Consider the following 227,032-nt stretch of genomic DNA (forward strand, 5'->3'; position numbering starts at 1 on the left):
AAGAAGGTGCAAATCATGCAAAGCCAAGCCGAAAAACTTCCATGGATGCGTCGGAATGCCGTTCTAGTTTATGTGACAATCTGGCACAAGGAATTGCTAACACCTTTTATATACTGTATTTCCCCCGTTTTTTAAATAATAATAAATAATGAGTATTATTATTTATAAATGTAAGTAAATAAATTAAATGAACAATATTGCTATAATAATATTATTATTTATAATAACAAATAAATATACAAATACCTTTTATATACTTATTTCCCCCGTTTTTTTAATAATAATAAATAATAATATTAGTATTATTATTTATAAATGTAAGTCAATAAATTTAATGAACAATATTGCTATAATAATATTATTATTTATTATTTATAATAATAAATAAATATACAAATACCTTTTATATACTGTATTTCCCCCATTTTTTAAATAATAATAAATAATATTGGTATTATTATTCATAAATAATTAAATAAATTTAGTGAACAATATTGCTATAATAATGTTATTATTATTTATTATTTATAATAATAAATAAATATATTTAAATAAATATATTTTTATTTTTAAAAGAGGTTAAATTTAAAGTGTTGTTTTTGTTGCTCTAATAGGTTTTTTATTTATAAATATAAGTAAATACATTAAATGATAATATTGCTATAATAATAATATTATTATTTATTATATATAATAATAAATAAATATACAAACATAACTTTGTTCTGTAAATGATTGTTGTAATTTTTTATTTTAATTCTTTATTCCCATAACATTTCAACTTTTCCCCCAACCTAATTTCCAAAAATTGACAGCTTTATTTTTTTTATTTTGTCCTAATATTTTGACTTTTAAAAAACAACATTTTAAACTTTATGACTTTATAAAATTGCATTTTTTTTCTTCAAAGGTGTTCCACAGGGCTTAATTCCCAGCCCACCTCAATTGTGTCATCAAATTAATAATATTTTGTCATTTACCGCCATAGCTAACCTAGCATGAAGTTGCTACTGTCACTGTTAGCACCGTAACTTTTAGAAATGCTAAACCTACCTATTGAAACCACAAGTGTACGCAGAACGTTTGATTGACAGTTCAAGCTTCTTGATGGCGGGTTACACCAAGTATCCACGCACCTTTTTGTATCTGTAAATAAAACAGGCTTCACTACACATCTTAAGCTAGCATGATGTTGCAGTGAAAGTATGTCTCTTGTGTTAATAACATCATAGATGGACTTTTTTTTTTTTTTAATTTTTGGGCGTAAACGTATTTCTGTCAGTGTCTTGTGTGCCCGAGTGCCACGTTTTGGCTGAAAAGCACGTGCAGGACAGTGGATAAGTGGTGTGAGCGGTATATTTAAGCATGCACAACGCGGTGACGTGCAGAGATGCATGCACGCTTGCATGTGCAGTGCGGAGGTCCCTCTGGCTCCCATGGTCCTCCCCTCTTCTTTCTCCTTCCTCTGCTGCAAGCGCCACCTCCCCTCCCTGGCTTGCAATAACACTTTTGTGGCTGTGAGGTGTCAGTTAACCCTTTGCACGCACCCTTTTTTTTTTCACGACTTATCACCCAGGTGCCAATTCCAGCTTTAAAAGGCCGGGATTCAGATCACTTTTTGCAGGTAGTCGACCCCCCAAGGCACCGATGGGGGCTTCTTTTGTTGTTGTTTTTATGTGGGTTAGACTTCCAGTAAGAACAACGTGATTGCGGTCAGCACCAAAGCAGCCAAATAAACAATAATGATGTAGAATACAGCAAGGGTTTTTTTTTTGTTGCAGATCCAGGTAACGTTGCGATTCAGGTCAGGGTCCTTCTGGACTGTAGGGAGGTGCTGGTGAGCTGCCTTGCCCAGCCAAAGCTCTTCCCTTCCCGGACGGCGAGCCAACAGTGCCTGGATCCTCCGTCCTTCCCTCCTTCCCTCCTTCCCTCCCCTCCTGCACCCGTTCTTCTTCTCTCCCCCTCCTCAGTGCGTTGCCACGTCGCTGAGAGAATTTTTATAATAAAGAGTATTCTCTCCGCTTGGAGGTCAAAGAGCATCTTCAGCTTTGCAGTGAATGCACGCCGTCTGCCTGGGGAGGGAGCCTTCAAATATATCATTTGAAGCCGCAAGATAAACGTCCTGATGCTCATGAGTCCAAAAGGTTGGGGGTTTTATGTTTGACTTGTGGAAATGAGCCAAGACAACTTTTTTTTTAGTTTAAATGCACAACTTTTTAGTGGCAAGTCAATAAGGCAGGCGTGTGGGTTTTTAACGTATGCTCTACTGCCCTCTGGTGGCCAATGTCTTTAACTACCCAAGTCCGTTTGCTGACAGAAATAAGTAATAAATATTAGTAATAAATGTAAATACATTCTTTAAAAAAAAATAATAGAAAATGATGTCTTAGTTCCACACACAACATATTCAATACACATTGTTGTTATGAATATGAATATATTCATAATACAATTTAAAAAGTGTTGCTTTTTTGTTGCTCCAATAATAGTTTCTTATTTTTAAAAACAGACATAAAAAAGACGCATACATCATAAAAACTATGTGCCTGTTTTGATTTAATAATTTTTTCTTATTTACAAAAATGTAAATTTTTAATAATGTAAATTACATTAAATGTTTTTTTTCTTATTTTAAAAAGAGGTTAAATTAAAAGTGTTATGTTTGTTGCTCTAGTAGGTTTCTTATTTATAAATATAAGCAAATAAATTGAATGAATAATATTGCTTCATTATGCCTTAATAATAAATATACATATTCCTAAAAATAATCACATTTTAAAAATTATGTTTTTTTTGTTGCATTAATAATCTATTTTTTGTAAAAGACAAATACAGCATAAAAATGCTGTTGCTATAATTTTATTTAATAAACAAATAAAATAATAATAATAATATAATAATAAATAATAATAAACAATAATGTTTGTTTTTCAACAATGTTGTTTTTTTGTTCTCTTAAGAAAGAAAATGTGTGATAAAAATAAATACAATTGAAAAACAAACATAAACATAAATACATGATATATAGTATTTATATACATACAAATGTAATAAATGTAATAAGCACAACTCTTATAAAACAAGACATTTTTATTGATTTTTAGTTTATGTCCCTACCATCCTCTCCAGAGCGATTCCAAGAAATCAAAATGGATAACTAGTGGTCTACCGGTGATCTATTGGTGTCAGAAAAGGATCAAAAGTGGATCCCGTTTCATCCACCAAAATACCGCAATAAATACAATCATTTGTACGTTTAAATGTCCTCTGGTTCAGTGAAAATGTACAACCTGGAAACCTCTCAAGCACCTGAAAGCCTTTGAATCCAGCTTTGCCATGTCAATCAAGTTGCTCTCCAGCTGGACTCGGACCAGCCCGCTGAGTCCAGAACCTTTCGGGCCCCAGCAGAAGGCGTCCCGTGGCACAGAGTGGATCTTATTATGAGTGAGCGCTACCGAGTGGAGACCCTGCGGTAGCTGCCGGGGTACGTAGTTCAAGGCGTTGTGGCTGAGGTCTAACTGGTGCAAGGCGGGTAAACTCCGGAAACTGCCTGGAACCACTTTGGAGATTTTGTTCCGAGCCAGGCCGAGGTGTTCCAGGTTTTTCAAGCCGCTGAATGCCTTTTGTCGAATCGAGGAGATGAGGTTGCGCTCAAGGTTTAAGGTCTTCAAGGATGAGGGAAGGTGCCGCGGTACTTGCTTGAGTCGGTTCCCTTCCAGGTTTAGACTCTCCAGGTTGGTCGCATTGAGGAGAGCGTCTTTGGGAAGACCCTTATTGCTCAGTCGGTTAGAACTCAGATCCAGGACCACCAGCTCGGATTTCCCGTCAAAGGCTCTCCCGCTGAAATACTCAATGAGGTTCCCCCTGAGGTACAACTCCTTGACGGACAGAGGCAACCCCACAGGAACCGAGGTTAACTGGTTGAGGTCCAGGTTCAGAGTTTTCAGGCGGTGCAGAGGCGAAAACACCGCATCCGGAATACATCCTGATCCGTGACCCAGAGTGTTGTTTCTCAGACTTAACACCAAGAGACCAGGACACTGAGCCCAGGCCACCTCTGACATCACGCTGAGACCATTATTGTCCAAGCGGAGCTCCTCAAGAGACCCCGGAAGATCTGTCGGCACACTTACCAAAAAGTTCCAATCCAGGTAGAGACGCTTCAAGGCCGGGATGCCCTCGAATGCACCTTCTATGGTGGCGTCTGTGAGTCGGTTGTTGCTAAGAACCAGGAACTCCATGGAGACGTAGTCCCTGAGTAGGTCCAGTTGGATGCTGTCAATGTGGTTGTTCATCAGGAGGACGTAGCGGACACTGTAGGGGATTCCGTACGGAATTTTGTCCACTGCTTTGTCGGAACACTGGACCACCCTGGAAAACAATGATTATTACTTTATTACATGTTGCCCCACCTGTTTGGTATGAATGTGAGTGTGAAGACCCAGGACACATTGGAGAGACTATGACTCTCATCTGTCCTGTCCTTCCGCCGGGAGGAGCTGCACGAAGTTTTGCCGGGGACAGGGAACTCTGGGATTCCTTGCTTAGGCTGGTGCCCCCACGACCCGACCTCGAAGAAGATGGAGAGATGGATGGATGGATGGACGGACAGATGGAGTGGGTGTATTGGATGGATGGATAGAGTGGGTGTATTGGATGGATGGATGGACAGATGGAGTGGGTGTATTGGATGGATGGAGTGGGTGTGATGGATGGATGGATGGACGGATGGAGTGGGTGTACTGGAGGAAGGATGGATGGGTGTATTGGATGGATGGATGGATGGATGGATGGAGTGGGTGTATTGGATGGATGGATGGAGTGGGTGTATTGGATGGATGGATGGATGGACGGATGGAGTGGGTGTATTGGATGGAGTGGGTGTATTGGATGGATGGATGGACGGATGGAGTGGGTGTACTGGATGGATGGAGTGGGTGTATTGGATGGATGGATGGATGGATGGATGGATAGAGTGGGTGTATTGGATGGATGGATGGATGGATGGATGGATGGAGTGGGTGTACTTGATGGATGGAGTGGGTGTATTGGATGGATGGACGGATGGAGTGGGTGTACTGGATGGATGGAGTGGGTGTATTGGATGGATGGATGGAGTGGGTGTGATGGATGGATGGATAGAGTGGGTGTATTGGATGGATGGACGGATGGAGTGGGTGTACTGGATGGATGGAGTGGGTGTATTGGATGGATGGATGGATGGAGTGGGTGTATTGGATGGATGGATGGAGTGGGTGTGATGGATGGATGGATAGATGGATGGAGTGGGTGTGATGGATGGAGCGGGTGTGATGGATGGATGGATGGATGGACGGATGGAGTGGGTGTACTGGATGGATGGAGTGGGTGTATTGGATGGATGGATGGAGTGGGTGTGATGGATGGAGCGGGTGTGATGGATGGATGGATGGACGGATGGAGTGGGTGTATTGGATGGATGATGGACGGATGGAGTGGGTGTACTGGACGGATGGAGTGGGTGTACTGGATGGATGGAGTGGGTGTATTGGATGGACGGACGGATGGACGGATGGATGGATGGTTGGATGGATGGATGGTAGTTCTGCCGAGTCCTACAAACTCTGCCTGGCAACATGCGATAGAAACAACCAAGAAAACTAGCTAGCTAGCTAAAATGTGTTGAATCCCTCATCAGTGTCTTACCCTCCATAGCAGGAACAATCTGGAGGACAGTAGTTGTCCAGGAAGTAAGGAAAATGTTGCTTTTTTGGAGTCTTCTTTGTTTTTTGGTGTTTTTTAATATTCTTTTTCTTCTCGTTTTTTTTAGTCTTGATCGACGGTATTTGGAAAGTCTTCAACTTTGTCAGTTGAGCTTCTTTGGGCTTTGCTGCTTCTTCTACTTTAACAGCTTTACTTTGTTCTGTCTCCACATGTTGGTGGTACTTCCTTCCTGGTGTCCTCAGTAGATTTTGCACCATTCCGTCTTCTTCTTCTTCTTCAGCAAGGGTGTGCTCGGAGTAATGTCCAGGACTTTGCAGGACCTCAGTGAGGACATCTTCTATCAGCGGAATTGACTTTTGATTGACGGGAAGAGGAGGGAGGGACAAGTCAAGAGTGGCTTTGGTATCAGTCGCTGGATTGCCAAGAGCTGCTTGAAGATGATCAGGAGAACCATGGCGGTGGATGTTGATCTCAGGTTCTTCACCCAGCTGAGCAGATAGTGTGTTCAGTGACGCTACGGGGTTGCTAAGCTCTTCCTTTTGTTGTTGTTGTTGTTGGAACGCATGTGAAATTGGAGGTTGGGTCTCAAGAGGAAGGATCCCTGCAACCAGCCTGCTCTCTCGTTCTTCCTTCATGAGGTCTTCTCTAAGGTTGGCATCAACTTCCTCCTCTGTGTTTACTGTCTTTGTTTCATCTGCCAATGCATCTTCACGCATGTCCATCTGGTCCATGTTGCCAACAACGGTGGCAGGGAGCTTCTCGGGTCCTAAAATATGAGAAAATATGGTCATATTTTGAGTGAAACCATTCCAAATTAGATCATTTCATAAACTTACTGGTTTGTAAGATGGAGGAACGCACAGGAAGTAGAATCATCATCATCATTAACATGACTTCCATTGCATCTGCTGGAAATGAAATGAAATAATTCTTAGTAGTGTCACTGTAATCAATGAAATTAATTAACATAATCCAGGGATGTTTTGTGGACTGTGGCTCGTTTTATTAAGTCTTTTTGCTAAATTAAAAAAATCTATATCACGGCCCATGGCATCGTTTGATATTTTCAGTATGCGGCCCTCAATGGAAAACATTTGTAAAAATGTATAAATATAATGGTAATGGTTTAATTTCATTTGAACATGCATCAGATTACAATTGAATGCATCCCATAATCAGTTCACAGTTCCACATGTCCAAAAGGAGTAGGAAGAAGCAAAGCTTATTAAATCCTACCCCTCCATCTGGTACTTTTACAATCAGTAACTGTTACATTTGTTCACTTCCTGCTTTCGTTATATAATTTAATTTTTTTTTAACTTTATTTTATTAATGTTGGTTTTTTAATTATTTTTTATTATTATTTTAGTATTTTTATTTTTTTTGTCACATACCAATAGTACAAGGTGATATTACCATCCAATGACATAATGGGTACCATAGTAACTGTCAATATAGTGATATATATATATATATATATAGCACATCATGACTGGTTCAAGACTCTTCATCCTATTTTATTATTATTAATATTATTATATATTATTTATTATTTTAAAGTATTTAGCAAACATGAAATGAAAACACATTTTCAATTGTGTCATATATATATAATATATGGTAAATTACATAAATGTAAATACCTTTGGATTTTTTTGTACCTCTTACAACCATTGTTAATTTATTAAATATTGAAATACTTTGTTTTGTTTACTTTTTTCATTGCTCTGTATCATTATAAAGAACTATATTTAGCTATATCTAGCGATTTTGAATGTTTATTTGCTGATTGACTGGGAGAAATCACATGATTGGAGCACCTCATACTGTAAGTTGATAGGACATCGAACCATAATGGACCCATAATGGAAGTTATCTGAGGCATACGCAGATAGATACAATATGTTTTACTTGAGTACAAACAGAAGTTCTTTTGGAGCAAGAACAAGTTAAAGGTAACACATACCTGATGTTTAACTCTTTCTGTGTAGAAGCGGAGCGGGTTATCATCCGTTTGACCCTAAAGCTGCGATCCAAAGAGGCCAAAAGCTGCCGTGCACCAAAATGGAGGCAACCTTTGAACTGCACACTGCACGAAATGATGCATTTTCAGCATTCAGGCCCCGAATGCTGACTTTTTCACTTTCAAAATGACTTTTTTTTGTGGAAGAGGATTGTCACACTTACCCTAAAGGTTGGGGGGGATTGTAAGGGATGAATGGTGGGAAAAGGGGGCACTCTTGGTCCGGGCAGTCAGAGGTGACAATTGGTTTTTTACAGTGGCAACTGTTTGCTGTGCTTTGAATGAGACATTAGCATCCTGGTGCTCATGTGGGCTTGACATGCTCATCTTGAAAGACGCATAACCTTTGACCTCTTCTTTACTTCAAGATGTCTGGACCAACACTAATTATATTTTACACTTTCTTATTGTGATAAAAATGAAGTCAATTAATAAGCACAACATTAAAAGTATTCCCCAAATCAGCCCTTCCTTTGTTGGTTCTTGTGTTGGTTACATTTTATTTAGTATTATTGAATGAATGAATGAATCAGAAACCACTCACTTACACGATCTTACTCAATACAGGCCTCTAGCGGCAAACAATGGAATTGAAAACAGAAAAAACCACCGAAGCCCAAGAAGTGCAGTTCTACTAATAGCCACTAGGGGCCAGCAGAAACCAGCAAATAAGAATCATTATATTGCATAACATCAACTGGCAAAACACCGTAGATGAAATAGTTTTAATGACATATGTAAATCGTTATCATCATGAGGGAGAGATTAAAAACAACACACCACGTGACTAGCTCTAGAGTCAGGAAACGGAGACTCGAGGAGGAAGTGGAGGAGGTTATTTACACATTGCATCTCATTTCCTGTTGGAGGTGATGTCATGTATAGGAGAAGTGTGAAGAGCTACAATGGAGGAATAGACACCAAGGATTTGGTGGTGGTGGGGGGGGGTCTTTTTAATGATTTGTAAATAAGCATTTTTTTTAAAATTGCATTTTAGTAATATAAGGCTTGATTTATTTTTCTTCTGGAGTTGACCTACAGCAATAGCATTTCCGTTGTGTATCAATAAAGTTTAAGTCTAAATTCTTAATTCACAGTAACACTTAGTATCAATATTGTGCTGCTCGGAGACATGAGAAAATGCAGTAAAATGCAGTAAAAGAAGATTACGGTCTTCTAATGAAGACATGTCCAGGGTGTCATGCACGTATCAAAGCAACAGAGGGCGCTGTAACGCTTAATCAGAAAGGCCCTCCAGCTTTTAAAGTATGCATAGAATCATCCATATGAAGTGGAGTTCCATCCTCAACATCACACTTGAATGTAGAGTTTAAGCTGTAAATAGAATGAAAACAAAAGTCCAAGCAAAAATAAAATAAAATAAATCACAAAAGGCAGGGAAGCAAGACAGAGCTTGACTGACAGCGAGGCTGCTCCTAAACACCCCCCCACCACTGACTGAACTAGCCCATCTGCTTGGAGCTTGTCTGCTGGCTGTAGCGTCAGCAGAGAGAGGAGGGGGGGTTAACAGGGGCAAAGGCCAAAGGTCACAGACTGCGATCAATTTGTCGGCTAAAAGCATATTAGGCTTGCACACAATGCGGGGCTTAGCTTTGTGTTATCCTGCTTCTTATATACACACTCTACATATATATATATATATATCATCAACATAAACAATTGGAGGATGCCCAGTGGGGCACCTTGTGGTTGTCTTTGATCTTGTTTTTGTCCGTCTCGCAGTGAAGATTGTGTTTTTGTCCAAGAATGAGCGATGCAGGCAGGAAAAGCCTCTTTACTGCGCTTTCAAATCCAAATATTATTCCTCACCTCGTCCTGCAAGGCTGCGAGCCGTCGTCATTAAGGCGCCCGTGTTGTTCTAACCCTGCCCAAAGGACCTTCAACAAATTCAACTGTGAGAAAAAGCAGGGAAGAGCGCTGGAAATGGGAGTTTTGAAGCAGGATTGGTTGTTTACACTCCTCCACGGCCATACAAATGTGTTTTTATGTGCATAAAGATTATCCAAACTGAGTTTTATTTGCTGTTAATGAAGCGAAACAAACCGGCGGGTCACGCTGCCCTGCAAACAGGTTGATCCAAACAAGGTCAGGCCACAGGAGAAAATTGACCACACAGTCACCATTTCCAGGAAACTGCTAGAATGGTAGGCTACAGGCCAGAATAATATGCATTTTTTTTTTTTTACGATCGATTCCTGCCAGTCTTTTCAAACTCAGGCTATCGTGGGAGCGCCATTGTTCCAAAAGAGTGACTCATGCTTGGAAATCTATTGAGAGCATAGCCGATCATTGATGCCATTAGCCATAAAAGAACACAAAGCTCGCTGAATGTCAATCAACAGACCCGACCCATTCACTTTGTATGCTTTTTTATGACATTTTAAGAGTCTGTATGCCTGCACGGCAACATTTAACGAGCTATTTGCCATCTAAAGGGGCAACAAGTGTGAAAGGCAGTGGAGAAATGTACAGGATGTACACGGGGCTTGTATTGTTGCTGCATCCACTCGGGAACAGATGGACAAACAATGCTCAGTCTGGTGATGTGGGTCACTTAATTATGCTATCAAAGCAGATCTGTGCCCCTAATCGCCAATATACCTTAATAAAAATCACATACTATTGTGGACTGTTAATAGGTGGTCATACAATACAGTTAATGTAGTGCTATGCTATATGTTTACATTCACATCTTGAAGTGATAATAAAATAACACTATAGAAAAACTAAATAAATGAGAAAAATATGTAATTTCAAGTTGAAAAAACAGTAGAACTGATGAACGAACACCGCTTTTAAAACCTTTTGAGACAAATATGAGTGTGCGGGACTTTGTTGTGACGTCCCGCTGCTTTTCAATGGAACAGCTGTGCGTGTGAGCCTTCCTTCCAAAGATGGCGCAGGCTGCCTGGCAACTGCGTTCCCATTGGCCAACATTCCACCCGCCTCCGACCAATGGCGTGCGAGCTGCGATGCGGAAGTCAATGGCAGGCAAAAACCATAACAAAGAGAAAGGCGGGGAGGAGAGGCGGCTCGTGTGGGAAAGTTTTGGACCGGGGGCGAGAAGACGACGTTTAAAGTGTGAAAATGGTGAGATTTAACAGTGAATAAGGATTTCTAACAGATTTCCTGTTATACAATTAAACGTCTTATGTCGCCCTTTTCAAACAAATGTCCAATTTTGAAAGAGAACTAACACACACGAAATTAACACTCACTTTTTTCCACATTTAGGTTCATTGTTTGTCAAATGAATCTGATATATAATACTGGTTTTATCCATAAATACTTAACTAATCGACAGCAACACACAGACAAACCATTTGTTCATTTTAAGGGAGGGGTGTCCAAAGTGCAGGGCAGAGGCCATTTTCAAACTGCAGCCATTTTACCTGTGGCCGTTGGTAAGCTGTAAAAATAAAATGTAGTGATTAGTAATGATGATGATAACACTAATTTCTTTGTGGATGTTTTGTCCAGATAGCTTAGCACATTGGTTTTGCCATATTTTGTGTAGTAAATGTTGCCCCCCACCGGCCCTTGCTAGAAAAAGTTTGGACAATCTTGTTTTGGGGTTTTTGCAGACAGGCCCCGTTCTAAGTTGACAACAAATAGGTGATGACTCTCTTTGTGTGTTTTTACAGCAGGCGGGCTGAGACGTGCCGCTGCAGACCAGCGTTGCCAGGGTTTTTTGAGTGGGCTTTTGTGGGATTTGAGTTTCATCTCCCGGGGGATAATAGAGGGTTTGTTGTTACTGCGGGCCGTGACGCACGTGCTCGCTTGCAGGTTGCGAGGCAGAAATACGGATCAAAAAGTTTGGTTAAGGAACAAGATGTGGCATGTTTGTTTACATTTCATCTCCTTTATGATCATGTTGATAATATTGGCTCGTATTTGTCCTGTTATCTCCCCACAGCATTCCTGGGAAGTGCAATTCCATGTTCTTTTGAAAACAAGATGACCGCAAAAGATGGCGGCCGGACCCTAAAGGTAAGGTTTTTTGCAACAATGTTTTTGACACATGCACAGAACTAATATATCAAGTATGAAATGTAATTCGACCAGAAACTGTATCAAACATATTAGCACAGTGTTGGACCATTCCTAGTATGTTTTACATTTTCCATAAGTTACAATGACCTGTCATTCATTAGTATTCCATTCGTACTGTATAAAGTAGCTCCCACGATGGTTCTGAAGGAGCTCGCTAACTAATGCGCTCCGAGCAGATGGTTCCGTGAGTGTTTGTGAGGCACCCCCAGCAGAACTCTCATTAGCCCCTTGATCCCACCACTAAAAAAGTGCTGAAATGCAAAATGTGCTCTCTTCCCACAGGCGTCCATGGTTTTTGCAACTCCTGGAAAGAAGCACAATAGCAGGTGACTGACTCAAGCACACGCTGACACCTAAAAGATAAGAAACGTTATTAGTATTATCTGTGTTGTGTGGTGCTACAGTCCCCCTTTGTTTATTGCAGTGAATTGGTTCTTATACACAAAGTAGCACTCTATTGATAAATGTCTGTAGTTAGAGCATAGAAAATTTGTTTATAATCTTCTGAATATAGGTTTTAACATGATTAGAGCCCTCAAGACACTAAATAACTAACACCCCTATAGTCACCTTTACTGTATTACCCAATATAGTACATATAATCAGACTACATATTAGACATAAGATACTCACACTTTCCTTTTTTTATTCTGGCCAGCGTACTTATATCATTACAATATATCAATGTATTGTAATGGCGGTTTGAAATAGCTTTAAACTCATATTACCCAATCAACCAAATAATAGTAAATAACAGTAAATAAGTCCTTTAAAACATGAATAAATCAGCTTGCTTGAGCAGTAAATGTGTTCCCTAGGGTATCTTAATGGCAAGGCCTGTCTCACCAGACAATTACTGGCACCTAGTGGTCAATGTAGATTACTACATTCACAATGAAGATGCTTCTTCTGCCTTGTATTTGTATTTTAGTTAATTTTGCCATTTTTATGCTTGGAAATGCTTACTTTAGGCCTCAAAAGAGTGAGGTAGTTTTTCAGCCGCAGTGTCTATTACATTTTCAATTATCAATGTTCATTGTTGATGTAGAAATGTCTTGGGAGTTGGACACATATTTTGGCAGGGTATTTTCTTCACATTTAACTTCCTGTAGCTGTTTTATTCTGATACTTTTGTACATAAATTGAACCTCTGATCAGCATTTTAGTCCGACATGAGGTGCAATTGCATAGCTGGATCACATTTGGGGAGTAAAATGTTTAATTTCACTGTGAAAGCGGACCATGAACACAGTAAGTAAAATGTTACAAATGTTTGTGAGTTTGGATGATGTTCAACACGGTAAGTGAAATGTTTTAAAACCTTATGAATGTGGATGATTTATACGATGGCATATTAGGGCCACATAAAAAAGAGAAATCTGAGACTTTAAGAATAAAGTTATGAATGTATGAGAATAATGTCATAAATTTATGTGTAAAATAAGTAATATTACAAGAATAAAGTTGTACATTTTCAGAGAATAAAGTGGCCATACATTTACAACTTTATTCGAACATTTATAATAGGCTTTGCCTGAGACAGCTGAGACCGTCGTAGCTTTAAATCACGGTAGGTAACCCTGACCTTTTGAAATTAAAGTGTATGATGTGTAACACGGTAGGTAAATGTATGAAATGCTTATGAATGTGTACGATGTGAAATCAGGTGAGTAAAATGTTTATGAAAGTGGATGATTTAAAACACAGGAAGTAAAATGTTCCAAATGCTTATGAAAGTGTACAATGGGTCCTGTTAAAAATGCTCTTGAAAGTGGATCACAGTCGTCGGCAATCTAACAGCGACATTTCAATGTTATCTGGCTGATCGCAGCTGATATCTGTGGTTGCTTAGTGACTCCTTCACTAAACTCCTGCAGGGAATATATTTGCATATGCAGAAAAAGAGCCAGAGGTCAATAAACAATCCACACAAAAAAAAAACTGTGCCTTGACTCATGCAACAATAGCCACAACATTAGGTACACCTGCACCTAAAAAATCTGCATCCCAAATTATGTGTTATTGTAAATCAAATCAAAAGCCGTTGCTAATATTTTGGTGAATTTCTGCAGAAAGTCAAAGAAAAAACCCAACATGTCTGTTCTGGTTGTGTTGTTCCACGCGCTTCATTATGATTTGGATGAAATGCGGGCTGAGACAGAACCGTCTCCTCCTCCTCGGTGGGCTGTAATTGCAGCACAAAACAAAAACAGCGGAATACATGCGTGTGCTTGTCGCATCACCTCAATCGGTCTCCCGTTAGCAAAGAGCTAAAACGATGCAGGCGAAAGTAGGAGCTCGGCTGTTAGCTCCCAGCAAATGTAACTGCACTCTAGACAACAGCAAGTATTGCAGCGCAAAGCCCCTCCATTATCAAACACGCTCTTTAATCACACAGTCGGGCCCCAGAAGAGATGTTATTTGCCTTTTGTGGCGAATAACAGAGCAAGTCAGAGAAGAATAACATGAACACACAGCAGCACCAAATGTATATCATTTGGGTGCAGATCTGCTTTGTAAATACAAGTAAAAGTACAAGTAAATATTGTCATTCATGTAAATAGCTTTAATAGTCAGGAACTTTCCTAGTTGGCATAGAAATGGCGATCTTCTAAATATGCACTATTTTTACTAATAATAGGCCCGTCAACACCGCCTTTCTTGGCTAGTTTATGTAAAAAATATTTTTTTTGTCCAATCAAGGTTAAGCTTTTCTGTGTTGCCATATCAATGTAATTTGCCCAGGGCCTTCAGAATCATGGGTACCGGTCCTTGTCACATATTAGCACTAATGCATATTAGCAATGGGGCTGTTAGCAGTTACATTAGTTAGTCTTGAACCAGTCATGATGTGCTATATATATATATCACTATATTGACAGTTACTATGGTACCCATTATGTCATTGTATGGTCATATCACCTCGTACTTTGGTACGAGGTACATTATTTAAAAAAAAAAAACCAAAAAACCCTTAAACTGTATTATGGAAAGCAGGAAGTGAACAAATGTAACAGTTACTGATTGTAAAAAGTACCAGATGGAGGGGTAGGATTTAATAAGCTTTGCTTCTTCCTACTCCTTTTTGGACATGTGGAACTGTGAACTGATTATGGGATGCATTCAATTGTAATCTGATGCATGTTCAAATGAAATGAAACCATTACCATAACAGGCCGGACTGCAAGATGATCTTTTGACAAACATGCCTCACTTGCAGGGCCTCAAAACACACTTTACTGTTTGTCTGCATGTGCTTGTGTGTTTGCATAACCCACAATTTCATAACCACATTTGTTTCCAACTTCCCACTCAACGGCTGGAGCTAAGTAACATACTGATTTTCTTGCACACACACACACACACACACACACTGTTAAACGTACATCATTTTATCCTCAGGCCTTGTGACCCTTAACCCGTTACTTAAAAAAAAAAAAAAAGAAAGAAAATGATGGATTAGAGTTTTTCAATGTCAAAAAGTAGGCCTAGTTCTTTAAAAGCATACGGAACACTAGTCAGGAGCTACTGTTCCTCGATATTGTAATATTTCCGTAATGACCGAATGTTAACTGGCCTGATGACCTTTTTAATACGTTCATTATGCGAATGCTCACACGCACAAACACGGCCACCGTCCTCGCTTGGAACATGGCCAGATTGTGATTACACAAGCAGCCCTGCTGTAGGGTTAGCATGTTCATCACCAGCTGTTTGACTGTGTGTGTTGTTTACATCCATGCAGAAAGTTTTTATTTGCTGACATTTGCTTTACAATGGTCCGACCTTTACAATCGAGGGTCCCCTAATGTGCAGACACAAATATGACTGTCTGCAGGGAGTCAGCATTAAAAAAAAAATTGTAAAAAAAAAAAAAATCAAATCATCCTGAGACATGGCCTCCGAGGCAGAGAGCTCCGCTTGAGCACACCTCGCGAATCTCACCAGCTGTCTCGTCTGATCTGTCAGCCGCCTGAGCCCAGGGCTTTGCTGCTTAATGTCAGCATTGTGATCTTGCAAGAATTAACTCGGGAATCGTACAAAGTTTTCCGCAAAATGAGTCACTATAAATGCAATATTCACATCATCCTTTCCAGTGTTCGAAACTTGTTCAAAAGCTTCTATTCCATACACTCCCGTGATGTGGTGCCACAAATGAGCGCTTTAATACTCAGAAGAAAATTGTAAGATTTATGCCTCCTCTCTCTCCGGGTGCCGCTCACTGCCACCAGAAAGAAAAAGAAAACACAGACATGAGGAAGCGGAGCAAAAGATTCGTCGTCAAGACAGGACGAAGTGATTACTGCTAGTCGGCGACGAGACGGCGTGATGCACGCTGACAACCTTCAGCGATGACTGAGTGGGCTTGCGGCTATTCTGTCGCACTGTTGCCATGACATCTGGAATTTGCTAGGAGTTCTTGTCTGCTTTTTGGTGCGAGATGCCGGTTGACAGCTTCTGCATTAAAGATGCAAAAGTACGTCATCAGAAGGCAACACAGATACATACTTTATTTGAGATTTCATGTCAACATACCGCGCATCCGCTGCTGCATGTCCTCTGGTGACTACATCTCCAGTCGGAATGATTTAGTATACTGTTGATCTTGAAGAACTGGAGGCATAATGGATTTTGTTTGAGGTTTGCCGCCTACACGGGCTGCTGGGAAAGTCGAAACCAAACGCAAACAGAAAGAAGGCAGATGCAGAATTTTTGTTTATCAAATGGAGTGATTATTAAATTAGTAACACTATTTGTCGGCATCATCGCAACGTACCAATTTTGTCAGATCATAGAATTTACTTTGACGGTCTAAGCTACATGACTTTACTTAATGTTGCACAAATTTAGCAAAGAGACCTCCATGTTCTTCCGTTTTCTCTTTGTCCGGCCACGCCAAACAAAACCTCCGGTGTTTATCATAATAAGCCTTTCTGTTGGTCCTCTGTTAACAATGAGTGTTTAGTTGTCAAGCTGCCCTTTAGTAAGTGCAGACTATCTGTAGAGCAGGCATTGTGTGTGCTGCCTTGAAGTTCCTAGTGGGAAGTAAATAGTTTGCCAGTATACTGCTGGTCCATTGTTTGCCTGCTGCCTCTGTAATCAGCTTCTGGGCTCCTCAAGACGCCCGGCGTTGCTTGATTGTGAATATTGACAGACATTTCTGAGCACTTGAAAATGTGCTAGCATGTGACGTTTGTGCCACAACAGTTAAAATGCTTCATGTCTTTACACTTTTTGGGCATTGGCGAAGCAAATATGATGGCACGAAAAAAAATATGAGACTCCATGTGTGATGAAAAATATCATAGGGCATTTTTAGTTGGTTTGTTTGTTGTGTCTACAGCTGAAACTTTGGACTTGTTTGCCCCACCAGAGGGTTTAATTTGAGGGATTAGCGTTGGAATGGTGCAAGCGCATAAAAAAAGCTAACTAGGCACCAACTCCAAAAAATTCATTATGTCAGGCATGAGACACTTTGGGAATTTTGACAAGAAATGCAGCACTTGGGGGGGCAGGTAATTTTATTCCAATTATCAAAACTTGTCTCATGCCTTCATTCCTTAGTTGCCCAACAGGATTAATAAATCACAGTTACTGCATGTACTGACCTACCTAGTATGTGTACTTCCCTTTTCATACAGCTATGTGATAGTACAGTACAGTAGCCAAACAATCCTCTTTAACCCAGATTCCATCCTGCCCCAGGTGCCGCCATGGGTGGCAACATTTTGTGGAACTAATCCTCATGTTTGATTACGCCGCCTCCTTCTCTCTGCTTCATCTCCATGCTTTGTCTGCGCATCATCTAGTTTGGATGTTTGCACGCAGCTATCTGACCTTTTCGGTAATCCGGTCATCGTCTCCCGTTCCCCATCTGCGTCCATTGCCAACTTACCAGCATCCTTCCTTCCTCTTGACTTTCCTCCCTTGTTCGACATTTATTATCGCCTTCCTCTATCCCCCGCTCGGTCTAAATCCCAGTTCCTGTTCTCTTCATTGTCACTCGCCTTTTTGTGTGCCTGATGTCATTGACAAACGCTGTCATGTCCCAAAAGTTCATTTGCACCTCCACAGCAGCCTCCACTGATTCTTTGGTAAGGTCACAGCTTTAACCTTGACTCAGGCAACATGGCCAAGATGGATAAATACTTGATATTTGAATTGGCCATGTCTGATTGCTATCTTCAAGGGGAGGACATGTTTGTAGGGCATAACGTGTTCGGTGATGGACGTCTGTATGAAATGTTGAGTGTTAATTCATCATAGCAACCAAGATTTTGGTGTTTGCTTGGAAACAAAAGGCTTCTATCTATGCCCAGTACATTAATCCTTTACAGTCCTTATTAGTTTGAGACAAGATGAGGGAGTTACAGGTCAAAATCTAGCCTTACCAAATCCAATAACATGTAGCTTGCTGACTAGTTGGCACATAACTTTATCCTTAGTATTTCTATACTTACCAATAAAACATACTAGCACAGTATGGATCCCGGTTTATACTAATTTTGCAGATGTCAGAGTATCAAATATATTAATTGACTAATGAACCTTAGTTGCTCACACGTCAAATTAATGTGGTCATGCGTGCAGCTGTAAAGTCCAAGAAAAGTCCAGCCTGTGCGGCAGTAAAAATGTTCCCTATGTCACCTCTTCCTGGAAAATCGCTGCGTAAATGCGACAATAATGGTGAGCTTGATCAACACAAGGTCACGTCACTGAACAATTGAAGCTGTGTTATATCACATTTGAGATTGGCGGAACATTGCCTCAAGGTGAGGGTCACCATAGAAACGCTTGGCTGGCCTTGATGCATCAGAGTCTGCCTTAGCTAAATCAGGATTTCCTGTTTGAACAGGAAAAAATCTGTTATTTAACCTTTTAGTATGTATATTTGATGCCTCATTTTGAACAAATCTACACGTCTCAGCTCTGCGGTTTTTAGAATCCCTTTATCCGATGTGATAATTAATTTTGCATTGTCCATCAGCATTCTGTGTTCAGCTCAGGGATGCTCGCTGCAAAAATGGGAGCGTCAATGAATAATTTACAACGGCAATCAAGGTGGATTTCAATCACTGGAAGGAGACCTTGACCTTGCTCGTGTGGGTGCTGTCGTAAAAATCCTGAAGCGGTTCCTGAGAAGAAAAGCAAATTATACGTTTATTTATGCGAATAGTTTTTCCCGTCTCGCAATCCTGATTGGTACTTGCATGCACTCTTGCCGTAATCATCTTGTAAACACAAAGTGACAAGCGCATCCTTTCCTTCGCGTAAACCATTACCATCACATACAGAAAATATCAAGCCGTCCTCACGTCGCATCCAGAAATATACTCATGCGTGATAATACAATTAGCGCAAACATGTGACTGTGTCTTATTCTTATTTGTATGCACAGATACAGACTTAGCCCCATTTTTCTGCATAATGATGCAGACTCCTTGAGTCCCTGAATATGATTCTTGCAGTCTTTCAATCATCTAGCACTCATGCACCAAATAATTGGCACTAAGTTATCAAAACATGTTTGTTCTGTGAATTATCACAGGTCACTGCTGATTGTGTTTGGGGGAAAAAAAAAGGAGAAATAGTGGTTTTGTTCAGCAGTCGCCCCGTAGTGCCCTACATCTGTCAACTTGTTAGGAGCGCCATAAGTGAGCTTGCCAAAGCGGGAGGCCAGGAGTGTGTCTGCATAGTAACAAAGCTGGCCAAGGCACGTCGGGCTGGGGAGTGGGGGGTGAAGCTCGAGGACTAATGGTGTGTGTATGTTTGTGCGACTGTCTGGTGCAGTAGCTACAGTCTGCAGGGGGTCTATTCCCCTTCGTCAACAACTCGCCTCACACAGCCAATCGAATAATGCGTAGAAATGACCACCCATGCCCTGACAGTAACCTCGACAAAACACACACACACAATGACCGACACCCACGCATATACACACTTCACTTAAGTGCCAGAGGACACGCAACAGAGACATTTATGACACTCTGACCTCGTTTCTGTGTGTTTGTGTGGCACGGAGGGGGAGGCTGAAGACAGACATGCATTAGTGGTAGAGCTGAGTCTGCGCTCCCCTATGGTCGAAAACACTTGTCGGGAAAATGTAGCGTGAAAAGTTTCACCCTGTTGCGGACATTCGCCCTCCTTTCGTCCTTATTTGGAAGGAAGCTGTAAAGAAATCCCTCCACGGAACGTCGGATCGTCACGATCCCATCACTTGCTCCATGTCCTTATCTATGGAAAAGCGTCATAAGGCCTCCCTGGAATGACATCTTAAATACTCATTAGCGAAGGTGAAGGTATCTGTGACATGCCGTCTTTGTCTCCGCATTTTTCCAGGTTTATTAGGATTCATTTAGTCACTGTTTCCGACCACAAACTCCGACTTCAGTCTCTACTATACCATCGTGGACACCGTTAACACCATTAGCATAGCACGTTTGTCTAGTGGGAGCGCATGAATCAGTGGTCTAGGGCCCGGTACAATTCCAAGCATGCACACGTGCAATGTAGTGCAGTCTACAAAATCACAGAAATTGCAGTAAAACTGCAGAATAGAGTTGATTGTATAAGCAAAAGGGCCGTGGCATGAATGCACAATGTCAGGGCCAAAAGAGGGACGGGGAATCACGTACCAGTGTCCTTGTGTGCATACGCCGTTCACAACAAAGAGGTGGAAGGATGGGATAGCTGAAGCTTTGGTCCATTTGTATGATCTATAGCCTTTCTTTACACTTTGTAGACCTCAGGGAAGACGGAACGGATGCTAGTAAAATACTGCATGCTCATGTATCGATTTTAAAAGGTTGTCTGTAATCTTGTAGGTTCTTATTCCAGCGTGGAAGTTCCTGTTTTATTGTTTGCTAGTCTGGAAATATGACACATTTAGACTTCATAACAGAACATTAGCTGCAGGGTTACAGTATGTAGGCCACACAGTCAGGAGATCGGGAAGACCTGGGTTCGATTCTCCACTCGGGCATCTGTGGGTTTTCTCTGGGTACTCCGGTTAGGTTAATTACCGACTCTAAATTGTCCATAGGTATGAATGTGGGATGATTGCCTGTCTATGTGCCCAGTGATTGGCTGGCAATCAGTCCAGGGTACATCTTGCCCAAAGACAGCCGGGATAGGCTCCAGCATATTGGCGACCCTAGTGCATAGAAAATGGATGGATGGATGGATAGCTTACAGGGTTTTCATACCAACTTATCCATCGCACACCTTCCTCAAATTTTGATTGAAATGTCAACCAAGGACTTTTTCGCCCTTTTTCAAATTGCTCTGTTCTGTCAAATTAATTTCCTCACCATTCTCGATTGGTCTGCTTCAACGATCCGCTTTTGCATTTTGTGATTTAGTGAACCACTTGGACTCAAGGACGCGTAAAAGCAGCGATGTTACAATAGACCTCAGGGTCAGAACCATTTTCATTTGACATCACATTTCATAGGCAATGCGGATAGATTGATTTGGCACTCTGATGCATATTACAGGAGGTGCAACACCTATAAGGCGCATGCACGGAGTCATACATCTTCATACAGAGCACATGCCAATGTAAATGTCTGCAGAGTGTCTCTCTGTTACTTTAATATTCATGGTCATCGCGACTGAAAGGGCTGTCATTTCTGCTGGTCTGTTTTCGCGCTGCAGGCACTGATCTGGCGGTTCTTTGCATATCGCATTGAGGGATTAGACAGAAAATCCCAGCGCGCCGAGTTGAGAAAATTCAGAAGAAGTCCAGACAGCGGCTGATGGGAGGTGTGGACGCAGTCAAGCTAAAGATGGGATTGTCTCTTAGTACACGCTCACTGAATCCAGGGAAACAGTCTAGTAGGCTTTGTGCCCCTTGGGACATTGTGCCAGTGAGCGTATTGCATCCATCTGCCTCATCAGCCCCCCCTCCCACCCACTACCAACCCACCCACCGCAGCCTCATCTCCTTCTCCTCCTCCTCTGCTTGCCTCATTTCATCTCCAGGTGGGCCTCCCCACAGCCTGCTGCATGCATGTATTAGTGCCTCCTTGAAGTGAGACAACCTTCATATGTCCTTTAGTTTCCATAGCAGCCAGTGGGACCATCGCATAGCATTTAGATTTGGCGAGCATTAGCGACGCGCGCCCCATCGAGGCGGCATGAACTCCATTTATTTGAAGCATTGGCCCTTCCAATTAGAGGCAAGATGACATGAAGTGAGAATTAGCAGTTGTATGAGAAGAAGAGCACTCAGAGAGCAAAGGTTTGGACATTTGTCCAGCATTTCTTCTTTGGAAGAGAGCAAAATCTCCTAAGATGCTACGTACTGCAAGCGCAACAAATTTACAAGATCATCTGATATGATTTTAATTCGAATTTTCAGTGTGGAATTGCTAATAACTGTGCAATCTGGATCCAGATGAGCCTTTCAGCTCTTACCAGAACATCCTAGGCCGGATTTTATAGAAAATGTCGCTTGCAAGGAAAATAATCAACTGAATGTTTTTCAGTGGCCACAGAACACTTTTCTAAAAAATGGACATATGGTGATGAAGAGGTGTCCTAATGGAAAAAGGTCTGCTGAACTCCGCCGGTGCATCGATTTGTCTCTGAAGGGATGGAGGTTTTAACCCCTCTAAGTGGGCTGCTGGGCCCGGGGGAAGTGGATTAAGGCGGGACACCCATTCATTTACTGTATGAAACTGATTGAAGCCAACAATGTTTAGAGCTATTAATCCCCAAAACACACGCGACGGCCGACAGACAGTGGCACAGTGTTTTGGTTGGACAGAAGGATGCTGGGATTAGATGTGTGGGGAGTCTGGGATCAGACAGACACATAAGTCGATACGGATACTGGATTAGCTAACGCGCAGATACACACATACATTTAAACTTAAGGCTTGTTGATCTGTAAAAACTAAGGTGGAAGCGCATCCTCGGAAGGATGACCCATTGGTGATTCATGTCATTTGTCTTTGTTTAGACATAATATTAAATATATTAACAATGCCACAGTACCGACACAGATGTCAGTCAGTCTAGCCATTGCTTAGCCGCTGTCTAGGCTCTCGTTTAGTTCTTGGTTTGGGGATTTGGCGTCACAATTACAAAACAAGCTGCAGCCGCTTTGTCCAAGTGGTCTGCCTCCACAATCCCTGCTTTCTAGTAACTGAATTATACTGATTTGTAGCATCCTGGTCTGGTCTTAGCTTGTACTTCCCAATCCTTCCATGCTTGAGCCCACAACACCCCAAAAGTCTGTTTCTCCTTTGGCACGATTGGAAGAAGTGGGTCTCCTGCATCAGTCAGTCAAGGCCAGGGCGGCTTACTCGCAGCTGTTAGCAGCCGGTGTACGTGGTTGTGGGGGGCTGGAGGTATATTTGCTCCCATGCCATGCATTCCTGCGCTATGGTACGTGTTCTCCGTTGGCCTACTTGTGTTGTGGGGGGGTGAAAATACACATGAAATTAATCGCCGTGGAGAGAAATGTTTTCTCTCCATGCTTGCTATCATGGACTGAACAGAACGGCGAGTAAACAGAAATTTCCCAGTGTGCTGTGAACATGATTAAGTACGTGGGTTGGCGGATTCAACTTCATAATAGCTTTCACAAGGGAAACATCTGCAGTTCTTCAATATATATATTTAAAATCTCCCACGCGGTCTACCTTTTCTCACACACCTTTGGCTTCCTAATGGCTCTCCGACACAGCTGGGAATGTTTTGGAACAAAAAAACAGAGTATTCCAATCCATGTGAAAAAGAACTGCTGACCTTTTTATAAGGTAGCTTCTGTCGCAGTGCTGTGACTTCTCTTCGCTCTTCTGTGAAATCTTGTGTGTCCATGCTGTTTACTCGTTCTGTCCTCTGTTGGCATATTTCTGGTTTTTGATCCATGGGTGTCGGTACTGACGCATCGAGATGTAAAATGCTGCGGGGCACCGCAGAGGATCATCTATAATCAACGTTGCCAAAATGACCCCGGAATGCACACGTTGGGTTTCATAGCTGGAAATGTCAAACACAAGACACTGACCTTCTGAGAGGGCATACCAAGGCGAAGGTTTACAGTGAGAAAATGTACCTACCGTATTTTCCGCACTATAAATCGCACTTTTTTCATAGGTTGACTGTTCCTGCGACTTGTACTCCAGAGCAATTTATATATGAAAAAACTGTTCATGTTACATAAACACTGGACACCTTTTCTGTTCATGTTTATGTTTCGTGTAGCTGAATAACCATTGTGTTAGCATATCTTACACCTATTCAATCTGTTCTCTATTCTTTCATTGTTAGAACTTGCCTTCCAAGAGGATGTAATGTCTGTTTTGGTCAAGTAGTTTGTAAAATGAATTAACCGCAAAAAATGAGACTTATACTCCAGTGCGACTTATGTATGTTTTTTTTTTTACCTAATTATGCATTTTTGGCATTGTGCGACTTATACTACTCCGGAGTGACTTATAGTCCAGAAAATACGGTACGGTACGGCGTTTTGCATAGTGGAACAATTAAACAAGATAAAAATATAGCATATACGCATTTGTCCTATATTAGAACCAGTTTTAGTTTCAGCTAAACAGGAATCTCCAATCTTTACTGCTTCTATTCCGCTTTCATGTAGAACGATGAAAATGTCAATATTTCACGGTATGGATGCACTATGCCCACTGAAGAAGCGCACTGGAACATGAAAGTCCTCTTTGAGGCTGCGTATGCATGGCCTACTTTGGAATACCATTAAATTATTAGCTGGGTGAGAGGACTTTATCAGGGGATAAAGGCTATGTTTTTTTCTCAACTAGATGGGTACATTAAAAGTGCCAAAATGGGGAGACTGCATTTCCTGTATGTCCTACTTTATTTGACAGTTTCCACTTGGCTAATACTGTATATAAGTTGATTCAAGTACCTGCTAACCCTGGTCTGATTCTGTTTTCGTTCTCTCGAATGCAGCACAACTAGAATGCATCATTCTCTATAAATGTATTCTACTCAGTTTTTGGGAAATTTTAATTGAACGTTTCAAATTTTACATCCCTTGTTTGCGGTCTTTGTCAGTACATGTTTGTGTGTAGATCAATGGAATAGCACAAAACCAGCTAAAATGCAGTTTTACTTTTTTAGCTGAACACAATGAATAATATGCTATGAGGACGTGAAAGCAGCAAACACAGCAAGCCGGCTTAGAACATGATTGCGTGCAAATATTGAATTGTTTGTTTTTCAGAGTATTATGTTTGATGTGTGCACGAAACCCGCTTAATTTCATTCAAGAGGGTGTTTATCAAGTTTCTCTCTCGGATGAAATGGGTGCCAAATCAAAAAAAAGGTCAACATGGTTTGTGCCAGCAACCAAACCTGTTCAAAGACAAGCAGTAGGGATCCTAACCAACGACATGTTTGTTGATGTGCAGTGTACTCGCAGCTTCAGTATCTCCACTTAATCTTTGGAACTCAACGGGACTGTGGACGGACCAGTTTAGAAAAACTGACGGAGCAATTGACCAATCATTTCCTGTGTCACATCGCTTATCCCAACAGGCGATTGACTGCTAAGTACAAATGAACCCTATGGGATACCATTTTGTGCTAGTGTTGTGTATCCAATGCTAGCAGATGCTGACATTCTGGACGTGTTTTGGCCTCGGAGCACATGTGTGTGTGGACAGATACACCAGTTGCTGTGGGTGGAATCTGCAATCTGCCTGGTCGTCTGCCAGCTTGCGGGGGGGAGTGGCCTACAATGGAGGGTGTGAGCTCACTGAGGGGGTCGGACCGAGGGTGGGGGTGGTAAGATGAGATAAAGCCAGACAGATGGAGCAGACAATGAGGTATAGCCACCCAACCTGCATGTCAACAACACTCAGCCCCTTTCAAACTTTCTCTAAATTCTCACTCCTGGGATGAAAAGTTTGGCAGAAGTCACATTTACTGCTCCTAAACAAGAACAATAAAAATGATTCTTTACTGTTTCTTCTCCATGGCCCGAGAAGACGTAAAAGGAGAGTGGAAATATATCCGTTCTGGCTGTGCTGAACTTTCTTCTTGTTTTGGGGAGGCTTATCCCATCTTGCCTATCTCAGATTCCGAGGCTCATCTTGAATTATGAGAAGTAGAAATACTTCTGCGAGTTATTATGGAGTATAACAACAAAATACCAGGAGAACGTTGGCTGGGTTGAGCCATGTCATTCCAAATAGTCAAATATTATGGTAATGGTAATGGTTTAATTTCATTTGAACATGCATCAGATTACAATTGAATGCATCCCATAATCAGTTCACAGTTCCACATGTCCAAAAGGAGTAGGAAGAAGCAAAGCTTATTAAATCCTACCCCTCCATCTGGTCCTTTTACAATCAGTAACTGTTACATTTGTTCACTTCCTGCTTTCCATAATACAGTTTAAGGTTTTTTTTTTGTTTTTTTTTTTTAAATAATGTACCTCGTACCGAAGTACGAGGTGATATGACCATCCAATGACATAATGGGTACCATAGTAAGTGTTAATATAGTGATATATATAGCACATCATGACTGGTTGAAGACTCTTCATCCTTGTATTTAGCAAACACTGCTTGTATTGTTTCTTGAATTGGCTCATCGTTGTGCATTGTTTGAGGTCCTTACTCAATCCATTCCATAGTTTGATTCCACATACTGAAATGCTATGGCTTTTTAACGTAGTCCTAGCATATGCATAAGTGTTTCAAATTTAGTTCTTCCCTGAGATCATATTTCTCCTCTCTTGTAGAGAAGTATTGGATTACATTTTTAGGTAATTGGTTATTTTTAGCCTTATGCATTATTTTAGCTGTTTGAAGATGAACTATATCAGCAAGTTGAAGTATTTGTGATTTTAGAAATAAGGAGTTAGTATGTTCTCTGTAGGCGGCATTATGAATTATCCTTATTACGTTGGCTTGTCATCGAAGCTCAAGTCTGGTCAAATTGACGTTTTCATATTTTTCCACTCTGAAAAATACAGTTTCTGGACACCCAGAACACAATTTCCTGAACGTTTCCGTGGGACTAGCCCCTAAAACGCCATGCACGTGTCAATGCAAAGGTGTCTGCTCTGCATTTGAGGAAATTGCCTCATCAAAAAAGCCAGCGAGGAGACAGGAAGCCTGCCAGGGGGGTGTTGTTGACACCACCTCCCTTCCACATGAATAGCTACAGTCCTGATGAGGCTTTTCCTCCATAAATGTGACCTCCTACATGCAAAAGGAGCGGAATTCTCGAACGAGAGACGGTTTCGAATATGTCGTGAGCTGATTTCACCTGCTTCAATGACTTGACTCACCTGTGACTACTGAGTCATGTACTACTGAAGCAGAGATGACCCGGCCGAGAATATTGCGAGGAACATCTTTTACATAGTGTAAGAGCTCTACTCCACTTCCCTGATGCTGGCCACATGTGAAGCTGAATGTTGTTCCTTTCCATATGTTATCTTGGAAAATGTGTAGCCTCAAGCCAAAAATAGCCTGACAAGCTCACTGACGACCGGAGTGTGTACACAGCGGCAGGGAGGCTGACAGGGAAAATGTGATGCAACATTTGTATCCCGTATCACCTTATGTAAGTTTATGCCCTCCCCCCCCCCCAAACCTCCAAAGTAACAGGTGTTGGTCTGCAATCATATCCTTGTGTGCTTGCTTTGGACTTCATGTCATTTTGTTCCATTATTGACACTGCGACACAAATAAACTCGCTGCGATTATTGAGTGACCTATTATGGCTTTACTGATCATTTCTTCAACGAAAAGTAAAGAGACACATTTTAATCAGTTACTTAATCAAGCACGTCCTTTATTCATTCATTCATTCATTTTCTACCACTTATCCTCACAAGGGTCACGGAATGCTGGAGCCTATCCCAGCTGCCTTCGGGCAAAAGGCGAAGTACACCCTGGACTGGTGGCCAGCCAATCACAGGGCACATATAGACAAACAACCATTCACACTCATATTCATACCTATGGACAATTTGGAGTCACCAATTACCCTAGCATGTTTTTGGAATGTGGGAGGAAACCGGAGTACCCGGAGAAAACCCACGCATGCACGGGGAGAACATGCAAACTCCACACAGAGATGGCCGAGGGTGGAATTGAACCCTGGGCACAAAACCTGTGAGGTCTTTAGTGCCAGCTAATTTTCATTTTACTGACAACTCATATTAAAATTTGTCTATAATGTTAGCTAGAAGCAGTAAGTAAAGATCATTTCTTTAATATTTAGAGAATCCTAAATTCTCTTTTTTCCTGTATTGATTTTTAAAAATTACATTTCTTTCTTTTTAATGTTTCAGTGGCATATTTAGTGTTTTACTTTAAGTGGTCATGACTTTAAAAGATGTGTGTAATATTCCTGTCATACAAATGGCCACAAGTATTATTTACAAATATAATGTAATGGGATTTATTTGATTATTTTCTCTATTTATCGTCCCCTATGAATATGGGCGATAGATGAGCTAGATTAGTACTGGGTTTGTTGTCTTTAGTATAGACCTGACCAAACCATGTCCAACTCTGTCCCTGTCTTGTCCCTTTAAATCAGGTTTGCAATTACAGCTGCACTACTGCTAGAATGTATGCTTTTGCTGCAAAGGACTTAAGGTCTGAAAAGAACAAAAACCTGAAAGGAACACCTGCCTCGCATTTTGCCCCTTAGGTGCCGCATGTTCACTTTCCCCAACCCCCCCTCCCACCGTGAAGAAATGTTGTTCATCACCATAGAGACCCACTAGAGGTTCTCCAAAGGGCGCCTCGCAGCCCATCAAGTAGCCAAAAATCCTTGTCCTTTTTGCGTAACCGCCGGCAACAACACACACACTAGTATTTTGGACTGCCCCCTTTGTGTATTTGGGGAGAAGAGGGTGGTGTTTTTTTGTGGGGAGCTTGGGAGTTGGGGGGGTGTGGGGGGGGCACATCTGATGCTCGGCCAGAAAGAAGCCCTAAAGCAACATGTGTGCCCAAAATAATCTCTCTGCTTACTCCTTCATTTTTTCTTTGTTCTACTAAACATCCAATCCTGTGTTTTTCCTCAGTTTGTCTTGACCTATAATATAATCCACACCCCCACCCTCCATCTTCCACAGACCCTCTGGCCCATTGTCCGAGATGCTAAATCACAGCCTCCATTGTGCTGCCACGACTGGCCTCATGCTGCACAGGATAGACAAGCACCCTGTCCATCTTTCTGCTTGGCATCTATTCACATCACTCCTTTCGCTCCATAATAGCCAAATCCGCTCTGTTGTGCTCCCTCAGCTGGCCGGAGCAATTAGTTAATGTACCCTGCACCCTGGGGTGATTCTGGCACTCAACTGTGTTTGTGTCGGTTGGTGATCTGGAGCGGTTTTGGCACCGCTTGTCTTTTGGACAGCTTTCACCTCTTCTTCCAAAAACATCAACGTACTGTACGGAACAGAAAAAACATTCACTTGATAGGACACAAATGTGAGTCTGATCGTCTCACAGAGTTCTGACTTCATGGTTGTTAGGTCAGTTTTCAGCTCCTTTTGTTAGCTAATTAACATATTTATTTTTCACCAACCTCAAGATTCATACTCGCAGTTATGAAAGTAGGAATATAATATTGCCTGCTGCTGTGTACACTGCATTGAATTCATCAATTTTGACCACGATGAAGGTTTTTTCATGTCGGTGAACTTTGTATGATGCCAGTGTTTTTGTTAATCCCAGCCAAAAAATGGCTGGGTACCGGACGGTACCGGACATATTTGACAGATTTTTCAAGACACACAGAATATTGTGTTCTTAGGCTGTACAGATACATGTATATACCTGTACATGGTATATACCAAAAAGAAAGATTAGACGCTCATCTTTCATCAGGAAAAAAAGTTTCTGCATTTAATGATCAGCACTAGAACACAGGTAAAATATTAGTTCTCAACAAAAAGAAGGGAGAAAAATGGCTTTTTCTGAAAAGATACTTTTCAAGCATAACTTTCACTCTGACACGAACGTAGCCAAAATGTCTAAGGATAATAATGCCACATAATAAACAACACAAAAAATGGTTGTTAACCATTTGTTTACAAATATAACACCATGAACTATTATAAGAGGGTGAGGAGCTCAGTCATCCGGGAGGGGCTCAGTGTAGAGCCGCTTCTCCTTCACATCGAGAGGAGTCAGTTGAGGTGGCTCGGGCATCTAGTCCGGATGCCTCCCGGACGCCTCCCTGGTGAGGTGTTCCGGGCATGCCCAGCCGGGAAAAGGCCCCGAGGACACGCTGGAGGGATTATGTCTCACAGCTGGCCTGGGAACGCCTTGGTGTCCTCCCGGTGGAGCTGGCCGGGAACCGGGAAGTCTGGGCTTCCCTACTAAGACTGCTACCCCCGCGACCCGGACCCGGATAAGCGGAGGAAAATGGATGGATGGATGGATGGAACTATTATAATTTTCACATTTACAACTGAAAAGTGTGGGTGCACGCACGTGTGAACATGTATTTCTATGGGAGGGATGCATGCCGAGCTCTTATAAAATGTCAACTTCTGCCACCTTGACATATTTGGTCCTAAATGCTGATACCTAAAAACCTAAGTCCGGATGTTGTCTGTATTCATTTAGTACTTTCATTATGATGTTGTTACTATATGTGCCCTGTGATTGGCTGGCGACCAGTCCAGGGTGTACCCCGCCTCTCGCCCGAATACAGCTGGGATAGGCTCCAGCACCCTCGTGAGGATAAGCGGTAGAAAACGAATGAATGAATTTTGATGTTGTTCCTGTTAAACCGGATACCTGGTCACATGGGTTTATCGTTCACCTCCCTACGTTCTTCTGGTTTTTGATTGGCTTCAAAAGAGTAGTGGTTATAGCTTGCAAATGGATGTAGTGTGGGATCCCTAGGAATGCGTAAAAGGTTGTTTTGTGTGCGGTACACTGAGTCCGCTGCTTAAGTTGTTTCCAAGTGTGCCGCATGCTTCCTGGGCTCTCTAAAAAGGAAACATAAATGTCCCAAAATCCCTGTCCATCAACTCAGCACGCCACGCAGTTTAATCCTGACTGCCGCCAGGGAGCCTTTCAAGCCATGTTTGGCCCTGTGAAGGTGTAAAAGGGTGGGCGGGCACCTAGCTGGACACCTCTGTAGTCCTTCTGAAGGCCTCGGAGGATGCCCAGCAGGCGTGTCTACTCAATAGAAAGAATAAAAAGGCGAGGCTGCGTCACAAAGGGACACCAGCGTGGACGGGACAGAGCACGCGGGGGGGCGAGTGGGAGTGACTGCAAGCTGGTTTCAAAGAACCAATGAAGAGAACGTTAGGAAGGCTTACTGTAGTTTGCATTTGAGGGCATAAGGCCACATGGACCATGCAAGTCAGTCATAGCCTCAAGGACGAGACGAGACAACAGCTTGAATTTTCATCCCAACCTCCCACCTCGGTAATAACGTTCGTAAGCCATTTCTCGCATAATCCCTCAATTTGATGGAAAAAAACAAACAACGTGATCAAAGGATGTTCATTTCCCCCCGCCAGGGAAAAAAGTGTAGCAACATCAGGCTGTGTAATTACATTTGTGCAGACACACAGTGGGACCATTGTGAGTTGTATTTATGTATTTTTTGTTATTGTGCTGCCCCCGTAGAGAGATGACCCACTTCCGAGGCTTTCTCAAAGCATGATGGTTTATGTTGTTTGCTGGCGAGGATGGCAAAGCTAAGGACGCAGACGCACCAATCCTTGTGACCTTTGTCTAAATTGTCTCCAAGTTTGGGTGGTGATTGGGACTATTGGCAATATTCAGGCTTTGTTAAGAAAACGGGAAAAAATCCAGACAGGAAGAGACTACTAAAACAAAAAGAGAGTGTTCACGTTATTATTTATTTACCATTTCTTCAAAAGTCGGCACTCTAAGAGCTCACATGCTCGCCCATTAACAAAAAGTACATTCATGAGGTCATCATGTGCCTGTTGTGTCTGTGCATCACCGAGCCGTGTCAACATCAATGAAACCCCTGCAGTGACAGAGAAATGGGCATCGAAACTCGAAATCAAAATAAAAACATTTGAACCATCCCGAGAGAACCGCAATGGTCCTGGTCCCCATCAATGCTAAATCCTAAAAATGTCATCCAATACTTGTCTACAAGAGAAGAGAAATATGATCTCAGGGAAGAAGTACATTTGAAACACTTCTATGCTAGGACTACGTTAAAAAGCCATAGCATTTCAGTATGTGGAATCAAACTATGGACTGGATTGAGTAAGGACCTCAAACAATGCACAACGATGAGCCAATTCAAGAAACAATACAAGCAGTTGATGTTTGCTAAATACAAGGATGAAGAGTCTTCAACCAGTCATGATGTACTATAAGATATATATCACTATATCGACACTTACTATGGTACCCATTATGTCATTGGATGGTAATATCACCTCGTACTTCGGAATGTGACAGAAAATTAAATTAAATTTAAACAATTATAATAAAAAACTTAAACTATATTAGGAAAGCAGGAAGTGAACAAATGTAACAGTTACTGATTGTAAAAGTACCAAATGGAGGTGTAGGACTTAATAAGCTTTGCTTCTTCTTCCGGCAAAATTATTCAGCAATTAATTATTTAATTTTTTAATGCTAGGTACGACCCCAGTAATAAAACATATATCAATAAATATACGAAATATATAATAATATATATGGTCACATCACCTCGTACTTCGGTACGTGACAAAAAATAAAAATATATTTAAAAAATAAAAATTAATACAATTAATAAAATAAAAAAAATACATTATATTAGGAAAGCAGGAAGTGAACAAATGTAACAGTTACTGATTGTAAAAATACCAGATGGAGGGGTAGGATAGAAGGTAGAAGATAGGGGTAGAAGCTTTGCTTCTTCCTACTCCTTTTGGACATATGGAACTGTGAACTGATTATGGGATGCATTCAATTGTAATCTGATGCATGTTCAAATGAAATTAAACCATTACCATTACCATTACCATGCTCAAGATGCTCGAGGCCCTGGTTGTTTATTATAAGAACTTGTGAGGAGCGATCACATTAATCATGCTGTGACACTGCTACGTTGCAGAAACGTGCATGTGAGTGTGCATGCAAGACACACAGAATTTAGGTGTGATGTGGGCTCAAGCACTGTACGATTGGCTGAGTGTCAGTACATGCTAAATCTTGGCCAAGCACCATTTGATCCTAATGACCTGCATGACGACGTGCGCCCTTTAATTACTCTCTTCCCCATTATATCTACTCTGCGAGGCTGCGGCGCTCTCGCTCATAAATTTTATGTGGCGAGAAGCAGACTAAACAGCGGGATTTCACGCATATACGAACTTATCGGACTGCGGAAGGAGGAGAATGCAAAAAAAGCCAGAAAGAGAATAGCCAAGAGGGTGGAAGCACAAAGGAATGATCTAATCCCCAGTGAGGAGTCACGTGGCTTTTAGCCTGTGAATAGATGTGGCACCTGAATCCTCTCCGGAGGCGTTCATGCTGACATTTTACACATGAAAAGATCAACTGCTCTTCTTTTTGTTTGGCTGGTAGCCCGAGGCTGTCATCTAGCTCTTGACGTAAGACCTCCATGACCTCCACCTTCTCCTCTCGTACGTTACAACATGGTCACCTCACCTGGAGGACTACGTATGTATGTCTTTGGTTCAAAGATGGATGCCCCTACCATTTCATTATTGACACAAAATAATATAGGAATGTCATAACTTGTATGTTTTATGAGTAGTTTTTACTGATCTACTAAATCAACCTTAAACGTTTATTCGGAATTTATATGCGTATTTATATTTTTGACCAAAAAATGTGCAAACCGGGGCAGACGCTAACCGAGGTTCCACTGTATTCGAATATTTCACCCCTGTCGACATTCACCTGATATTATGTAAGTAAGTAATTAAGTAATTACACTCTGTCGTAAGTCTAGACAAGCCGGACAAGCAGAAAATGACTGACTTTACATGTATGCGTTCTTTCTTCTTCTATAGGCAGGCACCGTATGTATTACAATGTTTTCACTTTGTACATTTTCGATGTTAGCCAAAAAAACACTAACCAGCGCGTGGATGCTAATCGAGGTTCCACTGTAAAATTCAATGTCAAAGGCCAAGAGTCTGTTCTAAATGTCATTTATTTATTGCATTGCTGTTTGGCGGCACTTTGTTGACGCTAGCCTCGTAAATCATCACAAGAGAAAGCACCGGAGAAGTGCAAACCGCCCACAAAGTGCTAGCAGGTTTGTGCAGTGATGAGTCACTCGAGCATCGTCAGGAGAGCAGTTTACGTAAGTCTATTCAGTGAACGCATCTGTCATGATGTAATTTCCCTCTGTAAACAAAAAAGCAGGCATGCAATAGCGTCGTTCAAGGCTGGAAGTTTTCGGATGATCGAAGGTCATTTTCAATTAAATTGCGCCTCCACGGTGTTGAGACGCAACCAACTTGTTGAGTTTTCTTGTTGTGCGCGCAGCCATTTTAGCTAAACACAACCCTCAGTTGTGTTAATTGCTTTCATTACTGTCGGCTGCACAAGTCCAAATCGGGACTAGAATAGCACCCACAACATATCAGTCCAAATCCCCCAAAATGTAATGGGCCATTTTTGCATTATCCTGCCAGCTATAATTCCAATAATATCTTTCTGGATGACATATTACATTGTCGTCACCTCGAGTGTGATTTCTGCACATTGCATCAGCGCACAGTTTATGGACTACGTGCTGAATCGTGCTCAGCGTCTAGCGGGACAAATTTTAAAAGGCTGTGTTCCCTTTGGGGATACGCATCACTCTATCAGGTTTGAGGAAAGAAGTGTCATATTATAAAAACAAGGAGTACTGAGTGCAATACACTGGACATTATGGAATAAAAATCCTTTCTTTCAGGCCTTGCTTTTGGCGAATAGGACAGACAGTTGGGGGCGGTAGAAGGGGTCGGCCGATGATTTCATTATTCATGCTCATTCAGTGGCCTCTGGCTTAGTCCGTATGGTAAAGCCTGGATCATTGTCATAGCTTGGTCGCTAAGGGCGTACTAACACAGGACTGTTCGTACCGTACTGGACTTGGGTGTTGTTTCCCACCCCTCTTTTTGGCCCTGTTCGCCCACGCTCATGCTTAGCTTTCATGCTTATGCACGCTTTCTTGTGCCATCACTTCCACACAGCCACACTGCTGCAAATTTTCTGACTTGGTGGAATATTTCCAGTCTTATTTTCAGTTCAGATTTTTTCCAAATGTTGGCAATTGTGGCTGAGGGGCAATTACCTATTTTGAATCTTTGTATTTCACTTCTCTTATGAAATTGACAACTTGCCAGATGTGATTGCATTACAGTCTCTCGCTACGTTTTGTGGTTGAATTTAGTCCATTATTATTAAATAAATATACATGTTTAAGCAAAATTTACATATGCATGGCCTGAATTTAAAGCATTTTCAAGCATAAAAATGACTAAGTTAGCGAGGGTTGACCGTATGTTGATGGTTGGCAGTGTAGAGAGTGGCCGACAGCAGCCCCTGTGTGACATGTGTTCTCTTCTTGTTAATAAAGCCACTGAAGTGCATTGTGAGCGTCTCCTTAACCACAAACAGCGGCAGTAGAGTAGTATTCTACACTGGTCTCCAGGTGTCAGTCATGTTAAATTGACGAGACAATAGCCACCAGGAAGTACGCAACATGTGAATCTGTCGTACTATATATTTGCTTTGGATGGCTAATTTCTGTTATGTGTACTAAAATGGGTAATACAAATTTGGTAAAAAGTGTATTTAGAACGTCATAAACAGTTTTTTTTATGCTATAATGACCCAAATCTTCCATTTATTAATATTATATTCTACTTTGCGGAAATTCACTTCAAACAGTTCACCGAGATAAACCGTGACTGTGCTGGCTATGTCACATGCGATCATGTTGTACCCTGGCCTACCTCTTCCAGTCCTGCCAAAGTAGGAAGTACTGAGTACAAAACTCGAGCACTCACACCAGTGGGTCCACATACTATGGTTGGACCCACTTTGCACAAAAACCAATCGATTAGTTTATGGTTTTAGGACAATTTTACCAGACTTGGACCCACGTCGCCCCTAACGTCTGGCAAACCGCATGCCAAACCACTTGGATATTTTTGCTGTTTCTGATTCAAAAACCAAATGTTATTTCCTGGTTTTGTTCCGAAACCAATTGCTTAGTTCCTGGTTTTGGTTCAGAAACATCAAAAATACCGAAGTGGTGTGGTGCTTTTCAGAGTGTCAGATGTTTATTACATCACAGAAGCGTATCACAACTGAAGATGGTGAGATACTCTTCAATTATTTTTGGCATCCTTCACAACTTTTGGCAAAGGAAACGTGAAAAATACCCAAAACATTGCTCTGTCCAAAGCACGCCTTGAATTATTTACTTGTTGTTTATTTTTCCCTGGGAAGCAGTTTGATGTGTAATGAGTAACATATTAGTGCCATAGGGAAATTAGTTTGCCATGGTTAGTCATTAAGCCGCCACTTGTATGTAGGTCACTGCATTTTTCTTCTCGCTCTGTGTTAAATGTTTGTTGTTATGTACGGTGGTATCTCACCGGGAATATCACCCTGCAGGGACAAAACAGGGATTCAAGGGGCCAGGAAAGTTGGGAATCAACAAATGACGGGATGTGGGATTAAAGTTTAGATTCAAACGTTGTTACTGCAGAGGAAAAGCTCATGAGTGTTGTGACTTTTGTTGAAGCTGCAAGGCCAAGTGTGTACGTGAGTGTTTGCATGCTTTAGTATTAACTGCAGCACAGTGCGTTCCCGTCCTCTTTACACCTATGTGTTGTCGCTAACGTGTATCTGCTGTACTCTGTTACGTCTCCACTGTGGGTGTTTTGATAGCGTTTGACTGTGTGTGTGTGTGTGTGTGTGTGTGTGTGTGTGTGTGTGTGTGTGTGTGTGTGTACTCATTGCGGGTAGGATGAGGCTTTGCTCTTCCTGACAGCTATATTCTTTATTTTCTTTAAACTTTCCTTTTTATCTGCTCACTAACTCCATCCCCCTAAACGCATCCTCCAAATCTCCCTATTGGCTCCCGTTGTGCCACTCTGTTTCTCGCCGCTGCAGCAGCCGCCGCCTCGCTTTTACGTCTTCACACGCGACACAAACAGGAAACAGCTGAGGTGCTGTGTTCTCTCGCTTTCTTCCTGTCTGAAAAAAAGAAAAGAAAAAAAAAAGCACAGCGAACAAAACCGCTTCGAAGCAAGTCGTGATCATCGCCTCGTTGTTGCGGGCTGTTTACAAGCAAAGGAGGGCTTTAAATGAACACGTGCACTCACGCAGAAGTGAAACTCACTGCTGTTGAAATGCTTTGTGTCACATTCCGGGACTTTCTGCAACAAAACAGAATTTAGAGGATATGAAATTCTTATGTTCCGCCCGCCCGCCCACTGGCTCATCAGCAGAAAGATGACGAAAAACAGGCCTTCCAACTGTGCATGTTACTGCTTTTGCTTCTAATGGTACATTAGAAGTGGCACATGCATGCATGCAACACAGCCTAGTCATACAATTATTAATGCCATCCTTGCAACTTCTTACTCATAACAGAAATAAATAGGAATGCTGTAAATTAGGAGTATAATTATCGAGCGGTTACGAGGGACGTCATACAGATAAATGACAACATTAAAAAATGACTCCAATTACTGATAACGTTTAGAAAACACCAATGAAGTGAGATTACCCGTGCCGTGCGGGTGAGAAGCACTTAAGCGTTAACGGTCTGTCGTGATTTCCCTTCAGCTCACTTGTATGTAAACACTTCAGTTTCCGAGGAAGCCATTTCGCATACTAGTCATAACTAGGAAAAAGCCCAAAGAAACAAACAGTTGTCCACCTTCTTAGCCTCCGGAAAAGTGCAAAAGGTTTACCAGAGGCTGCTCTGAGCATGTGACCGAATACAGTGCACCTTGGTGGGTCAAAATAGATGGCTCCGTCTGCTTGGTACTCTCCTATCTCCTGATAGTAGTGATGCTGTAGTAGTAATGTCATGATATCTGATTAGGACAACAGTTACAGTTGGTTAAACCCAAATTTGTTTGAGTCTTTCTTCCCTCCAGGTATGCACTAACTTAAAAAAAATATTTTCCATATCAGTTTAGCAAAGCACAAAGATCCGGACTTTATTCATTCAGTCATTCATTTTCTACCGCTTTTTCCTTACGAGGGTCGCGGGGGTGCTGGAGCCTATCCCAGCTGTCTTCGGGCGACAGGCGGGGTACACCCTGGACTGGTGGCCAGCCAATCACAGGGCACATATAGACAAACAACCATTCACACTCACATTCATACCTATGGACAATTTGGAGTCGCTAATTAACCTAGCATGTTTTTGGAATGTGGAAGGAAACCGGAGTACCCGGAGAAAACCCACGCATGCACGGGGAGAACATGCAAACTCCACACAGAGATGGCCGAGGGTGGAATCGAACCCTGGTCCTCCTAGCTGTGAGGTCTGCGCGCTAACCACTCGACCGCTGTGCCGCCCCCATCCGGACTTTAAATAATTCAAAAGTTAAAATGAAGATGGCATTTGTGTATGTGGTAGAGTTGTGTGATTTAATTAATGAGGTTAAACCTTTTGCAAGTAATCATGACAGCTGCCAATAACAATCACAATGGCTCAAAAGAGGACTGGAAATAATCCACAAAGTCAAGGAAATGGCAGTAACGGGCAGGGGAGAGAAGGGGGGATCATGCCCAAGTCTAGCACCGTACAAATGGCCTAGTGTGAGTAGGCCCTAAATACATCCGTGTGTGTGTGTGTGTGTGTGTGTGGCCCGGCAACATGCAATAGGCCTTCTCACTGAGCCCCAAGGCCAGGCTAAATTTAGGTGTCTGTCTTTTTCTCTCCCTTTCTTGCCCTCCGAGTGGTTACGAGCCTTCTGATTGGGAGAGGCTGCCCACAGGAATATGTTGCCGGCCTGTCTGACCGCCGACTTTCCAGATATCCATATGTGGGAGATCACATGAAGACGGTGGTGGAGGTTAAGCACGATGGCTTTTCATTACTTTTCATTGCTTTTTGGCATCTCAGAGTGAATGCGGCACAGACAAATTTGTGGGGTGAATTAAGTGGAGGTGTGGGAAACACTGTGGCTTGATCGTCATTTTTGCAGCGATGATTAGATCGGACCTGGAGCAGCCATGGTAAACAAACGTGTTGTAAATAAACAAGCCGTAATGTAAGTCTCAGTGAGGCTTTAATGGGAAACACATGCTTTTGCTCCAGCAGCAGTAAAACAATGGACTCTTGTAGAGCCATCTCTGAATGAGGAGGCAGACATGCTAGTAAGAGTTACGCTATTATGCTTCGGTTCATATAAACTCATTTTGACTATTTGCGTGGCAAATGGTGGAACCCGCTTGGCCATTCCTACCATTCCTACCTATAAAAACCCCTTCAGGTTCATTTAAGAAGCCGCTTTAAAGCAATGACCGAATGATAAACAACTCCACATTCATTTACACTTACCGTTATGCGTTTTGAAGATGACCAATCTTCATCTCCAGGTCTTAAGACCATGTTGTACAAGTTCCCCATTTCATCTCCAAATGTTTATCCCTCCTCAAACTGTTGAAACATCGTTCAAATCTTGGCTGTAATCATTATAAACATCCTCCGCCATGTTTGTTTACCTGAGCTACATTACCCCCAGTGTTGTGCAATTGTTGTGCAATCACACAGTATACGTAAATACCAATAGTTCATGTTCATAGTTCACCATTTCAATTTTGAACTAGTTCAAAGTTCAGCTCAATTCAGTTTTTTTTTTTTAGGTGAAAAGCGAGAATGAAAGACGGAGCTTGTTTTTAAAAGAAAAACTATGGCATCCATCACCACCTAAAACTGATCACTGTTTACAATTATGTCCTATTGTCTAGGGCAGGGGTCAGCAACCCACGGTTCCAGAGCCGCATGTAGCTCTTAAGCTTCTTTGTTGTGGCTCCCTTTGTAATGCTCAAGTATTTTTTAACAGCCTTTTTTGCAAAAAATCTGACTTTTTGTTGTCTTCATGTCTCACATAAGGATTGTGGATGATGGGCTAAATTCCCCCTCAAAATTGCACTTTTTTTTTTTAAGGTTTTTGTTTTTGCAAAACATTCACCCCACTTTATTTAGTTCATTGGGATTTTGTGTTTCCACATCCATAAACGCTCCCTGGAGGAGCTCCAACTGACCTAGTTTCTGTGCTGCCACAAGTTTTAAGACATATTGCGCAACCCCCCCCCCCCCCGCCCCCTCCTCTTTGTTATTATATTGTCTGAAGAGCTCTTTCCCAGTTGTTGTCGATGCAAGCAGTGTAGCTCGACATTAGCAAACTTATTGTACTCTTGATAGCTTCAAGCATGTTTGATAGGGCAAAGTCTACACCAACCGCAGGGGTAGAGGACGTGTTCACGGGCACGTGTTAAAGAACATACTGTATGTGCACACCTGCAGGATTGAATGAGGACAAAGTCTTCCCCTTTTTTAACTGTCACATCTCCACTGTCTCTTGCGACCGTTTTGGCATATCTTGGATTCAATCATGTGACTCCAGTGGGTGGAACCCAGTGTGCGATGATTCATTTGTTTACCTTCTTACCTGATCTTTCCACACTCATAACATAATCTGTGTATGAAAGTGAAGCAGTTTTCATAACAAAGAAAGCACAAGAGCGGGGCCGAGGTCATCTAACATGTTCTGACCGCTATCAAATATTTATATTAAGGAGATGAGTGAGTGTTAGAACGGGAGGGTTGCAAGATGTTCCTGTTAAAGCTGCCTCCTTTAGCTACGCACTTTATTTGATTGACTCTTATCAGCGGAAGATAAGGCCCAGTACAAAAGTAGCATGGCAACATTCATCTCGTGTTGTTAATAGAATTCATGCATTGTTATCATATAATGGAGTACACAGTTTTATGTGTATTATATTGACTCTCTTTCTCAGCAACCAATAAGCCACCAAATTTTGTTGTTTCTTTTTTCTCAAAATCAGCACATTCAACCGTCACTTTCGAAATTCCACAACTTGACTGAAGTGCTGGAAGAACACGTTGTTCCATCCCGGCGGAGGACGGGACACTGTTTATTTTCAAGAGAGAGGAGGAAATAGCTCATGAAATGTTCCAGAACTGCAGCCAAAACATTGTTTGTCCAATTAATGATCATTTGGACTGTGTTTTCCAATTGGAAAAGGTGTACAAGCGAGCATAAGGTGTAACTATTAGAGCACAAAGTCCAAAGAAAGGAAAATACATTAGAAGGAATGCTGATGGGAACTCCTTTCCGGTCCTTTTTGGCACAGACGGCTCAGTCGGTTATAAACACATAGAGGTCAAAGCGCAACCTGGACTGCAGTCTGCTTAACTTTTAACTTTGTGATCCCTCCAAAGAAAAAGGACGGTTAAAAAGATGTAAATCATACAGATAAATCAGATTTCTTACTGCATCTAAAAATGACAGCAAAAGGACGTAGAAGTTACAAATAAGTACGATAAAATGCATTGGAGTGCTGTCTCACTCAGTGTGTGTAACAATGGCACTCTTTAAAATGACATTGTATAATCTTTTTGTGAAATCTAGGCTGGTAAAAATAGCAGAATATAAAAATTCTTACATATTTAACCAACAATTTAAGTTACATTATGCGGGGGTATCCAAAATGGGCGGCCATTTGTGGCCCCAGCTTGTTTTCTATTGGTCCGTGGTGTGTAGGGATTAATAATAATAATACACTTTGTCACCTCAGCACAAACAGTCAAACAAACTCAAAATTTGTCTTTAAATACATATAAAACATATTTTTTTTACTTTCATTCATTCATTTTCTACCGCTAATCCTCACAAGGGTCGCGGGGGGTGCTGGAGCCTATCCTAGCTGTCTTCAGGCGAGAGGCGGGGTATACCCTGGACTGGTGGCGAGCCAGCCAATCACAGGGCACATATAGACAAACAACCATTCACACTCACATTCATACCTATGGACAATTTGGAGTCGCTAAATAACCTAGCATGTTTTTGGAATGTGGGAGGAAACCCATGCATGCATGGAATTGAACTCGGGTCTCCTAGCTGTGTGGCCTGTGCATTAACCACTAGATCGCCGTGCAGCCTGTCATCCATTACTTTTAAATTAAACTTTTAAATCAAAATGGAGAATCGTTAGGAAGTGGAATGAAAACGAGTAATCGGAAGCAGAATCCTGGTAATGGGTCACCAAAGCTGCTCTTCATTGTGGTTTAATGTGACATTTTATGCATTTACTTTTTGCCACTGGGATAGTGAAAAATGTGCATTTCAGTTTGGTTAACGAAAAGACGGTGAATTTAGTCTAAAAATCCGCCACACGAATGAAACCGCAAAGTAACACTCATATAATAAAGACAGCACACATGAGTTATGATGCCAAGATAGGAAATCTTTTATTACAGAGAAAAAAACCTTTTTCTTCCAAAATATAGAAATCTGTACAACTTCCGCACAATCAATTTACATGAACTGTACAAATTTACAGCAGTTCATCACAACATAGCCAAGGGGAGAAAAAAAAGGAACTCAACACGATAACATGAGATCACAAGCTTTTCTTCTTGGGTAAGCTCAGATTTTTTTGTCTATTTTCTGCTTTTGTAAGTAAATAGAAAAAAGGAGAAAAAAAGAAAAAAACAAATTAAAAAAAAAGGATACATCTATGATTACAGATCATGGAAGCTAATTTTTTGTAACCAAAACAACTTTGGTCCTTGCCAACACTCCCTTCAAAAAAATGGCTTCACTTACAAAAAAAGTGTTACCCATGTTAAAAGATGACGTACAAAAAAGGAAAAAACACCTCTAGGATAGCAATTATTGGCACTTCCCATGTGTACTGTTATGCACTCTACCATTGCTTGTACAGTTACAATACATTCTACAATATGTAAAACACCATCGTATGTGAAAGTGGCAATAATTCAACTAGTCGATGACAATATTGACGACAACAACAACAAAACCGCTGTTCCCTTCCTGTGTCACGTCTTAACACACTTAACAAGCTTTCAGTAAGTCTTTATTATTGAATGTCCCAGGCCTGAGTTTGGCAATACATTCCAGGAGAGACTCCTCGTGTCTCCAGAAGAAAAACTTGACATTTTAGTGCATTTTATGTGCTATTTTACCTCTGACTTTTTTTTTTTCAGACTCAAAGCACTCCTTTAGCTATGTGCGCACAAGCGTGAATGGATGCCATTTAAAACGTACTGAGGACGTAAGCCATTTTTTCAGTTGGTGATGGTATAGGCGTTGAGAAGGCGTCAAAGGGGATTTGGTGTTTTTTGTTTTTTTTTTTTTGTTGTCAATTCTGGGGTCTGTTTAAAGTCATAGAGTTGCAGATTACCAATTCGGAAGAGGAGAAGATGCGGCAGGGAGGGAAAAAAACTACCAGTGTGACCATAAAATACAACCGGACTGAGACGTCTCATAACGTTGTGGCAAAGTGGAAAGGCAATGTGATGGAAAAACAAGTGGACACTAAAACGCCCGTCCCAACCGCACTTAGAATCAGGGTGTATTTGCAGCTAGTGACGGGGGGGGTGCAGTGCGTCAAAGGCTATAGCTCCATTACCCATAGGAGAGCTTAGGAGAGCTTTCAACACCCGGACCAGCAACCGACAGACCTGGCTGGCAGCTACAGCCTGTAGCCGCCCACAGCATCTGCCCCCAGAGCCTGGCCCCGGGGTCGGGGTGGTCAGCCATCACATCCTTTCATAGGCATGTAAACAAAGATGCTACTCAGTAATTAAATGCAGCGCAATCCAGTGAGATGAAAACTAGACAACAGTATGGTACCCTCAATTATTCATCTTCCTTCCTTTTTTTGAGTTTCTAGAACACTCCCCCGGCCCCCGCCCCCTGCTCCCACTTTGAGTGCAGCGCGAGCTCCCCGTTTACGTGTGCGTGCGTGCTGGTTTATTTGTCCATCACCGCTGAGGGACGGCGGAAGGCTTCCTGTTCGGGATGCTGAATAAGTCTGGAGCGGGGAGGGCCGGAGGAATTTTAGCTGCCCTGGACAAGAGTCCGGCCCTGGCCCTGACCCCCCTCCTCTATCACAAAACAACACCCCACCATCCGGCCTCCCTTCCCCCACGGGTGATGGATGATGATATGTGTCACATTAAGTCTTCCTGCATCCATGAGAGGGTGGCAGGTCTGGCTAGCAGTGTGTGCTGGCTTTGAGGGTCTGAGCTGAGGGGGGTGATATGTGGCACTTGAGGCACTCCAAACTCGGACGAGGGCTTGGGCGAAGCTGCCAGGCTGGTCTGTGCGGGCAGTAGAGAGACCACCATGCGGTGCGGTGTCACTTTTGAAATCACAAATGGCTCATAATTCATGACGAGAGGTAAGGCATTGCACCTCCAAGGCTTGAAAAAGGAGTTTTCCTTTTAGAAGACCTTGGAGATGGACGTGACATAAAAGGCTGACGAGGCCCGGTGTGTTGCTTTACAAATTCAAGTTACATTGAATGTCGAAACAGTCAGTGCTCTGTGCCTCACACAGCCATTCACCTAGTCCAGACCCTTTGGGGGATAAACCTCTGTCAACTTCATGAGCAGTGACGGATGAATGTGACTACTTCTCGCATACCACCCAGCAAGCCGTCTGAGGGTGCGTTCACACTTTGGTTCGGTTAGAAACTAACTCTGGTGCCTTTGCTCTGCTAGTGCGGTTCGTCCAGTCAGATGTGAACACATCATTCAAAACCTTGGTGTACACTGAAGAGATGGTTCTTGGTCTGATTGCAAGTGTGGTTCGGTTCACTTGATCTGAACGTGACTCTGACGAGCCTAACACACGTAGAAATGACTAATTTGTAAGTGAAAATATGTCGGAAGTGCTCTATATCCATCCTAATGTGAAAATGTTGGTCTATTTTAGAAGCTTTTGGGGAAATCTAAATCAGTTGCTCAACATAAAGAACAACCTGTGTTGATTTGGTTTGGAATATTTGAGTTAAAGTCATGTAATATGTCACGAAGACTGCTCAATCAAGTTATTAACCGCACCTTTGGTCCCATGACAAAAATACCAGTGTGAACGCTAAGCTAATGTAACTACCCCAAAGTGTGCACCGATTATCCGGTCCGGACCAGAGTACTAAACCACAAGTGTGAACGTAGCCTCAAATCAAAAGCTCTGAAATGTTCACAAATACAGTGTTTTAAAAAAAAATGCTTGAATCCAGAGTCGCACGCTCCTGATTTGATAAACAGCCGTCTATCGCAACACGGGAGCTACAGTATGAACAAAAACAAATGAGGAGGGCAAAAATGATGAAAAAGATGACATTCGAATGGATGGAATGCAGGCAATTTGCTCCAAAATAAAAAGTACACATCCCACACAATCTAACGTCAAAGTGCATTCAATGTCAATTCTAACAAATTTGGATTGAATTGGCTCCTCCCTCTTTGCTACACTTTGAATATTGGCGAAAAACAGGAGATGGGTGGTGAAGGAAAAGGGGGGGCAACTTGATTGTGGATTTCAACAACATTCATTATATTGAGGGAAGGGGGTCTCTTACCCTCCCCCTGAAAGCTACATGGTCGATGTGGGGGGTACGGCAGACACGCTGGTATCCATAGGTAACAGGTGTCGCTAACGTTTGCACTAACAAACAGGCCTAGAGTTGAACTGACGGGGACATGGAGGGTGCTAGAACCAGTCTCTAAGTGGTAAAGATTTCATGTGGTCCAAAAGCAAATTTGACAAAAAAATAGACACCATCTTTACCACGACTGGCTAAACCCTCAACTTCCTCCTCAACTAAACATCCTCAAAACTTTGAATATCAAGGGGGGATTCCGTACATTTTGGCGTTTTTTTGTTGCTGTGGTGTATTTAGCATGTACCCATAGTAACCACAAGTTAAAAAAGTGCAAAGTCAATGCTGACAGCCCCTTCAGGGTTGAAGCTGATCATCACGTTTAAAGTCGAGGGGTTAGGGGGGGAAGTCCTGATCGGGTGGTGTAGCTGCCCCAACAGTTCCATCTCCACAAAGCTTCTCCTAAAAATGGAGTACCCAGCTGATCCAATGACATAACAAAATAGATGATAATGGGGGTGAGGGTGGGGGTTATCGATCCTACAAGGTTTCCATCACCTGGATGATAGGGATCCTCTGCTTTTTCTTTTGCTTTTTTTTCCTCTTTACTATTTCATTTCATATTCTTAGCTTTTAAAAAGGCTCGCCCTGATCCGGTCAAATTCATCCAACCGGCCAAGGTATGACCCTGAATGAGAAGTAGGCCCGGCCGACTGCACGCCCCCTTTAACTGGACACAGTCATCATGTTGTAGGCTTTGGAGGGACTGGTTCTGCCCAGCACCATCAGTTCCTCCTTGCAGCTGATGTGACTGTCCACCATATTGCTCACCGAATTGCCGCTTCCCGAGGGCGAGCTGGCCGCGACCGTTCCCGGCATGGCCGCCGGAATGGGCTGCGACTCGTACAGGACGCAGATGGATCCGTCCTCGCCGATGCGATAGGACACCTCGAAGGGGTCCACCCACAGTGTGAGCTCACTGGGCAGCAGAAGGTAGAGTTGCTGGATGGTCAGGCCGATGCGCTGGCCCGCCTGCCCCACCAACGGGTCCATCTTGTGGTTGATGCGGATGCAGCGGTAACCTGAGCCTTTGCAGGGACGGTCTGGGAACCAGTGGTGCTTGTATTGTTCTGTGAGGACAAAGAAGCGGGGAATGTGGACTGAGTTTTACTTGCAATTAGTTTTGGGTTATGTAGTGCTACTTTTTGAACAACTGACCAAACAACTGTCGTGAATTACTTGTGAGGGAAGCAATCGCATAAATTAAACGTATTTATTACGACTAGTCAGGGGTGAGCAAGCTTGGTTGAGAGTGATTCCAATTGTATCAAAGGAGGGGAAGTGTACGGAACAGACCGCTCAAAACCACACAAGCCAAACTTGCCAGACTTTAGGTGTGAAGCGGACCCAAGCCTGGTATAATAGGTCTAGTGTGTGTGTACACATTCCTGGTACTACATGACTTCTCAGGTAGTCCTTTGTTGTGGAAACCCAGTCGAGGGCTGGCTAAGTGCAGTTATTCTCGGGGTGCAGCAGTAAGAAAAACACCACCACCTGTTCTGGTCCTGATAAGCGGCCATAAACAGGCGGCCGGCGGCGCCCTGGGTGTACGTGACAAAAAAGAAGCCTATTGAATTCCCTCCCCCCCACATGACTGCCATCAGTGTCAAGGTCTCCCGTGACGGACTGAACAAAAACACCAAAAGTTGAAGTCTGAGCCAGCCATCTGGGATGCCTGGCCCCACCTCTTAAAGGGACGGGATCCTGTTTTTGTGGAAGTATTCCAAGCGGTTGTTAAATTCATACAAGGGAGTGACGTCACTTTAAGTTGCCTTCGGGGGTTTTCAGGGGAGATTACAATCACAAGGAAAGTGTGTTTGAAACAACATTCTACTCCTCATATACCAATGAACAAAGCAAAGGAATGGGCTCATTCATATTGAATTCCCATTGACGCCATTGTGGTGTAAGTGAAGTAGACCAGCATTTAGGTTGGGGGGCCTGCAGGCCACCTGCATTTAACCACGGGGACTCACGGATGAAAGAAAAAAGGGGGCTGTTTGGCAGATCATCTGGGCCGAGCCACAAAAGACAACCACCTACAAACAAACCCCCGGAGCAGATGGGATCAGGATCAGCTCCACCTATTCTTAAAAACCGGGACACGAGAAGGGGAGTGGGGTTGGTAAGCGGAAAGTGCACGCACTTAGCCCAAAGAGAGGGCTGTTTATTGACGTCAAGCCATACTTTAGGTGAGCTTGTTAGGACCCGTCTGGCGCGGTGACGGCTGATAAACAACAAAGCCCCCCCCCCTCCCGCCTTCACTCGACAACCAAAGGAAGAACTGAGAGCTTCAACATGTTGGATTCAACATGCAGAACCCCTCACACCCCCGGTTCTAACCCAACTACGCTGCGACCGCCCCCTCTTTAATGTCCTACTATAGGCCCAACCAAAACACCACCCCCCTCCCCATACACGTCTCACAGTAGGCGCCATTTTGCAGAAACTTTTGTCTGTTTACAAGCAACCCCCCAATGCTTTGCTTCGACGTTTTCCGTCAAACAAAGCTCACGAGCCGTTCATTGATCACCAATTCAACACGATCATGAAAAATACATTAGGCATGGAAAATGGCCGCATGAAGCACAACAAACAGTTGCTTTGACTTCAGGTCGGAAAGAGTTAACCCGTATCCCATCTCAAATTTACTGCTGGATAAGCAGGGCCCTTATGGTGGGAATGTAGGTCATCATCTGCTGTTCCATACATGGAACGAAGCAGATGTATGGAAGATTTAGCACCCACGCTGGAGCGTGTTTACCGCAAGCGAAAGAAAAAGAACCCACATCCCCTGAAGTGGTCTCAATTCTGTTTACTTGATGTCACAAAGTGTAAATAATTTCAGCTGTTTTTAGTTAAAAAAAGAAAACAACAAAAAGTATCAACATTTTTAATATCGGCTATGAATGTAATGCTTAAATACTGTTGAAACATGCAGAAAAAATGGTAATGTATGATTTTTAGTATCCAACACAATAAAACAATCCATGTAATTAATACGGATATTAGCATTGAATGTGGGCATGGGAAAAAAATGCCTAAAATGGGACATATAACTCTCATTTTTCATTTAAAAAGAAACATCTTTCATTTAAAGAAACATTAAAATGATAGGGTCAAAAAGTGTGAATTGCGTTTTTAGTTGCGGTAAACAATCAAATAACAAAAATTATCTACTTTAGTCACATTCAAGCCAACCGGATATTGATTTTATGTTTCATTTTGAAAGTTAAGTTCCAAACCAACACCTTTTGGGGAATCCGACACAATAAAAAAAAACACTCCTTGCAATTAAAATGTGTCTTAATTATTGAATTGTAAACGACTTGGCTGAGAGCATTACGTAATTGTGCAGCGTCTCGTCACTGTTGTTGTCGAGGCGCACTTCCTTGTTCCAGTCTTTCTGCCACCCCCCCTCCACTTCTTCACCAACAAAGTAGCTTCTCTAAAACCCCACAATTTTGGTCCCACTGGTCCAAATATGCTATTCCGTCGATTAAATCGTCGAATGGTTGCGTTTGAGAACCATTTATGGTCTATTTTGGTTGTTTTTGTGCGCAAAGCTGTGCGTTCTGGTGGCTCTGGTAAGTGAGACGCAGGGAGAACAAAGAACGCTTCTTTTGACCCCCTCCTCCCCCGGTCGGATTACAACCCGAATTTGGACCCAATTTTGCCGCCGAATTAAAACTAGAAACCAAGGGAAATTATGATTTAAGAAGTGCTAAATTATTTTTGTTGGAATAAAAACAACGAGAGGGTTTTCGCTCACCTGACAAAATGTCGTGGAGGCTCTGGCTGAACGTTTGGACCTGCCGATCGTTTACGTGTCCTTTTACCCGCAGAAATCTCGACAGAAATCCGACGGCGGCGTTGATCTCTGGTTTCATGGTTCCCCGGGCACAAAGGGTATGCATTGAGGAAGGCAACGGCCACAGCCTGTGCGCTTTTTTTTGGTCACTGCGCGTTCGTTATTGCCTTTTTTTCTCCACGTTCGATCCCAGGTCCAAGCTTGACGGCTCCTCTGCGCATTTAGTGCTCAATGTCAGGTGAGGTAGACGAGATCCGCTGAAAAAAAAAAACACTTGGCAGAAACAGAAACCTGGTTGTTGGTAAATACCACGCAGGGGGTTGGGTTTCAAGCAGGTGGTGGGGGGTCCTTCTGTGCGCTTTCCAGTCCTCCCTTCTCCACTGTCCTCCTCCAGAGTGAAACTCTTCGACTGGGGGAGAGAGCTTTTATACCGCCTCCCCCTTCTTCTCTCCCTCCTCCCTTCCCAAGGCGATGACACAAGCTGCTACAGCAACAACAGTTCACCAATGGCCGCCCCGGCCACCATCTGACGAGCCACATATAGGAGGAGTGCGGTGTGCACGTCACTGCTCTGGAAATAAACACCAGCAGCACAGCAGCGTGAAGCTGTGCTGCGTTCAAAGACTGTAGGAAGAGAAGGGGAAAAACAGAAGCAGGCTGCATTTGTTCAAATGGTGAACTCTAAGCTAAGCTCAATGTAGGTTTACTACCCACTTGGAAGAGGCGGTCCAGGGCACGGTGACTTAGTAATAGGTGACATATTTCATAATAGATATTAAATACAGTCATGTTTCGTAATCTCATGGTTTGGTTACTGCACCAGACAATCCATCCTTATTACATTACATTACATTACATTACATTACATTACATTATAAATTCCACGCTAAGTGGTTAGCCAGTTAGCTTGCTAGCTAGCTAGTGGCCGTCTAGGAATGGATTGAGTAAGACCCTCAAACAATGCACAACGATGAGCGAATTATGTTTGCTAAATACAAGGATGAAGAGTCTTGAACCAGTCATGATGTGCTATATATATATATATATATATATATATATATATATATATATATATATATATATATATATATATATATATATATATATATATATATATATATATATATATATCACTATATTGACACTTACTATGGTACCTATTATGTCCTTGTATGGTCATATCACCTCGTACTTCGGTATATGACAAAAATAAAAAAAACAAACAAAAAAAACTATACCAGGAAAGCAGGAAGTGAACAAATGTAACAGTTACTGATTGTAAAAGTACCAGATGGAGGGGTAGTATTTAATAAGCTCTGCTTCTTCCTACTCCTTTTGGACATGTGGAACTGTGAACTGATTATGGGATGCATTCAATTGTAATCTGATGCATGTTCAAATGAAATTCAACCATTACTATTACTTCGGTACCTGACAAAAAAATAAATACAAAAAAGTAATAAAATACATTAAAAAAATATTATGAAAGCAGGAAGTGAACAAATGTAACAGTTACTGATTGTAAAAGTACCAGATGGAGGGTTGGGATTTAATAAGCTTTGCTTCTTCCTACTCCTTTTGGACATGTGGAACTGTGAACTAATTATGTGATGCATTCAATTGTAATCGGATGCATGTTCAAATGAAATTAAACCATTACCATTACCATTACCGTCTAGAGTCCCAGTAGCATCATAGCTCTGCAATCCAGTATTAAAAAAAATGAAGAATAGTATTGTAATGGTGACTGTAGGGGTGTTATTTCATGTCTAGGGGGCTCTAATAATGTTAAAACCTGTATTTAGAAAGTCATAAACAAATTGTCTATGCTCCAAGTATGAAAATATTCCATTCATTAACATTGAATGTTATATGGTAGGAATTAATTTATTGCTAAATTAATTGTAAATTAATTAAATTAAATTTAAATTAATTTATTGCTATAACTATAAACGATGGCCGCACTAATTGCATATGCGTGTTGTCATCATGCAACATTTTTTAACTAACTGTATATTTTGTTTAGGGAACATTTGAGCATTTTGATGGACTGTGTAAAAATATTTCCTATCGCTTGCTTAATTCTATTTAATTACATACTGAAATTATGTCCCAGTTTAAGCGTCCTCTTTTAACCAAGCGGTGCAGTTTGGTTCCATTTTCTAAATGATTAAAGGCTACCAAAACACACACCAGGTTAGGGATGGTGATCGCGTCAGCAGCTACGTACGTAAATAGCCTGACATCATAGCACATAATATAACATTTGGAGTATAATTGCCTTGTAAATAATTTTTAAGGGACCTTCAGTGAGTTTGTGGACGTCTTTATCATTCAACTTTTCAACTTTATTACTATTTTTTGTCCTGTGTCAGGTCAACTGAGTGCATGCGAGACAAAAACAGGAAGCGAGAGTAACAGTATTTACCTTACTGAGTGACATCACTTTTCCTGTGTATGTGTTAGTGTTGAAACGTGGGCGTCTTTTCCGCACTTGAATGACAAGAGGTCATCTTTCGGGGGGGGTCAAAGGTGGCGTTGGCGGCGGGAGACTCTGAGAAAGCAACGTACTGGGTGAAATCAGTGGAAAAGTACAGGCAGGCAGAAGCTCCGCCTTGTTTGCTGTCAGTCACAGTCACGATGACCTCTCGGAGAGCTCTCTGCAATCATCGTGCAGTCAATTGAAGCACTAAGAGCCTCTCCTGCCCCCTTAAAAGTCAACAAAACACACATTGTTATCTGTTTCATTGTGTTTCATTTATACACCGTACTTTATACAGGTACTGATAAATACACCAAATAGCTAATTATTCTGACTTATACCTGGTGATGACACTCACGCCTCCATTCAAGTCCACACATGTGCACACTCCCACACTTGTACATGTCCACAGTCGCAGTTTCGCCCACATCACTTTTTATGGAACGCCGGCACACCTGGAAAACTATGTGAGGGTGTACTCACACCAGGCCATTTGTACACTGCTGGAATTGGGCAAGGTTGCCCGCTTTGCTAACTTGCCCTCTTGAGTGTTTGTGCTTTGGAATGTTTGTTTGTGCACTAGCATTTCTTTTAGTTTGTCTTATTTCAGGTCATGATTTTTTTTTATTGTGAATGGTAATGGTTGAATTTCATTTGAACATGCATCAGATTACAATTGAATGCATCCCATAATCAGTTCACAGTTCCACATGTCCAAAAGGAGTAGGAAGAAGCTAAGCTTATTAAATCCTACCCCTCCATCTGGTACTTTTTACAATCAGTAACTGTTACATTTGTTCACTTCCTGCTTTCCTAATATATATATATATATATATATATATATATATTTTTTTTTTAATGTATTTTATTACTTTTTATTTATTTTTTGTATTTATTTATTTATTTCTGTCACGTACCGAAGTAATAATAATGTTTTAATTTGAACATGCATCAGATTACAATTGAATGCATCACATAATCAGTTCACAGTTCCACATGTCCAAAAGGAGTAGGAAGAAGCAAAGCTTATTAAATCCTACCCCTCCATCTGGTACTTTTACAATCAGTAACTGTTACATTTGTTCACTTCCTGCTTTCCTAATATATATATATATATATATATTTTTTTTTTTAAATGTATTTTATTACTTTTTATTTATTTTTTGTATTTATTTATTTATTTCTGTCACGTACCGAAGTAATAATAATGTTTTAATTTGAACATGCATCAGATTACAATTGAATGCATCACATAATCAGTTCACAGTTCCACATGTCCAAAAGGAGTAGGAAGAAGCAAAGCTTATTAAATCCTACCCCTCCATCTGGTACTTTTACAATCAGTAACTGTTATATTTGTTCACTTCCTGCTTTCCTCATATAATTAAAATGTTATTTTTTTCATTGTATTTTATTATATAGTAATATTAATATTTAATAATATTATAATTATAATTAATTTTTATTTTATAAATTTTTATTTTTTTATGTTTTATTTAAAAAAAAAATTCTCACAAGGGTCGTGGGCATGCTGGAGTCTATCCCAGCTGCATCGGGCGAAAGGCGGGGGTACACCCCGGACAGGTCGCCAACCAATGGCAGGGCACATTCAGACAAACAATCATTCAGATTCACATTCATACCTATGGACAAAGTGGGAGGGAACCGGAGTACCCGGAGAAAACCCACATGTAAGCCCGTACGCCCGGCGGTGACCTCGGCTTTAGTGTGAGTACACCCACACTATGTGTGTGTTTCCACAGTCAAAATATCCACATGGTCCAACTTTTTGGCTTAGAGTCGAAGCACACCTGGAAAACTTTTTGTGAATACAAACATTAACTCACTGACTTCCAGATGACAATTTTTACATCTAGCTCATACATCATTTAATGTAGCTGTCACTTTTCACGCTAACTCTCCATCCCAACTGTAACATTCACATGGATTTGAACGTACCAGGGACACTGGAACTGGAAAGGATTGTGGTTGTGTTTTGGCGACTCCACAGGGAAGATAAGGTTGAGCGACGACCCTAACAACAGTGAGAGTAATTAAACCTGGAAAAACCCCCCAACCTTCATTTTGTTTTTGATCTGTGGGCGGTGGAGGGCTCCAATGAGAGGCGGGGAACCACACAAGGGTGGGGTATCCTGCCGTAGCTTAGCCGAACTAATGAATGAAGGCTTTTTAACTCCAAACCGCACGTGAACTGCAGAACAGATGGAAAGAATGTCGCCTGCTTAATGAAGGGAGGTGAGGTTTCGCTACCAGCTAGCGTGGGTGCAGTTTTCCCAAACATTGGGGGTGCAGATCTGCCAAGGTTTATGTTTGCAAGCTCGGGCATAGAACAACCACACAAAGACTAACCTGCAGATTGTAGACTAAACAAATCCCGGTCACATTTTAACATGATGCAAACCCCCCCTCCGTGGTTATCTTTTGGCATCTCTTTGAATGCTAACACAGCAGCCACTGCATCCATTATGGCCAAATTAAAGGACGGATTGGAAAAACATGCAGCTACTATTGTCTTTTATTTTTAGCAGTGCACTAGGGAGGCCCCACCACATGTCGTTAACCAGCCGCACAAACGTTCAGGAAAGTACCGCCTCAAAACACGACTAACTTCGAGAAGCGGTCCGGTCAACCGATAGCGTGGAACTGTATGGATGTGTTTTTACTCTTTATAACCAGGTCACAGTTTGTTAAGATCACCAAAAACTGGTTGACGTTTGTTCCTCAGGGATTCACTTCTTTCATCTGAGCTTATAGATAATAGATATTTATAATAATTGAATAACAGGATATAATATTTGAATAACAGGACACTATTCTTGCCTTTTACTGCCAAGCCAGCATAGAGGAGGCGTCACAACATGTTGTTAAACACCCGCACAATTTGAGGAAAGCAGCTAAGAACATTGTCCAGCCTCACAACACGAGTGACCTCACCGCGCCGGGCCAGTTCACGGGCGGGACTCAAACAGGAAAATAACTTCCATGCCGTCACGCCCCTTTTCTTTCCCTTCTTTTTTACCTTAAGCCTGAGCTCAAAAGTACAGTCTCTGCGTACGCAAACCCTGTGCTGTCTGTCGGAGTATTTATAGCGGCGACATTGGAGATGGTAAGAAGCCACGACAAGACTTGTCATGTCCACTTTTTGGACTGCCGACCTCAAAACGTTCCCAACAGCAAAGACTTAATTAGAGTCTAAAGAGTCCAACCACTAATGATGCATAGACTCTTGAGCTGGGAAACAAGGGTGTCCGGTTTCCATGCTAGCACTATGCTAACACGGACCTTTTGTGCTAAAAATACATTCATTCATTTTCTACCGCTTCTCCTCACGAGGGTTGCAGGGGTGCTGGAGCCTATCCCAGCACCCCTGTCGTATCCCAGTCTTCGGGCGAGAGGCGGGGTACACCCCTGGACTGGTGGCCAGCCAATCACAGGGCACATATAGACAAACAACCATTCACACTCACATTCATACCTATGGACAATTTGGAGTCGCCAATTAACCTAGCATGTTTTTGGAATGGGGAGGAAGTTGGCCGAGGGTGGGATTGATCTCGGGTCTCCAAGCTGTGAGGCCCGCGCGCTAACCACTCAACCACCGTGCAGCCCGTTGTCATGTTGTTTTCACCTCTAAATGCAGCAGGCAAAACCTATCCGACACAATCTGAACCGACTTCCCTGCTATTTCATTAATTTATTAATTTTCTACCGCTTATCCTCACGAGGGTCGCGGGGGTGCTGGAGCCTATCCCAACCGTCTTCGGGCGAGAGGCGGGGTACACCCTGGACTGGTGGCCAGCCAATCACAGGGCACATATAGACAAACAACCATTCACACTCACATTCATTCCTATGGACAATTTGGAGTCGCCAATTAACCTAGCATGTTTTTGGAATGTGGGAGGAAACCGGAGTACCCGGAGAAAAAACCCACGCATGCACAGAGAGAACATTCAAACTCCACACAGAGATGGCCGAGGGTGGAATTGAACTGTGAGGTCTGCGCGATAACCACTCGACCGCCGTGCCGCCCCTAAAAATACATTAAGAATACAATTTGACTCAGCCATTGTATAAATAACAATAATAATAATAATAATGACTAATGCGACATGGTGTTCTAGAAACCTACATGGGTAGACTCAAAGGTACTTAAATTTGTGAAGCATAGCGTCCTGCTTTGCCCTCTTGATGAAAACAAATAATACAAAATATATAAAAATATACAAAAATGAAATGTAAAAAAATATATCGGTCGAGCGATACTATTATTATTCTGTTTGTTTGGATTTTGTTTTGAAGAATTGCTGATGCTACTTCTCCAGCATGTCTTATCAAGCCCGTCTTGGTTTTATTCATACTGTATAAAGTTTTTCATGTGCCGCAAAGCAACGCTTTCGCTTCCCCTCCGTGACTCCAATCCTCCCCAAATTCCTCCGAACCGCATTTTAACGATTTTGTAACAACTGTACATTTGTCATGCGTGTGTGTGTGTGCATCAACACATTGTACATTCACACGCATGCACGGACTTTCCCCCAGTGGAAAGGCAAAGTTGCGCTGCCCTGCGGCTGAGTCATTAGTCACACACTCACACACATTGCGCAGCGTTTGCAGCACGCTGCTGCATATAAATATGTAAGATTGGATGAATATTACATTACATCGCCGCCTCACACACACACTTTTATCTGGGACAGCAGCTTGCCACATGACACCAGAAAGTGGACTGTTGCGTCCTAAAGCCTGGGCTCGAGATTAAGGCGACATGATACGCCGCCTTGAGTGAATGTTTAACGCAACGTGGCTGAGGGGTTATTTTTAGTCCAGCTGAAATGGACACGCCGGAGTGCGACCAGGGAAAGTCTTGAGTGTCCGGAATCCAATTAATCAAGTCGACTTTCACCTTTTGTTGTCTTGATAAATGTCTTCTTTCATATTTAAAACAAAGTTGAAGGAGATTTGTGAAAAAGTAATACATCTATATCAGAAGGTCCTACTACATAAACACTAGTCAAAGATCCTCTATTGCACATGTAATGTAATGTAATTGTAATGGTTTAATTTCATTTGAACATGCGTCAGATTACAATTGAATGCATCACATAATCAGTTCACAGTTCCACATGTCCAAAAGGAGTAGGAAGAAGCAAAGCTTATTAAATCCTACCCCTCCATCTGGTACTTTTACAATCAGTAACTGTTACATTTGTTCACTTCCTGCTTTCCTAATATAGTTTAATTTTTGTTTTTACTTAAATTTTTTTTTGTTCACTTCCTAATATAGTTTAATTTATCTTTATTTTTAACTTAAATTGTTTTTGTTCACTTCCTGCTTTCCTAATATAGTTTAATTTTTTATTACTTAAAAAAATTTTGTTCACTTCCTGCTTTCCTAATATAGTTTAATTTTTTATTACTTAAAAAATATTTTTTGTTCACTTCCTGCTTTCCTAATATAGTTTAATTTTTTTGGGTCACATACCGAAGTACAAGGTGATATGACCATCCAATGACATAATGGGTACCATAGTAAGTGTCAATATAGTGAGATATATATATATATATATATATATATATATATATATATATATATATATATATATATATATATATATAGCACCTTATGACTGGTTGAAGACTCTTCATCCTTGTATTTAGCAAACATCAACTGCTTGTATTGTTTCTTGAATTGGCTCATCGTCTTGCATTGTTTGAGGTCCTTACTCAATCCATTCCATAGTTTGATTCCACATACTGAAATGCTACGGCTTTTTAACGTAGCCCTAGCATAGAAGTGTTTCAAATGTACTTCTTCCCTGAGATCATATTTCTCCTCTCTTGTAGAGAAGTATTGGATGACATTTTTAGCTAATTGCTTATTTTTAGCCTTATGCATTATTTTAGCTGTTTGAAGATGAACTATATCAGCAAGTTGAAGTATTTGTGATTTTAGAAATAAGGAGTTAGTATGTTCTCTGTAGGCGGCATTATGAATTATCCTTACTGACCTTTTTTGCAGTACATTTAGTGAGTAAAGATTGCTCATATATATAACATATGTCATAATAGATTGTCATATATATAATCTCATTTAACATTTCAATTCATATAAGATCAGGTCATTTGTTTGTAGGATCTTACTACACTATGTTCTCTGATAGGCTTTTGATTGTCTTGTGTTCTCTGGAATCTCGTCTGGCTGCCATAAAAGACCATATAAGAATAAAAAGTCTACGCCGATCTTACCCTTCTATGCAGATAAGACATCGGCTTTATTGAACTCTTTGAAATATAGCCACACTCGGTCTTTTAGCCTCTAGGAGAGAACGATCTAGAGAGTTCTGGAATGTGTGTGTGTGTGTCATAATGTGTGTGTGTCATTGATGGCGCTACCTCCAGTATGTGACTCATGCTCCAAGCAGCCCTCAAAACAGCTGGGGGATCAAATCCAGCAGTCCTCACCCACGCCCGATGCCATTCAGGCATAGGATAGGATGGCAGTGTTTGAATGGAATATATGAAACAGGAAAAAAAAGGCAGAAAAGGAGATACGGAATGATGCATAGCAAGATAATGACGAGAGACATCATGTCGGCGTGAGCTCTGTCAGGTTAGATTTGCTTCTGTCCAAACAACACACCCAAAAAAAAACACAGCATAGAACCTGAAACCAGGGTTCAATTCCACCCTCGGCCATCTCTGTGTGGAGTTTGCATGTTCTCCCCGTGCATGCGTGGGTTTTCTCCGGGTACTCCGGTTTCCTCCCACATTCCAAAAACATGCTAGGTTAATTGGCGACTCCAAATTGTCCATAGGTATGAATGTGAGTGTGAGTGTTTGTCTATATGTGCCCTGTGATTGGCTGGCCACCAGTCCAGGGTGTACCCCGCCTCTCAGCCGAAGACAGCTGGGATAGGCTCCAGCACCCCCGCGACCCTCGTGAGGAAAAGCGTTAGAAAATGAATGAATGAATTAATGAACGTAATACATGATTGGACAATTTTGCCCAGTGCAGTCATCCCTTGTTTATCACTGTTAATTGGTCGCAATCCTGTAGAGTTCAATATTAAAAATATTTTTGAAAACCTCTTTATGACTTTTTTAAACATGGGTTTTTACAACTTTAGAGCCCCGTATGAACCCTGACGTGAACTAACACCCTTCTTCTCTACCGGATCACCCACTGTAGGGACAGACAGGATAGATGCTAGCCGCTAGCATAGCAAGATATGGTAATGGTAATGGTAATTGAATGCACCACATAAACAGTTCACAGTTCCACATGTCCAAAAGGAGTAGGAAGAAGCAAAGCTTATTAAACCCTACCCCTCCATCTGGTACTTTTACAATCAGTAACTGTTACATTTGTTCACTTCCTGCCTTCCTAATATAGTTTAATTTATCTTTATTTTTTACTTAATTTTTTTTGTTCACTTCCTGCTTTCCTAATATAGTTTAATTTTTTATTATTTAAAAAATATTTTTCGTTCACTTCCTGCTTTCCTAATATAGTTTAATTTTTTTTGTCACATACCAAAGTACAAGGTGATATGAGCATCCAATGACATAATGGGTACCATAGTAAGTGTCAATATAGTGACATATATATATAGCACATCATGACTGGTTGAAGACTCTTCATCCTTGTATTTAGCAAACATCAACTGCTTGTATTGTTTCTTGAATTGGCTCATTGTTGTGCATTGTTTGAGGTCCTTACTCAATCCAAGATAGCTAGTTAGCCTTTGCAATTTGCCAGATACCCCAGATATGTACGTCCTCCATGACTGTTGACATTTTACTCCTTCACGGTTACCGCAAATATTTTCTCCGCAAAAAAAGAAGCAGCGATTTGGGGTACTCCAAAAATTGCACAGCCGTAAAAGTCCTACGTCTGATTTATAAGGATGGAACTGTTATTAAAACACCTTGTGAGCTTGTCCTTAGTTAGTTTCCTGAACTGCTTCATTTATACCCGTGCACACATGCATAACTCACAGTTGCGGCAAAAGCCTTTAAAAGCACCTGTCAGAGCAGCCGGGCGCACACTTAAGACTCGACTAATCTGTCATCACCGCACAAGAACAGAGCTCCATGTTCAGCCCCCCCCCCCCCCCCCCCCTTGCGTATTTATGAGGGTCTTTTCTGCCGTGTGGGGTATTTATAAGTCACGACAGGGACAGGATAGTAAAATGTAAAACAACGTCCCCTTTCCTCGGTGTGCTTTGAAGATTCGATTTCGCTACCTTGACTTGTTCTTTCTCAGACAAGTTTCAGCCTTAACGTTAATAATAAGTCGAAATACTTCACGTTGATGAAAGTAAGTCAATGCGTGATCAAAGAAGCTCAAGGGGGAGGCAGCCGACTGTAATTGGTCGAGGCATTCAAGGCATCCAAGCGCATCCACATCAGAACATCTTTGAAGGTGAGAAATGAAGTGTAAGGGCGCACTCGCACTCGGGTATTAGTATCATGCTGGACTTGGGCACGATTCCCCCCTACTCCTCCTGGACCCCCGCTGGCCTGGCATGTTTACTTTTCCTGATTTTGTAGATTATTTATTGTTATTTGTTGCTCAGAGTATTTAAAAATGAGGAATTGAAAGATTGGCTGGTGACCAGTCCAGGGTGTGTTGCCCGAAAAGACAGCTGGGATAGGCTCCAGCAGACCTGCCACCCTAGTGAGGACAATTTGCATGGATTGAATGTGAGGAATTTTTGCCATGTTATGAACATGCTATCTGCAGAACCGGTAAAGAAGCTAATCAGGCTATTTCCATGGCAACAATCCACCTTGAAGGACGTCCCCGCATCACCGCCTTTTAAACGATTTGCTTCTGTTATTGCTATTAATTTGCATAATCATTGTCCCGATGACACATCTAGGCATTTTTCCCATGAAGGGTTGATAGAGGCCTTTGACTGCAGCAATAAAAATAATTTAATGCTGAGATGCAAACACCGGCTCTGAGGTTGTTACAATACGTCCGACAGAAATACACTTGATAACATCCCACCACTGCCTGATCGCACTCGTAAGCCATCCGTCTTGTCAAAAGTCTCCTTCGGAATTACAGCGAACCCCATTAAGAGGAGCATTAGCCAAACTGCATGATCCGCAGACTCCATCAGAAAGACGTATGGACTGGGGTCAAATTCAATGGGTAATTTTTGGATGGCTACGCGAAGCAGAGCAGTGACATTGTTGATGAATATCCGAAGGAAGACGGAGAGGGGGGAAGGGGGGAAGGAAGCCACAAAGGGAGCGAGGAAATTACAGTAGCTTGAAGTGGAGTCAAAGCATCTGAGGCTCATTTAAATAGCGGGGACGCTTGTGGAGACGGATTATACAGCAAAGGGAGCACTGCCAGGAAACGACGAAAGAGCGAGAAGGGGGATGACCTACTTCGAACAGGAATCAAAGATGGGAAATTGAAAACAATAAGCCATTGTGGTAAGGCAGATACTGATGCCACACAACTGGAAGCTGATAAGATCCACCCTCTGATTCTTCCAGGCAGGCAGAGCCTAAACCAAAACAATGATAAACGCGATGGTGTGTTTGTGTGAAGGACACATACGGCCTATGAAAATTATTTTTCCCCGTTTTAATCTTTTGCAATTCCAAATTTTGCATTTATTTTACCAGCATAGAATGTGTACTTTTTTTGAGCATAAATAAAATGTTTGTTCATTAAATGCAAAAGTCCTTACATATATTAATGCAATACAGCATTTTGCCGAGTCCCTCAAATACTACTTATATGTAGTATTTTGAGACACAAATCTTTGAGACCTTACCTTACATGACATTACCTTAACACTGCATATTTCAGCCATGGCATGTCCACATGATGGAGTGATCTCCTCCCATGCTGTGTGGAAGTGGCACGTTTTTAACTTTAGAAGAAGGCGGCACGGCGGTCTAGTGGTTAGCACGCAGACCTCACAGCTAGGAGACCAGGGTTCAATTCCACCCTCGGCCATCTCTGTGTGGAGTTTGCATGTTCTCCCCGTGCATGCGTGGGTTTTCTCCGGGTACTCCGGTTTCCTCCCACATTCCAAAAACATACTAGGTTAATTGGCGACTCCAAATTGTCCATAGGTATGAATGTGAGTGTGAATGGTTGTTTGTCTATGTGTGCCCTGTGATTGGCTGGCGACCAGTCCAGGGTGTACCCCGCCTCTCGCCCGAAGACAGCTGGGATAGGCTCCAGCACCCCCGCGACCCTCGTGAGGAAAAAGACTGACCTTTAGAAGAAATGAACTGGAGGCTAACTGGTTTGCTTGTCCTTTGTTTGTTGTTTCTATTCCCTGCAGTATAAGAGTTGCGGTATGTTTTACTGTTAATAATGGTAATGGTAATGGTTTAATTTCATTTGAACATGCATCAGATTACAATTGAATGCATCCCATAATCAGTTCACAGTTCCACATGTCCAAAAGGAGTAGGAAGAAGCAAAGCTTATTAAATCCTACCCCTCCATCTGGTACTTTTACAATCAGTAACTGTTACATTTGTTCACTTCCTGCTTTCCATAATACAGTTTAAGGTTTTTTTTTTGTTTTTTTTTTAAATAATGCACCTCAGACCGAAGTAATAGGAGAGTTAAGGTGACTATAGGGGTGTTATATCATGCTATATCTCTCAACTCCAAAAATATTACATTTATTAGTGTCAAGTTTCATTTAAAAACTGTTAATTTTGTGTTCAGTTGTGTTGTCATTGACTCATATTTAAAGTTGTTTGGTGATCTGAAACGGTAAATTCTGACATGCAAAACAAAACATAACTCGGGAAGGGGGCAAACACTTCTTCACACCAAAGTAATCATCTGACTGGATGGGAGGTATTCAAACCGCCGTCAATCCATCTTTCTTGCTCACCTGTTAAGCCAGGGGTCTCAAACACGCGGCCCGCGAGCCAAATGTGGCCCGCAGGACACTAGTTTGAGGCCCCCGCCTTGATATGAAAGTTTAATGTTAGTGCGGCCCGCGCAAGTTTGATATGGATGCTGTATGGTATCATGTACCCAGATGTGTACCCAAAAAAAATAACTTAATAGTTATCCTCCCTATCCGTGTGGAAGTGGTAAGTTTTTGGCTATTTAAGTTTAAAGGAAATAACTTGAAGGCTACTGTTTAGGTCGCTAGCCTTTTTTTAATTTGCTGTTTTAGTATTATTATTATATAATTTTTATTATTATTATATTTATTTATTTATTACTGATTGATTGATTTTCTTTATTCTTGATTTGTTTATTTATTTTTCATCTTATTTTTTGTAGAAAAATAAAAAGTAAGATATTTGAGAACAGTGGAATGTTTTATCAGAGCTTTTCTTGTAGAAAATCGAAACCAAAGTAAAGTTTATTCATTTTTCTGTTTTTAATAAATGCGTTTTTTTTTTTTTTTTTTTTTTTGGGAAAACCTGATGCGGCCCAGCCTCGCCCAGACCCTAGCTCCAGTGTAAATTGAGTTTGAGACCCCTGCATTCATTAATTCATTCAAGCCACCACTGCTTAGTCCTTTGGTCTTGTTTACATGCTTCCCCCCCCCCGCAAGCCATCACGACAACCTGAATACTTCAATCCATATGTAATTAAATGTCACATATTTTATAGGACGGGGAGATTAATAGCGGAGAAAAAGGAACAAATATTGACCGGGCGAATGTGTATGGAGAGAAGCCAGAAGGATCTTTGTTCTGTTTGATGAATCTGACAAAGAGATGGGAGCACTAGAATGGGTTATTAATCTCGGGGAGTCCAGAGGGTGAAACAAATATGTATGCACGTCAGACATACTACTACTCTCCCATGTACAGAAATACGCACATTTAGTACATCAATAGACGTGTTGTCTTGAGTGGAGCAGCAGCAGCAGTGCTGATGCTAGAATAGATGTTACATACAACGTGGAGATCATTAGCTTAGCATCGCACCGCCACTCCTCTCCCAAAACAAGGATTGTTTGGGCTGTCTCGTATTTCTCAGATACAAAAAAACGACTCTGGGATTTACGGGAATAGAACAGCAGGGGGAGGGGGAGTGCTCGCCCTTGCAGGATCGTAAACACAAAGTATAGCGAGAGAACAGATGCAGTCAACTGATGATAACTCCTCATATGTAAACAACTAGAATCCAATAAAAAAAACAGTAGAACTTGACCTTCCTCAAGGACAAATCCTTGTGTTCATAGATAAACAATAAAGAGTCGTGATTTTTCATCTCGGCTACATTCATGAAAATGTACAGCATTTTTTGTATAGTATTGTTATTACAGTAAACCTCGGATATATCGGATTCAATTGTTCCCACTGGTTTTGTCCGATATAAGCGAAATCCGTTATATGCGTATACCGGAAAATGTCAGTTTTACGCATATATTGGATTTATATCCGGTATATGCGTAAATCGGATTTTATCCGTTCTAAAAAGGCACTTCCTTGACTATGTTTCCAATGTACCTGGACGCGCAGGCAACGCTGCAAACGCTGCAAATGACGTTGTATAGCGGCCTGTCACGATTCGGCGAATCGGAGCGCCACGATGCGGCCATCCGATATATGCGAGGGAAATTTAATGGAAATGCATTGGAACGGGACTGGAGATTTTGTCCGAAATAGGCGAAATCCGTTATAAAAAATCCGGTATATGCAATGAATTTTTATTGGAAATGCATTACAGAAAAATTGCTTCTTTTTTATCTGTCCGTTGTGAGCGAATTTCCGATATATCCGAGTCCGATATATCCGAGGTTTACTGTATTATTGTTATTAGCATCGCTACGATCATCCATAGCACACCCGCTAGCTACAAACCGACTAGAGACTAGCTTAACCACACACTTGTGCTACCAAACTACTACAAAAAACATAACGCTACATATTAGCGCTGCCGCCGCTGCTGCTGTGTTTATATTTTCGAGTTTTGAAAAGTTAACGCGAGGTGTAGCGTCGCTTTCTATGTTGCTATGTGAAATAAATACAGAGGACGGAAGTTCCGCTAATGCTTAAAACGACCAAAGTATGGCAAAATACTGTAAGTATCAGATGTTATCAGGAATGTATATTGCTATTGCTATTGCTATTACTATTACTACATGCTCACAGCGTAGACATAAAACCATTAAACCTTGTTGGTGTTTTAATAGCGTTTTTTGTTGGCGTCCCATTCCATGCTGTTCTCTTTTTATCTGTTTTTATATCTTTAGAACACACAGAAACGAGAAAGACGTGTGTTCATGTCTCACTTAAAGATTGTGGACGCGATGGGCTGCATTCCAAAAAAAAAAAGTTCAGTTTTCTTTGAAGCAGCTCTGCATAATTGGCTCATGTGTGAGACACATGCATTTCTCATGCCGTTGTCTCATGCAAGGCCCCTCATCGCAGATAAGGATCCTGAAAGAGGATCCTTGTGCCCCCTCCCTCACTTTGCTTTCATCTGGGAAATAGCCAGTATGATGATGTCACCCCAGCGATCGATGGCGCCACGGGCCGACTTGATATGCTTTCTGCTAAATTTATTAGTGTCATACTCCACGGGAGCCTCTCGGGTGAAAGCGAGTGCCCGCTTAGGAGCTGGTGGTGGTTGAGCAGGGGGGTGAACACACACACACACACACATATGTATGCTCTAATAGAAGACACCAAGCTCGAGCTCCGTGTCAATATAGCGATCCCAGGCTCCTGGCTTTAGATAAATGGACACAGGCCCCCGTCAGTTATTGCAGAAGCTCCCTGAAGAACACGATTGCAAGCATACAAAATAGTAAAGAGCATTTATTCTTTCTACATTATATCTACAGGAAGTGTAGATGTTATCGTTTTTGGAAAATTAGGTTGGGGATAATTTTTTGTATGTAGTTATTTATTTATTTTTTTGATAATTGGGGATAATTAAAGGTTGGTGATAGTTAATAAATATAATTATATAATATAATTATAAAATAATAATTATATAAATTATATTATTATATATTATATAATATTATTATTATAATATATAAGAATATTATATATATAATAATATTATTATATAATAATATTATAAAAATTATATTTTTATAATATAATTATAAAAATAAAATTTCCGAAGATTATTTAAAAAGGTGGAGCTGCACGGCGGTCGAGTGGTTAGCATGCAGACCTCACAGCTAGGACACCAAGGTTCAATTCCTCCCTCGGCCATCTCTGTGTGGAGTTTGCATGTTCTCCCCGTGCATGCGTGGGTTTTCTCCGGGTACTCCGGTTTCCTCCCACATTCCAAAAACATGCTAGGCTAATTAGCGACTCCAAATTGTCCATAGGTATGAATGTGAGTGTGAATGGTTGTTTGTCTATATGTGCCCTGTGATTGGCTGGCTGGCCACCAGTCCAGGGTGTACCCTGCCTCTTGCCCGAAGACAGCTGGGATAGGCTCCAGCACCCCCCATGACCCTCGTGAGGAAAAGCGGTAAAAAACGAATGAATTAATGAAAGTCGGGAGGGCATTTGTGCGCTATCACGCTATATATATATATGTCTCCTATATAAGAAAGATGGCCTCCATCATGTCTTGGTGGAGGTAAACAAATCCAGAGTGTGTTTTGCATCAAAGCCTGGCTGCATGCTTCATGCTGGGGTTCTCACGATGTTAAAAAGATGAGTCTCAAAGATCTACTGCAGAAAATGCATTTAGAAATATATAAATGTGTAATATCAACTTTGCCGCGGGGGGGGAGGGGGCAACAGCAAATCAGGAGGGGAGCTTCATGTCATATGACGTCGACAAAGTGACGATGGACCCACACTAACTTTGCGATCAACCGGTAGCTCGCCATCCACGCATTGGGCACCCCTGCTTTATGCTGTGGAACGTACATAATGTGTTCCTCGGCATGAAGGTCACCTTGAAACTGCAAGCTGAAATGTAAATAATAAGTGTGACACGCTCTGCATTATAGCGCATAAAGGTCATCTGTGCAGCAAATGTGATGACCTCGGAGGAGCAACACACACACACACACATAGTGTGGACAGGTCATGGCTGTTCCCTCTCCCTATTAGTGTAAATCCACATTCCCTGAATCAGACCCCCCGTACGGTGATCCCTTTAGCCATGACACTCTGGGTGACTTTAGGATGCGGATAGATCCTGGATTCCGCTAATCTCTACGGGGCTCTCTCTCACTTTTCACCAGCCGTAGTTTCATCATCCTAAAGCCCACACCACGTTACATAAAGTAAGTGTGCGGTATGCACCCACGCATGAGTTCACATGCACGCAAAATCCTGATAAGACGCTGAAGCTGGCGTGTTTTTGGAGCAATGTGAGCGCACCTGGATTGAATCCGCCCACTCGTCCCTAGTGGGCTGCAGCCGGCGCACCCCTGATGGCTTTATTACTTATTTAGAAGACTTTTGAGGTCAGTGTGATGCAGACGCTTAGAGGCGTACTGCACTTTTTGGGGAATTTTGGAACATCATCGCAATCCTTATCTGAAACACAAACATTTATTTCTTTTTTCTGCGCATTCTTGAGCAAGAAAATGAGTTTATATGAGCTTGCTAGTAACGGGCGTCATGGGAAATACCTATTTTGACGCTAAAACCCTCACAAAAAAAACGTCAACAGTGTTCCATTTACATACCTGATGTATATTAACCAAGCTACACCAGCTAACATGAAAAAGTATTTTTATCTCGCGGACTGTCGCGAATCGCTAGTCTCAGCGTCATTCACAGACAGAAGAGTGGATACCTAGCTCTCAATTTTTATCCAAAGACTCAACAAGATGCTGGTTTGCCGTCAGCCTCTTTTACTCGACAACTGGAGCACACAGCCATCCCAATGAGAGCGGACATCGTAAGTGCTGTAGATAGTGTTTTAAATCATCAAAATAAGGCAAGATACTGCAATTATTACATGTTATCATCAGGATATCAAACCATGCAACTTTGGTAGAGGTTGGTACTTTGGTAGTCGATGCAACTTTGCCACTCTGAGATTTTTGTAAACCAATGTAGATATGCTAAGAAGTTACATTAGATGTAAAGTACCTCAAGAAAAAAATATATTTTGTATTTTTTTTTTATATTTAAACCTTATAAAATTAATTAAATAATTCATTTTTTACCGCTTATCCTCATGAGTTTCGCGGGGGTGCTGGAGCCTATCCCAGCTGTCTTCAGGCGAGAGGCAGGGGTACACCCTGGACTGATGACCAGCCAATCACAGGGCACATATAGACAAACAACCATTCACACTCACATTCATACCTATGGACAATTTGGAGTCACCAATTAACCTGGCATGTTACCAGGAGTACCTGGAGAAAATCTACGCATGTCCGAGGGTGGAATTGAACCCTAGTCTCCTAGCTGTGAGGTCTGCACGCTAACTACTCAACCGCCGTGCCGCCTCCCTCCGGACTTTTCTCCCTCTTTTGCAAGGCGCAGGGTCAAAAGGTCTGGCAGGCGTGGGCCCGGCGTTGAACTCCATTGACCTACATTGTAGACATCATCCACAATGGCCATTTGATGAGCGTCCACACACACACAAGGCCTCTGTCACTGTCCAGCAACACGCATCTGTCTCGCCATCATAATAGCCAGCCTGTTATTAGTCGGCTACCCCGCGAAGCCGCCTCAAAGGGCCCCTTTTATACACACGCATAGAAGACTCAGTGCCAAACAAGGCTGGCACAGAGAGGGAACGGCGTGGGCGCGTGGGAAAAGCGTGGCTCATCTCGTGATTTGACACAACGCGCTTTTAAAAAACAAAAACAAAACAAGGCAGTAGAAGCAAAATAACAAAGAGTGGAAAGTCGCTGCTGTTGTTGGTGATCGGATGACCGTATTGCTGTACTGGACCATTGTGGTGAAGAAGAAGGCTGGAAGGCAAAGCTCTCAATTTACCACACGACTTGACTCGGACACCCAATCTGGGTGCCTCCCTGATGAGGTGTTTTGGGCAGCTGGAAGGAGGCCCTGGGGCAGATCTAGAACAGCCCTTTGAGTACCTTTTGGGATTAAGGGCTATATAAATAAACTTGAATTGACTTGACTTGGGATGGCGGTCGAGTGGTTAGCGCGCAGACCTCACAGCTAGGAGACCAGGGTTCAATTCCACCCTCGGCCATCTCTGTGTGGAGTTCTCCCCGTGCATGCGTGGGTTTTCTCCGGGTACTCCGGTTTCCTCCCACATTCCAAAAACATGCTAGGTTAATTAGCGACTCCAAATTGTCCATAGGTATGAATGTGAGTGTGAATGGTTGTTTGTCTATATGTGACCTGTGATTAGCTGGCGACCAGTTCAGGGTGTACCCCGCCTCTCGCCCGGAAACAGCTGGGATAGGCTCCAACACCCACCGCTACCCTCGTGAGGATAAGCGATACAAAATTAATGAATGAATGAATGACTTGAATTGGGCTGCACGGTGATCGAGTGGTTAGCGCACAGACCTCACAGCTAGGAGACCAGAGTTCAATTCCACCCTCGGCCATCTCTGTGTGGAGTTTGCATGTTCTCCCCGTGCATGCGTGGGTTTTCTCCGGGTACTCCGGTTTCCTCCCACATTCCAAAAACATGCTAGGCTAATTAGCGACTCCAAATTGTCCATAGGTATGAATATGAGTGTGAATGGTTGTTTGTCTATATGTGCCCTGTGATTGGCTGGCGACCAGTCCAGGGTCTGGACCCCGCCTCTCGCCTGAAGACAGCTGGGATAGGCTCCAGCACCCCCCCCCCCCACGACCCTTGTGAGGATAAGCGGTAGAAAATGAATGAATGACTTGACTTGGGCTGCACGGCGTTCGAGTGGTTAGCGTGCAGACCTCAAAGCTAGGAGACCAGGGTTCAATTCCACCCTCGGCCATCTCTGTGTGGAGTTTGCATGTGTGGGTTTTCTCCGGGTACTCCGGTTTCCTCCCACATTCCAAAAACATGCTAGGTTAATTGTTGAGTGTGAATGGTTGTTTATCTATATGTGCCCTGTGATTAGCTGGCGACCAGTTCAGGGTCTGGACCCCGCCTCTCGCCCGAAGACAGCTGGGATAGGCTCCAGCACCCCCTGCGACCCTTGTGAGGGTAAGCGGTAGAAAATGAATGAATGACTTGACTTGCTGGAAGGACGAGGAACACAGAGCCCATTCACCACCGGACCCTTGCATGGTCTCGTGATTTGACCTTTTCAACATCTCTTGCTCACCCGCTGACCTTTGGACGGCACGGAAACATATGCACAAACCCGAGTTAACATTTTTTTATGCTTCTTTAAGCTTGTGTGAAACTGCACACCACAAATGGTAGCTGAGGAAAAACAACACTTGATTGAAAGGGGAAGTTACTAGCGCTTCCTCAAATGTCACCAGACACCAGCATGTAAACAACTGATTTTGATGCTTTCCCTAGTACTTCACTACTTTGGGAGAAATATGAGTGAAGCGCTCCTCTTCTGCTGCACAATAACAACCTGATTTTTAGACGCGACACAACGCAATTTACACCTCACCCCAAAGGACGCCCCTGAGGTTTTACATACATTACGAGTACAAAGAGGCGCCTCATCGCTCAATGCGCCCTCGCTGATGAATGCAGCGAAAGCATCATCCTTGGGGGGAACGGCTGTGTCGGGAAAGTGTATTGTCTGAGGCTTGATGTGTTTTTTTGGATTAGGGCTTTTTAGTATGCATGCATGCAAATGATTTTCAATATACAGTGGATCCATGCATATTTGCCATTCAGCGGTCACAATACTGCAAATATTATATTACCCATAATTAGGACATTTGTTGCCACCTTATTTTCCCCAGTCTGGTAAACCTTGAGCTGAACAGAAAGTAGTCAGAGGCGAATTTCAAATGGCTCGAGCAGGCGTTCTTAGTTCTTACGATGCTGTGAATCAGCTTGATTTTTAATCTAACTTTTAATCTTATCCACTGAAATACCTACCTCACTCACGTGGATCACATAGTTCACATACAAATGCAAAGCAATGCTATTTTAAACTTATTTTTTTAACCCGCAAGGCATGCTGGGAGGGCTGGAAATTACCCAGTTTTACCAAGAGTCATGCCATTGGATGATGACATGAAATAACACTCCAATAGTCACTTTTACACTCCTATTGTTCTTTATTTACATCACCGGATGCGACTATTTCCCAGTCAAAAATAATAATAATAATAATAATAATAATAATATCCAGTGTGGACACAGCTTTATTTCCAAAAGCCGCTTCTATTCCCAGGCATAAAGAGAGAGGACATGGCTACTGGATTCGCAGAAGGAGGCGTCGTAAACTCGCTCAGACACTTATCACAAATTTGACGTGTCAGTGACGGACAGAGTGACTGGAGATAACGCTAGGCTAGCTCAAAATAGAAGGCAGCAGGAAGAGCTGATAAACCAGGGGTCTCAAACTCGAGGCCCCCACCTTGATACCAAAATTGAATGTTGAACTGACAGCTTAAAAAGCTGTGTGCACACCGGACACAATTAACATGATTTTGCCCCGCCCATACTGTTACCCTACCCCTGTTACCCCGTCCTGTTTTGCTTTGGATTAGCAATGAAGCTAAAGGCTTATGACGCTGGGTTACAAATAAATGCAGGAAATGATTTGGAATAAAACGGAAAAATACACGTCAAGATAAAGCATCTCATCAAACATGTTGTTAAAGTTAAACGACGCTGCTCCCACATGGAACTGAGTACGATGCTAACTTGCTAATTGGGTCAAATTATTAAGTTTCATTAATGTTCATGTTAAAGGTTATTATTATTATTATTATTTTACTTATTTATTACTGATTGATTGATTTATTGTCTTTATTCTTAATTAGTTTATTTTTTTTATTTATTTATTTTATTTTTATTTATTTACTTATTTTGTGTCTAGAAAAATAAAAATTAAGATATTTGAGAACAGTGGAATGTTTTATCAGATATTTTGGTGTGGAAAACCAGAACCAAAGTACTGAAAGATTGATTGATTTATTGTCTTTATTCTTAATTTGTTTTATTTATTTATTTATTTATTTTATTTTTATTTATTTACTTATTTTGTGTCTCGTAAAATAAAAATTAAGATATTTGAGAACAGTGGAATGTTTTATCATATATTTTTGGTGTGGAAAACCGGAACCAAAGTACTGAAAGATTGATTGATTTATTGTCTTTATTCTTAATTAGTTTTTTGTTTTTATTTAATTTAATTTTTATTTATTTATTTACTTATTTTGTGTCTAGAAAAATAAAAAATTAAGATATTTGAGAACAGTGGAATGTTTTATCAGATATTTTGGTGTGGAAAACCGGAACCAAAGTACTGAAAAAGTGTAGGGTATAGCAGAAGCAAAAGCATCGAAGGTAGTTTTTTTTATTGATTTTTTTTCCCCAGTTTTTAATTAATGCGTTTAAATGCGGCCCGGCTTCACCCAGAACCTAGCTCCGGTGGCCCCCAGGTAAATTGAGTTTAAGACCCCTGTGATAAACACTCAAACGGAATGGGGACCCAGTAGAACCCATATTCTGAATTCACCCTTTTACACGACTTCTTCCAGCTCCGACACCTTATGAACTCTCCATGCCTGAGGGGAAGCAAGCCTGGACGTGATGGTGCGTCCGGACGCTCCCCATGGGCATGCTTTGTTTACACTTCTGCGCTGCTAATCACGTGTTCTTACACTGAAAAATGCGGAGAAACTCGCATTCCTGTTCGTGGATCCCCTGATTGATGAATTGAGGTCCGTCTTTTGGTGTTTCTACTCAAGGAGACAAATGGAAGTGACAAAAGAGGAGACGTTGAAGGGTTTTATGGTAGCTTTAAAGTGCCCGTTCTTTTTAGATGAAAGTCCTTGTGATTAAATGACCCTCAAAGTAAGCGGCCTGGGATCTGTAATGGAGATTCATTCCCTTGTTGCTCCGTACCGTTCCTGTGCGTAAACATCTAAATCACGTGCGTGTCATCCATCCGCCTCTGGTGCATTAGCGGCAGCAGCCATTAGTGTAACTGGATCAGAGATAGACAACACATTAACATACTGTATGTGCAAAATACATACAAACACGGTCCTGCGTTGCTATATTGCAGCGTCTCAGTAATTAATTCATAAATGATCCCCGTTTTTGTGCTGGACTATGCTTTATTATTAGTCAAAACATATTGAAATACAAGTGATATGTCGTGTTCTGGTCACTTAAATAATAATAAATTGATGAGACATTAGCTTACGTGACATTGCCTTAACTCTGCTTTAATTCAGTTGTATTATTAGTCAAAACATATTGAAATACAAGTGATATGTCGTATTCTGGTCACTTAAATAACAATAAATTGATGAGACATTAGCTTACGTGACATTGCCTTAACTCTGCTTTAATTCAGTTATATTATTATTCATTCATTTTCTACCGCTTTTCCTCACGAGGGTCGCGGGGGGTGCTGGAGCCTATCCCAGCTGTCTTCGGGCGTGAGGCGGGGTACACCCTGGACTGGTCGCCAGCCAACCACAGGGCACATATAGACAAACAACCATTCACACTCACATTCATACCTATGGACAATTTGGAGTCGCCAATTAACCTAGCATGTTTTTGGAATGTGGGAGGAAACCGGAGTACCCGGAGAAAACCCACGCATGCACGGGGAGAACATGCAAACTCCACACAGAGATGCCCGAGGGTGGAATTGAACCCTGGTCTCCTAGCTGTGAGGTCTGCGTGCTAACCACTATTCCGCCGTGCCGCCCAGTTGTATTATTAGTCAAAACATATTGAAATACAAGTGATATGTCGTATTCTGATCACTTAAATAACAATAAATTGATGAGACATTAGCTTACGTGACATTACCTTAACTCTGCTTTAATTCAGTTGTGGCATTTCTCCCATTCAGGGTGGAAGCGGTTAGTTTTTGGCTTCTTACGTTTAAAATAAATAAAATTGAGGCTAACTGGTTTGCTATAAATATTCAATTTATATTGAATATTGAATCTTACTTCATGGAAATGTACCTGTATTTATCGCGGTTGGGTCTGGAACCAGTTACCCAGCAATAAGGAGGGACGACGGTCTAGTGATCAGCCCCCTGATTCACAGAACAGATAACTGAGGAACTGACAACCTTGAATATGAGGTGGAATATTAAAGTCAAACACATCGTGCCTAGACGGGCTGCGTGTGGGCGCATCGTCCTTGCGCCGGCCCCTGAAAAACACCCACTAGCGGTTTATGTTTGCTGCGGGAATTAGATTTCCTCTTGATTTAATTTATTTGGGAAATTATGGAAGGATTTGTCCTGCCGAATGGGAAGGAAGGGCCGCGTAGTGTCGGGTTTCGGCTTAGCTCACGTAACGGCGGGGACCATTTGTTGTGTGTTTTGGACGGGGGCGGGGGGACGGGTGGCAGAGAGAGAGAGCAGGGGTGTTTCTTGCTCTCAATCCACGCACACAAAGGAGCACAAACAAACAAAGGTGTGTGCAACAAGAATCCAAAACACACAAAAGTGCAGTTCAGGCATACAGGAACAGGTTTCACGCCTTCCCCTCCCCCCGCCCCCCGCCCCCTGCCTCACCAAAACATCAACCCGATCGCACCGCCGCACCCATTGACACACATTTTGTCACACACTTGAGATGTTGTTTTGCTACAGCGCGAGCAAGCCCCGCCCTCTGTCGGCTCACCTGGTGCTGCCGCGTTCTCATTGGTCAGATGGCCAGAAGGGACGGCGACGCCCTCCCAGAGTTCACTGACCTCAGGTCACGTATACACCACACAGGAGGAAGAAACATTTTCCTTGTCACTTTATTGCCTGCATCAATATCAGACGATTCTCCCTCAAGCTCATGTCAGGTCATCTGATCTTCTGCAGGGAAATTCAGATGGATACGCTTCATCACTTCTAGAAAGAATGCCATATTTATTTCAAACCAGGATTCTCCCATAATACATGAGTGACAGCCAATACTGATATTGATACATCATATGGATTAGCTTAGATTTTCCATTGATTTATGACGATTGCTCACATTTCTATGTGTCACAACATCCAAATGTCCACAACATCCAACACCCCCCACCAGTATAACCACTGATATCGGTAAAAAAAAAAACAATACTGATATGAACCGCCGTCTCATTTTTCTGCCAATCAACCATCTCTAAGTCTCTTTTTTTGGTGGCCCTGCACACCTTCGGCCTTTCATGGAAGCAAAAACAAGCTCACGTTTGTACAGCGGAATGGTTGTGCACATATGTGTGTGTGTGTGTGTGTGTGTGTGTGTGTGAGACATACCATCACCTGAAATGTATACAGCACAAATGGTAAAATAACACCAACGCTGTTCCAGGGCTTCCATGTGGACCATTTCGTCTGTTAGCATCTTTGATTTATGAACGCTCACGCTACTATGAGATCCTTGTGTAGCGTCTTGCTACACAATGGAAGTTGTTCATCTCCGAATGTTTAAATCCATATTATTATTACTATTATTGTTATAATTAGGGGTGCTCCCATCATTGGAATTGGATGATTTTTGTAAAAAAAAAAGCACGCTATCGGCATATGCCGGTACTTGCCGATCACACGGCGACGTATTCATACACCTTTTACCTTTTTTGCATAAGAGGCAAAAAGAGGTGCTGATGTAACTGCACAATAGCAGAGATCAGAGCGGTTTGGAGCTGTTAAAAACAACCACAAGGTGGCGGAAGTGCGTTCGTTCCTATGTAATAAAGCACTCCACAGCTAGCATGGAGCCGTGTAGCATGCACAAGGTTACACAGTTCCAGTTGATGGTGTTATATTTGGTAATATATTATTTTCATGTAAAACCACCATTTTTTTTTTGTTTATGTTGTGGCGTCGTATTTTGTCTAAATATTTATGGCTAAATTTGTGTCAAAGTGAAAGTTATGTTGCAATGTATCGAAATGTATCTTTTCAGAAAAGCCTTTTTTCTCCCATTTTTTTTTGTTGAGAAGTGATATTTTGCTAAAATAAGCGGTAGAAAATGAATGAATGAATTTGCCTATGTTTTACTGCTGATTACTAAAAAAAACGAAAAAAGGTAGAAAAAAATATTTTAAAATATTTAAAAAAATATTTACAGATATTTTTTCCTGGGTGGGGCTCGATAAAAATATTAACAAATATTTTTTCTGAAAAAAATATTTAAAAAAATATTTTTATTAAAGAATATTCTTTTATTTAAAAAATAATTCATTATTTTTTTCCATCTATCCATTTTCCTCCGCTTATCCGGGTCCGTGTCACGGGGGCAGCGGTCTCAGGCGGGAAGCCCAGACTTCCCAGTCCCCTCCCAGACTTCGTATTATTTTTTTTTTCTTAAAAATTTTTTTTCTGATGAAAGATTATAGTCTAATCCTTCTTTTGGTATATACTGTGTCTATATAGCCCAAGAACACAATATTCTGTGTGCCTTGAACAATCAGTCAAAATCATAAAAAATGGTCGATACCGGGAGGAGACGGCTTTGGCTGGGATCAAATTGGTTAATAAATGGACTATTTTTCTAGTTTGTAGCATCAAAAATCAGTTCATAACTTTCAAAATATGTTTTAAAATATTAATAGAGCCCTGTAGACATAAAACAACACGCCTATAGTCACCTTCACACTCCTATTATCCATGCTGTGTGATGCTTGACTGCAAAATAAAGGAATTTATCCATGCCAGCATGTGAACATTCTCCTCCTAGACGCTGAAGGAGGGAAGAGGGGGGGGGGGGCACGTGACACGTACAGTACGCTGCCGTGCTGCCAGTCTAGACTGCAGCCAGTCTTGCAGAATGAATGGAGACCACCTTGGTGGTCCGGCCACGTGCTTCGTAAAGTCCAAAATGACACCTTCACAGCAGCGTGATTGGGAAGCAAATATGTGGCTGCCCTGCACTCAGCACTGACTGTTGTCATGAACTTTTCTTCCATTTTCTCTTCCTGTATGTGTCCAGTTAGTTGTGTTCTGCATGTCGCATTGTGTCTCGGCTGTGTGTGTGTGCACACATTTATGAATGCATGCATGCATATGAAACCATGATGAGATATTGATGGGACGTAGTATGTCTGGCTGTGCTGAGGTCAGCAGACACGTCCAACAGATCCTACTCTGTGTAAACACAGCTGTCTGTGTGTGTGTGTGTGTGTGTGTGTGTTGGGGGGAGGCGGTTATAGGAATGGAGGTTGGTGTGGAAGCCAAGGGCAGTGAGGTCACAAAGTAGTAAAAGAACCCCCCAAAAAAAAAAAAATTCTAGAAGCTTATTTTTACAAAAAGCGGCATGTTAACACCAGGGTGGGGTTCCATTTTTGGGGGTATGGTATCAGGTGAGAGACCAGAGTAGGAGGGGGGGGGGGGGGCGCCTACACAGACGTGGGTGTAGAAACCCGCAGATTGTTTATCTTAAGAAAAGCAAAGCAAAGGGAATAAAATGGATGTCAGGTGTGGAACGGGAACCAGACAAAAATCCACAGCTAGTGTGTATTTTTCTGCGTGTTTTAAGAACTTGGTGTACCTGTTTTGGGAACTTTGTGTTATAAACGTGGCCTCCCCATGCCTAATCACTGATGAGATCATTGGCAAAGATACTTCAGGGACACGAGGGACAATAGTCTATTCGCACGTAGCTCAGCGAGAGCATGAAGCAGCTCAGTAGTGACACCGCTGGCCAGAAAGTGTACTGCAACAATAATAACACGAGCTCAGTCTATTGACACGCCTCTATTGTGAGTTTTTCAAATTAGAATAGACCGACATTAATATTAGTTTTATTATACCACAGAGAAATGGTAATGGTGTAAAATGAATATTTAATAAAAAGATAAAATACAAGTAATATTATGTAGAGTAGCCCATGAAGGACATCATGAGGCTTTTGTAGCAGATTCCACTTGTCATGTAGAGGACTTTTGGAGCAGGTCCTTAACAAAAGTAGAATGCTTGTATATGCCAGCAGAATGAATATTTATAAGCTTCCTGGTTTAAAACTTTATATGATTATATCAGGGAAAAAAGGGGGCTGCACGGTGGAAAAGTGTTTAGCGCGCAGACCTCACAGCTAGGAGACCAGAGTTCAACTCCACCCACAGCCATCTCTGTGTGGAGTTTGCATGTTCTCCCTCCCACATTCCACAAACATGCTAGCTTAATTAGCGACTCCAAATTGTCCATAGGTATGAATGTGAGTGTGAATGGTTGTTTGTCTATATGTGCCCTGTGATTGGCTGCATGGCCACCAGTCCAGGGTGTACCCCTGCCTCTCGCCTGAAGACAGCTGGGATAGGCTCCAGCACCCCCCGCGACCCTTGTGAGGAAAAGTGGTAGAAAATGAATGAATACTTTGCAGCACGGTGGTCTAGTGGTTAGCAAGAAGACCCCACAGCTTGGAGACCTGAGTTCAATCCATCTGTGTGTGGAGTTTGCATGTTCTCCCCCATGCATGTGTGGGTTTTCTCCGGGTACTCCGGTTTCCTCCCACATTCCAAAAACATGCTAGGTTAATTAGCGACTCCAAACTGTCCATAGGTATGAATGTGAGTGTGAATGGTTGTTTGTCTATATGTACCCTGTGATTGGCTGGCCACCAGTCCAGGGTGTACCCCTGCCTCTCACCCGAAGACAGCTGGGATAGACTCCAGCACCCCCTGCGACCCTGGTGAGGATAAGCGACAGAAAATGAATGAATTAAATAATAAATTAGAGCCCTCAAGACATGAAGTAACACCCCTATAGTCACCTTTACATTTGTATTACCCAATATAGTAGATATCATCAGAGAAAATAAGATAACAGAAGTGGTAGTCAACTTCCACAAGAACCCCACCTTCGTTCCCACTTTGTTCCCACACAACAACCAGCTGTTAGAAAGGGTTGAGTCGTATAGATCGCTTAGTATAATAATTGATCACAGGCCCACCTTTCAATCAAATAGTGAATTTCATATTCTCTGTTAGCAGTTCTGTTAGCAGTCCTGGATGGTGTACTTCCTTGCTGCTTGAAGTGTCTTTACACTGGAATTACCCCAAAATAGTAAACAGAATAAGGGTAACCAAGCCATTTAAGATGTAAATAAAACTACTGTTGGAGTAGTGTTCCCTGGGGGAACCTTAGTGACGAGTCTAGTACCCGTCTCACTGTAGAATACAGTACTGGATTCATGTATTAGTATATTTACTTTGTCCATTCGGCCATGTTTATGCTTGTAAACGCTTGATGTCGGCCAAGAATAAGTAGTTTTTACTCATAAAAATAACAGTATTATGAGTGTGAGTGTGATGTGGCGGGCTGGTGGCAGGTGTGGAGGTTGTTTTGGTCGAGCTGCAGGATTAAGGTTGGCCCAACAGTCAGGGTTCAGGGTTCAGAGGTCGGCTTCAGCCAAAAGGGGAAGAGACGGCTGAAGTCTTCTGTGAGAGCCACTTTTGTTTCGAGGGCGGGGGGGAGAAGTACAAAAAAAAAAAACTTTGTCGTGGAACATTCTCTGTCTTAAATCTTTGTAAGCTAGCTTCGCCCTCTCTGCTCCCACCACATGGCTCATCATTAGAGGTTTACGCAACCGGAGATGTTCATACATAATGCATCTCCTTGCGTGTCTTATATAATTCCTCTTCCCACATGTCTTAGTGTGCACATACATGCCGTCTTGCTCAAAAGCTGCCCTAAAGATGCCCACACTGACTTATTGATATGCGGAGATAGCACAGCAAGGCACACGCCTGGATGATGTTGATGCGTGCAAACCCAAGTTGGATGATAGTGATGTTGCTTTTTCATTTAGCGGGAATATTGTATGAGCGCGCCGCAGTACAGTGGGGGGGTCCCCTGCACACACATGCATTATGCAAACAAGGCTAGATTAAATAAATTAGCTAGAAAATAGGTCATGCTGTGCATAATTCCAATTTATATTGACGTGGAATTTGCACTAACACAGCTCCTGATTCCTGGTGTGAGCTTCAGTGTGTAATGTAGATTAAATTAGATTAAATAGTGCAGATCGTCAATGCATCCACGTGTCAAGCTTTCATTTCATCTTTATATATGCTAAATGTATTGATTTTTGTGTCATTTGCGTTTAGTTCAGTGATTGTAAGGTCAATTATAAATAAGAATTTGTCGCCCTCTGGTGGTCAAACGTATATAGAGGATCTGTTGTGTGGCGCTTTAACTATTAATCGTTGCTGCCATCCAGCGGCGTCACTGTAGTATTACATTTAATTTTCGTGTGATTTCTATACTAGATCTTTATTTACACAAGTATATACTTATATGGGTATTCAATTGTGTGTTAAACTGTAAAAGAACATAAAATGTAAGTACCGGGATTAGTGTGTTAATCATTGACTTCATTTGTATTGTGTGTACAAAGAAGCCATTCATGTAGTTTTATATGAAGTACCCACGCCATCCTACTGGCTATTGTTTATTTAAAAAAAATTATTATTTTGTACATTGTTCATTAAACCCCCCCCCCCTTCCCTCCTTCAGCAAATATACGTACAAAGTTCACAGTCAGGAAAAAGGAGAGTAATTGACACCAAGATGGAAGGCAGATTGGCAGGCAGTCAACAACAGTGCAATAATACTACAGCTGGACTTTTTTTTTTTTTGTATTCCAGCAGACAAAAGATCAAGTCCCTTCTTTCATCAGTGTGCGCTACCTGCAGCCATTCGGAAGATTGTCAGTGTAAAAGAGGCTCACTGCACTGAGGATGGCGGATTAAGGGATAAAAAGGCGGACGGACGCCATCGGATGAGGAATGGGAGGGTTACAGGTCAGTCTTGCCTCTGAGGGACGCAGCCTTCCATCTCCAGGACCTCGGGCCATCCCTCAAACTTGTTTGTGTCAGCGCTGTTCTTGATGTGCTGGAAAAGAACTTTCTCTTAGCTTCTGATTGGTCTTGGTCATAGTTTCTAACAAATATTTACCATTTATCACCATTAACTTGAATTTGCTGCGTTTAGGTGCTTATTGTTGTGGTGCCTTTTCCAGAAACAACTTTCTTCTGACTTCTGATTGGCTAAAAGGGCCCTAAAGCTAGGAGTTTGTGCTACACGTCACTAATAGGACTGTCCTGAACAGTCAGGATGGATTCAATGGCCTGAGAATACAATGACCTTGATGAAGGACAACAATCACAGGCATGCACTTACATCATTTTTGTCGTCAACTACTACTACTAATAATATTCTTAGCCTCTGTGAAGCGTGTCTTCCCAGTGAATTCCTAAAAACCAAACATGGCGTCACATTACCTGCTCAAACGGGCTCTTGGTCTTGATTCCTTTCCCGCCGACAAAGATCCAGTTATCCCGGAAGCCCAAGTTAGTGATGGCTGTGCTTCCCAGATCGGCAATCAGTTTCCGGGCTTCTTCGTTGAGCCTGCAAACCAAGAATACAAACATTTTTGTATAGATGATATCTGATATCTTCTCTTTTTACCAAAAAAAAAAACCATACCCATAACTTTTTATAACCGATATCTGATCTTTTAAAATAAAAAAATACACATTTCGAGGTAAGAAGGACTTGAACAAATGTGTATCTGACCAAGTGTACCTGTTGATTTGTCCTATTCTTGACATTACAACTACTGTCAGGAGAACCAGAATACAGATGGGGAGGAGCCACCTGGTGTGGCCCAGCAAGGTGCACCGTATTCGGGCACACACTCAGAGCAGCTGGTGTGGCGCCATGGAGGTCCCTGGCGTTATCGTGCACCCTTTTCTAGTGCCCAGGCCTGGACCTATGGGACCCGGCCAGGCAACATAGGTGTCCCCAACCCCCCACGTTGGTGAGGGGTGGCAGACAAAAGCAGGGACCTTGGCGGTCCGATCTTGGAATGAATAAGCTGGCTCTTCCGGCTGGTAGAAGGCCTCGGGGAAGACCCAGAGACTGGAGAGACTCTCCACTGGCCTGGGAACGGTGCGGGATCTGCCGGGGCAGCGACTTAGACTACCTCCCCCTGGTACCCGACCACTGATATGCGGTACAATATGGATGGATGATGACAGGAAACGGCATTTCTTACTTGGTGGAGGGATCATCGAAGGATGCCATCATGACGACCGTTCCATCCTGGATTCCCTTCAGGAACTGAATGAGGGGGGCCACATCTAGGGAAGGGAACACGCAGTGAAACGCTACATGCCGCTTCTTAATGGCGCCATAAGAACCCATGAAACTTCTTACTTCCCGCCCACATGTCGAAGTACTCAGTCTTGTTCAGCTCCCCTGTTCGTCCTGTGGGAGACATTTTTGTTGTGTATAAACAACACAAGACTCTTCAAATGTGACTTTTGATACCATTGACGAGGGCGATGTTGATTCCTCGTCCGACGTTATTCTTCAGGCCGCTCATCAGCCTGAAAAGGAACAACATGACAGGCGGCTGAGACATGTGACTTGACACTTCCAACACCTTCATCAAACACGGCGATGATGATGATTGTTCCATTTACGACCATCGCTTACAGTTTGTCCTCCAGGCACATTTTAGGCCCCACCACGCTGGCAGCGCCGCTCGCCATCTTGAACGCAAAGTGTCCCATGGGACACGCCTTAGAAAGCCCACATTTGTACCGGACTGGTTTGACAACTGCGGGGGGGACAGATTTCCATTACAGTAATCAAATGAGAGGAATTCTATGAAGCAACAAAGTAAGACATACTTACAGCCTTCCTTCTCGGGTACGGATTTAACTAGAGGACAAGACAAGAAGACACATTTAAAGGAAAAGTGCACTTTTTTTAAATAATTTTGCCCATAATTCAAAATCCTTAAGAGACATAAACACACGTCTGTCATTTTGCTGTGTCTTATGGTGTGGAAAGGGGTAACTACACCCTGGAATTTCTCATTGTCAGCACTAATACAAGCATATCTTATCAGTAACATAGTTCTTGGGTGTAACAATGTTAATAATAATAGTAATGATAATGGTTTAATTTCATTTGAACATGCATCAGATTACAATTGAGTGCATCCCATAATCAGTTCACAGTTCCACATGTCCAAAAGGAATAGGAAGAAGCAAAGCTTATTAAATCCTACCCCTCCATCTGGTACTTTTACAATCAGTAACTGTTACATTTGTTCACTTCCTGCTTTCCTAATATAGTTTAAGTTTTTTTTTCTTACTTAAATTTTTTTTGTTCACTTCCTAATATAGTTTAATTTATCTTTATTTTTTACTTAAATTTTTTTGTTCACTTCCTGCTTTCCTAATATACTTACATTTTTTATTACTTAAAAAAATATGACCATACAATGACATAATGGGTGTTTCAAATGTAGTTCTTCCCTGAGATCATATTTCTCCTACTCTTGTAGAGAAGTATTGGATGACATTTTTAGCTAATTGCTTATTTTTAGCCTTATGCATTATTTTAGCTGTTTGAAGATGAACTATATCAGCAAGTTTGTGATTTTAGAAATAAGGAGTTAGTATGTTCTTTGTAGGCGGCATTATGAATTATCCTTACTGGCCTTTTTTGCAGTACATTTAGCCAGTGAAGATTGCTTTTATAGTTATTAGCCCATATTTCCACACAATACGTAAGATATGGTAGAACCAGAGAACAATAAAGAATGTGGAGTGAAATTTTGCTTTGTTCAATACTGAAATATTTCTGGCTACCTTATGTTGTATATTTGTAATATTATAGGTTTCCAGCTCATATTTTCATCTATTGTGATCCCCAATAATAATAATAATAATGTCACTGTAGCTTTGTTAATATGTAGATCACATTATGTAAATTGAGCAGTGTTTTTTTTTCATAGGTGGAATAGGTGCGTCCCATTATATGCATTTTAACTGCTTCTTTTCTTTACCATGCACTCAAGGAGATTTCAAGATCCAGACTTCCTCTTCCCCGTCACTCACCCATCCCGCTGCCCAGTCTGAAATCCATCTTGACCTCCAGCAGCTGGAAAGCCAAATAGATGGCGAGGAGGAACGCAAAGACGACTGCTGCTAGTTTCAGAATACCTTGCAGAGGGAACCAAACACACACTCGTCATGCATTTAAAGGTTCATAAAATTGATGCAATTCGTGCGTTTACCTCCAGTCCGTAACATTGTAGTCGCCTCCAGCCACTTCTGACCACCTTAAAGAGGAACCCAAACACACTAAAGATGATTTCTTCCGCCTGTAAACAAGACGGAGGTAGCCGCTATTGGCCGTTTGGCTAGCTGCCACACAAAGTTAAGCATCCTTTTGGGTGTCACTTGAAAGTCACTAAACACACTTAAACAGTCGTACCATTACAAACTTTAAAACAAAGACGTCGATATTGATATAATTATCATGATTTGACATCAAAAACTCATTTATTTGAAGTCACAACTGACGTTACGGTTATGTGTGTGTGTAACCGAGTTTCTCAACCGGCGTTTACAAACCCACGACCGACGAGCTCCATTTAAAGTAATAAAATATTTGCGGTTTAGTGAAGAAAAACATAAAAACAAAAAAGTATTTTATTTACTTACAAGTTGAAGAGCAGCAACAGCCAGCTGTTCCGCGGTGGACTCCTGAAATGACAACTGAGCTGGTTTACTCCAACAAGAGCGTCCACTCTCGTCATTGAAGGAAGGCGGAAGAGAATATCACAGGCAGTGGTTTTGTGTCGTTTCAACACAAACTCGAAACAACTCTAAAATAAAGATACAGAATGAGGTGCAATCGGCGTGTATAGGTTTGACTAATTAAAAAAAATACAAATAAAAACATTTGTTTGTCAGTGAGACGTCTGTTCCAAACAGGATCTTTCATACTTCCGCAAAATCTCTTCTTCGCTTATTTTTTAAAGGTGAAAAGACGTTTCAGCGCCCTCTGTGTTCTCGGAGGACCGCTAACTGATTTGATTACCAGCTGTTTTCACGCTTACTGGTTTTATTTTTATTATTTTATAAGTGCACACTTTAGCGTTTCTTTTACTCCACACTAAATTTCATCATTTATAAGTAATTAATATATAAAAAATCAATATAAAACGAGATAAATATCAATTATTTTCAATATTAAAATACAAAGACTCTTTTTAAAAAGACAATAAAGCGATAAACTGCATGAATGTCAATAAATAAATATATTTAATTCTTCTGTGGTTGTCCTGTAGAGCCAAAGAACCCTCCTGGAGTCTTATGGTCCGACGGGTGAACTTCACTGCAGAAGATTTAGCTGAAAAAAGACAGCATGCAGCAATCAGTTCTTTTCATATAAATCAATGTAAAGGATGCCAGTCGTATCTACATTATCCGAGTCCTGTGGACTGCTTGTTCCGTTGCTGCTGGTGGCGCTTTCAAGGTCCCCTGCGACGCCGCTGCGGTCATCTTGACTCTGGAGATTGGAGAAGCGATAGTCGGGTGCCCTGCAAGTTCAAACTCTGAGCTGAAAGTGGTCCGGTTCCTAAAACCCCGTCAGGTGTGTTCTAGAAGTGGCTCACCTGTTGCGGTAAACGCCTCTTTTGATGGCTATGAAGGCGGAGACGACCGCTGCCACCACGATGACGCCTGCTCCGACGCACACCAGCATCAGCACCATCCTCTCCCGCTGGGAACATTTAAACGGGACACATCTGCTAGAGCCTTTAAATCAGTTCCTGAAGAACCGATATCCGACGTACCGGTGTGTCAAAATGGCTAACTGGCAACTCGGAGCGTGTGGGCGGTGAATTGGAGGTGGGCTTGACACCGCAGGGTCTTATGATGGTCTGCACCGCCAGTTGAGGAGAAAATCCCCCTTCACATCTGTCGCTTGGGACTTTCCGATACCTGGCAACAAGAGAAGCTTCCAAGATGTCGGAGCTTGCTGGGATTTTCATGAGGAGCATCCGTTACCCCGCCGTGAAGAGCTCATCCTCTTGTCCGTTGAGACACGTCTCCAAAGTTTTGTTGTGGACATCGGGCTGTGGCACACACTTGGACGTGTTAACATGGCGGTAGTAGCCGTAGTCGCTGTGAAGAAGAAAGTTCAAAATGGACGCTCATGATGACATCACAATGCTGCCGTTCTCACCACAAGTAGTCCTCTCTGGTGCACAAGCATGGAATTTCCTTCTTCCTCGGGATGAAACCGCGACCGTTCCTGCACACGGATTCTTTCCTCCGCCTCCTGTACGTCTCCTTGATGCCTAAGACGCAGCCGTCCATCTCTGAAGCTCCTCCCTGCGGCGAATGAGCCAACCACTCTTCATAATCCTGCTCATCACCTGAAGGAACATCACATTGTAGGCTCTGGAGGTTCTTTCCGGAGGGTTTTCCCGGCATTTCCGAAACTCACATTCTCTAGTGACGAGGCTCTGGAAGTCGATGGTGACGGCAACCCACATGGGCTGGCCGTCGTCTTCGGGACGAAAGCCCCAAACGCTGACGCTCAGGGCCTTGGTGCCCGGCTCGGAAGACAAGCCGGCGAAGAAGAAGGGCTGCTCTGTGAAATTGTACGACTTCCAGCACCGCCCCTCGTCTGTGGAGAACCTGAGGACGGGGGGGAGTGTTAAGGTATTGTCCGAATATAAGACGACCCCCCCGAAGTCTGGTTTGCATGTGTACGTTTTGTCCGAGGTTCAAATCACCTTCCTATATTCTCTGTGTGGACGTTGCATGTTTGGCTAACGGGAGACTGTAAGTCAGGGGTGTCCTAACTTTTTCCAGCATGGGCCACATTGTTTTATCAATTTTAGCACTTTTTCCCCTCAACCTAATTTTCCAAAAATTGCTACTAAAATTACATTATTTTTAATAATTTTAAAATTCATTTTTATTATTATTTTTATTAATTATTAATATTCCAAGTTTATTATTGCGAGAATATATAATTTTTTTTGTAATAGTTAATTGTAAAAGTATATTATTATTATAATTACTGTTTTATTTAGCTTCCAACAATATTCATTCAGGGTACACCCTGGATTGGTCGCCAGCCAATCACAGGGCACATATAGACAAACAACCATTCACACTCACATTCATACCTATGGACAATTTGGAGTCGCTAATTAACCTAGCATGTTTTTGGAATGTGGGAGGAAACCGGAGTACCCGGAGAAAACCCACACATGCACGGGGAGAACATGCAAACTCCACACAGAGATGGCCGAGGGTGGAATTGAACTCGGGTCTTCTAGCTGTGAGGTCTGAGCGCTAACCACTCGAGCGCCGTGCAACAAGGAACAATCTTATGTTATTTATTCATTCATTCATTTTCTACCGCTTTTCCTCACGAGGGTCGTGGGGGGTGCTGGAGCCTATCCCAGCTGTCTTCGGGCGAAAGAGGCAGGGTCCACCCTGGACTGATGGCCAGCCAATCACAGGCCACATATAGACAAACAACCATTCACACTCACATTCATACCTATGGACAATTTGGAGTCGCTAATTAACCTAGCATGTTTTGGTCTTAACACAAAAGTGCGTATTAGTACTTGATGGTCTTGACTTGTCCTTCTCGCTGAGCCTCCACAGCCACCACAAGACCGCCAGAGTCCAGTATGCTGTAGTGATGGGGACCCCTTAAAGTCCCTCTCCAGTTGTAGCCCCCGTCTGATGACACAAAGACATCCGGGTGCTGCGAGGACGACAGGCAATCCCCCACGGTGCCTAATGAAGACGTGAGAGTCAAAATACTAAAACACTGATCCAGGACGGAGTCGAAGTAGTGGCTACCGTGGGCGATGACGAGACCGACGGCGGTGGGTTCGGACATGAGGAGCATGGGCACGATGCGATTGATGCGACTGTGTTCTCCGTGAATGTGAAGCTTGCACTAGTCAAAAGAGCGTCATTAGCGTCAAAATACATATCTGCTATGTCCGAAGCACACGGGACACACATTCTTTACTTCCTGTCCACATTCTACGTTCCCGGGTTTGGAAAGCTGCTGCCAACTTCCTCCGCGATTGAAGGAAATGACCGATCGTATTCGTCCATCTGAAAAAAAAACGAGAAAACAGTACAGTCCTTATATTTCAAAGTCAGAAAAGTACCACTTCCACACGGAATGGGAGGAGAACTTATTTTCACTCGATCGTGTGAGACTTGATGCAGCGTTAAGGTAATGTCATGGAAAAATGGGTTTTGAACGTTAGGGTTGGAATTATGACAAAAACAAACACTCTGCTGTACACTGACTACTCTAACTTATTTTCATTTCTATATGATATGAAATATGATGGCTGTCCTCCCTCGTGTCAGCTCCTTTACCTTGGTCCAGTTTATTGGTGAGGTAAACACCTCGCAGCGACGTCACGTTCCGGAAGTCGCTCTTCCTCTGCCCGTCAAAAAGGTGGCGCTCCAGGGATTTGGAGAAAAGGATGCCGCGGTCGTCCGACGTGTACATGGTTCCGAAGTAGGTGTCTGACGTTTGGTAAAATATCACATCGCATCACATGACCTTCTGTAAATGATACTCAGAAATGTGTCAAGGTCAAATGGGAGTGTGTGTATGATCTCCAGATACATTTGTCAGCCCGTTTACATTGTAAATAAATCCTACTCGCTATCTCTCCCATTCATCTCAACTCCGAAGGCGAATGGGAGAAGTTGGAAGTGAGTTTTTCCTTGCCGGGATCAGATGTCAGATGTCAGATTGTTGCCGGCTATTTACCAGCCCTTGGAGGCTCTTTTGTGATGAAGGGCATTGTATATACATAAATAAACATGACTTTTGATCTCATAATTTTTACTTTTTATGTCGTAATATTCTGATCTCATAACTGACTTCTCATAATTTTGACTTTTTATCGCAAAAGTTCGACATTTCATGTCATAACTTTGACTTTTTCTCTCGTAATATTACTTTCTTATCTCATAATTGAATTTTTATGTCATAATTTAGATTTTTTTATCTCATAATTTTGACATTTTATGTCATTATTTGTCATTTTTATCTCATAATTGTGACATTTTAAGTCGTTATTTGTACTTTTTACCTCGTAATTTAGACTTTTTATCTGATATTATTTTCATATCTCAATTGACTTTTTATCTCATAATTGAGATTTTTTTATCTCATAATTTTGACATTTTATGTACTTATTTGTCCTTTTTACCTCATAATTTTGACTTTTTATTTAATATTATTTTGTATCTCATAATTGACTTTTTATCTCATAATTTAGACTTTTTATTTAATATTATTTTTGTATCTTATAATTGACTTTTTATCTCATAATTTAGACTTTTTATTTAATATTATTTTCGTATCTCATAATTGACTTTTTATCTCATAATTCAGTTTTTTATCTAATAATTTTGAAATTTAATGTCATTATTTGTCCTTTTTATCTCATATTTGTAACATTTTGTCATTATTTGTACTTTTTACCTCATAATTTTGACTTTTTATCTCATATTATTTTCGTATCTCATAATTGACTTTTTATCTCATAATTTAGATTTTTTTTATCTCATAATATTGACATTTTATGTCATTATTTGTACTTTTATCTCGTAATTTTGACATTTTATGTAATTATTCGTACTTTTTACCTCATAATTTTGACTTTTTATCTCATATTATTTTCGTATCTCATAATTGACTTTTTATCTCATAATTTAGATTTTTTATCTCATAATTTTGACATTTTATCTCATAATTTTGACTTTGTATCTCATAATTTTGACATTTTATGTCATTATTTGTCCTTTTTATCTCACAATTTTGACATTTTATCTCATATTATTTTCGTATTTCATAATTGACTGTTTATCTCATCAATCTGACAATTATGACTTTTAATCTCTTTTTTTCTTCCCTACTTTGATGCCAGAGAGGCTGCCAGCAGGACGGCCTGAGAAAGCAAACACCGTCCAGCTGTGCCGTGGACGAAAGGAATGATGTGTCAGCGGCAGCCACAACCGGTGAAACCGGTTCACGCTTTTGCCGTTGAGCTTTTCCATTACAACAACAGAAAAAAAGGTGAGCTGAGAGTCCATATGATGTATTTGTTTGTTTTTACCTCCAGGATTGTCCACATGCATGAACAGCATGTCCTCATCGCCGTCCAAGATGGAGTAAAACTGGAAGCAAACATGAGCAGGAGAGAACGTGATGACTTGCTTAAACGTGCTTCCAACCACATCACACATGCTAACTCCATGTAGGAATTGTACTAGCAGTTGCTCATCATTCATTTCTTTGGAACCCCCCCACCCACCCGCCATTTTTTTCTTCTTCATGCTTCAAATTTAAAAACGCTCACCTGCTCAGTGGAAGCAGAAGGAAGTAGCGCCCGACTGAAAGTGTCTCCTTGGTCGGAGGAAAAATACATGACCCTGGGGGACCGCTGGCAGGGAGATAACATACGTTGTGTAAATGCTAACTTTTTTTGTTGATGTGTGAAAAATAAGATGCGGTACCGTGTCTTCCATGACCGAGAAGAACAGAAAGGCTCCGATGTACCCGAAGCTGAAGACGTCCTCGTGGATGATGGTGAAGGTCTTCCCGAGGTCCTTTGTCCTCTTCAGCTGTAAATCTCCTCGCTCTTCTGCATCCACTAAAAACACAAGTACAAAATCCACTTTAGGTGCCTATATTGACAAATATTCAATGCTACTACAACTACTACACAATGTACTATAAATACTTAATACAGTGCAGCATATTTTTGGAATGTGATCTTTCAGATCTCTTGACTGTGCGACCACCATGCTAACTACTAGGCTACTATTATTGTTTTTATTCATGACCATATTCATTCATTCATTTTCTACCGCTAGGCTAATTAGCCTAGCATGTTTTTGGAATGTGGGAGGAAACCGGAGTACCCGGAGAAAAACCCACGCATGCACGGGGAGAACATGCAAACTCCACACAGAGGTGTCCGAGGGTGGGGAAAGACAAAATAAGAAGCCAAAAAGTTACCACTTCCACACAAAATAGGAGGAGAACACATTCATGCATTCATTTTTCTATCGCTTTTCCTCACGAGGGTTGTGGGGGGTGCTGGAGCCTATCCCAGCTGTCTTCAGGCTGAGAGGCGGGGTACACCCTGGACTGGTCGCCAGCCAATCACAGGGCACATATAGACAAACAACCATTCACACTCACATTCATACCTATGGACAATTTGGAGTGGCTAATTAGCCTAGCATGTTTTTGGAATGTGAGAGGAAACCGGATTACCCGGAGAAAACCCACGCATGCACGGGGAGAACATGCAAACTCCACACAGAGATGTCCGAGGGTGGGGAAAGACAAAATAAGAAGCCAAAAAGTTACCACTTCCACACAAAATAGGAGGAGAACTCATTCATTCATTCATTTTTCTACCGCTTTTCCTCACGAGGGTTGTGGGGGTGCTGGAGCCTATCCTAGCTGTCTTCATGCTGAGAGGTGGGGTACACCCTGGACTGGTGGCCAGCCAGCCAATCACAAGGCACATATAGACAAACAACCATTCACACTCACATTCATACCTATGGACAATTTGGAGTCAACAATTAACCTAGCATGTTTTTGGAATGTGGGAGGAAACCGGAGTACCCGGAGAAAACCCACGCATGCACGGGGAGAACATGCAAACTCCACACAGAGATGGCTGAGGGTGGAATTGAACCCTAGCTGTGAGGTCTGCACGCTAACCACTCGACCGCCGTGCCGCCCAAAAATTGTGATACTGGAACTTTTTGACTTACTTGTGTCAGTTTTGCTGCAGCTGAAGAACAAGTTGATACCGGCGCCCCTAAAGGAAAGACGGCCATTGATCACAGAAAGCAACAAAAAAAAGGGGGAGTGGTCTGTGTTGTGATTGACTTCCTGTTTATTCCCACCATGAGAAGGAATGCACTCCATCATGAACTTTTGTCCACTTGGCACCAAAGTCCGGAGACAGCCACAGACCGCCCTGCAAGTCAGGAACAGCAACACGGTATGTTTAGCTTCTTCTCCGAGGCCTTCACACACACACACACAAACACACACACACACAAACACACACACACACACTCACGTCGATGCTGAGCGCTACGAGGTAGTCTGGGTTGAGGAAGTGGTAAGTGATGGGTTGTGCCAAGTGGAAGGGGAGCTGAATGACGCGGAAGGTGGCGCCGGCGTCAGTGGAGGTGAAGATGATGCCTCCTGGATGGTCCACCACCGGGGTGTCTGCTGCCAGTATCACCTGTCAGTCAAACATAGCATCGGGATTGTCACTTCCTGTTTTAGTGTCGCCACCAGACGCAGCGGCGATTCCGATCGGAGCTGCAACGGAGCCGCGCCGGATTCAGTGTGAGCCTCAGGTTGGAGATTAAATAGATTGGCTCTTGCACCGAGCTTTCAGTCTCGAGCTGCCCAATCTTGTCTGGAGCTGTCCAAGACTGGTGTGTGTCCCACCTAGCCTTTGAGGGTCATCTCGTCTAGGGTTGTCCTATCTAGTATCTGGTCTGACTGGTGTGTGTCCCACCTAGCCTTTGAGGATCACCTTGTCTAGGGCTGTTCTATCTGGTCTGACTGGTGTGTCCCACCTAGCCTTTGAGGGTCACCTTGTCTAGGACTGTCCTGTCTAGTGTGACGTGTGTGTCCCACCTAACCTTTGAGGGTCACCTCATCTAGGGTTGTCCTATCTAGTCTAACTGGTGTGTCCCACCTAGCCTTTGAGGATCACCTAATCTAGGGCTGTCCTATCTAGTATCTGGTCTGACTGGTGTGTGTCCCACCTAGCCTTTGAGGGTCACCTTGTCTAGGGCTGTCCTATCTAGTCTGACTGGTGTGTGTCCCACCTAGCCTTTGAGGGTCACCTCGTCTAGGGTTGTCCTATTTCGCCTGACGGGTGTGCGTGTCACCTAGCCTTTGAGGAGCACCTCGTCTCGGGCTGTCCTATCTAGTCTGATTGATGTGTGTCCCACCTAGGCTTTGAGGATCACCCTGTCTAGGGTTGTCCTATCCAGTCTGACTGGTGTGTGTCCTACCTAGTCTTTGAGGATCACCTAGTCTAGGGCTGTCCTATCTAGTCTGACTGGTGTATATCACCTAGCCTTTGAAAATCACCTCCTCTAGGGCTGTCCTATCTAGTCTGACTGGTGTGTCCCACCTAACCTTTGAGGATCACCTCGTCTAGGGTTGTCCTATCTAGTCTGACTAGTATGTGTCCCACCTAGCCTTTGAGAATCACCTTGTCTAGGGCTGTCCTATCAAGTCTGACTGGTGTGTCTCCCACCTAGCCTTTGAAAATCACCTAGTCTAGGGCTGTTCTATCTAGTCTGACTGAGCCCCCCCCCCCCCCGTTCAATGCCCCTAGAAGCCACAAGTAATAACTCACAGAACTTCCTGGTCCCACGCTGACGCCAAACTCCTCTTTGATGAAGGTGTGGTTGATGCTGTGAGAGATGTCGTGGAAGGACTTGCCGTAATCCGTACTGATGAGAAAGGGGCGGTCACGTGATGACTGTCGTATGTCATATGTGTCATGCTTAACTTCTTTATGTACCATCCACCCACCTTCTGTACAGTCGAGAGGAACCGCCTTCCAGGAAGGTGTCTATGGGGGCGCTGATGGTGGACAAGACCAGGATGACCTACATGTGAGAAAGATCAAGCTAACATGGACTTCGGTTGGTCCTACTCCAGACTATGCTAATTGGGAAGCATTATCTTTTTACACGAATTCTTCTGCTGGACGTGAACTTAACATGCTAACTTTTATTCAAGCTCATTATTTTTGACCTGTTACCTTTTTAGCATCAAAAGCTAAACAGGCTAGCATGGATTTGTGGATGCCCCAAATAGTTTTATTACCATTTCTGATTAAAGAAAAATTTGGGAGATACATGCTTTGCAGCACGGTGGTCTAGTGGTTAGCGGGCAGACCTCACAGCTAGGAGACCTGAGTTCAATCCATCTCTGTGTGGAGTTTGCATGTTCTCCCCGTGCATGCGTGGGTTTTCTCCGGGTACTCCGGTTTCCTCCCACATTCCAAAAACATGCTAGGTTAATTAGCCACTCCAAATTGTCCATAGGTATGAATGTGAGTGTGAATGGTTGTTTGTCTATATGTGCCCTGTGATTGGCTGGCTGGCAACCAGTCCAGGGTGTACCCCGCCTCGCCTTGGCTGTCTTGGAACTGACTTTGTAGCTGGGAGACACTGGTTCTGTCTCCTATGCTATAGGAGGATTCACTCACTTGCTTGGACTTCTTGTCCTGTTTGGACCTTCAATAGTTCTAGTAGTATAAGCCCAGTTGTGCCTGGCATGGTGCCCATCGCTCCCTCCTTTGTTGGCTTTGTGTGACTCATTAGCCACGTTTACATGAGGTGTTTTTCTCTTTCCGAATGGAATCTTTCCGAATGACCTTTCCGAAAGCAATGGTATACATGGAAAGGAATATTCCAATCTCTTGTCTACATGCGTCGCTATAATCAACCAGAATAGTCAATGGGGCATTCGCAGTAAAACGTAAACATCAACATCACGTGATACCGACTTCCTCAAGTTTTTCTTCCACTTGTTGGAATAATTCCGTATTCCCAGTTTTTCCTTCGTCCAGTCTTGAAATTTAATTTGAATCAAAAACAAACTTTCCTTAGCAGTCCAGTGCCGATTGCTCGCCTCCAACGTCTGGAGCTGCGTGTTACGTCATATCTCAGCATTCGCTGAAAGAACGCACCCGGGAACAGGAAAAGATAAAGTTCAATCTTGATAATATTTTATAATTAAACTCGGGACATGTTTTATATAGATATGTATTTTATTTTTTAATAAAAGTGGACTTGTGAATGGCGTATAGAAGGGTTTAGATTCTGTTCCACAGATGGCGCTAATGCACACGAAAGCTGCTTGCCAACCGCCAATAAACAACAGAAGAAGAAAAACACCACGAAGAAGAACGCAGTCTGACAATTTTTACGTTTTTGTGCGGGTACAAGATACCTCAATCGGATTGGGGAAAGGAATATTCCATCCCGGTGAATCCGATTATATATTCATTCGGATTGGCACTTTTCTTTTTCGGAGTGAGGTGTATACAAAGGTTGCATTCTTTCCGTTTGAGCAAATAAGCCGAATTCAATTGGAATATTTGGGTCCATGTATACGTGGCTAATGAAGAGACTATGACTGTTTTTGGGCCTCACGGAACACATACTAGCATAAAATGATGGCTATATTCATTCATTCATTTTCTACCGCTTTTTCCTCACGAGGGTCGCTGGAGAGAGCGGGGTACACCCTGGACTGGTTGCCAGCCAATCACAGGGCACATATAGACAAACAACCATTCACACTCACATTCATACCTATGGACAATTTGGAGTCGCTAATTAGCCTAGCATGTTTTTGGAATGTGGGAGGAAACCGGAATACCCAGAGAAAACCCACGCATGCACGGGGAGAACATGCAAACTCCACACAGAGATGGCCGAGGGTGGAATTGAACCCTGGTCTCCTAGCTGTGAGGTCTGCGCACTAACCACTAGACCGCCGTGCCGCCTTGATGGCTATATATATATAATATAATTTTTTTTTTTAGATTAAAATGTGATTTTCTTTTGCATCTGGTTGCGATACTCACCCCTGTGCCATCACCCACCCACGTGAGGATCACATAAGAGCCATCATCACCGTTAAAACCTGTCTAAGAGCAAAAAGACACCACATTATACTGAATCAAGGACATGGACTTTGCCCCCCTTTCCCATTCACCAAAGTGGACATTCCACGCAATTCAAACACACCCTCACCTCATGAGTGTTGTCATCCAGAACTTCGTGCTCTTCGGGTGTTAGGCTGACCCGGCAAGACTCAAAGGAAGCCCCGCTGGAAGCCCTGGAAGTCCCAGCGTCTCTCCTGACTTGACTCCGCGCTGCATCCAACCCAGTTCGGCCAAAACTCGGCCTCATGACGCGCCCCTCCCCGCAATGAATCAACAGCAGGCCGCCGAGCACCACCACCACCACCACCACCCTCCAGACCATGACCGGTGCCAGTTCCACTCAGGAGCCCCACTGGAGGTGTCCGTGGGCAGCAACGAGTCCCACAAGTAAGTAAGTGCAGTGAGCGTTGCCGGCAGGCGTGGGAGTGGGGAGGGAAGAGCTGGGAGGACGGGTCATTAACATGGAAAGTGCTGCGTGGAGGCTTGGGTGCTCTCCAGCAGGTGCTTAAACCCGCATCCCCCTCACCTGCTGGAGAGTGTCCCCGTGTGACCTACCTGGACGACATGTGGGCTCCACTTGAACCGTTGCAGACTTTTAAAAGACAATAAATCATCACGAACGGGACCCCGATTTCCAATTCCCCCAATTATAGTGTAATAGAAACTCTTGTCCATAGAGGGCGCCATTGAGTAACGCTAAATAAGTAAATCCAAAGGCGAAAATTACAACAGGTCTACTAAAATACTCTACTCGAGTAAAATACAGTTACTTGATTACAATTTTACTACACAAAAAATAGTTTAGTACATTTAGTACAAAAAAATATCATCAAATACAAATTTAGTTTACAGTTTTAGACCACTTTCCTTTTGTTAGCTTGTAGTAGGCATCAATGTCCACAGGAGGGCGCCCTTTAGTAATCATAATCAGAATCGCCTTTATTGTCATTGTATTGCATACAACGACATTTGAGTGCAACTCCACGGTGCTTTTTGTAGATAGTAAAAATAATAATAAGGAAAAGGATAAAAATAAAACAAGGAATAAGAATACAAACATAAAAGGACACTTTTATATTTAGGTGCAGCGCAAAATAAGTGTAAATATATGTACATCAAAAACAATAGCCTATACAGTAACAAAATGTAGAATTGCAGTAACCAAATGTGGAATTTCAGTACACAAACACATGTTTTAGTAGTACAAAAATAAGTATGTTTTATTTATGATTGTTCATTGCAGTGATATCACTGTTACTAGTACTTCTAAAAGACTCAATAAACAACTACTATAGTTTTTGCTGCTGAGTAAATCCCACTTTATGAAGGGCGTGTCACACTTTTCTGAATTGAATGTACCTTTGGAGTGACGTATCCTGCAGTACACAAAGTTCCTCAACTATATCAATGTACATTTTCAAAACATCTATCATTCCAGCTGGGAATGAGCTGGGAATTGCGCTTTCTTTTGTGTCATGATAACACAACATTGTGTCAAAGTTTGCCATGTTTATTTTCCCCCGCAGAAAAAAAAAGGTGATCTAATGAAAGTAAACACTACCTGGAACAAGAAGTCAAACAACAAAGCAGGCGGACCACTCTTAATGTTTTTCTTTGGTACTTTGGCTCAGCCGCAGTATTTCTTACGCAATGTCAAATATGTCTCTTTTCAGTACTGCAGTTCTGTCACATTTAAAAGCTGCCACACATTTCAAAGTGTTTTACTAGGTGAAAGATGTCCCTCCATCATCATGTCTTTCCGCCTTTGTCTGCAGAAGAAGATCCTCCCCGGTGATAAGACGAAAGCTGCCTTTGTGCAAGGGGACCCCTTTCCATGTCCCGGATCCAGCGATGGTCCTGCACGTACATCAGGCCGCCAACGGAGTCGGTCAGTCCGAAAATGAAGGTGAAGATGGCCACGGCGGTGCCGAAGAAATACAGCCTGAGGATGGCCGACACCACCATGGCAACAGATGGGCACCGACCAATCTCTGGTGAAAAATGTCCAGTAAGTCACTTTTCATGGTATTTACCTGTTTTGGATTATTGCATGTTATTTTTATTATATAGTTATTTCATTCTTTTATAGAAATAATTATCTTGTGTGTATTTAAAACTGTTATTTTACATATATTTTTGCAATAATTATTTTTATTGCATTTTAAAATTTGTATTATTCATAACACAATTGTTTTACATGTTTTAGAATAATATAATTGCATAATATATATATATTAATTATTTTTTCTAATTTTAAAATACATTATTTTGCATACATTTAAAACATATATATTATATATTATTATTGCATATTTTAAAAATTTATTTAGACCATTTAAATCAAATCATGTATTTTTCATTACATATATTTTAAAGTATCCTTTGAAATATGTCTTTACAATAATATGTGCCTTTTAAAATTATTTTACTATATATGTATATTTTTACAATATTATTGCATACACACATATATATTTTAAATGCATAATTGTTTAAATACATCATTATTTTACTTATTAATAGTAGCAGTATTATTATAATACGATCGTCTACTCATTGTTGATGTCACATGATCCGGAAGCAGCGTATTAATGATGCATTTAGGATTCCAGTAAATGACGTTACTAAGCGTAAATCTTACATTACGAGTGGGAAATCCCACACGGATTTGACTACGTGTATTGATTTGAGTCATAAAAGTCAACCGTCTAATGCTGTTTTACTCCATCAACGGTACAGTGTCTCAATTATCACCTTCTAGTCAAATATACTACTAGTAACGACGATCTGCTACTAATGTGATGCTATTTTATATCACGAATCAATGAAAATGAGTTAAATCCATGAGTTCATTCGCTATTTAACCAGCGACCTTAAACGCATCAGTGAGACATCTCCCAAAGAACTAAAGAGGTGACGACAACGAAGTGAACGTCACAAATTAAACACCGCTTTGTTCTTTCCACATTGAAACAAATAGTTGAATAAAACAAAAGCTGGACTCACTGTTTCTTTAAGAATGCAACGCACAGGTTTCCAACAAGACGAGACGCGTTTGTGTGCTACTGTTCCAGGTTAATAAATGAAAGCGATTCCTGTGGTCCTCATTTGTAGCATGATGATCCGGTTTCAATGGAGTGGGCGTGTCCATGCAAATATTGATCGTATCGATACCAAATACGGCGGTTCCTTTATATTCTGTATACTTTCAAAAATATGTGCTGTCTTGTTTAGTAGTTTTTGCATTTGTATTTGTGTGTTGATAAATACTTATATATATAATATAATGCAGGTGCCCACTTACATAGCTGTACACCTGCCTTGGCACTTTCTGTACTTATGGCTACCTTGCAAGGTGCTAGCATGCTAACTGTTAGCATGTTAGCTATTTTACTCCTGTCCAAATGTAAATATATATATATCTCATGATATAGGGACATTGTCAAACTGCCCTATCACTTTTACTACTTAGCGTGGTAACTGTTAGCATGGTGTCATGTGCGCTATTTTACTCATGTCCAAATGTAAATACATACATCTCATGCCGCCCTATCACTTTCACTACTTAGCATGCTAACTGTTAGCATGGTGTCGTGTGCGCTATTTTACTCATGCCCAAATGTAAATATATACATCTCATGCCGCCCTATCACTTTCACTACTTAGCATGCTAACTGTTAGCATGGTGTCGTGTGCGCTATTTTACTCATGCCCAAATGTAAATATATACATCTCATGCCGCCCTATCACTTTCACTACTTAGCATGCTAACTGTTAGCATGGTGTCATGTGCGCTATTTTACTCATGTCCAAATGTAAATACATACATCTCATGCCGCCCTATCACTTTCACTACTGAGCATGCTAACTGTTAGCATGGTGTCATGTGCGCTATTTTACTCATGTCCAAATGTAAATATATACATCTCATGCCGCCCTATCACTTTCATTACTTAGCATGCTAACTGTTAGCATGATGTCATGTGTGCTATTTTATTCATGTCCAAATGTAAATATATACATCTCATGCCACCCTATCACTTTCATTACTTTGCATGCTAACTGTTAGCATGGAGTCGTGTGCGCTATTTTACTCATGTCCAAATGGAAATATATACATCTCATGATATAGGGACGTTGTCACTTTCACTACTTAGCATGCTAACTGTTAGCATGGTGTCGTGTGCGTTATTTTACTCATGTCAAAATTCTCATTCATACACGCCACGATGTAGCTACACTATAAAAATGCTAATAGCATGCTAGCAAACAAGGTTTACAATAGGTGGCATGCTGTTCAAAAATGTCCGCTGGTAAATGGTATCAATATTTTTTTTGTATCAGATTGAACCCTGCAGAGTGCCACATAGAGGATCTTTGACTGATCCATTTTTGGAAATCCCTGGAAAATTCCCAGAGTGGGCAGTAACGTGATGTCACATCCCCCGTGAGGATGGTCACACTGGATCATTCTGAGTACTTTCACAAGTACATTTATTGAAATGTTACAGTAAACCCGGACTACTGTACTCACATGCAGCATATTTCATCTTACTTAAAAGTGGGCTTTAGTTAGAAGAAGAGTTGAAAATATGTACTTACGAGTCCACAAGCGGCAGGATGATCATTCATTTGCAGGATGGAAGTGCAAACGAGTTGGGAATACTTCTCCTCTCTGTGTGCATTTCCTGCCTTTCTCAATCAAGTAGAGAGAAAAGAGAAGTTGCGCAAGAAGCTTTTGTGAACTTTTTTTTTTCATAAAGCACCAAAGGTTTACGTATGTATTGCATGCAGCTGCCGCTAGGACTGCCAATCTCACTTTGATGCATTCTATTTCTGATAAACTGCACTAGAAAAACAAAACAATATGAAGTGAATTGGATTAATAGGCTTTTTCACCTATTTGACAAAGCTGAGGTGCAGTGCAGCAAGGTCCGAGGGGAGGGACACACGATGCCTGGGACTAACTAGTAAAATAACTTAATTACTAATAATTTATTATATTTATTTTTTATTTTTAAACAATATAATACTGGTAAGATTAATTTAAAAAATTATCATTATTATGCCATGTTTGGCGCAATGATGCATGCTCAACGCCAAAGGGCAGTGCAGCAAGGTCCGAGGGGAGGGACACACGATGCCTGAGACTAACTACTAGTAAAATAACTTAACTACTAATAATTTATTATATTTGTTTTTTATTTTTAAACAATATAATATTGGTAAGATTAATTTAAAAAATGATAATCATTATGCTATGTTTGGCGCAATGACGCATGCTCGCCGCTAGAGAACAGTGCAGCAAGGTCCGAGGGGAGGGACACACGATGCCTGGGACTAACTAGTAAAATAACTTAATTACTCAATATTTATTATATCTATTTTTTATTTTTAAACAATATAATACTGGTAAGATTAATTTTAAAAAATGATCATCATTATGCCATGTTTGGTGCAATGACGTGTGCTCACCGCTACAGGGCAGTGCAGAAAGGTCCGAGGGGAGGGACAGACGATGCCTGGGTCTAACTTCTAGTAAAATAACTTAATTATTAAAAAAATATTATATTAATATTTATTTTTAAACAATATAATATTGGTAAGGTTAATTAAAAAAATGATCATCATTATGCCATATTTGGTGCAATGACACATGCTCGCCGCTACAGGGCAGTGCAGCAAGGTCCAAGGGGAGGGGCAAACGATGCCTGGGAATAACTACTAGTAAAATAACTTAATTACTATTAATTTATTATATTTATTTTTAATTTTTAAACAATATAATACTGGTAAGATTAATTTAAAAAATGATCATTTTAAAAATGATCATCATTATGCCATATTTGGCGCAATGACGCGTGCTCGCCACTACAGGGCAGTGCAGCAAGGTCCAAGGGGAGGGGCAAACGATGCCTGGGACTAACTACTAGTAAAATAACTTAATTACTAATAATTTATTATATTTATTTTTAATTTTTAAACAATATAATACTGGTAAGATTAATTAAAAAAATTATCATCATTATGCCATGTTTGGCGCAATGCTCGCCGCTAGAGAACAGTGCAGCAAGGTCTGAGGGGAGTGACACACGATGCCTGGGACTAACTAGTAAAATAACTTAATTACTAATAATTTATTATATTTATTTTTATTTTTAAACAATATAATACTGGTAAGATTAATTTTAAAAAATGATCATCATTATTCCATATTTGGGGCAATGACGTGTGCTCGCCGCTGAAGGGCAGTGCAGCAAGGTCCAAGGGGAGGGGCAAACGATGCCTGGGACTAACGCGTAAAATAACTTAATTACTATTAATTTATTATATTTATTTTTAATTTTTAAACAATATAATACTGGTAAGATTAATTTAAAAAATGATCATTTTAAAAATGATCATCATTATGCCATATTTGGCGCAATGACACGTGCTCACCACTACAGGGCAGTGCAGCAAGGTCCGAGGGGAGGGGCAAACGATACCTGGGACTAACTATAGTAAAATAACTTAATTACTAATGATTTATTATATTTATTTTTAATTTTTAAACAATATAATACTGGTAATATTAATTTAAAAAATGCATTTGCCTTTTAAAGGCTGCATGTGCTCATAAACAGCACAGTTCAATACATTGCTTCCTCAAAAACATTTTTTGTCCCACTCGCATTTCTACTTTTTTACATTTTAAAGCTCTTAAAATCTTAAAATCCAACATTGCAAAATGTACATTCTTGACATTTTTCAACAGGTCTTAACACTTTTTGTGCTGCTGCGGTTTGCCCTTTTAATTCATGCTGGTGTTTGCGGCCTCGTGACTTTTGCGTCTACACTCGCACATGACGGCCATTATGGGCTGATCAGGGAGAGCCGTGTGCTGCTTATCATCGAAGCCCACTCGTCCCTTATTCACCCTGCATGTGACACCCACAGTGGGGGGTCAGGGGGGGGTGGGTCCGTTGGCATGTGTTGGAAGTTGTCAGTGGGAACGCCGGGGCGGGAGCGTTTAAGAGGATTTTCCATCTTAACTGTCACAAACAGTCAAGTCACCTGGAGTTGATCTTTTGCGAGGGGCGTCGTTGTGCGTTGTTTGTTTCGTTGCCAGATGCCTCACAAAGTTACGTTCAAGCACTTTTGCTCATCTTATTCCATTTGAGTGAGAACGCTAAAGTGGGTTCACCGTGGGGTCAATAGAGTCACGGTCCCTGTGATAAAAACATAATAATATGATATGTCCGCGTTGCTCATCTTCACTCTGAAATCCTCTTTAGCGGGATTAGCGAGACTTCGTCCATTGAAACCCCCCCCACAGGCCACTTTGTCCCACTTTTCCACGGAGCAACGCTCCTTTCTACCGAGCATAGACTACAAACGGCGGTGACGCTCATTTCCACGGTGACACCCTCTCAGCGGTAGGATCTCCTTGGCGACGCCCTGCGTTGACACGCCTGGGGGTGGCCGTTGTTTTTTTGAAGGCAGGTGCATCCTGTTGACACGGGGTGGCCTGCTCCGTCTCTGCATGGGAACATCTTACGCCGACCGATAAGGACATCTGAGATAGCTTCTGTTTGTGAAATTCAAGGTTGTTGCACAAGGAGGACCCTGAATGCAGCTTTCAGTTTCACCTGAGGAAGTCGAGTACAGCAGACCTTGAACCGACCATGGAGCACTTTGGAGCTGAAACGATGGAGAACCTAGAAGTGGACTACAGGAGGATCGTCGGGTACACACAGCCGCTGCGGAGCGTATCACCCAGGGAGGGCGAACACTTGGTGTGGCAGATCCAGCACGGGCACGAAACGGCGGCACAGCGGTACAGCGCCACTCGCATCCAGGCTGGTCTGAGCCCCGAGAGGTGAGTCCCAACGCTGGAGATGTCAAACGAAAAGGAAATATTCCATTTATAAACAATACATCCAACAAAGTCAGCTAGCCAGATGCTTTTCTGCATCACAGTAAGAGCTGTTTTGGGTTCTATGGTTATCATCACATTTATTTTTATCTAGCAAATTTAGTAAAATATTTTTTTTTTAATTTAAAAAAATTAAATTAAATTAAAAAAAAATATTACAAAAAGAAAAATTAGCAAAAGAATTACCAATTTGAATTAAATTGCATTTAAAATCTAAATGAAGAAAACATGAATGGAGCCTCAGTGGGATGACATGGCATCACAGAAAGAGCTGTTTCGGGTTCTATGGTTATCATCACATTTATTTTTAACTAGCAAATTTAGCAAAATTAAAAAAAAATAATTAAAAAAATAAAAAAATAAAAAAAATCTTAAAGAAAAATTAGCAAAAGAATTAGCAAATTTGAATTAAATTGCATTTAAAATCTAAATGAAGAAAACATGAATAGAGCCTCAGTGGGATGACATGGCAAGAGCTGTTTCGGGTTCTATGGTTATCATCACATTTATTTTTATCTAGCAAATTTAGCAAAATAAAAAATAAAAAAAATGTTTTTAAATTTAAAAAAATTAAGAAAATTTCACAAAAAATCTTCAAAAAAAGAAAAATTAGCAAAAGAATTAGCAAATTTGAATTAAATTGCATTTAAAATCTAAATGAAGAAAACATGAATGGAGCCTCAGTGCAATGACATCCGTACCATATTGATACTGTGCACAATAAAACTAAAATAAAACATTTAAAGATGCCTGCTAGACACATAATGGAGAGCAATGCTGTCCCCTAGTGGTGTTTTATGGGTACTGGTAGAATCAATAAGTGAATAACGCGTTTAGTTTATTGCCTTGCAGTAAGCTCAATTTCTAAGTTCAATGGTTATCGTCACACTTTTCCTTAGCTTGTATCTTCTGAGCTAAAAATAGGCCTCTACTGGTCACCATCCCCATGAGGCTATCCCGAGCAGCTGGGAGCACGGACACAGCTCGGAATAGCGTTGGCACAAAAGGGAATCACCGACCCGTATGACCAGTGACCCATATTTTTTGAGTGCCACCATTTTATAAGATTACAAGGCAAGATGTTGTGGAAATTATTCATGCTACATTTAAGATGCACTTTCCAAGGATGAGCTTCCTGCTTCCATTGCTTTGGGATGTGTGACATCCACGGTGCGGTCACCACCACGTGGGGGCAAAGAATTTGAACTTTTTTTTTCCGCGGAATCCAAGTGGAAATGTCATCATATTAAATGTGGTTTTGTCGTGGGGCTTCGTCATGTGACCACAAATCACCGTGACAAAGTCGGCTGCTTAGTTTGTTGGCCGTGTAGAAGTCTATGGTTATCGTTACACTTTTTACTCCGAGCCAAAATCTACCTTTCTGTAATGGCGTCGCACAAAAACAAACGTCATCTCAATCCAATGAGATGCTCAATAAATCATTTTTATCAAGTCACATGACCAACCAGTCTATCCACATAGCAACAGCTTAAAAACGCCAAATCCCGTCTGCGCATGCGTGTGCTTGTGACGTCACGGCGGTGGCAGCAACACACAACGCTAGCTAGCTTGACGCGGGGAATTGAACACGCCTCCCCAGCGGTAAGGGGATGTGACGCCGCGGCCGTGGTACATAACACCAACACGCACCGTGGCAGAGACACTGCACTCCACGATTACCTTCTTTTTTTTTTAGTCACTTTGGGAGCCATTGGCGACTTGTCGGGTCTTGTTTCCAGGTAAATACAACTCTTGCCGACATTAGCTTTAGCGTCCTCGCTACACCTCAACATCACCGCTTTTCCTCCCCTGATGGCAGCCGGGTGCTTGCTCTGCCTCCTGGGTCCACCCTGGAGCTTGTTGTGGAGATAATTATTTTTTCTTTACATATGGAAGAAACACAAAAACGCTAAAAAATAAAAATAAAAAATACAACACGCCTTAGCATGTCATTGTGGTATGATGCTAATGCTAATGCTAGCCGAGGCTCCACATGCTTAGTGCACGAGCCAGAAGTTGCCCTGCTGTGTGTGCACTTTGGTCGCCAGCAGCCGATTAATATTGTTATGCATAATGTCGAATATGAGTCAGTGCATGTCTAATATAATTAAATGGAGTATTAATCTGTGATTTCAGTGTTGTTATGGCTACTTAATACAGCTATTTAGGCTAAACGCTGTAAATTATTAGCCTGAAGTTTGTTGACTTTCTTACTGAGTTGCGTCGCTTTTACAATCCGGCCAGGTGTTTTTTTTTAAATAATGACATTTATGCCAGTAGAATTCCTAAATAACAATACAAAACTGTGCGTATTGTGCTTGAAAAGCATTACCAAAAATATGACATCGTCACCTCTTTTCCTCCTCACGTTGCAGCGTTATAAGTACAGAACCCGAACTCCATTGGGAAATGTGCCAAAATAGCGTTTCCTCCTCCTAAGTTAAGCCATTTAACAACAACTACGCATAAAAGCTGTTGTATTCACTTAAAAACAACCTCACTTGTCAATCGGCGTGGAAATGTCAGCGATGTTTAAAGTGTGTCATAAATAAGGCTGTAAAAAGGATGTGGTTAGTTTAGCTGATGTAGGTCACCAGCACAGTAAAACACAAGCGTTGCAATTAATGGCCGTCGCGCTATTTAATACGTCTGATTTTTTTCCTGCAAATACACGGCGAGCCCAGATATGTCGTGTTGGCAGTGATGTTTTGCTCACTCCCATCTTGATTGGTTGCTGTTTTTTTTCTCTCTCTCTCTCTCTTTGAGCCTCTGAAAAACGTCTGCGTCTTTAAATGCAATGACGTATCGTGGAGGCTTCATTCCCACGCTGTGTTTTTGTTGTTAGTGAGATGTTTCTACGGCTGCCTGTAAAAGTCTCAAAGGGGAACAGCGGTGTTGGCTATAATTTGGATATTTGAGTGAGAAGCGCAGCATCCTGACACCTGATTGGCCGGCTAACGTTGCTACGGCGACCGTCCTCTGAGAACATGGCTAAACATCATCTTTCACATATGATGGGCGAAGGGCAAAGGTATTTAAAATGTCGTCAGAAGGCAGGTATTCAGGCACTTTTAAAAGTCATTTTAAGAGCACTTAGGAGCTGTGTTTGTCTTGGGTTTTAACATTATTAGAGCCCTCTAGACATGAAACAACACCCCTATAGTCATGTTTACATTCGTATTGAACCCGTATAAGCCATTTAAGGTCAATAAAACTTGCGCTTGTGTGTCACAATAAATGTGTTCCCCAGGGCAGCTGAGTACCGGGCAGACAGGAAGTGACATCGCGGGTTCAGAGTTGAGTTTCACCTTTTGTGTGGGTATCGGTTGCTGCAGTAGCCCGTGTTGTTATGATTATTTTATTTACATACTTAAAACTGGGCTGAACTCCACAGCTGAAACAGTTCATCTGTGATTAATCAGTTATCGCATTAATCGACAATTATCTTGGTATGCGATTAATCTGTTTTTTTTTTATTAAAAAATGTAAATGTCCTCTGATTTCAGCCTCTCAAATGTGAGTATCCCGAGTCATCCATGAAAGGAAGGTCATTATCTTTTGTGTTTTATGCAAAATAAGATATTGCATAGACGTATTAGATATGATTGACATTTCTGCCTCTTCTTTTGGTATGTTCTTTGGTATATTGCGGACAAAACCACAAACTCTGAGGTGTTCAAACTTTTTCCACATCATGAAAAATGAAAACATGCAACTTTTTCACTGTGATATTTTTTTGGTATATATTTAGAGAAAAATCTCCAGTCTTTGCTCCTTTTTCTTCAGTTTTTGCATTTTTTTTATTTTCCAAATATTTCAACTTCCTTGTTATCTTTATGCATTTTCTTTTCCTAATATTATTACGTTATTGCCGTAGCATTTTATAAGTGACAGCTTTAATATTCAGTTTTTTTCAATATTTCAACTCTATGCTACTAAAATGATTTATTATTTTATTACTTAATATTTTGTCTTTTTGTAATGATGACTTTATTCCCATAATATTTAGACTTTATTCTTGTATCATCATTAATTTTTCACAACCTTATTTTCCCAAAATTCTAACTTTACTCATTGTTTTGTTTGCTACTCGTATTGCAACCTTTATAAAAACAAACAAACAAAATATTTAATATATTAATACTTTGTGCAACTAAAATTGTTAAATTGTTTTTCCTCAATAAATTTTAACTTTTTGTTATTTTCCTTTCTTCTGTCTGTTGCTAAATGTTGTAAAATTACATTTTTTTTTAATTTTCCCAATACTTCAGCTTTCTTGAAGAATCTTTATACATTTATATGTATTCTCATAGAATTACCATTTTTAATTCTCTCAATATTTTGGCTTTATTAAATATTTTAAAATGGTAAAATCACTGCTGTTTGTTTCTGCTGTTATAAGTTATTTTTTTAATAATATTTTGTTTTCCAATATTTAAAAATCATTATTTATTCATTTATTATAATTTTTTTTAGAATGTGCCATGGACCAGTAAAACAAAACCAGATGTCCCACTAACTGTTTGGTTGCTTCCGATTCCCGACCGATTCTTGGATGAATCCCAACACCAATCTTCAGATGAGTCCACTGTCGGTTTCAGCCCTACGACATCTCTCTCCTTGTGTTTTTTTGTCCCAGCATGGCAGATTACCTAATCAGCGGCGGCACAGGATACGTCCCCGAGGACGGCCTCTCGGCCCAGCAGCTCTTCTCCATCGGCGACGGCCTGACATACAAGTAAGACGTCCTCCCCGCACGCTTTGTTGGAGCCACGGAGCGCCTCGGAAGGTGGTTTCCTCCTGAGGTGGCATTAGGTGTAAAGTAGTGCTTTGTAACGGCCAACACGTTCTGAACCAGCAGATGTGACCAACAAGCGTGCGTTGTCTCCGACGGTCAAACGGCTGAAGAGCTTTGCTCTAAAGGAGATGGGTTGACGTACAAGTGAGTAGAACAAGTCATCTTTGAGATAACTGTGATGATTGTCCTCGCCAACGTTACCTGTGGTCCATCAAAGCCCACCGAAAGCGGCCCCCCACGTCACGAGATAGGACACGAGTGCTTGATTAACTTTGACTAATCGTCAGCGTGCATGTGCATGACCTGTCGACGTCCTGATCCTACCACGGTTAGCGTCCTGGTGTCCCAATGAGGAATGCATGACTAATTGATCGTTAAACTCTGCAGTCTTGTAGACACGACACATTTCTACTTTTCTAATTAGTGCTTAATGACAGCCATCACGCTTTCGTTAGAGGTCCCTCACATGACCGCTCCAATGGACGTCATGTGAAGAGCAGGAGGTGGAAGGAACGCCAAAAAGCACGTAGCGACCGGGTGTCACATTCTCCACGTTTCAGTCCACACTTAAGCGGCAAGAAATAACAAAGTAGCTGGTGTGATGTTTGTCCTAAAGTGCCCTCAAAGTGAATGCATACGCACCCCCCCCCCCCCCCCCCAACCCCCGGGTCATAATAAAACTCAAAACATGTGACCTAGTATGAGTAAATGCAGGGTTACCTCATCTTCTGCTTCTTGTGTGCTGGGGAAAGATAGACTCATCACTTTGGGACCTGAATTCCTCAGCCATAAAGGGGGGGGGGCACTCATTCTGCAAAAGTAAACATGCATGAGCCCACAATACAGAGCCGCTAGTCACCGATTTGAAATAAGTGGCTTGTTTGTGCTTGTGTAGCTTTTATGCCATACCTGTCACACCTGATAGTGTGCGTCTCCGAGACGCACTGTTTTGTACTTTATCCATGTACTTTATCCTTGTACTTTGGTACGTGACAAAATAAAAAATAAATAAATAAAACATAAAAAAATGAAAATTAATAAAAGGAAAAAAACCGAAAATTTTAATTATATGAGGAAAGCAGGAAGTGAACAAATGTAACAGTTACTGATTGTAAAAAATTGTGAAAGTAAAAAATAAAAAATAAAAAAAAACAAAATAAATTAATAATAAAATATCATAAATTAATAATTAAATATAAATTAATAATTTAATTGATATTCATTTTTATTTTATAATATAATAATATACAATATTAATCATTAATATTTAAGTTAAAATACATAAAAAAACTTACATTATATTAGGAAAGCAGGAAGTGAACAAATGTAACAGTTACTGATTGTAAAAGTACCAGATGGAGGGGTAGGATTTAATAAGCTTTGCTTCTTCCTACTCCTTTTGGACATGTGGAACTGTGAACTGATTATGGGATGCATTCAATTGTAATCTGATGCATGTTCAAATGAAATTAAACCATTACCATATTTAACATATTTTCCGCTTACAAATGGCTAAATGCAGTAAGACACAAATGTAAGAAATTCTGGGGATACGTTGAAAAACATGGTATGCAGTATTCTACACGGGTCACTGCAAGCTTTGAACCATCAACAAGCACAATAATCCCTAGCATGGGCTGCTGTTGCCAAGCTAAAACTCAACTCTGAGCCCTTGACGTCAGCTCCCTTAGTACTGAATCACAAACACAAGTCTTATCCATCCATTTTTTTGGGGGAATGCTGGAGCCTATCCCAACTGACTTTGGGCGAAAGGCAGAGTACACCCTGGACTGGTCACGAGTCTTACTTTCTTTGATTCTGTCTACTATATCGGGGAATAGAAGTGTAAGGGTGGATGTGGGGGTGCTATTTCATGTCTAGAGGGCTCTAACACATTTGGAAGGTCAAACAGGTTTGAAGAGTGAATTGTGATACATGTTTGAAATAAACAAAAAACTGTTTAGTGATTGAATATGTCCTCTTGGTAAAACATACTTATTTTTTGCCTAGATTGAGCATTTTCAAAGATGACTAAATGAATTATTTTTTTTTTAATATTCTACACTGGCCACTAGGTGTCAATGTTACTGTACTGTTGGGTAAGACACACAAGCACCTTATTTATGTCTGCTATATTGGTTAATGGAGTGTAAAGACGACTATAGGGGTGTTATTTCATGTCTGGAGGGCTCCAATAATAATAAAAAATATTTATAAGGTCATAAGGAGGTGTTCTTTTCTCATACTATGACGATATTTGATTCATAAATAAGGTATCCTGCTTCCACGGAAATTAATTGATCACCGTCGTGTTTGGAACCAATTAATCGCCACAAAGGAGTGATTACTGTGCGCTGAAACGCATGCCAGCATCATGCTAGGTCAGCTTATTTGTGAAGAACAAATGATCAAACTTGCAGCTACTTTTGGGGGTGCTCCCTCCTGCTACGTCGTCTTCTTCTCTCTCTCTCTTGTCTTTTATTGTGGTGGCAGTTTCTTCTCAACCGCCAATGATCAGATGTTCGCCATCTTTTTCCCCGACGACTCATCTTCCACGCCAACTTCGGGTGGCTCTCGCGGCCGCGCGGCGCAGCCGGAGGGCGAATTCCTTGCCCTGGTTGTCAGGCGTCAGGGCACCTCGTTCACAAACGCTGCTCTTGTTTTTGCTGCGGCGGTGGCTAAACACTAGCAGATGTTTTGCCGGAATTGACGCTCATCCCCACGCGGATGCTTGTGGGTGTTTGGAGGAAAACAAAACTCCACCCGTGGCGCACGCCGTCCAGTTCGGGCTAGACGGTCTGCGCCACAAAATAAATAGTCATAGTAAAATAAATAGAATCTTGTTGAGTTTACGTTTTGTTTTTAATCAAAAGGAACGGGTCGCTAGGTGTTGTTCTTCAAACGTCTGATGTTTTATCCCTCTTGTGTCTTTCAGTGACTTCCTGATTTTACCCGGCTTCATTGACTTCACCTCCGACGAAGTGGTGAGTCTTCCGTATGCCTCTGAGAGCGTGTGTTTGTTTTTTTTTCCTCCCCCTGCAACCATGACCGCACACCAGAAATAGTCTGAGCTGCTGCTCCCTCACGCTGATAATCCCATGGAGCAAATCCCTCTTCTTCTACTTTATTCATCGACTTAATTGACGTCCGGAAGCTTGTTCTCTTACCCTGTCACAGTTCAAATAGTTTCCGTTGTTATAATTCAAAAAGGGCACCACTACACCCGCCACTGGGGGGGCGGAGCTAGACGCAGTCTGAGTCTGACCGCATAGTGCCGCCATTCAAGCATTGGGAATAAAAACAATTCCACATTTGGCTTTCAATGGTCGAATTCATGGTCTGGGCCTGCTGTGCACGTGGTTAGGTGTCACAGAGTCCGTAATGTGTGCGTGGGGTTCGCACATTCCTCTCTTCTAGTTGGCATCTCGCAGTTCCATGCCGTCTCACAGGACTCTGAGGTGCTGTCAGGTGATTTATCTCACTCACCCCACCCCCACACACCCAGCGGTGGACCTGTGTGAGAAAACCAGCAAGTTACGTCTGTTCCTGATGATAAGAAATCAAAAGCAAAGAATTCCACTTTTATCACATGCCGGGAATGTTATTTTCACACGGGCCCCGTCACTCTTGGGAAACTCATCATGTATGTAGTGCATGGTAACTTTTAAAACTTTACATTTAAGTGTAGTTTGTACACACCTGGAGGTAAGAAGAACCAACTCTACCTGTTTGTGTCTTAACTACCACATCACTATAATCAGGGCAACCAGTATAGAGCAGTAGGAGCCCCGTGCTGTGGCCCAGCAAGGTGCACTGTATTCGGGCACATCCTCCGAGCAGCTGGAGTGATGCCATGGAGGTCTCTGGGACCAGATTACAAGGCACATTGTCGATTTTTGAGAAAACGAAAGGCTTTAAAATGTTCCTTATCGTGCGGGAATAAGGTAAATTATCTCTTTTAATGTGGGGAAAAAAAATTTAAGTAGTTAACATAAGTAGATAAATTTAGTAAATTTATTATAATAAATAATACATTTAGTAATGTTTCCTTAAATAGGCCATATTCACCAAGAAACAGCATGATTTCGGAATATATCAGAAAAAGATGGTTTGATGATAATACATCCTTAAATAAAACTAAAATCATGCTGTTTGCTAACAGCAGAAAGGACACGCACCAGCAAATACATATAGACGATGTAGCCATTGAAAGGGTGAAGGAAAATACATTTCTGGGGATCACAATAGATGAAAATATGAGCTGGAAACCTCATATTACAAATATACAACATAAGGTGGTCAGAAATATTTCAATATTCAACAAAGCAAAATTTGTTCTCACAATCAGAAATCACTCAAATCTCTTTATTGCTCTCTGGTTCTACCATATCTTACTTATTGTGTGGAAATATGGGCTAATAACTATAAAAGCAATCTTCACTGGCTTAATGTACTGCAAAAAAGGCCAGTAAGGATAATTCATAATGCCGCCTACAGAGAACATACTAACAAACATTTACCAACACAGGTAATCTGTTGTTTTTACCTGTCAGGACCTAACGTCAGCACTGACCAGGAAGATCACGTTAAAGACCCCCCTCATCTCCTCGCCAATGGACACGGTCACGGAGTCGGCCATGGCCATCGCAATGGCGGTAAGGCGCTAATTAGTCAAGGTGATGATTCCTATTTTTACTGCATCCTTCTGAGGAACCGTCGTCATGTTATAGCTCATGGGCGGCATCGGCTTCATCCACCACAACTGCACGCCTGAATTCCAAGCCAATGAGGTCCGCAAGGTCAAGGTAAGCCACGCCCACCCTCTGCTTTATATTTATTTTATATTAAGCGTGTCAATGTTTTCGTTTTTTTGTCCCATCTTTCAGAGGTTCGAGCAAGGTTTCATCACAGACCCGGTAGTGATGAGTCCACGCCAAACGGTCGGCGATGTACTGGCGGCCAAAGTGCGACACGGCTTCTCGGGCATCCCGGTCACCGAGACGGGCAAGATGGGCGGCAAGCTGGTGGGCATCGTCACTTCTCGAGACATCGACTTCCTGTCTGAGAAGGACAACAACAAACCTTTGGCGGAGGTGTGTGCGCCAAACTCGTCGTGTGTTTCAGCAGAGGGTGTCCAAAATGTGGCTTAGGGGCCATTTTAACCAGAAGCTAGAATTAGAAAGACTTAATTGTTAATGAGATGTATGATTAGACATTAAGGCTTTATTCCAACCTTTGAGGAAGTGGTATTGTGACGCTGACATTGTGAGCTTTCAGGCAATGACGAAGAGGGAAGAGCTGGTTGTCGCTCCAGCTGGGGTCACCTTGAAAGAAGCTAATGACATTCTACAGCGCAGCAAAAAAGGTAAATATTTGTTTGAGTTCCACGACCTGAAGCAAGTTGAAATGATCCAGGTTCTTTTTGTTTTTTACGGCTTAACCGTAAGCGGTACCACCAAGCGGGATAACAACGTGATTGGTTGAGGCAGTCTCTTACAAATACACCCAGTCGTACTCTGTTTCATTCGTTCTTGGTAGTACGGTCTCAGATGTTCCCCCTCAATTCAGGCAAGCTTCCCATCGTCAACGACGACGACGAGCTGGTAGCCATCATCGCCAGGACCGACCTGAAGAAGAACAGGGACTACCCGCTGGCCTCCAAAGACTCCCGCAAACAGCTGCTGTGCGGCGCCGCCATCGGCACCCGGGACGACGACAAATTCAGGCTGGACCTCCTGGTGCAGGCCGGCGTGGACGTGGTGGTGCTGGTGCGTGCCCACGACACACATTAATTCATTCATTTTCTACCGCTTTTCCTCACGAGGGTCGCAGGGGTGCTGGAGCCTATCCCAGCTGTCTTCGGGCGAGAGTTGGGGTACACCCTGGACTGGTGGCCAGCCAATCAGAGGGCACATATAGACAAACAACCATTCACACTCACATTCATACCTATGGACAATTTGGAGTCGCTAATTAATTAACCTAGCATGTTTTTGGAATGTGGGAGGAAACCGGAGTACCCGGAGAAAACCCACGCATGCACATGGAGAACATGCAAACTCCACACAGAGATGGCCGAGAGTGGAATTGAACCCTGGTCTCCGACACTCGAGTCGGGGATTTTCAACTTTGTTGCAGTCGGGCTCGAACAACAAATTGTGGAATTTAAAGGGATGGTGTCAACTTTTGAAGGTGTTGCAAGTATTATATCCCGCTCTCTTCCTGTTTCGGGCACCCGGGATGATGCACACACATACATTCGCTTTTATTTCAATTGTGAATTAATTTAACTTGTTAGTTTATTTCAATTAATCATGAATTAAATTACAAGAATTGGCTTGAAACTCCGGTTTCCTCCCACATTCCAAAAACATGCTAGGTTAATTGGCGACTCCAAATTGTCCATAGGTATGAATGTGAGTGTGAATGGTTGTTTGTCTATATGTGCCCTGTGATTGGCTGGCTGTTCCTTTCATTCGGAATATCCAAATAGGAATAATAATATACCTGACCCGATATTCGGGTAAGAGTAGGAGTAACACCCCCCCCCCCCCCCAGATCATACATATTTGGCTTTTTAAGAAAGTGTCATTGACGTTTACATGGCTGTGCTGCTAATATTCGACTCCATATAAATGTACTGGTTCATGCTAATCGCATGCATGGGATTTTTAAACACGGTTGGTTTCAAATACAGCGTGTTGTCGCCACCTATAGGAATATTAATAGATGACACCTTTTTTTTCCACCAGTAGCGAGGATATCGACTTAATTCATGAATATATTAGCTTGTTGAGGCAAATCATTGTATTGATATTAATATACAAAATCAAAGCAATTGAGTTGAGTGTCAAAATCTGCCGTAAATCATAAATCAAGTGTCCCACTCTGTTGTTCCCCCACCCAGGACTCGTCACAAGGCAACTCTGTGTTCCAAATCAACATGATCAACTACATCAAGCAGAAATATCCTGAATTGCAAGTGGTGGGAGGAAACGGTGAGCGAGAAGTTCACGACGGATGAAATCCCGAATCGACAAGCTTCTCATTGCGCCTCTTTTTTTGCAGTGGTGACGGCGGCTCAAGCGAAGAATCTAATTGACGCCGGCGTGGATGCGCTGCGGGTCGGCATGGGCTGTGGCTCCATCTGCATCACACAGGAAGGTACTCGGCACCTTCCATTGAGCTCACGTTACCATGGCAACACAAGGAAAGGAATAGAAAGCTGACAAACATTAAAAAAAGTGACCCGTACTTTATTACACTGATGGTTGCCGTTGGTGACTGAAACCTCTCCTGGTTGCCATGGTGATACTCTATGTTCTGGGTCGCTATGGAGACTCGACGAGAATCGACCGAGATGAATCCACAGATGATCTGTGTGAGCGTCTGCCCTTCTGGATGTTTTGCAGTCATGGCGTGCGGGCGGCCCCAGGGGACGTCCGTGTACAAGGTGGCCGAGTACGCCCGGCGCTTCGGCGTGCCCGTCATCGCCGACGGCGGCATTCAAACGGTGGGCCACGTGGTGAAGGCACTGTCGCTGGGCGCGTCCACCGGTAAGGTTATCCAGTAGTGTGGGGGTGGCGTGTTCCTCCTTGAAGAGGGCACGTGCGTATTTGCCCTCGTATGCTAAGAAGTTTCAAAATAAAATTATTTCAAAATAAAACTACATTTCATACTATCAACTTTTCTTAAATTTCTTATTCTGATTTCCTCATCTGATGTAGTGATGATGGGCTCTTTGCTGGCGGCGACCACCGAGGCTCCCGGCGAGTACTTCTTCTCTGACGGCGTGCGGCTGAAAAAGTACCGCGGCATGGGATCGCTGGACGCCATGGAGAAGAGCACCAGCAGCCAGAAACGCTACTTCAGGTACGCACTCTTAGCTTTGAACTCGTAGTAGTCGTGACCGGTGTGTTTCCTCACCAGCGAGGGCGACAAGGTGAAAGTGGCTCAGGGCGTGTCGGGCTCCGTGCAGGACAAGGGCTCCATCCACAAGTTTGTACCGTACCTCATAGCCGGCATTCAGCACGGCTGCCAGGACATCGGAGCCAAGAGTCTCTCCGTGCTCCGGTAAGGAGAACGCACGTTTTTACTCGATGCCATAAAACATAGCACAGCTTCCAAAGAAACTATTTGTTGGCAGGTCCATGATGTACTCTGGAGAGCTCAAGTTCGAGAAGCGAACCATGTCTGCACAAGTGGAGGGAGGCGTTCACGGGCTCCACTCGTAAGTTCACATTTTATGTCGACTATTCATCATCACTAGAGGTACTAAATATCGTAATAACAAGTCATAAATAGATACGGTATGGAAATATGTCCTCTAAAAGTGGGGGCATGTGAAGGAAGATAGTGGGGAAAATAAGTTTTAAAATGTGTAAATGAATACATGCATAAACCAGGGGTGTCCCGGGGCCCGCTGCTGTTTTTTTATTGGCTGGCAGCACATTCTAAAAATATAATTTTTTTTAATAATTCAATTTATATAAAATAAATAAACAAATTTATTAAAAAAAAGTCAAATTAAGTCAAAATATGAAGCGAGAAAAGTTGTAAATATTATGAAGAAATATATTGTCATTTCAGGAGCATAAAGTTGAAATATAAAAAAATAATAATACATTTTATAAATATGTGAAACAAAACAATTAGTACATTTGCGATTTTTGGAAAATTAGGGTGCCGGAAAATGTTACTAGAATGAAATCAAAATATTCTGGGAATAACTTTAATAATTATGAAAACAAAATATACTTTTTTTCTACTTTTTATACAAAAACAAATTAAAAAAAACTTGAAAAAAGACAAAAACTGAAAATATTAAGAAGAAAGTTTTATTCAAACAAGGAAAAAAGTCAAAGTAAAATAATCTTGTAATATTATCAGGAAAAAATAATGTTGAAATATTAAAAAAGTCCAAATATTTTCCATAAATTTGTCATATTATAATAAACAAAATATAGTTTCAACTCGTGGAAAGGTGAAAATATGGGAACATTGTGGTAAATGTAGTAGGAAAAAAAAAGTAGCAATTTTCCGAGCATGAGGTCATAATATGAGGTGAAATAATGACATGAAAGAAGCATAGAGTGAAATATGAACTATATAAAGTTATAGATATCCAATATTTTTACCCAGGTAGTGTTGATGGTATCCCTGAGGAAAGTTCCTGCATGTCCTCGCTAACCTTGAAAGGAAGCGACCATAACCTAATTTATCTTCCCTTGGATCTCACCTCGACAGCTACGAGAAGCGTCTTTACTGAGGACCAGCGCTCCACGTGACCTTATTTAAGAGACCAAACGTTTAACCGCCACATCTGCGACCACCACGTCCAAACGGACGCTCCCTCCCGGGCCTCAGACCGCACCCGACGTTGGGGTGCTTTGCACTCACCAAGCGGCGCATCAGGGTTTTTCCCCAAACATACACACACAAGCGCACATTATTACAGTGTCATATTGTACGACATCTTGTTTACGTTGGACCCACATCCCAACCCTCGGCGCCGCCTACAATCAGCAGAACCACCTCCAGCGTCCCATCTCACTTTAAACGCAACGGGACCAAAAAGTGAAAATCAGGTATGTTTCCAGCAGTCATGACTAGTTTCTATAAAAAAAAAAAACTCCAAGAAAAGTGTACAGTCTCAAGCAAGGGGATGCTTTGCGGAGATCTTGAAGGGTTTTGATATGCACGTTTTCTTCCCCCCCCCCCCCACGGGTCCAAACGCGGCTGGATTTTTATTGCGCTTTGTTGTACCTGCATATACTGCCAAGTGTATTTATACGTCGTCTTTTTGTAACCTCCAAACCAAATTTAGCGCCTGTTACCTACCGCCTGTTTCTTTTTAAATGTTAGTTTTACCTGACAAATGCCTTGAATTTTTTTTTTTTTTTTTTTTTTGCACAAGATGCTTTTTGTCTGGGTTACAAAAAACGGCGAGCCGCTGTTGTAATGTTTAGCGTTTGGGATTTTGTACTTGATGAGGCCTTTTTGTAAGGCGGACTTCTCTACCAAACGTAGTACTTTTCTCTCTGTGATGGTTCTGCTCGGCTAACACGGAGGAACCCGTATATCACATGGGAAACGCTCTCCCACTTCCACAGACCTTTTTAAGCTTTATGTGTTGAGTCGTGGATTGAGACTCTTTACGATTCAGTATTTTTATTTTTATTTTTTGTGGGGGAGGGAGTGGATATACCTTGACAAAACATGTTTACTCTGCAGAGACAGTTTTTTTTTCCTGTTTAGTTTGGTGAAACAAATAAAGAACTTAAAAGTGTCCACTTTGCTGCTGTCCTATTATTCAGCAAAGTAGTGTAAATAATTTAAGAATAATAGTCACTTATTATCAAATAGCCTTTATTAATAAACGGCTCGTGTAAAGCAAAAGTATTGTATCAGCGTGTATTGATAGTAAGCAGCAGTCCATAGTCATTTCACACTTGCGGGATGTGGACAGCAGAGGGCGCTGGTGCACAAGTCTTCAATCCAGAAGTACTGCTATGAAAAGGAGCTTCAGAGTACTGTATAAATGCTGAATACAGTCGTCCCTCGTTAATAGCGCTTAATTGGATATATCCAACATCAATAAATGGAATATTTTCATATTTAGACAGTAGAAAACCTGTTTGACTCACTATGTATGATTTTTTTTAAACATAATTAGAGCCCTGTAGACTGGAAATAACACCCCTATAGTCATCTTTACACCCATGTTCATTGTTTATAATATTGTGCGGCCACTCAAGATGGCCGCTAGTGAGCAAGCTTAACAGTTGAGGCTCAAAATTATTTTTCTTCAATTTTCCAAATATCTCATATCAACCATGCCATGTTAGGAGAAGGTAACACAAGGTTCTGTTTCAATGTTTTGTGACAATACTGCCACCTAGTGAGCACTAATGTATTTTAATATGTGTTGACTCCTTGTAGACTATAGTCTCCCACAAGGTAGCCATTTTTATGAAGAACCGTGATATTGCGAAGGACGACTGTATATCTGAAGTGTTTAAATGCAAATCAAATATTGAAGAAATTCGATATCCACGGGGTAAATTTCTTGGCACTTAAACACACAAGACATGCGCTTAAGACTAAAAAGCTAGCAAACATTTTATTGGGCAGCTTTAGCCACTAGGCACCTTTTTTTTTTAAAGCCGTCATGGTGTCTCGCTCTGTTCAAGTCTCTCTCACAAATCGATGGTCTCGCTGCAAACACTCAGCGCGTCGATCTGTCTGCAGACGCTGATGAACTCCTCCTGCACCGATCGGTCCGCTTCGGATGACATGTCGAGGTCCAGGCTCTCCTGTGAGGCGGCACCCAACGTTTGGTAGTTCCTCAGTGGGTCCCCCTGCTGGAGGAGCTGCCGGGCGTGTGTCTCCGGGCTCGGGCAGAGCACGAGCGATGAGTCCCCAATGGATGCTCGGTACGGGGAGCTGGAGGAAGAGCTGCCCCTCCAGCGCTCCGGAGATGAGCAGCTGGAAGATGACAGGGACGGAGATGGTGGAGCGCCGGATTTAGTGTGCACTTTGGAGGTTATGTCCGCACAGGAGGAAGTCCGATAAAGACCAGGATCACAGAGGCTGGTAGGGGCACGGAGATTCTGTATGGAGACGTCGCTGCCCTGATTGGGCCTGGCAGTGCTGAAGAGGCTCATGGGAAAAAGAGCCTCCCCAAAAAGGGCTTCGTCGATGCTGCGACGGAGATTGATGGGCGACGGTGGCCTCAGGTCTGTAGTGGAGTCGCTTGTGAAGGACGATGCACGTGAAGGTTCCTCGCCTCCTCGGTTTGCAAGTTTCTGTGAGCCTTTCAAGTCCAGATCTACATCGAGATCTCTGTAGGCCAACGCCCGGTTGCTGTGGTACAGGAAGTCCAACCCGTTCAAACTGCTGCTGAGCCTCTCATCCATGAGCGTGTACAGAGGAAGATTCTCCGTCTCTCCGAGTCCGACGCTGTCAACAATTGCGAGCTTCTCCTGCTGGTTCAAGCTCCACTGGTAGCTTCCGGGCAAGACGGGAGCTTTAGATGCCAGAAGTTCTGTCCAACAGCTTCCAGGAGACGGGAGCTGGTCAGAGCAGTAGACTGGTTGTGCCACCACCAACGCCAAGGTGAGGCAAACTCCCAGTTCACAGAGCCTGCAGCTGAACTGGAAAGCCCACCAGCACCATGGGTGGAAGACCTCCTCACCGCCGGTGACACCTACGGCGTTGAGCACTGCGTACAGCTGCAAGCCTGCGCAGGCTAAACAAAACAGTGCTGAAAGACAAACCGTTACGGCTGCACGGTCCCAGTCTCTGCTCTCCGCGAAGGGACAACGGTTGTATCGCTCGGCCGGAGTCGGAGATGTGTTGTTGAGGTGGTAGATGTGCTTGGAGTCTGCACGCACGTAGACGTAGAACACGAAATAAGCAGCAGATAGGAATGTGGCGAGCGCAACAAAGGCTCCGCGGGAGATGAGTGAAAGGAAGAGGCCAAGTACGGGTTTCTGCTGGTAGAACTTGAGTAAAGTCACTGGACCGAACGCGGCGGCGAAGTGCAGGGCGACCAAGCAGGCGAGGAAACATGGTCTCTGGAACGCCGAGTAGGAGAGCTGCATTCTGGAGCGCATGGAGAGCAGAAGGAAAACCAAGCCGAAAGCTGCCGTGAGGCAGGGAAAAGGCGCCTCGTAGAGCATCAGCGAGGCCTCGCCGGAAGGCAAGCGGTCCTGGTGTCCGTAGGCGTCGTACAGGAGCGTGAAAGATCTCGTACAACCGGCGGCGAGTAGAAACAGGCTGACCAGAGCAAAGTAGCCGCAACCGGACGGACAGCGTAAAGGCAAGCAGAGCAGGTTTAGCGCCGACGCCAGCGTCAGCATAGCGAAGACGCAGCCGGCGCCGTAAACATGCGCCTCCCAGGCTAGGCCCCAGGCGGCCATGGCGCTGTTCCAGTCCGTGTACAGCGGAACCAACATGAGAGGAGGCGGGAACATTGCGGGACTCTCGGACTGGTTTGTGACTGTGCCGTTGTCTCCGGGCTTCATGTCCGATGATGATGATGTCATAGATGCTAAGTCGTCGGAGACGTTGCACATCATCGTCTTTTCTTTGTTGGAGTCTGGAAGTAATCTGACTGAGGTGCCCTGCAGGGTTGGCATCCAGGTTGCTTCGGTTTGAAGATTTTGCGGACTTCCTGTTGTAGTTCCTGAAAAACAGAAAGCACAATTCCCGTCATTTATGGACTGTACATGAATAACCCGCACTGGTCTACAAGTTGCATGTTTCCATCCATCCGCTTATCCGGGTCCGGGTCGTGGGGGCAGCAGTCTCAGTCGGGAAACCCAGACTTCCCGATCCCCGGCCACCTCTTCCAGCTCCATCGGGAGGACACCAAAGCGTTCCCATAATCCCTCCAGCGTGTCTTAAATCTTCCCCGGTCTGCCTTTTCCCGGCTGGGCATGCCCAGAACACCTCACCCGGGGGGGGGGCATCCGGACTTGATGCCACCTCAACTGACTGGAATATTTTTTTAAACAAACGACGTTGCCGTCTTGATCCTTCTCTCAAAGGCCGAGAGACGTCTTGTTGAATGATCTTGTAACGGAAGTAATAAGGTGAACTGTGGTCGGACGCACTCTTCGAACAGGAAGTGTCTCGTTTTCAGACATTTTCGCAAGATTCCCGAGGATATAATTACATCTACTGGCCATGTTTGCTGATGTTTGAAATCCCATTAAATGCTGGTTTGGTTTTTGCCTTCTGGTTTACGATTCCCTGGATAATATGAAATAGTTGGCAGTATTCCTGTGATCTTGCCTTCCCAAGCAAATACACCGATACCTGCTAGTCTGGAAACGATGGTATCAAGGGATGCCCGGTCTAATTGCGTCGCTCACGTGCAAGCTCATCAGTCATTCTGCTGGCTTATCACAGACTGCGTTAAAACGCAGACTCTGTAATGAGTCCCACAAGAGCGGAGTAATAACCCTCTCAGTGAGCTGCTTTCGTGTTTTCTGTGTAAAATGCTTCTAAAAAAAAAAAAGTGTCAGGAAGCCATGAAACATGGAGAATAGATTACAACGCCCCAGACTGACCAGAAAATTGATTGGTTCGAGTTGTCCCATGTGGTTTCACACCTTTTTAGGGCTTGTATTAGATTGTTTTTCCCATCATGTCCCGGTCCCTGAGTCCCTTTTTAGGTTCTTAAGTACCCTACCCGGCGTGTTCAGCCCCAGGCAAGAAAAGCTCCGCGTTTGCTGACTGTTACAAGTAGTTAGCTTGTAGCATTTTTTTTTTTTTTTCCCTCTCCACCTTTTAAGCCGCCGGATTATTGCCGCTGGTTGCAATGAAAATGTCAAACTGGAGGAAATACGACGTCGTAAGCCGGGAGCATCTCCGTGGTTTTAATGAGGTTGTTGTTGCGGCTTGGGATAAAAAAAAAACATCATGATGATGTCATCCTGCCAAAGAAGACGCACTAACAGCACGGGAAGTGCGGCGCCCGGGTGTAAAAGCAAAACAGAGGAAACAGATGCCACTCTGGGAGGGTAAGGATGGAAAAAACCTGCCTCGCCCCAGCACAGCAGCCATTCTGGACCGGGTTTTGGGGGCGGACCACAACGCCATCTGGGAATGAAGGTCCCATTCCATCCTAAAGGACACATTCCTGTGGGATCAGCTCCCTCGCTTCATCGCATCTGTTGTGCTCGGACTTAAAAAAAAAAAAACAAAAGTTCTTATTTGACTTATTTTATGTTTAGGCTCCGTGTGCCAAAACACCTGCCCGAGGTCCCTTAAAGCAATGAGGTCATCCATAGTCTTTATGAGGACACCTTCACACTCTGGACTTTAGTTCCACTCCGGGCAAGTGACACATTTAACAAGTCTATTTTGGAGAAATCACTTTATTCTATTCCGGGGCGAGGAGATGTGGGTTACAGCTGCTCCTGTGAACTGGGACACATATTTCACCAGCCATCCACCGCTACTTGCTGGAGCTGTCAAAGATCCTTTATAGGACACAGTCACACCTAGCTCCGCCTCGGGAACTACAAGCAGTGTAGTCAAAGATCCTTTATAGGACACAGTCACACGTACCTCAACCTCGGGAACTACAAGCAGTGTAGTCAAAGATCCTTTCCGTGACAAAATCATCTCTTGGTTTTAAGGGACTAATGCAAAAATATTATCCTGTTAAAGTAGAGGATCTTTGACCCATCCCATAGAAAATGGGATTCTTTTGTCATATAAAGGATCTTTTATTGGTGATTTTACAATCTTAATCTGTAATCTGTAATTTTAGATATGGTAATGGTTTAATTTCATTTGAACATGCATCAGATTACAATTGAATGCATCCCATAATCAGTTCACAGTTCCACATGTCCAAAAGGAGTAGGAAGAAGCAAAGCTTATTAAATCCTACCCCTCCATCTGGTACTTTTACAATCAGTAACTGTTACATTTGTTCACTTCCTGCTTTCCTAATATAGTTTAAGTTTTTTTATTTATTTTAATTTAAATTTCAATTGAATATCAATATTAATATATATTACGATTACTATATATAGTATATTAATATTAATAAAATTATTGATTTAATTTATAATTATTAAATAATTATTTGAATTAGTAATTTTTTATTACATACCAAAGTACAAGGTGATATGACCATCCAATGACATAATGTGTACCATAGTAAGTGTCAATATCGTGATAGCACATATAGCATATAGCACATATAGACAAACAACCATTCACACTCACATTCATACCTATGGACTATTTTGAGTCGCTAATTAACCTAGCATGTTTTTGGAATGTGGGAGGAAACCGGAGTAAAACCCACGCATGCACGGGGAGAACATGCAAACTCCACACAGAGATGGCCGAGGGTGGGATTGAACCTGGGTCTCCTAGCTGTGTGCTAACCACTCGACCGCCGTGCAGCTGCTCTAGCGTTTATATATGGCAAAATCATCCTCTGTTTTTAGGGATCTTCTGCAAAAAGGCTTGTCAAAGATCATTTTTTTTGGCTAAAGCATCGTCTGTTTTAATGCCCTTGAGCAAAAACACGAAGGCACGCCTGTCATAAGAGGACCTTTGATTGGCATTTTTGCAGTAGGCTCTTAAATGCAATGACTTTGTTCTAGAGTTGTCGATGGATTTGACGTCCCTTTGGAAGCAGTTCGATACGCTAGTAAGCTATCCTTAGACAAGAACCAGACTTTGAAGAAACTCAGCTCACCTGATTTCTCCGACAAAGACGTCGTCGTTAGCATCTCCGGCGCGGAATCATGAGTCGTACGGCCGTCATGCTTTGCAGCGCCTTCCTCGTCCGCCTTAGCTGTGAACAGAGAAGAGCTTTAAGAGACCGCTTTATCCGACGTAACCCACTTCTGTCAAATGGGCCGGCCTCGGTTTTCTCTTAGCTGAAGCCAGTCATCCATGGCGCTGTCGTCTGAGTCTGTGTCGTCTATTCGCATTGACACGGACTGTAGACTCATGTAGCCCACTTTACAGGACTTACATCTCCTAGACCCAGAAGCAAAACCACACTGGACCGCTTGGGAATGATGACTGGATTCAGGTCATTCATTCATTCATTTTCTACCGCTTTTTCCTCACTAAGGGTCGCGGGGGGTGCTGGAGCCTATCCCAGCTGTCTTCGGGCGAGAGGCAGGGTACACCCTGGACTGGTGGCCAGCCAGCCAATCACAGGGCACATATAGACAAACAACCATTCACACTCACATTCATACCTATGGACAATTTGGAGTCGCCAATTAACCTAGCATGTTTTTGGAATGTGGGAGGAAACCGGAGTACCCGGAGAAAACCCACGCATGCACGGGGAGAACATGCAAACTCCACACAGAGATGGCCGAGGGTGGAATTGAACCCTGGTCTCCTAGCTGTGAGGTCTGCGCGCTAACCACTAGACAGCCGTGCCGCCTAAATTTCTAATTAAGAAAAGGAAATTTACAAGGTTAGCATACAAAATATCAAAGTGGAATTTTTCACTATGTGACCCACGTTGGAAAATGTTTGGACATCCTGGTTCTCTAGTACTTCTATATAAAGAAACATCATTGAGGGAGGCTGATGCTAACCCCCCCCCCCCCAATGATGTTGTCAGTATCCCTCACTCAGCCTTCAAGGACAAGGTCATGCACATCGATAAAAGACCGCCAATGTTGAAGCAACGTGTGTCATTCTAAAATGACCTTTTCCCTGCCAAGAGCTTCCTCGGAAAAAAACTCCTCCTTGTCAAAACACTTCAGCTTCCAAAGCCGAGCGTCGGTCGGGATTTGTGTTTTGCACAACGCTGACAAAAAGGCGAAGAGTAAGCGATGGGAAGGAATGGAACATGTTCAGCATCCGTGAACAGCGGCTGGCTAGCGTACGGTCCCACCGGAGTAGCGGCTGGTTTTGCTGAGTGTGCGCTCGGAATACTGATCCACCGTGCCCTCCCCCACCCAACTGGAACGCGAGCAGAAAACATGCCGGGACAGTCCAGACGAAACATGGCAGGTTGTACCGCCAGCAAATGCTTCTATCAGATGGTTAGTAACACCCTCCATCTTGGGGAACGACCTCTGACCCAACATGATGGATGTGTCTGTACCTGGGGGGGGGTGGGTCCTCTGTGGGGGGCTTATCATGCATGCATACACAGTAGTGGGGGATGGTACCACGCAAGGAGAGGATGTTCCCTTCAATGTCACCGTCTCACCAGGCAACAAAACCATGTAGAACGGTTCTATTATCCAATTTCTTCCACTTTTCCATAAGTCAGTAGGCAAGCCCCTTCCAGTTTCATTATATATTTACTATTTTTTATAAATTTATAAATTTATTGATATATGAAAAAAATATATTTTATTACTGGGGGGTACTTAGCATTAAAAAATTAATTTATTAATTACTGAATAATTTTAGCGGAAGAAGAAGCAAAGCTTATTAAATCCTACCCCTCCATCTGGTACTTTTACAATCAGTAACTGTTACATTTGTTCACTTCCTGCTTTCCTAACAGTTTTTTTTTATTCATTTCAATTTAAATTTCAATTAATATCAATATTAATATATATTATTAATTATTAATATTAATATATTATTAATATATATAATATATTAATATTAATAAATTTATTGATTTAATTTTGAATTTATAATTATATTTTTTTGTTTTTTTTTCATTTTATTTTATTTTTGTCACGTACCGAAGTACAAGGTGATATGACCATACAGTAATGACTCGCGGTACATTCTAAAAAATACAATTAAACAAGAAAAGTATAAAATTAGTACACTGAAGTCATCATATAAGAAAAGTTGCCAAGAAAAAAAGCTTAAAATTTTATGAATTTCTAAATAAAATAGTAGCAATGTCATGATATTTAATTAGGACAAATCAACACGTACACTTCCTCAAATCCTAATTAGTTCCAGTTCTTCAGTAAGGATAAACTACACTTCCTGTAAATCTAAATTTGTTTTCGGTATCACCAGGAGATGCCGAGAGGTTCCCAGGCCATCTGTTCCCAAGGCCTACTCCTGGCTGGGAAAACTTGGAATACCTCAACCGGGAGGCATCCGGATGAGATACCCATGCCACCTCAACTGGTTCCCTTTCAATGTGAAGTAGCAACGGCTCTACTCTGAGCTCCTCCCACTAAATGATGGAGGTGCCGAGTCTCCTCCCGGAAGCTTCACACCGCCTCGGTAAAGGCTTAAGGTGGCTAAAACTTCCTTCATAGAACTTGATCTAATCAGTCATTATCTCCAATTAGCTCTAATCAGTCGTTATTGATTGCTTTGACTTTTGCTCACCTGTTGTTGTTTGGGTGTTGACCTTTCCATGTTCCACTTGGGACCCTGTAGTGGTTGCGGGATCGGCGGTGGTGATCCACACTGGTGTGGCACCCATCACGCTCGGTATGGGGTGAGGTGTTGTCTCGGGTCCTAAAGGTTGAGTGCTTCCTGGGTCTGGGTTTATTGTTGTGGTTTGGACGACTACGGATGGACCGACTGTAGGAATTCTGGTTCGTGGTGTTAATGTCGGAAAGGTCTTTTGGATGAATTCCGTTGCTTGTGTCCCATTTTGTGTGCTGGCGAAGGTAGCATTCCTGATGTCTTTGGGAGAATCGGAATCTACAACCAAAGTGTTATTGTTTGGAAAATGTGATGTTCTTGTCGGAAGCGTTTCAGTTCTTATCTTTGTGGTCAGGAACCTTTGAGTGGAAGTACTGGGAGACTCAGGCCCATCTCCCGATCCCGATTCTTCGATTGATTCCAACAGACCTTTAGCACTTGAGGTCAACTCCGAGGTCTGGGTTTTACCCTCCGAGGGGTAAAAAGGTAGACTGAACGGTAGCGAAGGAAGTGACGGTAACTTAGGCAACGTCGGGGTCCACCAGTAAGATTTCTTCTGTGGTTGCTTCTGTCTCGTCGAGGGTGTCGATCCCGCAGGGGCCTCCTCGTCCGCTAAGGCCTGCTGGTGCACCAGGAGACACCAACACCAGAAGCTCAGAGCCAAGGTCCGGCGGAGGCGAGGCATGCTGTCGTCGGTTTTTGCCGAATCGGTCACATGATGACTGAAACACAAACGGGACACCCTCAGTTAGTGGTTTCCTTTTTCTGGTCACTATTTACGTTTCAGACTTGACCAATTAGAGACGGCTTCCCTCTCTCCGTGCCAGGAGCGGTCAGGAAATAAATATAGTGGGGGCGGGACCTCGTTTTTTTTTCCCCCTTTTCTGTGCTTCAAAGTCACTAGACTGTTGCCTCAGTGAAAAGACGAGGGGACCAAAGGAATTTCCCCCTGGGAGAACAACAACCTGTACCCCCCGCCCCCCTAACAAACCCCCGTCCACCCTTTCCCTGCTTCTTCTCGGTCTCCAAAGTGTGGGAGGCATCTATTCAGAGACGACCTCCGACATTTACTCCCCGTTACTTCATCTCCGAGTCTGTGAGGCAAGCCCACGCCATTTGCCGATTTCAACTTTCATGCGTGCCGCAGGAAAGCCGGCAGGGTCGGGAATGTTTTTAGTTCCAGCTAGCAAGCGGCCCACCTACACGCTGTGTGTAAAGATCGTACAGATGAGCGTCAGGGACCAACTTGCACTCCCACACGTTCCCATTAACACCTTTTCTCGGATCCTAGGAATTAAGGAGATGTTTTTAATTATCTTCTCTCATTTCCAATCAATTATTTAGTCGCTTTAAGGCTAATCTATTATTCATTTTCATCACCTTTCATGCGTCAGGATCACTTTCGTTTTGTATCGGCTTGCATTATTAGTACGGGAATATTTAGCTGGGTTTGTTTTACTTTGTAAACGCACGGGTGTCCAAAGTGCGGCCCGAAGCTCTGTTTTAATGGTAATGGTTTAATTTCATTTGAACATGCATCAGATTACAATTGAATGCATCCCATAATCAGTTCACAGTTCCACATGTCCAAAAGGAGTAGGAAGAAGCAAAGCTTATTAAATCCTACCCCTCCATCTGGTACTTTTACAATCAGTAACTGTTACATTTGTTCACTTCCTGCTTTCCTAATATTATTTATTTATTTTTTTAAAATTATTTGTCACATACCCAAGTACGAGGTGATATAACCATATATATTGTATATTTATTCTATTTTTATTTATTATTATAAATTAATCAATTTATTGATATATGAAAAAAAAATTATTACTAGTGTACCTAGCATTAAAAAATTAATTTATTAATTACTGAATAATTTTGCCGGAGGAAGAAGCAAAGCTTATTAAATCCTACCCCTCCATCTGGTACTTTTACAATCAGTAACTGTTACATTTGTTCACTTCCTGCTTTCCTCATATAATTTAATATATATATTATATTTAATATACATATATATATATATATTAATGAATTCTATTAATTTATAATATAATTTTTTCTGCTGTTTTACCATTCCAACAAAACCTCTCACTTGGCTAAATGGTTGCCCCCCCCCCCCCCCCCCCCCCCAAAAAAAAAAAACCCACCCCAAACAACACCACCCTACACCATTACTGGGGCTTTTTAGACTTTCCACATCATCAAGTACCAGCCTATAAGTACCTCTCCAAGAATCTCCAATTCCCCCCCCCCCCCCCCCCCCCGGCCGTTACTTTGCAGGCCAACCAAGCGGAGGTAAAAAAACAAAGAAAAAGCAAAGCCAGAAACACCACATTAACATGCAGCCGTCGCATTCTGTACTCCAGGAGAAGAGTCAACAGTGCAGCAGTCAGAGGGCTTTGTTGTAGTTTACAGTTTGCTGCCAGACTGACCCCCAATCAGCTTCTTAGCATCCATCCATGTCCATGCTAATAATAATAATAACAACAATAATAATAATAATAAATATCCTGGGATGGATGGAGTAGATCCTCAAAAACGTCCCAATGCTCCTGTCCATATAAAGGGGTTGGCTCTTTGATTTAGCATTTTTGCAGTAGCTTCTTAAAAACAGCCGAATGTGCCTGTCACATACAGGATCTTTGACTGGTATTTTTAGAGTCAATTCTAAACGGTCCTTTCATTTAAGGATCTTTGATTAGCATTTTGATTAGCATAGATTTTTTTGCAGTAGATCTTCACAAACGCTAAGACACTCCTGTCATTTAGAGGATCTTTGATTCGTCTTTTTTCACTATACCCCCTCAAAAACAGCTGAGAACTCCTGTCTTATACAGGATCTTTGACTAGCTTTTTTGTAGTAAATCCTTCGAGATCCAACAAGATTTGTTGATGGCGTTTTTTTGCAGTAGATCCTCAAAAACAGCAGAATTCTCCTATCGTATACGTGGTCTTTTGCACACCTGTCATTTAGAGGATCTTTGACTGTTCTTTTTTCACTATACCCCCTCAAAAACAGATGAGAACTCCTGTCTTATACAGGATCTTTGACTAGCTTTTTTTGTAGTAAATCCTTAAAAACTGCAGGATGTTTCTTTGATATACAGGATCTAGTGGTTTGTTGTTGTTGTTGTTGTTGTAGTAGTGGGTCATCAAAAACAGCAGATGCTCATGTCATATACAGGATCTTTGACTTGTATTTTTAGAGTCAATTCTAAACGGTCCTTTCATATAAGGATCTTTGATTAGCATTTTTGCAGGTCCATAAAAACTGCCGACATATTGAGATTTTTTGTGCAGTAGATCCTCAAAAACAGCAGATGTTCATATCGTATACGGGGTCTTTTGCAGTAGGTCTTTACAAACATTAAGACACTCCTGTCATTTAGAGGATCTTTGACTAGCTTTTTTGTAGTAAATCCTTAGAGATCCATAGAGATTTGTTGATAGCCTTTTTTTGCAGTAGATCCTCAAAAACAGCAAAATGCTCCTATCGTATACGGGGTCTTTTGCAGTAGGTCTTCACAAACATTAAGACACTCCTGTCATTTAGAGGATCTTTGACTAGTCGTTTTTCACTATACCTTCTCAAAAACAGCTGATAACTCCTGTCTTATACAGGATCTTTGACTAGCTTTTTTTGTAGTAAATCCTTAAAAACTGCAGGATGTTTCTCTGATATACAGGCGCTAGTGTTTTTGTTGTTGTTGTAGTTGTAGTGGATCATCAAAAACAGCAGATGCTCATGTCATATAGAGGATCTTTGACTGTTGTTTTTGGTAGTAGGTCCTTTCAAAAACAGCGTAATGCTAGACTATGATTGTGTCCATGCAGTGTACAGTAGTATGGTTATGTTATGGTGCTAGCTTGTAGTTATGGTTTTGTTATGGTGCTAGCTAGTAGTTATGGTTACGTTATGCTATCAGCTAGCCGTGTCCACAAGCAGCCAATCCTATGTCGCCTTGTCATTCAGAGGATTTAAACCAGATTAATTCCTTAAGTGTTCTAATCTGTGCTGGTTCCTCTGCACCTCCACTCGTTTTCATCCATTACCCCCCCCCCCCCCCCCCCCCAAAAAAAAATACCACACGTGCACGCAGACCTGTTGATGCCCCCCCCACCCCCAAACATGAGGCCTATCCATCACTCCCGAGCTCCCGAATGCGGTGAAGACACTCCACTCGCACGCCTTCCGCTTTGGTGACAGCTGGAGGGGCGACGCTAATCCCGGGATTAGAGCACCTTGCCGGCGGCGTTTTCCTCCTGTCATGTCTGGCACACGGCAACACGCAGCAACCTTCATCCTCCTATTTGCTTCCTCTTTAAAAACGTCTTAGCATGAGGGGGGTGTCAGGCTTACCTGTGCAGATGGCGGCCAATGCAGAATCCCAGCAGACACCTAGACGTGTGTGTGTGTGTGTGTGTGTGTGTCCGTGAATGTGTGTGTGTGTGCTCTGCAGAGAGACTTGGGTTGTGTGTCAGCGTGAATCCACTGCATGGACTTGTAGCCTACCTCCCTCCCCTCTTATTCTCTCCCTCTCTCTCTCCCCTCTCGCTCTTCTCTCGCTCTCTCTCCTCTCTCTCTTCCTCCTCCACGCCCACCTCCACCATCAGGCATTATTGTCAGTAAAATATGTAAAAACAAAATCCATTCATTTACTCTACCGCTTATCCTCACTAGGGTGGCGGGCATGCTGGAGCCTATCCCAGCTGACTTCAGTTGAGAGGCGGAGTACACCCTGTGAAATTATTCATTCATTGATTCATTTTCTATCGCTTACCTCACAAGGGTTGCGGGGATGCTGGAGCCTATCCCAGCTGACATTGGGTGAGAGGCGGGGTACACCTTGTGAAATTAGTTAATATTTAAAGAAACATCTGTCTTTGCGTTTCGAATATTGACTAATGCATCAATTTTCTACCTGCTTATCCTCACAAGTGTCATGGGGGTGCTGGAGCCTATCCCAGCTGTCTTCGGGCGAGAGGCGGGGTACACCCTGTGAAATTATTCATTTATTCATTCATTAATTTTCTACCGCTTACCTCACAAAAGTTGCGGGGGGTGCTGGAGCCTATCCCAGTTGACGTCAGGTGAGAGGCGGGGTACACCCTGTGAAACTAGTTAATTTTTAAAGAAACATCTTTGCGTTTCGAATATTGACTAATGCATCAATTTTCTACCCGCTTATTCTCATGAGGGTCATGGGGTGCTGGAGCCTATCCCAGCTGACTTTGGGTGAGAGGCGGGGTACACCCTGTGAAATTTGTTAATATTTAGAGAAACATCTGTCTTTGCGTTTCGAATATTGACTAATACATCAATTTTCTACCTGCTTATCCTCACAAGGGTCATGGGGGTGCTGGAGCCTATCCCAGCTGACTTTGGGTGAGAGGCGGGGTACACACTGTGAAATTATTCATTCATTCATTCATTCATTTTCTACCGCTTACCTCACGAGGGTTGCGGGGGTGCTGGAGCCTATCCCAGCTGACTTCGGATGAGAGGCGGGGTACACCCTGTGAAATTAGTTTTTTTTTTTAAAAGAAACATCTACCTTTGCGTTTCGAATATTGGATAATCCATCCATCCATTTTTTATACCGCTTATCCTCATGAGGGTCATGGGGGTGCTGGAGCCTATCCCAGCTGACTTTGGGCGAGAGGCGGGGTACACCCTGTGAAATGATTCATTCATTTTCTACCGCTTATCCTCATGAGGGTTGCGGGGGTGCTGGAGCCTATCCCAGCCGACTTTGGGTGAGAGGCGGGGTACACCCTGTGAAATTTGTTAATTTTTAAAGAAACATCTGTCTTTGCGTTTCAAATATTGAATAATCCATCCATCCATTTTTTTATACCGCTTATCCTCACGAGGGTCTCAAGGGTGGTAGAGCCTATCCCAGCTGACTTCGGGCGAGAGGCGGGGTACACCATGTGAAATGAGTTAATTTTTAAAGAAACATCTGTCTTTGCGTTTGGAATATTGGACGCTTACACTTGACTCTTTAGTCCATTAATGACCTATTTAGTTATTTTATTTCTGTTGCTTCAAAGAAACGTCCTGTGTTGTCTCCTTCTAAACGACGTGAACTGAAGTAACCTCGCCCAATCGTCTGGACGGGAGCGGGGGTCACGCTCGCGCCTCCTCCACTTAGGAATGTCCCAAAAATAGGAACAATCGCAGACCTTGGAAGTATCATTTCCTGAGATGGTAACCCCCCCCCCCTACCCCCCCCCCCCCCATCAGCTCAAGACAGACGCTATTGTCTTAATAACATCTTTGACCTTGACTCTCCTTGCTATTCCAGCCACTCTGTGCTTTTAGCCTGGATAGAGACATCCCCGGTTGCCATGGTGATTCTTCTTGGCGGTAACGTTCCATGTCTTCCTTTCATTAGCAACATTTCAATAACAGACTTGATTATTTTAAATATGTTGTTCAATTAAATCATATCTTTAATTATATTACATAAAAATCAATACAAATTGCTTTTGCTTTTGCTTTTGGTGCAAATCCAGATAAAAGTCTGGCTATAGGAATTTTTCCTCTTTTTTTTTTTACCTCTTTTTTTTTAGCCCAGTTAAGGATTTTTGATATTTTTTTTTATTTTTAATTAAATAAATTGAGATGAAATGCATATGTAATAAATATAATAAATGTAGCAAATCAAAATGTATATGAAATAAATACTATAACTTGTTTCAAATGTACATTTAATACATCTAAATTACATTATTAAATAAATATATATGTAATACTATACAAAATTTACTAATTAATTTACAGTAAATAATAAAATAATACATCATGAAATAAAATGTATATGTAATAATATATGATATTATGAAATAAAATTTGGACTTAATAAATCTAAAATGATTCAATTTATATTAAATATAAGTATTTAAAAAATGTGTATGTAATAAATATAAATTATTAAATAAATTCATATGTAATAAATCATATAACCATATCCTACAAAAATGCAAATGTAGAGTAATATGTTTTGTCGTTATTTGTGACATTTTACATGAATTTTTTTCGCAAAATCCAGACATGATGTCATGTATTCTTGAATCGAGGGTGTACTTAGCACACTTAACACACTTAGTAAGCACACTTAGCACACTTTAGTACCTCATTACAGGTGACCTAACTCACTGTTGCCTCTAGAGGAGTAAAGTGTCATTACAGGCTTTGCTAGGTTTACTTGCAACAAAATGTCCCAATTATTGAAGTATATAAATGTATAAGTATTATTTACTTTTGATATCTGCAGTCAACTGTCATGAACTTTAGCGTGACTAAAAGCAGGCGGACGTCCATTCCGTGTGCACCTTCACACATATTCCTGTCTTATCACTGTTTTGGGGACTTAGTGTCCTCTCCCAAGCCCGCCTGGCGTCCTTAAGACACGGCAAAGCGGGTCAGGGTCCCTGGAGGATGCACAGACTGTGTGTGTGTGTGTGTGTGTGGGGTGGGGCGGGGGGGGGGGGGGGGGGGGGGCAATAGCAGATTGGGAAAAGCTTTCAACAATAGTTTTTGTTAGTCGCCATAGAAAGTGAAGTCTTTTTATAGAACACATTGTTGTCTCCTTCCAGTCGCTTTCACAACAGGTTGATTCATTTGGTTTTTGCACTGCAACCTTATGGGAGATGTTTCCACTCATTTGGTGCAGTTCTTTATTGCCCCCCACCCCCAAATCTTACCGATAACTCTTTCCCCTCTTTACTGGGACAGTTAGGCCTGGGGACAAACAATAGCCCAAGGAAAGGGCGGAGTTAGAATGGGGGTCATAGTGGGGGAGGGTCCAAAACCAGTAATGGATGGGGGCCTTTTTGTGTTTTATGCAGTTTTTAGAGTCAGCTTTTTTGACATAAAAAAGTCTAAACTACATTTAATTATTTTTTTAATTGCTGATGTCTAATATGAATCGATAATGGTGCCTCATAGTTGTCATATTTCCATAAAAAACAATACAAATGGGAAATATTAAAGGTAGTATTTGGCAGCAAGTATTCTGCTGTATGACCAGTATGTATGTAGAGCACCATTGCTCTCTGGCGACATCATGTGGCCATGTGATGTAGTGCAGTTATTGGACGCCGTTGCAGTTCCAGACCATTTTTCAACCTTTAACATAAAAAATCACATATGATATAATATATAGAAATAATATAATACATCAACAATCAGCTTTACATTAAATACAGTTAGTAGTTTATTATTTTTTAAGATTACTGCAAAAAATGTTTTCAAAGTACTTTAAAATACATTTGTTTATATTACAATTATAGTTACAATTGTTAACAGTTCGACCTGCAGGTAGACGTTTCTGGAAGGCATTGAATCTGATATATTTTATTTTTTTAAATATATTGTGGTGTATAGTAGCCTTAACAGTTTCAATTTATAATTATTTTTTCACATTTTCATGTTTTTACGTCTTTTTGTTATGTATTTTGATTTTCCTTATGTTGCTTTGCAGCTACGGTGTTACTACATAAGAAGAGCTTTTTGGCTCCACCTTGTGGCCATTGTATGTAGTGCAGTCGGACGCCGTTGCACTCGCAGCAAGTTTAAACCTGTCTGACCTTTAAATGTTTCCATATTTAAACCAAGTGTAAAGTCTTTCTAGGTTCCAAGTAGTTCCATTGCCTTCATGGAGATATAAATACGCAAATATACCCCAGAACTTTTACAAAAAAAAGAGTGGTTCGAGTCCTAAAATAGCGCCGTTTTTCAATGACTGTGCGTCATTGTCGTCATTGTTATGCGCCTTTGTGGTGCCTTTGTACGACTTGGACTAGAGCGCGCGTTGCAATGCGGAAGCGGGGAGCCGGGAGGAGGGTGTCACACGGGATGCTGACGTGGGTGAGCCGGTAAAAATTTCCATCGTCGGTAGCGCAGCGTGTGACCGGCTCCACTGCACCATCCACCGGGCAGCACACGACGCCGGCAAGCCGGGTTGTATGCGCCTCTGAGCGGCGAAGATGGGCAACAAGCTGCCGTCCACCAGGTACAAGAACATTGTTGTTTGTTTTTTATTTTTTTGGGGGGGGGTAGCATATATGGGGGCTATGTTGATGCTAAATAATGCTACATTGTTTGGTTTGAATCCCAGCTTCTTCAAAGCCGACACCCCCCAAACAGACCCCATGTTCAAAACCAGGACCATCAGCAAAGGGATCACCTACTACCAAGGACCACAAGCACCCCCTTCATCTCAGACCCCTGACCTACTTCACCCATCCACCCCGAGCCTCGACCAATCACAGGCCTCCCCCCGCCCTCTCCTCCTCTTCCTGTCATGGCTGGGCGCCCACCAGGCGGCGGCGTCCAAATACTTCCACACATACGTGGAGCGTGACATGGACGTGCTCCTGGTTCAGAGCAGCGTCCTCCACTTCCTGTGGCCCAACTGGGGCCTGGAGTACAGCCGGGAGGTTCTACGGGTGCTGGAGAGCCCCGAGTTCAGCGGGCGGCCCGTGGTGGTCTACGCGTCCTCCATCGGGGGCTACACTTTCACACAGGTGCTCGCTCATGTGGCCCACGGGCGGGGCGAGCACGATGCGTTGGCTCACAGGGTCGTAGGTCACATCTACGACAGCCTGGTGGCGGGCAGCCTGGAGCACATGGCCACAGGTGAGCGAGGGCCCCCGCCGGTACTCGGGTTACTTTGAATTATTCGCCATCTTGGTTTCGAGTTCCCACTTTGGGGGCGGCTTCTTTGATGATGCAATAAAGCGTTCTGTGTTTTCCCAGGCCTCGGTAAGACGTTGGCGCCGCGTCTGGAGGGCTTGGTGAAAATCGCCGCCATGTTCTACTTTTGGCTCTTCAAAGGCAGCACGGCGGACGTGTACCGGCGCGCCATCCAGGTGTTTGAGAGCAGCCCCGTCACGGCGCCCGCTCTCTTCTTTTTCAGCGAGAACGACGCCCTGTGCGACACGGCCGTGCTGGAGAAGACCATGGAGAAGTGGCGGCGCAGGGGCGTGGTCGTGCAGAGCAGGAAGTGGAAGAAATCCACGCACGCCGCGCACATGCGGTGCCACCCTGAGGAGTACCGCGCCACGCTGGACCGCTTCCTGAACTCGCTGCCTTTGATGCCCGTCCACGCGCACATGGAAGACTCCAAATGTTAACCGCGGTCACATCATTAACCTTCAAAGCAAAAGTCTAACTGCTTGTCATCGTCATGGCCACAACATTAGGTACACCCATAACCCCGCCCCCAACCCCAACCATATCCACACCTGTCAACATGTCACTTTTTTTTAATATCTTTGAATCCCTCCCCTCATCCCTCACCGTCTCCTGGGCAACACATCCCGGAACCAGTAAAGTCAGACCTTCAAAATAAAAGATTACTAGTAAATTAACCCTGGTAGCACAAAACCAGCATTTCACACTGTACCTAATAAAGTGGCCAGTTATTTATTTTACAGAAACGTTCAATTAAATCCAAAATTGGCATTAAAATTCTTTATTTTCATTCATTTTTAAGTGTGCTCCCATGTAATCGTAGCTGCAGTCCTCAAAGTGTCCACAAGAGGGCAGTGCTGCCCCACATATGTTTTAAACATGAATTTCACTGCAAAGGATGAATTATTTGGTATATTTATTGAGTTGTGGTATGGATACTCACACAGTGTTATGATTTTTAATATGATTTCATCTTCACAAGTGTGGACAGAACATGACGATGCTGTCTCATTAAAGGTGTGTCCACAGATGCCAGCGTCCAACGCAGATACTTTTTGGGGTAAGGGCTTCCTGGCTACTGTCTGAGGAACAGCAAGCCCAGACCGCAAAAAGACCCACGGAGGACAAATTCGGCAGATGTCCGTCATCTTCTTTACCAAGACCTGCGGTGTTAAAAAGAAAGCAAATATCAGGTGTGTAAAAGCGTACAGTCAGTGAATACACCATGCATGTTAGCATCTATTGACCTTTCGTCACATCCATTCATTTCTACCGCTTATCCTCACGAGGGTTGCAGGGGTGCTGGAGCCTATCCCAGCTGTCTTCAGGATACGAGAGGCGGGGTACACCCTGGACTGGTGGCCAGCCAGCCAATCACAGGGCACATATAGACAAACAACCATTCACACCCACATTCATACCTATGGACAATTTGGAGTCACTAATTAACCTAGCATGTTTTTGGAATGTGGGAGGAAACCGGAGTACCCGGAGAAAACCCACGCATGCACGGGGAGAACATGCAAACTCCACACAGAGATGGCCGAGGGTGGAATTGAACCCTGGTCTCCTCGCTGTGAGGTCTGCGCGCTAACCACTCAACCCTGTCACATCCAAATTTGGTAAACATTTTTTATATTTACAGTATTTGGGGGAGTAACCACCTGTGAATTTGTCGAAAGTCGAGAAAATTCCGGTCTGCCGAAAAGTTAAAATCCGGGAAAGGAAAGCAAATTATGGTAGAATCCCGGTGAAAACGGGTTTGACGGTATGACCATTTTTAGTAAACCCTGTAATTTGGACAGAGGAACCAAACAAAGGCTGCACGGTGGTTGAGTGGTTAGTGCACAGACCTCACAGCTCGGAGACCAGGGTTCAATTCCACCGTCGGCCATCTCTGTGTGGAGTTTGCATGTTCTCCCCGTGCATGCGTGGGTTTTCTCCGGGTACTCCGGTTTTCCTCCCACATTCCAAAAACATGCTAGGTTAATTAGCGACTCCAAATTGTCCATAGGTATGAATGTGAGTGTGAATGGTTGTTTGTCTATATGTGCCCTGTGATTGGCTGGCTGGCCACACGGCATTTTAATGAAAGAGGAAAATATTTGGTGAAAAAATAATCTGGACAAAAAAAAATCACATCTGCCAGACGTTCCCAATGTCACAAGAGGGGGGTTGCCAGATGTTCATACACCACTATGTGGTGCAGGCCAAACTCCAGACCCAGCTGAGCCATGTGAGTCACAGCCGAGATGGCAAGTCATGACCCCATCTGGGGGGGCAGCCAGGATGGCGAGGCCAGCGAAACCAACAAGAGAACCCGTCTGGTTGCTTGGCTGATGTCGGGTTGGAGTTGGGCAGCGACAGGTCGTGTGTCACCGCTGCAGGAGATCACTTTGGGCTGTGGAGCCAGGACCGGAGCTGGCATGGAGCAGGAGGCAACTCGAGTGAGCTTTGCGTCCTTGTCTCTTTTGACAATAGACTCAGACAGGAAGTTCTGATGTGGACCAGGATTACCCATGTGGAGCAGATCCAGGTAAGGCCCTCCTGGCCAGAAATAGCAACAATTGTGTGCTGTGGAGAGGGGCTGGGGGTGTAAGAACTGGAACTGTCTTGAGTCTTGAGCCTTAAGAAGGCATGGTGCCAAGGTAAGAGGAAGCTTGACCTCGGACTGGTTAGGAGCAGGGATCGTAGCCGTCTGAATCCGATGTGGGGAGGGGAGTGGCAGGAAGAGGAGGGTGACTTCTGACCTGACATGGAACTCGAGCTGGCGGAGAGTTGTCCCCAGCACGGGCGGTGGTACTGGGGAACACCATGTCAGGGCCCACCATCAACATGTCCAATTCTTTTTGTGTGAGACCCACACATGGCATCTAGTGCGGTGGGGTCACCGCGTTTTGACTGACGATGGTGCGGGGTCGTGAGTCCAGGATGCGGAGCCAGAGACCCAAGTTCAGGTGAAAGTCTTTCATTAGCTACACAATTTACCAAAAAGGGACACAAGAAATAGAAGAAGGACCTCGGACAGAGGCGCTACGTGATGCGCTATACGTGAGGCTAGCGTAAGGCGATCCACCTCCAAATCGAGGTGAGAGACCATCTCGCACAGGAAACACATCAAAGTCCCAAACAATGAACCGGCATAAAACCCGAGTCCACATACTCGCCGTTATTGGTCCACGTTACTAATGAGGACCAGCTGACCGGCAACTTCCTCAAAAAGGGACTAAAGACAACACAAGCACTAGACAGGAAACAGATGTACAAAATAAGAGCACGAAACAGGAAATAAAAGTGGAAAGAAGTGTGACAACTATATTGCGTTAGCATCATTTCAATGTATTTTGTTGTATTATTGAATTATATAATAATAATAAAATAAATATAAATAATACAAAAAATAATAAAAATAATAAAAATAATAAAAATAATAAAAATAATAAAAATAATAAAAATAATAAAAATAATAAAAATAATAAAATATTCCTCTATTGCCACCGAAACAGTTGTATTATTGAATTATATAATAATAATAAAATAAATATAAATAATAAATAAATAAATAAATAAAAAATAATAAAATATTCCTCTATTGCCACCAGAAACAGATGTACAAAATAAGAGCACAAAACAGGAATTAAAAGTGGAAAGAAGTGTGACAACTATATTGCGTTAGCATCATTTCAATGTATTTTGTTGTATTATTGAATTATATAATAATAATAAAATAAATATAAATAATAAATAAAAAAATAATAAAAATAATAAAATATTCCTCTATTGCCACCAGAAACAGATGTACAAAATAAGAGCACGAAACAGGAAATAAAAGTGGAAAGAAGTGTGACAACTATATTGTGTTAGCATCATTTCAATGTATTTTGTTGTATTATTGAATTATATAATAATAATAAAATAAATATAAATAATAAATAAAAATAAAAATAAAAAATAATAAAATATTCCTCTATTGCCACCGAAACAGATGTACAAAATAAGAGCACAAAACAGGAAATAAAGTGAAAAGAAGTGTGACAACTATATTGTGTTAGCATCATTTCAATGTATTTTGTTGTATTATTGAATTATAGAATAACAATAAAATAAATATAAATAATAAATAAAAAATTAAAAAAATAAAAGAAATTAAATAAAAAAATTAAAAAAAATAAAATAAAAATAATAAAAATAATAAAAACAATAAAATATTCCTCTATTGCCACCACATATTAAAAACCCAACTAATACCCATTTGACGTCATATAATAAGACTATTCAAAATATTCCATATTTTATTTTACAGATTGCACATTAAAAATGTTTCTAAATTGATGCGACATGTGCGTGAATCATATATATTTCCTTAGTTACCAAAACATAAATTTATTATCTTGTTGCTATACACTTCATGGTCAAAATATTAGGAACAGCTTTGAGCGTATATAAACGAGGGTGGTGGGGGGCTGTGACGTCACACAGAGGCAGCGGAGTGGACCATCTGTCCACGCCACACTTACCTCACCACCTGCGTCATATCATACACGGGAGGGGGGGGAGAATAAGGGGGGGGGCACATTCTATTTTGTTTCTTAATAATATTAAGTATAATAAGTGTTAATAAAAATGAATGGTATTCTTCCTCTAGGCATAAACTTGAGCTGTCCAAGGTGCTGAACGCCACAGCCAGCCATCCATCCAGCCATCCAGCTCCGTACACGGTGAACGCCCCGCCACGCCACATGAATCGGCACTTGTTGCCTTTATGCACGCCCCTGCTCTTCGAATGTTTGCGCTGAAACATTCGCCCGCATCCACCCGCAAACTTCTTTTCCCCTTTCCACGATGCTCAAACACACACATCTTCAACGCATGCCGACGCCATGTATAGAAATTAGGAATTAAAAAAAAACATGCTCACCTTGCAGCCAGCCAGCTTGCATGCAGCGATGCGGCGTCATTTGTCTTTCCTCACCCCCCCCCCCCCCCCCCCAAAAAAAAGCAACATTTGAGCGTTGACATGCAGCGAGGTGGGGTGGTGGTGGTGGTGGGGGGTTGCATCCATCCTTCCATCCAACCATCCATCCCTAAACACTTCCCTCCTCCCAAACACGTCAGCCCGCTTGACGCCATAACCATCTCCAACCTTAATCCTCCTCCTCCTCCACTATCATCATCATCACCATCATCATCATCATCGGTGAAATACACCAAAATCAAATGCAAGAAAGCTCCCGATTGGAAAAAGCCACTCAATTCCTCCAGTCTGCTTCTTCTTCTTCTTCTTCTTCTTCTTCTTGCTGGTGACCTGCATTGACGTCATTGCGTCATTAGGTTTCCCCTGGAAACACGGGAGGGCTAAAAATAGCAACACATTAATTCAAACCCCGGGCTGAGGGGGAGAGTTAAGGGAGGGAGGGCTCTTTTTAAAGGCTATTTATTATTATTATTATTAATATTATTATTATTGCTACGACTGTATGTTTTTTTTTTATTATGAAACCCACCCTTTTCTGATTGATAAATACGTAAAATGTCGGTATAGCGGTATAGAAAAAGGATACTGCTTTTATCAAACGAAAATTAACGTTTTTTAACGATTACACGCAACATAGCGACTGCTAAAACTGCTAGCTTTATGCGCTTAGTTGGCGAAATGTTCTTCATTCTTCAAACGTTAGTAGAATATCCCCCCCAAAAACTCGTGTGTCGTCAAAGTAGCCACTTTCAAACGACACCTCAGTTAAGTTGCCGCTGATTGGTTGCAGTTTCAGCCACGCCCACGTTTTCCCGGAAATGGAGTTTGACATAAAACGTTCCTAATGGACCCAAATGTTCATCCGGACGTGAATTACAAACGTTTGTGGATATTTTTAGTTGGTTTAGCGAGTAACTAAACATACTTAGGACTTGGCATATAAATTTAATTGTCCTTATTGTCATATTATATCATAATATTTAAACAGGTACTTGATTCGTGCCAAAATGAATTACCATAACAAAGATATGCTTGTATAGTGGGGGATATTTACTTGTTTTTCTGTTTAGTTTAGTGAATTATAATTATTATTATTTATAGAAATGTCCTTATCAAATGTTAGTTGAACAATATTACAATAATAATAAAGCTCTCGTGTGGTACAAAAGTGTACTGCCAATTTCAAATCTCGTTTTGTTATCTTGTCGCGGATTTGTCGCCGCAAATTTACGTCATCAATTTTCCCGGAAAAGGGCGTGTCATTTACCATGCCACATGTATTCCTAATTAATAGTGACCCGGATGTTCCACGGTGAGTGATGCGCAAACATTTCCGAACGTTTACGGCCTTTTAAAAGTGTTTTCTAGCCAATGAATATGTGTGAAACATCGCAGACTAATATAGTTATTACTTGTTGACATATTTTAACTGGCACTTCCAACTCTTCCTGCCATTATTGAAGGTAAGGGTGCCAAAATGCATTAAGCATAATGATTGAATCCCATTCATGGTAGTAGAGCATAATGATGCATTTTACCTGTTTAATTAATGAGATTGTTAAAATATATATACTATGACGTGTCTCATCAAGGTAGTATGGTTCAGTGCATTATAGTGGCTGTTTTATTTAATGAGTGACAAAAATATTTTCCTACAAGATATAGGTGTCAAAGGTTAAAAGATACGGCAGGAAGGTAATATAGTATTATTCATGATTCAGTATTGGCAGGATTTTGATAATTTTTTATTTATTTATGGGACATTTTGTGCTATAATCTCCATAATTACGCCATGTATTACTCTGCATTGGTAAAGGTTAAGTTATACAGAAAGTAGTCATTGGCTTACACTCTGTTTTGTGGGAGTTTTATTATTGGTCAAATACATTTTGATATGCAAGTGTTATGTAGCATTCCGGCCACTAGGCAGCAGTAATGTTACATCCTGATTACATTACCCTACCTTGCAATCCATGTAGCCAGTGAAAAGAAATGTTCTCCTCCCATTCTGTGTGGAAGTGGTTAGTTTGACTTCTTGCTTTGTCCTTCTTCGGGACTCCATTTTAAAGCCTTTAAGTTTGAGGCTATCTGGTTAGTTTGTGCAATCATGTGTGATTAAAAAATAAAATAATAGGAGCGTAAACGTGACTATAGGGGTGTTATTTAATATCTTCAGGCTCTCTGAATGGTAATAACTGTATTTAAAATGTTCTAAATGCTCTAACAATGAATCCTAAATTAATTTATGGCAGTCGGGTCTGGAACCAATTAAGCACTCTAACGAGGGTTGACACTATGCAAAATAATACAATTTATAGCAATTTTATAGTTATAAATTGATATAAAATTGTATCATTTAAGCATGTGTAATTGTCAACTTTGATACCATCATAGTTTGTACGAGTTTGTTACATTATTTTTGTACGTTATTTTTGTTGCACCGTGAGTGAGTGAGTGAGTGAGGGGTTCAGGTTGATGACCTCCTCTTGGTTGTGTTAGCGTCAAAGTAGACGTGTTCATCTGTATTTTCTCACCATTGTGTAGCTTTTCTTTTACATGTTTAATTCTGTACGAATACAGAATTGTCTTATATTTGTCTTATATTTACATACAGCCGTCATGGGTGTTTACATTTGTCTGTAAATCTTGTGAACTACAAACTTTCAGGGGACCAAAGCACCAGTTAGCAAAATGCTATCTTAGTCCATTACCTCCGTCGATACCTTATCTGCTCCTTGGTTCTCCTGATGTTGCCATCGATCCCCCGACCAAGAAGTTCTGCACGCTCATTAGTTTCTTTATTAATGAGGCAGATCTTGACTAAATGTGCAACTTTATTTGCCTTTTCAAAACTATTCTTTTTAACGGTGGATGAGTGGTTGGCCGCCATGCAGTTCGAATCCCCATTTTATGTTATTTTATGTTATTTTATTTTTCCACATGTCCAAAAGGAGTAGGAAGAAGCAAAGCTTATTAAATCCTACCCCTGCATCTGGTACTTTTACAATTAGTAACTGTTACATTTGTTCACTTCCTGCTTTCCATAATACAGTTTAAGGTTTTTTTGTGTTTTTTATGACCATATAATGATATTATGTGTACCATAGTAACTGTCAATATAGTGATATATTAAGCACGGTTAATTGGAGACTAAATTGGTGTAAATGTGGGTTTGAATGGTTTATTATGGTTCATACGTGCCTTGTGATTGGCTGGTGACCAAATCCGGAGTCCTCTACCTGGGATAGGCTCTAGTAATAACCTGTGACCCTAGTGATAAATAAGCCGCATATAGCTCCAATGCACTAACTACTCACCCCATCTGCTGGCCGAGGCGGAGATGTACACGTTTGCCTTTGCAAGAAAACCAAAGAAAATAAGAAGCTCAGTAAAGTAAAGAGTCTAGTCCACGCTTTGAACATTTGACTAAATCCTCGCCGCTATAATTCCGCCTCTCAGTCTGTTATTCCAGATCTAAATGCGGTGTGTGCGCATTTATGAATAAACAACCCCCACTTTTCCCCTCCTCTTCTTTGCTTGCTCTCCTTTGGAATTGAAATGAGGGCAAAGATCTGAGAAGGCAAAGGTGGTGCAATAAGCAGAAAGACCCCCCCCCCCCCCCCCCCACCCTCTTCCTTCTCCGCCTGACTATTCATACTGCAGCTTGCCCTAGTGCTGCACGGCGTGGCCACCAGGGGGCAGGAGTGCTCAGGAGTGCTCCCCCCTGTCCATGGCAGCACATGTGAAAGATGATTTCCTTCTACGTTACATCACTGTTTCTTCTTGACGGCCACTTCCTGTTTAACTATTTAATGGCTTTTTATTGATGATGTATGCATAAACAAGCCGTCGTCCAACCCGTACTCGTACTCCAAGATCAGCGCAACGGACCTTGAGGACCTTGAGGACCTTGAGGACCTTGAGCTGATGAATGGAATGCTTACGGTGCACGACTTTATCTTCAAGGCTTCAACTTTTCCAATTTTTTTTTCCAAATTGGTAATTATTTCCGACTAATTGACTGGATTAGGAAAAAAAGGACGTGGTGATGCGTGGTGGTCTCCGGGGACTCGAACCGATGAGTGTGTGTTTTACCTGCGTGTATATTAGCGGAAGCACAAATGGAGCGCTTTCGCTCTGCAAGGCTGTCGTCGCTTGATTGTGCTCGTTGGACCGTACCACTATTTCCATTATATTTTGAAGGGAGAAAAAAAAAAAAGCAGTCATAGCCGAGTGATGCCCTTGTGCAATACTTAGCGCTAAAGGTGATTGGGTTGTACGACTAAACTGGTGTCCACTTTTGCTTTTTGAAGTGCATGATTCCTGTCAGGTAGGGGGTCTCGGACAATTTACCGCGTCGCTATCAGGAGAGTCTTCCAAATTAAAAACATGTCAAGACACGAACATAGCATGTAGCATTTAGCATCTGCAGGGTCGATGAAGTCGACACTTTATCCTGCTTAGTTTCATAGTCCGGATGCTTCTTGTTGTGGTTTCAGGTCCAATGCCGTCTATGAAAGTCAATCCAAAAAGGAGCCGTTCAAAGCAAAAAAGAACGCTCTGGGTAAATTCATTCATTCATTTTCTACCGCTTTTTCCTCACGAGGGTCATGGGGGTGCTGGAGCCTATCCCAGCTGTCTTCGGGCGAGAGACGGGGTACACCCTGGACTGGTGGCCAGCCAATCACAGGGCACATATAGACAAACAACCATTCACACTCACATTCATACCTATGGACAATTTGGAGTCGCTAATTAACCTAGCATGTTTTTGGAATGTGGGAGGAAACCGGAGTACCCGGAGAAAACCCACGCATGCACGGGGAGAACATGCAAACTCCATACAGAGATGGCCGAGGGTGGAATTGAACCCTGGTCTTCTAGCTGTGAGGTCTGCGTGCTAACCACACGACCACCGTGCCGCCACTCTGGGTAAATTCTCGTTTGAAAAATGTTTTTTAGGTCAAGACGTGAGCGTGTGTTTTGTTTTACGAGGACTGGTTTCAGGGCGCCGAAGCACGGATGCTAATAAATAAAAGCCTTGTTGCGTTGTTTCATTTGAGCGTGGCTTGTGAATCACGGCCTTGTGGCCTATTAGTCTCAGGGCGGTAGGTCAAAGTTCACAGCAATGTTCTCATTTAGTCCCTCCGGAAAGTACTTAGTCCACTTCAATCATATCACTTTTTTGATCCGTTTCTACTGCTACTAAGTCTCGAGACATAGTTGGTGTGGCGTTCCGGTTAAGAACATATAGACCACATATATTACGTCGCTAAAGAAGCTAGGAGCTAAGAATTCCATGAAATTAAATTCCCATTTAGTCCCTCCAGAAAGTACTTAGTCCACTTCAATCATATCACTTTTTTGATCCGTTCGACTGCTACTAAGTCTCGAGACATAGTTGGCGTGGCGTTCAGGTTAAGAACATATAGACCACATATGTTACGTCGCTAAAGAAGCTAGGAGCTAAGAATTCCATTAAATTAAATTCCCTTAAATTCCCATTTAGTCCCTCCAGAAAGTACTTAGTCCACTTCAATCATATCACTTTTTTGATCCGTTTCTACTGCTACTAAGTCTCGAGACATAGTTGGCGTGGCGTTCAGGTTAAGAACATATAGACCACATATATTACGTGGCTAAAGAAGCTAGGACAGGGGTGGGCAAACAATAATTATTATATTATTATTATGTAAAATATGCAAATATAACAATAATATTATATATAATTAATATAATAATTAGCAATAATATAATAATTATAATAATCTAATAATAATAATAATTATAATAATAATAATAATAATTATTATTATTATTATTATGTGCTTGTGTCCCTTTTTTCGGGAGCACTTTCTAAACAACAGACCATGTCAAAAAACGAAATTGATAAAACCAATGAAATGAAATACTTTGGAAAGATTGGGCGGGCCGTATTCAAACACTTGGCGGGCCGGATGTGGCCCCCGGGCCGTAGTTTGCCCACCCCTGAGCGAGGAGCTAAGAATTCCATTAAATTAAATTCCGAAACGGAAAAGGAGTGCATTTCGGAATCTTACACAAAGCAGCAGACGGTCTTTATCTCATCACCGAGTTGATGAAAGAAGTCAAACTGATCCTCATCTCAAATGAATCTTTAGCTACCGATATCTGGGATTCCTCGTCTTTTTGATTTCCTCTGGCTCAATGCGTTATCTCCGACATTATATTCATGAAATTATCATAATAGGGCATTGTGCGCGCCGGGAAGCCAAACGGAAGGGAAAAGTTACTCAGGTTCTAAAAATGGAATAACGTGCAGTTATTACAGGCTCATTGCGGCGGCTGACATCTTTCTGTCCGCCCGTGACAGCACGTCTCTCTCGGCTCTGCTGTAATAGCTTTCTTTGCTTGCCGCATCACGGCTGCTGGGAATAAATTAGAGACGATTCCTAGAACCTCTGTTTTTTACCCCCCCCCCACCGACCCCTTTTTAAAAAGAGGAACGTGTAATCTCTCAAGCTTGAGAAAATGAGTGGATTCCGCAACCTTTAGTACTTGACTCCCCAGCAAGGCTGTGTCATTGCCGTATTCGTCTGTGGCGTGCCAACTCTTGTGTCGTGTCTTCCTGTCCTGATAAAACATGCATTGGTCTGTGGCGTCCCAATTCCATTACAAAATGGCGGGGGATGTTCCCGATGCTCCTGATTCCTGTCATTCCCGCTTGCAGCCTGATGGCATGGATATATTTGTCTTGGCGCCATGGCAACCTCCGACATCTGTTGGTTCTTGGGAATGTCTGATACTGCCCCCCCCCCCCCCCCCCCCACACACACACACAGAATCTACACCAAACAGGGAGGGGGGGTCACGTTTTCTTCATGTTATTTTGTAGCTAATCAGTCAACCACCAAGAGCAACTAACCGATGGACTCTCACATTAGCTGTGGCTGTAGGCAACCACCTGATGACTTTATTAACGCCACAGTTTGGAGTACAATACTACTACTACTACTACTACTACTACTAATAATAATAACAATGGATGAGATTTATGCAGCACCTTTTTAGGGCACCCAAAGCGCTTCCCAGGGAACCCATTCATCATTCACTCCGCACTCGCACACGACGGTGGCGATTCAAACGCTTGGTGGACCCCATGTGGCCCCCGGGCCATAGTTTGCCCACCCCTTCCCCTAAATGAAGAAAAATATCAGGCATTCAGAAGACACATTCAAAGACATTGTGATTATATACATAGTGTAGTATCCTACACTGACCATTAGGTGTCAGTAATGCACCAGACCTGATCACCAGAACAACAGGCTTTTATTGCAGGTTTGAATGACGGCCGTCACCTATATCACACTAAAACTTGATTCTGACGCCCTGAGATATAAATGTCTTATTTATATCTTATTGTCTTATTTATGCTGAGTATGTTGCTATACTGTATATACTGTATATATGTATACTATTGGGTAGTAGTACTACTAGGAGTGTAAAGGTGGCTATGGGGGTGTTATTTTAATGTCTAAAGGGCTTTAATAATGTTAAAATGTATTTAGAAGATTGTAAACAGACTAACGTTTTGCAAATTCACTTACCGCTGTCATGAAAGATGAACATCCGGCAACTTTGTCCACCTCTGTATGCGCTTTAAAATGTTGCTATTGTTTGAAAGTCACTCGTGTTACATTTACGGTTGTTTCCAATGAACTTGTAACAAAGCAATGCTTTGCTACATCGGTTAGCATCGGTCCTTTTTGTGCGCCATGCTAGTAATAAATCACAGCGCTTCAAAACACAGGCCAGCAGATGATCATCTTAATCAAATACCTCCACGCTCGTCCAAGTTGGCGTCCGGCGTGCTTCCGTCAATAGCAGTCAGCGGGATAATGGGGAGGATGATGCATCCCCCTCGGTGTACATCTCTTTCCGCGCAGCAGCGTTTAATGAGGTTGCCATTTATGATCGCACCGCACGCTAAAGTGATGGCGAAACATTGTCATCAATGCAGTCGTCCTTGGAGGAGGTCCAGAGGATCGCATTGATCCTTTCCGTGGGATGCAAGCTTGTCACAAGGCGTGTAATGGATTGTTCATCTTAGTAATGATGTCAAATATCCACATGTGTGGAATGGGTGGATAGCTTATAGTCGCTGTCGTATGCAAAAAGCAGCAGTAATGTTACATCCTTGTTACATTACCCTACCTTGCAATCCATGTAGCCAGTGAAAAGAAATGTTCTCCTCCCATTTTGTGTGGAAGTGGTTAGTTTGATTTCTTGTTTTGTCCTTCTTCGGGACTCCATTTTAAACCCTTTAAGTTTGAGTCTATTTGGTTAGTTAGTGCAATCCAGTGTGATTAAAAAATAAAATAATAGGAGCGTAAAGGTGACTATAGGGGTGTTATTTAATGTCTTCCGGGCTCTCTGAATGGTAAGAACTGTATTTAAAATGTTCTAAATGCTCTAACTAACATTGAATCCTAAATTAATTTATGGTAGTCGGGTCTGGAACCAATTAAGCACTCTAACGAGGGTTGACACTATGCAAAATAATACAATTTATAGCAATTTTATAGTTATAAATTGATATAAAATTGTATCATTTAGCATGTGTAATTGTCAACTTTGATACCATCATAGTTTGTACGAGTTTGTTACATTATTTTTGTACGTTATTTTTGTTGCACCGTGAGTGAGTGAGTGAGTGAGTGAGTGAGTGAGTGAGGGGTTCAGGTTGATGACCTCCTCTTGGTTGTGTTGGCGTCAAAGTAGACGTGTTCATCTGTATTTTCTCACCAATGTGTAGCTTTTCTTTTACATGTTTAATTCTGTACGAATACAGAATTGTCTTATATTTGTCTTATATTTACATACAGCCGTCATGGGTGTTTACATTTGTCTGTAAATCTTGTGAACTACAAACTTTCAGGGGACCAAAGCACCAGTTAGCAAAATGCTATCTTAGTCCATTATCGCATTGATCCTTTCCGTGGGATGCAAGCTTGTCACAAGGCGTGTAATGGATTGTTCATTTTAGTAATGATGTCAAATATCCACATGTGTGGAATGGGTGGATAGCTTATAGTCGCTGTCATATGCAAAAAAAAAAAAAAAAAAGGCAGGCATCTTAATGGACACCAATAGCTTTGTTGTGTTTTATTTCAAACATACTTTTGTATTATTTTCTGTACTCACTCTAACCCCCCCACCCTCACAGTCTTTGACTTGTGTAAAGGCAAACATTTTGGATGCACGCTGTCGGAGATACCGTCACAGGAATCATTTCCATGCTAATTTTGCCCCGATAAATAAATTCACTCTGACAGACGCGCACCCGTCATCTTCACAGGGTTGGAGATGTTTGTTTTCATCCCTCTTGCACTCACTCGCCGCTCGGATCTTAATCCAACACACACACACACACACACATATATATTTACAAGGGCAAATATTGAATGCATGCATTGCACACGGTGTGCCCACAGCAGGAGTTGGAATCAAACACAACACAATACAAAAGGTGTGACCTTGCCGCATGTGTACATACATAAGTCGCTACAAGTTGTGGTCAAAGCTTTAGCTGTCATTGTTGCTTTGCACAGGTCACACGAGTGGAGGTGGGTCTGCTACATCAACACGTCCATCTTTAATGCCTGCCTTCCTGCAGGGAGGAAGAAGAGGAAGAGGAGGAGGAGGAGGACGGGGGGGGGGGGGGATCGTCTGCATTGCAGCATCTTAGCGGGTAAGCAACCTCGTATAGATGGTGTGCATTGCCAGTGACGATGCAGTGCATGTTCAGCAACAACGCACATCCACTAAAGGAATACTACATATTCTTCTTTTTGTAGAAAAGAGTACTACATCTTCTTCTTCTTTTGGTAGAATCACATATGTCATATACAATACTGTATAATATGTGTAGGATGATGAAAGTTGTTTAGTGGACATTCTGTTGCAGACACAATAGGAATTGAATTGAAGTTAGCATAAAATCTGATTTGTGCTAAACTGACAAACTATTTAAATGACTTTTGGGAATCACGGAATTGGCCAAAAAAACTGAATTTACTGTTTTATCACGGAATCTAGCGGAAATTGACATTTGAATGAATGTTATTGTTCATGTGGGGGAGTACTTACTCCTACTACTACTGTATGATGGCTCAATCGTGGTGTAGTATACAAATGCTAAAGTAGTAGCGGTAAGGAGCAACACACGCATGAGGTTGCCTCCAGCCACAGCCAATGTTTTTCGAGCCAGTTTTAATGGCGGACCGTGATGTTTTTTTTGCTTCGCGAGACCACTTCCCCACCAATGATCGCCTCATATTCATTTGAGGAGTTTTTTTTTCTACCGCTTTTCCTCAAGAGGGTCGCGGGGGGTGCTGGAGCCTATCCCAGCTGTCTTTGTGCGAGAGGCGGGGTCCAGCCAGCCAGCCAATCACAGGGCACATATAGACAAACAACCATTCACACTCACATTCATACATATGGACAATTTGGAGTCGCCAATTAACCTAGAGAACATGCAAACTCCACACAGAGATGGCTGAGGGTGGGGAAAGACAAAATAAGAAGCCAAAAAGTTACCACTTCCACACAAAATAGGAGGAGAACTCATTCATTCATTCATTTTCTACCACTTTTCCCCTCACGAGGGTCGTGGGGGGTGCTGGAGCCTATCCCAGCTGTCTTCAGGCTGAGAGGCGGGGTACACTCTGGACTGGTGGCCAGCCAATCACAGGGCACATATAGACAAACAACCATTCACACTCACATTCATACCTATGGACAATTTGGAGTCGCCAATTAATTAACCTAGCATGTTTTTGGAATGTGGGAGGAAACCGGAATACCCGGAGAAAAACCCACGCATGCACGGGGAGAACATGCAAACTCCACACAGAGATGGCCGAGGGTGGAATTGAACCCATTTGAGGAGTTAGTTTTTAAAAAAAAATTTAGTATGATTTGGTTAAGAAGATATTTTTATGGTCGGGAATGCCGCATTTTCCTGCAGCTAGATTGGACGAGTGGGAGTAACACACACACACACACACACACACACACACAAACAGAACGCTGCTCCCTCTTCCGCCGCCAACACTTTCGCCTCCGAGACCTTTTTCCCTCCCCTGTCTCCTCCTTTTCCCATCACGGCTCTCCTTCCTGATACCTTTTGCCAGGCCGGAGCTCTCCTAGCATCCCGCCTCGTCTCTCCCTTTTTCCTCCCTCATCGGAGGCCGCTGGCACTCGATATCTCCCACCTTGTCAGAGCCCGGAATCGATCCCGTTCGTTTGTGTGCGCACGTTACGTGTCTGACACAAATCAATGATGTGTGATCATCGTTTGGCGTGTGCGGCTTCAGGTGCTTGAATTTGTAAGCGGAGTCGTCGGCGTGGCATCGCAATTTTTTTTTCTTTTGTTTACTTTAAAGTCCGTCTCAAGGTTGTTTGCTTTGTTTACCATTAGCTCTCCTAGTTTGGTTCTTTCCTGACGTCCCCTTGCTCATCTCTGGTCTGCCCTTAAAGCTCTCAAGGCCGCTGAGTCGGCATGTGTCCACTGCACTTTTAAGCACAACTTCCTGTGACAGCGTTTGTACTGTGTGTGTGTGTGTGTGTGCGCTCTGAGCGATCTGTCTACGGTAGGAAACAGTGAGTGTACGCGGGACGCGGGCCATTTGGCTGCAGGCTTGTGCTGATGTACGTTGTCATTGTCAAGAGTGACACAAAAGTGTACACACAAGTGTATGCGCCGAGCGTTACTCCAAGGACCGTACCAGCATGCGTTCAGTGTGCAAAGGGAAAAAAGCAAACACATTTGCAGGAAGACTCCAGAGCCTCCTTGAAGAACTTTCTTGTCATCTTTGTGCATCCGTCAAAGTATTGCTGACCCAAAATTGAGCTGCTGCGCTCCCTCATAGATGCTACGTTTGTTTCCGAAACAATACCTAAGATCTCGACACCAAAAGTAGTGCAGTAGTACCTCAGTTTTTGCTATTAATTCCTTCCAAAAGGTCAGTTGAAAAACAAAACATAGAAAAACGGAAGCAAGTTGTCTCAGGGAAATAAGGAAATCCAATTAATCTGTTCCAGACACACAAAAATAATCGTAAAGAGAGAAGTTATATTTTTGGCACTCAGAAAACAATGATAAATAACTATAAAGAAAGGATGACACATAACATAACAACAACAACCTAATTTTTTTGTTAGCCTACATCTAAAATCTATGTTATTGGCACTCATCCCTAGTATTGTGTCAGTGGTACCTCGGTTAATGTCCGCCTTGCTTAACAAGTTTTTTGGTTAACATCAAAAATCTTGGCTAAAATTTAGCGTTTGCTAGCTTGGTTAGCGTGCAATACGGTTTGTTTACACTGCCCTCATGTATTCCATGTATTCTCCATTTCACATTACAAAATTTAACGTACCGCTGAGTGTTATGCGTAGTATTGTATGATAACTGAGACAGTGTACAATAACTGAGGCAAAATGTTGTCAAACATTTGAGGCTATTTGTGGCACGATTGCAGAAACGCCTAATCTCCTGTTTTGTGTTAAAATTGTGTCTGGAACAAATTAATTGGATTTACATGATTTTCAATGGGAAAACTTGCCTTGGTTAAAGTCCATTTTGGCTCAGGTTTGACCTTCTGGAACAGATTGATGCTAACCAAGGCAGAGGTCTATTGTGACATTTGGGGATTAGTGTGTGATCCAAGATGTCTGAATAAACAAGTAATGCTGTATCATCCAAATCTTTATTAGTACTACAAAATGTAACGTACCGTAGAGTGTTATGCGTAGTATTGTACGATAACAGAGACAGTGTACAATAACCGAGGCAAAGTGTTGAAAAAAAAAAAAAAAATTAATTGGATATACATGATTTTCTATTGAAAAACTTGCCTTGGTTAGAGTCCATTTTGGCTCGAGTTTGACCTTCTGGAACAGATTGATGCTAACCAAGGCAGAGCTGTATTGTGACATTTGGTGATTAGTGTGTATTTAAACGTACCGCAGAGTGTTATGCGTAGTATTGTACGATAACTGAGACAGTGTACAATAACCGAGGCAAAATGTTGTCAAACATACGAAAACTGGGGCATTTGAGGTTATTTGTTATTGGATTTTCATGATTTTCTATGGGAGAACTTGCCTTGGTTAGAGTCCATTTTGGCTCGAGTTTGACCTTCTGGAACAGATTGACGCTAACCAAGGCAGAGCTGTATTGTGACATTTGGTGATTAGTGTGTGATCCAAGATGGCTGAATAAACAAATGTTTATTAGTATTACAAAATTTAACGTACCGCTAAGTGTTATTGTGTTATTGTATTGTATGATAACTGAGACAGTGTACAATAACCGAGGCAAACTGTTGTCAAACGTACGAAAACCGGGGCATTTGAAACCGGAGGTTTGACTGTCCAGTCCAAACACCTCTGTCAGTGAAGTGATCATCATTTTTATTTCCACGTGTGAACACATGCGGAATGGAATCAGTTTCTCCATCATTGACTCCTTTGTGTCGACCGCTGTCCTTTGTCTTCAGCACTTGGTTTTAATGGAGTTGACACAATGGCGTTGTCAGCCTCAATCCCTCCCGACCTTGACCGTGTTGTCTTCCCTCAGCCTCGCCTCTTTTCTGCTCCTGCGTTGTCTGCAATGTCTTCTGTCCACGCCAGCCGTGCACCCGGTCACGGAGCTCATCCGGGGCTACAGAAGACTCGTTTATTCCACCATATTTGCCGACTTTAACCTTGACCCTGACGTTTTAATCACGACTGATTTGTCATGATCATCCAAAACCAATTTTTTGTCACTAAAACAAACTCACTTAAGGATATTTTTCCTGTTGTGCCAAATGTAGATGGTCCGGGCACGGACATCTGTGGTACGCCGCCGATATTTCACGATACGGTATCAATGCTATTGCTGTCTAACTTGCCTTTTCATTGTTATGGATCAGAAGAGCAGCCCCATTCTAGCTTCATGTCTGATTACCAAACGAAGATCCACTTCAAAATTGTGACGACTGTCCCCATTGTTTGTGTAGTACTGCGAAGTGTTAAGTTGAGAAGCTTTCATCCAGCCAAGAGATGATCTTAAGCCTCATCAGACACTGATCTTACACCACCTGCTTGCTGTTGTCAGCATTTTTTTCTTTGCCCTCCCAAAACAATTAAATTGCGAGCGCCATTCTGTCTCGGTATGCTAAATTTATGTTTTAACAGACTTGCTTTTATCCAAAGTGATTTAGAAAAGTGTGCGCTCAAGAGTGACAGGGTAAAAAGTGTGGCTTGGCAATGAACAAACGTACAAACAAGCACTTAAAGCATCCTCCTTAATCGGTCCGGCCTTCCTGTCTCGGTGCGTTTGCAGCCTGTGGCGTTACAACATGGTGCAATTACATCGTACAATTTGCCGTTTCACAGGAAGTGATCTGGTTTTGTAACAGTATGAAAAGTTGAATGTAGTAATATATATTTGTCAATGTTTTCCCGTAATGGTTTAATTTCATTTGAACATGCATTAGATTACAATTGAATGCATCCCATAATCAGTTCACAGTTCCACATGTCCAAAAGGAGTAGGAAGAAGCAAAGCTTATTAAATCCTACCCCTCCATCTGGTACTTTTACAATCAGTAACTGTTACATTTGTTCACTTCCTGCTTTCCTAATATAATTTAATTAAAAAAAAATATATTACATATATTATATTTAATATGTATATTAATAAATTCTATTAATTTATAATATAATTTTTGTTTAAATTTTTAAAATAATTTTTATTGAATTTTTTCAAAAAAAATAATAAATAAATAGGAAAAATGTCATAAAAATTTTTTTTCATTTTTTTTGGAAAAAATTGAAAAAATTCTATTAATTTTTTTTTGTCAAGTACCAAAGTATGAGGTGATATGACCATCCAATAACATATTGGGTACCATAGTAACTGTCAATATAGTGATATATATATATATATATATATATATATATATATATATATATATATATAGTATACTATATATAGCACATCATGACTGATGCAATAATAGTCAGGATAATAACATGATAAGTAGAAGTCGACATAAGACGAAGCTGCCTCCACCTTGCCTGCCCGAGGAGGAGCACTCATTGTCGGACACACTTGGCGTTGGCGCCGTGGAGCAGCGGGGAATCGGGATGCGAAAAAAGTGTAAAAAGCACAATAGGTCACCTTCAAAATTTGGGGCTTATGACTTAACTAAAACTCAACTGACTTCAGAGTCGTAGGAATGGAAAATGTTCCCAACTTGAGGACCACATGCAAGATCTGGGGAAATAGTATTATGGGAATTCTTTCATAACTTCTTATTTTTAATGAGCCGTTTGATGACAGCCATTTAAATAGCACACAAGTTGGAAGAATGGTGCACAATAAAAGGATTGTGTATTGTTGCCTGGTGGTGCTACAGCATTTTAAGCACACCACTCAGCCAACCAGCCAACCAGCCAGCCAGCCACTTCTCTCTGCCACCTTGAAGCTCCTGCTCTCCTTTTCAAAGAATTTAGTGCACATGGCGTCACTGTCAATCCTCCATCATCCTTTCCACGCCGTCTGCGATGTTCTTTGGGCGGGCAGAAGCACAGCGAGTTCCGGGCGCGTCCGAGGAGGCGCTGCCAAGTTGGCCGTCTCGTCATCCCGCCGTGCCTCGCTCCATTGTCCTCTCGTCAACTGACTTTGAGAGCGCCACTTGAAATCATGCCCCTCTGTGTTGATGATTAGGAAGATTGGCTGTGACCCTTGTTGCCACGGCAACTTCAGCAAACATGTATAGGAGATCACATGGAACAGAAGCCTCTATCCATTCATTCGTTTGCTCTCTTTTGGTGACATTTTTTCATTGGACCGACTACAGCTGCCAGAAATGGGCGGGGCTTATCAAAGTTAATAGGTTACATAACCACAAGTCATCAATGACAACGCCCCCTCTGGAGAGAGACGGAAGGAAAATGGAATATGAGAAGGAATTGTGACTTTCCACAGCAAGTCCTCGTGAAAGGAAGTTCTAAAGAAGCTGCAGATGAACCCCACGAGCCTCCGTTTGCCTTCATCACCTCTCCGTGTACGGCTGCCACTTTCTTTAGCACCGATGTTTGAAGTAAAAGGGGATTGTGTGCATCCTCTGCCTCCAGGTTTTTGCCTGGCGGATGTTTACCTGGAGCTTGGAGTGCTCGGTCGACCGAGCACTTCCACCACAGGAATTGTAGCAAGCAAACATGCAGACGCTGCCAAGCTGCTTGTGCTAAACCACAAGCAGGGGAAGGACACAGACCGGCACCGAGTCATGGGAAATTATCGGGACCCCCCCGCCCCCCCCCCCATGGGGGAAATCTTCTCCTGAAGTGCTGCACACGAAAGACTGATAACTTGAATGTGAAAACGTTAGTCCAGTCCAACATGGTGGACACGTCCGTGGGGGGTAAAAACACTAGCCAAGTTTTTCTCTTTCCGAAAACAATGGTATACATCAGGGGTCTCAAACATGTGGCCCGCGGGCCAAACGTGGCCCGCAGGACACTAGTTTGAGGCCCCCGCCTTGATATGAAAGTTTAATGTTAGTTTGATACGGATGCTGTATGGTATCATGTACCCAGAAAAAAATTATTACGTTTGATTAATGTTCACGTTAAAGGTTAAATAACTGTTAATAGTTATCCTCCCTATTCGTGTGGAAGTGGTAAGTTTTTGGCTATTTAAGTTTTAAAGGAAATAACTTGAAGGCTACAGTTTAGGTCGCTAGCTGTCTAGTTTGCGAGTTAGCATGTGTCTCAAGACCCTGCAGTTGCGCAATATGTTGTAAATAAAAAAAAAATTATAAATGTGACTATAGTCGTGTTTTGTCATGTCTACAGGGCTCTAATAATGCTTTGTTCATTTTAATGTGAAAAAAATAATTTGTCTACCCACCAACTATATGTGGTTTCTTAAGTTTTTATTATTATTATTATATTTATTTATTACTGATTTTCTTTATTCTTGATTTGTTTATTTTTTTTTCATTTTATTTTGTGCAGAAAAATAAAAATTAAGATATTTGAGAACAGTGGAATGTTTTATCAGAGCTTTTATTGCAGAAAATCGGAATCGGATACCTCAATCGGATTGGGGAAAGGAATATTCCACCCCCGGGAATCCGATTATATATTCATTCGAATTGGCACTTTTCTTTTTCGGAAGGTTACATTTTTTCCCGTTAAATAAATATACAAATAAATAAACCGAAACCGCAAATAAACCGAATTCAATTGGAATATTTGGGTCCATGTATACGTGGCTATTGATAAAAATACCATTTGGACAGGCGCAATGTATGCAATGTATGCTAACCAAAAAAAGCAAAATCGTGGTGTAAATTTGGAAAATGTTAAGCGAAAAACACGCTAACCGAGGTTCCACCGTACTTGAACATCTCTTGTTGTGCAATCCTTGATTGACAGCCTTACCCAGACTCTATCTCCAGTGGTTCCCAAGTATGTTGAGTTTGAGACCCCTTGCTGTACACGGTCAAGAAGCGCCCGGATCTTGATTAACTCATCCCGAAACTTTAGTTCCCTAATTCAATATTTAAAGCTGCGGTTTCCTCTGATGCGGCGTCTCATTTGTGCGGCGTTACATCTTTGTCAGGCATGTCTTCCCGACTTTGGTTTGGGCTCCCTGATGCAAGGTTGCTGCTTTTCTAATCTGTGCTCAGTCAGTAAACAGGGAGATTGCTATTTGCATGTCAATTGAGGTTTTTTTTTTTTTTTTTTTGTGCCGCCTCTGATGTAGGAGTAGGAGAAAGCAATTGCTGCGTTCTTTTTTTTTTTTTTTTTGTCCTTTGAGGCCGGGAACTGCGGTCGGATCAGACGCCCGTGCGGTTTGCGGCTGAAAGCGAGCGAGTTGAATTGAGTGGAAGTCATGTGGGGAAAGTTGAGATCCGTCTGGTCTCTCCGCCCCGCTTTACCCCTCCCTCGGTTTTTTTTGGGGGTGGCCAGCTGTGATGCTGCGCTAATGACGGCGAGGAAGCATGCTGTCAGCACATCCTCTGAGCCCGCCGGGGGCACGCTTACATAAGCCCGTTAACAGAGCAGACCCTGCCGCCTTGTCAGCCCCTCATCATTATTAGAGGACGGGATGAGGAGGGGTTCTGGAATCAAGTCAGCATATGTTCACCCTTAGGACTTCCTCTTGCACACGGCGCTGGTTGTCCTGCCTTGTATTAACGTTGTTTCTATTCATGCTTGCTTCATTCTGTGCTTTTATTATTATTTATTGAAGAGCATCGATACGGTTTCTCTTGGATCCTTCATTCACTTTGGACATGTCCATTGCAACGGAATGCTTTTTTTTTTTTTTTTTTTTTTTTGAGCCTGGTTTGGCTCCGCCCACGGCCATCGACAGGCGAATTGGTGCGGCGTCTGCAGTGATGCGGACTCTGCATCGGTCTTTTGTGGTGAAAAGGGAGCTAGCTCTCAATTTACCGGTTGATCGACGTTCCTACCCTTAATCGTGGTCATGAGCTTTGGGTGGTCGGGGGCTGCGGGGGCAGGATGCTTCGGCCCTGTCGACTGTTGGGGTCCTGAAGTATATCAAATATTCGCCCCTCGCTCCTGAATCATTTCACGTTCTTGATGACCCTCATCTTCATAAGAATATTTTGCTTACTAAGAGAGTCGACCAGGGCTGTTTTCATGACTTAGCGCTACCAGGTGGGCTGGCCCTCACACTCTCGAGGACCCCTAATGAGCCGTCAGCTAATGAAGCCCAATTAGCGGATTAATGAACATGTTGGTGGAGTGAGGAAAGACCTCCCCCTTCTCCCGTTTCTACCCACAGGCGCTCCATCCCGGCTCTTTAAATACTTGTCTAAAACTAGATTTTTTTTTCTAAACCAATCTAAATCCTCACCCCCCACCCCCACCCTCACCCTCATCTAATTCTCTTCCTCAGCTGCGCGAGGGAAGGTCACATGGGACACCATGAGGAGAGACCGTAGCTGCACGGGAAATAATACGAGCATATGAGCTCTCCCGAACAGCTCGCTGGCCTTGTAAAACAAAGTTGTCCGACTTAAAACGTTATTAGTGCTGCACATCGGAACCGGACGATTACCACGGAGACGCTTTTATAACGCAAACGTGCCCGGTCGGGCAATGGCTATATGCGGCTATCGAGGATTTTTGCACTAGCTTATGTTGCCCTGCATGTAAAAACATCAGGTTCAACCCTATAAAGTAGGGTGACACTATAGGAACAGAATATGCATACTATTTATTCATTCATTCATTTTCTACTGCTTATCCTCACAAGGGTCGTGGGGGGGGCGGAGCTGGAGAAAACCCACGCATGCACGGGGAGAACATGCACACTCCACACAGAGATGGCCGAGGGTGGGGAAAGACAAAATAAGAAGCCAAAAAGTTACCACTTCCACACAAAATAGGAGGAGAACTCATTCATTCATTCAATTTCGTCGTGCTCGTGAGGGGCGCTAGAGCCTATCCCAGGTGTCTCCAGGCTGAGAGGCAGGGATACACCCTGGACTGGTTGCCAGCCAATCACAGGGCACATATAGACAAACAACCATTCACACTCACATTCATACCTATGGACAATTTGGAGTCGCTAATTAACCTAGCATGTTTTTGGAATGTGGGAGGAAACCGGAGTACCCGTAGAAAACCCACGCATGCACGGGGAGAACATGCAAACTCCACACAGAGATGACCAAGGGTGGAATTGAACCCTGGTCTCCTAGCTGTGAGGTCTGAGCGCTAACCACTCGACCACCGTGCAACAAGGAACATTCATTCATTCATTTTCTACCGCTTTTTCCTCACGAGGGTTGCGGGGGGTGCTGGAGCCTATCCCAGCTGTCTTCGGGCAAGAGGGCGGGGTACACGCTGGACTGATTGCCAGCCAATCACAGGGCACATATAGACAAACAACCATTCACACTCACATTCATACCTATGGACAATTTGGAGTCGCTAATTAACCTAGCATGTTTTTGGAATGTGGGAGGAAACCGGAGTACCCGGAGAAAACCCACGCATGCACGGGGAGAACATGCAAACTCAATGGAATTGAACCCTGGTCTCCTAGCTGTGAGTTCTGCGCGCTAACCACTCGACCGCCGTGCAGCCCGCATACTATTTATGTATTGTACTTATGTACTGTACTCTGACAGGACCGTCCAACCGCTTTTAAGAAAACCACACAAATTAGCCGGCACAGATTGGGCCCGTGGGCCGCCAGTTGACAAACCCTGATGTCAGAAATGGCTATACTACAGTAGTGTGATTATTATGAACAGTAAATAGTCACAAGAGTGTGTAGCGCCCAGGCTAAAATGAATTCTTCATAATGTTCCCTCTGCTTTGTCATCCCAAACCCGCCCCCCCCACACCCCCACCCCCCAACCTCCTCCCTTGGTCTTGCTCTGCTGTCATGTCTCCCACCGGCACCCCCGTGGTGCTCGCTGCACCGCAGTCAGCTTACTTTGCTGTCTCGTATATATACGCCTCTCAAGTACGTCTTTGTCAGACGCGGCGGCTGTCACCTCAGAGCTCAAAGACTCCCGCCCCGCCCCGCTCACCCCAGCAGAGAGAGAAAGCAGGGAGAATTTAATTGCACATGCACTTTGACCTCTTGTGCTTATTGGAGGCTTTGCAGCCCGTTGAGGCGTGTGCCAAAGTGTGCTTATTTGGTTTTTGCAGAGACAGAGAGAGAGAGAGTCTCATTTAGGTTGCCCACTTGTGTATCTCTGACAGCTTATGAGCTTCACTGCATGCTGCATCATAACACGGCACCCATGGGCGAGCGTACTGCAGCAGCATGAGGGGGGGAGGGGGGGAGGAGACTAAGCTGCGGCTGTGAGGGGGAGACGACATGGAAATAGTGCAGGAAGGAAGTCATAATCACAACACTGTGGGGCTAAGAATTAATGGGGGGATGTGCGTGCGGTAGTAGTGTAGTTCCCACTCACCGCCTGAGAGGGGCAGCAGAGATGCAGATGTTTGCACACACTCTTACCTGAAAATTTGCCAACAAGGCTGTGGCGCTGTCGGGGGCGCACCCCACCCCCACCCCTTGTGAAACTGGCGGCGACGAGCCCGAGTGCCCCGTGTCCTTGCACACAGTGCTTAATCGGCGGCGTTGAGGGATCCGGGTGATGTGCACCGACAAGCCCAGCTTGTACCCGGGGCTAATTGGCGTGGGGTGCCTGTTAGAGCGAAGCTGTCTGGTTCTGGCAGAACTTTGTTGATGTCCCTCATAAATACTTGATCGATAGTTAGCCGCCGCATTATGCAAGCATGCTAATGTGCTGTGAGCGTGGAGATGCTTCAGCGCTTGACATTTGGCTGAAACGTCTCTCATGCTGACACAGCCGGAGAGGCTCGTCACCAATCCCTGCCCGGAGGCCACGGTCGGTCTGACGCATCGCCGCGTGCGTGACCGTAGACACCACAGCGGGGGGGTCTTACCCCTTATTGAATCCCCCGTGGCGCTAAAGTACAGCTCATTCAGGTGTGTCCTTTGCTGCGGGGAGCGGCTCATATGAGTCATCAGCTGCAGGGGGTGGGGGGTATGGGGGGGTCGAACTTGCAAAGTATATTTATGTTAAGTCTGCACTGACAAAGCAACGTCCTTATAACTTCTGGTAATGGTAATGGTTTAATTTCATTTGAACATACATCAGATTACAATTGAATGCATCACATAATCAGTTCACAGTTCCACATGTCCAAAAGGAGTAGGAAGAAGCAAAGCTTATTAAATCCTACCCCTCCATCTGGTACTTTTACAATCAGTAACTGTTACATTTGTTCACTTCCTGCTTTCCTAATATAATTTTTTTAAAAAATGTATTTATTTATTTATTTATGTCACATGCCGAGGTAATGGCTTAATTTCATTTGAACATGCATCAGATTACAATTGAATGCATCACATAATCAGTTCACAGTTCCACATGTCCAAAAGGAGTAGGAAGAAGCAAAGCTTATTAAATCCTACCCCTCCATCTGGTACTTTTACAATCAGTAACTGTTACATTTGTTCACTTCCTGCTTTCCATAATTTAATTTTATTTCTTTTTAAAATTTTTTAATGTATTTTATTAATATTTATGTATTTATTTATTTATATTTGTCAGGTGTCAAAGTAATGGTAATGGTTTAATTTCATTTGAACATGCATCAGATTACAATTGAATGCATCACATAATCAGTTCACAGTTCCACATGTCCAAAAGGAGTAGGAAGAAGCAAAGCTTATTAAATCCTACCCCTCCATCTGGTACTTTTACAATCAGTAACTGTTACATTTGTTCACTTCCTGCTTTCCATTCTGGGATACGTTGTCGTCACATGGTCATTGTTATTTTTGTGGTTTGCAGTGGCTAATGGCGCTAAAAAAACATCATTACCTCAAATAAAAAAAGAAATGGCTGTTAAAAATATTAAAATATTATAATATTAAAATATTAAAAATATTTAAATATATGTTATATGTAGTATTGTGGGCATCAGTAATGGGACGTCAGATGACATTACCACTCACACTGCATGGAGCCAAGCCGTGGCTGAGACTGAATGGGGGAAAAAAAAGCTTCTCCTCTCATTATGTGTGGAAGTGGTATTTTTTTTTAAATTCTTTCCCACTCTGCTTGAAACACAATCTAAAAAAAGGAAACTGGAGAGGCTAACTGGCCATCTGTTATGTAGGAGATCCTTTTAGCCTGTGTAATGAGATGTAAACAAAGAATAATAGAAGTGTAAAAGCGACTACATTGGTGTTCTTGCATGTCTACAGGGTTCTAATAATGTTTAAAATAATGTTATTATGTTTATTGTTGAATCCTACTTTATGGAAATTCAATCATCCCGGTCGAGTCCGTAACCAATTAACTATGATAAACGAGGGCCGACTCTGTAGCTGTTGGCACAGTGAACAGTGCACCAGAACAGACCCCCCCCCCCTTTAAATTGTATTTCTACTTGATATTTACTCTCTGCTCAATTCCACCCACAATAATGTCCAAGTTTGGCCAAAGTATCTGCCCTTAATCCATTCAGGAGTTCAACCTTCCTCCGGGTCTCCATTTCCCTGAGCTTAAGGATAATTAATGTAGCCCGTAGCAAGCTTCCCGCCAAGCAATTAGCAAATAATGAACATCTCGCTTTCTTTCCTACTTAATTAAGCTTTTTTTCTGACACGCAGCCTCCGCAAGGCTCTTGATCAAATCCTTCGCCACGGCCACACAGGCTTTTGAGACCAGGCGGTCTCTGCGGAACGCCCCCACTCCCCTTCGCTTGCCAGATTGTTGGATGTTTAAAACGCAGACCTGACCATCCACTGCCAAGCTCGTCATTACAATTGCCCTAAAAGTGTGCACTGTGCCCTTTATGGTTAGCATCAGGCTAATGCGGACGGGGTAGTCGATAAGCGGCCGGGCTGCGGTCAGGCGAAAGAACCATTAAGAGTGTATATGGATTTATTTGTGTGTCAACAAATACGAGACGTTCTCGGCGCCTGAATGGTATTGAAGTGGGGAAGAAAAGCATGTCAATAAAATATACAATATAATATTTTTACGATGATGCAACCAGTCAACTTCAGGATGCTATTCTATTCCCCAAGAGCGGGGCAGATTTTGGTGCCAGGAGCATTAAGAAAGGAAAAGGGTTATTAACTTACGTTATCTATCGTGCTGTAATGTCTTTACCTTCAACCCATGCTGGCATAAAGTCAATGGAGTGAGGTTCCCCCAGGCTGCAAAACTAGCATGGTTAGCATGTGTGTATCCTGTCAACTTGGAGATTTTTGCCTTCTTCTTTTCAATTGCTGGATAACACTTGTACAGTAATTTATGTCTTTTTAATAAAGAATTCGTAATCCCTCATTTATTGCGGTTAATTAGTTGCAGACCTGACTGTGATAAGTTAATTTTGTTGTTGGGAATAGGATACAATATTAATAGATTGCCATATTTTCTGGACTATTAGTCGCACAAGGCCAAAAATGCATAATTATGTAGAAAAAAACATACATAAGTCGCACTGGAGTATAAGTCACACAAGGCCAAAAATGCATAATTATGTAGAAAAAAACATACGTAAGTCACACTGGAATATAAGTCGCACAGGCCAAAAATGCATAATTAGGTAGAAAAAAACATACGTAAGTCGCACTGGAGTATAAGTCGCACAAGGCCAAAAATGCATAATTATGTAGAAAAAAACATACATAAGTCGCACTGGAGTATAAGTCGCACAAGGCCAAAAATGCATAATTAGGTAGAAAAAAACATACATAAGTCACACTGGAGTATAAGTTGCACAAGGCCAAAAATGCATAATTATGTAGAAAAAAACATACATAAGTCGCACTGGAGTATAAGTCGCACAAGGCCAAAAATGCATAATTAGGTTGAAAAAAACATATCTAAGTAGCACTGGAGTATAAGTTGCACAAGGCCAAAAATGCATAATTAGGTAGAAAAAAACATACGTAAGTCGCACTGGAGTATAAGTTGTACAAAGCCAAAAATGCATAATTTGGTACAAAAAAAACATACGTAAGTAGCACTGGAGTATACGTAAGTCGCACAAGGCCAAAAATGCATAATTAAACAGTTTTTTCATTTATAAGTCGCTCTGGAGTATAAGTCGCAGGAACAGCCAACCTATGAAAAATAAATGTGACTTATAGTTTGGAAAATACGGTAAATAATTTTATAGTTATGGCATAAAAAACATGATTCTAATTGTCTTTAACATTAGAGCCCACTAGACATGGAATAACACCCCTATAGTCAACCTTATATTTGTATTTCCCAATATAGTAGATATAATCAGAGAAAATGGGACATGCTAGCCATAAATAAGATAACAAACAAACGGTAGCACTTGTTGTCTTGCAGTGGCTGTTGTCTGTTATTGCTCTAGTACCATAAAGGATGAATTAGAATCATACTAAAACCTTAATACCAGCACTATTATGCGCTATATACGTATATTACGTATATAATAACATACGTTATTCCTCCATTCCCGCCATTGTAGTGCATTCTTCCGTCCTTGGGACACCCTACCTGCCCTTCTGGACGATGGAGGAGTTCTCTCCCAGCTGCGGTGCTAATTGCGGCTCAGAGACTAGCCCGGGCCAGATGGAAGGGAAGAGAGCGCAAATTGATTCCCCGCATTCGTCTTCATTAAGCTCCGTGCTCCGGGGCCTAAGGTAAGAATGTTCTAGAACTCTTGCGGGAATGCGTGTCAAAACGTCAAAGGGCCACTCCACCCTGCCCTCTTGTTTCTCACCTCCTCCAAGTCATCATTGAACCCTCCTACTGCGGCACCACCGTCGGTGCGCAGTGCCACTTTTAATTACAAGGTTTCTAGGCTTCCGCTAACGAGGGCCCGGGAGGAGCTTTACGCCATCGCTTTCTTTTAGTAGGAAAAAGTTTCAATACAGGATGTACTTTGTTTGTTGTGCTCGCACATATAGTGTACGCACCTCATAGTAAGTCACCGCTGCTTTGTTTGCAAGATAGAAGCTAAGCTAAGCTAACTACCGTGGCTTTTTTGCATCTGTAAGATGAACCGCTCCACACAAAAAGGTAAACGTTTGCCAAAAATTGCACCCCTGCTGTTTTGTCTGTGCACTTGGCGCACATCATTTCATGCCCAAAGGTCAGGATGCTAACGCAGTCAAATTTTCCCATCATAAATCATGTAAATCCAGTTAATATCTTACACAAAACAAAAAATTATCATTTTCTGATTAAAGTATAGAATAGTCCTTTATTGTTATTGTAACAAGTACAGTCAAATTGAAAAAGCCCAACAGTCTGTGCATCATTCATATATCAACTACATTAAGAATAAATAAATACAAATAAAAATAAAAAATAAAAGAAAAAAGTTTTAGTTTTAGTTTAATTAAATTGTTTTCTTTTTTTATTTTTTATTTGTATTTATTTATTCTTAATGTAGTTGGTTTAAATTAAATCAATTACATTTTAAGTTTTAGTTTTAGTTTTAATTTTAGTTTAAGTTTAATTAATTTTTTTTCTTTTATTTTTTATTTGTATTTATTTATTCTTAATGTAGTTGGTTTAAATTAAATCAATTACATTTTAATTTTAATTTTAATTTTAATTTTAATTTTAATTTTAATTTTAATTTTAATTTTAATTTTAATTTTAATTTTAATTTTAATTTTAATTTTAATTTTAATTTTAATTTTAATTTTAATTTTAATTTTAATTTTAATTTTAATTTTAATTTTAAATTAAAAAAAAATAATTTGAATCTCCATGCTATTAAATTTTAATTAAATTTTAATTTACAATTAAAAAAATAATTTTAATCTCCATGCTATTAAATTTAATTTTAATTTCAGTAAATAGCTCCACACTATTAAATTAAAATTTTAATTAAAATTAAAATGTAATTTTTTGTCTTTAAACAAATAAACAAACAAATAATAAATAAATAAATAAATAAATAAATAAATAAATAAATAAATAAATAAATAAATAAATAAATAAATAAATAAATAAATAAAACACTCCGTCAAGCATAAAATTCAATTAAAATGCTATTGCACGATGTTAAGGATTATTCCCTGCGGTCGGGTAAAAACGTTTTTTAAGTCCGTTTGTTCTTGATTTCATTAACCTGTAACGTCTACCTGACGGCAAAGGTTCAAATATGGAGTAACCAGGATGGGAAGAGTCTTTAAGAATGCTCAGAGCTTTTTTTTAGCACAGTGGGGGTCATAGGTCGTCATAGTATATTACAATTACATCTGCACTCAGGCAGTGTATAAATAACATAATATGACGCTCGCCATATTGTATGCTAACCAGAAAATGCACATAAACTGTAAAACTAAAGCTTAGCGTGCGGACGCCAACTGAGGAGAATGACAAGCACTTGTTCAAGTTTTGAGGCGGATTGGTTGGAAAACATCAAGCAGATCAATTCCGATAATTACCCACTGTCCACTTGTCTAATGATTCGACTCTCTTTACGTTCTGGCACTTTGTAAGCAGTCCCTTAGTCTCTTAGTACTCCATGCTATCTTGGCTAGGATGCAGCATGTTGTTATGTAATCTATATTTTTGTACCGGGATTAAGCGGCAGTGGATTTAAGAAAGGCGGGAAGGTGACTTTAGCCTTTCCACCAAGCCCCGTCCATCCTTCTCTTGTCTAATTTCCCTCCATGCATCCATCCATCCATCCATGCATGCATACATCCGTCCGTCCGCCCGCTTTCTTATCAAGCTCTCGCTCTGTTCTCTTCTGTTGTGCGCTGACATTAAGCGGCTTAGCGCTCGTCTCGCGGTGGGCTTACAGTGCGCCGGATGCCGAGTTTTACTGTCATTCCTTATAAACAGGTACTTTGTGAGTAGCAGCCCGGGCGACTGCCTTCCGCTGTGTGTGTGTGTGTGTGTGCCGCTGTGATTTATGTGTCCCCCGGCCTGCTAACATAATGCAGACAGCATCGCCGGCGCTTTTCCAAGCCTACAATCCGAGCCGATGAATTATTCCCACCTTGTCGCCTATCTATATTTTGTGTCTTTTTGCCGTTTGGCTGAAAGTCTGTGCTTGTTTTTCCCCTTTCTCTACAGCCTGGCTTATGTTTCCAACCAGGGGACTTGAACTTGAAAATCAAGTTCAATACCAGGTTCGGGCTTGCTTGTGCTAGTCGCCATCAACAGTCATAAAGAGCCGCGACTATAACGCTATAAATATTCTACAATGTCAGAGGGGATGTCTGCCTAATTAGTGGAACAGCATCCCCTGATGGAGCGTTTGCGTTCTGATTTAATTGACGTCCACTCGATGTGTAATATTATTATGTATACGCCATCTGTTTTTGTTGTCCTGTTCTATCATAAAAAACATCACTCGGTTCACTTTCTATGGCACAGGTGTCCAACTCAAGGCCCCTGGGGCCAGATGTGGTCCGCCACATCATTTTATATTTCAATATATGTCAATCATGATGCACTTTTTCCAAATATCTTTCCTTTTATTTTGGTGAATTGGTTCCACACCCGGTCATAGTATTAGTAGTAGTAGTAGTAGCCAATATTAATAAATGGAATATTTACATAGTTATATCCTGCTTATGGCCTCCTTAAAAACGGTACATAAATATACAGACATGAATAACATAAGACTGTTCCTTGTTGCATGGTGTTGAAGTGGTTAGCGCTCAGACCTCACAGCTAGAAGACCAGGGTTCAACTCCACCCAACTCCAAAAACATGCTAGGTTAATTGGCGACTCCAAATTGTCCATAGGTATGAATGTGAGTGTGAATGGTTGTTTGTCTATATGTGCCCTGTGATTGGCTGGTGACCAGTCCAGGGTGTACCCCGCCTCTCGCCTGAAGACGGCTGGGATAGGCTCCAGCACCCCCCCCCGCGACCCTCGTGAGAAAAAGCGGTAGAAAATGAATGAATGAATGAATAAATAATATAAGACTGTTCCTTGTTGCACGGCGGTCGAGTGGTTAGCGCTCAGACCTTACAGCTAGGAGACCAGGGTTCAATCCCACCTTCGGCCATCTCTGTGTGTAGTTTGCATGTTCACCCCGTGCATGCGTGGGTTTTCTCCGGGTACTCCGGTTTCCTCCCACATTCCAAAAACATGCTAGGTTAATTAGCGACTCCAAATTGTCCATAGGTATGAATGTGAGTGTGAATGGTTGTTTGTCTATATGTGCCCTGTGATTGGCTGGCCACCAGTCCAGGGTGTACCCCGCCTCTCGCCTGAAGACGGCTGGGATAGGATCTATCTCTGTGTGGAGTTTGCATGTTCTCCTTGTACATGCATGGGTTTTCTCCGGGTACTCCAGTTTCCTCCCACATTCCAAAAACATTCCAGACTCCAAATTGTCCATAGGTATGAATGCGAGTGTGAATGGTTGTTTGTTTATATGTGCCCTGTGATTGGCTGGCAACCAGTCCAGGGTGTACCGTAGACAGCTGGGATAGGCTCCAGCGTCCCCTCGACCCTTGTGAGGATAAGCGGTAGAAAATGAATGAATTAATATTCCTTGTTGTTTTTTTTCTCTGACTAGCATACCGATAATTATCTGGCCAATATGAGGGAATTATGGCATCATACTGCCAAATCCTGACTCCGTTGCTTTTATCTCCAATTAGAAGTTATCAGAACAATCCTATCAAATCTGAATAAACTGATCAATGTATTATGCGCATCCCGGATGAAGACCAGCATAAGACACTAAAGACGGCATATACGGTGTGTGTATGTGGAACGCCAATGTCAGTGTTTTCCTACTTTGCATGAAAGGCGATTAGGATGTGACTCCAAATTAGCAATTCCCTTTGCTATCTTCTCTTTGTCGCTTTGCCTCAATCGCGCCTCAAGCTGTGAGAGCATATATGCTAAAGCTAAGCCTTGGGCATGGACGTATAGCTCCTGCTTGTGCATTTTTAATTCCATCTGATGTGGCACTGCAGGGATTTGGCCGGCATCCTCTGTGCCTTTGGAGTTGACCTTAGAACAGCCTCCGCCGAGCACCTCCTGGCGAAGCATATATAACGTACGGCGCCATCGCCATCGCCAGCCCCCGTGAACATGCCGTAATGTCACATTTGGCATTTGCTCTAACTCCCCACTGCTTCCCTCGCTTGTTTTGATTTCCTCCATCCATCCATCCATCCATCCATCCGTACCTCGCTGGAGTGCATTTCACTGTTATTGTGACCACCAGCACTCAGAGTGCTGTTTGACGTGGATATTAGATCTGTCAATCACGCCGTTCCAAGCAACGCCGCTCATCAAGACGCTTTTTCTTTTGCTTTATTTTCCTTGAACGCCATTCAAAGAGGAGCCAAGAGGTCTTAATTCATCTCTGTACGTTTTTCACAAGTGGTGCAAAGTGGCCTCCTTTGACCTTCGGGGCCGTGTGAGGGGGGGGGATCGTGAGAGGCATGAAACACTTGATGACACTCGGAGTCAAGCGGCTGACAGGTAGAAACAACACAGTGAGACTGTGATTTATTTATTTATACAGGAAGACGCCCACGCTAGACGCACCAACAGGCTAATCTATTAGCTGTTAGCAGCTGTCACAGCTACGAGACCAGGGTTCAATTCCACCCTCGGCCATCTCTGTGTGGAGTTTGCATGTTCTCCCCGTGCATGCGTGGGTTTTCTCCGGGTACTCCGGTTTCCTCCCACATTCCAAAAACATGCTAGGTTAATTAGCCACTCCAAATTGTCCATAGGTATGAATGTGAGTGTGAATGGTTGTTTGTCTATATGTGCCCTGTGATTGGCTGGCTGGCCACCAGTCCAGGGTGTACCCCGCCTCTCATCCTGAAGACAACTGGGATAGGCTCCAGCACCCCCCCACAACCCTCGTGAGGGAAAAAGTGGTAGAAAATGAATGAATGAATGAGTTCTCCTCCTATTTTGTGTGGAAGTGGTAACTTTTTGGCTTCTTATTTTGTCTTTCCCCACCCTCGGCCATCTCTGTGTGGAGTTTGCATGTTCTCTAGGTTAATTGGCGACTCCAAATTGTCCATAGGTATGAATGTGAGTGTGAATGGTTGTTTGTCTAATCACTCACAGTCCTAAAACCGCTCTTTGTGTCCAATAACATTTGAGACCATGAAGCTAGAAAATGAGTGCGCTCAAACATCACACCCACAAAGGCTCCTTAACTCGCCGTATCTCTGCGTCGTTGTTGCCATTTTTTTATCCCCGTCGCTTGTCAGCCATGTTGCCGTCTGTAAAATACACTCCACAATGGAAGGGTGACTTAAAAAGAACGTGGAGACTAGATTAGCGGCTATATTTATCAACAGTGGATGGATGGGGGATTAAAAATGACAATGCACTTCATAAAATCTGATTTATTCATCCAGGTGACGACTTGAATGTGTTTCTTTATCCTTCTAATCCCATTTAATTTACAGGGGAGTGAGTTAGGATCCCCCCCCCCCCCCCCCCAGCCCCCCAGCCCAGTTTGCGTTAACATATGCGGGAACCACGCCCGGCCGAGCATATCATCTGACCAGCCCCGGCGCCAGCATCCCAGAGGATCTCCTGCTTGTTAGCCTTGCTAGCCAGGCCAGGCCCGACCGCCACGGTCCTCGTCCATGAACTCCCGTTGAACTTTGTTTCCGCTTGGGGGAAGGGGGGGGGGGGCACCCTCCCCCGTTGCCGCTTTTCCATATTCCTCTGAGAGAATTTCTGTCATGCCACCCACCCCGTTAAAAAAAAAAAAAAAAACTTCCAATGCTTTTCATCAGGCGTGTTTGTCACGCTCAGGTGAACATCCACAGGTGGGAAATTAGCGATACGCCGTCTCCGGCAGACGGGAAGCTATTATTCTCACATTGCTAAAAACAGATGGCATGTGAACAGTCACAAGGTGACGGGTGAAGTTCTATCGTAGCTTCTGTCTGCGGCGCAGATAAAACTTGCTATCAAGTTTTTACTACAAAGGGAGCGGAATGAACGCGCTGTCATCCTCGTGGCTAAGTGGTGCGTTCCCGTCTCGGGGCACTGAATCGATTTGAAATTGGACTGTTTGAGTTGACTTAGAAGACGTTTCTTCTTTCATCCGAGTTCATGCTCAGAGACGAGATAGGACAGTCCTAGTTTGAGGGGATGGCATCGGACCCGAGTGTTTATTCTCTAAGACACTGATTCCTGGTACTGCAGATGGACCATTGCAAATATTATTTTAAAAATTATTTTTATTGTAAAATATTTATTGCACAATTAAAAAAAATATTTATAGGTTTTAAGTTCCACTGTTTTGTATTTAAATTATTAATAGTTATAGAGATTATACCAACATGTTGTGTTGCTGCTGGATGTTCACAATATCCCAGTGGCACAAGTTTATTCTCTAAGACACTGATTCCTGGTACTGCAGGTGGACCATAAGAGGTCATTAAAAATCTGATTAATTTTTGCAAATATTAGTTTTTAAATTATTTTTATTGAAAATATTTATTGCACAATTACAAAAAAAATATTTATAGGTTTTAAGTTCCACTGTTTTGTATTTATTTTAAATTATTAATAGTTATAGAGATTATACCAACATGTTGTGTTGCTGCTGGATGTTCACAATATCCCAGTGACACAGGTTTATTCTCTAAGACACTGATTCTTGGTACTGCAGGTGGACCATAAGAGGTCATTAAAAATATGATTAATTTTTGCAAATATTATTTTTAAAATAATTTTTATTGTAAAATATTTATTGCACAATTAAAAAAATATTTATAGGTTTTAAGTTCCACTGTTTTGTATTTATTTTAAATTATTAATAGTTATAGAGATTATACCAACATGTTGTGTTGCTGCTGGATGTTCACAATATCCCAGTGACACAAAAAAAAATCACAAATACTTAAACTTGCTGATATAGTTATAATCTTTTCATGTCTTTTCATAATCTTTTCAACAGAGTTTAATATGACAACATGGGGTCATTTTATGACAATAACATAATGAGGAAAAAATAATGTCCTTTTAGATTCAAAGTTGCAATTTTTGGAAAATTTGGTTGCAGAAAAAGTTAGAATGTTACAAAAATCAAGTCAAAATATTCTAGGAGTAAAGTCATAAATTACACGAAGGAGTTCAAGCAATTAGTGAATTCAAACAATTACAGAAAAAAACTGCAAAAAAAAGGAAAAAATGGCTGTAATTTTATAAGAATAAAGTCAAAATATTAACAGAAAAAAAGTCCTATTCTAACTAGAAAAAAGTAGACAAAAATCAAGTCAAAATATTCTAGGAGTAAAGTCATAAATTACAAGGAGTTCAAGCAATTAGTGAATTCAAACAATTACAAAAAAAACTGCGAAAATAAGGGAAAAATGGCTGTAATTTTACAAGAATAAAGTCAAAATATTAACAGAAAAAAGTCCTATTCTAACTAGAAAAAAGTAGACAAAAATCAAGTCAAAATATTCTAGGAGTAAAGTCATAAATTACAAGAAGGAGTTCAAGCAATTAGTGAATTCAAACAATTACAAAAAAAACTGCAAAAATACGGAAAAAAATGGCTGTAATTTTACAAGAATAAAGTCAAAATATTAACAGAAAAAAGTCCTATTCTAACTAGAAAAAAGTAGACAAAAATCAAGTCAAAATATTCTAGGAGTAAAGTCATAAATTACAAGAAGGAGTTCAAGTAATTAGTGAATTCAAACAATTACAAAAAAACTGCGAAAATAAGGAAATAAATGGCTGTAATTTTACAAGAATAAAGTCAAAATATTAACAGAAAAAAAGTCCTATTGTAACTAGAAAAAAGTAGACAAAAATCAAGTCAAAATATTCTAGGAGTAAAGTCATAAATTACAAGAAGGAGTTCAAGCAATTAGTGAATTCAAACAATTACAAAATAAAACTGCAAAAAAAGGAAAAAATGGCTGTAATTTTACAAGAATAAAGTCAAAATATTAAGAGAAAAAAAGTCCTATTCTAACTAGAAAAAAGTAGACAAAAATCTAGTCAAAATATTATAGGAGTAAAGTCATAAATTACACGAAGGAGTTCAATCAATTAGTGAATTCAAACAATTACAAAAAAATTGCGAAAATAAGGAAAAAATGGCTGTAATTTTACAAGAATAAAGTCAAAATATTAACAGAAACAAGTCCTATTCTAACTAGAAAAAAGTAGCAATTTTGGGAGAATAAACTTGTAATATTTGAAAGAGAAGCAGTCATTTTTACTGTCCTGTGGCGTTCAGGTGTTGAGACAAATATATTTATCATGCGGTCAATTGATTTATTGATTATTGTGGCAGGCCGAAGTTCAAGCGGTTGCTCGGTTTCCCACAGTGTTTAAATCAGTGCATTACTCACAGTACTCGATACCAGATTGGTTTTGTGGGTTTTGGGTATCTGGTCTTTGGGGTGTCCCAGCCTGTGTCTCAGTTTGTTACCAGGTTTGAATGTTATTGTGTTTAATCGTAGTTCTGCGTTTCTCCAATGGACCAGGATCCATTCTCTAAGCAACCCAAACAATCCACTTGCGATCAATTCACCGACCTGGATGAATAAGAATATTCAAAGGCCATATTGATTCCGGAAAATAAATTAAATATCCAGATAGGCAATTAAATGTAAAACTGGGAGACTTTTCTTGGATTGGACGTTAAAAGCAATGGAGTCTGGTGTCGCGTAAGGTCACTGTGTTCCATTTTGCATACTCGTATATTTCCGCATCCTTTGCTTTTGCAATTTCTCCCCAATCTTTTTTAACTTTCAAGCTCACCATCCAATTTCCTCGTCTGAGTACTTTCCTTTTGATGCCTCGCCGAGGTATCCGAGGCCCTTTTGCTCCTTCAGACTTGAAAGATGCTGACATTTTGGTAATATACCACAGTTATTGATCTGTTTCTGCACTTTGACCTTGTTGTATCTGGAAGGGACGGTTCTCTCTTCACATTTTTTGGTGTCTATGTGTTGAATTGGAAAACCGGAACACGGGTCGGTAGCTGGTTGCTTTAATCGGAACCTGTGATTTCTTTTTGTGTGCAGCTTTATAATGATCAGGGCCAACTTGATGGGTCTCATCTTCAATTCCGATGAAGGCCAAAAGGGCAAAGATGTTGGCTGTGGGGTTTGAATCACTTAGAAAAGGATTTCACTTGCGTTACAGATGTTGTCGGCCTCTCTCGAAATAGTCAACACAAAACTTCAATATGATGCAAAGGAGGTTTGGGCTTCTTTCGCCAGTTGATGCCTGAAAAAAGTGCTTCTTTCTGTTTGAGAGACTTTATCTTGTTTTGTCTGTTACTCATAACATTACAATGTTCAAAAATATATTTTTTTAATAAAATGACTGCTTCTCTTTCAAATATTACAAGTTTATTCTCCCAAAATTGCTACTTTTTTCTCGTTAGAATAGGACTTTTTTCTGTTAATATTTTGACTTTATTCTTGTAAAATTAGAGCCATTTTTCCCTTATTTTCACAGTTTTTTAAGCCATTATTTGGTTTTATTAGGTTTTTTTTTAACTTTCTTTTTAAATAATGTTGGTCAAATCTATTTGAGTGACATATTGACTTTGTCATGTAACTTTTTGCCCAACCTAATAAAAAAAATGACAACTTTATCTTGTCTGTTACTCATAATGTTACAATGTTCAAAAATATTTTTAAAAATAAAATGACTGCTTCTCTTTCAAATATTACAAGTTTATTCTCCCAAAATTGCTACTTTTTTCTCTTTAGAATCTGTTAATATCTGAATCTGTTAATATTTTTATTCTTGTAAAATTACAGCCATTTTCCCCTTATTTTCGCTTTTTTTTTCATTAGAATAGGACTTTTTTCTGTTAATATTTTGACTTTATTCTTGTAAAATTACAGCCATTTTTTCCTTATTTTTGCAGTTTTTTTTTCCAATTGTTTGAACTCACTAATTCCTTGAACTCCTTCTTGTAATTTATGACTTTACTCCTAGAATATTTTGACTTGATTTTTGTAACATTCAAACTTTTTCCGCAACCAAATTTTCCAAAAATTGCAACTTTGAAACTAAAAGGACATTATTTTGACATATTACTGCAGATTTTTCAATTTTTGCCATTGCAGGGGTCCAACAAAAAAACAGAAGCAGGTACAAATGGCCCCCGGGCTGCACTTTGGAGACCTCTGGTTTAGAAAAATGGATTGCTACTTTTTTCTCGTTAGAATAGGACTTTTTTCTGTTAATATTTTGACTTTATTCTTGTAAAATTACAGCCATTTTTCCCTTATTTTCACAGTTTTTTATTTATTTATTTACACACCTTATCTTCTCTTGCATATCCATCACACACAAACACAAACCACATCAACACTTGCGTGGTTTTAAACATGGACGTTTTGCACGCCAGAAGTTTTCCAAACACATTATAACTATGTTAATAATAATAATAACAATGTGGCGATAGCTTGGTTAATATTTAGGTGATATTATATGTAAGTATGTTTATAGCTGTTTTTACTTATATGAAAATATGTCATATAAGGATTGTGGATGATGGGCAACATCGGGGAAAAAAAACGTGCACTTTTCCTTGAACGCATCGACCAGCTCCAGCTGCAACGACACCCCTGCTCACCCGTGACGGGAAGCCATCAAGCCAAATAGAGTTGTGGTTTCCTCACAGAGCTGACGCCACATGTCGACCCCCCCGACAAAGAGCCTTTGGCCCATTTCGTCCGTCCTCACTTGGGCAGGAGAGAAAGGCTTTAAACTTCCATCATGTTTCTTTTGTGGAATATTTCCTTGTGGCTGATCTTAAGCATCATGTGGTCATTGCTATTATATGCGACACTTTTTTTTTTTCCAGCGTGTAAGGTCACAGTTGGACCCACGCGGAGTAATGTCACCCCATCCGATCAATTTCCTTTGTGATAAGCATCTGCTGTAAAGCCCGCTGATCAATATTTACCGGCAGTTTCTGTGGTATCACAGTCAGCAGACCGACTCCCCAACCCCCCCAAACCCCCCCTGTAGATGCTTGACCTTCACCAAATGGGACCCCCCCCCCCCCCCCCCCCCCCCCCCCCCAACTGCTGATACATGAACACGCATCCAGAGCCAATCCTTCAGGGAGTCGTGAATTTGTTCCTTCAGTCGGCAGCACTAACGGACGCCACGATGACCAGTTAGCCTCGTTACGGGTGTGTGGCGAGCAATCCCAGGGTCCATTTTTCTAAAGCAGTGGTCTCCAAAGTGCAGCCCGGGGGCCATTTGTACCTGCTTCTGTTTTTTTGTTGGCCCCCTGCAACGGCAAAAATGGAAAAATCTGCAGTAATATGTCATTTTATGACAATAACATAATATGAGGGAAAATAATGTCCTTTTAGATTAAAAAATTTGGTTGAGGAGACAGTTTGAATGTTACAAAAATCAAGTCAAAATATTCTAAGAGTAAAGTCATAAATTACAAGAAGGAGCTCAAGCAATTAGTGAGTTCAAACAATTAAAAAAAAACTGCAAAAATAAGGAAAAAATGGCTGTAATTTTACAAGAATAAAGTCAAAATATTAACAGAAAAAAGTCCTATTCTAATTAGAAAAAAGTACACAAAAATCAAGTCAAAATATTCTAGGAGGTAAGTCATAAATTACAAGAAGGAGTTCAAGCAATTAGTGAGTTCAAACAATTAGAAAAAAACTGCAAAAATAAGGAAAAAATGGCTGTAATTTTACAAGAATAAAGTCAAAATATTAACAGAAAACAAGTCCTATTCTAACGAGAAAAAAGTAGCAATTTTGGGAAAATAAACTTGTAATATTTGAAAGAAAAGCAGTCATTTTATTTCAAAAAATATTTTTGAACATTTTTGAACGTTATGAGAAACAGCCAAAACAAGATAAAGTTGTCTTTTTTTAATTAGGTTGGGCAAAAAGTTACATGATAAAGTCAATAGATTTGACAAAGATTATTTAAAAAGAAAGTTAAACAAAATAATTAAAAACAAAAAATGGCTTATTCCATCACAAAGCTGAATTTGTCACATTTTCTTATTCCGCTGCTGCTGAGATTAGGGAGATGGAATAAATCCAAAAGAAGAAGACATGACGATATCATCATGAGCCTCCAAAAAAATGATTTAATTGTGATCCGAACGAGCTACTTCCCATTTGGCTTCGAGTTTTCTACAAGTACAACTGATTTTTCCGACAACAACGGCGCTTAATTCTCACTTTTCGTTTGTATTTTTGAGTGACTACGCACCCAATGTACGCTTTCTGACTTATCCTGCAACCATCATCCTTTTCAATCCATTTCCAATCACTTAAAGAGGGAGGGGGGGGGGAGTATTTATTGATTAAAAACACAAAAATCAATAGCCATGAGGGGGATAGTGCTCCGACGCCGCCTTGTACTTACAGCAATCCCGCCATGCGAGGGAATAACTCACTTTAACGGGCGGCACGGAAGAGTTTTTAGCCATTCAGCCCAACAGCTGCAATGATTCCGCAGGTAAATGCTGTGTTTTAGGACCTATTCCATCCAATAAGCAGTTATCTTTAAAAAAAAAAAAGAAAAGCCAGCAAAGGCCTTTAATGCCAGGAGCACGGCCCCCTCGAGGGGAGCCCATGGAAGAAGACATCAATAGCCAGGAGGACCCAAATTCATCTCCAATGCTGTCTAATAAAAGTATCTGTAATTATGGCTGTAAGTGCTATTGTTATATACCGTATTCTCTGTCGCACTGGAGTATAAGTTACACAAGGCCAAAAATGCATAATGAGGTACAAAAAAACATACGTAAGTCGCACAAGGCCAAAAATGCATAATTAGGTAGAAAAAAGCATACGTAAGTAGCACTGGAGTATAAGTCGCACAAGGCCAAAAATGCATAATTAGGTAGAAGAAAATATACGTAAGTAGCACTGGAGTATAAGTCACACAAGGCCAAAAATGCATAATTAGGTAGAAAAAAAACATACATAAGTCGCACTGGAGTATAAGTCGCACAAGACCAAAAATGCATAATTAAGTAGAAAAAAAACATACATAAGTAGCACTGGAGTATAAGTCGCACAACACCAAAAATGCATAATTAAGTAGAAAAAAAACATACATAAGTCGCACTGGAGTATAAGTCGCACAAGGCCAAAAATGCATAATTAGGTAGAAAAAAACATACATAAGTAGCACTGGAGTATAAGTCCCACAAGGCCAAAAATGCATAATTAGGTAGAAAAAAACATACATAAGTCGCACTGGAGTACAAGTCGCACAAGGCCAAAAAATGCATAATTAGGTAGAAAAAAACATACATAAGTAGCACTGGAGTATAAGTTGCACAAGACCAAAAATGCATAATTAGGTACAAAAAAAACATATGTAAGTAGCACTGGAGTATAAGTCGCATAAGGTCAAAAATGCATAATTAAGTAGAAAAAAACATACATAAGTCGCACTGGAGTGTAAGTCACAGGAACAGCCAACCTATGAAAAGAAAGTGTGACTTATAGTCCGGAAATTACGTTAAATTGCTCCATTTAAATTGCTTCGGTGCTATCCTTGAATATTTCCATCCATCCTTTTTCTATGCCGCTTATCCTTGCTAGGGTCGCAGGGGAAGTTAGTATGTTCTCTGTAGGCGGCATTATGAATTATCCTTACTGACCTTTTTTTTTTGCAGTACATTTAGCCAGTGAAGATTGCTTTTTCTAGTTGTTAAAAATGTTTTTTTGGCGGTACCGCGTACGCATGATGTTTTTTGCGTGTACCGTTCCCAGGTGAGAGGAATTAGCCGCTTTGCTGCGCCGCGCATCCTTGTCCGACAACTTTTGAAACAAAAGCTAATTCAATAAGGCAGGTAGGATTTGCAAAGCTTTACCCAGAGAAGTGCAGCTCCACACCACCGTAATCCAATTGCATCACTTTATGTAAGTGCACACACACACATAAACACACATAAACACACACACACATAAACATCTGCATACACACACACACTCCTTTTGTGCAAATGATAAAAGACTTTTGTGAAATCTGCTGGACCCAAAATGCCTGCTTTGCGGCCAAAACCTCCCTGAATTAGCCAGAATGGGAACGAGACGGGGGTGGCAGCAGGTGGCGGGAACAAAGTTCTTTTGGTTCTGAAGTTGTTGTGCGAGCGTACGACTACGTATAAGGCAGATTATTTTAATAGCTGTGATTCTTATGTGCTTTTTCATCCATCTGTGCTCTTTGCAGCCTGAACTTTTTTAGTGTTGATTTTCCAGGCTTTGGTCACCGTACACCGAGTGGCGAGCGAGCGGCCTTTTCAAGGTTCTCTTCCGCTGATTCAGCTTTTTTTTTTATCATCTTTTTATCATCTTCAACATCCGCATTCGGGGGTGATGAATACAACTTTTAAGGAAGGTTCATAAAAAAACTTTTTTTTCTGCCACTTTCCTTGTATTTGGTTAAAGCGTTGGTTCGTACTTCTTTTCCTTTTCATTACACTCATCACTGCTGCTGGAGCCGAGTACCTTTTTTTTTTTTTTTTTTTTAAAGAATTAAAGAGTGGAGATATATAAAAATGAAGCACTAAAATGGTATTCATCTTTGGTGGTTTTCTACTAGCAATGTTTGGGTCTGATCTGTGTTTTAGTAACATTGAAGACTTTTGGTAGAGGCTTGGCGGCATTGAACGTGCGGCGTGTGAATAAAAAGCTTATTTGCACGCAGCAATCCCCCCCCCCACATTTCCCCCTACTATGTATGTATATACAGTATATGTATATACTGTATGTATATTATGTATGCATGGTACTGGCACTTATTACTAGTACTACTAGTAGGCTAGTATTAGCCTGCTTATTGGCTTGCTTATTAGCCTGCTTTTTGCCCTATTATATGAATTTTGTCAGATTTTTTTTGGTAAAAAATAAATAAAAAAATAAAAACAAACAAATAAATAAAAAATAAATAGATAAATAAATAGATAAATAAATAAATAAATAAATACATACATAAATAAATAAATATCAAATTACTTAGGGGGGCTGATTTATTCTTCTTCTGATTATTACTACTACTAGTAGTAGTAGTGGTAGTAGTAGTAGGCGAGTATTGGCCTGCTTATTGGCTTGCTTATTAGCCTGCTTTTATTATATGAAATTTGTCAGATTTTTTTTGGTAAAAAAAAAACAAAAAAAAAACGAAATAAATAAAAAATACCAAATTACTTAGGGGGCTCAATTCTTTTTCTGATTACCACTACTACTACTACTACTACTATTAGTAGTGGTAGTAGTCGGCTAGTATTAGCTTGCTTATTGGCTTGCTTATTAGCCTGCTTTTGCCCTATTATATGAATTTTGTCAGATTTTTTTTTGCAAAAAAAACAAAACAAAAAACAATAAAAAAATATCAAATTACTTAGGGGGGGCTGAATTCTTCTTCTGATTACTACTACTAATAGTAGTAGTAGTAGTAGTAGTGGTAGTAGTAGTAGTAGGCGAGTATTGGCCTGCTTATTGGCTTGCTTATTAGCCTGCTTTTATTATATGAAATTTGTCAGATTTTCTTTTGGTAAAAAAATTAAAAAATAAATAAATAAAAAATATCAAATTACTTAGGAGGCTGAATTCTTCTTCTTCTGATTATTACTACTAGTATTGGCCTGCTTATTGGCTTGCTTATTAGCCTGCTTTTGCCCTATTATATGAATTTTGTCAGATTTTTTTTTGTAAAAAAAAAAAAAAATCAATAAAAAATATGACATTTTTTAGTGGGGCTGAATTCTTCTTCTGATTATTACTGATTATTACTAATTATTAGTAGGCTAGTATTGACCTGCTTATCGGCTTGCTTATTAGCCAGCTTTTGCCCTATTATATGAAATTTGTCAGAATTGTTTTGTAAAAAAAAAAAACAATAAAAAATATTTAAAAAATCTATAAAAAATCTAAAATTATTTAGGGGGACTTAAGAAAATTTTAGGTGGGCTGAAGCCCCTAATGACGCCACTGTAGAGTATATATATACATATATGCTGTATGTATGCATGTATATTTGTGTATGTATACTATATATGTACAATATATGATGTATATGTCATTTTCATTATTATTTTTGATCAGAATTCCAGTCCTGTATGAATGAAAAGTGGCAGTTAATTACTAATTCCGGTACATTTTGTGCAAAATCCTACAAAATGAGGCTAGGCTGGGAAATGCTCATCCGTGGTATTCCTGCTCCAGCAGGGATGCAGAGAGCAAGGATGGAGGTTGTAATTACACCACTGACTGGCTACTCCCTAAACCAGAGAATACTATTGCTCCGGAGGACACTACTGTGTATACAAACGTGTGTGTGTGTGTGTGTGTGTGTGTGTGTGTGTGTAGGCTTGAGATAAAGCAAAGTGACATGTGTGCAGAGGCACTGAAGGATAGACCGTCTCCCCATTTTTCCCAAAAAAAGAATTGCACAAGTCATTTCAGTATTCCTGGCTCGTGGACCCGAAACAATGTCTCACATTTTTCTGCAAACAGATCTTATTTCTCCGTCTGAGTTGTTTGCCGAAGCCAAAGCCAGCTTAGAATCTCCCCCCCCCCCCTCCATGTATATAGAGTGAATGAGCCTGCTGTTATGAACACGAGCACACAGGTTTAGTCATCAGGCTAGCAACTAATAACCTTGCAGTGAAATGAGGTGGATGAAGTGTAGATGACACTAGGAGGTTCCACAGCCAAACATTTGATGCGGAAAGAAGGAAAGAAGCGAATAACGTCCGGGCCATCATGAGTCACTGTTTGCTGGCAGCTCGCTAGTGGAGCTCCGGCTTCCATCTTTGCAGTCTTAGGCTACGGTCACGGCGTGAATCCACTCGTTTATGTGGCTGTTCGCATTACGCAAAAAAAATCTGAGAACGACATCACACTCATTGACACTCGTGTGTTTACCGACGTAACGCATAATACCACTGATTTCACTTCCGGTCTCCGCTTTCTTGCTGATACCGATCTGATACTTTGTGCAAATACCCCTAAAACTGTAAAAGGTAGTGTACAGTATGTGAAATCATAGCTGATTTATATAAAAATTCATATGTATATATTGAGGTCTCAGTATAGGGGTGGGCAAACTTTTTGACTCGCGGGCCGCATTGATATAACAAAATTTCCGGGGGGGGGGTAGACTATATATTTTACACGTAACAGTCCACCTGGTATTATTGTATCTGTAAAATTGTCATGCAATCTGCTATTATTATTTATTATTTTATATTTATATTTAAATATTTTAAAAATAATAAAATATTATAATAATTAAAATAAAATTAAAATAATAATTATTATATTATTATGTAAAATATGCAAATATAACAATATTATTATATATAATTAATATAATAATTAGCATTAATATAATAAATATAATAATCATAATAGTTAGTACTTCGGTACGAGGTACATTATTTAAAAACAAAAAAAAAACAAAAAAAAAACCTAAACTATATTATGGAAAGCAGGAAGTGAACAAATATCGTATATACGCCCCCCCCACCCCCTGTTCTAACTGCAGTAGCCATAGCCAAGTCAGATCAAACCAAGTTTAATTATTTAGCCCTTAATCACATTAAGTCTCGAAGGGCTTTACAAGCTGGCAACAATGGACGACATCCCCTAATCTGGTCCCCCAATAACATAGTCCAGGTCTTCGGATGATTGTGAGTCAAAGCGGGCAGCACCTCCAAAAGGTGGACCGTCTCAGATCTTGTCCCAGTCTCTACTTCGGTCATCATTAGCTCCCCCCAAAGTCTTCAGTCTGGACATTTCTACTGAGGCAGCAGCTCTAATATCAACAGAAAGGGAGTTCCACAGGGTTTGAGCTCGAAGAAAAAAAGCCTGTATACTTCTGGCCGGTGTCGTATTTGAAAACACCGGAATCGTACCGTTCACACCGGCATCAAAACACACCAACAAAGAAAGGGAATTGACCTGAAGTTGACAACCACGTCGTCTGAAAAAGTTGTGGTTTCGAACAACCAGGAGTTTTTTTTTTTTTTTTCTTGGATTGTGATTTGTCTACCGCGTGGCATTTGTTTCTTTTATCGATTCACTGCAGGCTCCTCATCCGTCCGCTGGAGATTGATGCTTTCATATGCGGCGGCCATATTGCATTTATGACATTTAAATCACATCATCAATTATTCACTGCGACCTGTGTCCTTTGCGTTTGTTACACCGCATTCTCTTCTGCCTCCCTTAAAGGGGGGCTGCATGCCCCCTCCGATCAACCCCCCCCCCCCCAAAATACAACCCCACCAACACCGGTTAGCATACGCTGAGACGTTAGCTAAACGTTAGCTGACAACAAACGAGGTAAATGTTGGCGCCCTTAAGGCTCCAATTCTATTCTAATTTTACGGAAAAGCAGTTGTGAGATTATTGCACCAGGTACTCCAAAATACCGTATGTACTACTTGGGAATACCAATATACGGACATACGGAATACGGACATGCCAAACGTAAACAATCAGGTCTGCCAGGTGGGACTTCCTTGTTGTTTGTGGGAGTGATTTCAATGTTTTCAGTAGGGCTGGGTTAAATGATTATTTCTGTCATCGATTAATCTAGAAAATAGTTTTTCGATTAATCTCTTAATTGTTTGGATAAATGACGGGATTAATCATTGCAAACAAGGAAATAAAAAAAGTAGAAAACTTACGGCGTAAGTCTTCTCATCACAAGCAGCTCCCTGGTGCTGATGCGTCGCCGTGGTGCATTTGTGATATGCCATGTCAATTTTGCATAGGTCACAAACCACCGCATCATTACCTTTTGCCGTGAAGTATTCCCATACTTTGGATACTCTGTTGTGCGATCATGTGGTGTTTGTGAACGAACGGGTCAAAAGAACTAGTTCTTTTTTTGCGAATGAATAACGAACCGCTCATAAAATACCTGTTCAGTCCGCCGCACATTTTGTTCATGACTGACTCAGCACTAATTGGTGAGCTGTTGAGTCGGAACGAACTTGAACATGAGTGAACGAACTGACTCGACACGACTGAACGACTCTATGCACGGGGGGGAGATCACACGCTAACGACCAATTAACCGAATTGAACGGCTATTTTTATTATTGAATAAATCGTTTTTTGCCCACCGCTAATTCTGAGTGCGTGCAGTTCTTTTGTACCGTCCACATGCTAACAGCTATGACGATGTCATAAAAGCTGAAAGTCCCGGTTGAAGGGCGGCCATCCTAACTCTTAACAGCTCCGGATATTTGTCCCAACAAACGGGAAGGGAACAAGCTCTCATAGTATATCTGGAGGAGGGCCTGCCCCGTGGCGAGATAATCTTCGAGATGCCCGACCATAAATCAGGCCCCGGCCGCGTCATACAGTCGAAATGATTGAGGTTTCACTCGCCCGACTGTAACACTAGAGGCGATTGTGATGTGCATTATGGCGCCCAGGTTTAATGGAATGAAGGACGGGGGGGTGCGGCAATCGCAATCATATGCTTACTAGCTATAATCCACCCCCCCCTCCTCCGCCGCCGCCCGAGGTGTATGGACGGTATTCACACTGATGGAAGCGTTTCTTTATGCTCTCCTAAGTCATTTTATTCTTTTTTTGTATTTTTCATAATGATCATCGTAGCCTTTGGAGGTACCGTATGTACCACGTATGTACCACGTATGTACCACATATGCAGGACCGTCTGTTAATATTCATTCTGTACGAATGAACTCACAGGAAATAAAAAAAAAGGGGGAGATGCGGAGGAGAAATAACGTTTCCATCAGCAGGACGTCTCATAAATATTGTAATTGTGCGCTTATAGAAAAAGGGCGTCTGTGGGGCTGGCAAGGTGATTGACTTTGAGGGAACGCCGTCTCACCTTTTCCAATGAAGCGAACGCCGCTGACAAAAAGTAATAACACCATTTGTGAGTTCAACATAGAAATGCATCTGATCCCCCCCCTGTCCCCGTCCCCCCGTCCCCGAGCTACACAAAAGACACAAATATCTGCAGGGAAGGGAAGCCTGAGAAGTCCACTCGCTCGTCCTTCGCTCCCTTAATGTGGCTTTAATTTGCACCAAGAGCCCCTCCGGTGTCAGGGATCCTCCACCATAAGTGATTCTTTAAATGAAGCACCAATCACCTAATAGCCTCTCCTTGGGGCTTCTACCGCTGTACGCGTTATTGGCCCAATCAGGACCCTGCTGCGATTTCGACACTCGACTGTGCGGGGCGGAACGTTGGGGTCGAGTAGTTTAGCACACGGCTTTTCAAATTGTTGTTCTTGAGCTCAGAATCAACTGCGCCGTGGTACCTTGTGGAAAAACCTCACTCCCCGATGCCTCAAGATGCCTTGGCTCATTAATAGGTGCAGATTCTGGAAGATCTAGAAAGCTGCTAGAAACAGTTATTGTGTGTAGCTGCTCTACATGAGTCCACAACTTGATACAAAGGGCCGAAAATTAGCATAACGGGTCCCCTTTAAGTCTGTGGTCCCATTTCTGAGCCTTAGCGTGTGGGGGTCTTGCCCCTTTTACCAGGGCGGAAGCCACCCGGGTTCTTTCATTTGCTCATTAATAGGTGCAGATTCTGGAAGATCTAGAAAGCTTTCTGTGACAGTTATTGTGTGTAGCTGCTCTACATGAGTCCACAACTTGATACAAAGGGCCGAAAATGCGCATAACGGGTCCCCTTTAAGTCTGTGGTCCCATTTCTGAGCCCTGGCATGTGGGGGTCTTGCCCTTTCACCAGGGCCGGAGCCACCCGGGTTCTTTCATTTGATCAACTATTTTGAGCCAAAAATGAGTTGCTGCACAGCCCGGGTCTTTTGGCTCATTAATAGGTGCAGATTCTGGAAGATCTAGAAAGCTTTCTGTGCCAGTTATTGTGTGTAGCTGCTCTACATGAGTCCACAACTTGATACAAAGGGCCGAAAATGCCCCTTTAAGTCTGTGGTCCCATTTCTGAGCCCTGGCATGTGGGGGTCTTGCCCTTTTACCAGGGCGGGAGCCACCCGGGTTCTTTCATTTGCTCATTAATTGGCTCATTAATAGGTGCAGATTCTGGAAGATCTAGAAAGCTTTCTGTGCCGGTTATTGTGTGTAGCTGCTCTACATGAGTCCACAACTCGATACAAAGGGCCGAAAATGAACATAAGAGATCTGTAGTCCCATTTCTGAGCCTTGGCGTGTGGGGGTCTTGCCCTTTCACCAGGGCGGGAACCACCCGGGTTCTTTAATTTGATCAAATCTTGAGCCAAAAGCTAAGTTTAACGATTGATTGTATTTGGAATTAGTACAAACAACTGCAATGCCAGCACTGGAGTGAGCGGTCAGCCACCCCGGCCAAAGTCCAGCAGAGTCTGAGCAGACCTTGTCTTCGGTTGACGAGAGGACGTTGCTTTGGGCTTTGAGACACACATTTGTCATCTTTTTTTTTTCTTTATTTTTCTTCAACTGCTGTGTAAGTGAAGCCATTAAAAAGCTTTCCAGACGGTTGACAGCTTTTTCGGTTTGCAATAGCGGGTCCATTCGGTCAACCTGGAAGTCTTTGCAACTAATGGAATGAGATTAGCGCAAGGCAGGCGGAATGTGAGCAGATTTCACAAACGGAGAAGTAAAACTCACCTTGCACATGATCATCTTTCAACTCTGTCATCTTTGAGGAAGATGTAAGGGAGGGGCGGGGGGGGGGGGCAGACGTTTCTTTCTGACTGCTTCATGTGATTCTTTATGCTCTTTCATATTTGCCATACATATTTAAATCCGCCCCCGTTCTAAAGGGTTCATAATCTTTAGATTTCTGGTGATTGATTGTCATTGAATGAAATGACCTTTTGTTTTGACTCCAGTAGGGGCAAAAACGGACATATTTTAGCATCACGTGAATGAGATTTGGAGTCTTTTTACGAGATCGTCCTTCATATTTTCACATCTGGATGCATGATGATATAAATCCACAGCGCCCGCCGTCAAGTGGATGCATTTAATGTACTGTAAAAGTACTTCAGTATCAAATTTTGTCTGTACTATGGAATACAGATTGATGTAGCTAAACGCATCCCTGTGAAGATGCAATTAAAGATACAGACGCTGAAATACACTCATCCAAATTTAAAGACCAGTTGAAAAACTGCAAGAATTTACATTTCACAGTAGCGGATCTTCAGGAAGTTCTTAGAGGAGCTTCAAAATGCAAAACATTTAATTGCAGCTCAACGTTTTTAGCCTTGTTTTTTAGCTCGGAATGTCTATATGTGCCCTGTGATTGGCTGGCCACCAGTCCAGGGTGTACCCCGCCTCTCGCCCGAAGACGGCTGGGATAGGCTCCAGCACCCCCGCGACAATTGTGAGGAAAAGCGGTAGAAAATGAATGAATGAGTTCTCCTCCTATTTTGTGTGGAAGTGGTAACTTTTTGGCTTCTTATTTTGTCTTTCCCCACCCTCGGCCATCTTTGTGAATTAATGAATGAATGTATGGATGTTGTTTTTTAATGCATCTTTTACTGTAAAGTGTCTGAGTATTTTAAAAAGTGCTATACAAATAAAATTTATTATTTATTATTTATTATTTATTATTTATTATTTATTATTTATTATTTATTATTTATTATTTATTATTTATTATTTATTATTTATATAGTAATAAATAATAATAATAATGATAATAATAAAAATAATAAATTATCAATTTAAATTAATTTAAAAATATCATTAAATAATTAATATTATTATTAATAATATTATTAATAATAAAATAATTTATTATTATTATTATTAAACAACCCCACCGTGTTCAAAGAGAGAAAGCTTTTCGGCCTTTGCCATCAAGAGACGATAACGGTGTGAATACCTGACACCAAATCCCATTCAGTCCGCATTTTCATCAGCTGACGAGCAGCCTGTTTCTCATTGGTTGTCGCTGTGTTTTTATTTGGACACGACTGGATTGCATCATCAACCAGCATTATTGCGACAGAATGTAAATGTCTAACCATCGGCCAAATATCCTTTATATCACATATTGTTTATATCGTGTTTATATTCCTATGCACCATGGGTCAACGGGTTTGCACTTTACAAGCTCCGGAAACGACCGACGGATTAATCAGCAGCGACGCTTCAATCAAAGCGCCATCATCATCATCATCATCATCATCGTCACCGAGAGGGGATATATTGCAGAGCAGTTGTAATATATTACACCATTTATAGCAGTGCCCAGTAGGTTGGCACCTTCCAAACCCTCAAAAACTGGCACCCACGAGCTGATCAAAACATCCAGCGGCGCAGGGAGGGGGGGGGGCTTTTCAGGGACACATCGGTTAAAATCCCTAACAGACCCCCGCACCTTGAAAGTATGGGTTGCATTGCTTTTTTTTATCGCGTCTGACATAAAAATATACTGTATGTGTTATATGGCAGCGGCCAGTGACTCGACATTCCTCTTGTATATTTATGACTTCATCCTTCATTTAAACATCCAGATTTGTCTGCCTGTTCTTACTGTAATAAGTTATCGTGATAAGTGATAAGACGGGGGGGGGGGGCAATAAAAGGTGAGGGTGGTACTGTAATGCAGCATCACCCACAGATCCTTAAAAAAGAAAAGGACTCTTAATAGCAACATTTGCAGGGATGTGTTTTCTGACGTCTTCAGTTATCACATCCTGTCCCTCATTTATCAACTTTCATTAGTTCCAGACCCGATTCCTTATTTCGGAATGGAATATTTTTATAGTTTCACCATAGGAAAGCTGTTTATGATCTCCTACGGACGGTTTTTAATATTGTCAGAGCCCTCAGACATAGAATAACACCCCTATAGTCACCTTTACACGTATATTACCCAATATTGTAGAAATAATCTGAGAAAATATGCGATCTCCTACGAACGGTTTTTAATATTGTTAGAGCCCTCAGACATAGAATAACACCCCTATAGTCACCTTTACACTCATATTACCCAATATAGTAGAAATAATCCGACAAAATATGCAATTAAAAATAAGATGTATGCTTGTGTGTATTTAAAAAAAAAACCACGACATGACTACTACCGGGAATACCATGACATGACGACTACTACCGGGAATACCATGACATGACTACTGCTAGGAGAATACCATGACATGACTACTACTAGGAGAATACCATGACATGACTACTACCGGGAATACCATGACATGACTACTACCAGGAATACCACGGCATGACTACTAGTACATGACTACTACCAGGAATACCATGACATGACTACTACCAGGAATACCATGACATGACTACTAGTACATGACTACTACCAGGAATACCACGACATGACTACTAGTGCATGACTACTACCACCAATACCATGACATGACTACTAGTACATGACTACTACCAGGAATACCACGACATGACTACTAGTACATGACTACTCGGCAATAAAAGGTGAGGGTGGTACTGTAATGCAGCACCATTAATATTGTCAGAGCCCTCAGACATAGAATAACACCCCTATAGTCACCTTTACACTCATATTACCCAATATAGTAGAAATAATCCGTGAAAATATGCGATAAAAATAAGACGTATGCTTGTGTGTATTTTAAAAAATGTCATTTGTACGTGTAAACAGGAAGTGATGTCTGGGAATCAGACTTGAGTTATACCTGGAGCACGGTCACAACAGTCACTGGATTTGTATTATATTTAGTAGTAGTAGTACATGACTACTACTTAGCCATTTTTATGATTGAAAATGCTTAATTTAGGCTGTGAATATGTAAGATTAGCTTAATATACATACATTTTGTAATAATAAAAATAATAGGCTATAGGTGTATATAATAGGTGTAGTCCCGTCACGTGATTGGCTGGAAAAAAAACAACCTTGTAGTCCTTAGACTCCTCATATGTTAGCATATACATGCTAACTTTGCCTTCCTGAGAACTCATAAAAATATAATCATCGTCAGTGCTGCAGAAATCATTATCCTATGCCTTCTGTGTTTTTTTTAATATTTTTATTACAGGCAAAGAAACATTTTGAAAACCGTAATCAATATTTGAAATGAAGCAGGTCCCCTTATATTTAGCGCTGACATTATCTAATCGCCACTTGATTTGTGTGAGCATATCTAAGTGAAATCAAATAATCTTTCCAGTCTCCCGCAATACCTCAAACCGGGATTGCAAATCATTGGATGGGAGGGGAGGGGGGGAGGGGTCGGCTGAGTGGACTGCTAATGTGGCGGCAATTTAGATCTTAAGTGTCCTTTCACACTCTAATCAAATTGATAAGACGGTCTGACTGCAAGGGCAATCTGGCCGTCTGAATTTTCTTCTCCTGGTCTCTGTCGGTATTTCTCTGTCACTTCCATTCTGCCGCAGTAAATCAATTAGGTCTTAATTGGGTGGATGGATGGCAGCCTTTTGGCGCCGAGGCAACCGGACGATGAACCCTTAATAACGTCAAAGTGTTGCAGCAGCATGGCTGCCGTACGCGCGCGTGCAATGTGCTGTTCATATTCAGGGTGATGTTGCGTCATTATGGGCAGCACTTGGACGGGATAATTGGGGTTGGCGTTTAGCGTTTATAGTGTTTGTACAACACGGGTGTCCAATGACTTAACGCATAATAATAAACGCAATGCATTTTTATTGTTATATCACTAAATGGAGTCGTCAGTCATTATTTTGCGGATTGAATATCGCTCCCTCGCTGTAACGCAATTTCCTATGATTGGTCCTAAAAATTGAAAGACAGGTCATATGAAGTATTGTGGTCACTCTGCACCAGTAATACTATGAGACATGACTACCTTACAATGACTACTACCAGGAATACCATGACATGACTACTACCAGGAATACCATTACATGACTACTACCAGGAATACCATTACGTGACTACTACCAGGAATACCATGACATGACTACTACCAGGAATACCATTACATGACTACTACCAGGAATACCATTACATGACTACTACCAGGAATACCATTACGTGACTACTACCAGGAATACCATGACATGACTACTAGTACATGACTACTAGTACATGACTACTAGTACATGACTACTAGTACATGACTACTACCAGGAATACCATGACATGACTACTAGTACATGACTACTACCAGAATACCATGACATGACTACTAGTACATGACTACTACCAGGAATACCATGACATGACTACTAGTACATGACTACTACCAGGAATACCATGACATGACTACTAGTACATGACTACTACCAGGAATACCACGACATGACTACTAGTGCATGACTACTACCACCAATACCATGACATGACTACTAGTACATGACTACTACAAGAATACCATTACATGACTACTACCAGGAATACCATTACATGAAGTATATGACAACTACCAGGAATACCATGACATGACTACTAGTATATGACTACTACCAGGAATACCATGACATGACTACTACCAGGAATACCATGACATGACTACTAGTACATGACTACTACCAGGAATACCATTACATGACTACCACCAGGAATACCATGACATGACTACTAATACATGACTACTACCAGGAATACCATCATGTGACAACTACCAGGAATACCATGACATGACTACTAGTATATGACTACTACCAGGAATACCATGACATGACTACTACCAGGAATACCATGACATGACTACTAGTACATGACTACTACCAGGAATACCATTACATGACTACCACCAGGAATACCATGACATGACTACTAATACATGACTACTACCAGGAATACCATCATGTGACGACTACCAGGAATACCATGACATGACTACTAGTACATGACTACTACCAGGAATACCATTATGTGACTACTACCAGGAATACCATGACATGACTACTACCAGGAATACCATGACATGACTACTACCAGGAATACCATGACATGACTACTAGTACATGACTACTACCAGGAATACCACGGCATGACTACTACTAGGAATACCACAACATGACTACTAGTACATGACTACTACCAGGAATACCATGACATGACTACTAGTACATGGCTACTACCAGGAATACCATGACATGACTACTAGTACATGACTACTAGTACATGACTGCTACCAGGAATACCACAACATGACTACTAGTACATGACTACTACCAGGAATACCATGACATGACTACTACCAGGAATACCACGACATGACTACTAGTACATGACTACTACCAGGAATACCACGGCATGACTACTAGTACATGACTACTACTAGGAATACCACAACATGACTACTAGTACATGACTGCTACCAGGAATACCATGACATGACTACTAGTACATGGCTACTACCAGGAATACCATGACATGACTACTAGTACATGACTACTAGTACATGACTGCTACCAGGAATACCACAACATGACTACTAGTACATGACTACTACCAGGAATACCATGACGTGACTACTACCAGGAATACCACGACATGACTACTAGTACATGACTACTACCAGGAATACCATGACATGACTACTACCAGGAATACCACGACATGACTACTAGTACATGACTACTACCAGGGCACCCCTAACTGTACATGGTCTTACCGTGTACTATGGTATGCCAATTACTTCCAAGACGTTACGTATACAACATCACCTTCAAGCACTTGTTGGCCGCCAAAATCAGGCATCCATCATAAGTCAGTGCCATAACGATTATTGAACGTTTTGGTCGGCGTCCTGAGGGATAATACATCCTGGTCGTGCCTCTTCCTTGGCCCCTCCCTGGTGAAGACCCATTTCTCCTAAACGCACGACTCCCAGCCATATCTTTCCTTCCATCCTCGTCTGGGGTGCTGAAAGCCTGTGATCATGTGTCTCTGGCTGCTGCGATAAAGCTGCTGGAGATCAAAGTCTGAGTTTACATAACGACGAGGCCAAGAAGAAAGGCGCAGTGGATTTGGTTAAATGGAATGTTGACACTTCGCCTCAATCCACTTTCCCTTTTGAGACTCTTGACCAAATAAGCTCAGGCAGGTGCTCGGCAGTGCGGAGGACGGACGTGCTCCTTCATCTTACTTTTTAAAATAAGTTATCCTCATAAGTGATAAGACGGGGGACGGGTCTTAGGGCGGCAATAAAAGGTGAGGGTGGTACTGTAATGCAGCATCACCCACAGATCCTTAAAAAAGAAAAGGACTCTTAATAGCAACATTTGCAGGGATGTGTTTTCTGACGTCTTCAGTTATCACATCCTGTCCCTCATTTATCAAGGTTCATTAGTTCCAGACCCGATTCCTTATTTCGGAATGGAATATTTTTATAGTTTCACCATAGGAAAGCTGTTTATGATCTCCTACAAACGGTTTTTAATATTGTCAGAGCCCTCAGACATAGAATAACACCCCTATAGTCACCTTTACACTCATATTACACAATATAATAGAAATAATCAGAGAAAATATGCGATAAAAATAAGACGTATGATTGTGTGTATTTTAAAAAATGTCATTTGTACGTGTAAACAGGAAGTGATGTCTGGGATTCAGATTTGAGGTCTACCTGGAGGACAGTAACTGGATTTGTATTACACTTAGTAGTAGTACTACATGACTACTACAGGAATACGATGACATGACTACTACTGGGAGAATACCATGACATGACTACTACCAGGAATACCATAACATGACTACTACCAGGAATACCATGACATGACTACCAGTACATTACTACTACCAGGAATACCATTATGTGACTAGTACCAGGAATACCACGACATGACTACTAGTATATGACTATACTACCAGGAATACCATGACATGACTACTCGTACATGACTACTACCAGGAATACCATGACATGACTACTACTAGGAATACCATGACATGACTACTACTAGGAATACCATGACATGACTACTACCAGGAATACCATGACATGACTACTACTAGGAATACCATGATATGACGACTAGTACATGACTACTACCAGGAATACCATGACATGACTACTAGTACATAACTACTACCAGTAATACCATGACATGACTACTACTAGGGATACCATGACATGACGACTAGTACATGACTACTACCAGGAATACCATGACATGACTACTACTAGGGATACCATGACATGACGACTAGTACATGACTACTACCAGGAATACCATGACATGACTACTAGTACATAACTACTACCAGTAATACCATGACATGACTACTACTAGGGATACCATGACATGACGACTAGTACATGACTACTACCAGGAATACCATGACATGACTACTACCAGGAATACCATGACATGACTACTACTAGGAGAATACCACGACATGACTACTACCAGGAATACCATGACATGACTACTAGTACATGACTACTACAGGAATACCACGACATGACTACTACCAGGAATACCATGACATGACTACTAACAGGAATACCACGACATGACGACTAGTACATGACTACTACCAGCAATACCATGACATGACTACTACCAGGAATACCAGGACATGACACTTTTACTGCAGTCCAGTCCTAAAACTCTCCAGGTGGATGTCGGATGTCGGATGTCGGATGTCAGCCGCCCTGTTGTGTTTCATGGAAGCCATCAGCGGGTGAAAAGAAGTGGAAGAGAAACGACTCCATCTTGAAACGGAGAATGGAGTTTGACAGAATAAAAAGAAGCGACCTCCGGATGCCTCATCTGAATGAGTGCGGAGGAATCGAAATTTTTCACTGATTGTATTCCGCCGTTAGAGACAGTTTTATGTGAAAGGGACGGATTGCAAAGGCCGTACTGTAACTCTTGCTGCACACATTTCAAAACACCCCCCCCCGCCCCCCCAACATGTCCCTCCCTCCCCATCGCTTATCAGCTTTTCTCCTCCAGTCTCGGCTCTCATCTATTTTTCCCTTCCTTTCACGGTGTCTGGTGTTCATTCTTATGCTCTTTTTTTTATTGTTCATTTGCTCAATGACAGTCGTTTTAATGAGCTTTTTCCTACTCAACCGCCCCCTCCTTATTCCTCCAACCGCCATCTCTACGGGCTTAATAACCGCCGTCGCTACATCGCATCGGGGGCCCCCGTGGAAGTCATCCCTTTACATGTGTGGCTGTTGGGCAACAATACAGGCCGGCATCGGGATGCTTCCCATCTCGTGGGGGGCTGCACGTTTCTGCGGCAGGTTTCTACGGACGTCGTAATCCTCTGCAGTGGGCCGCTTTCTGACGATGCATGCCGCATTAATAGGGAGAGTTTCAATGAAGACTCCGGGGTGCAAACACAAAGCCTGCGAGCCTTAATGTCATCCATGAAAGTGTTGTCCCTCCAGTGTAAACGACGATTCCCACAGCATGAATGTTTTTGTTAAATCCTGACATCCACAGCACGCACATGCACGTGGTCCTTGGCTCATGGAAGAATTAAACCAAACTGTAATACTAGTCATAAATCAAGTAATAAAATATTATTTTAAAAACGATATATTCTATTATATATTAATTATAATAATAATATATTATTTTTTATATATTTAAAAAAACTAAAATGGAATAAAACTAAACTAAAAGGAATCATAAGTTAACTTACACTGTTATTTTCAATTTGGCTCATGTAAGAATTAAACCAAACAGTAATACTAGTAATAAATAAAGTAATAAAATATTATTTAAAAAAACGATATATTATATTATATATTAATTATATATTATAATAATATATTAAATTATTATTATATATTTTAAAAAAAACTAAAATGGAATAAAACTAAACTAAAAAGAATAATGAGTTAACTCACACTGTTATTTTCAATTAGGCTCATGTAAGAATTAAACCAAACAGTAATACTAGTAATAAATAAAGTAATAAAATATTATTTAAAAAAACTATATATTATATTATATATTAATTATATATTATAATAATATATTAAATTATTATTATATATTAAAAAAAACTAAAAAGGATAATAAGTTAACTTACACTGTTATTTTCAATTTGGCTCATGTAAGAATTAAACCAAACAATACTAGTAATATATAAAGAAATAAAATATTAAAAAAATGATTATATATTAATTATATGTTACAATAATATATTATTATATATAAAAAATTATATTTGGAAAAAACTAAAGGAATAAAACTAAACAAAAAAGAAATAAAACTAAACTATGTTGCATCTTTTAATGAAATTAATTAATAATCTGACTTAGGTCTCTCAGTAGTCAAAGCATATTGAAATACAAGTGATGTGTAGTATTTTGGTCACTAGGTGGCAGTAATGATACAAAACATTGAGACATTACCTTACATTACATTACATTACATTAACACTGCATGATGCCATGAATGAATGAGTGAAAACAAGTCCTCCTCCCAGCCCGTGTGGAAGTGGTACATTATTGAGAAATACTTTTGAGGCGAAATGGCTAGCTCACTAGCTTGTTTGGTGGAAAATGGTTTGGACTGGACCGGAATGTTGACTTTGATGTTGATTTTTGCGGCTCCTGTTTTTATTGGACGTTGGACGGCCTCCTTTCGCCACAGGTAGACATTACGATACGATCTCCATCCCCAAAGGTGCTTGCAGTGTGCGGTGTGGATGTTCTCGCCCGTGTCGCAACAGGCGGGCCCCCGTAGTCGAAGCCAGTGACTGATTAGCATGTTCACCTTTTTAGATTTGACAAGCTCGCTCTTGTTTATCCTCAAAGTCGGTACAGATAAGAGAATCTGTTACTGACAAGATGTCAGTTTGAACACGCCGACCCATTTGGCTTTAACAGGCTCTTACAGGAGATCAGATTGATGGGGTGGGGGTGTCGTTGATGCTAATCAGCATTGTAGCTGCTGCTTCCTGTGGCTGCAAAAGGACGCGTCGGATTGGATGACTGGGTTTATCAACCTATGTTGATAAGCAACAGTCTATGGGGCTTGCATTACTGAGCAAGCCCATATTGTTATTATGAGCTTGCCCCATAGACAGCAGCTGTCTATGGGCTTGCATTATTGAGCAAGCCCATATTGTTATTCCTTGTGATGTTTAGCTATTATTATATCTTAATCTTTCCATTTTTGAGCGCGTAATGCGGCCAAAACGTGATTAATGGCTCATTTTTGAGATAAACTTCTCAACTCTCCCTGTGGCTAAATGCTAATTGCTAGCATGTTAGCATTTAAGCTAATGTACTCATGTCTAAAGGCAAATACACACATGGCATGATGTAGGAAGGTTATAGGACAACCGTGGCACTTTCTAAACTTGAGGCCCTCTTGCTAGGTGCTAGCATGATGACTGTTAGCATGTTAGCATGTTAGCTAATTTACTCATTTCTGAAGGCAAATACACACATGGTATGATGTAGGAAGGTTATAGGACAACCATGGCACTTTCTAAACTTGAGGCCCTCTTGCTAGGTGCTAGCATGATGACTGTTAGCATGTTAGCATTTTAGCTAATTTACTCATTTCTAAAGGCAAATACACACATGGCATGATGTAGGAAGGTTATAGGACAACCGTGGCACTTTCTAAACTTGAGGCCCTCTTGCTAGGTGCTAGCATGATGACTGTTAGCATTTTAGCTAATTTACTCATTTCTAAAGGCAAATAGACACATGGCATGATGTAGGAAGGTTATAGGACAACCGTGGCACTTTCTAAACTTGAGGCCCTCTTGCTAGGTGCTAGCATGATGACTGTTAGCATGTTAGCATTTTAGCTAATTTACTCATTTCTAAAGGCAAATACACACATGGCATGATGTAGGAAGGTTATAGGACAACCGTGGCACTTTCTAAACTTGAGGCCCTCTTGCTAGGTGCTAGCATGATGACTGTTAGCATGTTAGCATTTTAGCTAATTTTTCTCATTTCTAAAGGCAAATACACACATGGCATGATGTAGGAAGGTTATAGGACAACCGTGGCACTTTCTAAACTTGAGGCCCTCTTGCTAGGTGCTAGCATGATGACTGTTAGCATGTTAGCATTTTAGCAAATTTACTAATTTGTAAAGGCAAATACACACATGGCATGATGTGGGGACTGCATCAACCTTTTCGGTACTTGAGGCTGCCTTGCTAGGTGCTAGCACAGTAGCCGTTGGCGCACCGGGCCCGAGGTTCACAGCACAGGTGGCAAGCCCATCAAAATTTCTGCGGGAATTTTCTACTTGTATCCTGTAGTTACATGATCTGAAATGTTTCCTCCGGCCGTCATTTTTTGTAGTTCATAAGGTTCGTGGTGCTTGTCTCTTGTCTCTTGCTGCCAATCAACAAGAGGGGGCGGCGAGTACAAGCGCATGTGCTTGTATGTGTCATACGGCGTGCGACTTCTGCATCCACGCCACGGTGTGAAGTTTGACAGTAACAATGTCGCTTTCTCGCAGAACTACCAGACAGCAAACGAGAGAGCACCAGAAGCCTCTTCTCCTTGTCAGTCTTTTTTTTTTTTTTTTTTCTCCGTCCGTTGCAACAATCTTGACAACACAGCAGCTCAGCTCTGTTCGCTGTCGGCCAGGAAATAAGGTTAGCCGCCTTTTAACCTGCACCTGCAGACAACCAAACAGAAGCCATTCATGGAAGCGTCTGTGGAAAAACAAGCGTTAATGCGTGTAACACGTTAGGAAAACATTTCATTCCCTGTAGAATAAGAAAGGTGCCGCCCTGACATTTTCATTGTTGTCATGGCGCTACGGTTCTTAATTGGAATGATTTTTTTTTTTTTTTTACACAATGACTGAGATTAATAAACTATGGAGTAGTCATTGGAGTGACTTTACCATAACAATGGCTTGCTATCCATCAGCAATGTAGCCCCAATGCATGTAACGATGAAATAATCCATTACGGTAACAAAGGGATAGCGGAAGTGCGGCTCTCATCCCGATGTGCACCCCCCCCCCCCCCCCTTCACTCCCACCCTCTAACAAAGACACAGACAAAGATAGTGGCGTACCTCAGAATTGCTTGTCACACGCCAGCAGATTGCAATGACGTGGCGTCTACGTGTAAAGGGTTAGCTTGTTCATGCGCATTATCAGGCCGACGCACGTTCTCGGAGTCGAACCTTTTTAGGTTAATCTTCCTCTTGTGTTAGCTTTCTGGTATCAATACTTATGTTAACGGTTTTGACCCGTGTATTAAATCAGCTATAACATACATACTGCGTTCATTCATTCATCATTTTCTACCGCTTTTTCCTCATGAGGGTCACGGGTGGTGCTGGAGCCTATCCCAGCTGTCTTTGGGGATTCGTCGTCGTTTCCCTCTGTCAACATATTATATACGTTTTCTTCATATTTAAGTATTGTAGAGGAAAATGGAACTGTTGGGACTGCTGGGATCGAAATACATTGACTAGAAGTCTGAAATTAACACACAAGTTCTGGATCTTCAATGGACCCCATTTGAGGAACCGACCGACTGTCTCCTAATATCTCCATTTTCTTCTCTAAACAGCTTATATCGACACCGACATTTTTTTTTTTTTAGTCAGGGTCCCACCCACTTCTTGTTTTTTTTCATTTCACAAGCAATTTTTCCAAAGAAAAAAAAAATCACTCGCAAAAGCAACTGAATCTCCAGGGATCGTTTGCCGAGTCCTTGAACCTACGCCTCTCTCCATCTTTCCCTCTCCCCGTTGCCATGGCGCCCCAGGCAACCAGTACGACCACCACCACGCTCCATTACAGCCTCTGAGAGCTACCGCTTCTGCACCCTGTTCCTCGTTGCGGTGCTCTTGAAGGAAGTGTCGTGATTTTCCTCTCCTTGACATCAATACTCCGCTGTGGATCTTGTGTAGCGGTACGGGGGTAGAGGGTCACTTGGTTTTTTTTTGGCAGGCGGCCATGTTGGTATTTGCTGGATTCATTTAATTGTTTTAATGAGAAACATGAAATACATCTCATTGGCTTTGAAAGGAAAACCAGCTTTTGGATCGGGATCTGATCTGTGGCGCTGTACTACGTCTAGCATCTCTGAACATCTTAACGATCCGTCAGCATGTAAGCTACACAGGCTAGTGGTCACCAGCCCTTTTTTAGCCCACCAACCACCTTATTTCTGGTAAACCGACCATGGACCAGTGGGAAAACTAACGTTCCAGTGCTGATAGTGGTACACACGTTGCAATGGTTTGGCCCTGAGGTGATGTCAGAAATATCAATTCATTGAATTTGTACAAGGTTGCACTGTGATCGAGTGGTTAGCGCACAGACCTCACAGCGAGGGAAACCAGGGTTCAATTCCACCCTCGGAGTTTGCATGTTCTCTTTGTGCATGCGTGGGTTTTCTCTGTGTACTCCGGTTTCCTCCCACATTCCAAAAACATGCTAGGTTAATTGGCGACTTAGAAAACACGATGAGAAACGTCCGTCCATCCATCCAAACGTCCATCCATCCAAACGTCCATCCATCCAACTGTCCATCCATTCATCCATCCAAACGTCCATCTATCCAACCGTCCATCCAACCGTCCATCCATTCATCCATCCAACCGTCCATTCAACCGTCCAACCGTCCGTCCATCCAACCGTCCATCCATCCAATTGTCCATCCATTCATCCATCCAACCGTCCATCCATCCAATTGTCCATCCATTCATCCATCCAACCATTCATCCAACCGTCCATCCATTCATCCATCCAACCATTCATCCAACCGTCCATCCATCCGTCCAACCGTCCATCCATTCATCCAACCGTCCATCCATCCAAACGTTCATCCATCCAAATGTCCATCCAACCATCCATCCGACCGTCCATCCATTCGTCCAACCGTCCATCCATTCGTCCAACCGTCCATCCATTCATCCATCCAACCGTCCATCCAACCGTCCATTCAACCGTCCAACCGTCCGTCCATCCAACCGTCCATCCATCCAATTGTCCATCCATTCATCCATCCAACCGTCCATCCATCCAATTGTCCATCCATTCATCCATCCAACCATTCATCCAACTGTCCATCCATTCATCCATCCAACCATTCATCCAACCGTCCATCCATTCATCCAACCGTCCATCCATCCGTCCAACCGTCCATCTATTCATCCAACCGTCCATCCATCCAAACGTTCATCCATCCAAATGTCCATCCAACCATCCATCCGACCGTCCATCCATTCGTCCAACCGTCTATCCATTCGTCCAACCGTCCATCCATTCATCCATCCAACCGTCCATCCAACCGTCCATCCATTCATCCAACCGTCCATCCATTCATCCAACCGTCCATCCATTCATGCATCCAACCGTCCATCCAACCATCCATCCAACCGTCCATCCAACCGTCCATCCATCCATCCGACCGTCCATCCATTCGTCCAACCGTCCATCCATCTATCCATCCATCCAACCGTCCATCCATTCATCCATCCAACCATCCATTCATCCATCCAACCGTCCATCCATCCAACCATCCATCCACCCATCCATCCATCCACGTTTTTAACATATTAGACAGCGCGCAGACCTCACAGTTAAGAGACCCAAGTTCAATTCCACCCTCGGCCATCTCTGTGTGGAGTTTGCATGTTCTCCCCGTGCATGCGTGGGTTTTCTCCGGGTACTCCGGTTTCCTCCCACATTCCAAAAACATGCTAGGTTAATTAGCGACTCCAAATTGTCCATAGGTATGAATGTGAGTGTGAATGGTTGTTTGTCTATATGTGCCCTGTGATTGGCTGGCTGGCCACCAGTCCAGGGTGTACCCCGCCTCTCACCCGAAGACAGCTGGCTCCAGCATCTTCTCATTTGCATCATCACACCAACCACTCATTAGCACGTTAAACGTGACAAATGTTTATATTTACTGACAACAGATGCAAAAATGGCTGCCGCCCTGCACTTCACTGCCATGCTGCAGTCGGGTGCGGGTCAAAGGTGGACGGCGTACCACCGCATCTCAATATTCATACTCATGTTTTATTCACTGATGCCGTCCTCCTCTGCCGCGGCGCTGCTCTATTCAGATGGCAATCAATATCGCCGGAATGTCTGCGGCCGCTGAAACAGTCATTGTTACGGGACAGATCATTTTAAAATTGACATGGATCCTTTCTGCCGGGCCCCACTCCCCGGGGGCGGGTAAACTGTAAAAGACGGGGCCAAATTCAATTCCGATAATCAAATCTGTGCGGCGCCTGTAATTTTTATTCATTGGAACAGCATGATAATTCTTTTTATTTTTTATTTTTTTTTTAGTCCCACAGACAGAAAGACTCATTTCTCCACACAAAAAAAGACTTTATAGCAACGCTACAGTTCTCTCTCTCTCCCGATGCACCATGGTCATAAACCTCTCTCTCCCAATTTACTTTCCCTTTATGAGCCATTACCGTGTCACGTTGGCTTAGAGGGGAAAAAGGAAGGTTTTTTGCTGCTTTGCTTATTTCGCTTGCCGGTGTGCTCCTCCACTATCTTGACATAAATCAAATATCTGACTTGCCCAGCCTCCCTTATCTTCTCGTTGGACCCCGTGTAGGGAAAGTAAAGATGCCTCGCTTTGTATTGCGGTAGTGCCTGCTTCAGACACACAAAGTAACATACCAAGCAGCCATTTTTTGACTTTTGACCTCCTTTTCTTTGGTAATGGTAATGGTTTAATTTCATTTGAACATGCATCAGATTACAATTGAATGCATCACATAATCAGTTCACTGTTCCACATGTCCAAAAGGAGTAGGAAGAAGCAAAGCTTATTAAATCCTACCCCTCCATCTGGTACTTTTACAATCAGTAACTGTTACATTTGTTCACTTCCTGCTTTCCTAATATATTTTTTTTATTTTTGTAATGTATTTTATTAATTTTTATTTATTTATTTATTTTTTTGTCACATGCCGAAGTAATGGTAATGGTTTTAAAAGTTCAAAAGTTCATTTTCTCGTCAGAAAATAATGGTAATGGTTTAATTACATTTTAACATGCATCAGATTACAATTTTGTGCATCCCATAATCAGTTCACAGTTCCACATGTCCAAAAGGAGTAGGAAGAAGCAAAGCTTATTAAATCCTACCCCTCCATCTGGTACTTTGACAATCAGTAACTGTTACATTTGTTCACTTCCTGCTTTCCTAATATAATTTTTTCATTTTTTAATATATTTTATTAATTTTATTAATTAATTTATTTATTTTTCACGTGCCGAAGGTACTTTTACAATCAGTAACTGTTACATTTGTTCACTTCCTGCTTTCATCATAATTCTAAATTTTTATTTTATTTTATTTTATTTTATTTTATTTTATTTTATTTTATTTTATTTTATTTTATTTTATTTTATTTTATTTTATTTTATTTTATTTTATTTATTTATTTATTTATTTATTTTTTTATGTAGTCCTAGCATAGAAGTGTTTCAAATGTACTTCTTCCCTGAGATCATATTTCTCCTCTCTTGTAGAGAAGTATTGGATGACATTTTTAGCTAATTGCTTATTTTTTAGCCTTATGCATTATTTTAGCTGTTTGAAGATGAACTATATCAGCAAGTTGAAGTAGTTGTCATTTTAGAAATAAGGAGTTAGTATGTTCTCTGTAGGCGGCATTATGAATTATCCTTACTGCCCTTTTTTTGCAGTTTCTTTTCCATGTGGTTTTTATTTTCCTTATTTTCATCATCTTTTTTTTAACACTCTTCCGTGCTTCTCTGGCATTCATGTGACGGCTCCAACATTGATTTAATTATAATAAACAGGTAGGGGAGCTTGCTAGTGACTAATCTCAGTCAGCTTGATTAATGTTGTTTGTGTAGCTGCCGGACTGAAATTAGCCAGAGAATTACAAGTGCTGTTGGTGCGTGTGCGTGCGGAGTTGACTTCAGGCGTATGAGAACTGGGTGCCCTCCAGTCGGGTGCCCAGGGACGAGCGTACCCGCCCCAATCGCGGCACAATCTGTTTGCATCGCTGATCTCTGGAAAAACAGGCCATGAATCATCATTAGTTATGATAATGATTCATATTGCACATTGTAGCGCTCCCGCAGCTGCACACGCCAATCTTGCTGGAGGTGTCAGAAGTGTTACGGATTCCGTTTGCCGTCATGCCAAAGGTTCGCCCATTGAGCTAGCGTAAGTGGGTGCTACATTATTAAACAACTCCAGTCTGCTCGACTAATTGCATCATCGTTTGCCTTCAATTTGTCTTAAAACAAAGTCGTTGACATGAGTGTCAGCTGTGTCAGTTAAACAGAAATGTGTCCAGTGTTTATGTAAGAAACAGTTTTTTCATTTATGTATAGTAAGTCGCACTTTTTTCATAGGTTGGCTGTTCCTGCGACTTATACTCCAGAGCAACTTATAAATGAAAAAACTGTTTCTTACATAAACACTGGACACCTTTTCTGTTTTGTGTTTTTGTGTGTAGATGAATAATACATAATACGTAATGTCCGTTTTGATCATAAATAAATTACACGCAAAAAATGCAACTTATACTCCAGTGCGACTTATGTATGTTTTTTTTTTTTACCTAATTACGCATTTCTGGCCTTGAGCGACTTATACTCCAGTGTGACTTATGTATGTTTTTTTCGACCTAATTATGCATTTTTGGCCTTGTGCGAGTTATACTTCAGTGCTACTTACATATGTTTTTTTTCTACCTAATTATGCATTTTTGGCCTTGTGCGACTTATACTCCAGTGTGACTTATGTATGTTTTTTTCTACCTAATTATACATTTTTGGCCTTGTGCGACTTATACTCCAGTGCAACTTATGTATGTTTTTTTCCACCTAATTATGCATTTTTGGCCTTGTGCGACTTATACTCCAGTGCAACTTATGTATGTTTTTTCTATCTAATTATGCATTTTTGGCCTTGTGCGACTTATACTCCAGTGCAACTTATGTATGTTTTTTCTATCTAATTATGCATTTTTAGGCTTGTGCGACTTATACTCCAGTGCGACTTATGTATGTTTTTTTCTACCTAATTATGAATTTTTAGCCTTGTGCAACTTATACTCCAGTGCGACTTATGTATGTTTTTTTTTTTTTTACCTAATTATGCATTTCTGGCCTTGAGCGACTTATACTCCAGTGTGACTTATGTATGTTTTTTTCGACCTAATTATGCATTTTTGGACTTGTGCGAGTTATACTCCAGTGCTACTTACATATGTTTTTTCTACCTAATTATGCATTTTTGGCCTTGTGCGACTTATACTCCAGTGCGACTTATGTATGTTTTTTTTTTCTACCTAATTATGCATTTTTGGCCTTGTGCGACTTATACTCCAGTGCGACTTATGTATGTTTTTTCTATCTAATTATGCATTTTTAGCCTTGTGCGACTTATACTCCAGTGCGACTTATGTATGTTTTTTTTTTTTTACCTAATTATGCATTTCTGGCCTTGAGCGACTTATACTCCAGTGTGACTTATGTATGTTTTTCCGACCTAATTATGCATTTTTGGCCTTGTGCGACTTATACTCCAGTGCAACTTATGTATGTTTTTTTTCGACCTAATTATGCATTTTTGGCCTTGTGCGACTTATACTCCAGTGCGACTTATGTATGTTTTTTTCTACCGAATTATGAATTTTTAGCCTTGTGCAACTTATACTCCAGTGCGACTTATGTATGTTTTTTTCCACCTAATTATACATTTTTGGCCTTGTGCGACTTATACTCTGGAGCGACTTATAGTCCAGAAAATACGGTATATATTTTTAGTTTTGCGATGCAATTGTATTACTCTTTGAAACAAGTATTCTTAGGAGACGCTAAACACCCGTGAGAGACCCCACCAACTAGCTGGAACTGCTTTACTCAACACAGAAAACCGACCCGAACTCGGCTCACGGGACAAAGTGTAGTAAAGTCCCCGCTGATGGGAATGTCATACAGCTTCATGTCAAAAAAATCCCGAATTTCCTCTTTAAAATTAGTCCGAAGGGAGACTGTTACAGTAAAATTGTCTGGATCAGACCATAATGACAAAAACATGTATCATCCAGAAAAGACATTTAGTTAGAATCTTCAGTGGAAATGAGGCTAATGCAATTCACGACATGGATTACGAGCGGTAAGATAACTTGCATGTACGCCGGGGCTCCGACACAATGCACAAAAGACTGAAATCGCAAACAAGGCACTAAATATAGCAGAATGGAGTCACAATAGGCGAGGAAAGCTTCTTACTAGTTGGCGTGCATGAAGATAGGCCTCGGCATTACTGCACGCGAAGAGGATTCATTATTCACGTGTTTGTCTTAACATGTATCCACTTATACATGGTCTTACATATGTTGTTGGAAAACATAAGCAGGCCCTGATGCCATCCCATTGTAAACACTCATTGCTGCGGCATGTGTGCATATGTCCCGCAAGCTGCAAACGGCGATGCCAGCACACGCGTGATCCTCCCAAAGCAACGCTAATGGAATGGAGTCACAGAAAGGACAACACATGCCATCTCTTGTCCTACACTCAGATAAGCGGATAACTCGGGAATGACCTGGAAGACGTTGGCACTGTTTCCCAACCTTAACGTCCCATCTATGGGTTCTTAACGCAGGCCTGATGCATGGGGAAAGGGAGCTGGAGATTCCAGGGACCGAAAGCGGGATAATGGTAGATGGATGTATGGATGGTAGATGGATGTGTGGATGGTAGATGGATGTGTGGATGGGAGATGTATGTATGTGTGGATGGGAGATGGATGTATGGATGGGAGATGGATGTATGTATGGATGGTAGATGTATGTATGGATGGTAGATGGATGTGTGGATGGATGGATGTATGTATGGATGGTAGATGGATGTATGGATGGTAGATGGATGTGTGGATGGTAGATGGATGTGTGGATGGGAGATGGATGTATGGTAGATGGATGTATGGATGGGAGATGGATGTGTGTATGGATGGTAGATGGATGTGTGGATGGGAGACGGATGTATGGTAGATGGATGTATGGATGGGAGATGTATGTATGTATGTATGTATGGATGGTAGATGGTTGTATGGATGGGAGATGGATGTACGGATGGTAGATGGATGTGTGGATGGATGGTAGATGGATGTATGGTAGATGGATGTATGGATGGGAGATGGATGTATGTATGGTTGGTAGATGGATGTATGGATGGGCGATGGATGTGTGGGGGGAGATGGATGTACGGATGGTAGATGGATGGGAGATGGATGTATCGTAGATGGATGTATGGTAGATGGATGTATGGATGGTAGATATATGTATGTAAGGTAGATTTATGTTTGTATGAATGGGTAGTAGATGGATGCATGTATGGTAGATGTATGTAAGGATGGTAGATGTATGGTAGATAGATGTATGGATGGTAGATGGATGCATGTATGGTAGATGGATGCATGTATGGTAGATGTATGTAAGGATGGTAGATGTATGGTAGATAGATGTATGGATGGTAGATGGATGCATGTATGGTAGATGGATGCATGTATGGTAGATGTATGTAAGGATGGTAGATGTATGGTAGCTGTATGAATGGATGGTAGATGTATGCATGTAAGGTAGATGTAAGGATGGTAGATGTATGGTAGATGGATGTATGAACGGTAGATTGATGTATGCATGGGGGATGTACGAATGGATGGTAGATGTATGCATGCATGGCAGATGTATGTAAGTATGGTAGATGTATGCGTGTATGGTAGATGTATGTAAGTATGGTAGATGCACAGTAGATGGATGCATGTATGGTATATGTATGTAAGGATGGTAGATGTATGGTAGATGTATGTAAGGATGATAGATGTGCAGTAGATGTATGCATGTATGGTAGATGGATGTATGGATGGTAGATGGTTGTATGTACGTATGAATGGATGCGTTGTGGCCTTTGATGCAAATCAGCCATGTAAATTTCAGTCCTGTGGTTGAGGTGGTAGATGTTCCAAAGCAGCATGAGGGGTCTTCCATATGCCAACCAACGTAAGTCCTTTCTGTAAGAACACATCCACCTTCCTCTCACTCCGTATGACGGGGGTTGACCATGCAGAGCAGCCATTTTTGTTTCCTCCTCCCAAGAGCACTCCATCCATGAACAATATTAGCGTCCAAGGTCGCTCTTGGACCTCCGTATCTCTGCACCCCCCACCTCTCCCTTTCTGCCCTCGCCTCATCTGCTCGCTCTCGTTCTCTTATCGGCAGCTCTCACACTTACGGTGGTCTGCCTGCGCTGGCCAAAGGGCCCCAGACGGACAGGATGGATGGAGATAACCTTTAAATCAGAGGAGAAAAAAATGCTGATTGGGGGGGGGGGGGCATTTGGCAGGACGGAGTTTGTTCTATGAGGTGCAGTAGCACCATAAAAGGGATGTAGACATCTGGCTTTTTTTAAGTCTAGGTTTGGGGGGGTCATCAAGTGGAGGTCATTGGTCCAAATATCTGACATGTGGTTGTATAGCGATGGTTTCTGTTTGCATCGCTACGTAAATACAAAGTCTGAGTCAGCACAAAGAGGAAAAGGAAGTAGCGTTTAAAAATGCAACGGCCATTCTCTGTGTGCCCCTTTTGGCCTCTGCAGAACTCAGATGCACACACCATGATGTATTCTCTTCCAGGAAGGACGCTGGGCTGACAGCCCCGGGGGGGGGGGCAAAATGTCCAATTGAAACAACAGCCCAGCGTGTTGCTTCCTTTTTGGCTTCTCCAATTTGCCGTCATTACTCATCCGTCTCTCAGCACGCCTGCAAAACTGTCTCGCACAACACATGCAGATGCCCGTTATTTATCAGGCTCCCGGGTTCACAGAAGAAAAACCACATCGCTGCTCTTGTTTAACTGTAATGAGACAAATAGATTAGGAAGTGTCAATGACATAATCATACGTTGCTGCGCCAGATGTAAACAACACCGGAGTCGCTCCTCACACAGCGCTACCTTGTCATGAGTTATGACCGTGCTTGGAACGCCAGGATGCAGCCTCCGTGTGCACATGGGAGGCGTGTCCTACAGGATTCTTCCGTGAAGCTGATGAGGTCCACGCAATGGACATTGTCGCAAAGTTGCAATGTGGGTGCTGGGATCCCAAGCAGAGAGGGGGAAGGTGTTCAGCAGTTGATGAGTGATGAGGGTCTGAATATCTGTCCGTCCATCCATTCATCCTCTCATCCATCCATCCATCTCGGCACCCATCTGTCCATCCACCCGTCCATCCATCCCTCCATCCATCTAGCACGCATCCACCCACCCACCCATCTGTCCATCCGTTCATCCATCCATCCCTCCATCCATCTAGCCGTCCATCCATCCATCCATCTAGCCGTCCATCCATCCATCCATCATCCATCCATCCAGCACCCATCCACCCATCCATCCATCCATCCATCCATCTAGGCACCCATCCACCCACCCCCACCCATCTATCCACCCGTCTGTCCATCCACCCGTCCATCCATCTAGCCAGCCACCCACCCACCCATCCACCCATCCATCTAGCACACATCCACCCACCCATCTGTCCATCCGTCCGTCCATCCATCCCTCCATCCATCTAGTCGTCCATCCATCCATCCATCCATCCATCTAGCACACATCCACCCACCCATCCATCCACCCATGCGTCCATCCATCCATCTAGCCAACCATCCACCCATCCATCCATCCATCCATCCATCCATCCACCCATCCATCCACCCACCCGTTCGTCCATCCACCCAACCAACCATCCACCCATCCACCCGTCCGTCCACCCACCCATCCATCCATCCATCCATCCATCTAGCCACCCATAAACCCACCCACCCATCCATCCATCCATCCACCCATCTGTCCGTCCAATCCATCCATCCATCCATCCATCCACCCGTCCACCCATCCATCCTTCCGTCCATCCACCCACCCACCCACCCATCTATCCATCCATCCATCCATCCATCCATCCATCTATCCATCCATCCCAATTCCAACCCATTTTCTTCCCAATCCATTTTCTTCCGCTTATCTGGGTTGAGGTCGCGGGGGCAGCAGATTTCCCAGTCTCCGTCCAACTCTTCCACTTCCATTGTCTGGACACTAAGACATTCCCAGGCCTTAAGGAGTAAGTAGAGAAAATGAAATAAAAATAGAGTTGAATAAAAGATGCATTAAAATATAATATCCAAACATTCATTCAGAGCTAAAACCAGGCAAAAAGCGGATGGGCAAAGTTCCAAAACAGTCGACTTTCCTATTAAGCCACCGCTGCATGTATGACTTAGATTTCATTCTTCATAAACCGAAGAAACCAAAATGTTTGTTTACCACCATTAGCTTAATGAACTGACCAAGACGAAGGATTATAACGACTGACCACAGGCTAATTTCAACGCTCCTATCTGAGAACAAGCCTCAATAGAAGCACTCATGCGCGGCACCAAAGTCAACAATGCTATCTTCCGCTAGCAGATTAAGGCCAAGTCACTGACGGCTCCAACATGCAATATGTGGATTTGTTATTATAACACAAGAAAGACGCGGCTTCTGCCCAATTGATTTACTTGACAATAGCAGATGCCAGGAAAAAAAAAAGCTAATTTGCAGATAGCTACCTGGCGGCTTGACAAACCATTTAGTCGATTCCCAGCCTTGTTTTTGCCTCAAAGACTCTTGTTTTCTGCACCGCCACTTCATTTCCTGGCATTGGACTGGGATTTTTTTTTTTTTTTTTTTTAAATGTGCGCGCCAATATATTATATCATCCCTCGCAGGATTACATTCCAACTGATCATGTCTAAGTTGGCAAGGGTCAGCCAATTTTCCAAGTTCCAAACCGACAACAAACATTAATTGACTTTGCCGACTTGGCAGCAGGCAAACAAGTTGGATCGTTTAGAAGACGGCGCGGATCGTAGTAAAACAGTCGACATTAACCAGGAATAAAATTACAAACAGATGGCGACTGTCAGCCCGTAGTGACCGCCATTAAGAGACGCCGTCGTGCGCGAGCGAAAAATGCACGAAAGGCCGTATTCATTCTCATATTTGCTCAATGAACCAGTAGACTGCAGAAGCGCCTCCATCAATATCACTTTTACCCGCCCTCGGGAAGGGGGTTGAGGGGGGCGGCGCTCTCTTCGCATTGGACCTTAACGATGCCTCCACCTGTGCGCCTGTGTGGGTGGCAGACTCCCGTTCTGGAACGGCGCCATCGCTGATCATGGTGCTGGCACGCAAACTGGCAGGCACCATCAGCCGGCATCTGTTTGGGGTCGGGTTGGGCCGCGACTCCGAGGGGGCCCGGCTGCCTGCGGCAATTTATTGCCGTCCATCCACCCATCCATCCATCCATCCATCCATCCATCCGTCCACCCATCCATCCATTTAGCACACATCCACCCATGCGTCCATCCATCCATCTAGCCAACCATCCACCCATCCATCCATCCGCTCATCCACCCACCCGTTCGTCCATCCACCCAACCAACCATCCACCCGTCCGTCCATCCACCCACCCATCCATCCATCCGTCCATCCATCCACCCATCCACCCACCTGTCCGTCCAATCCATCCATCCACCCGTCCGTCCACCCGTCCGTCCACCCGTCCGTCCACCTGTCCACCTGTCCGCCCACCCATCCATCCACCAATCCATATATCCATCTATCTAGCCACCCATCCATCCACCCACCCGTCCGTCCATCCACCCACCCACCCGTCCGTCCACCCACCCACCCATCCATCCATCCATCCATCCATCCATCCATCCAAAGGCCGTATTCATTCTCATATTTGCTCAATGAACCAGTAGACTGCAGAAGCGCCTCCATCAATATCACTTTTACCCGCCCTCGGGGTGGGGGCGGGGAGGGTTGAGGGGGGCGGCGCTCTCTTCGCATTGGACCTTAACGATGCCTCCACCTGTGCGCCTGTGTGGGTGGCAGACTCCCGTTCTGGAACGGCGCCATCACTGATCATGGTGCTGGCACGCAAACTGGCAGGCACCACCAGCCGGCATCTGTTTGGGGTCGGGTTGGGCCGCGACTCCGAGGGGGCCCGGCTGCCTGCGGCAATTTATTGCCGGACGGGAGTCGTTTCTTTTCCCGCCACACCTCTTACCCCCCCCCCATCTCCACCGCCCCAAGTGGAAGACGTCTACTGTGCAAGCGGAGTGCAGGCTTAATCAGAGCTGACACACTGGGGTGCCCTTGGGGGGGGTGTCGTCCCTGCAGGTTGTCTGAATCAGAGTGAAAGCTTGCACACAGAGGACTGGGGACGCTCGGGAAATGACGGAGTCTCGATGCAAATGATGAATTTGAGTATTCCCTACGTTTTAGCTGCTAGTGCCGTCTTTTAGTGAATACTTGTGGGATGTCTTCCAACATCTGGTTGCATTTTCTTTGACCTTCCCCTTAGCGCTCTTTTGTCCTCGTCTTCTCGGCCTGCTTGCTGCTCTCTTTGCCACAGTAAAAGATCATAACTTCTCCGGACGACCATCTGTTATTCTTTAAAGCCACAATGACAATGAATCAAGCCATTAATTCATCGTAAAGTATCCGCACTGGGTCGTCAGCCCCTGGGCCACCTCCCTAGTTCGACACCTTTCAGCTTTAAGGACTGGGAGTTGAGTGCCATTTACAACGTGAGCATAGAATTTGATGGCGTTTTATTCATTCATTCATTTTCTACCGCTTATCCTCACGAGGGTGCTGGAGCCTATCCCAGCTGTCTTCGGGTGAGAGGTGGGTCACATACTATATAATCACAGGGCACATATAGACAAACAACCATTCACACTCACATTCATTTGGAGTCGCTAATTAACCTAGCATGTTTTTGGAATGTGGGAGGAAACCGGAGTACCCGGAGAAAACCCACGCATGCACGGGGAGAACATGCAAACTCCATACAGAGATGGCCGAGGGTGGAATTGAACTCGGGTCTCATAACTGTAAGGTCTGCGCGTTGCCTAATAATGTTAAAAAACATGGGTGGACGGACGGACGGACGGATGGGTGATTAGATGGATGGGTGAGTGGATGGATGGATGGACGGGTGGATGGATGGATGGACGGATGGATGGACGGATGGGTGGATGGATGATGGATGCATGCATGGATGGATGGTCGGATGGGTGGACGGATGGGTGGACGGACAGATGGATGGACGGGTGGGTGGATGGATGGATGGATGGACGGTTGGATGGATGGATGGATGGATGGATGGATGGATGGATGGACGGACGGATGGGTGGATGGATGGGTGCATGCATGGATGGACGGTTAGATGTATGTACGGATGGGTGGACGGACGGATGGATGGATGGGTGGACGGATGGGTGGACAGATGGATGGATGGATGGATGGACAGGTGGGTGGATGGATGGACGGTTGGATGGATGGATGGGTGGGTGGATGGAAGGATGGATGGACGGACAGATGGGTGGATGGATGGGTGCTTGCATGGATGGACGGTTGGATGGATGTACGGATGGATGTGCGGATGGATGTACGGATGGGTGGACGGATGGACAGACGGATGGACGGGTGGATGGATGGATGGATAGATGGATAGATGGATGGGTGGATGGATGGATGGATGGATGGATGGATGGATAGATGGATGGGTGGATGGGTGGATGGATGGATGGATGTTCCCCATCGTCTCTCCATGTTTGGGAGTTACAATGCAGTGGACCTCTGGTACCAATTCTGTTATGATTCTCTGATTTTGGATCAACATTTCCAATAAAAGTGACTGGAGAATCCCCTGTGTGCTGGAACTCGGGTCTCTTAGCTGTGAGGTCTGTGCACTAACCACTCGACCGCCGTGCAGCCCAAAGTTCGTTTTGTTCTGCACAATTTGTTTGTGATTATCGGAATTACAGCAGTAGATTTGCTGCAAAAGAACGGGATGTCACCTCAAAATTGGAACGCCGTTCCTTTTTCTTTGTCGCCAACTTCCCCAGAGTTTCAATCTCTTGTCTCCCGACTTGTTCCCTACTTTCATTTCCTAATGCCCGTTATTGCTGCTTCCCAATAAGATTCTCGCTGGTTCCCACTTCCCCTTCAGCGAGACTTAACGCCGCGTTGTGCTGATGCTGCATGCGGCGAGTCCTGCCAAGACTGTAGGGCATCACTCTCCGCACAGCTTGATCACGCTCATCCCACCGTTTTCCCTGCCAAGACGGGACAAACTTTAACTCGGAGCTCGGAGGAATTTAATAAACCACTTTGAATGGTCCAGATACTCCTGCGGTTATCTCCACCTGCCTGGAACGCGCAGTTTTAGGATAAAAGATGGCCTGTTCTCTTCCCTCATTAAGATGGATCAGCTCTCACTGGAAGGTCATTCCGGTGGGGCTCGGCTCTCTAACTCTGAGAGGGGGAGAAGGAAGACAGGAAAGACCATACCCGCATCAAAAATGTTCTGGCCTTTCGTCCACCTGAAAACCACCCATTTGCTTTTCCCACTACATACCCTACTACTCCAAAGTTTGGGATCGCTTGGGAATGTTTTTGGCCAGTCTGAGAGACTGCTTTTTCTTGGCAATCCTGCCATGAAGTCCAGCATCCTTGATACTGACACTGGTGTTTGACGGGTACTATTTAGTGCAGGTCTTCAACTACACACTCTCAGATATTTATCTTCTTGCACAGTTGTGCATCGTTTTTATGTCCTTGTTAGACCCAGTTTGTGCTGCTCTCTGAAGGGAGTAGTTAACATGTTAGCATGGTAAGGGATTTTTTAGATGGGTTTTCTACTAATCTATTAGCCTTATGAAATGATGAACTTGGACTAGCAAACATACCAGGAGATCGATGCCGAGGACTGACAGTTGTTGATAGTAGGCCTCTATGCAAAAATGTACATCCTTCTTTGAAAATCATCTCATTCATTTTCATGGAAATGGATGAAAATGTTTGTGAAATGGAAAAAAAAATTGTGAAATCCATGAAAATTAGTTTTTCTTTGGAAATCAAAGACATTTGAAAGTGATCACAATTTTTTGAGCGGTAGTGTAGCCCTAAAACACAATATTCTATGTGCCTTAAAAGAACGATCTAAAATGGCCAATACTGGAGGGGAGATTTATTAATAATGTTGTATCGTTTTTGTGTCCTTGTTAGACCTTGACCTTGTTTGTGCTGCTCTCTGAAGGGAGTAGTTAACAGCATGGTAAGAGATGTTAGTTTTGTTTTAGTTTAGATTTTTAGATGGGTTTTTCTACTAATCTATTAGCCTTATAAAATGATGAACTTGGACTAGCAAACATACCAGGAGATCAATGCCGAGGACTGACAGTTGTTGATAGTAGGCCTCTATGCAAAAATGTACATCCTTCTTTGAAAATCATCTCATTCATTTTCATTGTTTGTGAAATGGATACAAATGTTTGTGAAATGGAAGAAAATTGTTTGTTAAATCCATGAAAATTTGTTTTTCTTTGGAAAACCCAGAAATTTGCAAGTGATCCCAAACTTTTGAGCGGGAGTGTAGCCCACGATCTAAAATGGTGAATACTGGACGGGAGGCTGGAATTGAATGACTTAATAACATACTACAAAACAGCATGATTTATTAATAGATGTTGCATCGTTTTTGTGTCCTTGTTAGACCTTGACCTTGTTTGTGCTGCTCTCTGAAGGGAGTAGTTAACAGCATGGTAAGAGATGTTAGTTTTGTTTTAGTTTAGATTTTTAGATGGGTTTTTCTACTAATCTATTAGCCTTATAAAATGATGAACTTGGATTAGCTAATAACATACTACAAAACAGCATGATTTATTCATAGATTTTGCATCGTTTTTGTGTCCTTGTTAGACCTTGACCTTGTTTGTGCTGCTCTCTGAAGCGAGTAGTTTACAGCATGGTAAGAGATTTTTTTAGATGTGTTTTCTACTAATCTGTTAGCCTTATAAAATGATGAACTTGGATTAGCAAACATACCAGGAGATCAATGCCGAGGACTGACAGTTGTTGAGAGTAGGCCTCGATGCAAAAATGTACATCCTTCTTTGAAAATCATCTCATTCATTTTCATTGTTTGTGAAATGGATAAAAATGTTTGTGAAATGGAAGAAAAATTTTTGTTAAATGCATGAAAATTAGTTTTTCTTTGGAAAACAAAGACATTTGCAAGTGATCCCAAATTTTTGAGCGGTAGTGTAGCCCTAAAACACAATATTCTATGTGCCTTAAAAGAACGATCTAAAATGGCCAATACTGGAGGGGAGATTTATGAATAATGTTGCATCGTTTTTGTGTCCTTGTTAGACCTTGACCTTGTTTGTGCTGCTCTCTGAAGGGAGTAGTTAACAGCATGGTAAGAGATGTTAGTTTTGTTTTAGTTTAGATTTTTAGATGGGTTTTTCTACTAATCTATTAGCCTTATAAAATGATGAACTTGGATTAGCTAATAACATACTACAAAACAGCATGATTTATTCATAGATGTTGCATCGTTTTTGTGTCCTTGTTAGACCTTGACCTTGTTTGTGCTGTTCTCTGAAGGGAGTAGTTAATAGCATGGTAAGAGATTTTTTAGATGTGTTTTCTACTAATCTATTAGCCTTATAAAATGATGAACTTGGATTAGCAAACATACCAGGAGATCGATGCCGAGGACTGACAGTTGTTGATAGTAGGCCTCTATGCAAAAATGTACATCCTTCTTTGAAAATCACCTGATTCATTTTCATTGTTTGTGAAATGGATAAAAATGTTTGTGAAATGGAAGAAAAAATTTTGTTAAATGCATGAAAATTAGTTTTTCTTTGGAAAACCAAGAAATTTGCAAGTGATGCCAAACTTTTCAGCGGTAGTGTAGCCCTAAAACACAATATTCTATGTGCCAATACTGGACGGGAGGCTGGAATTGAATGACTTAATAACATACCACAAAACAGCATGATTTATTAATAGATGTTGCATCGTTTTTGTGTCCTTGTTAGACCTTGACCTTGTTTGTGCTGCTCTCTGAAGGGAGTAGTTAACAGCATGGTAAGAGATTTTTTAGATGTGTTTTCTACTAATCTATTAGCCTTATAAAATGATGAACTTGGATTAGCAAACATACCAGGAGATCGATGCCGAGGACTGACAGTTGTTGATAGTAGGCCTCGATGCAAAAATGTCGATTAATCATCTGATTAATAGGCTGGAATTTAATGACTTAATGACATACCACAAAACAGCATGATTTATGAATAGATTTAGCATCGTTTTTATGTCCTTGTTAGACTCAGTTTTGTGCTGCTCTCTGAAGGGAGTAGTTATTTGTTTTTTTTATTAATAATTGTTTATGAAATGGAAAACATTTCTGTGAAATTCACGGAAATTTTGTTTTTTCCTGTGGAAAAGTAAGAAATTTGCAAGTGATCCTGAAGTTTTGTTCCTTTTCTTCAGGCTCATGTTTGACCAAACCAGGCTTAAAATCTGGATTACAGGAAACAACCCATAGTAATCGACTGCTCCTGTCTTATTCTGTAATATGAATAAAACATAGAAAATATTAAATAAACTGTACAAACAATGCCAGATGCCATTGTGAAAAGTTCTGGATTGTTTTCAGAATTTTTTTTTTTTTAATGACAGAACATCGAACTTCTCCGACATGCAAGGGATTTGATGCATTTGATGCATGCCTGGAAAACCGGAATCTTATTTTAAGTAGTTTGAATTTGCTTTCTTGTCTCGTTGTGATGCTGTTTAGCCTAGGAGACTTTAGCCCCCCATTTGTCAGGTCTTGGGGACTCTGAAGTCCTTGTAGGTGTTTTTTTTTTTTTTTTTAAATGCATCCGTGTAGCATCTGAAGAAGTGACAAAGGAGTGGGCGATTTAGCAAAGCTTGCCACATGAGCGTGTTGGGTTTAGCGAAGTGTGGTCATTAACACGCAGCTAACATGTGTGAGCACGCTGGTCCTGACGAGTTGGGTGTCAAAGCTGAGAGACGTTAATTAGCTGTTCCCGTGTGATGGAAGAGGACGAGTCGAAGCCAAGCAAAAAAACATGGACAGTAACAGTAACACAACTATTACGATGCGTCGAGAACCAAGTCAACTGCGATGGCGATGGTATTAAATTTAGGGCTGGTTTTATTGCGCGGGTTCATCCTCCGTTAATGAGACGGCGTTTATCATGAAGATTGATGCCTCCAATAAAGAAGTTGAGCCGATGAAGTCGGCAACATGCGTTTGTCATGCAACGAAAGAAGATGAACGGTTATTACCGCCGCTAAGATTTAAACACGGCAGCCATAACAAATCCATGTAATTCAGGTTTTGTGTTGCAGCATGTGGCTGGTACAGTCGCCATCTGTGCATGTGTGTGTGTGTGTGTGTGTCATCATGGCAAAAATATGATCCAGGACACGCCAACTGTAGCAGGAACAAGCACAGATGAGCTTTGGAAGGTTTTTTTTTTTTTTTTTTTTGGGGGGAAAGCTGCGATCCCTCTGCAAGATGTTGAATATTTGATACTGCTTGCCTTATTTCGGCTAAATGTTTAAAAGAGTCTGTTTTAAAAGAAGTCCAGTTTTTTTGGCAATTCTAATACGGCCAATTTAACAAAATTAACCAGCAAAAAACCCCCGACCGACATCTTGAAACATTACCCGCCAGCGGTGCTCAGACAAAGATTAAAGATGACCCGGCGAAGTCGGCGTAGTTCCTTGCTTTGGAGATAATTGCGGTTGTTGCAGTCATTTCTCTGTTATGTCTGCTTTCAACTGCAATTTGGTCTCATTGAAAACATCATTTTCCCCTTTGGAGACTACAAAGTAATTAGTGTGTGGCTACGCCTGACTCATGCATATTTTAATCTGTTTTCCTCTCTGATGTTTGAAACACCGTCGCAGTGTCTTTTTTTTGTTGTCCCCCCCCCCCCCCTCGTGCAATTTCTCCCACAAAAGACAGCTGAGTGCACGTTTTGAAAAGCGGTACGGCGATGCTGCTCTGATGCCTTGAGCACATCCGAGCCCGGCGGAGGAGGGGGGGGCAGTGGGGGGAGGGGGGTATTCGCCAACCAACAAAAGTCATCAACCTTGAGGGTGAAACGCTGCTAGTTGGCAACGGGGCGGGGTCAAACAGACAAACAAATAGAAAATATTATAGTAATTTTTGAGCTTTTACTTTGTTAAAAAGTGGAAGTTGATTTTGATGTCCGGTGCATGCTGCTGAATTTACGTGTAAAAGCATCAACAAAAACCCAACACGTCAGAGGCACTTGAAACACATGTGTGTCGAATACGATTCAAAAAATTTTAATTAAGCTTTTACTTTGTTAAAAAGTGGAAGTTGATTTTGATGTTCGGTATATGCTGCTGAATTTACGTGCAAAAGCATCAACAAAAACACAACGTGCGTCAGAGGCACTTGAAACACGTGTGTGTCAAATACGATTCGAACAATTTTTAATTGTTAAGCTTTTATTTTGTTAAAAAGTGGAAGTTGATTTTGATATTCGGTGTTTCTTCTACTGGTATGCTGCTGAATTTACGTGTAAAAGCATCAACAAAAACAACGCATGTCAGAGGCACTTGAAACACGTGTGTGTTGAATCCGATTCAAAAATTTTTAATTGTTAAGCTTTTATTTTGTTAAAAAGTGGAAGTTGATTTTGACACCAGAAGCTGTTGTTCGGTGTTTCTTCTACTGGCATGCTGCTGAATTTACGTGTAAAAGTCGTCAGAGGCACTTGAAACGTGTGTGTTGAATACGATTCAAACAATTTTTAATTAAGCTTTTACTTTGTTAAAAAGTGGAAGTTGATTTTGATGTTCGGTGTTTCTTGTACTGCTATGCTGCTGAATTTACGTGTAAAAGCATCAACAAAAAGACAACACGCGTCAGAGGCACTTGAAACACGTGTGTGTCGAATACGATTCGAACAATTTTTAATTGGTAAGCTTTTATTTTGGTAAAAAGTGGAAGTTGATTTTGATGTTTGGTGTTTCTTCTACTGGTATGCTGCTGAATTTACGTGTAAAAGCATCAACAAAAACACAATGCGCATCAGAGGCGGGGTCCACCCTGGACTGGTGGCCAGCCAATCACAGGGCACATATAGACAAACAACCATTCACACTCACATTCATACCTATGGACAATTTGGAGTCACTAATTAACCTAGCATGTTTTTGGAATGTGGGAGGAAACCGGAGTACCCGGAGAAAACCCACGCATGCACGGGGAGAACATACAAACTCCACACACAGAGATGGCCGAGCATGGAATTGAACTCTTTTCTCCTAGCTGTGAGGTCTGCGTGCTAACCACTTGACCACCGTGCAGCCCGCGAGGTAACCAGTTAGCCTCAAATATCTTCCAATGTTCTTTTTAATGTCTATATGCGAAAAAATGTACCACTTCCACACACAACGGGAGGATAACTTTTGGCGAGGAGGACATTGCTCCGAGAGATTGTGTCATAACAAGGACTTGATAGACTGGAAAAGGCACCCCAGACCAGCTGGACCAGATCGGTAACTGTCCACGGATTGAGTCGCCTTGTCTAGTTGTAGTTCTTAATACGAATACGCTTTTTCTGGTTTCCAAAATTCCAGTCAGCTTCCATGTCTTTCCATGCCCTTTCCTGCTCGTCTTTCCGTGCAAACGCTCACAATAGCCTCCGATGCGGCGGCGCGGAACGCTTCATCGACATTGATCTTGCGGCGTTATCTGCCACTGCACTTGGTCCTTCCCTTCTCATGCCGCTTTTAATGAACTCGCCGGCGCCTAATGCAGCTGAACAGAACCCCCCCCCCCCTCGCTCATACCAATGAGGCCTGGCCCCCACACGGCCAACCATTAACTTCTGATGTAGTCAACCTCAGGTATGAGAAGAAGCTGGTGGCTAGGATCAAGGGTCTCAAGGCGGCGTGATTGGCAGACAAATATAAAGCCGCTTATTAAGTCCACGCTAACTTGATGGGGGGGCGGGTGGGGGGGGGGGGCAGCTTAGCTGGGTTTCATTTAGGTGGGATCAGCAGACCTCCGTGAAAGGAATAACTCATTGCTTCTCAAGTAGTTGATCTCCAGTTGATTTTCTGCTGACATTCGTCACGTTTACATGAGGAGTTTTTCCTCTTTCCGAATGACCTTTCCGAATGACCTTTCCGAAAGCAATGGGATACATGGAAAGGAATATTCCAATTGCGTGTCTACATGCGTCGCTATAATAAAAGCTCTGATAAAACATTCCACTGTTCTCAAATATCTTAATTTTGATTTTTCTGCACAAAATAACATGAAAAATAAATAAACAAATCAAGAATAAAGAAAATCAATCAGTAATAAATAAATATAATAATAATAATAATATAACGGCAAATAATAAAAACTTAAGAAACCACATATAGTTGGTGGGTAGACAAATTATTTTTTTTCACATTAAAATGAACAAAGCATTATTAGAGCCCTGTAGACATGACAAAACACGACTATAGTCACATTTATACTTTTTTTATTTACAACATATTGCGCAACTGCAGGGTCTCGAGACACATGCTAACTCGCAAACTAGAGAGCTAGCGACCTAAACGGTAGCCTTCAAGTTATTTCCTTTAAACTTAAATAGCCAAAAACTTACCACTTCCACACAGATAGGGAGGATAACTATTAACAGTTATTTAACCTTTAACATGAACATTAATTCATTCATTAATTTTCTACCGCTTTTTCCTCACGAGGGTCGCGGAGGGTGCTGGAGCCTATCCCAGCTGTCTTCGGGCGAGAGGCGGGGTACACCCTGGACTGGTGGCCAGCCAGCCAATCACAGGGCACATATAGACAAACAACCATTCACACTCACATTCATACCTATGGACAATTTGGAGTCGCTAATTAACCTAGCATGTTTTTGGAATGTGGGAGGAAACCGGAGTACCCGGAGAAAACCCACGCATGCACGGGGAGAACACGCAAACTCCACACAGAGATGCCCGAGGGTGGAATTGAACCCTGGTCTCCTAGCTGTGAGGTCTGCGCGCTAACCACTAGACCGCCGTGCCGCCATGAACATTAATCAAAAGTAATAATTTTTTTTCTGGGTACATGATACCATACAGCATCCATATCAAACTATCAAGGCAGGGGCCTCAAACTAGTGTCCTGTGGGCCACATTTGGCCCGCGGGCCGCATGCTTGAGACCTGTGGTTTAGATTCTGTTCCACAGATGGTGCTAATGCGCACGAAAGCTGCTTGCCAACCGCCAATAAACAACAGAAGAAGAAGAACGCGGTCTGACAAGTTTCCGATTGAGCGGGTACAAGATACCTCAATCGGATTTTGGAAAGGAATATTCCACCCCCGTGAATCCGATTCTATATTCATTCGGAATGACGTATATACAAAGGTTACATTCTTTCAGTTTTAGCAAATAAACCAAATTCAATTGGAATATTTGGGTCCATGTAAACGTGGCTATTGTTATGGGTCTGGTTAGCCATAATTAGTCCCTGTTATCCTTGTATGATGGGATGGACGCTACCCAAAGTCCAATTTGGTGGCTGACCCCATGGATGTTTGGGAAAGCATCCTCTTGGCAAGCCGTGCCACTTCGGACATCTGCTTTTTGGTTCCCTTACATTTTTTTTTTCCTCTCAGCAGGTAGCGTTGCCATGGCACCATTAGCAATCTGCTCACTTTCAGAGCAAACCTGATTGTAGCGGTCCACAGTTCCCCCTGGAGAAGACGGATCAAGTGGACTTAGCAGATTTAGTCTGAAATAGAGTCAGAATTAGAAATGGATGTCCATGACCTTGGCCTTCATTATTCCAGCCAGCAGAGGGCGACGGGTATAATTGAGGTCAGTGAGCAGGAAGGTGAATGAGACCTCATCTGGAAGCGGGTGACACACTCTAATAACTACACATCTACCCCCCCCCCACACCCCCCCACACCCCGCAGACACAAACGCCAGTGTCCGTTCCCTGTCAGAAGTCTCCTCGATGTGTGTCGTTACCTGACCATTCATTATCTCTGACATATTGCAATTAGCCGCATCCGCCGCCACGCGCAGATGGAGGACGCCGTCCGTCCGCCCGCCCGTCCGCCCGCCCGTCCGCCCGCCCGCGCAAACAATTGATTCCCGTCCACAAACACACTCGTCTAGTGATATAACACGTAGGCTTTGCTGTCACTCTGTGGGCCACATGGATGATGGGTCTTTCTTCCTCCCGGCCGCCGGCCTGCCTGCCTTTTCCATTTTTATCTCCCTCCAAAACCACCTCATCAATCCATCTCCGACCTTCCTCCTCTCCGTCCTCTACTCTGTCACTTTCCTTTTTTCGGCCGGCGCACCGCTAAGTCCGTACATGGGTGGAAAAGAAAAGTGCAAATGACTGTGTGGAGCATCATTTGTAAACGTTTAGTTGGGTTCTTGGGCCTTAAGAGGGGTCCCTGATATGATTCATCAACTTTGCTTATAAAATATGAAAAATAAATATCGATATACCATATTTATCCTGATATGTTTTCCACATAGTGAGTTTAGACAAACGTCAAAGCCAAAAAAAATATCGCCGCAATAAATGAATTGATGCCGACTTTATACAGCAACCTTTATACTGTCTTTTTCGCTGTTCACTCGCGCTATGCAGCCTCTATGCAGCCTCTCCATAGCTGCACACTTGCTGGAGGGGTCGGTGGTCAGTATGGCACAAAAATCAACAAGAAGGTTTGACTAAAGTAACTAGCTGCAGCTAGCCATCTTGAGCTAGCCATCACCTCTGCATCAAAGTCAATGAAAAATAGACACTGACATGAAATGGTACATTCTCTTTTCTAAAGAAATTAAGAAAAAGTGAAATATGATATTCAATCTTGAATACAATTATCATGCAAGTCTCTCTGCCGCCGCGTTGCCCATGATGACAGACGTCATCATGCCGTCTTGATACAGCAACCTTTATACCGTCTTTTTCACTATTCACTCGCGCTATGCAGCCTCTCCATAGCTGCGCACTTGCCGGAGGGGTCGGTGGTCGGTATGGCACAAAAACCAACAAGAAAGTTCGACTAAAGCGGTAACTAGCTGCAGTTAGCCATCTTGAGCTAGCCATCACCTCTGCATCAAAGTCAATAAAAAATAGCCACTGACATAAAATGGTACATTCTCTTTTCTAAAGAAATAAAGAAAAAGTGAAATATGATATTCAATCTTCAGTACCATCATCAAGCTAGTCTCTCTGCCGCCGCATTGCCGTCTTTATACAGCAACCTTTATACCGTCTTTTTCACTGTTGTTTTTCGCTATGTAGCCTCTCGCCCTTTGTGTCTCCATGGCGATCTCCATTGCTGCACACTTGCTGGAGGGGTCGGTGGTCGGTATGGCACAAAAATCAACAAGAAAGTTTGACTAAAGCGGTAACTAGCTGCAGCTAGCCATCTCGAGCTAGCCATCACCTCTGCATCAAAGTCAATAAAAAAAGCCACTGACATAAAATGAATAAAAAGTGAAATATGATATTCAATCTTCAATACAATCATCACGCTAGTCTCTCTGCCGCCGCGTTGCCCATGATGACATGCATCATCCTGCCGTGTGTATACAACAACCTTTATACCGTCTTTTTCACAGTCTTTTTGGATATGAACGACGTGCCGGTTTTTGATATGGTGCTTAAAAGAAATATGGATGTTTAAAAAATGTCGATACCTCGCTCGGCCTTACTCGAAAATGTTTTTGTTTCACTCCCATTTTTTCTTTTTGCATTTTGAAGCGCGAGTTCGAAACTCCTTAAGGTGCAACAATGCAACTGGTGTGAAAACTCTGATCAGAAGCGTATCGTTTGTGAAAATGTCTTGGAATAGAAATCAGCTTGGGAAAATCTTTGTCTGTTTGTGTTAGCGTATGAACTGTTACGTTGGGGGGGGGGGTATTTTTGATAGAATCCCTTTTAGTTAAGCTGGAGGTGCATCGCTATCTTTTCAATGTATTCGTTTTTTTTGTGTGTGT

The 227,032-nt window shown here is 42.0% G+C and overlaps 5 protein-coding genes and 1 long non-coding RNA gene across 19 annotated transcripts; 3 read left to right on the forward strand and 3 right to left on the reverse strand.

Annotated features, from left to right (window-relative positions):
* The first annotated feature begins 10,739 nt into the window (after positions 1 to 10,739).
* On the forward strand, positions 10,740 to 88,489 carry LOC131132029 (uncharacterized). Of its 2 annotated transcripts, XR_009130295.1 has the most exons (5): positions 10,740 to 10,837; positions 11,664 to 11,737; positions 12,083 to 12,126; positions 80,419 to 83,832; positions 84,924 to 88,489. It is a non-coding gene; the product is annotated as an uncharacterized LOC131132029 (long non-coding RNA). The 2 variants fall into 2 exon arrangements; XR_009130294.1 differs by having other exon boundaries at positions 80,419 to 88,489.
* btg1 (B-cell translocation gene 1, anti-proliferative) lies at positions 42,235 to 49,704 on the reverse strand. The gene is made up of 2 exons (XM_058077186.1): positions 49,256 to 49,704; positions 42,235 to 46,553 (listed from the first exon to the last, which is right to left on the reverse strand). Exons 1-2 carry the CDS (start codon positions 49,398 to 49,400, stop codon positions 46,150 to 46,152), a joined length of 549 nt encoding a protein of 182 aa, XP_057933169.1. The 5' UTR covers positions 49,401 to 49,704; the 3' UTR covers positions 42,235 to 46,149.
* Positions 84,879 to 95,769, reverse strand: si:dkey-159a18.1 (sortilin). Of its 4 annotated transcripts, none has more exons than XM_058077162.1 (21): positions 95,476 to 95,769; positions 95,307 to 95,369; positions 93,239 to 93,315; positions 93,060 to 93,156; positions 91,755 to 91,922; positions 91,576 to 91,649; positions 91,441 to 91,487; positions 90,163 to 90,299; positions 90,006 to 90,089; positions 89,763 to 89,823; positions 88,006 to 88,158; positions 87,644 to 87,732; positions 87,469 to 87,568; positions 87,228 to 87,402; positions 86,087 to 86,280; positions 85,823 to 86,015; positions 85,645 to 85,761; positions 85,431 to 85,578; positions 85,251 to 85,357; positions 85,058 to 85,175; positions 84,879 to 84,985 (listed from the first exon to the last, which is right to left on the reverse strand). In XM_058077162.1, exons 1-21 carry the CDS (start codon positions 95,707 to 95,709, stop codon positions 84,968 to 84,970), a joined length of 2,454 nt encoding a protein of 817 aa, XP_057933145.1. In that variant the 5' UTR covers positions 95,710 to 95,769; the 3' UTR covers positions 84,879 to 84,967. The 4 variants fall into 4 exon arrangements, with proteins under 4 accessions (XP_057933145.1, XP_057933146.1, XP_057933144.1 ...); XM_058077163.1 differs by having other exon boundaries at positions 85,058 to 85,144; positions 87,635 to 87,732; XM_058077161.1 differs by having other exon boundaries at positions 87,635 to 87,732; positions 95,476 to 95,768.
* impdh1b (IMP (inosine 5'-monophosphate) dehydrogenase 1b) lies at positions 95,289 to 118,391 on the forward strand. Of its 10 annotated transcripts, none has more exons than XM_058077165.1 (18): positions 95,291 to 95,774; positions 97,163 to 97,395; positions 102,976 to 103,248; positions 107,945 to 108,043; positions 108,164 to 108,247; positions 111,039 to 111,087; positions 112,657 to 112,758; positions 112,834 to 112,908; positions 112,990 to 113,196; positions 113,381 to 113,468; positions 113,672 to 113,871; positions 115,011 to 115,101; positions 115,172 to 115,267; positions 115,516 to 115,659; positions 115,831 to 115,975; positions 116,033 to 116,176; positions 116,250 to 116,333; positions 117,350 to 118,391. In XM_058077165.1, exons 2-18 carry the CDS (start codon positions 97,361 to 97,363, stop codon positions 117,369 to 117,371), a joined length of 1,938 nt encoding a protein of 645 aa, XP_057933148.1. In that variant the 5' UTR covers positions 95,291 to 95,774; positions 97,163 to 97,360; the 3' UTR covers positions 117,372 to 118,391. The 10 variants fall into 10 exon arrangements, with proteins under 10 accessions (XP_057933151.1, XP_057933148.1, XP_057933150.1 ...); XM_058077167.1 differs by having other exon boundaries at positions 108,167 to 108,247; XM_058077169.1 differs by lacking the exon at positions 108,164 to 108,247 and having other exon boundaries at positions 95,304 to 95,774.
* prrt4b (proline rich transmembrane protein 4b) lies at positions 116,966 to 131,452 on the reverse strand. Its single transcript, XM_058077160.1, has 4 exons — positions 131,325 to 131,452; positions 126,923 to 127,686; positions 124,335 to 124,433; positions 116,966 to 121,292 (listed from the first exon to the last, which is right to left on the reverse strand). Exons 2-4 carry the CDS (start codon positions 127,647 to 127,649, stop codon positions 119,302 to 119,304), a joined length of 2,817 nt encoding a protein of 938 aa, XP_057933143.1. The 5' UTR covers positions 127,650 to 127,686; positions 131,325 to 131,452; the 3' UTR covers positions 116,966 to 119,301.
* Positions 131,453 to 135,716: 4,264 nt separating this feature from the next.
* On the forward strand, positions 135,717 to 137,728 carry LOC131132338 (uncharacterized). The gene is made up of 3 exons (XM_058077876.1): positions 135,717 to 135,984; positions 136,090 to 136,610; positions 136,731 to 137,728. Exons 1-3 carry the CDS (start codon positions 135,959 to 135,961, stop codon positions 137,105 to 137,107), a joined length of 924 nt encoding a protein of 307 aa, XP_057933859.1. The 5' UTR covers positions 135,717 to 135,958; the 3' UTR covers positions 137,108 to 137,728.
* Positions 137,729 to 227,032: the final 89,304 nt, after the last annotated feature.

This window comes from Doryrhamphus excisus, chromosome 7 (genome assembly GCF_030265055.1).
Source record: "Doryrhamphus excisus isolate RoL2022-K1 chromosome 7, RoL_Dexc_1.0, whole genome shotgun sequence".
Lineage (NCBI taxonomy): Eukaryota > Metazoa > Chordata > Actinopteri > Syngnathiformes > Syngnathidae > Doryrhamphus > Doryrhamphus excisus.

Excerpts from the sequence above, each read along its gene's own strand:
- prrt4b (XM_058077160.1), bottom strand. The coding sequence starts at position 127,649 with ATGCCTCGCCTCCGCCGGACCTTGGCTCTGAGCTTCTGGTGTTGGTGT. Across the intron at positions 124,434-126,922 it reads CAACACCCAAACAACAACAG|CTAAGGCGGACGAGGAAGGC; the intron begins GTGAGCAAAAGT and ends CTCTGTTCACAG. Across the intron at positions 121,293-124,334 it reads GTCTTTGTCGGAGAAATCAG|GAACTACAACAGGAAGTCCG; the intron begins GTGAGCTGAGTT and ends TCTGTTTTTCAG.
- LOC131132338 (XM_058077876.1), top strand. The coding sequence starts at position 135,959 with ATGGGCAACAAGCTGCCGTCCACCAG. Across the intron at positions 135,985-136,089 it reads AACAAGCTGCCGTCCACCAG|CTTCTTCAAAGCCGACACCC; the intron begins GTACAAGAACAT and ends TTTGAATCCCAG. Across the intron at positions 136,611-136,730 it reads CCTGGAGCACATGGCCACAG|GCCTCGGTAAGACGTTGGCG; the intron begins GTGAGCGAGGGC and ends GTGTTTTCCCAG.
- btg1 (XM_058077186.1), bottom strand. The coding sequence starts at position 49,400 with ATGCATACCCTTTGTGCCCGGGGAACCATGAAACCAGAGATCAACGCC. Across the intron at positions 46,554-49,255 it reads CCTCCACGACATTTTGTCAG|AACAATACAAGCACCACTGG; the intron begins GTGAGCGAAAAC and ends TTGTCCTCACAG.
- impdh1b (XM_058077165.1), top strand. The coding sequence starts at position 97,361 with ATGGGCACCGACCAATCTCTGGTGAAAAATGTCCA. Across the intron at positions 112,909-112,989 it reads ATGAGGTCCGCAAGGTCAAG|AGGTTCGAGCAAGGTTTCAT; the intron begins GTAAGCCACGCC and ends CCCATCTTTCAG. Across the intron at positions 113,469-113,671 it reads TCTACAGCGCAGCAAAAAAG|GCAAGCTTCCCATCGTCAAC; the intron begins GTAAATATTTGT and ends CCCTCAATTCAG.
- si:dkey-159a18.1 (XM_058077161.1), bottom strand. The coding sequence starts at position 95,709 with ATGGTCTGGAGGGTGGTGGTGGTGGTGGTGGTGCTCGGCGGCCTGCTG. Across the intron at positions 87,569-87,634 it reads GTGGACAGGAAGTAAAGAAT|TGCAAGCTTCACATTCACGG; the intron begins GTGTGTCCCGTG and ends TCTTTTGACTAG. Across the intron at positions 86,016-86,086 it reads GAGCCTCGTCACTAGAGAAT|GTGATGAGCAGGATTATGAA; the intron begins GTGAGTTTCGGA and ends ATGTTCCTTCAG.